Source organism: Heptranchias perlo, chromosome 31 (assembly GCF_035084215.1).
Source record: "Heptranchias perlo isolate sHepPer1 chromosome 31, sHepPer1.hap1, whole genome shotgun sequence".
NCBI lineage: Eukaryota > Metazoa > Chordata > Chondrichthyes > Hexanchiformes > Hexanchidae > Heptranchias > Heptranchias perlo.
In genome coordinates, this window is record NC_090355.1 from 29,321,195 (window position 1) to 29,605,516 (window position 284,322).

The 284,322-nt window shown below is 44.6% G+C and overlaps 4 protein-coding genes across 7 annotated transcripts in view; 3 read left to right on the top strand and 1 right to left on the bottom strand.

Annotated features, from left to right (window-relative positions):
- Window positions 1-253: 253 nt before the first annotated feature.
- On the top strand, window positions 254-46,331 carry LOC137300346 (uncharacterized). Its single transcript, XM_067969431.1, has 14 exons — window positions 254-259; window positions 1,710-2,759; window positions 4,002-4,066; window positions 12,747-12,840; window positions 14,942-15,031; window positions 17,327-17,608; window positions 20,664-20,983; window positions 23,150-23,259; window positions 24,604-25,335; window positions 26,037-26,435; window positions 27,531-27,698; window positions 38,802-39,520; window positions 43,481-43,707; window positions 45,731-46,331. Exons 1-14 carry the CDS (start codon window positions 254-256, stop codon window positions 46,329-46,331), a joined length of 4,863 nt encoding a protein of 1,620 aa, XP_067825532.1.
- Window positions 46,332-53,605: 7,274 nt separating this feature from the next.
- Window positions 53,606-78,645, bottom strand: psmd5 (proteasome 26S subunit, non-ATPase 5). The gene is made up of 10 exons (XM_067969856.1): window positions 78,462-78,645; window positions 69,344-69,488; window positions 68,152-68,265; window positions 67,007-67,135; window positions 64,654-64,763; window positions 63,554-63,696; window positions 62,224-62,415; window positions 61,089-61,198; window positions 58,306-58,446; window positions 53,606-57,292 (listed from the first exon to the last, which is right to left on the bottom strand). Exons 1-10 carry the CDS (start codon window positions 78,632-78,634, stop codon window positions 57,035-57,037), a joined length of 1,515 nt encoding a protein of 504 aa, XP_067825957.1. The 5' UTR covers window positions 78,635-78,645; the 3' UTR covers window positions 53,606-57,034.
- A 129-nt stretch (window positions 78,646-78,774) lies between these two features.
- Window positions 78,775-178,742, top strand: ccdc180 (coiled-coil domain containing 180). Of its 2 annotated transcripts, XM_067969854.1 has the most exons (40): window positions 78,775-78,900; window positions 80,846-80,965; window positions 83,826-84,016; window positions 84,883-84,971; window positions 87,459-87,568; window positions 88,998-89,126; window positions 90,599-90,709; window positions 97,624-97,719; window positions 98,546-98,709; window positions 100,287-100,397; window positions 103,112-103,191; window positions 107,862-107,950; window positions 110,609-110,731; window positions 111,928-112,101; window positions 116,281-116,396; window positions 117,912-118,038; window positions 119,031-119,091; window positions 120,051-120,157; window positions 120,720-120,768; window positions 124,323-124,477; window positions 126,179-126,381; window positions 129,719-129,894; window positions 130,943-131,123; window positions 133,452-133,598; window positions 135,234-135,378; window positions 137,341-137,457; window positions 142,695-142,793; window positions 145,557-145,643; window positions 148,286-148,464; window positions 151,522-151,586; window positions 152,679-152,772; window positions 155,936-156,010; window positions 159,044-159,110; window positions 160,413-160,557; window positions 163,317-163,477; window positions 164,812-164,949; window positions 167,532-167,643; window positions 170,902-171,019; window positions 174,547-174,745; window positions 178,497-178,742. In XM_067969854.1, the coding sequence occupies exons 2-40, from the start codon at window positions 80,885-80,887 to the stop codon at window positions 178,626-178,628; spliced, it is 4,803 nt and encodes a 1,600-aa protein (XP_067825955.1). In that variant the 5' UTR covers window positions 78,775-78,900; window positions 80,846-80,884; the 3' UTR covers window positions 178,629-178,742. The 2 variants fall into 2 exon arrangements, with proteins under 2 accessions (XP_067825955.1, XP_067825956.1); XM_067969855.1 differs by lacking the exon at window positions 133,452-133,598.
- A 59,026-nt stretch (window positions 178,743-237,768) lies between these two features.
- LOC137300643 (ral guanine nucleotide dissociation stimulator-like) overlaps window positions 237,769-284,322 on the top strand; it is a 92,416-nt gene continuing 45,862 nt past the window's right edge. For 2 of the 3 annotated variants that reach the window (XM_067969857.1, XM_067969859.1), the window contains exon 1: window positions 281,578-281,900. In XM_067969857.1, coding sequence (XP_067825958.1) covers window positions 281,706-281,900 — 195 coding nt within the window. In that variant the 5' untranslated portion in view covers window positions 281,578-281,705. Of the gene's footprint in view, window positions 237,976-281,577; window positions 281,901-284,322 lie in introns of those variants that run through there. The other variant, XM_067969858.1, reaches the window with a different exon arrangement.

The following is a 284,322-nucleotide window of genomic DNA, read 5'->3' on the forward strand; positions in this document are numbered from 1 at the left end:
TTTCCATGTTTTACCTGCTTCTTGTTCCTTTTCCCAGGTATTTGATCCGAGAGCAGGCTATAGGATTTCACACTGTCACTGCATCATTCTAACAGGTCAACCAAACGGTATCTTTCTTCATTTTGGAATTGCACGGTAAAGTTTGGCACAACGCAGCCACTCAACAGACTGAGAGCGGCAATCGCTAAAGACTAGGCAATCTGTACATCATTGAGACTTCAATCACCTGGAACTTGATGTGCTTGTGCTGATCATGCAGGTAAGTGTGTCACGATATTTTATTATTAAGTATTGAATCAGTGGGCAACTTAAAAACAAATCATATAGTGCTAATGAAACAGATCAAAAAAGGGTCAGTAACAGAGAGTATTAAATTATCTTATCAGCTTGGCAACATTAAAAAATATGTTCATTGAGTGCCATTCATTTGGTAACTGTACATTTTTGCATAATACAGTTTCAATTTATCTATCAGAGGAGTCGTAGAACCACTGAAGCTTATAGCACCAGAAAGAGGCTGTTTGGCCCATCATGTCTGTGCCAACTCTCTGCTATAGGGCCCAGCCGCTACATGCAAATATTGTTCATTGCAACACAAAAGTATATTTGTGAAATTGATTTAAAGGGTCGTGACGTGATGATGCAAGATGACGAATGCCTCTTATTTTTCTCCCTCCCCAAACGAATAAGAGAGTTTTGCGAACATTTTTACATGAAGTTGGTGCCTCTTTTTTGAAAAGGAAATTTTAAATTTCATTGGGAGCTGTCTGGACTCCGTATGCAGTGTAATTTTCCACATGATGATGTATGTCTTCTTTAACAGATTGCGGATCATGTTGTAAAATGGTGCCACTTTTGATAATATTAACGTGATGAACAGCTTTATTAAAGGAGAGCTGTCTAAATAGACAAGAGGTGTTTGACCATTGTTAGGCGGGGAAGGAGGGCCACGTGTCATGGTGATGTCACGTACGTGTGACGCAGTAATACATTTTGATGCAAATGAGAAAAAGTTTGCCAAATACTTTCCCCATGAAGACAGTGCCCCTTTAGTGTTACACTGACACATAAATTAATTAAATAATTAAGGAGACTGAAAAAATGAAAGGCTGCTGAAGGTGGGTGCCCCAGGGAGAGCGGGGGGTTAATGGGAAGATACTCTCAATAAAAGGGAAGCTACAATTTAAAAAAGTACATTAAAACTCCAATAGTTAATGGCATTGAGATGGAATTGAAACTTGAAAACCATATTTTCTTTGAAGGAGTATCCTTGTTCCTGAGAAGATGCAAATCTGAACAACCAAGGTGAATCTGGGTGTCAGAATTTGTATGTATGTTGTTTTCTTTCAAAAAGAGGAGACTTGGAGGTGAGCTAATTGAAGTTTTCAAAATGATGAGGGCAATTGACAGAATTGATCCAGATAAATTACTCAGTACAGTTAAGGCTTCAAATACAGAGGAACTGAAGTTAAAAAGAGAAAGATAGGCAGGAAGTTAGGTGTAATTGTTTTCAGTTATCATGGGTAAAGTTACCAGGGAAAGGCACCAAGGTGAGCAGAATAAATGGGTTCCAGAGATATTTTTCTGGAGAGAAATGAGATTGTGCGACACAGTGGGAGGTGGGGTTGATTTAATAAAAACAGGGTTGGGTTTGTTCTGTCTAATGTTCCTTTCCTTGCCTTAAAAATTCTTCTTTTTTGTTCATCCAGCTGTTATTCTTTAGGCTTCGCACACATCAATGGTGCTTCCTGCTCTTCAATGTGATCCTGTTCCATGCCTTGCTCTTTGGGGCCGACTTTGTGGAGGAATATGTGCTCCAGTCCTCCCCAACCACTTACACGGATGCCCAAACGCTGGATATCCGAGAGAGAGCCAGAAAACTAGACATGAGCCCGGTCAAGAGAAACGCCTCCAGGTTCTTTCACATCAGCAGTGCAGATGCTTGTGGCGACGGTGACCTCTTTCTCCTTGTGGTCGTTTCCAGCAACGCAGAAAACATTACACGGCGGGATATAATCAGAAGGACTTGGGCCAACATGAGTGAAGTGCAAGGCTACGGTTTGTTGACTCTATTTGCAATCGGGATCCCTCAAACTCAGTCAACACAAGAGGACATCAACAAAGAGTTTGCAAACCACAGGGACATCATCCAAGGCACGTTCTTGGACTCGTCCAAAAATGTCATCCTTAAAACCATCATGATCATGCGCTGGGTTGTGACATTTTGCCCTAAGGCTTTATTTATCCTGAAATCTGATGAAGAGACCTTTGTCAACTACAGAAGTTTGATGGAATACTTGCTTAGTTTGAGGAGGCATGCAGAAGATCTCTACATTGGGAGAGTCTACCACCAAGTTATGCCGATCAGAGATCCCCTGAGCAAATACTACGTGCCTGTCAGTCTGTACTCAGAGAAATATTATCCCGATTACTGCAGCACTACTGCCTTTGTCATCTCACAGGATGTTGCCCGGAAAGTTTTCGTCGTTTCTATGGCGATGGAGACTTCAATGCCTGAAGACGTTTATGTTGGAATCTGCGCCAAGAAGGCTGGCGTGGTGCCCATCCACAGCTCCAGATTCTCTGGAGAGAAGCACATTCGGTTCAATCGCTGCTGCTACAAATTTATCTTTAGTTCTTTTGGGATGACCAACGAGGAGCTGCCCAGGGCCTGGGAGGAGATTAATGACAGCAGACACTGTGCTATGTTAGAAACATACTATGGACTGATCACATGCAAAGCATTAACCTACCTGGACAAGCTCACGTCACATAGTAGCACAGAGGCAGAGGAGTTGGTTATCCCGTCACATTAGATGTTGCTTGATTAAAATGGCAATGCCCATAAACTGTGATTCTAGCTTTAGTACTCCCACCTCTGTCAGACGGTTGTGGGTTCAAGTCCCACTCCAGAGACTTGAGCACACAATGCTAGGCTGACACTCCAGTACAGCACTGAGGAAGTGCTGCACTGTCGGAGATGCCATCTTTCAATGCCCCATCTGCCCTCTCAGGTGGACGTAAACGATCCCATGGCACTATTTCAAAGAAAAGCAGGGGAGTTCTCCCCGAAATCCTGGCCAATATTTATCCCTCAACCAACACCTAAAAACTCATTATTGCATAGCTGTTTGTGGGACCTGGTTGTGTACAAATTGGCTGCTGTGTCTCCTACATTAAAACAGTGGCTACACTTCAAGAAAGTATTTTATTAACTATAAAGTGTTTTGAGACGTCCTGAGGTCATGAAAGGCGCTATGTAAATGCAAGTCTTTCTTTCTTTATAACCATGCCCATTTATTGCTAATTCTTTTGAAAATATCTTTTTGTTTTTAAATAAGGTTTCTTTTTAAAAAGGCCATGAAACCCCTCCGTCTTTCCCGATCTCTCTCCTTGTACAGGTCTTACCTCCTGCGGGTGAGGGAGTCAGGTGCGAGACCCATTCCCAGGTCTCTGTCGTGGCCGCTCTTCAGCCAAGCACCAAGGTGTGCATAACATTGGCCCAGGAATGATTCTTGCTCCCGGTGAGGGCAGTACCTGCTCTCTGCTCCTCACCTCCCCTCTAGGAGCTCCCTCTATCCTTTCATAGAGGAAGCTCAGCTCAGGAAACCAGAGGATTAAGGGCAGACAGCAATCAAACCTCCATCCCACCGATCAATGGATACCACATACTGGTGCTCCAGCCCACTGCCCCACTATGGAGGAGACATTTTGCTCCCTCCCATTGGGCTATGCATTGCTGTATCCACAAGGAATTCTGAACTCCTGCTCCTCACAGCTGTGTGCTGCTGCTCCAATGCACAGTGTCGGCATTGCATTGTTTTTAAACACACTTAAATTTAGAAACTGTCACAAGCAAACATACGATTGTGATTCATTCATTTTTGTTGCTGTATTGTAGAATTCTCAATAGCTACATTTTTAGGAAATGTTATCACTAATGTTCAAATAGAAAGTAGTTTATGAGGCCCTGTCACTGATGTGTGCAGTTCTGTTGTAAATCATTTGCATTTTTTAATTTAGGGACCATCCATCACTGTCTTTCTTTTTCTAAAGAGTGTAAGGAGTAATGTTTTGCTTAGGGACCCTCTGTAATTGTTAACTTTTACATAAGCGTTCCGCAGGAGGAACTGGTATAATTCTCCAAGTACGTGTAAATGCTCAATTTCTCAACTGAAGCAGCAGTTCAGGTATTATAACTCAAGGAGGGCGGAAAAATTAACCAGGGTTTCCATTCCTGATCACTACCCAGTGACCCTGCTGGAACGTTAATCTGTGTGTGTGTGTGTGTGTGTGTATTTATTTTGGATGAGGACAGGATCAGAGGACAAGTTGGCATTCCCCCCTTGGTAAAATAGCCTGCTGATCCTCATCTTCTAGAACCATGCATGAAGAATGGTCACTTCAGCAAGGCACCAGGCAGCTGCCTGCACCGATAAAATCGTACCTCACTAACATCCGGATGGAGGGAGGAGGAGAAAAGGAGAAAAAAAATTAAGGAAAAATTATCAACTTTCATCATTTTTAAGATTATGGTTCAGGGAAGCAAAAGAATTACTCGTTGTACTCTTGTGAAAACAATGATACATTCACAGCATTTAAGCCTTTTGGGGATCTTGAAATCATAGTGGCCTCTGGTCAGGAGATTTGTAGGCCCCAAATCAGGCTCTGTTTGTTTTTTGACACATCTATCAGGATTATAGTGGTTTGTGGTTACAACAATTTTGGATTTTTGTTTGTTTGGCAAATCTTTATCTTGGCAGCCATATTGAGGTTTCTAGATGTGTTTTAACAATTATAGATGTCACATTAGGCCGGACACAAGTAACTGAGACAAAAATGGAAGAACATGAGAGTGTTAGAACTGAAGTTGAATAGATTAAAAGTGTTACTGTAGATTCTGAATTTGAATTATAATAAAATACATTGTGTTATTTTACTTAATCCATTTTAATCAAACCATTTCTCAGAAACTGCAATGTCGAATAGTCATGTAAATGTGCCCCAATAAGGATGAAGAGCAGCATCCTTCTTAACCAGTGGTGTCCAAGCAGTGGGCTTGGTAATCTTTATCCTCGAGCTCAAACAATTCAGCCCCCTTTGTGTCAATATTTCTCATATTCTGGTTTGTCCTGGTGGGCCTGGAGCTTTGGAAAAGGCTGCTCTCGGCAGTGTTTTCTCATTGGTAGATAAATCTTAAATCGGAACACCAAGATCTGTTAGCACCAGCAAGTGGAGATACAGTATATGCACATTCATCGGAACACCGATTCAGACTTAATAGGTGGCCCCTGAGGCTCATTGAAACTTGGACAATGTTCTAAATAATAGGGGACAGCAATTATCATGAATATCAATGGTTTTACATCTGCTTTACTGTATCTTATCAGAAATCTCACAGATACAGTAAAGCAGATGTAAAACCATTGATATTCATGATAATTGCTGTCCCCTATTATTTAGAACATTGTGCACTGACCAATTATTAATCACCTTGTAACCCCACTTCACCTGAAGACTGCATTTGCTTTTGACTCCCCATGTGCAATGCCACAGGAGATCTATTGTAATATTTTGTTGATAATGCTGTCGCACCCAGTCCATTGAAATCTTTGGTTAACGCTGTCAATGTAATGGCGCCGTAACCTCTTTCAGCCTGTTACGACAAACACAGCTCGCAAGACAAATCGGGGGAGAAAATCGACTTGCGGCCAAAATTGGCACACAGTTGGCAGAGCACCCACTCCATGCACAAGTCCATGCCAGCTTGAGGCCCGAGGCAAATTCTGCTTTGGGCCTCAATTAAATGCCGGCGAGTTGCAGGCGCCAAACGGGCGCAAAGCTGTGACTCCAGTTGGGGAGGGCAGGAAATCTGCTGGCTCTCATGCGGAGCCGGCCGGCATGTCGGGTCTTGGGGGCAGGTGGGGGGGGGGGTCAATCACGGGGAGAGTCTCATAAGTGCCGGAAGTGGGCTAGAGTTTTTTTGTGGGCCCAGGAGGAACACTTCTACTTCTCCTGGGCCCACAAAAATAAAAACTGAAAATTCCTTGAGCCTTTCGTTGAGTGGCCTCCAACAATCTCTTTAAGGATTACTGGTTAGGCCGCTCGAGATCCGGTAAAACTTGGCGGAGCATGCGTGGTGCAAGTTCTGCCCATTTGTACCTAAATTTCATATTCAGGGCCCTACAAATGGCATCGGATCCCAATTTAAGAAGCTTAATGCCTGTTTCAGGCGGGTGCCCTGGACGACTAAAGGTCTCCTGAGCCAAAATGGCGTCCGACGCACATCCGGTCCAGATACGGCATGACTGAGGCCTAACGGCCATTTTACTGGTGCAAAACTGTCGGCTGTAGGTAGAATTTGTCTCTTATCATTTCCCCCAACTAACTGTGAGAAAGGCCATGAGAAATTAATCATATATACAAGCCTTGTATTGATTGAGCAATTGTCACACCTCAGATATCATGGGAGTGATTTCAGGATCTCCTGCCCCCCTCCATAGTGGAAATAGGGCAGTAGCTTCCTGACTTACTGCCCTGTTCCTGCTGATGGTGTGGTCATCCCTATCTTCACCAGGGCCTACCGCTGGTTGGCCGGAATGCCTGCCTGAGTCAGTCGGTTAGCCCTCTTAACATGACTTACGTAGGACTCCCCCCCGCCCCCCGATTGCCATTTTCGGACAGCACTGGGTGGAGCAGCGATGCGGCAAACTCCTCCCAGTATCAGCTGACAGCCCAGCCAAACAGGAGTCCAGCCGGTAAGTTTTAATTTATCTTTGTTGAGGCCGGGAGCAGCAGGAGTGCGCCTCCAGACACAACAACAACAACAACAACAACAAAACCTGGGCTGCTGCCGCACTGGGTCCCTCCACCCTCCCCCTCCCGAGAATGGACACCCCCCCGTCACACCGGACACACATTCTTCTGGCTCTGGCAGCCGGCTGCCCGATGACCGCCCGGGAGGAGATCCACCCCCGCATCGTTCAGAGCGTCAAAAGAATTAAAAATAGAAGGGAAAGATTCCAGCCATTTTGTGCTTTTTTTTTTAACACTTTGATAATCTGGCCTTTTCCTGAGAAGAAAAAAGCCGTCCAAATAACTGCCAATCTAAAAGAAACTTCTGTCAGCAATTAGCCTCTAATTGAATGCCACCAATTCCCCACAAGCCACAGTCTTAAAGGGAAAGGCTGGCTTAAATATAACTCCCATTTTAGCAGCTAAACATGTCAGCCATTTTTCAGATCCTAGTCTACCTGCGAGCAATGCCACGGGAGATCAGCTAGCAGATCTATCACTTTTACATGTATGTAAGTGTAAACCTATTCAAAAACTACTTCTGTGACACTTTTTTGCCCTTTCCACAAGATGCCACTCTCACCTCTGACTCAGTTGCGGGTTCGAGCCCTACTCCAGGATTTAAGCAGTAATCCAGGCTAACCCTTCGGTGCGGCATTGCAGGAGGTGCCATATTTTGAACGAGATGTTAAACCAAGGCCTGGTCTGCCTGTTCTGGTATTCCCGATGGACGTAAAAGATCCTTTGATGCTATTTGAAGAAGAGTAGGGGATTGTCTGCTCGCAACCAACACTCCAAAAAACAGTTTAAACTGACCGTCCGTCACATCTGCTGTTTGTGCGACCTTGCTGTGTATAAATTGGCTGCTGCATTAACAGTGATTGTATTTAGAAGTAATCCACTGGTTGTGTAGTACTTTGGGATGTCCTGAGCATATAATAAGATCCTAAAAGTTCTTTCTTATGGTTCAGGACATCTATCTTAATCTGACATCCTACATTATACATCTTTACCCAGCTATATTCTTTGGCATGACATTTCATGGTTTAAACATTATGTTCCAGACGGCACTCAATCATCTCTTTTTGGACTTCGCCTAAATGCATTTAATGTCATTTCTAATCAAATATTTATGCATTTTTTTTTGTAAAGGCATTAAAGGCCACAGCATTGGCTGCGAGTCTATCACACACCTCCACAGCCTCTGGGGGACGGGGGGATATCCTTCTAATTTCATATTTTGCATGAGTCTTGCTAGTTTAAAGGCATTTTTACTTGAGGCTGGGGGTAACGTAACCAATGGCAACTGTGTGGTTCTCCCTCTGCCAGCTGCACCTCTAAGTACAAGTGACCTGATCTGAGGGGAACTAATGGCATCGTAGACCCACAAATAATGGATACAAGGCGGGTCTAGCAATCTTCCACCAGATCTAGTGCCTCTTATTGTGCGATCGAAACACTGGGGCTGAGGGTCCTGTATATTTGCGCTCATCAGCAGTCGGGTCTCCATATTCCACAGCAGAGCCCAGCTGGCCTGTGGAGATGGGCATCCAACGGAAACTCTATACCAGGGTGACTGGCGCACAGAGATCGATCTCCCAGTCCTGAACATAAAAAAGGTAAGTATAGGTAGATACTGTATAACATTAATCAGGGCCAGAGTGGCCTCCTGAACTAGTTTCAATCGCCTAAAGGGGTCGGAGAGGAATTTTCCAGATTTTTTTCCTCTAATTAACCTGGATTTCATCTAATTTTTTTGCCTCTTCTAGGCGATTACATGGCTTTCGGGCAGGGTGGGGACAGGCTGGATGGACCAGAGGGTCTCTCTCTGTTCATCATTGTTCGTATATTTATATAATAGTGTCTTTGCGCAATCAGAGATGTGATTACAGGCTTGGAACAACTCCCTGATGTCTGATATTTTATAAATTGTACAGTTTCGATTTAGTGTAGGACTTTATTCATTGTTTGGGCCAACAATCACAGATATTGTTAGTCCATGTTCCAGCAGCCCCCATCACTTGGCGAAGTTCACCAAAGAGTAACGGCAACTCCTTTACTGCCCAGTTCATGGTTCTCTGGTTAGCTTTTTCCTAAGATCTGAGAAACAGCCTTGGACTCTAATGACACGTATCACTTAACAAGCTTTGTATTCAGGGGGAGGTGCCAAGAAGGGAGGAGACTTGTTGCCTTTATCTCAGCCCCAGCAGCAGACCCTGCTGGACTTCTGTATCTGAAAGCCACCGGTAAGCAATAACCTGACCGAAACGTCAGAGAGAATGAGCGCCAAATATCGCAGGTATGTCATTGGCAATAACACTGGAGCCTGTTACGAAAGGAACTCATACACAGTTAGGTTACGACGTTACTTAAAATGCTTATATATGTTTAGAATTTTAATTCAAGTACCTATGGTTTAATATAAGGAGACGAGTACTCTTTTTTTTGGTACTAACTCAGTTACAGTTTTCACAACAGGTATATCTGCTGTCAAATTCCATTCACAATTAGAATTCCATTTTATAGCCTCCCATTGTTTTAATGCTTCAGTGATTCAGGAATATTTCTGTGCCTGAACTAATTGTGAGTTTGCGGTAAGAATATATTTAGTATCTTGAATTGCTAGGATTGTGTTCAACTTAATGAACTTGTTCAACACAAGTTAATTATGCCTTATATAGATTTGATGAGTATTTTATTCGCAATTGGTTTGTCTGTTTGATGTTCATGTAAATGTTCTATTTGTTTAAGTTATAGAGAGAGCTCCACTTACAGCTGTCCGACACCTCTCCACAATAGCATTCTGTCACTTTAATTTCCGTTTCCTCGAACATTTCCCTTGCCTTCCTGTAGGTTTCACATCCGTAAGCCTTTTGCCCCACCTTATCCCTTGTCACAGAAGGTGAACAGGCAGCTTTCCCCATGGGCCTGTGGCCATGCCGCTTTGGATTCAGCTGATGAGACATGCAACAGCGTCTCCCGGGTGGCTGACCCTTCATTTTTGCTCCCTGGCTTCGGGGAAGCACCTGATCACCACTGGCAGAGTGACTGAGATTGTAAACTCACCACACCAGGTACTGTGGGCACAATTTCACATTCTATTAGGCCATGGCACCATTTATTGGCATACCCACATTCCACACCAACGTGCCACTCTGCAGCCCATGTTCTTGGTGCCATTTCACTGCTCACAGATCCTTCAAGATGTACTTTTTCTTGACAATTTTGTTGTTTGCGTTGTCCTGACTCTGCTGTTAGCCGCCGCCATGACCATGTAAATACTTGTCTTTCAACTCATAGTCGCTCCTTCTTATTACAATCACTCAAAGCGTAGCCAGCAAAGTAGCTCATGTTATCCAGGTTTACTTTATGACAGGTTTCAGTTGATGTTTTCCTCTCCATTCCTCCCCTGAAGTTGCTGACTTCTGCTGGAATTGAGTTCCAAAGGTGTCAGCAGCCTCACTCAAGTGGCCACTCTTCACGTGCATGCCTAGATAATGAGTATTAAAGTATTAAAGGCCTATTCTTCTGCAGAGGACATCACAGCCAAACCCAACATAGATGCATGGGAACACCATCACCTCCAAGTCACACAGCATCCTGACTTGGACACATCGCTGTTCCTGCAGGACTTGGACCCATTGTCGCTGGGTCAAAATCCTGCAACTCCCTAACAGCACTGCGGGAGAACCTTTACCATATGGACAGCAGCGGTTCAAGAAGGTGGTTCACCACCACCTTCTCAAGGGCAACCAGGGATCGGCAGTAAACGCAGACCTTGCCAGCGATGCCTATAACCCAAGAATGAATATGAGAAAACATATATGTACTCACCTCACTGGAAAGTGATCAGGTGCAGGAACCCTGGTTGATTTTATTTTCCACTCCCAAGCCCAGAAGGTAGTGATGTCAACTGCAGTACTCCCACTGCCACCGTGACAGAGATTAGCTAACACAGCACAGGCTGGGGTTTCAGCTCCTCTACTCATTTTAATTGGGGTTCAGCTGGGGATCAGGAAAAAAAAATCGCTGGTTACAATGAGAGGTCCTGTAGTTTGCTATAACAAGGCTGGACTTTTTTAACACAAATTTATTATTGGGATTATGTCAGTATGTCTTTGGGGAGAAACCGCTTTGTTTGCTGGAACATGTTTGCATTTATTATTCAAAGGGATAAATTAGTCTTTCTATAAATACAATGGCAGGTTCCTGGATTCATGCCATTCGATACAGTTTGGTGTTTCAGATTTCCCCGACTTGTGAAGCTGCCAGAATACTAACACCTTCAGCTGTCACTTAGAGTATCAGGCTGCAAAATTTCAAATTCACATGAAACATGCAGAAACGAATACTACTGTACAAGCATTTCAGTAGATAATTCAATTATTTATTGTTAGCGCTTGCTTGTGTTATTTCTTTTGGTCAGTCGAGTGTCTGCTGTTCCCTATCATCGTCCTTAGCAGCTTACAAACCAAATGACTGAGAAACCCACGTAAGTGGAGTTTGTGTTTGTCCATTCACTCCGCGTCAGGCAAAGTGAAATCTCTATATGTACGGCTTGGTTTGGAGACTCTTTATTATGGTGATGAGTTTCTGTGCGTGCCAAATGCCCAGCTGACCAAACACAATATTTTGCAACTCGCTTCCTTATTTTGATTTGTTCTCAAAAGCGAAATACTGCGTATACTGGAAATCTGAAATAAAAACAGAAAATGCTGGAGAAGCTCAGCAAGTGAGGCAGCACCTGTGGAGAAAGAAACAGAGTTAACATTTCAGGTCGAAGACCTTTCGTCAGAATTTGTTCTATTAGCTTATCAGTCTGCTTATGAACAGGCCTGTGTCCCTCTGTCTATATCCAGTTACCTGCCTATCCATTCATTTATCTGCCCAACCAATCATCTATGTATGTATCTATTTTTGTCTATCTATCTATCTGTCTATGTATTTGTGTGTCTGTTTCTATCTATTTATCTACGTGTATATCTATGTATCTATCTATGTATTTATCTGTCTGTGTATGTGTGTATGCATCCATCTATCTGTCTACATGTATATCTGTGTATCAATCTGTGTCTGTATGTATCCATCTGCCCATGTATGTGTTTATATGTGTAACTATCTGTGTATATGTATCTATTTATCTATGAGTGTATGTATCTATGTACATATATATCTATCAGTCTGATTGTTTATGTATATATGTATCTATCTTTGTCTCTGTGTGTATGTTTCTATCTGACTATGTATGTATTTATCTATATATGTATCTGTCTATGTGTATATGTATCAATTTGTCTATGCATATTTGTACTTCTCTATCTACATTATATCTATGTATATACAGATCTATCTGCCTGATTGTCTATGTATATATGTATCTATCTTTGTCTGTGTATGTATTTATGTATCTATCTGTCTACAGTACAGCCTTGGTGTATTCAATTCAATATATCAAATATCTCAACATATGAAATTATGTCATGGTCTCACTCCCCTGCATAAAGTGTCAATTTGTGCTATATCAGAGGCGTTTTATGTACGTTCTCTATGGACTGGTACTCCACTGTCCTGACTATGTATCCCATCATTCCATTTGCTTTTTTAATCGCTACTCCACATTGCCGTTGATAGTGACAAGTGTATTATCAGTCCTGTTGTACTATGTTCAGTGTTGCAATGCATGACCTGAAAACTTGCAGAATCAGTCAGACAAGGGAGAGGAGAATTTCCCTGAACCTGCCGACGGTGAAAACGCTTATTTTAAGAACTCATTAAAATTCAATTTTTTTTGCCTGCATGATAGATAGGAGGGGCTCAGCATGGGCTGTCAAATTAAAGAAGAATTTTTCTTTTGTGATGTCCGGATTATGATATTCATAAGCAGTGAGATTGTGGCTGTACTGTTCTGCAACTAACATTTGATTAATATTTATATTTACTGTACTTTACAGAACACTGGACTCGTATTACAGCCTTCAGGACAAACGTCCTGTTCATTATTTTGCTAAATCCAATCAGCGGAAACATCTGTACAGAGGAGACAAGGTGAGCACGATCGAGAGTTGAACTTACAGTATGTTCGTGTGTTAAAACCGGGATGGCTGGAAATCTGAACCAAAAGCAGAAAATGTTGGAAATGTGCAGCACGTCAGTCAGCCTCTGAAAGAGAAAGATAGATTAGCATTTCAGGGGCTACCCTTCATCGTTTGAATGAGGTGTCCCAGCTTCAACGTTTCTCTAATCTCTCTCTTTTAGGTGCTGACCAACCTATTGCGCATTTTGTGCATTTTCTGCTTATAAGGTCAATTAAGTGAAGATATACTCCAGGTGTCCAGCTTCACTTAACAGGAGCGCCAATCAGAAAATCGGTCATAGGAGGTCAATTTGGATGTCCATCTTGCGCACTCCTGATATTTGGCGACATCATAAACATAGTGGGAAGATTTGCTATTTCTATATCCAGCAAAGTTGTAAAGGTCTCTAAAAGAACACAGTGACAAAACCTCCCCACAATGTTGACAATGTTGCTGACACACAGATGACCTGACAAATCTCCACCCTCAAAATGTGAAGCTGGCTTTGAAAGGAAGAGGTATCTAAATAGAATTAGAACTGCCGTACGTGACAAGAATTGATGTAAACTGTGAGTACGGAGCTAGAGGACAGAGGTTTGACATGAACAGACCACAAGTGAGGCCAGAGATTGGAAGAAACTCCCCCTCCCCCACACAGTAATGAATGAAGTACACCTGACAGTGCACAAATGTGGTTCTCCTATGGTCAGCTGTACTTAGGGATATAAAATACCTCGCTCCTGTGGAAGTGAAGTCCCATTTTTTTTTGTGTGGGGTTTGTGAACTGCTGTCAGATTGATTGGCTCCGTTTCTGGCTGGTGTCCAATGAAAAGTGGGCAATGTAAGCGGTAGAAGGCAGCACCGTATCGGTCCCCTGGTGCCGAGCCTAATCCTGCCCTCACCCGATATCCAAACATATGCACTCTCCAAGCAGCGGTCACCGATAGCAATTAAGAGCAGGGCCCTGGCTGATTTCCTCCTCCCTAGCTCACGGGTACTGAGGCCAACTGTAGCACTCCCTATTGGACCTGGCTGAGATCAGAGTAGTATATATTGCAAAAAAAGATGTACGGAATGATTTCAAAAGGAATATTCCGATTGAGGGAATCACATGAGATTATCTGAATTCAAAAAGATTACTGCCTGGGATTAAGAAATAATTTGTGATCAATTATAAGCACATTCACTCTGTACCATTTATAAATATTAGAAGGAATCTATCCTGTTGCTTCCAGTGAGATGGAGAATACGCTACTTTATAATGATATGAGTGTTACACCATACAAAGTACGGTGCAGGACTGTTTACAACGCAGCCCCTACTAGAAAGAAAGATCTACATTCATAGAGTGCCTTTCACAAACTCAGGACCTCCCAAAAGGGCTTTACAGCCACATTTATAGTACTTTTGAAGCATAGTCACTGTTGTAATGTAGGAAATGCAGCAGCCAATTTGTGCACAACATGGTTCCATAAACAGCAATGATGTTGCAATAATGATCAGATAATCTGCTTCCTTGGTTGAGGGATAAATATTGGCCAGGACACTGGGGAGAACTTCCCTGCTCTTCTTCGAATAGTGCCACCTGAGAGGACAGACGGAGCCTCATTTTAATATCTCATCCAAAGGACAGCACCTCTGACAGAGCAGAACTCCCTCAGTACTGCACTGGGAATATCAGCCTGGATTATGTGCTCAAGTCGTTGGGAGTGGGGACTTGAAGCCACGAGCACTGTCCACTGAGCCGCGGGTGACACCATAATCAACATCAGAGAACTTCATGATTTCAGAACTGACTGAGCACATCCATGATGGATGAAACCTGAAGATCATAAAGGCCACTGGGCAAGTCCTTCAGTTCCAATAGGGCATGGCAACTGTACAAAGCAGGTCATTTATCAATATATTATCGAATAGAATGTTCCCTTGCTTTTCTTCATGGGCTCTAAAAATTATATCAAACCACAATAAAGACTTTGATCATAGACGAGAGATGTCCTTTGTGATACGTACTTTGGGGACTGACAGCACTTGCATGATCATTTTAATTTGCAATTTGTTTGGTTATTCAGATAGAGAGAATGAAAAAGAAAGAGAGCTTCACGCTCTCGCCATTCCCCTCGGCCTCGATGATATCCGAGAGCTTCGCACCAACTAGGCTTGTGAGTAATACAACCTTCCCTTTTTTTTTTGGTGAGGGAGCGGGGGGTGGGGGTGAGGATGGGCATGTGGTTCTGAATCTTCTGACACCAGCATATACTCCTGCGGTGTGGCATATGAAAGTAGACCAAATAAAAGCCCATCACCATCTGAATAAGGGGAGCAGGAAGAGTTCAGAGGGAGGGGCACCCCTGGATACTTCTCTTGCACCTCATCCTTAAAGTGTCGTTTGTGCGGTTGCCCACCCTACTGGTCTAGTCTTGCCAACTCTGGTTGGACGTATTCCAGGAGGTTTCATCACATGGCCTCCCACCTTCAACTGCCCCACCCCCACGCTCCTGCCATTGGTCACCCAACACGCCCATGCTCGACATGCACCGCCTTCCCACACCAATTAGAAAGCGAACAGACTCTTTGTTACCCGATTGGAAGATTCTGTCAGTCAAACCTCCTTTTATTTTCCCACCTCCAGTTTGTTTATAAGTCAAAACGAAAGTGTTCAAAGAAAATTTAAAAAGAACCATACCATTTTTTTTCCGGTTGCTCACAGCAGCGTCCAGCAGATTAATCTTTAATTCCTGGAGACTCCAGGACAATCCTGGAGAGTTGGCAACCCCAATACTGGTCACGGGTGGCACAAGGTCTGTGGGGACCATCCCAAAAAATGAGAGGGTGCCTGTAATTCTCAATAATTAATGATCGTCTCACAAAATCGTGGAAGGCATGACTCTGAACCATGTCAGTTCTGAGAATACAGTTTCATTAGTAGGTCATTAATTATGGAGAAAGAAACAGGTATTCACCCATTTTTATTTTAAAAAATTCCCACCTCTAAGTTGGAGAAGGAAAAAAAGAGGTTTTCATAGTGTCACAAATGTCCCCCCACCCCCCCAAAAAAAATTCTGAGAATAACTGCTGCCATCTGACACCTCAATGGCATTGTGTACAAAGTGTGGGAATACTGCTATCATTTTCACGGAGCTTCCTGTGGTTCAGGAACTGGGGTGATGATTGACAGCTGGATGTAATTCCTGGATGGCTCTGATCTGTCGGGACTCGTATACTGGCCATTTGGACTAAGCACCTTCGCAATGCCTCAGTCCCCCATAACAGAGCTGTAAGATTGTAAATGGCAGCAGATTTATTTAGGTTTTAAGCTGGAAAGTCTAGCATCACCTTATATAAAGTCAAGGGTGGTTTCTAGCCATAACTCATGATCCGTCGCTATTTTTAGCCATCCTGTCATTGGCCTGGTTTTGGTGGAAATATGAGACCAGTGCGCCTCCAAGCTCTCACACAGGGCGACGCCCCAAATACAGACGGAGAAGGTGGACTTTTCTTATTAGAAGACTTAGATCTTTTCGACCTCTACCAGGTAACTTATCCGACATATTCTTTGTATCATTAAAGTATTCATTACCCAATAGATGCCATTTAGCATTCACTGAAACTTCCTTACCCAGATACCTGCAGTCAGGTTGTGCCATTATTGCAGAGTGGATGGGGCTTGTACCAAATAGCACGGCAATATGTTGTGAATGAGTTAACAAAAACATTAACTAGCAGAATTTTCCAGCTCTGAACTGCCTCAAGACTTCTTGTTTCAAGTTCTATTAGAAAAGACTCAAACATGGACAACTAACAATAACTTGCATTTACATAATATACCAGATATCTCAAGGCAATTTACAGAGGAATAATATGGGGAATACATAGCACTGATGCATTTAAAGGGAAGCTAGATAAATACATGAGGAAGAAAGGAATAGAAGGACACGCTGATGGTGTTAGATGAAGAGGGGTGGGAGGAGACTCGAGTGGAGCATAAACGCTGGGATAGACCAGTTGGGCCAAATGGCCTCTTTCTGTGCTGTAGACTCTATGGTAACTATGAATGGATCTTGAGGTGAGAGAGAGGTTAGCAGAGGTGACGGAAGTTCAGATCAAAAAAGCTGGGTTTTGAGGATGTTTTTAAAGGAGGATAGAAAAGCAGAGGGTGAAGGGATTTGTGTGGGATGGTGTTCCAGAGAGTAGGGTCGATGCAATTGAAAACTCTGCCACCAATGGTGGGCGAAGGGAGGGGGAGTCATAGAACAACAGTAGTTTATTCTGAGGTGCTTCCCTTACAATTTCCATCTGTCTCCCTAGTCTGCTGTGTTCTCCTCATACCCAGCCCCCACCCATCTGCACTGATTCCCCCTCCCCTCTATTTATAGTCACTTATATTACACATAATTGACTGATCTCATGACTATATAACCACACAGAGCTCACTTGCTATGCGTTTGTAATTGCAGTTGGAGAATGGAGCCCTTCACAAGCCGATCTCAGGCAATAAGTGGGACAGTGAAAGGTACCTCCCCGTCACTCCCGACAAGAGGAAGCCCGTCCATCCAGGGTTGGGCCTTAACCTCCGACAATCTTCTGTACATCTTTCCAGAACAATCCACAACTCAACTTCATCCAGTCCCTCTCACAGATCGTTAGAAATTTCAAGCAAGAACAAGCCACCTGATGTAGCGATGGAGAGGACAGGGAAGCTGTCTTTGTTGGAAGACAAGCGCTTCAGAAACAAAAAGGTAGAGAGGCAAGAGACTTGTGCTTGACTCATTGTAAGTAACTGCACTCGGAGCAGGAAGTGTGATCAGCGGGTGGTGGGAGGACTCAGTGTGATAAAAGGCTGCTCATTCCTGAATCAAACTCACATTCAGTGTGATTGTCTCTCCATAAGAGTTCAATCAAGGTGACTGACTATCAGACACTTCCATCAAATACCATCATCGACAAAAAGATCAGCCAGGGGAATTTTTCATGAACATTTCTGGGATGTTGCTACATATAACAAACAGGAAACACTTTCCCCACTCTTTGTGCACAGAATTAAACCACGATTTGTGAATGTTCTTCAGTGAAATGTGACTTTTGAAAAGTACTTAGACTATATTTTGTGCCTTTTCTTTTTTATTTAACCAATTGAACATATAGATGTAATGCACTGAAGTAATAATCCTATGCTTATAACACACAGCAGCACTGCTACAGCTAGAGAGCACATACTAGGGCCCAAAACAGGCTACTTCAGTTAGTGAAATCTTTTAACCAGAGCTGTCCTTTTCTCCTTCAAATTGTTCCCCTTCCTTCCCTAAAGGTGCTGACTCTTGCTGTGGAACTATTCCGTGGTCTCTGTCAGCCCTCCCGTATCTCTCCTAAATAGCCCTTGTTCGTGCATCAGCCTAGAGCAGGCTGTTTGACCATGGAGGATAAAGTCCAATATTGTCCTTGCCCAAGTTCACATGCATGGACTTTCCAACAGGAGTCACTGGATAGTAGATTTAATACACCCAGACCTTAGCAAAGCCTGGATAAAATACCACATAGGAAATTACTTTGCTGGTTGGGTTGAGTGGCCTGTTTTTGTGCTTTAACTTCTAAGTATTTCTATCTCCATTCATGTGATAGCGATCAGGACGATGGACGCCGGCTGAATTTTCCCTTCCCTAGTCCAGGGGCACTGAGGACAATAATAGCACTTCTACTGCCACCTCTGCTTCAGTTAACTTGGCCCAGACTGGGGATCAAACCTATGGTCAGAATGGCTCAGTGTGACATCGGGCCGTGCAAGTACCCACTGAGCCACTGGGACACTAGTATTGTAATTCTGTTTAAATGCTGAAACAGAATAACTCTAAATACAATTTCTTTAGATTCAAGCATCCTGCCCTCCGCAAGACTTCTGCAAAACTCTGCGGGCAGCCAACCATTCCAATGTACTTATCACAATGCTGTATCTTGGGAGAGGCTTAAAGATTCCCACTCAGAATACTGATCCTCGAGACGAACTGAAGGTGTTTCAACAAATCTGTGGAGCAGAGAATATTTGTGTGTACAGGGGACATCTGACTCGTAGAGGTAGGATTGAGTCTGGCATGCTGTGCTTTCAAGATCACTGGCTGTAGACTGAACTTCAGCCAGTCTTGGTGCTTAAATCCTTTCACCGGCAATTCCCTACAGGAAGGCATCTACTAATGTAATTCTTCTTTCAAATGTTCTCTCCTCTGCTCTTGAAGGCACCGTGGTACAGTCGCCAAAAGCTCTCTGGTACCTTGTCTAAGTGGTTTTATGTGAGCCTTGAGAAGGAGTGCTGGCAGTTCATTCAACCTTGGGGGTCATTACAGCTGAGCTCAACTCTGTCCTCACCAAACATCTACACGTGTGCACTTTACAGCACAGGCTATTGGAATCCCCCTACTCCCTTGCCCAGTGGTGCCTTGGACGGGTGTTCTCTCTCTTCACTGTAAGAGCTCTATATGAGTTGGACAGTCTCAACCCAGTTTCTAGTGGGCATAGGCCCAGAGCATAAAATTTGATATTAATTGGCAACATCGCTCAGCGAGGTCACAAGGATGGATGGTGTGAGAAACGGAAAAGGCACAGAGATACAGGAGTGGATATTCAACCCATCGCCCGGGCACAAGACTGGCATTGTGGATCGGCCATTGTCATGGAAACCCATTTTCCTTTCTACAATGTGAGTTTTACATCCGGGTGGAAAGTTGATAATCTACCCCACAGTAGGGGCTGCTTTTCTGAGGTTTGGGTCAAGGCACATTGTTGGGACAGAGTAGAGAGAGCTTTACTCTGCAGCTGACTGTGTTATATCTGATCTGGAAATGCATTATACTGATGCATTATTCCAGCAGTGGCTGGAATAGAGAAGTATTCCAGCAGTAACAACCCTTACCTTGATGATGTGATAAATACATCCAATTTTATTTTCTTAACTGAGGGAATCCAATCATCTGATCATTTTGATGAGAAATTAGTGTTGAAATATTGGCAGTTTTATGCAGTGTGTTATAAACTGGATAGCCAGGTGGTGAAGGATATAACACTAGAGCCTGGTCTTTAGTTGCTTCCAAGCCTTTATTCACAGAGCTCCACATTACCCGCACTACACCCTAGATCAGCTCTCTTATAAATGGATACAAGAGAGTTCCCAATTGATACCCAGCACCTGAATGCAATTAAAACTAATTTTTTAAAAATCACATGGATACAATTAACACAGTGGAGTCCTGTACATTTTAGACTAGATTGGTATTATATAAACTGATCTAACTCAGGAACCTTAGAGCAGAGACTCTCACTGGTGTATTGAGTATATATACTGATAGCTGGTGCTGTGGCGGCTTCTTGGATTATTAATGGCACTTGAACAAAGTCACTATTATCAGTAAAACCGTAACAAATAAAAAAGGAAATGCAATTTTAATATAGATAACAAGAGGGGATGGGGTGATGTAATTGGGTAACTATCCATTCGCCTCTGGGACTCTGTTCAAATCCAGCCTGGTGTGAATGGAAGTCCCCTCTGTGTGCTGGCTGCAAGGGTCCTGCACAAAGCAATTCTGGGCAGTTTCAACCCACTTCCCAATGAGCACAGACCCTCAGTACAAATCTTCCCCTAATGTGACTCTAGTCGGCAATATCACTGAGAGAGGCCACAGAGTGGCTGATGTGAAAAGTGAAGAAATGTCCCATTGGTGCAGTCAGAGGTTGGGAATGAGGCAAATTGTTGGCCAGAGTAGAGGCTTTACTCTGCATCTGTGTCTGACCTGGTCGTACTTGTTATAGATATTGGTTGAGCAAAGTGAAAAGTGTTCCATCCCACAGAACCCCCTGACCTTGATGAGCATAAATGTCACGAAACAAAATCAAACGGAATTACCACCGCTGGATTGTCTCAACTCCGTTTTACTCTGTGTCCCAGAACAATTCCAGTTTGCTTCAAGGCGGCACTTTGGGTTTCCGTTCAGCGCTACAATCTACGTCAACGGGATCGTGGCTGCACGCATCAGCTGGTGCTGTGAGCAAAGGTACCACGCCGGATTCCAGCAGGGAAAGCGAAGCTGCTTCCGCGTAATCGGTGTTAAGGGAGGAATACCCTGCTACAGGTGAGATCATAGAATCTTAGAATCATACAGCACAAGAGGGGGCCATTCGGCCCATCGTGCCTATGCCTCCTCTTTGAAAGAGCTATCCAATTAGTCCCACTCCCCTGCTCTTTCCCCATAGCCCTGCAAATTTTTCCTTTTCGAGTATTTATCCAATTCCCTTTTGAAAGTTACTATTGAACCTGCTTCCACCGCCCTTTCAGACAGATCATAACAACTCTACTGGGATGTGTTACAGTGAGGACTATAATACTACTGGGATAAAATGGAATTCTGATGATTATTGTTTTGGCTTCAAAAAACAACTGACCCCTCTCTCATTATTTCCAAAGTATATTCTTCCTTCCCCTTAGTTTGCCCTCGCCCCCTTTTTGTGCATTGTTTCCTTTCCATACCCGTTCCCACTCATACCTCTGACGAGCTGGTTTTACAATTGACGACTAGAAGGAAGCGAGATCTCTGATTTCCGCCTGCTTTTATTTGCGCTCAGGATCCTTTGTTGCCCTGAGAAGGTGGTGGGCCTGATTGAATTCATAACAACTGGTCACTTCAGAGGCCATTAAGAGTCAAACATGCCCTCTGAGGTCAGGTCAGACCAAGTAGGGTTGGCAGGCTTCCTTCCCTGAAGGATATCAGTGAGCCGGTTGAGTTTTTATGATAATGATGGTCATTTTTTTCTGATGCCAGTCTACGAATGACCAGATTTATTGAATTCAACTTAACAACTTTCCATGGTAGGATTTGAGGTCACAACTTCAGGGTTGCTAGTCCAGTACCATCACCACTATTCTTCGGAAAGCATGCTGCCCCCATTAGTTGGCTCATAACCTTACCCCGATGGCATGGCTGAGATCAGGACTTTAGGGTCTGAGGAGACACACTGGATGGCACAGCGCACTCGTGCATTTTGTGCTTTTACTGGATATCCTGAAGTTATAACAACAATGTGCGATTACCCCAGAGATGCTCTGTGCTGAGTCCCTCTTTCTTATCTTCTCATTCCTCAGCAGTTTCCAAGCCCAGAGTTTAAAGATCCTCGGGTAGAATTTCCGTGGGAAGAGGGAGGGGTTCCTTGGGGGCGGGTCCCTGTGGGGGTGGGTGGTTCCCCAATCTCCCACCATAACTACAGCAGAAACCCGGGAAAAATGGTGTCAATGACTGTTTATGCCGTTTCTCCAAGGTTTCCACTGAGCTTCCACAGGTGGCATAACCACTGAACCTGTCACAATGAGCATAAAATTAACATAGGAATATAGGAACAGGAGTAGGCCATTCAGCCCCTCGTGCCTGCTCCGCCATTTGATAAGATCATGGCTGATCTGTGATCTAACTCCATATACCTGCCTTAATACCTTTGGTTGCCAAAAAGCTATCTATAATCAGATTTAACATACATAAAATGTAATAAATATTAAGGGATTGTAACTAAATATTCTACAACACACTTCAAAGACTAACATTTCTGAACTTTTATCTTACATGTGGAAAGTATTGATGTTTATGTTTCAGTACCTACAAAAACAACAGCAACTACACTTCAAAAAGTAATTCATTGTCTGTGAGGCACTTTGGGATGTACTCAGGATGTGATAGGTGCTACATAAATGCCAGCCTTTCTTTTATGTGTGTCTATTGAAGCAATCCAGCGGGTGATGAATTGGGGCAATAGGAAGCCTGAGACAGATACAAACCAGCTGTACCTTTGCTCCTATCACTCAACATGTATCATCCGTCAGCAGAAAAGAATAATGCAGTCATTTTGCTATAGCCAATAGGCTACCATATAAGGGTAAATTCATTGATCCAACGAGGGAGCGATGTTCAAAGGGAGCATGGCTCAGACATAAGATGACAAACACTAGTTTGATTCTCTGGCCTGCACTCTCTACAAGAGTGGCTCCCCGCTGGGAACGAGGGATTGGTGTGTAAAAGCAATAAATCTGTCTTGATTTGGGTAACTAAAAATTTTCAAAATGTACCCTATTCTCTGGAAACAACTTTGGAATCAGAATTCCTCTAAACACCACGTGTAGCAACACTGTAATTTTTTTAGACCGTATTTACAGTTTCACTAGAAATACTGAACAAAGAAGATCTTCACAAATGTATTTACAATATCACGTCACATAGTGACCAGAGGAGGTCTTACCTCTGTGTGTTAAACAGGTGTATGGTGGCTCAGCGATACCAAAGATACAGGAATAACCAAAAAACAGAAGCAATGTGCCCTGGAAGAAAAGAAGATTTAGACGTTGAAGATGATGGATCAGAAAAGGGTAAGGAGTTTGTTATTTCTTATCAATACTATCTGTAGCAAATAATAAATAAAGGAACTAGAAAGATACAAGAACAAGTAAGCAGGATGGTAAATATTACAGAAGGGTCGAGAATAATAAAGCTCAAGTGGCTTTTATCTTTCTTTCTTTATTGAGAAGCCAAGGTGAAGGGCCAAAGTCCATAGTGCAGGACATCAGCACAGGTCAAAAACAGTAGGGAAGAGGGTGAGGTAAACCAGGAAGTAATGGATAGGTGATACTAAGCTCAGGTTGTAAGATCCTTGTTGTAAGGTATGGAATTTCCCAGTTTGGAGATCTTGGGAAAGAATGAATAGGAGACACTGTAATGGGTTTTGATTTTGATGCAGTGATGACTTTAACAGTTTGGTGCTTTAACCTGCTCCAGGCACAGCTGTTCGGATTGGCACTTTATCCACAGGTTTAGGTATTAGCTGTGACTCAGTGTTGGCACTCTTGCCTCTGAGTCAGAAGGTCATGGGTTCAAGCCCCACCTAATTCCCACTGAGGGAGTACTGCACTGTCTGAGGTGCCATCTTTCAGATGAGACATTAAACCGGGGCCCTGTCTGCCCTCTCAGGTGGATGTAAAACATCCCATGGCACTATTCGAAGAAGAGCAGGAGAGTTCTCCCCGGTCCTCCTGGCCAATATTTATCCCTCAACCAACACCTAAAACAGATTATCTGGTCATTATCTCGTTACTGTTCGTGGGGCCTTGCTGTGCACAAATTGTCTGCCGCGTTTCCCTCCTTTACTACAGTGACTACACTTCAAAAGTACTTCATTCACTGTAAAGTGTCCACCTCAACCCGACCCATTTTCCTGGGTGGGGGCTCATTACAAAGGAGAGAAAAAGAAAGGTTAGTGAAACATTTTAAACTTGGAAAAGTACAATAAAGGTAGAAACGAGTAAAATTAAATTAAGGTATATAAACATAGGAAAGGGGGAAGAGGAAAAGGGAGAATAGGACAGTAAAAGGTTTACATTTTTTATTTTCTTATAAAATGGCATTTTAAATGTTTATTTTTGTTGTTTAGAGCTAATATTTAATCAATAAAGTTGCTTCTGTTGTTTGAGGAGTTTTATTTTTGGAATATGATTTTTTCTCATGTCACAGTGCATGAACTCAAAACAATAAAAAAAAACTGACTGCAGTTTCCCCGACCCTGCTGACTGTATTAAGGTTAATCCAGTCAGCCCTTGCAACGTGTATTAGGTAATAAAATGCAATACAGGAAAGAATACAGGATACTTAACAGAATAATAATTAGTCAGATGAAACACATACTTGTTAAAAAAAAAATGTGCACTTTTGCTTCACAGGGATGACGTCAAGGTCAGTGCTGGCGATGTCAGAGTATGGTTCACTCAGGAGCGATGGAGAATGTGAAAGAGATGGGGAGACAGCCATCAGCGATGGATCGCCCAGCAACTCAGATGATGCAACACTTAAATCAAAGGAAACTCCAGCCTGTGCAGGAGGGGACAGAAGGAAATCCAACCAGCCATACGACGTAGGGCAGCAGAAAATAAAGCTCAAAAGTGGACGGGCTCTGAGTAAAGCTTTGAAGACAAATAATGCTACACAGAGCCTAGATTCTGATGGTGGAGATAGGACCCATAAGCAAGAGGATTCAATGAGAAAGACCTTTAAGAAAAAGCCAGGTCAAAGAGCAGAGAGAGCCGATAATACTGATTATAGTAGTGAAGAGTCTGCTGGTAATGATGAAAATACTGGGAGCAAACTACTGGAAAAGCAGGCAAGGCATTGGAAGAAAGGTTCTTTAGGAGTAGACAGGGGTAGCATTGATCAAGAAAGTGGCAACAGCAGTGACTTCAAGAAAGACAAGAATATGAGAAAGAAAGCAAAAAGGAAGAAAGTAACGGGACGAGAAGCAAGAGAGAACGTTGAGGTAGACGGTGAAAGATTTGTTGATCATGTGAATGAAGATGTTAGGAAGAAGAAATGGGAGAAAGAGAGAAGGCAGGAGAAAATAAATTATCTGGAAGATGGAGATGTTTTCTCTGTAACACAGAATGGAGCAGTGGAAAATGGTGAGTAATGAGAGTGCTATTTAGTTCACTAATTATACTGATGTGCATACATCCATTGAAATGGGAGCAACAATGTGAGTGAATGGGGTAGATTTTGACTTTGTGCAATAGTGTAAAGCCCGTTTTACATCTCTCACGATTTTTATTTCCAAAGAAGTGTGTACTGCGTACGGCTATCCATCCAAAGTGCTAACCTTTAGCACTTTTAAAAAAATTCCTGCTTTTCCCCTCGCCCATTTCCACCACAACTGGCCATTCTTCAAGTATGAGCCAAGTACGGGCAAGCTATTCAAACACCATCTAAGCTTGATCCAATACCTCAACCAATATCCAAAGACTGGATAGTTAATCAGGGAAGTGAACCTTGGCTGATTTTCTCTCCCTAGCTCAAGATCACTAAGGCCAATTGTAGCACCCCATATACTCTCTTAACTGAGCTCACAACGGGGATTGAACTAGGGACCCTCTGGTTTGCACAACTTAGTGTTACACCAGGCAGTGCCTTTGACCACTAGGCCATTGGAAGAGCAATCTTTATCATTGCAATTTTATTTACTTGACTAATATGTTGTATGAATGGGGTACATGAAGAAAAGCCATTTGTTATGACCTTGTGCTACTTACTCTAACTCATTCATGACTCATCGTCAAAACCCAGTGTAATCAATACAAAGTTTATGATGTTATTTTTGTATTTACAGATAACAAACTGTCGACATTATCGTCAGGCTCCTTGAGAAATGAAGCTGAAATCCTTGACAACAATCCCAACAGCGTCAAAGAAGAAACGCCAATCCTGCAAGATACAGGGAGGCTGCTCAGGGATCAGAGTCAGGCACAGAATTCAACAATGAATGATGAGGGGACGGCAATGAAAGGTGGAACCGATGTTATGCAGCAAGTATCAACAGACAAAGAGCCTGCAGACCTGAAACGAGAAGCTGCTCCTGGCAGAGAACGGAAAGAAAAATATGCGGAGGAGAAACTTCAAGGCAGCAACGCCGAAAATGCAGAGAGACCCGGAAAAAAGATTAACCAGCAACCAGAAGATGACAAACCAGAAACCCACCTTGACAAAAACAACCAATTCAATAAAAATGGTGAGTAGGAAAGTGTTAGAGGTCTGACTGCTACTCTGATTAATAAAATATTTGATCCAAGACCATATCCTGGATTTAAATCAACAGGGCGAATGGGACATATAAACAGTAAAGGTTAGGAATACCCAGCAGGTCGATCAGCACCTGAAGGAGGAAGATTGCAGATTCTCTTCATTTCTGGAGTGGTGCTGGGGAATGCTAAAGTTTCTATTCCAGACATCCAGTCTTGGCATAAAGCACTCCCTGGGCCGGCCCTCCAATTCTTGCCTCTTGCGCATCCCCGATTTTAATCGCTCCACCATTGGCAGCCTTCAGCTGCCTAGGCCCTAACCTCTGGAATTCCCTTTCTAAACCCCTCTACCTCTCTCTCCTCCTTTAAGACGCTCCTTAAACCTACCTCTTTGGCCAAGCTTTTGGTCACCTGTCCTAATATCTCCTTATGTGGCTCGGTGTCAAATTTTACTTGAAAATCACTTCTGTGAAGCGCTTGGGGATGTTTTCCTATGTTAAAGGCGCTATATAAATTCAAGTTACTGTGATTGAATAGCATAGCTGGATGCAGAGTACAGCTTGCTCTACTCGGCCCCAAAACTGTGCCTCTGTCCCAAGCTCAGAAACGCACCCCTACCTTATCAGTGTACCAATTTTCCAATTCTCATAAGAAGCATCCTGTGGCTCCTCTGAGTGAGATTGCCGATTAGTGCTAAGTTAGGGCCAGTTTTGTGCTGTGGACTCATTACCCCCAGGAATTGAACTGAGACGACCACAAATTCATCACCCAAGAATTTTCTGGTTTTATTTCAGTTTCTTTTAAAGCCCGGGACAGATCGGACAGTTTTCTGAATCAACTGTACCGTTCAGTCCGCTTATAAACTGCATAGCTAGGGGGGAAATGGAGGAAGCTCTACCCTGCTTCTAATCATGCTACATTTGACCTGAGACTGCTCGAGGGAAGAGAGAACAAGACAATTGTACCTGCAATAATACTTTTCGACCCTGTGTGATCACTGTGCATCTTCTAACTGCGATGCCTCATGGTGATATTTGCTTTATACGGATAGGATGATTTATATTTTTAATTCTTTTTTTCTTTAGTGGAGCTGGCCGCATGGAATCAAGAGAAGCTGGCATTGGCCCTCAAATGTGCTGAGAGTGCCTGGTCTGAACCAGAGCTCAGCGACACCAGTGAGGCCAGCAAAAGTGAAGGCTGGCAGGAGAGCGAGGAAGAAAAGAAAATCCCAGCCCATGGGAGAATGAGAATCGGTGAGGAAAATAACAGCCAAACTTTAAAGGCGGGGACAGTCGTTTTGACTCATCACCATTTTTTAAACTGTTAAATGGGCTAACAAACCAAGCTCACTCACAGAATATGGCCCAGTTTATTTTGATACATAACTAGATATTATTGTCCAGGGCAGATATTTATTTAATTTTAATACAACCATCTTGTGAAGTTTGATAGGCAGCTCTCTTTTTTTAGTTTAAGAGACACATATTTAAATTCGCTTTGTCCCAGTCATTTTTTTGAAAAGTATTTCTCGGCCTGTCTTGAGAAGTTAAGTAGCCTCTTGGAAGCCATCAGAGAAATAGATAAGTCAGGGAGAAACTTTATGATTGGTCAGCAAAACGAACATCCTATAAGGTTAATATTTACATTTATGGTATAGCACAACAAACATGACTGTTAGTTATATTTTCTACCACTTGAGGAGAAATGGTTAAGCTTACAACTACTGTAAAGTCTGTAGTGTCGCATTGTTACTGATTACTTATCCATTTATGCTATTAATTTCCCTGGAGGTTCTGTCGATTATCTGCCGTAATTTCAGTGGACGAATGGGGAAATCTTTGTGGAAATTCTGTCTTTTTATATATAAGAAATCTTTCTGTCAATTATAGCAATTCATCAAATGTTTATTCTGAAATGAAGGGAGATCACGTGCGGGCACGTTATATATCCAGTGAGCTGAAATCTACATGTGTTTTCTGGTCAATACCTTGGTACGATACAAATTAGTTAGATATTGAACAGGTAAAGGCACAGTCTGGGCCCTTGGGAGGGAGGACTCACATATGGGAATGACCTGAGATGCTAAGCCCAAGAAAATATCTAGGGTAAAGACCCAAAATGTTAACACTTCCTTCTTTAGTTTTTTTTAAAAGAATTCAAATAGCACACCCTACACTCAGCAAATCCTGCTCCTTTTGTCCTGTCTCAAGATTTGCTTACTGTGTTTATTCTAGTGTCAAGTAAAGCCTCAGAATAGAGACCAGACAGCTGGTGACCCAGATTGTATGATCACAGTTTCTTCTGCTCCACCCATCTTGAAAATAGTGACACTGACTGTCCTTTTTCTTTTTTTCTCCTCCCAATTTTCGCCCCTCCTCTCCTGAACTCATGTTGTGGTAAAGTTCCACAGGCGACAGCAGCTCCCTGGCGTCTCACCCAAGTAGTCATTCTTCATGTGTGAGCCCAGTGAGTACTGCCAGGCTATTTGACTGTGGGGGAATCACAGTCAAACCAGATCCTGTCCTAAACAACGTGTGTACTTTCCAGCAGGGGGTCACTGGATAGCGTTCAGGAGTAGGACTCTTGGCTGATTTTTCCCCTTCCTACCCAGAGCCACTGAAATCCCTTAATACCAGCCAAGCTGAGGTCAGTAGACTCAGCACAGAGCAGCAATTGAAGCTGTGGCCTTCCTGGTCTGAATGACTTAGTAGCTCTCCTGACAGTGCAGATACTAACCAAACCATTGTCGGAGCTAATTCTGTTTTTTCTTTCAAAGGGATACAGATTAAATAAACACATGATCTGCCAAATTGTTAGCAGCAGAGTCAGAATGTAAGTAACTAAGGGACCACTATCTTCAAGAAGAGTTTTTGGCACTCTTCTATTTTTGGAGAGACGGGAGCCAGGAGAGTTCTGAGTCTTTATTTTTATCTCGAGGACATCACCGGCAATTGACACAATGGTGTTTTACTATTGCTGGAACTCTGGTCACTTAACCACAGTTATGTTGCACGGAGGGGTGGAGTATTGCTCTATTTATACAGCAATGCAAATGGAGAAACAATGTTTTCAATGTCTGCTCACACCCTTATGAAACTGGGGAACGAAGAGCATCATCAAACCCACATAAGGAGTGCCACTTACAGACCGCCATTAGCAATGTAATTGTCAATTAATGGAAAGGGCGGAGGAGATAATCGTCTCTTTTCAATCAGCAAGATGGAGCACGCTCCCGAAGCTTGTTTTTAACTTTAGCATTGTACCTTCTTTTGTTGCTGCAGCTTTGCAGCAACTGTTTTATACAACAGCTGGTGTCCATTCGAAATGGTGCAAGGCCAGCTCGCCCAGCTGAACTAACGTGTGTTTGCCCAAATATTCTTCACTTCTGGTGTTGCAGCACCCATACACAGTAAGACTCTACACAAACAACAAACAGGCTGTACAAAAGTGTAATACAGGATTGGGATGCCTTACCTGAGAGTTGGGTTTCTCCGACTTGTCGTTGTGCTACACTCAGGCTAGAGGTGGTATGTGACCTCAGAAAACAATTGTCCCTGGTTCCGTGAGACCCATCCCTGATTGGCTGGTTTAGAGTTTGAGAGGTTAAAAAAAAGAAAGACGCACTCCTATAGGCTTGTTTCTCAACCTCAGGACGTCCCAAAGCACTTTACAGCCAATGAAGTACTTTTTGAAGTGTAGTCACTGTTGTACTGTAGGAAACGCAGCAGCCAATCTGCGCACAGCAAGATCCCACAAACACCAATGTGATAAATACCAGATGATCTGTTTTTAGGTGTTGGTTGAGGGATGAATGTTGGCCAGGACACCGGGGAAAACTCCCCTGCTCTTCTTCAAAAATAATGCCATGGGATCTTTTATGTCCACCCGAGAGAGTAGACAAGGCCTTGGTTTAACATATCATTCAAAAGATGGCACTCCCTCAGTATTGTACTGGGAGCGTCAGCCTAGATTTTGTGCTCAAGTATCTGGAATGGGGCTTGAACCCACAACCTACTGACTTCAGAGGTGAGAGCGTTATCACTGAGTCATGGCTGAATTGTATGGAAGAAACATGTGGTCAGGATGCCACACACAAGTGTCACAGTGACGTATTTTGCTGTGATTTATGCCATTCTGTTGTTAACATTGGCCAGTATTTCATGCCCTTTAAATCATGAACATACTTAAAATGGAAATGATTTCAACATTAATAACAAGTTATGAAACAGATTACGTTAAGTATCAGATATGGCAACTATTTTTAAGTTCTCTGACTCATCCAAGCACAATTCCAAATTTCCCTGAACAGATGTTGAACAGCTGGATTTTCCCCATGTGTTCCTGGTTCAGATCCAGACCAGACTGACAAAAACAAAAATCGTTTACAAACTAATGGTTGTTAGAAACAGAGGGAAGTACAGGCCCAGAAAAGATTTTGCTGTCCATCTGACTGGTACCAAAAACTAATGCCCCTCAATCGTCATTCCCTCAAATATCCAATCGATTCTTCCTTCAATTTTTTCCACACTATCTGCCTCCATCCCACAGTTTTCCTCCCTATCTCTGTAACCCCCTCCAGCCCTACAACTCTCCGAGATTTCTGCGCTCCTCCGATTCTGGCCTCTTGCGTATTCCCGATTTTCATCGCTCCACCATTGTTGGCCGTGCCTTCAGCTGCCTAAGTTAAGCTCTGGAATTCCCTCCCTAAACCTCTCCGCCTCTCTACCTCTCTCTCCTCCTTTAAGACGCTCCTTAAAACCTACCTCTTTGACCAAGCTTTTGGTCATCTGTCCTAATATCTCCTTATGTGGCTCGGTGTCAAATTTTGTTTGATAATCGCTCCTTGTGAAGCGCCTTGGGACATTTTACTACGTTAAAGGCGCTATATAAATGCAAGTTGTTGTTGTTTATCACCCTTTGCGTAAAGCAGTTAAATCTAAACTGTCTGCAACTTCCCTCCAATATAAAGTAAAAACAGTAAATGCTGGAGAAGCTCAGCAAGTCAGGCAGCATCTGTGGAGAAAGAAACAGAGTTAATGTTTCAGGTCGAAGACCTTTCGTCAGAACTGAAAGATGTTAAAAGAGTTTTAACAGCATTTTTATGCTGCCTCACTTGCTGAGCTTCTCCAGCATTTTCTGTTTTTATTTCAGATTTCCAGCATTCGCAGTATTTTGCTTTTTGCGGCTTCCCTTTTCTCAGCTTGAGCCCGTTTCTCCTGGTTCTGGAGTTTGTGGTAATTATGAACGTATAATTGTGGTTCAGGTTATCTCAAGAATATTAATTGAAGTTATCAATAGCCATGAACAAAAGATATTAAAATACAATGTGAGGCACACACACATGCCTGTCAATCTCTCTAGACAGCTATTTTGAAAACACAGTTTTCATTTAATAGGCAGGCATTTTCTCTGTGTTACTATTAGTTTTCCAGCGATAAAGGAGTGGCCAGGGGCAGATAATTGGGTCGGAGTTTGTTAGGCCAACTCCCCCCTCCCCGCCCATTTTCAAATCTGTTATGGTTTTCCGGTATCAATTCTAGCAAAATCCGGAGAGGAAGGGAGAAAACTGGGATTAAAAACAGGATTTCCTCTCTGACTCAGAGCTGAGCAGTTGCTATTTGCAAGGTTAATACCAGAACTGAGAGGTTATAACTATCAGGAAAGACTGAACAGGTTGTGGCTCTTTTCTCTAGAAAAAAAGACTGTACGGAGTCACACAACACCAGGTTATAGTCCAACAGCTTTATTTGAAATCACAAGCTTTCGGAGCTTTGCTCCTTCGTCAGGTGCCTAAGTTAAGCTGACTCTCAGTTCCATTGGGAGTAACACAGGGAGCTTGCTAAGCGTGGCCCGTGGTTTATTGCCCTTCCCACACCTGACGAAGGAGCAAAGCTCCGAAAGCTTGTGATTTCAAATAAAACTGTTGGACTATAACCTGGTGTTGTGTGACTCCTTACATTTGTCCACCCCAGTCCATCACCGGCATCTCCACATCAGAAAAAAAGAAGGCTGAGGGGTGACCTAATAGAGGTCTTTAAGATTATGAAAGGGTTTGATAGAGTAGACGTAGAGAAGATGTTTCCACTTGTGGGGGAGACCAGAACTAGGGGCCATAAATAAAAGATCATCACTAATAAATCCTTAGGGAATTCAGGAGAAATTTCTTTACCCAGAGAGTGGTTAGAATGTGGAACTCGCTATCACAAGGAGTAGTTGAGGCGAATGACATAGATGCATTTAAGGGGAAGCTAGATAAACACATGAGGGAGAAGGGAATAGGGTTAGATGAAGAAGGGAGGGAGGAGGCTCGTGTGGAGCATAAACACCGGCATAGACCAGTTGGGCTGAATGGCCTGCTCCTGTGCTTTACATTGTATGTAATTCTATTTGCATAGTTACTGTATTAGTTAACAAATGGAATCTCATAAAAAGAAATGAAATATATATACTAATGATTCAATACCTGAATAATTTATACACATCATGAAATGTAACACCACTGAACTCGATATCCACCCTCTCCATCACCAGCGCACTGTGGCTGCAGTATGTACCATCTACAGGATACACTGCAGCAACTCAACAAGTTCACTTTGACAGCACCTCTTGGCTCTGTGACCTCCGTCACCAAGAAAGACAAGTTTTACACTGTCGCCCCAATTCAAAGTTACCCCCAAAGAGTTTCAAAAATCCAGCTAGCCAGAATCTTGGCCCAAGCTTAAGTTGATACAGATGTTCCAAGTTACATCGGTTACAGGTTTGAGTGAGGAATAATTCAAAGTTAAACAATGCCGTGTGAGTGGATTAGCTTGTATGACTGACAATTCTTCTTTAAAGTTGAGTGGTCAGTTTTTCTAAATCCAGCAAGTCCCAGTGACTCTTTTCTGGGATATTTGAGGAGCTGTTCTTTTTTGAACCTGACACTGACATTCAAGCTTTGCAACGGTCAATTACTGAGAGGAGTCTGTTCCAGGGCTCAGCAGCTCAGCCAGTGACAATGAAATCCCCATAGAGTCAGAATTGGCTGGTACAAAATTTCAGAATCTCCCCAGTATAAAAAGGATGTGGGAAGGGCAATAAACCATGGGCCACGCTTAGCAAGCTCCCTGTGTTACTCCCAATGGAACTGAGAGTCAGTTTAAGAATCTCCCTGAAACACCCAGTCAGTTTAAAACTGCTGAGAGACAAAATCAGCTTGAAGCCTCGAAAAGATATTTTAGACTAGTACAGGCTCCTGCTGTGGTTAGAAATATAAGCTGTGTATATGAAAGTACTCTACAAAAGAATAATTGTAAACAATTTTACAACACCAAGTTATAGTCCAGCAATTTTATTTTAAATTCACAAGCTTTCGGAGATTTTCTCCTTCCTCAGGCAAATGTTTCAAGAGCTCCTTGAAGCCTACGCATTTATACATATTGAACAATACATGGTGTTTACAGACTGCCCCTGCAACTGCCCGTTGCCAAGGCAATCACCGTGTTCAGACAGAGAGGTGTCACCTGCAGAACCCCCGAATACACATTCAACAAAAAAACAAACAGGGAAAAAAAACAGAGAAAAAAAAAACACAGAGAGAGGCAGAAACATCCGGAAGGCAGAGAGAGCCAGCAAATGACCCATTATATTAAAAACAGATAACATTTGTTCGCTGGTGGGGTAACGTGTAGCGTGACATGAACCCAAGATCCCGGTTGAGGCCGTCCTCATGGGTGCGGAACTTGGCTATCAATTTCTGCTCGACGATTTTGCGTTGTCGTGTGTCTCGAAGGCCGCCTTGGAGTACGCTTACCCGAAGGTCGGTGGATGAATGTCCATGACTGCTGAAGTGTTCCCCGACTGGGAGGGAACCCTCCTGTTTGGCGATTGTTGCGCGGTGTCCGTTCATCCGTTGTCGCAGCGTCTGCATGGTCTCGCCAATGTACCATGCTCTGGGGCATCCTTTCCTGCAACGTATGAGGTAGACAACGTTGGCCGAGTCACAGGAGTATGAACCATGCACCTGGTGGGTGGTGTCATCTCGTGTGATGGTGGTATCTGTGTCGATGATCTGGCATGTCTTGCAGAGGTTACCGTGGCAGGGTTGTGTGGCGTCGTGGACGCTGTTCTCTTGAAAGCTAGGTAGTTTGCTGCGAACGATGGTCTGTTTGAGGTTGGGTGGCTGTTTAAAGGCGAGTAGTGGAGGTGTGGGGATGGCCATAGCGAGGTGTTTGTCCTCATTGATGACATGTTGAAGGCTGCGGAGAACATGGCGTAGTTTCTCCGCTCCGGGGAAGTACTGGACGACAAAGGGTACTCTGTTGGTTGCGTCCCGTGTTAGTCTCCTGAGGAGGTCTATGCGATTTTTTGCTGTGGCCCGTCGGAACTGTCGATCGATGAGTCGAGCGTCATATCCCGTTCTTACTAGGGCGTCTTTCAGCGTCTGTAGGTGTCCATCGCGTTCCTCCTCGTCTGAGCAGACCCTGTGTATTCGCAGGGCCTGTCCATAGGGGATGGCCTCTTTGACGTGGTTAGGGTGGAAGCTGGAAAAGTGGAGCATCGTGAGGTTGTCCGTGGGCTTGCGGTAGAGTGAGGTGCTGAGGTGCCCGTCTTTGATGGAGATTCGTGTGTCCAAGAAAGAAACTGATTCTGAGGAGTAGTCCATGGTGAGCTTGATGGTGGGATGGAACTTGTTGATGTTATCGTGTAGTCTCTTTAGTGATTCCTTGCCGTGGGTCCATAGAAAGAAAATGTCGTCGATGTATCTGGTGTATAGTGTTGGTTGGAGGTCTTGTGCAGTGAAGAAGTCCTGCTCGAACTTGTGCATGAAAATGTTGGCGTATTGGGGTGCGAATTTGGTCCCCATGGCTGTTCCGTGTGTTTGGGTAAAGAACTGGTTATCGAAGGTGAAGACATTGTGATCCAGGATGAAGCGGATGAGTTGTAGGATGGCTTCCGGAGATTGGCTGTTGTTGGTGTTGAGTATTGATGCTGTCGCAGCGATGCCGTCATCGTGGGGGATACTGGTGTATAGTGCCGAGACGTCCATCGTGGTGAGAAGTGTTCCTGGTTCAACTGGTCCGTGGGTACTGAGTTTTTGTAGGAAGTCTGTAGTGTCACGACAGAAGCTGGGGGTTCCCTGTACGATAGGTTTCAGGATGCCCTCGATGTATCCAGAGAGGTTCTCACACAGGGTTCCGTTGCCTGATACGATGGGACGTCCGGGTATGTTGGCTTTGTGTATCTTTGGGAGGCAGTAGAAGTCTCCCACGCGGGGATTACGTGGGATGAGAATGCGTAGGATGCTTTGAAGGTCTGGATCGAAGGTCTTGATCAGTTTGTTGAGCTGGTGGGTGTGTTCTTTGGTCGGATCTGCGGGTAACCGTCTGTAGTGTTCCTGGTTGTCCAGTTGTCGGTATGCTTCTTTGCAATAGTCTGTTCTGTTCTGTATGACTATGGCTCCTCCTTTGTCCGCTGGTTTGATGACGATGTTGCGGTTGGTCTTGAGAGCGTTGATGGCGTTGCGTTGTGCTCGGGTGACATTCTGGACTGTCTTCTGAGTGCGGCTGATGAATCTGGCATTGACGCATTTCCTGACAGCTTGAGCATACATGTCCAGCTGAGGGCAGCGACCCTCCGGAGGAGTCCAGTTTGACTCCTTCCTCTTCGGTTGCTGTACCGCGGATCCCTCTGTCTGCTGTTCCGGATCGTCGATTGTCTCATTGGGTTCGCCGCTGAAATCTTGGGGTTTGTGGTAGAATTCCCGGAGCCTCATTCTCCTGATGAATTCCTCTGTGTCCGCCGCGAGACTAGTGGGGTCCATTTTGGTAGTGGGGCAGAAATTGAGCCCTCGGCTGAGAACTTCGATTTCGTCTGGTTGAAGGGTGTGGTCGGATAAATTGACAATAGACTTCCCTGTGGTTGCAACCGTGGTACCAGGGGAAGCTTGGTCGTTGCTGGTGGTGATGCCGAGTTTCTCAAGCTTCCTGCTCTTGGTTTTCATGTAGGCAGCGTAGTCGGACAACCTCACGATGCTCCACTTTTCCAGCTTCCACCCTAACCACGTCAAAGAGGCCATCCCCTATGGACAGGCCCTGCGAATACACAGGGTCTGCTCAGACGAGGAGGAACGCGATGGACACCTACAGACGCTGAAAGACGCCCTAGTAAGAACGGGATATGACGCTCGACTCATCGATCGACAGTTCCGACGGGCCACAGCAAAAAATCGCATAGACCTCCTCAGGAGACTAACACGGGACGCAACCAACAGAGTACCCTTTGTCGTCCAGTACTTCCCCGGAGCGGAGAAACTACGCCATGTTCTCCGCAGCCTTCAACATGTCATCAATGAGGACAAACACCTCGCTATGGCCATCCCCACACCTCCACTACTCGCCTTTAAACAGCCACCCAACCTCAAACAGACCATCGTTCGCAGCAAACTACCTAGCTTTCAAGAGAACAGCGTCCACGACGCCACACAACCCTGCCACGGTAACCTCTGCAAGACATGCCAGATCATCGACACAGATACCACCATCACACGAGATGACACCACCCACCAGGTGCATGGTTCATACTCCTGTGACTCGGCCAACGTTGTCTACCTCATACGTTGCAGGAAAGGATGCCCCAGAGCATGGTACATTGGCGAGACCATGCAGACGCTGCGGCAACGGATGAACGGACACCGCGCAACAATCGCCAAACAGGAGGGTTCCCTCCCAGTCGGGGAACACTTCAGCAGTCATGGACATTCATCCACCGACCTTCGGGTAAGCGTACTCCAAGGCGGCCTTCGAGACACACGACAACGCAAAATCGTCGAGCAGAAATTGATAGCCAAGTTCCGCACCCATGAGGACGGCCTCAACCGGGATCTTGGGTTCATGTCACGCTACACGTTACCCCACCAGCGAACAAATGTTATCTGTTTTTAATATAATGGGTCATTTGCTGGCTCTCTCTGCCTTCCGGATGTTTCTGCCTCTCTCTGTGTTTTTTTTTTTCTCTGTTTTTTTTCCCTGTTTGTTTTTTTGTTGAATGTGTATTCGGGGGTTCTGCAGGTGACACCTCTCTGTCTGAACACGGTGATTGCCTTGGCAACGGGCAGTTGCAGGGGCAGTCTGTAAACACCATGTATTGTTCAATATGTATAAATGCGTAGGCTTCAAGGAGCTCTTGAAACATTTGCCTGAGGAAGGAGAAAATCTCCGAAAGCTTGTGAATTTAAAATAAAATTGCTGGACTATAACTTGGTTTTGTAAAATTGTTTACAATTGTCAACCCCAGTCCATCACCGGCATCTCCACATCATGACTACAAAAGAATAGTTTCTCATTAGATTGCAACCTTTTATTGTCTTTTATGTCAAGGAGTTGCATAGAATAATTTCTATTTTATGTACATATATGTCTATGTATTATGTCACCATTAATTATTCGCGCGTACAGTAAATTTGCTTAATAACGTAAGCTTAAAAAGCATGGTCTAATGAGATGCTCACTGAAAACTAAAGAGAGATCCTATGGAGACATAATATAAATCCAATTACTAAAAGCAATTAACAGAAAGGTTATTCAGTCCATTATCCTGGATGTATTACCAAAAGCTTACTTAGATATTAAGGCTAATAAAAACACACTCAAAGTAAGTGGGACTAAGAGTTATCTACGGTGTGAAAGCTGAAAAGTTTGGAGTAAGAAGGATAGAAAAATATAACATGTATCATCCAACCATACAGACCAGAAAGGTCCCATGTTCCACGCCTGTGCTGAGTTAGTTGGAGTGGTGATAAGGATTCTATAATTAGCCTCGGTGCTTCTGGAGAAGGGAAGAGAAAAAAAAAATCAGCCAGGGTCCCCATTCGTGATCGGTATAGTGACTTCTGTTGGATAGTGTGCATATATGGAGATCGGGTAAGGTCAGGATCAGGCTTGGATGTGACTCGCTTCATGACTGAATAACCACCCAACGCACAATTTCCGGCTCACAGAGGAAGAATGGCCTGTCAAATTTTGTTTGATAATTGCTCCTGTGAAGCGCCTTGGGAAGTTTTACTACTTTAAAGGCACGCTATAAATGCAAGTTGTTGTTGTTGGATGGGGTACTGAAAGGCTGCCAGCGTCGTAGGAACCATCCCATAACCTGAATCATTGTCCTTAATCAGGTGGGGGGGGGGGTTGGAATTGGGGATAGGGGGTTAAGAAGGAAATGGCCATTTGCATCTTAGAAATTCTGCTATGAAACTTCAGGTCACTACATTCTTCCATGAGTTGGAATTGATATGATTTGCCTCTCGAAGAATTGGTATTTTGATCCTTAAACGTACCAATAATACTAGAAACACTTCTTTTGTATCATAAATTTTGCAGATGAGATTGGACAACTTTCACCCGATCAACTGATGAAAACCAAGGATCCTGTTTACATTGATGCTGCTTCATTGGCTGAAAGGAAGGACAGTGGGGAAGCAGTGGGTAGTGGCTCTGCAAAGCAAATAAAAACAGAGGTCAGTAACCGTACAAAGCCGGGCCCTGCACAAAATGGTGGCGGTCTATCAGAAACTAACTCCCAGGCCCCATGGGATGTCGTGGACTTGTCTTCCACCGACTGGTTGAAAGAAGGCCGTGAACGGTGCCACTTTTCAGGCAATAGGTCTGAAGCAATGGGGAATGAGGACATCACTGGGGAAAATGTCCCAAAACAGAAACCTAAAGGATCTGAACAAAATGATGAGCATCAAACTCTACAGGTGCCATTGGAAATGTTTGTAAATCCATCCAGCACAATCAAACCCAAGGAAAGTGAAGACAAGCAGATTACAATGAACAACAAGTCCAATTTCCAGCCACTTGATGATTTAGCTCGCACCGCTGAGCCAGACAAGGAGCATCACCTGTCAGTACAATGCAAAGTGGAAACCAGGGATGGCAGTACAAGCACCGAGCCAGGAATGTGTGAGGATGAGGGTGAAAGTGCAGACACTGAGCAGCTCCTGGGAAAACCGGCAACAAAAAATAAGGGGGAAGATGAGACCAAGTTCATTGTCAGCCCAAGGGGTCAGCAAGCAGCAGACACGCTGAGAAAACATGTAATTTTTTTCCTCATTAAACTGTTTGTCTTTTATTGCGGAGTACAGCAAGGTGTTCTCGCACGTGTTGCGGTGCGTAAGAGTAAAGTTTATAAAAAAACATAACGGGGCCTAAATTCAACATCGTTTCACCCATTCTACGTGTGTAAAACAGGAGCAACAATGCCACATCCAGCAGTAGGAAGGTCCTCCCCTGATTTGTGCGTGCGCCCAGGCCACTGCTAAATTCGGCAGGACCCTTTCTTTAGGCGGCTGCCATGCGCAGACCAATATTTCAATATTGAAATGAGACTCCTTTGCCCATTACCAGACCCGTTTGTGTAATTGGTTAAAAGCAGATGGAGCTTGTATTGCCCACAAGCTCCGACTACGTTATCAGTTTCCAGAGTGGCCTCACCAGCGGTCCTTAAAGGGTCCACTGGAGGCTGCCGAAGAAACCTGCAGGTATGTTTTTTTTAAACTTCCCTTAATATGGAGCCGGGAGGAGCAGTAGCACTCTTCCAGCCTCCGCATTAAGACTGAGGCCGCTGCTGGCCCGTGTTTGCACCCCTCCTGATCCCTTCACCTCCCCCCCGCCCCCCTCCTGATCCCTTCACCCCCACGTCCCCCCTCCTGATCCCTTCACCCCCCCCGCCCCCCTCCTGATCCCTTCACCCCCCCGCCCCCCCCGATCCCTTCACCTCCCCCCCGCCCCCCTCCTGATCCCTTCACCCCCACGTCCCCCCTCCTGATCCCTACACCCCCCCCGCACCCCCCTCCTGATCCCTTCACCCCCCCGCCCCCCTCCTGATCCCTTCACCTCCCCCCCCCCGCCGCCCTCCTGATCCCTTCACCCCCCCCGCCCCCCTCCTGATCCCTTAACCCCCCCCGCCCCCCCTCCTGATCCCTTCACCTCCCCCCCGCCCCTCTCCTGACCCCTTCACCCCCCCCGATCCCTTCACCCCCCCTCCTGATCCCTTCACCCCCCCCTCCTGATCCCTTCACCCCCCCGCCCCCCTCCTGATCCCTTCACCCCCCCCTCCTGATCCCTTCACCCCCCCCGCCCCCCTCCTGATCCCTTCACCCCCCCCCGCCCCCCTCATCCTTTCACCCCCCTCCACCCTTCAGCCCCCCCCCCGATTCACTTGTGATCCTTGGGTGGAGTCTGATCCAGCTGATATTGGTCAGGCTCCGACTGACAAGCAATTATAATGGTGAGGTCCGAGAACCAATTTGGGACATCTCGTGACCGGTCTCGGAGCTAATGAATTTAGGCCCCTATGTTTTTCTTAAACAACATCTTTAGCTGATAAAGGTGGTCCATTTTGTCCAAAAACAAGCTTGGTATGCATTGTGAACAAATCAACGGAGGGCGTTCTGGTGGTGTAGTACATTGCAGCATCAACACAAGACAGTTTCAGATGAAGAAGGCCCTTCACCCTATTTGATATTAACCTTCCGGAATACCAACCCCATCATCTCCCCATTGCCGAATCTAGTTGTTCCTTAAATAGGGCCAATGTTCTGGCCTAAACCACCCTTCCTGGAAATCTTTTCCAACTGTTGATCACCCTCTGTACAAAGAAATACTCCCCGGTGTCTTTCCTACACTTGTCCTTCACAGCCCTGTACCCGTGCTGCCTCGTCCTCTTGCTTTCCCATGGCGTGGTTGGATACGGGGGTCATGGCTCCTATTGCGCACCGTGCTGAGTTCCCTGTCCACTCTGCATCACTGTGGGGAAGCACTGAGCTGAGGGCAGGCACTTTCCTAGAAGGAGGGAAGGAAATTCAGAAGGAGAGTCACCCCTCGGGTCACTCTCATGAGATGAGATAACTCAGCACGGAGCGGGGAATTAAACTTTTGACCTTCCTGGTCTGCCTGACTCAGTTTGTTTGCATATTTATGCAGATCGCGTCTGCTTTGAGTTCAAGGGAATTTAATTGAACCTTCAATAAGGTGATCAAACATCACGTGATTTGCAAGTCACGTGATCAAACCTCCAGGAATATGTCCAACCAGAGTTGGCAACCCTACTCATGTACCTTCTAATGGCCACTTTCAGAGCAACATTTGGAGAAGCCTGGGAGAAGGAAGACTACCTGTCATCTCAGTTGCAGTTGTCCCATCCTGTTGAGCACCGAGGAATAAGGAATTTGGAAAAAAGCAGTGGGGTCTTATCTTTGCATTTAAAAAAACGTTATCAACTCTTAAAAAGTATGTTTCTTAAACAGGCTTGAGATTCTGATAAGTGTAAAAGTTAGACCAATCGAATCACTATGAATGGAGGATGGGCAAGTGGGTGACACCAATAAGACTTTTGATTGAAAATTTAATCTATTTTCCCTTTACTAATTAAATTTGGGTGACACCAATCCAAATGCTTGGGCAGAGCAGGACTCAGCTTGGCTGAATGGTAATATTCTCATCTCTGTGTCAGAAGGTTGCGGATTCAATCCCCACTGCAGGACTTGAGCACATAATCTAGGCTAATATTTCAGTGCAGTACTGAGGGAGCGCTACATTGTTGGAGGTGCCATCTTTCAGATGAGACGTTAAACTGAAACCCCATTTACCTGTTAAACTGGATGCAAAAAAACACAATGGCACTATCTTCCTGCGTCCCAGCCAACAATTATCCCTCAACCAACACCATCAAAAAGATTAACTGATCATTTACCTCTTTGCTGTTTGTGGGACCTTGCTGCGTGCAATTTTGGTTGTGAGATTTGCCTATGTAACAACAATGAGTACACTTCAAAAGTAATTAATTGGACGTAATGCTCTTTGGGACATCCTGTGAAAGGCGCTATATAAATGCAAGTTCTTTCTATCTTTGTGAGTTTTGACTCTAAAGCAAGTACTGCAGATACAAGCAGTGAAGCCCGTCCATCTGGTTATCTTTGTACAAACAATTCCCTAACTTAAACTGGCATTTTTTCCGGGAATCAACATATTTCTAAGGAATCTATTTAACGTCAGTCTTTGTTCCTCCCTCTCCCCCCACCACAAGATGGAATTACTGCAGTAGTGCAGAGTACTCTGTGCTGATTGAGAAAGGGCCTGAATGACAAAGCAGGCTGGATGGGTTGAATTGGCTTTTCTTTTTCCTACATTCCTATCTATGTGTGGGTTGCAACAAGTAACCAATTTGTACGATAGAGACCATAGCTACAGTAGTCTCTCATTATAAGTCAAGTTTGCAAATTTGCACTTCCAGTTTGGAATTTCATCCATTGGGAGCGCAAATCAGGAATTTGCACATGCATTCCGAGTGACTTTATGTCCATTTTAATGGATGGATCTTTGTGGACAGTTCCTGATATGCGCTCCCAGCACGGACCTTCATAAAAGTACCTCTTATGTTCGACATTGACTTCTGATGTATTATTCACAGCTTCCTCATTAAAAGGTAATTATCTCTGGTGATGAAGTCATTCCTTACATTACAGAAGTTACTCTTCTCTCTAGCCAGTCACTACAGGTTTCTTTCAGCTCTTTCCTCTGATTATTCTTCGCTGTTCAGACCTTGGGATGATTTTCTATGTTAAAGGTGCTTAGTAAATGTAAGTTGTTGTTATTTACATCACCTGCATCATTATGACAAAGCAGCATGCAACAGCTGAGGGATACCCACCATAATTAGAGAATAGGAACAAAATAATGCAATACATTTTACTTTAATGGTTTAATTGCATTTTAATACTAAACTCATACTCTGATGTAGACCTCATGCATTTGTACGGGTCCCAAGCACATGGCAGCAGCCAGGGTTTCCTGTCATGGCAATTCTCATCTCCTACTCTCCTGGCTGTAGGTTGTCTGAGGCAAAGGTAGTGCAAGCCAAGATGGGAAAGGTTTATTTTAACTGAGTACTTTCTGAAATCAGGCAATATTTGAAATTGCTGGTATTTCAGAAAGTTGAAAAGTAAAATTCAGTCAGCAGGGAACGTTTACAGTTCAGTGCTTTTGTTCCCCTGAAGGTTGTGGACACAGTCACCGTACTTAAGGCGTGCAGATCGGTGGGACAATTGATCCTGAGAAACACGGGGCTGACTGATGACCTGCTTGAAATGCTCGTCAGCACGCTTGTAAACAACAGCCAGTCGGAGGTGGAAGCAATTAACCTCAACTTAAATAACCTTGGGCCTCACAGTGCTCAACTTCTAGTGGAGCTTCTTAAAGCCAAGCCCTCAGTGAAGTGTCTGCTGTAAGTAGTGCCCCGTCTACACTGTTTTATTCTGATTTATGAGTATGGGGTGTATTAATTTTTTTTGGGCTTAAATGTTTTGAAACGTCACAAATTTTTATTCGATTATCAATAGAATCCGATGAACTAAACCATTTTCCACTGAAACAAAATCAAAACACTGCAGATGCTGCAAATCTGAAATCAAAAACAGAAGATGCTGGAAACGCTCAGCGGGTCAGGTAACATCTGTGGAGACAGAAATAGGGTTAACGTTTCAGGTCGCTGACCATTCATCAGAACTGCTGATGAAACTGCTTTTCCAATCAGCAATGCAACTGAGAAATTTAAAATCAAGACGTCAGTACCAATAAGGTTTTAGAAGTCATGTGGCTCTGGGGCAAAAAAAATCTTTGTTCAACCTTTTTTCTTAATAGAACCATAGAAAAGATACAGCACAGGAAGGGGCCATTCGGCCCATCGTGTCCACGCCGGCTCGAAGAACAACTAGGTGCCCATTCTAATCCCACCTTCTTAATCCTGTCACGTGATATAAAACCACATAACAAAAGGCAGAAGCCACAATATGGAAAACAGCAGCACTCAGATGTAATAACATTACAAACAATTTAAAAAGGTGTTGAAATGTGTTCAAATCCGTAGGACAATCAAGGGACTAGAATGACATCCATTGCCTCCCTTTCCATTTTTTTAAAATCTCTCCTCCTGAAAGCATTGGCTCATCCTGGAATACAGTTCCGCAGGTACTGGCGACACTTCGGGATATCACCCAAGTAGTCATTTGCTGTGTAAGCCTAGAAAGTGAGCGGTGGCCGGCTGTTCGACTGCAGGGGGCATCACATACAAGTCTGATCCTGCCCTCATCTAATGCACTTTCCAGCGCGAGCCACCAGATAGTGATCAAAAATGACAATCTTGGCTGAATAATCTCTGTCACTAACCCAGGGCACAGTAGCCAATTGTAGCGCTCTTAGCAAAAGATCATGGATCAAACTTCACGGTGTGTATGGGCCAGTACCACATTATATCCAGACTTCATGGGACACAGTACACCCGTTTAACACAGTACCAGGCATCTGACTTTTCTCTACTTTACCTAATTCTAATAATCTATTATTCTATATATCATTTAGAAATATCAAACCCACACAGATCGGTGTGCCTTCTCAATAGTATAAAATTGATAATTCTGATAGATTAGATATAAATGTGATAGTAGCAAGATTTTTTATTTAGAGAAGGAGCTTAATTTCCATGAAAAGTGACAGAATTTTGGTAGAGAGAACAACAGATGGCTGGGAGCGTGTCACATGACTGCTACACAATCATGAGCTTCAGATATTGTATTGTTTAAAGTGTGGACTGCTCGATGAAGGGACAACACCTTCAGTGCCCATTGCCAGTTTTGAAAAGAGTAGGAGAGAAGATGAGATAGAACAGTAAGTTGTGATGAGGTGATGCCAGATTTGGGTTTAACAAGGCTTAAGCAATTTTACTAATCATGATCCCAGTGGGAATCAAATAAATCAAAATGTTAAGTTCCCTTCTATATGGAATTACATTACATAGAATGTACAGCACAGAAACAGGCCATTCAGCCCAACTGGTCTATGCCGGTGTTTATGCACCACACAAGCCTCCTCATCTCACCCTACCAGCATATCCTTCTATTCCTTTCTCCCTCAGGTGTTTATCTAGTTTCCCCTTAAATGCATCTATGCTATTCGCCTCAATGACACCTTGTGGTAGTTGAGGTGATATAATTGCTTATATAGTCTTTAAATATACAGTAACCCTCCTCATACATTTTGGTCAGTTTTTAATACCTGCAGCGGCTGCAATGCAGATTCTAACCAGTCATGCACTCCACATCTTTTGAAGTTTGATGAATTTCTCATGAAGGAATTTAATTTTTTGTGGCACTAACAGGGTTACAGTGGAAGGTTACATTCTGCACTGGGATAGACAATCCATATGTTGTGTCAATCATATCCTATTACTACTGTGATCGTCACTTTTACAGATTGCATGGAAATGGATTGGGTGACGAAGGAGTTGGCATCTTGATGAATGGGCTCATTGACCTCTTTACGGCTGAGAAGGCAGAAGAAGCCAGGCCTGGCATTCTGGGAGATGAACAGCCTGATCCCCACAAAAAGAGGCTGCAACTAACTGAACTTGACATTGGTTCAAACCAACTGACTAGTGAAGGGTTGAAAAGTGTGGCCGCCTTTCTCAGACTGAACCCACCTCTTGAATATTTGGGATTGTCCCAGAATGGCGCTGTAGACTTGAAGGGCTGGTGTGAGCTGTTTGATATTTTGAAAGACAACGGGCATGTCTCTCACGTGCTCCTTGACGAAAATGTGCTTGGCAACGAGGGGGCAAAACACTTGGCAAAAGTGCTCCGTGTTAACTGCAGTCTTTGTAAAATAGACCTGGACTGGAACGGAATAGGGGACGAAGGCGGCCTGGCTCTGGGCGAAGCCTTGTCCTCAAATCCTGGCCGATCCCTCGTGCATTTGAGTCTAGATGGGAATGAGCTCAGCAATGGAGTGAAGAAAGAATTGAACACGTTACTCGTAGATAATGACCTGAGGTTGCCTGCACCGTACAAGTCATGAACTCAGCATATCTTTTTTTTAAAACAGGCATAATATCAAAGGAGAAAATAAGACATAGTTAATGGATGGCGTCCATAGTTGGTAGTCCATCGCTATTTGTATATTTGCTACATCACAGTGATTTGCCAAGCAATTTACAAAATAACAAACACAAAAAACTGGATTGTAGAGAGTTACTTTGTGCAAAAGTCGCTTATAAAAGAGGATATGTGATCACTATATAAAGAAGGTATTCATCTAACTTAAGGAAGGCCCGCCTCCTGTTTAGAGTTACCAATTTGTGAAATAAAGAGGATACATGATGGCTGGTGGGTCAAAAAGGAATAAGATCAAATCCTGAATTAGCAAAGAGCAGAGAGAAAGAGATAAAAGAATGTGACTGGGGAAACACTGTTTACTATGTGCAGTATCATAAACACATGAACAAATAACAGGTTTACAATTTCAACAACAGAGGAAACATACACTAGAATGAGCATGATGGGCTGAATGAGATTTTCATCATATACTTTTAAGTCCTTAAAAAACATATATTTTTCAGGCTAAGTCCTCAAAACATGACTGAACAGAAAAAAAAGGCAGGTCCCAGAGAATACTGTGTTTCCAGTCAGCCTTAAACAAGAGCCAATAAAAATGATGTGCTTGTGATTAGCCTGAATGGATATCAATCCTCTATCATGAAGCAGTAATCAGCATCTGTGTTAATTTTACAGTTAAATTATCTCACTGACAGATGGGATTAACCAAATCACCAGGAAGCTTTTAGCAATTTAAATACTCATTAAAGCCCTTAAATGAATTACAACTGGTGTGAGTTATGTGTATTAAAACAAGGGTGCAAGTGGTCTAATATGCAAACCTTTCCCTGTGAGGAAAGGGAACTAAGATTCATGCTGCCGTTAAGAGTGCAGGCAGTTCAGGAGCTATCACTGAGCCACTGCGCTCGCCAATGATGGGCAGCATTGCTCTCAGAGCCTATTTAGGAGTGTGCCCATTAGCAGCGATGCCAATTACACTGGCTCACCACCTCCACGACGTGTCAAAGTCTGCTACGAAGTTGTGGGTGCTACAGATTCCCTTCAAATCTTAAAAAACAATTGAATGTGGAGTCTAACCGAGTGAGCTCACAATGTGATTGAATAATTTCATTGAGTAAGTCATTGGTCATGGAAACCATGTGACTTCTCCTACAAGCTGCTGCTCATTGGCCCATGGTAACCACATGCCTATTTCCGTGGTAACAACTGCTCATTGGGCCAATTATTTGACATTTTGTCTTGCTTTACTTTAAATACATACAGCTCCATTATTAAGGGTTTTATTTCAAATGCTGTGACTCATGTACTCCAATCCAGTACTTTCCTCTGGAAGCAGCAGCACAGGAAATCAAGTGTTTTTTTTTAAAAAAAGGGCCTGACATCTGCAGTGGGGCTGTGAACCTGGATTCTAAATAGCACACTCTATAAGATGCCTCCAGCTCAGAGGGCAATAGGAACAGGGCAAGCTCACGATTGTGTGCAGTCTAAAGAAAGCTGACTAAAATCAAGGCTCTTTGAACTCTTTCAATGCCTCGGTTTGTTTTTGTCAGTAACCAAAACCAAAGACAACATTCCAACCTCAACCATTCGTTCGGAAGAAAATTACCATCCCCATGGCTCATATCCTTGGCAGTTAGTTATTTCCTGTATCCCACTGCTTACCATCTGGAATGCTACATGTTGGAAAATCCGTTTGAAAGAGAAAGACAGGTTAACGGTTAGGGTGAGACTCCATCACAGCGGCCATTCAATTATTGATCTACTGTATTTCCAATACACCCTGATTTCATTTCTTTATATTCTTCTCTTTCCCTCATACATTAGCAACGACCCACTCGATCAGCAAGCAACTTGCTCCCAGGCCATCAACGTTACTAGTTTGGTATCATTCAATACAGCAGGTACAGGCCTGGAGTTTCCGCATGTTTTCCGCCCAGATACCAGCGCAATCTGGGCGGAATCGACTGAAATAGCGCAGAAGATCGCGGAATTTAAAACGCGAGTTACGTCCATTTCCACTTGCACTCGAGTTTCCGTGATCTTTTTGGCTGGTTTAAAGGTCAATTCGCCCAAAGCAGTTCCCCGCCCACAAAACTGGCCACCTCCGCAGGGCGGCATGGCGAGTTTCCACTGATTGCACCAGTTTGGGGGGTGTTCATCACATTGCACCCAGAATTTCGGGCGCACAGGCACCTGTGATCACATTAATCCATCGTTGGTGACCAGCAGTGAAATGAAGCCTCACTCAGGTCTGATTTTCATTTTGCTGCTTCAATTACATTTTAAATTCAGTTTAAACGACTCCAAATTCAGTCAATTGGCCCTTGGTGCACAAGACCTGTGACCAGCAGTCAACTGAAACCACTGGTTCTTCAGCTGCAGCAATTATTTGAACAAATTTTCAGTTTAAATTAGTTTAATTCAGCGATCTTGAGGCCCCATTGGTCATGCTCCAGTCAATAATCGATTGTGTGCGATTACGCTAATTCACGGGAGATTTTACATTCGGGTTTATGCAAATGAGTTTGTGCGGAAATTTGGGTGTAAATTCACCGCGGTAAAACGGGCGCAGTGTCAAGCGCAATTTTCCCAATTGCACCCGTAGCGGACACTCCAGGCCACTGTATTTAAATGGATAAGTAGGAATGTTTTATATGACAAAATATTCTTCTGTCGCACCCTGCAAGACACCTTCCATTGTAGTTTGACTTTTTAAAAAAAAATCATCTCCAGGAGTTTTCTTGGGGGTGCCGCGATCGCCTGCCGTAACTTCAGCGGAAATCCTGTTTGCACATGGATCCGGGGGTTTCTGCCGATCTTCCACCCAAGTTATGGTGGCCGATGGGAGACCCACCCACAACACCGAAGTAATCCCCAGCAAATGATTACATACTTGGACTGTTTTCACTCACACACAAAACCCTCTTGATCTAACAAATCTAATAAATGCTAAAAACATTGGGGCCAACTCCCCCACTGGCTGTGCAATGCTAAACCATACAGACCAGTTTATGCTGAGTTAACTGATCTCAACCAGGGCAGTAGTTGGGTCACTATGACTGACCTGTCTACCTTTTGTGGGGGATTTGTGGGGGGGGGGGGGGGGGAGTAACAACAACCATTGTGCCTTCTGTTGATCGCTATAGGCAGATTTCCTGCTGGAAAGTACACAGATGGGTGTCAGGTGATGGGCGTCAGATGATGGGCAGGATCGTGCTTGGCTGTAATGCTTTCCACGATGGAATAGCTTGCCAACCCTCAATGCCAAGGCTCACACATGAAGAACAGCCTCTTGGTTGAGGTACTGAAAGGGCAGCCGGTGCCTGTAGAAATGTATCCTGGCAGTGCCCCAAGTGGTAAAATTGCAATTTTAAAACATTTCTGCATCATAGCCGGTATAAAGATAACAATGCACTTTGATCATGGGAAGAATACAAAGGAAAAGCTATAAATCTGAAATAACAGAAAATGATGGAAGTACAGTACACAGGTCAGTCAGCATCTGTAAAGAGGAAAGACACTTATAACGTTTTGGGTGTGTATCCTTCATTCTCTTTTTTTTAAATCAAGAGAAGCATTAACTTAGAATCATACAGCACAGCAGGAGGCCATTCAGCCCATCGTGGCTGTGCAGGCCCTTTGAAATTAGTCCCACGCCCCCACTCTTTCCCCATTGTCCTGCAATTTTTTCCTTTTCAAGTATGCATCCAATTCCCTTTTGAAAGTTACTACTGAATTTGCTTGCACTACCCTTTCAGGCAGTGAGTTATAGATTACATAATTTAAATGGACTGGTAAGCTAATCAGGTTAAATGGGATATAGATGAGAACAAAAAACAAGATACTTCAGATGCTCGAAATACTCAGCAGGTCAGGCAGCATCTGTGGAGAAAGGAAAAATGCAAACGTTTCAGATATGAGCCTTCCTCATAACCTGAGGCGAGTGACTCACCTCCTGACTCCCCAAAGCCTTTCCACCGTCTACAAGGCACAAGTCAGGAGTGTGATGGAATACTCTCCACTTGCCTGGATGAGTGCAGCTCCAACAACACTCGAAGCTCGACACCATTCAGGACAAAGCAGCCCGCTTGATTGGCACCCCATCCACCACCCTAAACATTCACTCCCTCCACCACCGGCGCACTGTGGCTGCAGTGTGTACCATCCACAGGATGTACTGGAGCAACTCGCCAAGGCTTCTTCGACAGCACCTCCCAAACCCACCTAGAAGGACAAGGACAGCAGGCACATGGGAACACCACCACCTGCACATTCCCCTCCAAGTCACACACCATCCCGACTTGGAAATATATCACCGTTCCTTCATAGTCGCTGGGTCAAAATCCTGGAACTCCCTTCCTAACAGCACTGTGGGAGAACCTTCACCACACAGACTGCAGCGGTTCAAGGCGGCGGCTCACCACCACCATCTCAAGGGCAATTAGGGATGGGCAATGAATGCTGGCCTTGCCAGCAACGCCCACATCCCATGAACGAATAATAAAAAAACCATCTTTATTGACTCAAGTTCAAGAGCTGCAGTCACACAGTGGAACTGAACGAATGGATAAAACTACTATGCTGCCCTCTAGTGACTATTGTAAACAATTTTACAACACCAAGTTATAGTCCAGCAATTTTATTTTAAATTCACAAGCTTTCGGAGATTTTCTCCTTCCTCAGGTAAATGTTTCAAGATCTCCTTGAAGCCTACGCATTTATACATATTGAATAATACATGGTGTTTACAGACTGCCCCTGCAACTGCCCGTTGCCAAGGCAATCACCGTGTTCAGACAGAGAGGTGTCATCTGCAGAACCCCCGAATACACATTCAACAAAAAAACAAACAGGGAAAAAAAACAGAGAAAAAAAAAACACAGAGAGAGGCAGAAACATCCGGAAGGCAGAGAGAGCCAGCAAATGACCCATTATATTAAAAACAGATAACATTTGTTCGCTGGTGGGGTAACGTGTAGCGTGACATGAACCCAAGATCCCGGTTGAGGCCGTCCTCATGGGTGCGGAACTTGGCTATCAATTTCTGCTCGACGATTTTGCGTTGTCGTGTGTCTCGAAGGCCGCCTTGGAGTACGCTTACCCGAAGGTCGGTGGATGAATGTCCATGACTGCTGAAGTGTTCCCCGACTGGGAGGGAACCCTCCTGTTTGGCGATTGTTGCGCGGTGTCCGTTCATCCGTTGTCGCAGCGTCTGCATGGTCTCGCCAATGTACCATCCTCTGGGGCATCCTTTCCTCTAGTGACTAAACTGTCTTCTAGATGGGCAAGAGTAAAAGTTGAAAAGCACAGGATTCTGTGGACTGAAAGATTTTAGTTGGTAGGTTCTGTGCGGGAACACATTCTAGTGATTAGCTGGATACTACTAAATCCAAGACACCGTGTGTATCTCAATTACAAACACTGGGAATTCATGACTGCAACAATCCCTCAGATTTCAAAGAGTGTGTTTGGGAAAAGAGCATCTGCCCTTTTCCCCCACATCCAGTAGCACCAAGCTCTTTTCTATCGTACCCCATTAATGAACCTGAACCCCGACCTCAAACCAGGCATTGCATCGATGGGGCACTTTCATCTCCACACAAGCCACTCAAGTAAAATGGCCAAAAAGGAATGCCAATTTGGACATTCTTATGCTATCACTAGGAACTGGGTCAAGACTGGTCCAGAATCATTTCACAGATTTTTTTTAATTTTTTTTTTTTTTTACAGACATCACAGTCAGGGGTGGATTTAAATCTAAATGTCAGAGGTGAAAGGACATTATGCAAACCCACTGCACCAACTAGCTTCACCTTTCCCAAAACCCTTTTTTTTTCAAATTACTGAAGAGCTAGCTCACTTCTTTCCACATACTGTTTGAAGTTGCTTCCCCCCACCTTATTTTCTAGGATTCCCTGGGCCAAGCACTGAGGCAAAAGGTTCATCCTCCCTGCTACTCCACCAATTGTGCGACAGCAATCCAGTATGACACTTCTTGACGTTCCCTTCCTTTCAGGAGACAAACTGAGTCATGCTCAGCATCGCTCAGACGACAGAACTGAAATAGGGAATTCACCATGTTGGGAAAAGTGAGGGACACAAACTAGTATTCTACCACTGCATGGCACAAAGCATCTATGCTCCACCACACCCTCACAAATAGAAGGTATACCAATTTATTTAGCTTAGCTCAGTTGGTAGCGCTTTCACCTTTGGGTGAAGGGATTATGGGTTTGAGTCCTACTGTAGGGATTGACTGGACACTCCCAACAACTTGCACTTATATAGCATCTTTAACATTGACTAACACGCCAAGGCACAGTACTGAGGGAGTGGTGCCGTCCTTCAGATGTTATGTTAAAGCAAATCCCATCTGGCAATTCCTGTTATTTCAGGTAGAATTAAAGACCCCATGGCACTATTTGAAGGCTAGGAATTCTCCCACCAACATCCCTCCATCTATACCACCAAAAGGTACAGATGAAATGATCGTTCATCTCATTGCTATCTGTGAAGGCTGCTGGCACAGAATGATTAGTGTTTGCCTATGAATCTACAGTCACGGCACTCCAGATAGTAATTATGTGCCATACAAATGCAAGTAGCAATACAGAAGATTCAGAAAGACCCAATAATTCACCCATTTAAGCTCCAGCATTCGTGTTAGAGTGCAGATTATATTGGAGAAGTGAAAATGCACTCTCTCTTATGGACGCCTGCTACTAATTATTAATTTCCTTGGTCATATAATGGGAGCACAAGAAACACCCCATGTTACGCCCTCCGCCATGACAGATAGAAGTGACGTCCATCATTTTAAAACTGAAGAGACTGAAAGTGGGTGAGAGAGGGGGACTTTCCATTGTGTATTCACATGTTTCCCAGAACAAAGTTAGACAGAAGATTTAATGCAAAACTGGAACAGAAAGCAACAGTAATAACTCAGTAACGCAATAGCTCGCAACTCAAATACAGATATAGTCACAAGACCAGCAGCTACGACAAACCACTTATAATTTATCTGTCATTGTTAAGGCATCGAAGACTGCTTTCTATTGTGAGCACGATTCATAGATCTCGAGTGAGAATGACAGTCTCACGACACTCCAACACTGTTTTCTGGACCATCACTGCCCTTAGAAGTGGGCAGCTTTTCTGGCAGCAGTCATCTCCAAAACAGCTCAAAGAAATGCTCGAATTTACTAATAATTTTAGTATTGCAACACAAGAAAAGCATGACCTTCAGAATCTTTATTTGTGGGTGTGTATAAGTTTAGGATCTGATGTGCATGTATACAGTTGCAACAACATTATCCAACCCACACCCCAGTGTAGACACTATGAACTGATTACAAGTATAATCTAGTCACATTGTAAGGAAAGAGGATCAGACAACTGCTGTCTTCACACAGTTGTTGAACTCTGCCTGGCTTTGGAGTGCATGTACTTGCTGCAGAGGATTAGTGATGAGGGATTCTAGTAGTAAAGCATTTCACCAGGGTGTCCTGTGATGTGACAGACGGAATGTATGCTTCTTCCAGACGGAATCTGTGAAGCTTATTTAAGAAATGAGCAGGGCAAGAAACAGCTGTACGGATTTTAAATGTCAGCACTGCTGCTGCATAATTAATTAGTTCAGGCCATGGGCACAGAAGAACTAACCCTGTCCACCCATAATCAATTTGCACTGGTATCATGACTTTCAGATTTATTTTTGAAGGCAACACGCAGTCACTTTAAGAGAGATTATTCAACCTTTCCCCTAGTATCCCACTGGCGAGGATGGCAACTTGCCAGCTCACTCTCACTCAATGCTACTCTTAAACTAGCTACCACAAGGTCTTTGAAACATAAACCAAGATCACTTCATATGTCCAGTAGCAGTATAGTTTACACCCATGATACATTTAAGATGGGCTAATTTGGCAGATTTTTAATTTCATATTGCAGAATATTGTAAAAAACTATGTAAATCACAATCTCAATTCTCTTCCAGATATGAATCCACATTTTATAAGACAATGTAAATTTTCTCCCCTCTTCTGTTGAAGGTTTTGACTCCAGCTAGGGTATAGTTCCACAGCTGCTGGTACTTTGCTAAGGTGACTATTTTATGCTGGTTGAATCTGGACACTAAGTGCAGGCAGCTATTGTACCATGAGAGCCTTCACACCTGCGAATGAACGAACGAACACCAGTGGATATTTATCAGCAGCAGGAACCAGGGCTACTTTTACCCCCCACTTAGGCTAGGGACACAGTTTAGTTTCCCCACCTTTCAGGAAGTGTTTAAATAACACTTTAAAAAAAAAAGGAAAGTTTATTTTAAAAGTCTCTCTCGGTACATATTGGGGCAGAACTTACTCAGTCGGGACGCTGCTCCGTAACGGCACCCACTCCAACCACTGTCGAATCTATCGGAGCAAGTTTGCGAATGCGCACACGCGCAGTAAAACCCCGAAATCACAAACTTGCTCAGATTAGTTCACCGGCATTTTGACAAGTTACGAATTAAAGGGCCACCTACACTACAATCAGCAAATATCCATAAACTTACCCATCTGCCCAGCTGGAACGAAGATACTTATGCCACGAGAAGGTACGCTTGAAAACACCAGCCCTACATTACTTTCTAAAAGCGCGGTGACTTATAATGACTGCAAAACAAAATATTACATTTTCAAAATGTGGAATGTCTGATAATATTTGATTTAAAAATTAACATTAAATTTTTTTAAAACTTAATTTTTGTATGTTTCAGACATAATAAATAATTTCCTTCCCTTTTTCTAATAAGGTATGTTAAATTTTTATTTAGACTAATATAGGGAAAGTCACTTTAAATGAATGATGTGGCGATGCCGGTGATGGACTGGGGTTGACAATTGTAAACAATTTTACAACACCAAGTTATAGTCCAGCAATTTTATTTTAAATTAAATTCACAAGCTTTCGGAGGCTTCCTCCTTCGTCAGGTGACATCGTTCACCTGACGAAGGAGGAAGCCTCCGAAAGCTTGTGAATTTAAAATAAAATAATTAAATGAATGAGTTTTACTTGCCTGCATGAGGGCGGGGCTTCCATTCCCACAGTCTGTGCATGCGCATGAGGGCCTACGCTGATCTCGGAGTGCATCACTCGAGAAGAATTGAAAACGGAGCAAGTGGACGGCGTGGGCCACGCAGTAAAGTACTTTATTTCTGCAGGATGTGCGGAGAGCCTTGCCACGCCGGTCGGAGCAAGTTCCGGCCCGATGTGCACACCAGGTCTCTATATACCAGTCACAAAAATATCTGCACAAAGTATTTTTTTTTTCCCTTGGTGGTAATGGATTGGGGGGGCGGGACCAGAGGGGGATTGTTGGTTAAAACTAGAATGCAAAGGAATTTTCAACGAACACCAAGCCTGCTATAGTATCAGCAATGTGGAAACTTTTTGGGGGGAAGGCGAAGAAAGAAGAGTGTGGTGGAAAGTGCCCTGAAAAAAGAAAAGGTGCGATTATTACTACAGCTACTGGACAGCTGAAGATTATACTCCACAGAACACAGGTATGGCAAAATAAGTAGCTGGGGGGGGGGGGGAAAGAAGGAATCCAAGAACACTGATTTGCACATTGGCCCTTGCTATGTACTCTGACGAAAGGTCTTCGACCTGAAACGTTAACTCTGTTTCTTTCTCCACAGATGCTGCCTCACTTGCTGAGCTTTTCTAGCATTTTCTGTTTTTATTATCCCTTACTATGTACAAAGTCCTGTTTACATTGTCATTTGCAGACAGCAGCAATCCCTCAGTCCTCCCTTCCTTGTACAATTTGTTAAATGCCCAAATGTGGCATCACGTAATCAATGTTACTTGATTTAGATCATTGCTTTTGGCCTGGTTGGTGTCCAGCACTAGTGGCCTTTGCTTATCACCTGGTTTCAGAATTTTAAAAAAAATCCTACATTGCTACAATCTAGTTTACAGATGTCCACAAATAATAAACACCCTGGAACCTCACTAAATCAAAGTGGAATGCAGCAGACGTGGTAACAGTGGTCTGTAGAAATTCCCCTGCCTTTGAAATTGCAGTTCTTCTAACCGCAGAAAGTACATGATTAAGTTAGACACCCCAAACTCTAGTGGAGTGCTTTCCTTCATCATCTGTAAACAAAAGGAAAGGTCATCACCAAATGTCACAGGTTGCAAAAACCATGTTTTAGTTGAAACTTGCTGCCAGCGTGTTAGCTGCTAGGAAAGGTTTCCTGTAACTTGCTTAGCGATTGAAGCCTTGCAATGGCATCTACCTGGTGAGGAAACTTCAAACATCACTTTACAAACTTCAAAAGCTCCTATATACCAAATAAGAAACTGTGATTTACAGCTGGAAAAAGTCACGTGGATGCTGTACGAGAAAATATATCACTCTGGCCCGAAATCTCAAAATGTCGGGCGCTTTTTATATTCCGAGTTGCATATCTTACCGTTGCCCATGGATTGCTTAATAGCTTGGGAGGGAAGGGGAAAGGAAAAGGTGGTCAAGACAGCATGAAAATTCCACTTGATTGAAGCTTCTGTTTGAAGTCAAGCTTCTTGTAGTATGTCTTTACAAGAATTCAGTGACAATTAATTTAAAGACTTAGTATTTTTCTTTAATCAACATCTTTAATGATCAGACTCGGACGATTATTCTCCACCTTCCACGGCAACGGTTGCAACTGCTTTCACAAAGTAAGGGCCTTCCCGCAGGTATGCTCGGAGCTGCAGGTAATGTTGATTCCCAAAGATTTCGGCTACTGTCTTGGAAGCTACAAGAGTTTTTACTAGTTCGTACTTGGCATCCTTTGAGGTTTTGTCAGGTGCAGTTGACCTGTCGACAATGTATTCCACAAATCCTGGCGTGCTGATCATCAGCCTCTGACCCCAAGGCTGGCTAGCAATTGCCTGCATTTAAAAGGGAGACGAAGGAAAAGTCATTAAAAAATATCAATTACGATAACAAAAACAGCCTTTACAACTCAATAAACATCCATGTTTTTGAGAACAGATAAAGAACCAACAATTTCTCCCCCCTGCCTTTTTGATTGATTAAAATGCACTCATGAGTTGAGTGGAGTAGAGTTACAAGGGACAAAACTGGGATAGAGTTACCGTCAGGGTTAGGAGTGGGATATAGATGGTAATCCAACATACCACATATCGGGTAATTAAAAACGACAGATTCTAATTGGGAACCAAATTAGTGAGAGATGCAGAGGGCTGTGGCTGACAACACTGGGAACCAGTAAATAAGTTACAAAATGATATGATTTGACTGAAATGCAAAAAATATTTCAACATAATTAATGTCAAATTGGATGCACGAGTCATATCTTAAATCTCACTGAATATAGGCGCAACTCATACATTCATAAGAATTTTATTCCTGAAGAAAAACTGGTAGAATGTGTGTACCGTTAAAGAACAATATGGATAAATATCAGCGTCTTCCCTAAACACATTGCTGTAATATTTTAAAATAAAATCTTTTGCAGAAAATACACACTGTCAAACCAAAAAGGCAGTTGTAAGTGATATGTACAATGGATTTTATAATTTTTTTAAAAATTAAATTTGAGAGATTTAGGACATTAAGTGCCTGAAGAAATGTCCTAAATCTCACTCGTAAATTTGATATTTATAAAATCCATTGTACAACTGCATAGGACTATTCACCTGTGTCTGATTTGCATCTCCCAATGCTGCCACTAATTGTGAAAATAACACCCAGTAAAACACAATCAGCAGCAAAATGCTTGCAAACAAGCATATCAACACTTAAATCTACTGGATCACTTAGTGTTACCACTCATCCCACATGCATAATATCTGGAGTTTTAAATAGTTAGGTCAGAGCGTCTAAACATTTTACGAAAAAGAAGAAATTGGATTTTGCATGCTAATGACAAAAGACTCACAGTGAAGACTTTTAGAGCACCAATATGAATCTCTGGGAAAGGCTGGGAGCTCATACTGCCGAATGTTTCCATTGGGTGGCTATGCAGAGCTTGGAACCAGGACTCTGTCATCCCTAGAAGGTCCTCGGTTTGCTGGTCAGTCTGTGAAATTGATGGAAAAGTGAAACAGCAATGGCATAAGAAAATGTCACAGATGGCTGCGGGTGAAACCTCTGATGCAGTACTGAACCGGTAGGCATGCACAGCAGGAGTGTGTGTTTTGAAGAAGCAGGACAGACCCGAGACAGTAGAATCCCAATATATTGTAGCAGTTTTTCTTTTTGTAGACCCAACACCCACTGGGGAAACAGATCTTGCAAATATTATAGGCTTTGTAACAGTCCAGTGTGCAAATACAATCACAACATTCTGACACCCTATGGAGCCTGATTACCTTTAAAACGCACCACACATTGCATGCTTGCCATAAATTATGGGCTCAATGGACTGCGGCAAGTCAGGAACTGCTCCAAATGAAAAGCTCACCTTGGATCAATCGTTCTCTCCAAATTGTGTTTGGCAACATGGATAAAGAATTAGTTAATATACACCAAACACACTCCACACAACACTGGGCAATTTCAAAACTGTTTGTTGGATATATAGTGAATTTTATTCACACAAGTACACAGCACTTCAGATTATAGAGAGATCTCCAGCACAGGTCCAACATAAACCCATTGCAGCCTTGTTTTAGGAGACACTAATCTGAAATAATCTCCCAGTTTCAGGTACCAGCCAAGTATGTGCAATTAATAAAATGACTACCATTTTAAATTCTATAAATTTAACCCAATTATCCATGAATTTTAAGTTTGAAGCATTAAAAATACATTAAAAAGACAAGGGAGTTCTTTCCAGTTAGCTCTTCAAAATCCTCCGGCCCAAAAATCCAAAACCTGGAGAAAAATCAGTGTGAAGGCAGAGGAATTTGTTTAGTGAAATGAAATGTAGCAATATCAATCCACTAGAGTCTATACTGGCAGAAAGCTAGTATAGCACCCACACCCTTTACTGCCTGAAGCATGTTTTCTTCAGTGTTATAGTGGAGACATTTTGCAGTATACAGAATTATAGAATTTTTTGATTACAATCCTCACAATCGTCTATGTCTATGCAACTCTGCTCCACTCACATGATCCAATAGACCACAGACGTCCTGGACATAGTTCTGCAACACAATACAGGAGGATGTTCAGTCTGGCACAGAGGAGGCCAGCCTGATCCAGCCCAGTCATCATGATCAGCACAGAGTACAGGAGCAAGAGATAGTTTTCCTCCACAGCATGCCAAACATGACTACAATATGTCATCACTGGGTGGGTACAAGCTTTGTAGAACACACACCCTTGTGGATGGTGACTGTGTTTTTCCTACAGAGATTACATGTGCTGGGAAGCTTTTCCAGCTATCTTTGCCCCATATTCCCAGAAAAGATCAGCTCAATTGAGATTACCAAGCCAAGGAGCTCAAATTAATTATATATTTTTTTAATAAAGGTCTTTAATAACCAATATGATTCACTACGAGCATTTAACATGAAATATGATCTGAGGTTGCTACTGAATAAGTAACTCTATATGCTGCTATTGGTAACTGGAGATGTCTGACACCTGTTGCACTTTAATGGGCACTGGGAGATCAGAATTTAGTACAGTACACTAGAAATTAAGCCATAGTGATTTGAAATCTAGTTTATTAACCCTCAGATACCCAAGAGGTTCAGGGGAAACTCCTTGCTCCCTCGCTTTGCTTTCAGTTCACACACTATGACACTGAAATTGCCCCCTGCTGCAATATTAATGATAATACTATTCAAACAGCAGGGATAGCTATTACTGCAATACTAACCCTACACAACTAAAACTATTTTACATAAACACTTTTACCTGTGTTTGCCCAGTCATTCCATTTTCTCTCTCCTGTACTCTCCTCTTCCCTCCATCCTAGTTTAAGTTTTAAAAACGTAATTTTACTATTTTTCCAACTGAAAAAACTCTAGTCGAACTTTATCTCCTATATTTTTCTAAGTTTAAAATCTATATCACTTCTCTGCCTTACCGCTCATTCAGGAGGTGGAAGTAACTTTTACAAGATCCGTTGTTTGACTGACTGAAATGAGACAATCAAGTGACAGTGACCTGAAGATCGACAGTCATGTTGTAGATCTGATGGATCACATAGGCAGAACTCCCCATTCATGTCACTGTGAAGGGGAATGCCACCCAAAAAACACGCTTCTGGGCTGTTCTTAAACCAATAACTTTAAAACAAACACAATAACAAGGTTATGATTAAGAAACATCAATAGGTGGCCAGATACATCTTCCTGCATAACATTCAGGGTAATGTGAATTCAGTGCACTTTCCATTTAAACAAGGGATGACTCTGGAGACCATTACTTTTAAAAGGTAAGCTTATAGAGCAAAAGTGGACTCTGCATCTTACAGCTTACTTTGGCAAAAACAGCACTGATATTTAGTGTGCTCACAGAAAATCATTTTTGAAAATGGATGTGAATTAAGTAGCAAAATGCCTGTAAAGTTTTTTTTATTTTGGGAGGCAGGGGTGCGGTGGAGGTGGTGGAAAGAACTCATATGCTTTTTTAATCACAGAGGTCGATTCAAATTCTGTTCTTGCACTATCTAGGGCAGGCATATAATCTCATCTACAGCCACAATCCAAATCCAGGACCTTTTGAACTTTATCTTGCTTACATGCAACATTTTTACTGGGTTCTTACCGGCAGAGAGAGGAGAGAAGCAATAGTGTCGAGGCAGCGGACTCGTGTGTCTGTGGAAGAGTTGCACGAGATCAAACCCAGCTTTCTCAAAACCTCCTGGAATGTACTACCTGAATATATTTGGGAAAACAGGGAAAACTTTAAATTATAATTCTGCATTTTAGTATAAGAGCAGGAAAAAAAACCTCCAGGTACTGTGATTCTTCAGCCAGACTAGTGTTAACGATTCGGGTATTCAAGATACTGTTTCTTGTGCCTGGTGCAAAGGACTTCTGCAACAGGCAAGTTCCTATTAACTGGAACGTGATCTTATGCGCAAAGTAATTTGGGAGGTAGTGCGCCCAGGAAGAACAATTAGCTGCTTATGCTGCTGCTAAGCTTACTGGAAATTAATGTGCGACACCTCAATCTTCTGATCGCTCCAACTGACAGACAACTCATCAAATGTCTCTAGATTTAAACTGCAAATCAGCCAAATTATAAATCCCAAATAGTGTTTTCTTAAATTGACCCCCCCCTCCACCCCACCAAAAAAAAATGCGATTCGTGGCATGGCCACAATCCCAAATACTGTCCTACAAGTATTGTATGACAAAAAGTAGTTACTTCATAAAGTACACGTACAATTTATTAAAGGCAAAGTTAAAACAAAGAAACAACAAATAAAACCCCGTTTACAGGTGCAAAAGGTCAACCAGGTGGAATCCCTGGCCTATGCAGAGTTAACTGATCTTAGCCGGGTAGGGGCGTTACAATTTGCCACAGCAGTCTTAAGCTAGCTAGAGAGACACAAACACACAGAGTGAGAATAGATGATAAACAATGCTAAATGGAAGGGTGAGAAAAAAAAAATCTAATTATAAATTACTCCTTAGACTGCTAATGAGTTCAGGGAATCTGATCTGTAAATAAGCTGGTCAATGTCATGCTAAAGGTTTAATTCTATTTACCAGAATGATGGAGTAAATTAGTTTACACATCATCCTGCACATTAGTATTACAGCAGTGAATTGTAGGTGGAATTTCAGAAAGACGACTTCTATATAGCACCTTTCACACCCAACTTGAAAGAGAAAAAATACTCAATTTATTTATCTATAGTTCAGCTGGGAATTGAAGCAATAACATTGTTTACCTGTTTTATGTAGAACTTGCTTTCCTTCAATACATGTTCCAAGAAGCCCAAGGGTATCCAAACCAACTCCAATCATGGTTGGCTCCTGCCCTTCAATCATCTCAAACACCTTTTCAATAAAGGCAGGATAACGCTCACAGATCTGTTGAGGACTGTCAACCATTGCCAAATTTCCAAAGAACTTCACTAAATCTACAAAAAAAGCAATAAATACAAACTCAGACTGAGGAGCGTACACAGGCACCAGGTGTGTCAGGACAATGCAAAAGAATTTTAACATCTACATTCACAGCTCCAATAAGTAGTACTGTGCAATAGTAGGACCGGGATTAATGGCCATAATTCTCAGTCACTGATCTCAATATTCCCTTTATGGGGAGATGCTGAATAGAGCTCCAATACCTACCACAAGGAGTGAATTCCCCCGCCCTCTCCTGAAGGTACTGATCCATGTTCCACGGACACCCCACTCTGGTTCTTCAAACAAGTGATCGTTCACGTGTGCGCCTAAACAATAAACATTAATAGGCCTATTCTACCATAGAGGGCATCACAGTGGAACCACCACCCAGATCCACTTTCTAGCAGAGGTCACAGTATCACGATCAGCACAGTAGTCCTGGTAATTTTCCCCCTTCCTTAGCCAATGGGTGCTGCTGGAGTTAGCATTTCACTTAGAAGCTCCAGAGTCCCTTAAATAGATCCGTGATTCAGAATATTTTTTTTTTTGGTCAAGCTTTAGGATATGCTCTGAATTCCTTGATTAAATGGCAGCTTTTAACTCACAGCCAAAAAAATATTGTCTACAAAACAACAACTTGCATTTATATAGCGCCTTTAACATAGTAAAACGTCCCAAGGCGCTTCAAAGGAGCATACTCATAAAAAATTGACACCGAGCTTAAGAGGGAGACATTAGGACGGGTGATCAAAAGCTTAGTGGAAGAGGTAGGTTTTAAGGAGCGTTAGAGGAGGAGTGAGGTGGAGAGGCTATTCTGCGTTACCATTCTTATACAAACACATTTTGAAGAGTTAATTTTTTTTAAAAACTCATTATTGGAAAGTAGAGCAAGTACTTCAAGGCTAGTGAAAAAGTAAATTTAAAACCGATACATTTGGGGGAAAAAAATCTTTACTCGAAGGGGATGAACATTTGGAACAATCTACCAGGAACTGGGGTTAAAAAATATTAGGGGAGTGGAAAATTGTAACGTATACTAAGCCGGGTGAATTAAATCGCCAGAGGAAACAGATTCTTACCCGTGACTTTTTCTTATTACTGGGTTGGGAAAAAAAGAGGGGGAAGTATAAAACTATTTCCTTTACTTACTTGGTAGATAAAAGCCAGAGAAGGGATCCGAATCTGCACCAATGATCATGTTTGAGATTCTATCAATGGTACCTTGCTGAGCAAGGTACTGCCGTCCGTGCTGACTCTGAGCGAGTGCAGTAATCATCTCTATGGCAGTAGCTCTGAAATTAAATCGAAACGCTTGTAATTCATTGGATTAGTCATTATCCTGCAATTATTTTTTACACAGGGTGGGAGAAGAAGAGCCGAATGGTCCAGTGGGTAATCACACTCTTTTCACCTTGGTGATCTGGGTTTGAATCCAGCCCAGACTGATGAGACGAAAGTCTCTCTCTCTCAGCTGTAATGGTTCTTTGTAAAAAGACACTTGGGCCATCGCAAACCAGTTGACCGTGCACATGCCTAGAATATCAAATTATCTTTAGACAGGGAATCTTACTTAGAAAAGCAACAAGTTTGTCAATAATGGGGAAACAGTTTTTCCATTTTGGGTGCCCCAGTGTCAGCAAACACTCCCAGGTCATACATAAGCTAGACTGATCCTGAATCTAACCTAACATTATCTCAACAATGTATTTTAACTCCAAGCCCAGAAATTAATCACTACTGCACCAGTGTGACATTTCCATTTTCCAACCCAGGCATCCTAATGATTGGAGTGAGATTGCCAATTAGTGGCAAATTGTGGACAGTTCTGAGTTGTTAGCTTGTATAGTGCCAGAGAAACCTTCAGATATTTAGCCCCATTTTTCCTCTTGCCACAATTAATCTGACTCCAGACAGTTGGTTGGATGATTTTGTTCACATAATTTTCTGTCAACGGTGCTCTATGAGCAGGAGGCACAATTGTAGCTGAGCAACCCAAAGCCAGACTTGGTATTGCCCCTTCAATTTTGGCCTGGGCCACTGCTTTTACCTCCTTTCCTACAATGGTAAATCCAGTGACCCAGGCCAAAATGAGAAAATGGTCTAATATAACCACTGAGGCTACAAAAACATGTGGTTCCATTTAAGTAACAGACACCTCCAAAATTTGCTGGTTAAGGTTAGTAATTGAAAGTTATCTAGTTCCTTCCAAAGTAATACAGCAAATTTCTAGCAGGCAGTAAAGTTCTCACCTGATCAGAACATCGTCCCCTGCAAGCTCACCGAGCAGCTGAGATATGAAACCACTGTTGGCGCAATATCCCAGGGAAACGGGCGACACAGACGAGATCTCCACCACCAGCTGCAAGGCGAAAGTACAATGGAGCTTAACGCTGCTCTCAGGATTAGATGCATAATGGTCAAGTTATTTTAGGTTAATAGATTTGGATTATTAATTGTACTTTTAGGCAGAAATTCAACAAATAAAAATTAAATAATAAAGCAACTTGGTGTCAGAATTTTCTTCAGGATAGTACATAATAATGAGCTGGCTTACTGTACTAAAATGATACTGCATATTCAATAGAAAACACAGCACCACTAAACAACTCCAGGTACTAGAGAAGCTGCATGGCAATGCCGGGTTTGACTTGCCTATTCTCCTGAGCTCCTGATGACAGCTGCACTAAGTGAGGACCTAACGCAGCCTCATTTGGGGCTGGGAGCAAAGGGAGGGGGAAAAAGAAGAAAGCAGGAAACTCAAGCACCTCCTAGCAGCCTATTAGAGAGGTATGAACAGATGACTGAGAGGAGGTCTCCTCATCTGCGGTTGCCCGGGGAGACCAAAAAGAGGGACTACAAAAAATAAAGTTACCGTCACATATGAATTCAACAACCAAAAAAGTGCAAGTGGTGCAAACAACTGCAATGCAATTGGTGTTTTCCTTTAAAGGATTCAACACAAAACCAGGTCAAATCAAGACTCATATCACCCCTACTGTCATTTTGGACACAATACCACAAAGAGGGAAAATTACAAAAAAGCAGTGTTATTTTTGCCTCCACTAATCTATGCATAAGTCCATTCCAAGTTCCGCAAGAGTAATTTCTGGACATGTCCTAAATTTGCCGTTTATCAGTTTAAACCCTTTTGACCTACTGCCATAGTTCAGCTTGAAGCAGTGCTCCAGATTTACCTTTTTATACGTTTACTATCTTGTATATGGAAATAGCGAGCAAAGACCATCCATACTCACCCCCTGTCCATTACAACAACTTCCCTTCACATTGTAGAAAAAAGTCCCAAACCCCTTCCCAGAAGCGTAATCAGACAAAAACTGACATCAAGCCAAAGAAGGAAATATTAGGAGGTGGCTAAAAGCTTGGTCGAAGAGGTAGGTTTTATGGGGGGTCTTAAAGGAGAGAGAGGTGGGGAGGTTTAGGGAGGGAATTCCAGAGTGTAGGGCCTAGACAGCTGAAGGCATGGCTGCCAATGGGGGGGGGCAAGGGATTGGATGGTGCACAAGAGGCCAAAGTTGGAGGAACGCAGAGTTCCCAAAGGATTGTAGGGCTGGAGGAAGTTACAGAGATAGGGAGGAGCAAGGCCGTGGAGGGATTTGAACATGAAGATGGCATATACAGAAATATAGAGTTGTGCAGGTATGAAAAAGACCATTTCCATCCATTGAGCCAGTCTCAAAGCTCTGACATCAAGCCCCACTTTATCTCTCAGACTCTTCAACTGATCTTGTCTGCCAAAAAAACTCATCATCTTATCCATCACCCTCTTGAAATTTGTAACACCCTCCATTTCCACTCTAGCTATTCCTCATTCATCATCCTCAGCATGAAGAAGTTATCTCTTTTCTGTATATTCACCGTTTCTGTCTAAGCTTGAATCCATGTACCCTTATCCTAAAGCTTCTGCTAATAGTGAACATCTCTCTGGGTACTTCTATGAAGTCCCCTCTCAGTCACCGCTTTTCAAACTCGAAAAGCCCAAGTTTCTTCATCCTTTCCTCATATCTCAATCCTCTGATGTTAGGTTATGTGAGGCCTGAAGACAAATGGGGCTGGATCAACAATCAGTTTAAATGACCAAACTTCCGAAGTATCCGAGATAAGCAACTATCTACCAATATTAAGCTCCACAACAGTATTGGGCTCAGTAACATCTCCAAATTGTCACCAGCATTCAAGAAATGTTTTAACTCCAGTCAAAATAAACAGACCTTTCAAGTGAATCGCAGTTCTTCACATCTATTTAATGGTTAAAATAGGGTTGTGATGGGTGACTCACTCTTTAAAGGGAGCTGTGGACAGTTCCCTTTGGGAGCTCTGCGTTCCTCCAACTCTGGCCTCTTGTGCACCCTCGAATGACTAGTGAGCTGAGGAATTTTTGAAGTATGTGAGGAACATGCACTTTTTAATGTATTGTGTTAAATACAACCATAGGGACAAAGAGTTAACTGAAGGATACAAAATGAATTGAGATTTACTCAAACGAACAGAGACTTTAGGAAAGCGATAAAGAATATAATCAAAAGTTGAATATTACTTAAAGGAGAAAAATCTTGGAGCTCAACTCCAGCAGATCCACTGTACCTCGTAGACTCTGTATCGTACCACATCATTGGTGCCCATGACATCTTTCAAATCTTGTAACATACTGGTCATGAACAATGCATCAAGTCCAGCTTTACTCTGGGCAACTTTGGAAAGGGATTTGATTGCCTGAAGAAAAAAAATGACACCATCAATAAATTTCCCACCATTGTTTCTTTGCTCCCTTACTGGGGCGAGGGAAATATCACCTGAGATAAGCAAAACAATGCATACAGCGCCGAACACATTTACATAGTTGCCCAGCGCTGAACAGATTTACATAGTTGCTCATCCCCATAACGGTCACATCTGCAATATTGAATTTAGGATCATGCCATTAAAATTAAAATGCACAATCACAAACTTATGCATCCCATCACACTAAAAAAGGCAGAGAAGGCACAGGCACAGGCAATGTTCACCAACAAAGTATTTTGCTACCACTCAGGGGACCATCTGCTTGCCAGGAACAGGCAACAGAAACAAAAGCTGACATAAAAGTGCATCAACACTGCAATAGTTGTCCCAGTGACCGATCAACTTGCAATGTAATATTCAAAGTTACTGTAGGGAAGATTGGTTCCATTTTTGATCAGAGAAGTCAAAACAGTAGTGACAGATAAATGTTTCTCTTTTGCACCAAGCTAGGAAGAAGAATTTGATTTTAATTTATTCTTTTTAAAAATGTGCCGAGGTCTATGAGTTCTGCTCTATATTCAGCCACGAGGAGATGCACAAATTGACCTGCCTCCAGGTTTCAACATCCTGGTGCTCAACTCCCTCCACACCTCCTTCAGAAGTACCGGCCGATATCATTACTTTGTAGCAAATATTTATAGCAGAGGAAAATACAGATCTACACGGAAAGAACAGGGCAGTTGGATTCGTTCCGAAGTTTCTCTTGCAAAGACCCCATTCAGATGCAATGGGCCAAATGGCTGCCTTCTATGCTGTAAACTATGATCACACCAAAACTTTGCACCATGCCAACCTTGTTATACCAACAGCATCTCCACGTACGACAAGAATACTTTTTTTTAGCACATCAAGAGTCAGCACTGCCCCTTGTGTGGAATGTTACACCCCAGAGTTTTCAGAGGACATCAGTAATTATTTGACTTGTATCCGACTAAACGTAACCTCACCTCTTTTGCGACGGATATTCTTTCACCACCAATACTGTTAATCATCTCCCTGAGCAACTCAGGTGAGCCAAGGACTGCCGTGACTGCATCTGCATTTTCAACAATTCGCCCAATCTGGAAAAATTAACACGCAGTGTAAAGAATCCATTATGAATTATGTTCTTCCTACTGAAAAAAATTACAAATTTTATATATAAACAAGACAAACAGTTGCACCTCAATATTAAAAAAGATTTAGTTTGCACTGCCCCCAACTGCCTCCAGTTTTTCCCCAACCCTACATGTCACATACTATATTTTTACAATGTATTAAAACCACAAATCGCAACGGTAAAATGCATTATTATTAAACTGCTGTGATGGACACCAAAAACAAAAATACATTTATATATCTCTTACCAATCATGGGGGCAGGCAGTACCCATGCCTATTCCAATGTATAAATCAGCCACAAAACAAGGGTTGGCTCTCCAATTTTCCCATCTCTACAGAGAGGTTTTCTCAGCACCTCTTCTAGACTGCTACAAGTGGGTGCAGGAGGTGGGAGGGGGAGAGAGAGCAAGAAAGAAAGAACTATAAATACAAATCTATCTCCAGCAATGCTAGTCTGTGGTCCGGTGGCAGGGGCTGCTGAAATGCAACTGAGGTAAGAGCTCTAATCGATTCTTCCCTCTGCAAGGGCGACTCTTATCCAGTTGGTGCCATATCAGGTGACTAACTGCTGCGAGTTAGCTCGATGTTTGCATAACAAGTCTTAATTTTTAAACCAATGGCTAAATATAGGCATTTAGAAGAGGAGGAAAAAGCAAATAACCAGTTGTTGCCCAGTCTACAGCTAAATAGCACAGAGAAGTGTGTGCCTTTGTTGCGTCGTTTGCACTGAAATTAGTAACAATCATTTTTCATTCAATTAAATTGTCTGAAATAAAATAGAATATGGTTTTAGACTGCACTTTCGGAAGATTATTTAAAGCCTTCAGTCACTGCATTAGTCGTGCCAATCATGTGCAGTTTGACTTTTCTGTCTCCAAACTTCTTTTTAAACTGGAAAACCAAGGTAAAGGCTCAGGCCCAAAGTGCAAGTTACCGATATGGTTGAAAAATTAGGTAACAGCAAATTTGAGTTTCAAAACGCAATTTATAACAATAAGAGTTAAAGATATTTTTGAAGGAATACACACTTCTGCCTTACTTGGGACACTGCCAGGATTTTAACACTGTCATCAGAATGTTGAAGTCCCTTCTGGAGTTCCACCTTGAAATTTTGAGCCAGGTAGACCGGTTCCAAAGTTTGCAGAAGTCGCTCAAGAATGGCAACACACACGTCGATCTGTTCCCTGAACAAAGGGGAACAGCTAGATTTAGATAAACAGAATAAAATCGGATCTGGCAGACAACCTACCAGGTTAGTAAGCAAGAGGAGATGCAATCAATCAGTTATACAATATCACTGCATGGCCAGTAGAAACATTTCTGAACTTTATTTTGTAAAAAAAAAAATTGTTCTTGGGATGCGGGCGACAGTGGCAAGGCCGCATTTGTTGCGCACCCCCGGTTGCCCTGAGGGCACTAAAAATCAACCGCATGCATTGTTTGGGATTGGAGTCACATGTAGGCCAGATCGTGCCAGGGTGGCGTGTTCTGGTCCCTGAATGGAATTAGTGAATCAGTTGGGTTTTTAATAATCCAGCAGTTTTCATGGTCTTTTTTCTGATGCCAGCCCACAAATGACCAGGTTTATTGAATGCAACTTACAAACTTGCCGTGGTGGGATTTGAACTCATGACTTCTGGGTTGCTGGTCCAGTACCATGGCTACCATCAGTACAAAAATATAAAGCAAAGCATTTAGGAAATCTGCTGGAAAAAGTTTCCACTGCTACGCACACTTACAGCAGCCACCGCTGATGTCTTCAGGACATTCTATTGCAGAAAATGTACCTGCCGGAAAACTTCTGAGAGTAATATCCCTTCAAAGGGGCACTGTCAACTTTGGAAAGAATTTTTTTTTAAACCTATATCTATCAAGAAAGCTGCATGATTTGCGTGCAACAGAAAATATTACTGGGAAACTCTTGTAGGCTTCATCCTGCACGTCAAAATCATCCTTTAATTAATGCTTAAATACTTCATTGATAGTGAATCCCAATTTGCATAATATAATCCAAATCAAATGAAGGAATGGCTCACTCAAATTCCAATTATTAAAATACAAATCAATATCCTTTTACTGAGAATCTAACTGTGCATCAACTGAATAGGGTGCAGGTACTAACATTAGGGAGAATATTCATAATTTTTTAAAAAATCACAGCATTAATTAAAAAATGAAACAGTGGGGAAACCTCACGAGTGACGTCTATGATTTAAAAAGTGAGAAAATGCAAACTGCTTTAAACATATGGAACTATATTTTTTTTTAAATGAGCTATATTGATCAAAATGAAGACTCAAAATAGTACAAGATGTAGGTAAAAAAGAACTTGCATTTTTAAAAATTCGTTCATGGAATGTGGGTGTCGCTGGCATTTATTGCCCATCCCTAATTGCCCTTGAGAAGGTGGTGGTGAGCCGCCTTCCTGAACCTCTACAGTCCGTGTGGTGAAGGTTCTCCCACAGTGCTGTTAGGAAGGGAGTTCCAGGATTTTGACCCAGCGGCGATATATTTCCAAGTCAGGATGGTGTATGACTTGGAGGGGAACGTGCAGGTGGTGCTGTTCCCATGTGCCTGCTGTCCTTGTCCTTCTAGGTGGTAGAGGTCGCGGGTTTGGGAGGTGCTGTGAAAGAAGCCTTGGCGAGTTGCTGCAGTGCATCTTGTGGATGGTACACCCTGCAACCACAGTGCGCGGGTGGTGAAGGAAGTGAATGTTTAGGGTGGTGGATGGGGTGCCAATCAAGCGGGCTGCTTTGTCCTGGATGGTGTCGAGCTTCTTGAGTGTTGTTGGAGCTGAACTCACTCAGGCAAGTGGAGAGTATTCCATCACACTCCTGACTTGTGCTTTGTAGATGGTGGAAAGGCTTTGGGGAGTCAGGAGGTGAGTCACTCGCCACAGAATACCCAGCCTCTGACCTGCTCTTGTAGCCACAGTATTTATGTAGCTGGTCCAGTTAAGTTTCTGGTCAATGGTGATCCCCAGGATGTTGATGGTGGGGGATTCGGCGATGGTAATGCCGTTGGATGTCAAGGGGAGGTGGTTAGACTCTCTTGTTGGAGATGGTCGTTGCCTGGCACTTGTCTAGCACAAATGTTACTTGCCACTTATCAGCCCAAGCCTGGATGTTGTCCAGGTCTTGCTGCATGTGGGCACAGACTGCTTCATTATCTGAGGGGTTGTGAATGGAACTGAACACTGTGCAATCATCAGCAAACATCCCCATTTCTGACATAGCGCCTTTTTGCATCAAGATGTCCCAAAGAGTTTCATAGCCAAAATGTGGTCACCATTATATAGGTAGGTAAACATGGCTGCCAATTTGCACACAGCAAGGTCCCATAAACAGCAATTGAGATGTTAGATCATAACTTTGGTTGAATGTAATAAACCAGAATGAAAAGGGTTAATTTGATGGAGCTTGCTAGTGTAATACTTCCAATGCTTTTTTTGTATATCAGAAGGTCACTGATCATTTTGTAACTGTGTGAAAGTTAACAATGCATTGGAGAAACATGATAATATAGTGTTAAACCACAATATTTTGAAATAGTTAATTATGTCTGGATTGTTTGGGCAGCTTCGCAAAGTTGAATAGTTTTCAGAAAGGGAAAAAATGTTCTAGGTGAAAAGTAGTCGATGTTTGCCAATTCTTATTGTAAGGACACAAGAGTATTGAGTCAGCAACAGGGGTGCCATCTGCTCAGACACGTGTAATAAAAGTTCATGTGAAAGCTGAACAAAAGGGAGTTGCAGCAGAGCTGTCACACAGCAATGGTAATAAAGGGTATAAAGGAAAGGGTCTCCTTTCTCAGACAGGGAGCTATGCTGAACCCGCCACAGAATAAATCTTGCTTGGCGTAATTCCCAGGACGGAGCTAAACGCTGTGTCCTGTTGGTAAGGTTGCCCCATTGTAGCAATGTAGTACAATGTCCTCTTACAACAATGTCATGTTGCTGCTTTGCAGATATACTTTGTCATAAATAAAAATTAAATTGATTTTTAAACTATACATATGAAGTCGTATCTGATTCAGCAGGTCTAAACCCTAATTATATTGATGTAAGGAATCTTACAACACCAGGTTATAGTCCAACAAATTTATTTTAAAATCACAAGCTTTCGGAGATTATCTCCTTCGTCAGATGATTGAATGAAAAGGTTCTCAAATCGCATATCTTATACGATGTTGGGACAGCATCACACCAATCAAAAGGTGTCGTTGTTATTCAAACAGGCCAGTCACGGAGAACAGAACGTCCCAGTACACTCGATATACATTGTGTCTTTTACACAGGCAAGCAGAAAGAAACTTAAAATGGCAGAGAGAGAGAGAGAATTTTAAAAAACATATAAATTTTTTCCCCCTTTTTGCTGGTGGGGTTACGTGTAGCGTGACATGAACCCAAGATCCCGGTTGAGGCCGTCCTCATGGGTGCGGAACTTGGCTATCAACTTCTGCTCGACGATTTTGCGTTGTCGTGTGTCTCGAAGGCCGCCTTGGAGAACGCTTACCCGAAGATCGGTGGCTGAATGTCCTTGACTGCTAAAGTGTTCCCCGACTGGGAGGGAACCCTCCTGTTTGGCGATTGTTGCGCGGTGTCCGTTCATCCGTTGTCGCAGCGTCTGCATGGTCTCGCCAATGTACCATGCTCCGGGGCATCCTTTCCTGCAACGTATGAGGTAAACAACGTTGGCCGAGTCACAGGAGTATGAACCATGTACCTGGTGGGTGGTGTCCTCTCGTGTGATGGTGGTATCCGTGTCGATGATCTGGCATGTCTTGCAGAGGTTGCCGTGGCAGGGTTGTGTGGTGTCGTGGACGCTGTTCTCATGAAAACTGGGTAACTTGCTGCGAACGATGGTCTGTTTGAGGTTGGGTGGCTGTTTAAAGGCGAGCAATGGAGGCGTGGGGATGGCCTTAGCGAGGTGTTCGTCGTCATCGATGACATGTTGAAGGCTGCGGAGAACATGGTGTAGTTTCTCCGCTCCAGGGAAGCATACCGACAACTGGACAACCAGGAACACTACAGACGGTTACCCGCAGATCCGACCAAAGAACACACCCACCAGCTCAACAAACTGATCAAGACCTTTGATCCAGACCTTCAAAGCATCCTACGCACTCTCATCCCACGTACTCCCCGCGTGGGAGACTTCTACTGCCTCCCAAAGATACACAAAGCCAACACACCCGGACGTCCTATCGTATCAGGCAATGGAACCCTGTGTGAGAACCTCTCTGGATACGTCGAGGGCATCCTGAAACCCATTGTACAGGGAACCCCCAGCTTCTGTCGCGACACTACAGACTTCCTACAAAAACTCAGCACCCACGGACCAGTTGAACCAGGAACACTTCTCACCACGATGGACGTCTCGGCACTATACACCAGTATCCCCCACGATGACGGCATCGCTGCAACAGCCTCAGTACTCAACACCAACAACAGCCAATCTCCAGACGCCATCCTGCAACTCATCCGCTTCATCCTGGATCACAATGTCTTCACCTTCAATAACCAGTTCTTTACCCAAACACACGGAACAGCCATGGGGACCAAATTCGCACCCCAATACGCCAACATTTTCATGCACAAGTTCGAGCACGACTTCTTCACTGCACAGGACCTCCAACCAACACTATACACCAGATACATCGACGACATTTTCTTCCTATGGACCCACGGCGAAGAATCACTGAAGAGACTACACGATAACATCAACAAGTTCCATCCCACCATCAAACTCACCATGGACTACTCCTCAGAATCGGTTTCTTTCTTGGACACACAAATCTCCATCAAAGACGGGCACCTCAGCACCTCACTCTACCGCAAGCCCACGGACAACCTCACGATGCTCCACTTTTCCAGCTTCCACCCCAACCACGTCAAAGAGGCCATCCCCTATGGACAGGCCCTACGAATACACAGGATCTGCTCAGACGAGGAGGAACGCGATGGACACCTACAGACGCTGAAAGACGCCCTCGTAAGAACGGGATATGACGCTCGACTTGTCGATCGACAGTTCCGACGGGCCACAGCGAAGAATCGCATAGACCTCCTCAGAAGACAAACACGGGACGCAACCAACAGAGTACCCTTCGTCGTCCAGTACTTCCCTGGAGCGGAGAAACTACACCATGTTCTCCGCAGCCTTCAACATGTCATCGATGACGACGAACACCTCGCTAAGGCCATCCCCACGCCTCCACTGCTCGCCTTTAAACAGCCACCCAACCTCAAACAGACCATCGTTCGCAGCAAGTTACCCAGTTTTCATGAGAACAGCGTCCACGACACCACACAACCCTGCCACGGCAACCTCTGCAAGACATGCCAGATCATCGACACGGATACCACCATCACACGAGAGGACACCACCCACCAGGTACATGGTTCATACTCCTGTGACTCGGCCAACGTTGTTTACCTCATACGTTGCAGGAAAGGATGCCCCGGAGCATGGTACATTGGCGAGACCATGCAGACGCTGCGACAACGGATGAACGGACACCGCGCAACAATCGCCAAACAGGAGGGTTCCCTCCCAGTCGGGGAACACTTTAGCAGTCAAGGACATTCAGCCACCGATCTTCGGGTAAGCGTTCTCCAAGGCGGCCTTCGAGACACACGACAACGCAAAATCGTCGAGCAGAAGTTGATAGCCAAGTTCCGCACCCATGAGGACGGCCTCAACCGGGATCTTGGGTTCATGTCACGCTACACGTAACCCCACCAGCAAAAAGGGGGAAAAAATTTATATGTTTTTTAAAATTCTCTCTCTCTCTCTGCCATTTTAAGTTTCTTTCTGCTTGCCTGTGTAAAAGACACAATGTATATCGAGTGTACTGGGACGTTCTGTTCTCCGTGACTGGCCTGTTTGAATAACAACGACACCTTTTGATTGGTGTGATGCTGTCCCAACATCGTATAAGATATGCGATTTGAGAACCTTTTCATTCAATCATCTGACGAAGGAGATAATCTCCGAAAGCTTGTGATTTTAAAATAAATTTGTTGGACTATAACCTGGTGTTGTAAGATTCCTTACATTTGTCCACCCCAGTCCATCACCGGCATCTCCACATCATAATTATATTGAGACATGGTATGATATAACAAGCAGATAAACGGCCAGATAATATATTTTAGTGGTGTTGGTTGAAGAATACATGCTGCCCGGGACACCAGGAGAATGCCACTACTCTTCTTCACATAGGGCCATGTGATCTTTTCCGTCCAACTGTTGTTACTATCGTTGATGTTAACAGTTTATGCAGCTATGCTTTATTTTGTTGCTGTTGACATAATCAAATCTCAAACTGGTCCACTTGTTATCTTAGTATTGAATGCCATCCTGACAGTTTATCAGGGCCACACAGCTTCAAGTTGTGCTTTCTGCCCCCACACCATGAGCACTTGCTATGTGTGAGCTCACTGTACAGAACAAGCTTGGGAAACTTGTCAGTCATCTGAACATGTGACACCTATTAGTAACACTGTCTCCAAGAGGAGATTCAAGATCACAACAGTATGATCGACTGAGTTTAGTGTGCAAACTGATAACATTTGACCTAGACTTGCTCTCCTTTGTAATACAATCATGCATTATTGATCAACATCACCATGCTGCCCAAATGAAATGAGTCCAGTATTATCAAGGATGATGACTGCTATGTGATGCTTGTTGAGTGTTAGTTGGTTTATCTGAGCTATTTTCTTTGGATTGATGACAAAGTCTTTACTCATGCTGCAAATCTGTCAAGGCAGTGTCTTGGAACATTATACTACATTGAAGGCACTATATCAATGCAAGTTATCAAACAACTGTTTACAAAAAAAGCTCCTCACAAACAATAGCCAAAGCAGTTCACTCAAGTTGAAAAACTTCAGATGTACAAAATCAGTTCATAGTCCCACACAGAAATCTTTTTCGACAACGACCATTGCACAAAGGCTGAAAATAACCATTAAAACAAACGAGTCGATGTGAGTGATTACAATGAAAATATCAACGGTCAGATGACAAACTGTTTTGAGTGATGTGTTATCGGAATTTCCAGATCAAATGATTCTAATCATTCACATTATAAGCAAAACACATTGTTAGCAAAATTAAAGCCCATGGGATTAAAGGGACAATGGCAGCGAGGATACAAAATTGGCTAAGGGACAGAAAGCAGAGAGCAGTGGTGAACTGTTGTTATTCAGACTGGAGGGAAGTATACAGTGGTGTTCCCCAGGGGTCAGTATTAGGACCACTGCTCTTTCTATTTTATATTAATGACCTGGACTTGGGTATACAGGGTATAATTTCAAAGTTTGCAGATAACACAAAACTGGGAAATGTAGTAAACAACTTAGAGGATAGTAACAGACTGGTGAAATGGGCAGACACATGGTAGATGAAATTTAACACAGAAGTGTGAAGTGATGCCATTTGGTAGGAAGAATGAGGAGAGACTGAGGGGTTACCTGTTGGAGGTCTTTAAGATAATGACAGGGTAGACGTAGTGAAAATGTTTCCACTTGTGGGGGAGTTCTGAAAAGATTTACTAGAATGGTACCAGGCTGACAAACTTCAGTTATTGGAGACTGGAGAAGCTGGAGTCATTCTCCTTAGAACAGAGAAGGTTAAGGGGAGATTTGATAGAGGTGTTCAAGGGCATGAACGGTTTTGATAAGAGTAAATAAGGAGAAGCTGTTTCCAGTGGCCGAAGGATTGGTAACCAGAGGACACAGATTTAAGGTGATCAGCAAGAATCAGAGGCAACATGAGAAAACATTTTTTTGCGCAGCGAGTTATAATGATCTGGAATGCACTGTCTGAAAGGGAATTAGATAAATACTTGAAAGGGAAAAAGTTTACGGGGCTATGGGGAAAGAGCAGGGGAATGGGATTAATCGGATAGCTCTTTCGAAGAGCTGGCACAGGCACAATCCTCCTGTGTTGTACCTACTATGATACATACATCATTTCAACAGCTTTTCATCACAAAATGTCTCATTGAGCAATGGCATACAAGTAGAGAAAAATTTTAGGAGGGTGAAGATTTAGCCACTGGTCAAAGGTGCGAGATGCAGCCAAACTGTCCAGGCAAATTTAGTTATCACAATCTCTTAAATTTTATATCCAACAGAATAAATTAACAAATTAATTGCATATATTTTAGAAAAATGCATATCAGTGTTCAGAAATTAGGGTGAATTGGAAGTTGCGTGGATGCAGCAATGCTCTCGGATGAGTTACACACCGTAAACTCTTTAAAAATAAGCCAAGTCGGTTATGCACTGGCGCATTTTGGCACAAAATCTTTAATAACCGAGCAATAAATGGTGATTGAGGCGACATGTCCATCCCCTGTGCAAAACCCCACAGCTGTTGCCTGGCTCAGACTGCACTTCGCTGTACTGCGTATAGTTTTGGTCTCCTTATCTAAGGAAGGGTATACTTGCCTTAGAGGCGGTGAAACAGAGGTTCACTAGATTAATTCCTGGGATGAAAGGGCTGTTCTATGAGGAGAGATTGAGTAGAATGGCCTATACTCTCTGGAGTTTAGCAGAATGAGAGGTGATCTCATTGAAACATAAGATTGTGAGGGGGCTTGATAGGGTAAATGCTGAGAGGCTGTTTCCCCTGGCTGGAGAGTCTAGAACTAGAGGGCATAGTCACAGGATAAGGGGTCAGCCATTTAAAATTGAAATGGGGAGGAATTTCTTCACCGGGAGGGTTGTGAATCTTTGGAACGCTCTACCCCAGAGGGCTGTGGTTGCTCAGTCCTTGAGAATATTCAATTTTACAACACCAAGTTATAGTCCAACGATTTTATTTGAAATTTACAAGCTTTCGGAGGCTTCCTCCTTCCTCAGGTAAATGTTGGACTATAACTTGGTGTTGTAAAATTGTTTACAATTGTCAACCCCAGTCCATCACCGGCATCTCCACATCGAGAATATTCAAGACTGAGATCGATAGATTTTTGGACTCTAAGGGAATCAAGGGATATGGGGATCAGGCGGGAAAGTGGAGTTGAGGTCGAAGATCAGCCATGATCTGATTGAATGGCGGAGCAGGCTGGAGGGACCATACGGCCTACTCCTGCTCCTATTTCTTATGTTCTCCCCACAGTGACCCGCAACAGAAACTCGCCTGTCGTCGCTATTCAGCAGGCTGAACAGCACCCCAAAGCGTAGGCCCGTCGCCAGCTCGCTCAGCGTGTTCAGAGGCACCGAGTAGACGGCGGTCTTCAAGCTCCTCAGTTCCTCCAATGGCTCTTCCAACTCCGCAATCTCCCGCAGCAACTCCGTCACGGAGGCTGCCATCTTGTCTTGCCTTGCCTTTAATAAAAAGAGGTCGTCTCGCGATACTTCAGCGCCCGCGGCCACTGGGGATCTCGCGAGAGTTGGGATAAACGAAACCTCCCACCTCCCCGGGATTTTGTTGTCTCCCTGGTTGTCAGGGGCAACCCTGCAGACTCGGAGGGCGATTTGGGGTTTTAACCTTAATCCTTTTCATTTAAAACCAAACGATAAACTAAAGTTTGGCTTCGGGCTCATCATAAAGGGATGCCGGAGTAATTACTTATAAGGTAGGTCATTAAGTACATAAGACTGTGTCATGGTATATCTTACATGACACTTGTGGATCTCCAGTGGCATCGCTTACACTCAGGCCAAGTTTTTAGAACAAATGTACCCTCACAACGCTTGGGGACTCCCTGTACCAACCCACCAAACATAACGGCAGCCAAATGTCAAACAGCACACAGTGCAGCCAAGTTGTTTGGTAATATTTACAGGCCCCTTTATAACCCCCACCCATTTTGGGTTGCCACAAAATCTTCAATTTATTCTACCTGAAAGGGCGGTGGAAGCAGAATCAACACTAACTTTCAAAAGGGAATTGGATATATACTTGAAAAGGAAAAATTCGCAGGGCTGCGGATAAAGGGTAGGGGAGTGGGACTAATTGGATAGCTCTACCAAAGAGTCTGCACAGGCACAATGGGCTGAATGGCCTTCTTCTGTGCTGTATCATTCTATGATTGTAATTCTTCACCATCCTAAAATTTTCCTCCGGTTGCATGCTCTGTATCTATTAGCAGGCCGTTGCTTAGTGAGCGATTTTATGAGAGAGCACCTTTTCAAAAAATACAATGCTAATTTTTTTTATATTCGTGCTGGAGTTTGGAGCACAGTTGTTATATTTAGGAGTTAACCTGAGCTTTCCCTCTGACGCCACTGCTCGTAAAATCCCTGCGGGGAAGTAATCTAAATAGGCACATCAATACAGGATTGTTACTGTTGGAAGTTTCTCTGCATTGGAAGCTGCTTGGCACCTCTCCATGAGGCAAGGCCAGGATATCTGTTTGTCTGGTTGCTGTGTTCTGCCCTAGGGCAGGTCCTAACTCTCACAGGAGCTTCTTGAGCCATTTATTAGAGAAGAGTAGGTAGATGGTTTCCTTTGCCTTCCTCGCGGTTTTTACTTTAAGAGTACCTTCACCTAGGTGGGCTGCAACCAAGGCTAAACAGCCCCAATTACTCTTACGATGGATGGGCCACCCGCACACATTGGACGCAAGTACCCCAACTGGACGTCAATCCAGTATTCAGAGCCAGTGCACTGGCCTCCATTCGCTGGAGTCTGTGTGTGAGAGAGTGAGTCTCAGAGAGTCTGTATGTGATAGAGTGAGTCCCAGAGTTGACTCAAAGGCGGGAATACTACCAATGAGCCAGTGGTAACTCCGTCCTGACACGAGAACCCCGCTGGATGTCAGCCCAGTATCTAGAGACCATATTCTAGTCTCCACAAGCTGAGTCAAAAAAGCAGCTGGACATGATTGGTTTTCCTTCTGCTTTTGTATACTTTTCAAGATGGTTCAGCTGTGTGGTTTGTCACAGTCTTATACAAAGTTTGATATCTGAAGTGTGATTGATCTACTAGATGCAAGACATATATATATACATTTACCTGAGGAAGGAGAAAATCTCCGAAAGCTTGTGAATTTAAAATAAAATTGCTGGACTATAACTTGGTGTTGTAAAATTGTTTACAATTATATATATATATATATAATTACCAACGGAAGCAACAGCCCAGATCAAGTAGGATCCAGAGCCCCTCACTTTCTTGATTTGTTATCTCTTGAAAGGCAAAGCCTGACAAAGGGTCCTGATTGGGTAACTGGATTGTCAATCAGAACAAGTTGAATCCTGGACTACAGAAATTGTATTTTTTTGTTACACCTCATGGACTCTGTAGGATCCACAGACATCTACTTGAAAATTTATATTTTATGAGAGTCAGAGCTTTATAATTGGGTTATATGATGAACTGAAAAAATCCCAAAGAACTGTTAATGCTTCACTTATTTTTCTGGAGGTGGAGTGTTGTGGGGAAAGGTTGTACATATAAAATTGTGCAAATATTAGCATGTTGTGTTCGTCTCTGTTTTTGCCAGCACAATGGCTACTTCCTATATTTCCCTCTGAATTTGTTTTCCTCTTTAATAATGTTCTTTCCATCTCTTTTAGAAGCAGATTGCTTCCTTGCCTGATGCTGATTCATTCTGAATGACTAAAGATTGTTCCAGAATGGGTGAAGTTCGTGTTGTACCCAGTGGGAAGGTCTATAGGCAAATTTTTGATGCTGAGGTAAAGACAAAGTAGCCTCCTGATCGAATTAATCACAGTATAAGACATAATTAATCTTATTGCAGGGCTAGTGCTTTAATACCTGTTATACTTCATAAGTGAGTGAGTGTGGCGTGCGGAGGTCGGGCGGGTGAAAGCATCCATGACTGCACTGGCATGAGGCCCGGGCCATTTTAACTCCTGGGCCTCGTTGCCATCTACCAGGATGGACTCCCGCCCGAACCAAGCGGCTGTGATGAGGAGACCGAAGGGTCGGAGTGGCATTTTGCATGGCAGAAGGCCGCCGGCAGGGACCCAAGGGAATGGTCCCTGGCACTAAGATGAGGGGCGGGGGGGGGGGGGGGGGCGGAATCCAGAGCCAATTGCAGTCAGGGGAGGGGGAGGAAAGCCCTGGGCAGGGGAGGTCCAAGATTTCTTTGCGGCACTCAGAAGGACAATTCCTGCTCCTCCTGGCCCATAAGGAAACCGTACAAAATTCAAACTTACCTGGGCCTTTCCTGGCTATGATCCTGCCTGCCACCGCGGGCTCGGCAGTGAGCATCACTTCAGTGATCAGCAGGTAAGATCACATCGCTGATCCGAATGATGTCATCGGACCCCAAAGTTTAAATCATGATGGGGCCCCTGCCTGCCCTTGACGGACAGCCCCGACACTGCAGAAAACCCGGTAGTTAAAATAGCGCGTGCGCGAACCCTCTGGGATTGCAGCGGGAAGAGCCCGACCGCCATTTTAACCACGTGCCTGGCCCATTCCTGCCGGTGGGCAGGTTTAAAATCGGGTCGAATGCATTTGTTGAGTTTTTGTTGGCACTCTTTTTATGTTTGGAAAGCTTAAAAAAAATCTGAATTACTGAGTAGATTTCACTTTGATTGACAAAGGCTGAATTATGGAATGGACAGCAGTTATTGACAGTATTATTGAATGGATTTGGATGTCACTATTGTTGACAGATTGAATGTTATTGAATGGATGTCAGAATATGCCCCTGTAATTGATATAGCAGGTTCTATGGAACAATCATCAATGTGATTCACAAAGCAAGTATTATGGAGTGGTTATCAGTATTATTGACAAGAGTGGGTGTGATGGGCAGCCACCATAATGATTGAATGGGTATAGCTGAATTCACATAAATGGGATAGTTATAATGCAAATCAAAAAAGCTACAGGCAAAAATTCCAAAATGGACTTTTGCAATAAGTAATTGCTTGTTCCAGTGATTTGTGTTACTCGTATGACTGAAATATATTATGGGAAGAATAGTAACTGCACAGAGCAGCCTGAAAACCATTAGCAATAAAATCCAGGGATAAACCTTAAGGTAATTTCGAATAAGGCTATTTAGATTCATCCAAACTCCAATATCACTTTGAACTGTGAGAGCTGAAGGTGAGAGAGAGACATAGTGATGCAGTAGTACAGGATATCTTTTGTTCTTTTCATCGGGGACTCATCTTGGAACATGACCCCACAGGCAGCAGCCGTGAGCTATCTCAGCCATTGGGTGAGGATTGGCTATTTGACTATGGGAGGTGATTATAGTCAAGCACAGTCTTAACCTTGGTGGGGGGCAGGGGGGACTCAGTGAAAAGGGTCACTGTGAAAAAAAAATTCCATTGCATCCAATCAGAGACAACATCTGATCTGACAGAGAAAGACTGGAAGGGCAGGTTCCAACCACGGGGCATCTTGTGGCAGATGCTAGTCTGGGCATCGAGGTGGCATCAAGGTATCAGCCTTGGCTCAGTGGTAGCACTCGCGCGTCTGAATCAGAAGGTTGTGGGTTCAAGTCCCACTCCAGAGACTTAAGCACATACTCCAGTACGATACTGAGGGAGTGCTGCACTGTTGGAGGTGCCATCTATCAGATGAGATGTTAAATTGAGACCCCGTCTGCCCTCTCAGGACATAAAAGATCCCATGGCACTTTCTTGCTTTTTACCATACTATGGGTGTACTTATCCACTGAATCATTAGGGGCACTTTTATTTCTGCTGTTTTGCAATACCACTATAATTTCCAATGTAATCACGGAGGTATAGTTGCCATTGTAATGCCCGACAAATGATAAGATGTGCATAAATGAACACTGATGTTAATAATGGTTGAACCTTGTTATTAGTTTGCTATCAGTGTCTGTGGAGCCTATTGATTTGCGTTGCATTCGTTTTTTTATCCAATGCTGTTATGTAAGAATTAACATGCTAACATGCTGTTGGCTCTTATCTCTTCAGCCATGTATCCATTATGGCAACATGCCACAAACAGGCTGTCTAGTGGCCAGATAGCTTTGGGAAGAAGTGAAGGAGAGAGTTAAAGAGCAGGTTATGAGTCTGAAGGAGGTTGGGGTTATTAGCGGACTTTCTCTCAATATTTAGCATAGTGATCCATCTCTATTTATTGAATAAGGTTTAAATCACAAAAAAAAACCTACAGGGAACTGTACGAGGTGTGTATGGGGTTACATACACCCTTGCCTTATACCTCTGGCCCAGAGTGGTGGGGTGAAACTATTTTCTGTCTGCTACTGCTGGCCCATTTGGAATGAATTTGGGCAGTCTCAACCTAGTTTTTAATGGCTTTGAGGCCACAGTTTAAAATTATCTCTAATTTGGTGTTACATTAGCAATTTCACTCATAGAGGATACTGAACAGTTGGTGTGGGAAATAGAAAACTGGTGCAGTGGGGCCCCGAAGTAGAACACGTTGTATTTCAATGTCTCTCATCTTGATTCTAGCAATGCTTAAAAATATCACCAGTCTGAATAATGTGAAGAGAAATATTATTTTTGGCATTGTATCAGTTCTTGCATTCAAAGGGATCAATTTTACTTTTTAAAAATCTGCACGTCTGTAAAGGTTCAGCTCGTCCGTACATTGGGTGAAACAAGAAGAAAATCCCTGCAGCATGGAGTTGCCTTTGACAGTGGGAGGATTCCCATTGTTCGGAATTTGGACACACAGACAGGAGAAATCCTCTCACATCGTCAGCGTACGTGGATGGAGGGATTATTAAACGATGGCTCCACTGAAAATCCAGTGTTGTACAGGTAACTGTGTAGAGTTAACCTCAGTGTGGTACTTTGAAATATAGATTAATTCTGATGGGCTCATTCTGAATTTAATGACACCAATAGGATCAGATATCTCAAACTGATTATAAGGCAGCAATCAAATCAGTAGGTTTCAGATAGGTTTTGTTTATCAGTTCAAGTAGTACATAACAGCCACCCATTCCACAAGAGGAGACTACTGTCTTGGAATCTCTTGTGGACTTTGTTTATTAGCCTTTTTAAGAATCTATATGCTTTTTTAATTTAATTGCTTTTTGATTTTCTCTTCCTTCTTGTCCCCCCACCTCTCCTGGAGGTGCAAACGCATGCTGAGCTATGGTTTCACAGGCAGCAGCACCCCAGTACTTGGTCCAAGTCGCCATTCTTTTTGTTTGAGCTTTGACAGTGAGTGTCAGCAGGCTACCGAGATGCAGGGTCTCAAGGGTAAGATGGAGGAGAACCTGGGGCAGAAGAGGCTCAGATGTTCCCTGTGGAGTCTGGAGGGGCACTCCTGCTCATGGCACTATTCAAAGAAGAGGATAGGAGTTCTCCTGATGTCCTGACCAATATTTGTGCCTCATCCAACATCCATTACCTGGTCATTTCGCTTATTACTGTTTGTGGGACCTTGCAATGTGTAAAATGGCTGCTGCATTTCCCTACATTACAACAGTGACTACACTTCAAAAGTATTTAATTGGTTGTAATGCACTTTGGGACGTCCTGATGTTGTGAAAAGCACTATATAAATGCAAGTTCTTTCTTTTTTATTTGTCCATGCTTACACAAAAGAGGTATATAAGAGTAATTGCCTGAAACACAATCCCAAGAATTTTTTCTGTTGTTGCATTCTGACATTGCAGAGATGCAGCCCTCTCAGCCATTAAACCTAAAGAGGTTGTCGAGATCAACAGTGCAGTGAGGGAAGTGAAAGGTCTTCCTGATGTGATAGGTAGGTATGCTTTGATATATGTATTCTGAACATAGTCTTTTTAGTAGGCTTTTTCCCCCCAATTTCCCCATCCTCACCCCTGAAGGCATTGACCTATGCTGGGGTGCTGTTCCACAGGCACTGGCAGCGCTTCAGTACCTCATCCAAATGGCCTTCTTTGAGCGTGAGCCTAGACTGTGAGAGTCAGTGAGCTATTTTCCAGAGAGGGCATAGCAGGTGAGTCTGATTCTATTCTGACTTGATGTCCACAGATGGAATTACTGGTAGGGATAACAGGAACCCTGACTCATTTTCCTCTGCCTTAGCTTAGAGGCACTGAAGCAAAATTGTAGCAACCCAACTGCTGCTTAGGCTGAGATCAGTAACTCTGCACAGAACAATAGTTTAATCTGGGGCCTTCTGGTCTGCATGGCTCAGTATTACACCAAGCCTGACCCTGTCCTCATTTGACATTCACACAAAACGACTTTTCAGCAAGCATCTCTGGATATTGATGAGAAGCACAATTCATAGCTGATTTTATTTTTTTCACTGTCTATCTCAGAAATGCAGTGGTAAATTCTAGTGCCCTGCTGCTGCCATCAGTTTTGACCCCTAGGGGGAGAGTTTGAGGCTTCCTGCCTGACAGAAAATGGTGGGGTATGACGTACTGCCCCGTTCCGGCCAATGATTTGGCCAACGCTATCTCCCCAAGGGCCTACCGCTGGCCGCCCAGAGTACCCGCTTGAGTTATACGGTAGGCCCTTTTAATATGCAAATCGCCGCTTGTTTCCCACCCCGCGGCTATTTTAATGCCACAGTTTTCTTGGCCTAACTCAGACTGGAGCCTCATACGCAAATCGGAGTCCTATTGCTTAGATAGGACCTCAGTGCTATTTTGACTGCCTGTTAAGTGGGATAACCGCTGTGAACATCCCATTCAGTAAAACCTGGCAGGCATCCAATGGAGGCCCTGTAAGGTAAGTGTAAAACTTATCTTTGAGTGCTCTTTCAGGCCCCACAAAGAAAGTTTGGCCCAATGCCGCCCTGGGTCCAACCCTCAAACTCCCAAACGCCCCCACCCCTGCCACCTACCAACTGGTGACCTCCGGGCTGACCGATCCTTGTAGGCCCAAAGCAGGCGAGCTGCCTCTTCACGCCCTTTTCAGACGGGCAGCTGGCTGGCGGAACATTAATAAGACCTGGCCATTGAAATGGACCAGGCCTCCCATTGCAGTTCCTGGGCGGGCAGCCCGTTGGCTTCCCGTCTGGGATTTAAAATTCCCCCTACAATTGATGAACTGATTCTGAATTCATTAAGAAGTAATTGAAAAAGATAGAATGTAGCTTTGAGGTTGGCTATGGTTTTCAAAAAATGCAAAAGATCTCTCATTGGGCTGATGTACTTGAATCAAAATGATAAAACATATAGCAACATGTTATTGTGCAAAAATATTCAAAGAAAATGCATGAAGATAACAACTTTAACATTTTTAGGAACAGGAAAAGGCCTAACAAGCCTTATCCTTTTTTGATAAATCAACCCACCTTTTCACTTTATCCCTCAATGCATACTCTCTAGAAATGTATCCGATTGTTACTTGAATCCATTTATTCTGTTCATTTCAATGGTAAATTGCTTCACGACTCTATTATTCTTTGGGTGAAAAAGTTCCACTAGACTTCCCTTCCCCACCCTTATTTCTAACTTATTCCTAAATTTCAGCTTGGCTTAGTTGTTAACATTCTTGCCTGCGCGTCAGAAGGTTGAAGCTTTGAGGCCCGCACCACAGCTCGAATGCATCATATAGCCTGACAGCCTGGAGCAGTACTGAGGGAATGTTAGAGGTGCCATCTATAGTTAAGATCTTAGACTGATGCATCTACCTGTTCTGGTGGTTCAGGTGGACATTAAAGACCTCATTGCACCAGTCACGGAAGGGCAGCTAGTTTTCCTGATGTCCTATACAACATTCCTCCCTCTATCCATGCCGTGGAAAAACAAATTAGCAAGTCATTCATTTCATGGCTTTTTGTGGGACATTCCTGCTGCAGAATGGCTGCCTTGTTTGCCTACATAACATCATTCACTACACTTCATAGAAAGAATCATAGAAAGGTTACAGTGCAGAAGGAGGCCATTCAGCCCATCGAGTCCGCGCTGGCTTTATGCAAGAGCAATTATGCTAGTCCCACTCCCATTCCCCTTCCCTATCTCCTTAGCCCTACAAATTTTAATTCATTGTGTGAAACATCTTGGGATGTTTCAACGTGATAGATGCAGTATTATTTATTATTTAATTTCCTTGTTTTTATTCGAAACCTTCACTATAGTGAACAATTTGTCTGGATCAACTTTGTCAATTCCCTTCATTATCTTGGAAATTTCAAAAACATCAAGTCACCTCGAAGTTATCTCTTTTCCTCAAAAGAACAAGCCCCAGATATCACACAAGGTTCCATGTTTAAAATGTGTTGCTAAAAGTGGTCTTTTCCTTTAAACTACAGTTCCTGCAAAGATAGGTTCCAGCATTATTCAGTACCTGACTGATAGTAAACAGCAACAACATGAGACAGCAGTAATGAAGTTGGAACAAGGACTGGTCAACATCAGTGGGGTATGATAACATTGTCTTTATTTCTTCCCTTGTGATACAGGACAGCAGGTTTAACACATTTCTCTCCGTAATAGTACTAGGTGCACTGAGATATGATGTACGGTATGGCCTGCACCTGTTTCAGTGATATATCTCCCTCACACCTTCAACTCAGTTACCCTGACAACATGCCTAGGGTTTCAACCTAAAGACAAAATATGGCATTTTTATTCTCGTAAATTCTCATGTCAAAGCTGAGATCATAAAAAGGAGTCTTGGTATTAAAGCATCAAATGATTGCAAAGGATCAATTTAACATCCTCTTTATTTTGGTCCACTTTGGTTGTTTCGTTTGAATATTTTTGTTGCACCGTGAATCCTGACAGCACTGTATAACACTGTGATAAAGTAATCAAGAGAAGGAAAATCCAGTGGCCAATGCAATATTGTTGATTATTGCGATGGGGCCTCCATTATCCATACTCAAATTACCCCCCCCCCCACCTCTTCCCTATGCTCCACCAGAATGTTCTTGGGGCAAAGCCTTGCATAAGATGTTGCATCATTACACAGCCCACTAAAACTAATCTCCTCCTGCCAGTCACATTTCAAAAAACTTTAAATTCATTTGTTGTTATTTGTACTGCATTTGTCTTTATTGCCATGCCTAGGACATTGGTTAGATCAAATTTTACAGCCTTGATTTTCTTCAAATTCCCATTATCAATTGAAGGGGTGTTAGTTGAGATCCAGAAAATACGAGGGCCAGGAAATATCAAGTAGATACATTTTGGAATTGCAACTAATGTATGTCAGACTGTGTGGTATACATAGCAACAATCATTAGCCATCAGGTATTTTGGCTTAGTGGCCAATTAACCAATAAAGTAATATGAGCATGATCTTTTTTCCTTCCATATTCAACAGTTGTAGACCACCAAATATAACCACTACCCTTATACTTCTAAAATATGTTGCTTATGTGCGTTAACTGGAGTTTAACATGTCATGGAGACTTAATGCTATCATTACTTAGCGCTGTAACTTAAATAAGCCATCTGTTTATGCTAAGAGAATAATTAGTCTTGGATGCTAAGAGCCTGGGGTGGGGTGTCAGTATCATTTACTGCTGGAACAATGGCTTAGAAACTAGCTTTTTTTTCCAGCCGTGTTACTGAATCAGAGTTTTTAAAACAGACTATAATAATCATTTAAAAAGTAATCCTATTTCCAGCCAGTGAGTCAGCTGTAATAACCAGGCCAGCTATAGATGCTGCAAGATCTTGCCACAGGTTGTCCCATGTACCAGTTACTGCAGCTGTCCATTGTAATTCCTCTGTTCAGAGCTTCCCATACACAGCCTCAACATCTCACCTTTCGCCCAAAATGCAGCCTTTTCCTATTCATATTTTATAGGGCAGAAATAAGCTTTATCGTTTGACTCTCCTAGGATTTGGAGAATCAGTTTTCCGAAGCTGCAGAGCATCTGTTGCAGAAAATGGAGGAGTATAACCAAAACATTCACCAACTGTTTTCAAAGATAGAAAATAGCAATGATGTGTCTACATTAACATTTGAGGTACAGTTCAAAGCTATCTTAATTTTTAATATAATTCCATAGTCAGCAGGAGAAATCATACAGCAGTTTGAAAGATACGTAAAGTGTTCTATCTTCAAATATAGAGTTAACAATCACTCGCTCAACCAAGGGTTGCTGGAGCCTGCAGTTGGCTGTGGGAGGTATGTGACTTGCCCATTGGCTTCCCAGTCATGTTCTCCAATTCTTTCTGCCCTGCCAGCGACTGCTAGTATCAAATTAATTGAAGCTCTTATTCCTGTCACAGTTTCCTGTTACCGTGTTGATTAATGTTGGTAAACTCACAGACGTTATGGTAGGTTTCACTTCCCTGAGGATTTCTCTCCCGTTTGTAATTAGTGATCTGCTACAAAAAAGTTATCAAGTGAGTAATGATGTAATCTGTTGAACTGCTGTAAAATTATTTATATATGATCTGGAAAAAAACCCACAATGATTCATGTCTAAGATGATAGAGCTCCAGTTCTTTTTGTGTCAGTGCAAAGTTTTTTTTTGTGTGCATGGAAATATATTTTGCTCTGTGTATAAAGTTAATGAAAAATTATTTTAATAAGCTTTCATTATAATACTAATGGCAATGTTATTTCACCCAGTTTAATTTCTCAGAAGGGTACGGAATCCTTCACATTGCAGCACAGGTTGTGCTATATGAAAACTTTTTAATAAAGTGACTTATACATTATTCCTGATGGTGCTGTAGCCTCTGTGACTCATAACTAGCCCACGGGAGATGCGCAATAGTGGGCTGAGATTCACTGTCTCTGATTTAAAAACAGAAGATGCTTGAAATGCACAGCATGTTGACCAGCATCCAAAAGAGAAAATTAGTTCAATCTTTTGAGTTGATTAAACATTACACATGAAAAATAACCCATCTTTCTCTTTCAGATGCATTTCCAACGTTTTCTGTGTATTTGTCATTATTTCCCCTTTTTCCTTCCCCCGTCCTCTCTTGAAGGTGTTAACTCTTCTTAGGGTGTAGTTCCATTGGCAGCAGTCACCCTCTTGATACTTCACCCAAGTGGTCGTTCTTCATTTGTGAGCCCAGACAGTGAGTGTCTGCAGGATATTTTTTATCAAGGAGGGCATCCCAGTCCTGTCCTTGCTTGACATCCACTTGTACAGTTTTAGTAGAGGTCACTGGTACTGATCAGGAGTGGAAACCTTGGCTGATTTCCCCCCTCCCTAACCCAGGGCATGATGGTGATTTGTAGGACACCTACACCTTACCCGTGATGTGATCAACTAACTCAACACATTGGGATGGAAGCTATGATCTTCCTTGTCTGTATTTATCAGCCAGTCACTGTAGCCATATTTTAATCAACTATACTTTTTAAAACCTATTCTTTTTATCTTAGTGTGTTGTTTCTTTTCCCTGACGCTTTTAAAACAAAGTTTAACAAAAAGACCCAACTTATTTTTGCCTGTCAAAGCTTCACTTCTGTTTGTAGAGTCTGAAGAAATTATGGGAGGCCATTATGAAGGTGTCGCTGCAGAGGAGAGAATGGATTAAAGAACTTGATAGAACTTACAATGAATATGAAAAAGAAAGAGTGAAGCAGGTAGGTAATTTTTAAATTATTGTCTGAATTCCTTTTTCTGCGTGCTCCATATTTTGCATGCCTCCGTGCATACTTCCTCATCTTTGAGCTGCAGGCTGTTTGCCAATTATTTTGTGTAATCCAAAGGTTTCAAACACGGATCCCAGGATCCTAGGCAATCAGCAAAGTGATCCCAGGTGCTCCACAAGATTGTCGGATTTCCATCTGTCTGTCAATCAGATTTTTCTTTTTCTGTAACTGTTGGATGCCAAGATGCACCAACCTTCCTTGTACCAAGTATCGCCAAGGCACAAATAATGGGAAATATATCATAAGACATCCCATCACAGGAACATTGGAATAGGTGTAGGTCATTCAGACCCTCAAGCCTGTTCTGCCATTCAATTAGATCATGGATGATCTGTGACTCAACTCAACTTTCCCTTGCTTTTCCTCTATTTCCCTTGATACCCTTACCAAACAAAAATCTATCGTACTCAGTCTTGAAAATTTCAGTTGACCCAACAACCACAGCCTTTTGGGGGAAGAGAGTTCCAGATTTCCACTACCCTTTGTGTGAAAAAGTGCTTCCTGATTTCACTCCTAAATGACATTAATGCCTTATTATAATATTCCTGCATTTGGGTGAACAGATTATAGGCCCATCGTCATTTACAGTGGAAAATCTGGAGTTGGTGTTGGGGCACCGGTGGAACATCACTCTGATATTTCTCTGCTGCCCCTCAGGATACACCCAAAATCAGGCATAACAAATGAAAGTCTGCCTCCAAAAATCTAATTTTAAAATAGAAATTCAATTTTTTGACTTATGTAAGCGTCTCATGTTGTGGAGGTTTTAGTTATTAAGATCACAATATTTTTAATGACATTTTATCAGCAGCAAAGCAAACATCAAAACTGCAGCCGTGATCCCATCACCTGCACCACCCCTCTTGTGGCTCTGTCCTGTTCTCCACTTGGCAAAAAATGGCAACTCTAAGTAAGATTTTGACTCTATTTAAAGAGGAGCATGCTGCTGATTTACAGTTCACACACTCTTAACCTTGTAGCAGACAATTGACTCCATCAGGTGCTAGCTGTGGCTAAGTATGATAGACAGTCTTATTACCCTCCAACATTCACGGAAGATGAAAGGACAGTGAATACAGTGGTTGTTAGTAGTGGTGTACAATCAGCATTGATTGAAATTTGGAGACATTAAGCCTGAAATTCCACATGATGAATTGCAGCAATGTGTCAGGAACTGCACCTGATACTCTAGAGAGCTGAATCCGCCAGAATTTCAGTGGGGTCAGTGCGTGTCATACCCATTGGAGGACCTCCAATGCAAATTCCATTTAGACTGAGGGTAAGTTGCTGGTGCTGCTTGGAAATTTTTTTAAAATTCGTTCACAGGATGTGGGCGTCGCTGGCGAGGCCAGCATTTATTGCCCATCCCTAATTGCCCTCGAGAAGGTGGTGGTGAGCCGCCTTCTTGAACCGCTGCAGTCCGTGTGGTGACAGTTCTCTCAGAGTGCAGCCTTTTAAAAAGTTATGTCCAGCTGTAGATTGCAGCACTTGACTGGGGTTATTAGTTCACTGTCAAGTAGCTGCACTGGATGGCCCAAATGTGATTTTGTCCCACTTATCAAGAATGTCATCCACTGGGGGATCTGGCACAGACAGTCAAGGAAAAGATGTCCATTTCAAGGAGAAACAAAATAACTCCCAATTTCAGTGAAACTGACCGCCAAACCCTCCTGGGTCACGTGATTACCAATGATGAAAGTGCTGTTGTTATGAACCAATGACAAATAAGATTTTTAAGTCACATTGTTTGCACAGGCCAATCACAGCATTCTAAACCAATGAACGGTGATTATCATAAACCAATGAGAGATAAAGTCTCACTCTTGACCAGCCTCCCTTTACTGGCATTGGGGCTGAGCCCTGTCAATCAAACATAGAATTAAAACAAGTCAGTCTGGTGTTCAGGAACAGCCAATGAGATTTCGAGATAGCCACATAAATAGATTGGTCACATGATTACTACTGACCAATAAGATTTCTTAAAAGCATCACCAACATTGATGGATCAATGGCCAATGAGTTCTAGAAAATGTCACAGACAATTGGAAAAATCACATGATTATTATTGATCAATAAGATTCCTCAATGGGGACACACAGCAGCATTTTTATTATTACAGATAATATTCAGTAACATTAAGTAAAAATAAACTCTCACATTGTTCTCTCACAGAAATTCTGCTGATTAGAAGTCTTTTAAAAAAAATAATAGTTATAGAATCATAGAAGTTACAACATGGAAACAGGCCCTTCGGCCCAACATGTCCATGTCGCCCAGTTTATACCACTAAGCTAGTCCCAATTGCCTGCACTTGGCCCATATCCCTCGATACCCATCTTCCCCATGTAACTGTCCAAATGCTTTTTAAAAGACAAAATTGTACCCGCCTCTACTACTGCCTCTGGCAGCTCGTTCCAGACACTCACCACCCTTTGAGTGAAAAAATTGCCCCTCTGGATCCTTTTGTATCTCTCCCCTCTCACCTTAAATCTGTGCCCCCTCGTTATAGACTCCCCTACCTTTGGGAAAAGATTTTGACTATCGACCTTATCTATGCCCCTCATTATTTTATAGACTTCTATAAGATCACCCCTTAACCTCCTACTCTCCAGGGAATAAAGTCCCAGTCTGTCTAACCTCTCCCTGTAAGTCAAACCATCAAGTCCCGGTAGCATCCTAGTAAATCTTTTCTGCACTCTTTCTAGTTTAATAATATCCTTTCTATAATAGGGTGACCAGAACTGTACACAGTACTCCAAGTGTGGCCTCACCAATGCCCTGTACAACTTCAACAAGACATCCCAACTCCTGCATTCAATGTTCTGACCAATGAAACCAAGCATGCTGAATGCCTTCTTCACCACCCTATCCACCTGTGACTCCACTTTCAAGGAGCTATGAATCTGTACTCCTAGATCTCTTTGTTCTATAACTCTCCCCAACGCCCTACCATTAACGGAGTAGGTCCTGGCCCGATTCGATCTACCAAAATGCATCACCTCACATTTATCTAAATTAAACTCCATCTGCCATTCATCGGCCCACTGGCCCAATTTATCAAGATCCCGTTGCAATCCTAGATAACCTTCTTCACTGTCCACAATGCCACCAATCTTGGTGTCATCTGCAAACTTACTAACCATGCCTCCTAAATTCTCATCCAAATCATTAATATAAATAACAAATAACAGCGGACCCAGCACCGATCCCTGAGGCACACCGCTGGACACAGGCATCCAGTTTGAAAAACAACCCTCGACAACCACCCTCTGTCTTCTGTCGTCAAGCCAATTTTGTATCCAATTGGCTACCTCACCTTGGATCCCATGAGATTTAACCTTATGTAACAACCTACCATGCGGTACCTTGTCAAATGCTTTGCTGAAGTCCATGTAGACCACGTCTACTACACAGCCCTCATCTATCTTCTTGGTTACCCCTTCAAAAAACTCAATCAAATTCGTGAGACATGATTTTCCTCTCACAAAACCATGCTGACTGTTCCTAATTAGTCCCTGCCTCTCCAAATGCCTGTAGATTCTGTCCCTCAGAATACCCTCTAACAACTTACCCACTACAGATGTCAGGCTCACTGGTCTGTAGTTCCCAGGCTTTTCCCTGCCGCCCTTCTTAAACAAAGGCACAACATTTGCTACCCTCCAATCTTCAGGCACCTCACCTGTAGCGGTGGATGATTCAAATATCTCTGCTAGGGGACCCGCAATTTCCTCCCTAACCTCCCATAACGTCCTGGGATACATTTCATCAGGTCCCGGAGATTTATCTACCTTGATGCGCGTTAAGACTTCCAGCACCTCCCTCTCTGTAATATGTACACTCCTCAAGACATCACTATTTATTTCCCCAAGTTCCCTAACATCCATGCCTTTCTCAACCGTAAATACCGATGTGAAATATTCATTCAGGATCTCACCCATCTCTTGTGGTTCCGCACATAGATGACCTTGTTGATCCTTAAGAGGCCCTACTCTCTCCCTAGTTACCCTTTTGCCCTTTATGTATTTGTAGAAGCTCTTTGGATTCACCTTTGCCTGATCTGCCAAAGCAATCTCATATCCCCTTTTTGCCCTCCTGATTTCTCTCTTAACTCTACTCCGGCAATCTCTATACTCTTCAAGGGATCCACTTGATCCCAGCTGCCTATGCATGTCATATGCCTCCTTCTTATTTTTGACTAGTGCCTCAATCTCCCGAGTCATCCAAGGTTCCCTACTTCTACCAGCCTTGCCCTTCACTTTATAAGGAATGTGCTTACACTGAACCCTGGTTAACACACTTTTGAAAGCCTCCCACTTACCAGACGTCCCTTTGCCTGCCAACAGACTCTCCCAATCAACTTCTGAAAGTTCCTGTCTAATACCATCAAAATTGGCCTTTCCCCAATTTAGAATTTTAACTTTTGGGCCAGACCTATCCTTCTCCATAGCTATCTTAAAACTAATGGAATTATGATCACTGGTCCCAAAGTGATCCCTCACTAACACTTCTGTCACCTGCCCTTCCTTATTTCCCAAGAGGAGGTCAAGTTTTGCCCCCTCTCTAGTCGGGCCATCCACATACTGAATGAGAAATTCCTCCTGAATACACTCAACAAATTTCTCTCCATCCAAGCCCCTAATGCTATGGCTGTCCCAGTCAATGTTGGGAAAGTTAAAGTCCCCTACTATTACCACCCTATTTTTCTTGCAGCTGTCTGTAATCTCCTTACATATTTGCTCCTCAATTTCCCGTTGACTATTTGGGGGTCTGTAGTACAATCCTATCAAAGTGATCTCTCCCTTCTTATTTTTCAGTTCTACCCATATGGACTCAGTGGGCGAACCCTCGGATATATCCCCTCTCACTACTGCCGTGATGTTCTCCCTAATCAAGAACGCAACTCCCCCTCCTCTCTTACCTCCTGCTCTATCTTTCCTATAGCATCTGTACCCTGGAACATTGAGCTGCCAGTCCTGCCCCTCCCTTAGCCATGTTTCAGTAATAGCTATAACATCCCAGTCCCATGTACCCATCCATGCCCTGAGTTCATCTGCCTTGCCCATCAGACTTCTTGCATTGAAATAAATGCAGTTTAATCTAGTCTTCCCTTGGTCTTTGCCCTGCTTTCTCAGACCATCTGTCCGGTCATGTTCTGTACACTCTCCCTTACTGCCTTTTGTTTCTGTCACCACTTTATTTCCCACTGACTTCCTGCATCGGTTCCCATCCCCCTGCCACATTAGTTTAAACCCTCCCCAACAGCACTAGCAAACACTCCCCCTAGGACATTGGTTCCAGTCCTGCCCAGATGCAGACCGTCCAATTTGTACTGGTCCCACCTCCCCCAGAACCGGTTCCAATGGCCCAGGAATTTGAATCCCTCCCTCTTGCACCATCTCTCAAGCCACGTATTCATCTTAGCTATCCTGTCATTCCTACTCTGACTAGCCCGTGGCACTGGTAGCAATCCTGAGATTACTACCTTTGAGGTCCTACTCTTTAGTTTAACTCCTAACTCCCTAAATTCAGCTTGTAGGACCTCATCCTGTTTTTTACCTATATCGTTGGTGCCTATATGCACCACGACAACTGGCTGTTCACCCTCCCCCTCCAGAATGTCCTGCAGCCGCTCCGAGACATCCTTGACCCTTGCACCAGGGAGGCAACATACCATCCTGGAGTCTCGGTTGCGTCCGCAGAAACGCCTGTCTATTCCCCTTACAATCGAGTCCCCTATCACTATAGCTCTGCCACTCTTTTTCCTGCCCTCCTGTGCAGCAGAGCCAGCCACGGTGCCATGAACCTGGCCACTGCCACCTTCCCCTGGTGAGTCATCTCCGCCAACAGTATCCAAAACGGTATACCTGTTTTGGAGGGAGATGACCGCAGGGGACCCCTGCACTGCCTTCCTACTCTTCCTCTGTCTGTTGGTCACCCATTCACTATCTCCCTCAGTAATTTTTATCTGCGGTGTGACCAACTCACTGAACGTGCTATCCACGACTTTCTCAGCATCGCGGATGCTCCAAAGTGAGTCCATCCGCAGCTCCAGAGCCGTCAAGCGGTCAAACAATAGCTGCAGCTGGACACACTTCCCGCAGGTGAAGGAATCAGGGATACAGGAAGGAGCCCTGAATTCCCACATCCCACAAGAGGAACATGACACGGCGCTGGGATCTCCTGCCATGACTTAACCCTTAAATTAGCTTAAGAACAACTACAATGTCAAGAGAAAAAAAAAAGGAAAGAAAAACTACTTACCACTCCCTTTAAGGAGTTTACTCCTTTAAATTGTTCTCAATTTAGAGAATGTTAACTACACTAGGGACCTTGATTCACTAAAAAATAAACGCTACTTCCTATAAGACCAGCAGACCTTCCCTTTCCTTTTACTTCAGTTACTGCAGATAAGGAGAAATACTCACCTGAACCTACTCCCCAATCAGGTGCCTCCCCTGTGTCGCGTCCCGATCTGATTCCTGACGTCACTTCGAACTCGGTCGCAGCTCCGCTCGGCTCGGCTCCTCTCAGCTGTTCTCAGCGCTCTGAAATCCCGCCTTTTATCGGACGCTCCCTCCGCTCGGCTCGGCTCCTCTCAGCTGTTCTCAGCGCTCTGAAATCCCGCCTTTTATCGGACGCTCCCTCCGCTCGGCTCCTCTCAGCTGTTCTCAGCGCTCTGAAATCCCGCCTTTTATCGGACGCTCCCTCCGCTCGGCTCGGCTCCTCTCAGCTGTTCTCAGCGCTCTGAAATCCCGCCTTTTATCGGACGCTCCCTCCGCTCGGCTCGGCTCCTCTCAGCTGTTCACACAGACTTTTAATAATATAAATTTATATCTGTGATTCAGATAACAGGTGGGCTTAAGGACTGCTTGCTGGCTTTAGAGAAGATCGCATACTTACCACCAGATGATATTTATCGATTTATAGATAAAGAAGCCATGGTAAGAACAAAATAATTCTATCAGTGCTGCCCATTTCAGAACTGTTGGGTGCCTCAGGATAAGAAAGAAGAGAGAAGAAGAATATATTAGTGCTCCTTGGCCAGTGCCGCAGCTTATGTGACAGGCACAGCCTTCTGCCTTTAGCCATCTTTATGTTTTTGCAAGAATGGACACCTCAGGCTTGTGACTGAGAATCTCACATTTAGGATTTGTCCAATGTTGACAGCTCTGATGACAGCATGAACTTCTGCTCCAGTGATACTATGAATGGAGAGTGCTGGCCACTGTTCCTATTCAGAATGTCATTGAAGTAAAAGGTCATGATGTCACACAAGGTGAGTTTTGTACAAGGTAGTTTCTTACCAGCAGTACTACAGTATGAGACACTGTAAAAATGGATAATTGAGAGATACTTCATTAATTCACCTCCAATGCAGTTGATGAACAGTCACATTAATTACATTTGTTAATCATCCTATGATTCCTGATCTGATTCCAGTGTGTCCATCAGGATTTCAGTAATCATGGATGTGTGAAACTTTTGTGCTATTTTCCTTGAACTGTGTAAGCACATCTAGAGTACAGTTATAGGTTTTGTCCTTCCAAAGTCTGGTTCTTTCTCAAGAGCATTTTCAGCAAAATAACACTAGGGTGTGAAGTACTGATGATTACAGGTCATGGCAATACGTTGAGACAATGAAGTAGGAGTACTGGCACAAAATTAGAGCAAAATAGGGCTGAAGTGCAATTTTGCCTAAAGCATATTTGTACCAATGCACTAAATAAGGCTAATAACAATTCTGCATTCTGTTCTGATTTGGCACAGCTGGTAAACCAGGCCTTGCTGGCAAATCACAGAGCAATGAATAAGCTGTACGTTAATCTGATAGAGGCTGATCTGAAGCAGGAGATGTCAGATCGGTTGAAGTGGAACACTTATGTGCAAGACTTGAAAGTCCTCAAGGAGCATGAGGTCCTTCAGAAATTCAAGTGAGTCTTTGTGTTACCAGAACTATAATTGTATGGAGAAAGAACTTTTTAATTGTTAATGATGATAGGTTGGTTTGATACCCATGATTCTAGAAGTAAAAATGATCCACCATCTTTATTTTATCCATATTTCTTTGGCCATTGCTTCTTGGAACTTCCGTTTCACTCATCCTGAGCTGCAAAAATACCATCGTGTATGCATTTCCTCTACCTGCAAGCTCACTGTGTTGAAATCAAGGTTCATCTCCTACTTTAACTCATTCTTTCCGAGGATCTCAAAACCATAAAGTTCTTTACCTCACTCAGTCTTTCCTTCCCCCTGCAGATTACAAGCTTTTAAAACCCAAACATGGCAACACATAACCACCAATTCTTGATTTATCTCCTCTTCTCTCCTACTGTTTTCAGCCTTGGTATGAACTTTTATCTTGCACTATGAACTTTAGCCTATGTTTTTCAAGAAAAAGATGCAGGAAATATTTCCACATTATCTTCACCTTTAAAATGTTATAGTGGTGTTCACGTGTCTGCATGAACATTAGCATATGGGAGCAAAAAAATAATTGTAGGAATAGTGTGTGTACCTGTGTACTTTGGGCCATTGACTGTTGGAGTTGGAGAAATACTAATCACTGTACTGATCTTAAAAAAAAATTGCTGCTTGCAGAACAGTTGAATCATAGAATGTTATAGATGTTATAGGAGGACAAGCCTATTGCCCTTGTCTAAAAAAGCTATCCACTTAGTCTGACTCACCTGCTCTTCCCCCATACCTTTTAAATTTTTTCTTTTTCAAATATTTGAGGGAGAATCCATGGAATTTGAACCTTTAGCCCTTTCTCCTGAATGCTAGCGATCCTTTGATCTGCCTGTGTCGATGACCCAACAAGTTTGAGGAACTCACCCTCATTTCTTCCTCTCTCCTCATCACAGGCTCTCTAATTCCCTTTGAGAAATGGCCCATGGATAACTGAAACTGCCCGATTTTGCGTTTAAATCATGAGTGGAAATGGATTTACCAGTTAGCTACTTTGTCCCACTTTTATAGAACTAACATCCACGTGTTTCATGCTACCGTATCATAATCTTTTCACCCTCTGTGTTTGACATTGTATAGTCTGCACTGCTGAATCTGTACATGTGTTTTATTCTCTAATATACAACACCATATACAACAATGCTGTACACAATGGTACTAAGTCTTTTGGGGGAGGTGTACTTGTACATTTTCTTGTGGTTTTTTTATATATATATATTATAACATTGTAACTAATTTCTTTTTGAAAGTTAGTTAATTATCAGCCACAGATATCTTAGTAATTTTGGTCCTGAGCTCTGGCAGTCCACATATATAATTAAGGGCTTCTTTAGTATAATTGTGTAATATTGATGCTTGTCCACTGGAATCCTAATGTTTGCCACCAATATCATTGCAAGAATTGGTAAAGTTTTAGGTAACATCAGTAGTTTTCAGCATTGAATATTACAGCATTGCTGTCATGGCTGTTTGGCTATAAGGAATTCATTTAATTTTTTTGTAAATAAATTTAGCTTTTTGCTTTGTTTGTTACTTTCAGAGATTTTTTAGCAAGGGATTGGACTGCTGGATTAGCAACAGACAAGGCTATATTGATGAAAGAACAGCTGGAACTGAACAACAAACGGATCCAGCTTCTTGAGAATATTGTGTAAGTTTAGAAAACAAAGGTTCTGATGAAAGGTCACACCTGAAATATTAACCTCTCTTTCAGATGCTGACAGACATGTTGTACAGTTCCAGCAATTTCATGTTATTATTTCAGAATTCCAAGGTATGCAATTTTTCTTTTCACCGTCAAGAAATATTACACTCCAGGTTGGGATAAACCATTTTCCCATGAGTGCAGAGAAGGGAACGATAATGGTGTTGATTAGACAGGATGGTCTAGACTTTTTGATCCCCTTTGATTGGGGCGCATTTCTGGTGGTGGTGGGGTATCTTCTGCCCACCGTGAAGATGTACCACTGAACCTGGCTGAACCTACAGCCTAGGGATCATTTAAATACAGAAGGTGGGAGTCTCCGGCTTCTGTTGGGGAGTCCTCACAAAATGGGAATAGAGTCTTGCTGCTTCAGGCCTTGGAGGCCTGCCACAGCGTAGGGCTGGCGACAGTCTCCAAACTGACGATTTTTTTTAGTTGTTGTTAATTTTGACCCTTCCTCCTGGAGCATGTACAAGACAATGCTCTGATGGCGATAGCACAGACCATGCAGGTCCATCCAAAGCAACTTTCAAACCTTGGACCCACCTGGGCCCAACAAGTGTTTCTTGTGTCCATCGTTCAAATTATGCCAATAGGCTCTCTCATTAGCATGCTCTTTGCATATGCCTGCCTACATATGGGCAGGCGCATTCTGTGCGGTCGAACTGCGAAATGGAAAGAGGTGCAAAGAGGCAGAGATGCAAGATGGTGTGCTCCCAAGCACTTTTCTGCTCTCACCGATCCCAGATCCACCGAAAAATTGGTGGAGGCGGACAGGTAGTGGGATATATTAACAAAATCATTCTCGCTTGACACAGAGGGATAAAGAGAGAACTTGTATTTATATAGCGCCTTTCACAACCTTAGGACGTCCCAAAGTGCTTTACAGCCAATGAAGCACTTTTGAAGTGTAGCCACAGCTGTAATGTAGGGAAGTGTGCCAGCCAATTTGCACAGAGCAAGGTCCCACAAATACCAATGAGATAAATGACCAGATAATCTGTTTCAGCAATGTTGGTTGAGGGATAAATATTGGCCAGGACACCAAGGAAGGGCCCCTTCTCTTCTTCAAATAGTGTCACGGGATCTTTTATGTCCGACCTGAGAGAACAGACGTCAGAGCTTCAGCTTAACATATCACCCAAAAGACGGCACCTCCGATAGTGCAGCACCCCCTCACCACTGCACTGGGAGTGTCAGCCTAGATTTTATGCTCAAGTCTCTGGAGTGGGACTTGAACCACATGACCTTCTAACTCAGGGGTGAGAGTGCTACCACTGAGCCACAGCTGGCACCTTGAATACCCGCTGTACGTTTTTTTTTAAATCACTATCTATTGCACATCATGAATAAGAGGTAAGTGATGTTCAGGTGTGGTTCACTAACCGTTTGTCACACTCCAAAAAGCAACGACTTTCAGGAATGGTCCAACACACCACCATGGAGTGACCGGATGAAGGTCTGTGATCATAATACCTCATGTGGTGTGCTCCTGATTTTAATCATATCGCTGTGGGCATTTGCTAACTGGAGGCTGGATATTGCCCCCCACAAAGAGAAAAAAATAAAACTGTAGTAAAAAAGTTCTATTAAATAGTCCCATTCTAATAGGGCCCTTTGACTTGCTGCATAGAAGCTACGATAACCCTGTCAGTAATCTTGCCTCATCATAGCAGTCCCTTGCCTCATTTTGTTGAGGGTAAGAAAAGAAAAGATACCAGCATTGAATGGAGGCCAAAGGGTATTGAATGGGTAATGGAGAAGATGCTACAAATGGCACTCAGGGTGTTTTATAAGTACCACTGCTTTAAGACGACAATATGACCTCAATTTTTCAGATAATGACAGCATCTGAATCTCTCATTACTCATATGTAATTCACTTAGAAGCAAAACAACTTGTAGTTATGCTGTGATTTTAATAGAGTAAATATCGCAAGCGCTTCACAGAGGAGAAATAGGTGATGAGTGATAATAGAAGAGTTAGGAAAGAGGGCTAAAAGCATGATCAAAGAGATAGATTTTGAGTAAGCTTTCTAAAAGCTAGGAGAGAGGTAGTGAGATTGAGGGGATTTACAAAGGGGGTTTCAGAGAGTAGGGACCAAGACGGTTGAAAGTTCTGCCACTGATGGTGGAACAAAGATGGGGAGTTGTATAAGATGCAGAAGAGGCTAAAGTTGGAGGATTGAAGGGCACGGGGTAGAATATAAGGCTGGAATAGGTTGCATAAGTAATTTGGGACAAGGCCATGGAGAGAGTTGGAAATGAAGACTAGAATTTTGAATTCAATGTATTGGGTGGAGTAACCAATGGAGACTGGCGAGGGTGGTGAAAAGGGTGTTAGGGAAGTCTGGAGGCCACAAAAATGTGAATAAGGGTTTCAGCAGTGGTGGGGATGAGTAAGGGTGGAGGTGGATGACATTGCGGAGGTGGAAGTGGGTTTTGTTTACGGTGGATAGGATATGGTGTTTGAAACTCAGTCTTGTTATTTGTTAAGCTCCAGGTAATACATCAATAGATAAAACGTGAAAAACAAATGTGCAGCTGATCTTGCATTAAGTATGCAGCTCATTTATTTTGCACGTCGAGTGTAGCTTATATGATGTTTATTTGTAATATAAGCAGTTCTGTTTGTCATTGGTTTATTTGTGCTTTTTGCAGGAAACTGAAGCCTCCTGAATGTACTAAAGCCTCATTGACTGAGTGGTATGACTCCCTAAAATCTTTAAATCAGGAGATAGGTAAGCATATTGCGACTGAAGTGGACAGACATCTTCAAGGGCTTTGGTTTCATTTTGGTAGGATACTAGTTAATACAATCACATAAAATTCTCTGTGTGCTGTTAACTCATAAGATAGATAGGTTAATGAGTGCATTACTTCATGGGATAATGGCACCAGTACTGGGACAGGAAGGAGCTGTACTGCTGGGACCGACTCCACCTGAACCGGAATGGGACCAAAGCCCTAGCGGAAAGGATAAATAGGTCTGTGATAAGACTTTAAAACTAGTAAGATTGGGGGAGGAATCTGGAGAAATAACATAAGCCTGAAGATAAAAAAAATAGAAGATGAGAGTAAAAGTTAGACCAAGGTAAGGAATAAGTGTAACGTCAGGTAACAGGTATAGTATAAAATGACTGTTAAAAATAAATTGAGAGGAACAATTAATAAAAATGAATTAATTTGCCTATACAGCAATGTGCATAGCATCCACAACAAAACAGGTGAACTGGAGACAATAATTCATTGCGAACAGCCAGATGGAGGGATAACTGAAACGTGGCTACATAAAGAACAGAACTGGCAGTTAAATATTTATTTAGAAAGGATAGGGAAGGACGAAGGTGGGTGGGGTAGCTGTACTAATTAGCGATAACATAATGGAAGTAGAAAAAAGGGACATAACTAATATTAAGATGGAAACAGAATCCATGTGGATTGAGATAAAGGAGAAGAAGGGATCAATCATGCTAACAGGGGTATTGTACAGATCACCTAATAGTGGAAGGGAAGTGGAGGAAGAAATATGTAAGCAAACCTATGGAATTAGTAAAAGACATCGAATAATAATCGAGGGAGATTTCATTACCCTAAATAAACTGGCAAGAAGAGGTGGGGAAAAGGGAATGGATTTTTGTAGTGTGTACAGGACTGCTTTCTTACCCAGTATACAAGAGATCCAACAAGAGAGGAATCACTGCTGGATTTAGTAATGGAAAATGAACCAGAGCAGATTAGAGAAATAAGTTTAGAGGAACATCCAGGCAATAGCAATCACAACATAATGAGGTTTAAGACAATGATTGAGAAAGACAAAAGTAAGACAAAGACCAAAGTAATAGATTAAAAAAAAGCTAATTTTGAGGGTATGAGAATGGAACGAGGGAAGATAAACTGACAAACAAAGAGCTAGAACAGCAGTGGGAAATGTTTAAAAAGATGATCAATAGAGTTCAGGCGAAATATATTCCACTAAAAAACAAGAACAAACTAGCCAATAATGAAACACCATGGATGAATAAAGAGATAAGGGCACAATTGAAACTAAAGAAAAAGGCATACTCTTAAGTACAAAGACAATAAAGGAGAGGATGACAAAAGGGAATACAAAGATGGTTAGGAAAGAAGTTAAAAAGACAATTAGGAAGGCAAAGAGGAACTACAAAATTAAATTATCAAGGAATTCTACAGACACATAAATAACAAAAGGAAAATCAGGATAGGGATAGGGCCACTAGGGGGTACACAAGATAAACTCACATGTAATGACAGCAAAATGGCAGAAATATTGAACAATTTCTTTGCCGCAGTATTTACCAGGGAGACTAACAGGGTGTACATGACATTGAAAGAAGAGATCAAAAAAGATATTAATGCACTTAGGATAGAAAGGGGGGAGATAATTGATAAACTAGTCAAACCTAGAGAGGATAAAACCCACGGTCCAGATATATTGCATCCGCGCATACTAAAAGAAGCAAGGGAAGAGATAACCGAGGTATATATATATTCATTAGAAAAGGGAATAGTGCCAGAGGATGGCAGACAGCTAATGTTATTCCTATATTTGAAAAGGAAGATAGAACATGTCCAGGGAACTATAGACCAATTAGCTTAACATCAGTGGTAGGAAAGATAATGGAATCATTACTCACAGATGTAATAGAAAAACATCTAGAAACTGAAAATTTAATAAAGAACAGTCAACACGGATTTGTAAGTGGAAGGTCATGCTTGACCAACCTTATTGAATTCTTTGAAGAAGTAACAGGAAGAGTAGATAAGGTTAACGTAGTAGATGTAATATACTTGGATTTTCAAAAGGCCTCCGATAAGGTATCACATAGTAGAGTCATGACCAAGGTCAGAGCATGTGGAATCAGGGGGCAAGTAGCAGAATGGATAGCAAGCTGGCTACAAAACAGAAAACTGAGAGTAGGGGTTAAAGGTATTTACTCAGACTGGTGGAAGGTGGGAAGTGGTGTTCCACAGGAATCGGTGCTGGGACCACTGTTGTTCACCATTTACATAAACGATTTGGACTCAGGAACCGGAAGTACAATTTCAAAATTTGCGGATGACACCAAATTGGGGTATATAGTTAATACTGAGGAACACTCTGACAAAATACCAGAAGACGTTAATAAACTTGCAGAATGGGCTTGTAAATGGCAAATGAATTTCAATATAGATAAGTATGATGTGGTTCATTTTGGTAGGAGGAATAAGGTGTCCACAGTTTGGAAAATAAGAGTCTAAATGGGGTAGAGGAGCAAAGGGATCCAGGGGTACAGATTTACAAAACATTAAAAGTAGCAACGCAGGTTAACAAGGCCATACAAAATGCAAACAAAGTGCTGGAGTTCATTTCTAGAGGATTAGAATTGAAAAGCAGAGAAGTTAGGTTAAACTTACATAGAACCTTGGTTGGACCACACTTGGGGTACTTTGTACAGTTCTGATCTCCATTTACAAAAAGGACATAGAGGCACTGGAGACGGTGCACAAAAGATTTACAAGGATGATACCAGAGCTGAGAGGATATAACTATGAGGAAAGAATGAACAGGTTAGGGCTATTTTCTCTAGGAAAGAGAAGGCTGAGGGGTGACCTAATAGAGGTCTTTAAAATTATGAAGGGGTTTGATAGGGTAGAGGTAGAGAAGATGTTTCCACTTATGGGGGAGTGCAAAACTAGGGGTCATATATATAAAATAGTCACTAATAAATCCAATAGGGAATTCAGGAGAAGCTTCTTTACCCAGAGAGTGGGAAGAATGTGGAACTTGCTACCTCAAAGAGTGGTTGAGATGAATAGCATAGATGCCTATTAGAGGAAGCTCGATAAGTACATGAGGGAGAAAGGAATAGAAGGATATGCTGGTAGGGTTCATTGAAGTAGGTGGGTGGAGGCTGGTGTGGAGCATAAACACTGGCACAGACCAGTTGGGCCGAATGGCCTGTTTCTGTGCTGTAAATTCTATGTGAAAGGGATTTTAATTGAATATTTAAAGAATTAAAGAGATTTTTTTACTAAACTTTTTTTATGAGAAAGAATTCATTAATGCCAATCGGTCCGCGGTCCATGTGATAGTTTGTCACTGTTAGTTATCTCAACAACAACATCAACAACTTGCATTTATATAGCGCCTTTAATGTAGTGAAACTTCCCAAGGCGCTTCAGAGGAGCGAGTATCAAACAAAATTTGACATTGAGCCACATAAGGACTGGTGAGACATAGGTTTTAAGGCGCATCTTAAAGGAGGAGAGGTAGAGAGGCGGAGAGGTTTAGGGGGGGGATTTGCAGAGCTTAGGGCCTAGGCAGCTGAAGGCATGGCCGCCAATGGTGGAGCGAATAAAATCGGGGATGCGCAAGAGACCAGAATAGGAGGAGCGCAGAGATCTCGGAGAGTTGTAGGGCTGGAGGAGGCCACAGAGATAAGGAGGGGCGAGGTCATGGAGGAGTTTGAAAACAAGGATTTGAACTTTAAAATTGAGGTGTTGCTGTTCCGGGAGCCAATGTAAGTCAGGGAAGCATAGGGGTGATGGGTGAACGGGACTTGGTGCGAGTTAGGATAAGGGCAGCAGAGTTTTGGATGAGCTTAAGTTTATGGGGGGTGGAAGATGGGAGGCTGGCCAGGAAAGCATTGCAATAGTCAAGTCTATAGGTAACAAAGGCATGGAGGAGAGTTTCAGCAGCAGATTATCTGAGGCAGGGACAGAGACGGGTGATGTTACGGAGGTGGAAGTAGGCGGTCTTGGTGATGGAGCGGATATGTGGTCGGAAGCTCATCTCAGGGTCACATAGGACGCAAAGGCTGCGAACGGTCTGGTTCAGCCTCAGACAGCGGCCTGGGAGAGGGATGGAGTCGGTGGCTAGGGAACGGAGTTTGTGGCGGGGACTGAAGACAATGGCTTCGGTCTTCCCAGTATTTAGTTGAATGTCGGACAAGCAGTGTAAAAAATCAGAGATAGTGGAGAGAGGTGGTGGTGAGGAGTGCTGGATGTTGTCAGCGTACATGTGGAACCTGACATTGTGTTTTCGGATGATGTCGCCGAGGGGCAGCGTGTAGATGAGAAATAGGAGGGGGCCAAGGATAGATCTGTGGGGGACTCCAGAAGTAACGGTGTGGGAGCGGGAAGAGAAGCCATTGCAGGTGATTCTCTGGCTACGACTGCATAGATAAGAATGGAACCAGGCGAGGGCAGTCCCACCCAGCTGGACAACAGAGGAGAGGCGTTGGAGGAGGATCTCTGCAATTTTGTTTCAGATGTATAGATCAAGATTGAAAATAAATGCATGCCACATTTTGGGAAGAGTAATTTACTCCAGTATGAAGTTATACCATATACTCTACAATAGAGGGTCTTTAATAATAATACATGTTTAAATTTCTTTTCTCTCTAGATTCGCTACATATTCAATACATAGATAAATTGCAGGCATATTTTGAAAAACTCTATCATGACTGGATGATAGAAATTGACCGCTGTAAGGTGGGTACACGTGTTAAAGTGGTGCTAGGTAGGAGAAGGAAGGGTCCCCTGGAGAATGGGGAGGTGAACTGTTAGCAAGGGATTCAGACAGCTAATTGGACAGGCATGGTTCATGTATTACCTGTTCAGATTGGAGTCATTCTGCTTTGTATATAAGCGCACAGGTCTCCTTTTGTGTATGGAAGGGACGGGGAAGAATTTGACTTCAGTATTCAAAACACAGTGGCTGAGGCTGAGGAAGATCCTAACATTTCTCTTAACTGAAAATGAGTCTCAGTTTTGATTAGAAGCTGTGATTCACATTAGAAAGAGCAGAAAAGAGCAATACAATTGATCCCAGGTGTAAAGTGAATGAGGTATGAGGATAGGTTAGAGATTTTACAAACCAGAAAGAGAGTTAGGATGGACCTCATAAGAGTATATTAAATATTAAATGGTGCAAATAAACTGGGATTATTACTTCAAAGAATCAGAAGAAATTACATACCTTGACCAGAAATGAAAATGAGTGAAAAGTAAATTTAGAATAGATATCGGGGAGAGTTATATATTTAAATAGTGAAACATGGTTGGAATAATCTACCAAGCACAACAACAGAAACAAAAACACTGGGGCGATTTAAAATACAATTAAATACCATAATGGGAGAATCAATGTTTTTGGAATGAGCTTTGTTGAGCTGAATTACCTTTTCTTTTCCCTGACTTTTCTTACATTCTTACCCCAAAAGATTAAACAAGTGAGGATAGAGTTCTTAAAATAATGGACTTATATACTGCCTGTGGAAAGAAGGGCCAAATGGTCTTTCTCATTCCATGATCTTCCATGCTGCATTACAGTACATATAGTATGCACATGGTCTGCAGTATAACCAGGGGACCTGTGATTTCATAGTAAGAGTATGGGAGGAAAACGATGAAATGTTATTTTCTAAGCAAACTATTTCTCCCAAAATCTGATTTTACCTGAACTCCAAACTTGAATTTATCCCTTTGTTTAAACCCTTTGCTAAATGTAGGAGACATGCTGGTTAGGTGCAGGCAGCTGTGGTTCCTGCATGTCACTAACAAGGTAACTTGCTGCTGTGTGAATTTGTCCAGTAAAATGTGTAGTATTGTAACAAAGGATGACCACAGATTTGTTTGGTGTTACCATGTACCAATTAATGGCCAGTTTATATGGCACTGAACTGCTTTAAATAGAAGTGGTTCTGAATGTGTCTCTAGAATCTGCTCTGTTTGCACTACAGGGCAGATTTCAAAGCAGCGGTGGCCACACAAAAACCTAGCTTTTAGAGATAATACAGATGTCACATTTACTGCACCTCATATTTATTATGCAGTGCTGCTGAGGCTGAGTGAGCGGTGATGGCAACAGTGGCCATTCCTTAATTGTGGCAGTTTCCGATATTACTGGAATGTGGAAGTAGAACAGCCCGAATGCAGTGCATGTGATAGCCTCTGTCACTCCTTGGCTAGATCATAGTGGGTGGTGATGATGACTGAGAATTCTTTCATTTAGTCTTATTAGTCAGCTTTATGCAAGTGCAAGACCTTGGTTAATCACTAGAACAATTTACGGCCCAATTATATTATAAAATTACTTTAAGGATCCAATTCTGCCAAATGGCCTGTTTCTGTGTTGTAATTTCTGTGTAATTCTACAGTAAGATCACAGTTAGATCACTGTGTGCAGTCTATTTAATACTGTGGATACTGCCCAGTTAACATAGCAGGGTGGACTTTGCAGTGTTGGAACAACAGAAAATAACCGCATTCATAAGCTTGCACATCTACAATTGCTTTAAATTGTATACAGCAGTGTAGTGGTCATGGTACAGGACTAATAACCTAGAGGTTGCAATTTGTGAAAGTGAATTCAATAAGTATGGTAATTTGTAGGTTAGCACCAGAAAAAATGACCATGAAAGCTGTTGCTTGTAGTAAAAGCCTAAATGGTTCACTAATGTCCTTCAGGGAAGGGAACCTGCCTCCCCTACCCGGTCTGATCTACACATGACTCCAACAACAACAATTTGCATTTATGCAGCACCTTTAATGTAATAAAACATCTCAAGGCGCTTCAGAGGAGTGTAATCAGACAAAAATTGACCCCGCCCCAAAGAGGGAGACATTAGGACAAGTGACCAAAACACTTGGTTAAAGAGGTAGGCTTTAAGGAGGGAAGATTGGTGGAGAGGTTTAGCGAGGGAATTCCAGAGCTTAGGGCCTCGACAGCTAAAGGCACAGCCGCCAATAGCGGTGTGAAGGAAGTGGGGGATGGACAAGGGAGTAGATTTAGTCCCACACAATGTGGTTCACCCTTAATGCCCTCTGAAGAGGCCAAGTAAGCTGTAAAAAAAACAATTGCTAGAAGGCCCACCATCAGGAATAGGCAATAATGTGACCTTTCCAGATTTGCCCATGTCCTGAGAACAAATATTGAAAAAAGTGACTGTTTATAACTTTGCCTTCCCCATTAGTCCATTACAAGGTAATAGGTGAAAAATCCTGGTGTGCTTTCTTTGGTGTTTATAAGCTAGCCAAGTTACATGATATAATTTTATTAGTTTTCTTGTACAACAAGTTGCTGAACTGTGTCGGGTTAATTACTGTGTTATTTACAGTAATATTCTTTCTGTATATATCATGATTCAGGAGGAGCTCTTGAGCTTAGAGATGTGTACAAAACAAGAAGCCGAACAGCTGATAGTTTCTGACTTTCTTCCGCTTGTTGGCAATTTACAACGTCAGTTTGAAGAAAAGCAGTCAACTGTAGATGTAAGTCTGTTTTTTTTTAAACAGGCAGTAATACCAAAACGTTCATGGCAATTGAATATATGGGGAGACTGGGTGGTCCCTGTGGGAAACCACACACATGGCAGGGACTTCAATTTAAATCTAGCTCAGACTGAAGGGATGAAAGTCTCCTTTCTCTGGTGGCTATGAAATGATTTTGGAGCAGTTCTTGGTGAATTGTTATGCTGTGGGAAGGGACAGGAATTTTAATTTTCAAAGTTCTTGTCAAGGGCCACAATCCCAACCAATGTCTTTCTTGAGAGCCACTCTCATGAATACTGCAACACACTTCGGCACGGAGTAATGGGGCTCAAGTCTGTGCCTAGGATTCCTCACACAGTGAGTTGCTGATTTCAATCATACCACTGTGGGCAGTAAGCAATTCTCCACTGGAAAAGGGATAAAAAAATCAAAGCAATGGTTCTGTTCAATTTATTTTATTCGGGCCTTTTCACTTGCTATAAGGAAGCTGGGATAACCTTGCCTCCTAATAGCACCTCCTCCCCTTTTGCTGGAGGGAAAAAAAAAGAGAAGAAAAGATCATAAAATCTGAGTCCTGGCAGCATCCTGCAGCCAAGTAGGGTATGAATGGAGGCATATCTATCAAGAAAAGTAGGTAGAGGCAGGCAGTAACTGACTTCTGGGCCATATTATTTGTTGCCAATTTTCTTCCCTCCTGAAAGCATTGATTCCTGATGGGATATGTTTCTGTGGATGCCACGCACCCACCAGTACCTTGCAGAAGTGGGCATTCCTCTCATGTAAACCTTGTCAGTGGGCTATTCAACTAAAGGGGAGGGGGTGGGTCATCAGAGCCAAGCCCAATCCTGTCTTCACTTGACACTCGCACACATGCATTTTCCAGTGGGGGTTGCTAGATAGTGATCGAGAAAAGATACTTTGGCTGATTTTTCCCTTCCTAGTCCAGGGCTCTAAGGCCCTACTGCTACCCCGAATTAGATCAGCTAATTCAACACAGACCAGCAATCAAACAAGATGGCCTTCCTACTCTGTATGGCTAAGCTGCTCACTGCTGAGCCATTAGGGAGCCGACGTAGAGATCTTTTTAAGAAGAAATCATCAAATGGTGAAATGCCCGGAAGATGTTCTGAGTGTTTCCATGCGGTTACTGCAGCCTCCCTTATGTAACTTGTGTTCCATTTGTTCTTCATTGGCAGAAACACTTGGAGAGATTAGCCCAGCAAATGGACTTTCAATGTAAGATTTTATTTATGACTTGCAAGGAGGCTGCTAACCTGTGGGAGGTGCATGAAATGAACCTGGCTGACCAGGAACAACAGCTGAAAGAAGAACTAGACAAATGTTGCAAGAAACACGAAAAAACAAATCTGGTAAACAGAAGACCCTGGTGCTCAATGTGGAATCACATTGTGGGTAATTTGAAACTCACCGTTGGAGCGTAAAACCAGCGTTGTGAGTCAGGCACCCATTATAGAAACTGACCCGTTTTCCTTTCTAATGAAATCAACAGAAATCAAAATCAGGCAGTTTCTGTAACAGACGCCTGACCCGTAACACTGGTTATACAAAGAAAAGTACAAAGACTTCGTAACTGGTGAAATGAACTGCAAATGGAATTCATTGCATCAGTGTGACACATGCAGTTGCTTGGATTTCTGGATGTCTTGAAATACCAGGATTGAGTTATATTCCAAGATTTGATGACAAATCTAATAATTTTAAAAGAGATGTGTGTAATATCTGTTGACCGTACTTTATTAGCATATTTTTTCTCATCCTTTGTCCAACAGATATGAGATTCTTGCTATGTGTATGGATGAGAATGAGGACTGCAGGGAGGATGGGCAAACTGACCACGGCACTGTGGTACAGAAGGCCATTCAAGTGGGTGGAGTAAAAAGGAATGTGGTAATGGTAGGGGATAGTATAGTCAGGGGGATAGACACTGTTCTCTGCAGCCACGACCGAGAGTCCCGAAGGCTGTGTTGCCTGCCCATGCCAGGATTAAAGCTATCTCCTCGCGGCTGGCAAAGAACTTGGGAGTATGAGGGGGAGGATCCAGTTGTCGTGGTCCATGTAGGAACCAATGACATAGATAGAACTAAGAAAGAGGATCTGCTGAGGGAGTTCGAGGAGCTAGTATCTAAATTAATAAGCAGAACCTCAAAGGTAATAATCTCTGCATTACTACCTGAGCCACGCGCAAATTGGCATAGGGACAAGCAGATCAGGGAGCTAAATGCGTGGCTCAAAGAGGGTTAAGGGAGGAAGGGGTTTCGATTCAAGGGGCACTGGCAACAGTACTGGGGAAAGAGGGAGCTGTTCTGTTGGGACGGCTCCACTTCAACTGGGCTGGGCCGAGAGTCCTGGCGAATCGAATAACTAGGGCTGCAGATAGGGCTTTAAACTAAAAGGGGGGGGAGGGGTCAGGTGAGGGGAAATTTAGAAATCTAAAGAGAAAAGACAAGGCAATAGAGCAATGTGGTGATTTGGGTAAAGACAAGCAGAGTGTGACAGGAAGGGACAGAGAGATTAACATAAACAGTGAATCAACGAGTAAGATCAAGCAGGGACTAATGGTAAAAAGCTAAAATTAAAGGCTGTTTATCTGAATGCATGAAGTATTTGTAACAAGATAGATGAATTAGTGGCACAAATAGAGATAAATGGGTTTGATCTAACAGCTGTTACAGAGACGTGATTGCAAGGTACCAAGGTTGGAAACTAAATATTCCAGGGTACTTGACGTTTTGAAAAGACAGGTAGAATGGAAAGGTAGCCCTGATAATAAAGGATGACATAAGGACAGTGGTGAGAAAGGATCTTGGCTCGGAAGATCAGGAATGGGTGGAGATAAGAAATAACCAGGGGCAGAAAACATTGGTGAGAGTAGGTTATAGGCCCCCTAAAAAGGAGATATGCCGATGTACAGAGTATTAATCAAGAAATAATAGGAGCTTTTAACAAAGGTAATCCAATAATCGGGGGGACTTTAATCTTCATATAGACTGGGCAAATCAAATTGACAAAGGTAGTCTGGAGGACGAGTTCCTGGAATGCATTTGAGACAGTTTCCTAGAACTATACGTCGTGGAACCAACCAAGGAACAGGGTTAACTAGTAATCTCATAGTAAAGGATCCTCTGGGGAAGAGTGATCATAATATGATAGAATTTCACTTTGAGTTTGAGAATGACATACTTAAGTCCGAAACTAGAGTCTTAAACTTAACTAAAGCCAATTATATAGGTATGATTGGCGAGTTGTCTAAGGTGGATTGGGAAATTGCATTAAAAGATATGATGGTAGATAAGCAATGGCAAACATTTAAAGAAATATTTCAGAATTCTCAACGAGTATACATTCCATTGAGAAATAAAAACTCCACGGGAAAAGCGATCCCTCCGTGGCTAACTAAAGAAGTTAAGGATAGTATTAGATTAAAAGAAGAGACTTCTAAAGTTGCGAAAAATAGTAGTAAGCCTGAGTATTGGGAGAGTTTTAGAAACCAGCAACGGATGACCAAAAAATTGATAAAAAGGGAGAAAATAGAATGAGAGTAAACTAGCAAGAAATATAAAAACAGGTTGTAAGAACTTCTACAAGTATGTAAAAAGGACAAGAGTAGCAAAAGTAAACGTTGGTCTCTTAGAGGCTGAGACAGGAAAAATTAATAGGGATTAAGGAAATGGCAGAGACGTTAAACAAATATTTTGTATCTGTCTTCACAGCAGAAGACACACAAAGCATACCAAAAATAGTGGAGAACCAAGGGGCAAATGAGAGTGAGGAACTTAAAAAATTAATATCAGTAGAGAAAAAGTACTACAAATTAATGGGACTAAAAGTCGACAAATCCCCTGGACCCGATGGCCTACGTCCTAGGGTTCTAAAAGAGGTGGCTGCAGAGATAGTGAATGCATTGGTTGTGATCTTCCAAAATTCCCTAGATTCTAGAACGGTCCCAGCAGATTGGAAGGTAGCAAAGGTGACCCCACTATTCAAGAAAGGAGGGAGAGAGAAAACAGGGAACTACAGGCCAGTTAGCCTGACATCAGTCATTGGGAAAATGCTGGAATCCATCACTAAGGAAGTTGTAACAGGGCACTTAGAAAATCATAATATGATTAGGCAGAGTCAACATGGTTTTATGAAAGGGAAATCATGTTTAACAAATTTATTAGAGTTCTTTGAGGATGTAACTACCAGGGTAGATAAAGGAGAACCAATGGATGTAGTACATTTGGATTTCCAAAAGGCATTTGATGAGGTGCCGCATAAAAGGTTGCTATGCATGATAAGGGCTCATGAGGTTGGAGGTAATATATTAGCATAGATAGAGGATTGGTTAAAGGACAGAAAACAGATAGTAGGGATAAACAGGTCATTTTCAGGTTGGCAGGCTGTAACTAGTGGGGTGCTGTAAGGATCGGTGCTTGGGCCTCAGCTATTTACAATCTATATTAATGACGTAAATGAAGGGACCGAGTGTAATGTATCCAAGTTTGCTGATGATACAAAACTAGGTGGGAAAGTAAGCTGTGAGGAGGATACAAATAATCTGCAAAGGGACAGGGACAGAGACAGGTCAAATGAGTGGGCAAGAAAATGGTAGATGGGGTATAATATGGGGAAATGTGAGGTTATTCACTTTGGTAGGAAGAACAGAAAAACAGAATATTTTTTAAATGGTAATAAACTGTTAAATGTTGGTGTTCGGAGGAATTTGGGTGTCCTCGTACAAGAAACACAAAAAGTTAGCATGCAGGTACAGCGAGCAATTAGGAAGGCAAATAGTATGTTGGCCTTTATTGCAAGGGGTTGGAGTACAAAAGTAAGGAAGTCTTACTACAATTGTAGAGGGCTTTGGTGAGACCTCACCTGGAGCACTGTGTACAGTTTTGGTCTCCTTATCTAAGGAAGGATGTATTTGCCTTAAAGGCGGTGCAACGAAGGTTCACCAGATTAATTCCTGGGATGAGAGGGTTGTCCTATGAGGAGAGATTGGGTAGAATGGGCCTATACTCTCTGGAATTTAGAAGAAATAAAGGTGATCCCATTGAAACATATAAGATTCTGAGGGGGCTTGACAGGGTAGATGCTGAGAGGTTGTTTTCCTTGGCTGGAGAGTCTAGAACTAGAGGGCATAGTAGCAGGATAAGGGGTTGATCATTTAAGACTGAGATGAGGAGAAATTTCTTCACACAGATGGTTGTGAATCTTTGGAATTCTGTACCCCAGAGGGCTGTGGATGCTCAGTCGTTGACTATGTTCAAGGCCGAGATCAATAGATTTTTGGACTCTAGGGGAATCAAGGATATGGGGATCGGGCAGGAAAGTGGTGTTGAGGTCAAAGATCAGCCATGATCTTATTGAATGGGGAGCAAGCTCGAGGGGGCGTATGGCCTACTCCTGCTCCTGTTTATATGTTCTTATTCCCCCCCCCCCAGCCCCGGCAAAAAAATTAGCTGTCAGATTTTCATTCATCGAAAATTTCTAGCAAAGTTAATGTATTTGTGTATCTATTAAAAATATAAATGTTTTATCAGGCGAGGGAAGCACACCTGGATCTGCTTATTGATCAACTAAGACAGAAAAACACACCGATGGAACTGAAGACAGATCTTAAGAAGGTCAATTTCCAGCTGGAATGTATGAAAAAAGAGCAAGTATTTCTACTCAGCAAAGTTTTTAAATATAAGTTTCTCTGCTTTTTTTGTTTAGCTCTTTCAGCAGGATTTAGCGCTCTTCAACTGAAAGAGCAGGTTCTGAGGCCATCTAAAATCTCTGCCAGTTAACCAAATGTTCTGAAACACAGGGCAGCAGTGCAGACAAATATTTCAATAGGTACCAGCCTTCACATTGACATGCAAATTTTACTATTTCCTTTCTGTTGGTTGATATTTCTGACTGGTGCAATGGGTGTACCAGTTAAAAATAAAGAACGGTATTTTCTTCCCAACTCTAGCCATCAGTTTCAAATAAATCGCTATGTTTACAGCGAGTGTGAAACTTAAGTTGAGCATGAGGGAATAACCCACCACTCCCCTCCTGTAACACATTTGTGCCATAATTTGCGGGGAATTTTTTTGAATTTGCCTGGGTAGTTTCCAGAGTGTAGGTTCCCTTTGAATTTCTAGCATCATTATTAAGAATATATTATCTCCATGGTCGAAACACACTCTCCTTTCTCAGAAGTGCAGTGTTGTTGAGCTGGTGCTCCTATCCCTACACCTCTATCTCAGTCCCTGTGCCGAGAGTCACTTCATTTATCTAGTTTTCTGGGAAATGCTCTCAGATTTGCGCAGACTTGGTCTCGTGAGTCTCTGAGAGTTTTCCTGTCAGCTCTGACTGCTCTCACCATTCTTACCCTTTTTCAATAATTAAATTGAGACTTGCAATTTTTCCTTTGTGAAGCATACTCTTGAAAGCCAATTTTAGCTCCCTCCCTTCCCCCCGCACCCAACGAGATTGGAATGTGAGGGGTGGGGTGGCTAAAATAGAGGCCGAGTCTTGCCCTCCGGCTTGACACCGCACTCACGCTGGCCAGTATTTGAACTTCCTTGTTTCAGGAGGCGTGTGAGGCCCTTGCCGCAGGCAGGCGAAGGCCTCATTAAAATGAAAAGGTCAGGGTCTGATGATTTCAGTTTTAACTTTGTGTCACGAGGTGGGCGCCAGGTGCTGGGGAAAACCCGACGCGAAGGAGCAGCAGGGCCCTGTGGATCCTCTCCCAAGTGGCCATTTCTCACGTGTAAACATAGACAGTGAGTTTATTCGACCATTGCAGGAGTCAAGCCCAATCCCGTTCTCACGTAAGATCCACACGTGCACACTTTTAGTAGAAATCGCTGGTGAGTGATCAGGAGCAGAAACACTGGATGCTTTTTTCCTTCCCAGCTCAGGGATGTAGAGAATAATCGTAGCATCCTAACTGCTGTACCAACTATTATCAGCTCACTCTATACAGATTGCGATTCAAATCTGGTCTGAATGGATTAGCACCACTAAACAATGGGGAGAATGGATGCTTTCCCTGCTTCATCAAATTGAAATTTTGCTAAAATGAACAAGTTTCACTGTAAAATAATTCTACTATATTTATATCACATTCATTTTAATAAATTCAGTGTAACAATATAATGCTGTTAGCTGTTTTAACTTGATTTTATTCCACACACAGATACGAGAACTTTTACCAAAAGCAGCTGAAAATAGTTAATAATTACCCTTCCATGGCTAGAAAGCAGCTGCACAGATTCAGCACTTCTATCAGTAAACATTTTCAAGTAATCGAAATCTATAAACCGGTATGAAAACTCTTCAACCTTGTAACAAAGTGACAGAAGTGATGATACTTAGGAGAATATTTTCCTCTGTTCATTGTTCTTAGCCAAAAGTTGATATGAGCATAAAGTAATATTCCCTGCTTTGTACTCACAGCTACAGCAGAGGAAAATATATCAAATCAAATATATATTTCCTACTCATTTGTTCCCTTCTTTTCTCCTTCATGCTCAGTACTTGTTCTAACGGGATCCCTAAGATTCTGTAAATGCCACTCTGAAAGTGCTATTCTTGGAGAGATGTGTACACAGATCTGACCCAAAATAAAAATAGGAAATGCTAGAAATGTGCTGCAGGTCCGTCAGCATCATAAAAGAGCAAAGGTGCGGACACGATGGGCCGAATGGCCCCCTTCTGTGCTGTATCTTTTCTATGGTTCTAAGGCAGGCTCACGTTTCAGACGGAGATCCTTTGTCAGAAGGAGGGCGCCTTTATCCAAAACTTTAACCTGTTTTTCTTTCTCTTTTCAGAAGCTGACGAACCTGCTGCGATTTGCAACAATTTCTGTTTTTATTTCAGATTTCTAGCATTTGTAGTTTCTTTCTTTGTAAAACTAACCTGCAAAATAGGATTGCTGCCTTTAGCTGAGTCCAAGAACAGGGGGCAGGATAAGGGCGGGGAAGTGGGTGAGTGAGATCATGGCTTGAGTTCTGATATTTAGTTTTGTTGTTGAAAATAAAAATGAATTGAAAACCTTCCTAACTAATGTCTCTGCACCACAAGACATACAAGTGTAGTACAAATGGACTTATAAGTATTTTTAAGTTCAAACTTTTGATGTGTGGTTTGTATTTTAGAAATGTTCAGACACTGCACTCCAAAATCAGGTATCTGTTCAAAAATTGGACTATTTGTAAGGCAGGCAGTGATAGATCTTAAGCTCCATGACTTTCTTGTGTTACTGGACTTACATTGTAAAACTACACTATTAAAATGTATTGTCATTGCTTTGTAGGAGAAACCAAAGAAAATAATGGTATATCCTTTGGCGTATCAGGCACTCTCTGCCCATGAAGGTATGCTTCTTTAAAAACATTAATTTAGAAAAGTATCCAGTTCAGATAGAAATATGTGCCTTGATATTAGTAATGAATGTGCTATAACAGTCAAATGAAATCCCTCTGTCTGCCATTTAACAATATTATTAACCCTTTGCAGCTTAATACCTTCATTAAGGTAGTCGACAAAGAAATTTCATACTAATGTGTTAATGTGTTCATGGAAAGTGCACAATTTCAAGGCAGAAGCTTTATTACAATCATGGTAGCTTTTAGAAGAAGTGACCAATATGAGCTGCTGCCAGTTATTTAACTTTTAAGTTTGCACTGCAAAAATAAGCAGGCACTTTCAAAATGTCTTCGCTACATTAGAATGTACGAAGGATTTCAATATACTGATGGGAGTTTATGAATGTTTAAGAATGTTCTGAACAGCACCAGCCAGATGTGAGCAGAAACTTCTGAAGCTTCTTAACAATCCAGATGACTTTTAAAATAATAATTGAAGCGAGAGGAGAGGTGAGGCTGTTCCCCATGTGCAGAGAACGGAAATCGCTTCATAGGCAGGAGGACTGGGAGTGAGTCAGCCCTTTGCTAACTCAGCCTGGTAATATTGCATTACACTGCTTAGGGTCCAAAATGCCTTTTTAACGGAAAAACTGGGGAATGCCTGTTTTTCGCAGATACAATGATCTGTAAATGGAGTTGCCGGACTCAGAACTTTCAAGTGTGTGATTTCTGAGAATGCGGTTTAATCAATCATGGAGAAATACAAGCATTTTTACACTTTTCATTAAAAAAAGGTCAACGCATAAACATAAAATAAAATTGGATTTTTGGAGTGTCCTTTAAAAAACTGCCCTATGTGGAGTATTCAATCTACACATCAGCTCTGGTGACCTGTCACCATGCTTTCATTTATGTGTGTACAATATTTGCCCCTTTATGGCTCCAATTGTGACTTTGTTCCCCACTAGACATCAGTGAAAACGTTTCTGAGTATACTCCAGAGGAAAGTGCTAGGAGTCAAAGTGCCGTGGAAGAACTACAGACAGACCAGTCAGTCATCCTTGAGGAACAAAGTGTAAGATCATGTGATGACCCCAAATATCTCTGTTAAACTCGTGGTTTCTGTTCTGTGCTGTTTTCCTGTCGCTAACCTGGTGAAACTACTCATGCTGTGTGGGGCAGCTCCTGCCTGACAAGTCTTCTCATTTGTGTAGTAGCAATATAGTTATGTACGTTAAAGTTGCAGATCCCATGCAAAGGCTGGTGATCCTCGCCACATGAAGTAGCTATACTTAGCTAATAGCCAAGTACAACAACTAAAGCTGAAGTAAATTATCCTATGGCCTTCACACTGGTAATGTAAATGAGGTGTTTCTTATATATTTGATAGTTTTAATCAGCTGCCATCTTTATACAGAAGTGTTTGGCAAACTTTTATTAATTTGTTTAGGCCTGATTGTAACAACACGAATCATGTCAAAAAACATCATCATACTACTTTCATTGTGGTAAAAATGGGACATGGTTCTTATCCTCCCCAAACCAAAAAAGTTCACCAACGCTTTATCGTGACAGTACTTCTTTAAACATAATTTTCATCGTAAATGATAACATTGATCTGCATTACTATGTTCTAGGAGGAAGAAGCAGAGCTTTTCGAGCATGTATTAAACTCTTCAACTCAAGGTGTGTAATTTTTAAACTAAATAACTTTAACATGGAATTTCACAAAGTTCAGGCTGTAGACTCATTTATTATTCTACTCCTCAAGTCATCTTTAAAACAATTGCAGCTGTTTTCAGAATGTAAACTTTAGTCAGATTCTGGTTTACATTATGAAAATGAGAATGTACTTTAAATGGGAACCTCACCATAAAAAATGAAAGTTAAAAAGAATTCTGTTTAACATCCTGTGTTTTCTATTTTTTTAAATCTTTTTTGTGTGGGAGTGAATATTTTTGTATAAACTTTGAGCACTAATTGCACAGTCTATGGGAGTTGCCATAAAGGATTTACTGAGGCCAACAATGCACAAGGGAGCCGAATTAATGTACACATTTGAAATGACTCAGTCACTGAGGTACCCTGGGTTAATGACTGTGTTTTCTAATGCTCATTCAGCTCTTTCACACTGTTGGCTGCAGCAAATCCTCCTGGAGAGTTCTTCCCCACCGCCCCTGTCATCTCAATTGCATTCACTGGAAAAGTCAGGATGACTATAAGGCTTTATGCTCATGCTGACTTTTTTTGCTAATGTTATTGAATGAAGAAAAATATTCTGCACTGTTTTATTAAAATATTTTTTTATATCAGATAGAATAGCATGGGGAGAAAACAAAATAATGTGAAAGTTAATCATTATTCTTTGTAATGGTTTGATTTTCTCAGCTAGTGTAGAATTTATGAAAAAATGTGAATCTTATGGATCAAACTTAATGGGTGAAACTTTAAGACTATTCCAGGCACAAAGTGTTGTATTGTTGCACTACACAAGAGTGGTGGATGAAGGTTTGATTGCCTCCACTCAGCTCAGTCTCTGATCCTAGCCCCTGGGATGTGCTGAGACGAAGAGAGATGGGAAGGGGAAATCAAATGGCGAATCTTTGCTGGGTCACTCGTGCAGCTCCTGGTAACCAGTTAAGGGCGGCATTGGCTGCAGCCTGGGAGCAGATGCTGCCTCATTCTTAGTTACAGAAGACACATGATATACGAGGGGCTGATAATAGTGGGAAAAACGCAGAGAAAAAGAAAGTCATTGGATAGTGATCAGGAGCAGCAATCTTATCTGATTCCCCCCTCCCCTTCCCCTTTCTAACCCAGAGGCACCGAGGCCCAACTGCTGCTCTGTCTGAGATCAGCTAACTCAGCAGAGACTGAGACTGAACCTGGCACCTTTCTGATCTGGATGGCTCAGTACCACACCAGCTGGTGCATCTACCCACTGAGCCCCTCAGAGAACATTATTACTTTGTGCATTTTATTGCAAGTCTAATAAAAATGAAGTGGGAAGATCACAATAGCCAGGTAGAAGCTATGGCTTAAAGATTATCAAAATAATCTGGAGTCTGTGTAAAACTACATTAGGTAAAGACAATTGAAATGTTTGTGCGGCTAGAAATTCAGAAGATGTTGGAAATAACCTTGAATATAAGGATAAATTCAGCAAGGCTACACTCCTGGTGTGGAGCTTTGCTCAAGAGAATCAGACTGTTGGGCATAGAGGTCAACACGGCTGTTTGTGGCATCTCAATTTTCTGCTAATGAGAATCAATAGTGCTACAAATTGGGTGCTTTGAGCTCTGTGCACGATTCTCTGATCCACACTACCATCGAGCAAAGCTCCGTGCCAAGAGCGTGGCTTCGCTGAATTTAACCATCTTCAGCCAGAAGTGCCGAGTGGATGATCCATCTCGGCCTACTCCCGATATCCCCACCATCACAGAAGCCAGTCTTCAGCCAATTCGATTCACTCCACGTGATATCAAGAAACGGCTGAGTGCTCTGGATACAGCAAAGGCTATGGGCCCCGACAACATCCCAGCTGTAGTGCTGAAGACTTGTGCTCCGGAACTAGCTCCGCCTCTAGCCAAGCTGTTCCAGTACAGCTACAACACTGGCATCTACCCGACAATGTGGAAAATTGCCCAGGTATGTCCTGTCCACAAAAAGCAGGACAAATCCAATCCGGCCAATTACCGCCCCATCAGTCTACTCTCAATCATCAGCAAAGTGATGGAAGGTGTCGGCGACAGTGCTATCAAGCAGCATTTACTCACCAATAACCTGCTCACCGATGCTCAGTTTGGGTTCCGCCAGGACCACTCGGCTCCAGACCTCATTACAGCCTTGGTCCAAACATGGACAAAAGAGCTGAATTCCAGAGGTGAGGTGAGAGTGACTGCCCTTGACATCAAGGCAGCATTTGACCGAGTGTGGCACCAAGGAGCCCTAGTAAAATTGAAGTCAATGGGAATCGGGGGAAAACTCTCCAGTGGCTGGAGTCATACCTAGCGCAAAGGAAGATGGTAGTGGTTGTTGGAGGCCAATCATCTCAGCCCCAGGGCATTGCTGCAGGAGTTCCTCAGGGCAGTGTCCTAGGCCCAACCATCTTCAGCTGCTTCATCAATGACCTTTCCTCCATCATAAGGTCAGAAATGGGGATGTTCGCTGATGATTGCACAGTGTTCAGTTCCATTCGCAACCCCTCAAATAATGAAGCAGTCCGAGGCTGGACAACATCCAGGCTTGGGCTCATAAGTGGCAAGTAACATTCGCGCCAGATAAGTGCCAGGCAATGACCATCTCCAACAAGAGAGAGTCTAACCACCTCCCCTTGACATTCAACGGCATTACCATCGCTGAATCCCGCACCATAAACATCCTGGGGGTCACCATTGACCAGAAACTTAACTGGACCAGCCATATAAATACTGTGGCTACGATAGCAGGTCAGAGGCTGGGTATTCTGCGGCGAGTGACTCACCTCCTGACTCCCCAAAGCCTTTCCACCATCTACAAGACACAAATCAGGAGTGTGATGGAATACTCTCCACTTGCCTGGATGAGTGCAGCTCCAAAAACACTCAAGAAGCTCGACACCATCCAGGATAAAGCAGCCCGCTTGATTGGCACCCCATCCACCACTCTAAACATTCACTCCCTTCACCACCGGCGCACAGTGGCTGCAGTGTGTACCATCCACAGGATGCACTGCAGCAACTCGCCAAGGCTTCTTCGACAGCACCTCCCAAACCCGCGACCTCTACCACCTAGAAGGACAAGAGCAGCAGGCACATGGGAACAACACCACCTGCACGTTCCCCTCCAAGTCACACACCATCCCGACTTGGAAATGTATCGCCATTCCTTCATCGTCGCTGGGTCAAAATCCTGGAACTCCCTTCCTAACAGCACAGTGGGAGAACCTTCACCACACGGACTGCAGCGGTTCAAGAAGGTGGCTCACCACCACCTTCTCAAGGGCAATTAGGGATGGGCAATAAATGCCGGCCTCGCCAGCGACGCCCACATCCCATGAACGAATAAAAAAAAACCCTACAACATTTGTCAGTAATACTATTATGACCAGAGCCTTTTTATTTGTTTGTGGGTCATACATGTGACTAAAGGTGCGATAAAGGTATGTTTAATTAAAAAAAAGACAGTGAAACGTGACCGCTCCAATCACACGTTGGCAGCAGCCTTTACCTTTTTGTGTTTCTAATTCTTCTTCATTTTAGCCCTCAGCATGGAAAGTGTTCACTATCTGGAGGATCCTGAGGGAAGTAGAAACACCAGTTATCAGACAGTGTGGGAGTCATCAGCTGAAGCTAGTGAGCAGTTATCTGAGGATATGTATGTGGAGGAGGAGGACTTCTTCCCTGAGGAACAAAGTGTAAGGAAGAAATTGTGCCATAAGCTCCTCGAATCACCTGGTTTTTTAATGTTTTTTTTCAAACCACCGTTACTGAGATCCATGATTTGAGCTTACCTTATTTATATTATATTCATGGTAGGGCAGCTCTGGTGCCCAATAAGCCTTCACAGGCACATTATTGGCAAGATTGGAGCATTTTTGTCTTAATGTATTATTCAAATATGCAAGTATTTTACAGTGAAATGGCTGGTGGGTTGCCCATTCTGCACACAGACTCTGTACTTGGCTAACACTTATATGAAGCCCCTCTGCAAACCAGAATAGAGATTAAACATTAGTTTTTCTCCGCATGGTGTGGCAGATTTGAGGAAGAGGCTCCCAGCAAAGCAATTAAAGCTATGTTTAAAAAAAAACAAACCTCATCAATAAACAACTGGATTTGTACCTGGTTGGGAACAGGTCTGCAGATTATAGGGATAGATCCTTGGAGCTGCTCCGCTGCCATAACTTCCCCGGAAGGGTGGCAGAAAACCCATATGCACGTGTAAACAGGGTTTCCGGCGCACATCCAGCGAAATCACAGTGGCGAAGCGGGAGTAGCTCCAAGCAAATTAACGGCCATAACGGAGACTGCTAAATACATAGTGGTCACTAGATTGCTGGGGCTGAGGGAGCGAGGAATATTTGTAGAGGTCAGCAGTGTCAGGTTGAATAGGAATATGTGGATAGATGTGAATATTCTGGAGTCCAGCTTAATAAACTTTGGAGAATCAAGAAATATGTGAAGAGCTTTCCTTCAGGATATCAAATGGGTGCGATACAATCCATGATCAGTTAGACGGTACAAGATTTTTGGACGGAGCAGGGTCCATTGGCTGAGTGGCCTTTTCTGTTCCATAGTTTCTTTTATATTTTATGATTTTTTAAATTTGTATTTATATTCTAGAAAGCCTTTTAAAGGTGGTCATGTGTAGGCATAAAGCAGACACTTCAAACACATCTACAGTATAATCTATTATTAGAAAGTTTTAAAAATAAAAGTTCTCCCCTCATCATTCACAATTCCATGGCTGAGAGAGATCAGCTCCTAGGGCTTTACCAGTGCTGTTCTGTACCTGTGAGTTAATCGTTCACCTCCTCTCAACCTCTGCCCTTAATATTGTAGCAGAAATCAGTAACATAAGGACTTGTGAATATGAAACCTGTGTCCTACCACTGCAATGTACAGTGTGTTGATATGATACGCTATAGCAATAGGCCACTTGATCAAAAGTTGTTTGTTTTCTCAGAATTTTCTCCTTTTCTCTCTGGTCCCACTGATATCAGCAACTCTCTGATACTTCACTCAAGTAGCCCTTCTTCATATAAATCTAGACAAGTGAGTGTTACCTGTCTCTTCAAGTGTGGAGAGCATCACAGCTGAACCCCTGGTGTGTGCACCCACATACCTTCCAGCAGGAGTTTGCAAAGTGATCAGGTGCAGGGACTCTGCCGAATTTTCTCCTTCCCTAGCCAGGGGTGATGAGAACTGTTGTTGCACCCTTTCTGCTCCCCTGCCTGAAATCAGATAACTCAGGACAGACCAGCAATCAAAACTGGAGCCTGCAACCATCTGGCCATTAGGGAAACTGATTGTTACCAAAAGTTTTGTTTAAAATATAGGTTTGTGCTGCAGTTTCTACAGCTGTGCAATAGGAACTTCCCTTTTTGTTTCTCTAGGATGCTCAGGATGGAAGTGATAGTAAATATGAGCATTTCAGAACCTCCAAAGGGAACACCTATTCAGTGCTGCGTGAAAAAAACATGAAAGACAGTCTGAATTTGATCACTTTTCTGACTGAATTTGAAGATCAAAAGCATCTACCAGACTACATGAAAAATGCCTTTCTTCCTGAAACAATGTTTCTGAATTCAAAGAAAAGGTTAGTGGGGAAAGCTTCTATCTGTATCATAATTGTATTATATTATTTGGTTATGAAAGCAATTTAGAAGAAAGAGAGAAAGTCCTTGCATTTTTATAGTGCCTTTCAAATCTTCAGGATGTCCCAAGCGCTTCATAGCCAATTAATTACTTTTGAAGTTGCAGCCACTATTGTTTCCCAGGCAAATACAACCACCAAATTGCACACAGCAAGGTCCCACAAACAGCAAATGAGATAAATGTCCAGTTAATGGTTTTTGGTGGTATTGGTGAAGGGTTTTGGTGTATCGGTTGAGGGGTGAACGTCAGCACCATACTGGGAGAATTCTCCTACTCTTCTTTGAATTGTGCCTTGGGATCTTTTACATCCACCGAAGAGAGCAGATGAGTCTTTGGTTTAATGTCTTGTCCAAAAGACGCTATAATCCAGATAGGTTTGAGAGTGTTGTATCACTCTCCCTGCTATTTTCAATTGATTTATATTCCTAAGACTTCCCAGATCATGCGTTGTTGCCAACATCATTGTTCAGTCAGCTGTACTAGAGCAATCCAGGGTGACTCACCTTCAGATTTTTTCTCACCTCCTCCTTTCAGAAGGAGGCTGTCCTGTGCTTTCTACATTTCCTTTCTCGTATCCCTCCTCACCCCGAACTCAGCAAGTTGGGATTATGGTTACAAACCCATAGCCTGGCACAACTATGTGCTGCATTGAACTTTAAAAATATATGTCTGTTACTCTCTCAAGTACATTTGGGTTGAAACATTCAGATAATTATACATTTAATTTTCTTTAAAACTACGTCTGTGGGCTTCCTTAATGACTCAGTTGGTCCTGTCGGAATTGTACTGACCAGAGGTACTAGGTTTAATTTCTGATCTGAGGTGAGTTAGCTGTTCCCAGCTTGGTGGCAGTAGAGGTTCTACAATTGGCCTCAGTGCCCCTGGGCCACAGAGGGGAAATCAGCCAGGGGTTCCACTCTTGACCCCAATCCGGTAACCCTCTGCTGGAAAGTGCATGTGGTAAATATCAGATGAGGCCAGGGTTGGGCTTGGTTACTACGACCCCACACTCACTACCTTAAGTTCCCCATTAAGAATGGCTACTTGGGCTGTCAGTGCCTATGAAGCCATACCCTCTATGAGTCAGTACCTTTAGGAGAAGAGGGAGAAAATTGGGGGTGGAGTTACTCTAGGTAGTGCAAGAAGGAATATTTACAGAATTGCTATAGTGAAAGATCCAGTAACAATGCTGTAAGGGCCACTGGGCCTTCAGGTTTAATTGATGTTAAGTTACCCATACAAAGCGTTTCTTTTTAGTCTCCAGCCAGTGATTCTTAGTATTACTGTTCAGAAAATGGGATGACCAGCTCAGGGGACTGGGAAGTGGAGCACAGTGGGCAGGGGGAGTGAAGCCATTGGTCCTTGAGAGGTATAGCGATTTAACTGTTTAATAGCACCAGGAACATGCTAACCTGCTGGCAAGTATTCTGAGATTTTTCCCTAGATCTATTTTCCAATGAGAAAGGATAGGACAAAAAAAACAACTTTTGTTTGTCGAATTACAAAATCAAAATGTTTCTTTAAAATGCAAGAATTTGCTTTTGTTAACAGGAGGACTGGCCATTCACAGAAAGAACCATGACCTCCTGTTTGTAAGCCCTCACTGTCCTGTCCATGCTGGAGTTGTAGTCTATCAGGATGACACTGGTGTATTCCAGGAGTTGTAATCCACCAGAGTGATGAGCACTGGGTTGCATGGGTGCATTCTCTGAGTCTGCTGCTTGGTTGAATCTCTTTGCTCGGAGATCTGGGGAAGCAGCAGAATTCAAGACCCAGACTTCCACTACAGAGACAGATAATTATGAATTTAATTAAAAACCATGTTGCTAGGGATCCCTGATGATTGCGTTGGGAAAAGCACTGATCTGGGTGAATCATAGAGACCAGAAGCTACCAGGTTTGATTTCTGTTCTGTGTTGAATGAAAATATTCATGAAGATATTTCAAACACGCAAAAAATCTATCTATGTAAGCTAATGCCTTTATCATGAATTGTTATTTCTTTTTCTTATGTCAAAAGCCTTATTTGATTACTCTTTTCTGAGGTGACTTAAAAAAAAATATTGCCAAAAAATATTTGGAGTATTTTCATTGGTTCCCATTCACCTCCTGCCTGGTTATTCTATTGATAGCTGCTTTCTGACCAGTGATTGTTGATAGTTTTTATATATCCTTAGTAGATCTTGATTGGTAGTTTTTGTTTCTGCTTTTGACTGGTACATTCTTTACCTGGACATTTGTGATTTGTTACATTTTATGAATATGAAATTTGAGCCAGTTGTGTGCAAGTGGACACGGAAATTTGTCGTAAATTTCCGTGTCCACTTGCACACAATTGGCTCAAATTTCATATTCATAAAATGTAACAAATCACAAATGTACAGGTAAAGAATGTACCAGTCAAAAGCAGAAACAAAAACTACCAATCAAGATCTACTAAGGATATATAAAAACTATCAACAATCACTGGTCAGAAAGCAGCTATCAATAGAATAACCAGGCAGGAGGTGAATGGGAACCAATCAAAATACTCCAAATATTTTTTGGCAATATGTGACAAGTGTGAAGCCTGAAGTTTGACAGACAAAAATGTGCACTAGACTTTTTATATGTATTAGTGGATCTTTGTGGTTTTACTCACAGTAACTCAGATGATATGCTGTCACAGTAAGTGAGAGGATGTGCAATTTTATGGAATAGGATCATTATACCATGTAAAACCCGATAAGGCTAAAATGTTTAACGGACTTGAGTTAATCAGTGGTTAATTGCTATTGAAACTGGAGCCCAGAATCCTGAGTTTGTTTAGGTGAAGATTGATTAAGAAGGTGCAGACTTTCTGGCTCTGGTATGTTCTATTGCTCGAAAGTTTCACTGTTGATTCCAAATGCTAGTTTTTTTTTCTTTATACTTCTCTCAAATGTGATAAAGAAACATACGTTAGTGTGCGATGGTCAGAATGCACACATATATAATGTTTATAGATAAATACTGGGTGGATATCAGCGAATTACAGACACTAACTTAATCTTGAAGATCCGAGAAATGGTTCTAAACTACTTGAGCATGTTTTGGCTTGATCAGACCCTTCGATTGGAATACTAGCTGGTAATTCATTGTCAGCATTCATAAATTCTCTGTTGTTCCAATCGAAAGTCGGTCAAAATATTGCTACAGAACAAGCACTCCATTTAATGATACTGGACCTTGGAAATATATTGTTTTTGTCAAACCCAAGTTGTAATTGGATATAATATATCTTTTCTTCATCTTTCTAGGATTCGCTTGAATTTCTTTGACCATTTAGAGGATTGGTATGATAAAGCAATGGAAAATATCAAGAATATTGCTATGGTCAAGAAAAAAGAGTTTAAAGCGGAGTTGGATCTGCGAATTCACCTGCATAAGCCCAGAGGAAAACGGATTAAGATGGATGTACTCCATGTCAGAGCTGGTACAGTATCTGCTACTTCAAAAGCACAACTAAACTGAAAGTTTAGTTATACTCAGTCAGTGAATGCACCACCTAGTGTTATATTGTGCCGTATAGACCTGAAAGGTCTCAGTTTTGATCCCTAGTCTGATCTTCGAGGGCTTGACAAGGTAGTTGCTAAGAGGCTGTTTCCCCTGGCTGTGGAGTCCAGAACTCGGGGTCATAGTCTCAAGATAAGGCGTTGGCCATTTAGGACCGAGATGAGGAAAAATGTCTTCACTCAGAGGGTTGTGAACCTTTGGAATTCTCTACCCCAGAGGGCTGTGGATGCTCAGTCATTGAGTATATTCAAGACTGAGATCGATAGATTTTCGGACACTAGGGGAATCAAGGGATATGGGGATAGGGCGGGGAAGTGGAATTAAGGTAGAAGATCAGCCATGATCTTATTGAATGGCAGAACAGGCTCGAGGGGCCGTATGGCCTACTCCTGCTCCTATATCTTATGTTCTTACAACCATTGTTGCCATAGGGAAGCTACAGTTAGTCCCAATATTTCTGGACTAGGGAACAAAAACAATAGGCAAAGTTGTCATTCCTTATCATTATCCAGTGAGTTTTACTGGAACATAGTTGTCGATGTTTGGTGAGGACAGGACTGGGCTCATCTGAGACGTCAAACACAGTCAAATAGCCTGTCGACATACACTGTCTAATCTCATGCCCAAAAAAATGGTCCGTAGCGGTAATGAAGGCTGCCAGTTCTTGTTAAACCAGATACAAACAACTTTCAAATCTACTTGGGCCTTATCAGGCAACCACCTGAGTAACTTTCTCCCCATTTTTGGTGGCCCTGGATACAGTTTCCCCTCTGTACAGGTAACCTGCTGCCTTTTGATAATGCCATTGTTTATGTGCATGAACAGACTGTCGCCATTTACACCATTTTTCCGGGTGTGCGTGACTCTTCCGCTGAAGTTATGGCAGACAGGTGGGAAAACTCCTGTGGAATTTCCCCCATATCATCTTTCCAGCTTTGTCGAAAATAACCATTGACCTTATCTTACAGCGGAACTGCGCCTGCACAGTGAGAAAGTGGACCGTCACTGTAAAGGGATGGATGAAGCTTTGAAAAAACTGAAAAATGAGTTTGCAGCAGTCCAAGCAGAGCACTGCAAATCCATCCTGAAATTCCGTGAGAGCATTTACGTCATGGAGGACATCTTCAGAAATGCAACTAAATCTGACAGGTAAATCGTATTCAAAAAATGAATGTAAAGAGCTCCCCTGGTGCCTTCATGGATAAACGCACTGCCCAATGTTGTATAGAGCTGCACAGACCTGGAAGGTCCCAGGTACGATTTGTGGCCTGTGCCAAATTAGTTGTTCACAGTCGGGGTAGCAATAAAGGTGATGTAATTAGCCCCGGCGTCTCTCGGCTAGGAAAGGGAAAGTTAGCCAATAAGGATACGGTAGCGTAGTGGTTATGTTACTTGTCTCGTAATCCAGAGGCCTGGACTAATATTTCAGAGAACGTGAGTTCAAATCCTATTTCATGGCAGTTTGCGAATTTGAATTCAGTATAAAGGAAAAGTAACAATGGATCTTTTGGATTGTTGTAAAAACCCAACTGTCCTTTAGGGAAGGAAACCTGCTTGTCTACATGTGACTCCACTCCCACACCAATGTGGTTGACTCTAAACTGCCTCTGAAGTGGCCTAGCAAGCCACTCAGTTGTTGTAACAACCCTTTACAACATTGTGGGAGCACCTTAACCACACAGACTTCTCAGGGCAACTAGCAATGGGCAATAAATGCCAAACATGCCAGTGAGACCTGTAGGGTTTTTAACACTTTAAGATACAAATGCTAAGAATCAACCAAGACTGAAACACTTCAGAATGGTTTTAAACACTCTAAATAATTTTATTGACATTAAGAAGTGATGGTTTTCCAGATAAAGATGCCATACATCCCTATCCGGGGAGTACAACTCAGGAGCAAGGGTGACCAGATGTTTCTTCTGGGAGATTGTAAGGGGTTAATTTTGTCGACGACTTCTTCTTTGAATGCTCCGTGGTCTAAAAATCTTTGTAAGCCTGTGGTTTTTATATCTTTTTTTCCTGCTACTGGGAGGACAGCTTGCTGGTGTTTCTCCTAGTTCCCAAGGTCTAGCAGACAGCTGTCTTAATTTTAACCTTGTTTATATCTCTTACTGTTAGCAGCCAGTGTCCTTCGAAAGCACACAGTCTTTCTCTGGCAGTTTGAAGCAATAACAAGATCCATGATACCTTTCGAACTTGGTCAAGTTTAACAATAAGCCAGCATGCTTACCGATTTTGGCCAAGTTTAACATCGTCCTTTGCTCCGTTGGTGTTTCAGTACAAACAATCTGTTCCTCGGTAGGCTATCGATCCCAAATTAGTCTACCTGTAATTTTGTCTCGATTGTATCGACTGCACATGAGTTATCCTTCATTTGCTGTTCATAATTTTAATCTATCATGCTGTTTTATCCAGTATTCACTCTGCTAATCCAGGGTTTCAAGTCCATTTCTTTATCCATCTCATGTTTCCCGGGCAAGCGTCGCTCTGACATTTCCCGCTCCATGGTCCTTACTTAGTTCTCCTTAAAAAGCAGGCACCAAAAAGTCCATATTAAAAAATCAGAAATCCTTCACATCCTGAGAACGAGTTTTTTAAAAATGTCCTACTCCTGGACATGCTGGAAATTGCACGCAATGAAAGGACACCAGTTAGGTTGTGTAGGAGAGAAGATCAGATAAATCAAGAAGTAGATAAGTGGCATTAAGCTTGGGTTTTAAAAGCTTGAAGGTTGTAATATAGGCAAACGCGAGAGCCAATTTGCCAACAGCAAGGCCCCCCCAAATAGCAATGAGATAAATGACGAGATAATCTGCATTTGGTAGGCTGATCTACCTGACCCTTCCCTTAGGGAAGTGCCCAGCCTCCATCCAGAGAGCACACCTGAAACCTGTAAGGGGACGGGGACGATCACATGTGGGTATCACAGAGAGAGGACCACCCCCCATGATTCATTGTTCCATGGCACAGCATATTGGAGCATTTCTGAGAGAGTTGCCCTCGAACACAGCACTCCTTTTGATTGTGATCCACAACAAACAGTTAGCAAAAAGCACTACTCTGTTACACACTTTAGCAGAATACAACATTACGGATGTAAATGGAGATCAAATAAAGATTTTAATTTTTTATTTATGTGGTTTTTTTTATTTGTTCTCGGTGTGGGTGATACTGGCAAGGCCACATTTATTGCCAGTCCCTTTGGTAATGATCAGCTTTTTTTGAACCACTGCAGTCCGTATGGTGATGATGCTCCTATGATGTTGTTAGGGAGAGAGTTCTAGGATCTTAACTCAGCGACAATTTAGGAATAGCGATATATAGTCCAAGTCGGTGTGTCACTTGCAGGGTGATGATGTCCCCATGATATTGGAGCCCTTGTTCTTCTTGGCTGTAAAGGTCATGGCATTGTTCTTGTGTTTTAGTTATTACTTCTATAAATAGCTTTTGTTCTCATTCATTGCTTTATCCCAGGCTTATTACTCTGCTAAACTCCCTTCGCAGCAAGCAGGACAAATACATGGAAACTGTCAGTGAATTGCTTCGCAACTTCCAGCAAGTGCTGGACAAATCTCTAGGAAAATTACGAGATGACAATGCACAGTTTATCGCATCATTCAGGTACCAAGAGACAAAGATTGAACTTGACTTTAACAAGGACTCTAAAGGGAAATGTGTAAAATTCCTATTAATAATGGGTTATAGTTTATTGACTAGTGGATTAGAGATGGAACATTCACCTCAGGCATCTGGGTTCAAATCCAGCTCATAGATTGCTGAAAATCAACGTAGTCTGGGTCTTATGAAAAATGGGTTTGGGCAATCTCAGTCCACCTCAGAGTGGGCATGGGCAACTTATGGTGTGGGAGATGCAAATGTTACACTCGTGTTATGAGTGTAACATTTGCATTTCTTCTGAGATTGGGGCTGAGGCACATCACTGGGGCAGAATAGTAGGAGCATTGCTCTGCATTTATGTGTTATACCTGATCTGGGGGTGCTTGGTGCTGACACTGGGTGCCTGGAATGGAAAGTGCTCCACTCTCCAGCACTAACATCCATCCTCATGATAAAATAATATCATGAGTGCAACATCTTGAATAAATATCTACCCAGAATAACCTGATAATAGAAATCAAACCCTCTATATTCATATTACCTTATAAATGACAGCTACCCACAAGAATACCAACAGTTTCTGTAGTGCTGACTGCTGTTTACAAAAAGAAAGAAAAAGAACTTGCATTTATACAGCGCCTTTCACAACCTCAGGACATCCCAAAGAGCTTTACAGCCAATGAGGTACTTTTGAAGTGTAGTCTCTATTGTAATGTATATTTTTTAAAAAGTGAGTTATCTGACATGACAGATGTCATTTAATGTGAACAAATGCAAAGTCACGAGATTGGGAAAGAATAATAAATAGTGGCAATGTAAGCTAACTTAATATCCTACAAGACATGACATAGCAGAGGGATTTGGGAATACTAGTGGATAGATCAATACAGTGTGCAGCAGCAGTAAAGAGATCAAACAGGACCTTGGACTGTATAGCTAGAGCAAAAGAGCAAAAATCTCAGGAAATCTAATTTCCACCGATAGCTGGTCTGGCCCCTCCTAGGGTACCGTATACAGTTCTGGGGTAGTCATCGTATTATGAGAAGGACATCCAGACATTGGGGAAGGTGTAGTGAAGGGCAGTTAAATTGATGGCGGGAATTAGGTACCTGAGTTATGAGGAGAAATTGCTTCATTTAATCTTTGGAGATGGGAAGGGTTGGAGGCAGAGGTTTCCTGTCCCTGTGATCGCACAGCTCAAGTATAGGACATCATATAATCATGGAGTACAGCAAAAATGATTCCAGGAATTTAAGTGATGAAGAAGTTGGGCTTGTTTCCTTTGGAAAAGAGGAAACTTCAAGGTGATCTAACTGAAGTATCAAGATTATGAAAGAGATTTACAAAATTCTTTGAGTCAAATTGTTCACTGTGCTGAAGGGTTCAAATACTAGGGTACACAAGTTAAAAATGTAGGAGTGCGAAGGGTAACAGAGTTGTGGAATACAGCTTTTGAGAAGGGCCTTTGAAGCGAACAATATAAGTGGGTTTAGGGGCAATTGGAGAATTATTGAATGATATCCTGAGAAGTTGGGCAGATGGGATTGATCCATTAAAAAGAGACAGGGTTGTTGGGCGGAATGGCTTTTTCCTGTTCCTAAAAATTCTGATGTTGTTATGTAATGCTCTGACTTTTAGGTTATTTGCAGATGGCGGTAACTATACACCAACAGAAATTGGTCTGTACCGCGAGAGTGTGGCGGATACAGCCATCAGCATTGCCAAGACAGAAGGGACAATTATGATTGATTTAGAAGTAATGGAGGCCCTGTCCTTAGAACAGGTACACACTGAATATTGAATAAGTAGTAGTTACTTTCAGTTTATTAAAATGAAAATGCCCTGAAAACATAGCTTATTATAGACCGTGTCTATACATTTGCCAAGACTTTAGCATGTCATGGTGTGGATCTATATGTGAAATGGACTGAATGTTTGTATAATTTACTGCTAACAGTTTAACAATTTGGCCCAGCCAATATTTCTTTGGTTTGCATATCGAGGTGCTAGAGCTGCCCCAACTCATTATATGTAGAATCCTTACACCAAGAAAGGTAGGCAACTGGACTGGCTTTGAACTCCGAGGAGAAAGGACAGTGTTCTAACTCACTTCAACATCCAGATCCCTAACTTTATTACATTTCCTCCCACCCCAATCCCACCCCCCCCCCCCCACATTTTTGCCTGATTTTTCCCCTCTGAAGGCACTGGCTTTTTATGGGGTACAGTTCCACTGTTACCAATATCCTTCCAGTACCTTGCCCAAGTGGTCATTCTTTATGCATGAACTAGTCAGAGTGTTGACAGACTATTGCACATTGGAGATCATCACTGCTGAGCTCAACCCTATCCTGACTGGACGGCCAGGTACGGGCACTTTCTAGTAGGTTCAGTATGCATGAGGTGCAGAGTCTCTTCTGGCATTGGTGCGTTACTTTTCACCTCACCCATGCTGAACCTGACCAGGAGTGCCGTACACTGGATGGCTGAAATGGGAATGTGTTTCATGTCCAGCACAGAAATTTCTCACCCAACAAAAGCTTTTATTAAAAAAAATTCAAAATAGTTTTTCACCTGCCAAATATGAATGTTGACATGCTGGGATAGATTTTAACTACCGGGTGGCCAAATGGTGGAGAGTGAGTGCAGGGAGTGAGGGGGCCAGAGCCATTTCGAGGTCTGGACCTCATTTAAAGAGAGCTGGTGAGCTGCTCACCCCAAACAGGTGTCCCGATGCAGCTCGCCAGATTCAGGCTGATATAATATTGGATGGCCTCTGGTAGCAAGGTAAATCTTGGGAGGGTGGTTTGTGGGGGAGTCAGGGGGGCAGCATCTCGGATTATTTTTGGGGGCCCAGAGGAGCGTTGGCGCAAACAGGTTGGTAAGGTCATCAACCCCATTTTGAACACATTAGTGCCTCGTTAACACCAATATGGCCAAATTAAAATGAGCCCCGCTAACTCTTTAATATATTGATGTATACTTCAACAAAAATTCATCCACAAAAATAGTTTGTCAAAAATTTTAAATGAAGACAGTGCACTTTGAATCGGTTTCCAGGATTGATGTGTCTGCTGGGTTGCATGAGTATTTTTTTAAAATTGATAGTTCTGCATCAGTGGTGGAAAGTATTGTTTAGTATATTCACCCCTCACTTTTCAATCATTGGAGGAATATTGGAGAAACTGAACTGCAGATTTTCATTAAAAAGAAAAACATGGCCACTGGAGAGCTGAAATAAAAACAGAAAATACTGAAAAATGCACAGCAGGTCAAGTCATTGTCTGATTGTGAGAGATGAGACCCTGTGTCAGAACTGGAAGGAAATATCGCTCTGAAAATGCTTTTTAAGCAAATATGTAGTCACAAACAAGAAGGGAAGGGAACAGATTGATGCTGAACTGGACAAATTAAAATCACAACAAAGAACGGAACAGACTTCTTCAAGGCTGGCTTATCTGGAAGGGAAGTTGATCAAACAGCAGAGATAAAAAGAAAAATTGCAAATACTGGAAATGCACAGTAGGCCTGTCACAGCCTGTAAGAGCAAGATGGGCTCACATTTCAGGTGGGACTTTTAACCAATACATCTGCAAACGTCCTTGTAAAACCATTGCTGAGGACAGGTCTATTTCATTCTCGTGTGCCATGCAAATATTGACATGATCTTGGCAATCAAGTCTTAGGAATTGTGAACCACAGTGTGCTATTGAATATGTTACTTTTTATTTATTCTTTCAAAAAGGCTACTGAGGCGATCAAAGCAGTTGAAGACAAATTTTTGCGTTTCACAATGGATTTGATTTTCATTGAGAAAATTAAGCGATTTCTGACAAACACTCAAGCAAGAATCAAAAGTGAGGTAAGAGAAGCTGTCAGGGTCAATGGTTAAGTGGGGACATTGCGAAAACCGAATGTACATAGTTTTTCGGTACCAACATATTTGACTTGAGGACTGCAGAAAGAAAAATTTTCAACTGCTTCCCTAATTACTTGGTGAGCTGTACAGACAAGTAGGACCCATTAGGGCAATTAGGGATGGGCAATAAATGCCGGCCTTGCCAGCGACGCCCACATCCCGTGAACGAATAAAAAAAAAAATATTTGATCCCTGGTCTGTGCTGAGTTAACTGATCTTAGCTAGGGAGGTGCTACAAATGCCTCTGGGCTAGGGAGAGAAAAGACCAGTTAAAGGTTTCTGTTTCTAACAGTTATCCTAGTAGAAAGTGCACTTGTGGATGTCTGGTGAAGACAGATGAGTTTAGTGAAATTATAAACCTCTTCTTTTAGAGTGCTTTCATGATTTTGCTAGAAGTGCCAAATAGAGGAAATCTTCCTGCTATATTTAAATGCTATTAATACATAGGGGAGAATTTTAACTCTTCCCGCTGGGCGTGAATGGAACGGGCGAGCAGATAAAAGGGAGGGGCTCCATTTCCCACTCCATTCCCGCCGATCTCTGATTTTAACGCCACTGGTTTTGGAGACGGATGAGGCACCCACCCAGACTCAGGCGGGGGAGCCTCATGCATAAATGCTAATCAGGATCCAATGACCTCAATAGGATCCCAATTAGTCCAATAGCATTTCAATTAGGACCTGAGCAGAGAAGGCAACGCAGCTTTCCACCTAGGCTGAAGCAGGTCAGCAACTAGTGGGAAGGATGAAGAACCCTCCAGGTAAGTGAAAAATTTCCATTGTGGGGCAAGGAGAAACAGGAGCGCTCCTCTGGGTCCCACAAGGAAAGTTGCAGCAGCCCCTGTCCCGGACTCCTCCCCCCACCTTCCCTATCGCGAGAGTTTCCCGAAACCCCTCCCCACCACTTACCTGGAAGCCAGTGAGCGGCCAAGGGCCGTCTGATCTTTACCTGCTAGAAGCCGCTCTGCGCCCTCTTCCCCCATTAAAAACAGGAAGTGGGCCGACAGTATTTAAATGAGGCCTAAGAATATAAGAAATAGGAGCAGGAGTAGGCCATACGGACCCTCAAGCCTGCTCCGCCATTCAGTCAGATCGTGGCTGATCTTCGACCTCATCTCCACTTTCCCGCCCGATCCCCATATCCCTTGATTCCCCTTGAGTCCAAAAATCTATCTATCTCAGCCTTGTATATATTCAATGACTCAGCATCCGCTGCCCTCAGGCCTGGGAGTTAAAATACTCCCCCAAGCCTGGATCTTTGTTCAGGGAGTGCCTTTCGCACTCATCCTGCTGCCCAACCACCTGATACATATTCTGAGTTAAAATCAACCCCATAATGACCAAAGGAAATCTTCTTCCCCCATATGTCTGCAAACTGAAAAATGGCATTCAGAATTTTTCAGAATTCAGCATGATACACTGCACTGAAAATGCAACACAGGAATTTTTACACTAACATAAGTAACAATATTGTAAGTAAATTGTCTGCAGTGTTGCCCACCATCAGTTAATTAATATAAGTTTTTTCATACACAAAAGTGGTGACGGAGATGGGAAAGTGATTTCAGAAACTCACCTGAACCATGCTGGGACCAGTGTTCTGGCAAACCGAATAACTAGGGCGGTAGAGAAGGCTTTAAACTAAATAGAGGGGGTAGAGGGCTCAGGTGGGGCGAAGTTTAGATTGATAAAGAGAAAAGACAAGGAAGTAGTACAGGAAAGTGATGAGGGTAATGATAAACAGAGTGTGTCAGGAAGGGACAGAGCGTACAAACATAAGAGTGCACTAGCAAATGGGGCCGGGGTAGGAAAGAATGGTAAAAAGACAAAATTAAAGGTTCTTTATCTGAACGCGCGCAGCATTCGTAATGAGATAGATGAATTGACAGCACAACTAGAAACAAATGTGTATGATCTCGTGGCCATTACAGAGACTTGGTTGCAAGGTGACCAAGGTTGGGAGCTAAATATTCAGGGTTATTTAACATTCCGGAAGGATAGGAAAAAAGGTAAAGGTGGTGGGGTAGCTCTGTTAATAAAGGATGAAATTGGTATAATAGTGAGAAATGATCTTGGCTTAGAAGATCAAGATGTCGAATCAATTTGGGTGGAGGTAAGAAGTAGCAAGGGAAAGAAATCACTGGTGGGAGTAGTATATAGGCCCCTAACAGTAGCTGCACTGTAGGCAAAATATAAATCAGGAAATAAGGGGGGCTTGTAAAAAAGGTAATGCAATAATCATGGGCGATTTTAACTTTTACATAGATTGGACAAATCAAATTGGCAAAAATAGCCCTGAGGAAGAGTTCATAGAGTTTAATAGGGACTGTTTCTTAGACCAATATGTCAGGGAACCAACCAGGGAACAGGCCATTTTGGATCTGGTAATGGGTAACGAAACAGGATTAATTAATGATCTCAAAGTAAAGGATCCCTTGGGAAGCAGTGATCATAACATGATAGAATTTCACATCCAGTTTGAGAGCGAGAATCTTGGGTCTGAAACTACTGTATTAAACTTAAATAAGGGCAATTATAAAGGAATGAGGATGGAATTGGCTAAAGTGTTCTGGGTAAACAGATTCGATGGTATGATGGTGGATAAGCGGTGACAAACATTTAAAAAGATATTTTATGCCTTGCAACAAAAATATATCCCTGTGAGGAGGAAAAACTCCACAAAAAGGGTGGACCAACCATGGCTAACTAAGGAAGTCAAGGGTGGTATCAGGTTAAAAGAAAAAGCATACAACATGGCAAAGATTATTGGTAAGCCCGAAGATTGGGAAAACTTTAAAAACCAGCAAAGGATGACTAAAAGAATAATAAAGGGGGAGAAAATAAATTATGAGAGTAAACTAGCAAGAAATATAAGAACTGACAGTAAAAGTTTCCACAAGTATATAAAAAGGAAGAGGGTAGCTAAAGTAAACATTGTTCCCTTAGAGGATGAGACTGGGGAAATAATAATAGAAAACAAGGAAATGGCAGAGGATTTGAACAGATATTTTGTATCTGCCTTCACAGTAAAAGACACTAATAACATACCAATAATAGTAGAAAATCAAGGGGCAAAGGGGAGGGAGGAACTGAAAACAATCACTGTCACTAGAGAAAAAGTACTATGTAAACTAATGGGTCTAAAGGCTGACAAGTCCTCTGGTCCTGATGGCTTGCATCCGAGGGTCTTAAAGGAAGTGGCTACAGAGATAGTGGATGCATTGGTTGTAATCTTCCAGAATTCACTTGATTCTGGAAAGGTCCCAGCGGATTGGAAAACCGTAAACGTAACACCCCTATTCAAGAAGGGAGTGAGCCAGAAAGCAGGTAACTATAGACCAGTTAGCCTAACATCTGTCATTGGGAAAATGCTAGAATCCATTATTAAGGAAGTAGTAGCAGGACATTTGGAGACTCATAATACAATCAAGGAGAGTCAACATGGTTTTATGAAGGGGAAATCATGTCTGACAAATTTATTAGAGTTTTTTGAGGTAGTAACGGGCAGGGTGGATAAAGGGGAACCGATGGATGCAGTATATTTGGATTTCCAAAAGGCATTCGATAAGATGCCACATAAAAGATTACTGCACGAGATAAGAGCTCATGGTTTTGGGGGTAATATACTGGCATGGATTGAGGATTAGTTAACTAACAGAAAACAAAGAGTCGGGATGAAAGGGTCATTTTCAAAATGGCAATCTGTAACTAGTGGGGTGCCGCAGGGCTCAGTGCTGGGGCCTCAACTATTTACAATATATATCAATGACTTGGATGAAGGAACAGAGTGTCTTGTGGCCAAATTTGCTGATAAAACAAAGAAAGGTGGAAAAGCAAGTTGCGATGAAGACACAAAGTGTCTGCAAAGGGATATTGACAGGTTAAGCGATTGGGAAAAATGTGGCAGATGGAATATAATGTGGGAAAATGTGAAGTCATCCACTTTGGGAGGAAAAATAAAAAAGCAAAATATTATTTGAATGGAGCAATACTACAAAATGCTGCGGTACAGAGGGATCTGGGTGTCCTCGTACATGAAACACAAAAAGTCAACATACAGGTGCAGCAGGTAATCCGGAAGGCAAACGGAATATTGGCCTTTATTTCTAGGGGGATGGAGTATAAAAGCAGGGAAGTCATGCTACAACTGTACAGGGTGCTGGTGAGACCACACCTGGAGTACTGCGTACAATTCTGGTGCCCTTATTTAAGGAAGGACATACTTGCATTGGAGGCAATTCAGAGAAGGTTCACTAGGTTGATTCTGGGTATGGAAGGGTTGTCTTATGAGGAAAGATTGAACAGGTTGGGTTTATACTCATTGGAGTTTAGAAGAATGAGAGGAGATCTTAGTGAAACATACATGATTCTGAGGGGACTCGATAGGGTAGATGCTGAGAGGATATTACCCTTCATGGGGGAATCTAAAACCAGGGGGCATAGTCTCAGAATAACAGGTCGCCCATTTAAGATGGAAATGAGGAGGAATTTCTTCTCCCAGAGGGTCGTGAATCTCTGGAATTCTTTACCCCAAAAAGCTGTGGAGGTTGAGTCATTGAATACATTCAAGGCTGAGTTAGACAAATTTTTGATCAGCAAGGGAGTCAAAGGATATGAGGAAAGGGCGGGCAAGTGGAGTTGAGGTAAAAATCAGATCAGCCATGATCTCCTTAAATGGCGGAGCAGGCTCGAGGGGCCGAATGGCCTACTCCTGCTCCTATCTCTTATGGTCTTATGGTCTAACTCGCTCCACAGAACCACCTACTGGCTAGAGCCTGCAATGACATAGTCGCAGGCAACTGTTTACATACAGTGTTTACATTCTAGATGTTTGCATAGGCAGTTTCAATATTAAATGTTGAGATAAGCACATGACCAAAAATTGTGACAAGAAGTTGGGAAGAGAGTGTGTGATTTTAAATGGCATATAGATATTAGCAGAGTGCTAGATAAAGAATAGTAGTGATTCTGGATTTGAGATGCATTGCAATTAATAGCAACAAAGGTTTTAAGTGGTAAATTTTACAATTTAGTGTCCAATGGGAGTGTGTATTGGACCCAGAGATCAGCATGCCCACTCTGCATTTCACATGATTTTCCAATCATTAGCATTAAAAGAAGTTCATTGTCAGGAGTGCTAAATCATACAATCTAGCCTTATCACCTATGACTATATTGCAGGTATCCATCAGCAACTACCACACGCTGAATATAGCTTCCCACCTTGAGCAGTTTGAGAGGAAAATAGATGCATGTGCCCGACCCAATCTGGACAAAGAGGTCAGTTGTATTTCTATTGCAAAGCTTTATCCTATAATTACAGACCAAAATGTGATTTTTTTTTCCACCTTTGCACTCATGATTGTTTTTCCTCTTATCACCACTAATGGTTAGATTTTCCTGGATCACCTGAAATAGTAATACCGCCACTTCTCACAGGCTAAGTCCCAATAAGGATGCTCCAAGGCAGTTTTACACTTTCTGCACTTTCGATGCGTTTGCAGGAGAGCAGCCTTCATACACAGCTGTCCCGTTTTACGTTCACTGGGGGAGCTGGTCTCTGTAACATTGTTTCAATGTACAATACTGAGATCCAGAGTGCAAATGCACAGGACCAGGTCCCTCCGTGTATTTAGTTTGCTGAAACCTTGCTGCCTTAATCCAGCAGCACATTCGTAAACTCACATTTTAACGGGTCATGAAGCTGTCTGGTACCTGGGTCATTTACACTATGGAGTGCAGCCAGCAGAGGCAGAATCACGCATCTGTTGTTGATTGCACACCTGTAATGTAAAAGCATTTATACTACTCTGGGTGCTTGCCAGTCCCTTTTTTAAAAAAATATTTTTTTTCCATCTACTCCATTTGTCTATTTCCTATAATCACTTTCTTGCCTCCTATGAGCTCCAGGCTTTTAAAACCAAAGTTTGACACCCACCTCAACTTCTGTCCTACTCTTTTTGCCATTTGTGATGTCCTGCATTACAGATCTTGATCTTTCAGTGAGGTTTCTCAATTTTTAAAAATTCCTCAGACAAGTATATCCCAAGCTGCTGCAGTGTGAAAAATGCAGTACAGATACCCAAAAGGGACATGCATTGCTCACTTTGTGGGGAAGCTCTTGCAGCCTCTCTCACACTCTCCTGTGCAAGATATTAAAAAAAACTCTTGTCATCTGATGGACAATCCCTCTCTCACTTCTCTAGTCTCTAATGTCTCTTTCTTGCCATTGCAATCTTTCTAATTTATCTGTATTTTATCATCTATTATAATCATTGCTCCTCTCAATCCTCGTAAGCTGCAAATAAACCTTCCTACAATCAACACTCATCATACCGTCTCCTCCTGTATCTTATTCTCCCCTGCATTTCAAAATTATGAATTCCTTACTATCACCTTTCCTTTCTTCCACAGTCCAGATTCTATTAAAAGCCACGGTTAGCATCACCCTACCACTGCTACCTGATTTCATCGAATCCTAGAATTATACAGCACAGAAGGAGGCCATGCGGTCCATTTATTCCATCTTTTCTCCAACTTTTTTCACTCCTGGTGTTGCCCTTCGCTATCGGGTCTTCTCTTCGGTTTCTCGATATTCTACAACTTTTGAAATCGTGCCAAATGTGGCATATCCTTTCCTGGCTAACGTAAGATATGGCAAAACAGTGGCACTGAAAGGCTGGCACATGACAGTCATTACATTCCACTCACAGTCGCAACCTGCATTTCTCTAGTTTGCATCTTCGGTTCATTTTTGAAATGGATGAAGCAGCAGCATTTTTCAATTCTTGTTTTGCTTGTAAATGTTCTCACGTTCCTTTTATGTATCTCATGTGCCAGTAACTGTGAGGTATGAGTGAGTGTTACAGGATAACCAGCCCTTTGAGTTTCTCTCAGTCCCTGTGTGAAAGTCCCCACTCACCCGTGACAGTTGAGATGTGGAAAGGACTACACAAAACCCTATTCTTCCGCTTCTCGGCAGAGTATGTTGGAGCTTCCATGGACCATGACACCGTGCAGCCCCCTATTCAAAAACAATAGCATTTGAAAGCAATTTTTTAACCAAAAGAATATGGAATGAGTTATTTATTATCCACGCGATTCTCATTTTTCTGTTACATCATCTCATATTAATATAATTTTGCATCATTTATACACCTGAATTTTTGATATTTTAAGTGCTATAAACTCCTGCTATCACACTTAAATGCAGTATGAAAAATATCCTATGTGCATGCAATCACATCACACTGGCACATTCAGAAATCTATCGCATTAGCTATAGAGACCAGGAAGTTCCCAGGTTTGATCCCTGATCTATATGGCTGACGCGGCAGACTTGCAAAATGTGAGTTGTCTGAACTCTGCTGAGGTAGTAATGAGGGTGCTTACAATTGGCCTCAGGATCCCTGGGTTAAAGAAGCTAAAATAAAAAAATATATAGCTCAAGTTCCTGCTTCTGGTCACTGTCCACTGATCCCTACTGAAAAGTGCACATGTGGATGTCAGGTGACGACACAATGAGGCTCAGCTGTGATGCATCCTGTGGTAAAATAGCTTGCCAATGCTCATTCGCCAGGCCAACACACAAAGAATAGCCACCTGGTAAAGTGCTGGAGGACTGCAAGCACTCTCAGAACCCGACTCCAACATGAGTTAGCAGCTTCAGGAAAGGAAGGGAATACAAAAATAAATTACAGCAGCATTTCCCCTCTTACTAACTGCTATACGGAATAGAAGCCCAAAATGATATCATCTGAAAGCAAATTAATTGGTAACTGCATATTTTAAAGATAAGTAAACTGCAAATGTTGGAAATCTCAAATAAAAACTGCAAATAGAGGCTATACACATCAGCATTCAAGAAGAGAAAAGGTAAGTTAACATTTTGGATAGAAGACTTTCATCAAAACTGAGAAAGAAAGACTGGTAAGTCAACCACATCTTTTGTTAGCATTCTATGGCAGAGACAACGAAAACAGGTTTAGCTTGTGTGATTTCTGTTACTGCAAGTAATATAATTGTGACCCCCCCCTCCCACAGATTGTGACGCCTGAGGAACTGTATCACTTTTCCAAAGTTGTTAGGGACTTAATGGAGAAGAGGGCCATCTATCTCAACTGTTTGGTGGTAAGTGGAATCTGTGTGTGTGTGTTTTTACTAAAAAGAAATCTTAAAATTACATCCCCAGATAGCTCGTTAGGTAAATAGAATGCCTTGTTTGATACTGAGCCATGAAGGGCAGAAAGGTCCCAAGTTCAGCCTTTAGTTTGTGCTGTTAGCTGATCTCTTGGAGCAGTAGTGGAAGCGCTACAACTGGCCTCAGTGCGTCTGGGCTAGGGAGGTCAAAAAGCAGCCAACACCCCGAGCCAGTGAGGACTCCTGCAGAATACAAGTGCAGGGATGTCGGCTGAAGACAGGATCAGGCTTTGATACCACCCATAGTTGAATGAGCAAGGTACCAGAGCCCACAGCTCCATGTCTTCAACACTTACAAGAGAGAAGAGAAGGGGGAAAAAAATGTTCCATTCATCAGCACTGACAATCCTTTACCTTGCATACAAAACAAATATAATGTAAATTTTAAGAAAGGATTCTCAACAACAAAGAAACAAATTATAAAAAAAGACTTTGTACAGTCTAATAGAGTAAGAAATGTGATCTATCTCGGTTGGACACTCCCCGGTGCAGTCCATAAATTTCATGGCCTGCAGGGGTTCTCCAGGGATCTGACATCAGATATTAGGGAGGACCAAGGGGGTCAAAATTTTAAGTTGTATAAGGCCAGATCTAGGTTCGCTGTCAGGAGGTGGTTCTTTTCCCAGAGAATAGTGGACCTCTGGAACACGCTGCCAGCTCCTGCGGTGGACGCTGATTCACTGAATTCCTTCAAGCGAGAGCTGGACTTGTTTCTGGCTGGGGCAGAGATCACCTTGTACAAAAGGTAGGTGCTATATAACATTAATCAGTCCCAGAGTGATCTCCTGGACCAGTTTTGATCACCTAAGGGGGTCGGAGAGGAATTTCCCAGATGTCTTTCCCCCCAAGTTGGCCTGGGTATTTACCTGTTTTTTCACCTCTCCCAGGAGATCACATGGTTTTGGGTGGGGTGAGGAGTGTATATCTGGTGACGCACAAGGCATCCCAATTGTGTGCGACAGGCTGGATGCACCAGAGGGTCTTTTCCTGCCCGTCATTGTTTGTATGTTCGTATATTGCTTGGGCCACTCTCACTGTGCCTTAAAAATGTCATATTCTTATTTTTTTCTTGCATATTTTTGTATTTGTTGACTTGCTGGCAAAATATTTCTGTTGCTGTATATTTACAGTGATAGCACTATTTTCCTTTGGATAATTGACACTGTCTTTTAAACTTAGAACTTAGAACAGGGGTTTGTTTCTGAGAGTGTGTCAATATTTGCAGGGGACACTCTGGGAGAATGCCATTATTTTCAGGAGGTTCCTGAGAGCATACCATTATTTGCAGGTTCTGGGGGTATGCCAATATTTTTAGAGAGTCCCTGAACTGTATCAATATTTTGCAGGGAGTCCCCTATACAGAAAAGTTTGGAAACCACTGATGTAATCTAAAGAAAGATCATAGGCAGAATTTCCAAGAGAAAGCTCCCATTATATAGATGCAGAGATTGGGAAATCGTGCAAATAGGCTGTAGGTCTGAATCTCACAATGCTAACCTCACAATTTTTTCGGCAGGACTTAGAAAAATGCAATGTGAGCTTTTGCCCAAAAGGGAAAATTTGTAAATTTATTTAATTAGCTGTCACGGACAGATTCCTGTGCTTTTTGAGTGGAATGCACTGATGCCATTGTGAGCCTGTATAAAATGAGCACTGGAGTCAAGGCATGATCTAGCCTTTGAGAGTAGGATTCGCAAAGGTGTTTTGTATTGTTTTTCCTATTGCGTTAGGAGTTAGTTTATTATTAATTTTTGGAATTATTTTGCTGCATCTCGATTGAAAAGGGTTCACCAAAGGAAAGAAAGAATGCAACAATTATTTGTTTGTTACCCTCCCTCTTCCTACCAGTGTACTGCTGCCTGTTGAAATTTTGCTTGGAGCTCCCCTTTAAAACTGAGCAGCAGCCCTTTAAGAACTGCTTTGTTGGAAATACCACCCCTTCGCCATCGCATGGTCTAATGTGCACAGGGAGCATGAAGAATTTATTAAAATGAACTGACCTTGGGATTTCCAGTGAGGTCAGCTTTCTGTTGAACAAGTGCATGGTGCGTGAACTTCAAGTACTCTGGTATTGACGCTTTGAAATAGCCTTCAAACATAGGAGTAGTGGCTGATGTGCCCATGTAATTCCAGTATACAACTGATCTTTAATACCCCATTTATATTGCGGCACTGCCTCCAGAGCAAGATCATCTTCAGGAGTGGATTCTGCTGCCATCCTCCTTAGGCAAAGGCAAACAGCCACTTGTGGCAGCACTTGGTGCCAGCTTTGCCATTTTGATCCTTGTCACTTGCGGACCTTCTGTTGACATCAGGAGTAATGAAATCACAAAGGCAAATTTTGAGCAAATGCCCATGTGTATGTGTGTTGTCGAATCTGCCTGGCAATAAAAAGACGGCAAGTTCAGCACCAACGGAAAGTGGCTCACATTGATAGTTCAGTATGGAGTATAAGGATGGCTTTATTGTATTTGGCTTTGACGACCACCAATGCTCAAAATAATTTAATTGTCAATCATCGTTTAGCTAAATTGTTTGGGCTATTCGGCTTCTTTCATTTTTCTTTATCCTAGGATCCAGCCTTAACAGAAATTCCTCTCCAGGGGCCAATTGCTACAGCCACTCGTGTTGAATTTCAGAAACAGGAGAGTAAAGTGGGATTCTCTTTAGATGAGAATGTGCTGCAGCCATCCAAAAAGGGAAAAAATGTCACTGACGATGCGGCTATTGGTGTTATCAAAGAAATACTACAGTAAGTGAAAATGGCTTAATCATTTCACTGGCACTAGCAGGGAACCGATGACAGCATAGACCCCCAGAAATGTGTGTCTACAAATTCATCATTAGGCTAAAGCTCCCACAAAAGTAAATGTAGGATGCAGTTTGTGTTTGTGCTCTGAGTCTTTGTATTGCATAGCACAGCCCAACATGGAACAGAGAATGGCACTCAACACCAAATGTAAAAGAGGGAGAATGGGCAACAAAGGTCACTATGCCTTGACAGAAGCAAGAAAATCTTCCCATTGTCTGAGGATTAGATGAAGTATGGAGGGAGGAGGCTAGTGTGGATCATAAACACCGGCATGGACCTGTTGGGCTGAATGGCCTGTTTCTGTGCTGTACATTCTATGTAATATTGACATTTTTCTTACCTATTTCTTGGCAGACATAAGTGCAGTTATTCAATGTTGCATTCAATATTATTCAAGGTTCTCGGCCACCAAATCTTACAAACTCATACACTTTCCAGGGGTGACTGGATAGTGATCGGAGAGGGAACTCTGGCTATTTCTCCCCTCCCAAGCCCAGGGACGCTAGGACACAATGTTTCAAATGTCCTTGGATATGGAAATTGTGCCAGAGGACTGGAAGATTGCCAATGGAACACCTCTGCTCAAAAATGGAGAAAGGGAAAAGCTATAGACCAGTCAGCCTAACATTGGCAATATCCTAGAGACCATAACATGAGATGAAATTATTGATGGTTGGAAAGACATGGGTTAATTAAGGACAGCTGACATGGATTTGTAAATGACAAATTGGCCTCGATATTAACCCCCACCACCCCACGACAGGAGGGAGAGGGTTAGGGGAGGATTAAATTTTTTTAAATGGGGAGCGCATCCCCAATCCACTGCGTCCGTGCCCGACGGAGCGTCTCATGTTGTGCGAGTTTGTGTCCCCCCAAAGCCCCGATCTCTTCCCTCCCTCCCTCCCGCAATGGCTGACTCCTCCCCTCCCCTCTCCAAGCCCCAATCTCTTGCTTCCTCCCCCCCTCCCGATTGCCGGGGATTGTCCCAAAGGTCCCCAGCTGCGGCCTCCTGCCGCTGGTTTACCCACCTGTCAGCTGGCCAACCTGTCAATTTGGCCAACTGATAGGCGGGAAATGGAAGGAAAAAATTATAATGAGGTCCTGCCATTCAATTCGTCAGGATCTCCATGTCCCCGGCCTTGCTAGGTTTTCCCTGCGTTCCCCTACATCCTCCCCGTAAATATTGGGGCCATCGGGACTGACAAATTTAATCAAGTTCTTCGAGGAAATAATGGAGTGTATTGATAATGGAAAAGCTGTGGATGTTGTGCATATAGATTTTCAAAAAGCATTTGATAAGATGCCGCATAGGAGGGTTGTTGATAAAATTAAGACATATGGTATTAAAGGAGTGTGGCAGCATGGATAGCAAATTGGTTGAAGGACAGAAAAAAGAGAGTAATGGTTAATGGATGTGTTTGGACTGGAGAGTTGTAAACAGTGGGGTCCCCCATGGATCAGAGTTGGGGCCATTGCTCCGCAAACCTAGATTTGGGAGTAGGGGGCACAAAATCAAGATTTGGAGACAACACAAAAATAAGTGCGGTTAACTGTGAAGAGGGCTTTAGGTGGAATACAATGAGATGAAAGTTATGTTACAGCTGTACAAAGCTCCATCTGGAGTACTGCATTCAGTTCTGGGCACCGCACCTCTGCAAGGCTATATTGATCTTGGAGGGGGTGCAGCATAGATTCGCCAGAATGATACCAAGGCCAAAAGGATTAAATTATGAGGACAGGTTGCATAGACTAGGATTGTATTACCTTGAGTATTGAAGATTAAAGGGTGATCTAATTGAGGTGTTTAGATGATCAAAGGATTTGATAGGGTAGATCGAGAGAAACTATTTCCTCTGGTGGGAGAGTCCAGAACAAGGGGGCATAACATTAAAAATTGGAGCTAGGCTGTTCAGGGGTGATGTCAGAAAGCACTTCTTCACACAAAGAGGAGTGGAAATCTGGAACTCTCTTCCCCCAAAAAGCTGTTGAGGCTGGGGGTCAATTGAAAATTTCAAAACTGAGCTTGATAGATCTTTGTTAGGCAAGGGTATTAAGGGTTAAGGAACTATGGCGGGTAGATGGAGTTAAGAGACAGATCAGCCATGATCTAAATGAATGACCAACAGGCTTGAGGGGCTGAACGGCCTCCTCCTGTTCCAGTGTAGGTGACCCCTGGAGGACATAGATAGGTTAGTAGATTGGCATATAGATGTAAAATGAAACTTAATGCGGGGAAATGTAACGTGATTTTGGGAGGATGAATAAACAGTGACATATGCACTAAATGGTAAAACTTTAAAAGAAGTCGAGGAGCTGTAAACATAAGTATATGGGACCCTATGTTTTATAAATAGGGGTATAGAGTACAAAAGCAAAAAGGCAATGTCAAACCTATAGCAATCAATGATTAGGCTGCATTAGGCTGGTTGCCTTTAGGAAGGAATTCAAGGCTGTGGAGAGGGTGCAAAGGAAATTCACTAAAAAGATACCAGCGATGAGAGGCTTTAGTTATGGCTTTAGGAAGGGCTACAGAAACTGGGACTCTTTCATTAGAATAGAGAAGATTACGAGGTGATCTGATAAAGGTGTTCAAAATTATGAGGGACTTTGATGAAAGAAACTCTTTTCATTGGTTGGTGAATTGGTAACTAGAGGCCATAAATTTAAGATTATCACCAAAAGGACAAAGGGTAAGATTAGGAGAATTTTTTTTTATGCAGATGGTTGTTAGGATATGGACTGACCTAGTGATCAGAAACAGTGGTGGAAGCAGAATCCATAATAGCTTTTAAAAGGGAAATGGATAAATATTTGAAAAAGAAAAATGTAAAAGGGAATGGGAAAGGGCAATGCAATGGAACTAAGTGGACAGCTCTTCAAAAAGCTGGCACAGGCACGCTGGGTCAAACATAAACTTCTGTAATTCTATTCTACAATATTGTGATCAATACTGAATATATAATAATTCTGTATTGTTCTGAAAAATGTAACCTGCAGGACTCATAAATCAGAAGTGACACCTGAAACAACTGAGGTAACTGATGCCCAATCTATAATTAGAGGTAAGACTTGTGTACAAAATGGAATCCTTTTCAACTTTAACTCAACTCACATAGTGAACAGAAGTGGTAGTAGCTGGGCGACAGGTGGAGTTTATTCCCCAGTGGAGTGAATTCACCCATTGAAAAATGCAGAGCAAGGACTGCTACTATCTGTAAATTAAAAGAGTGGCAATAAGGCACCACATTTGGCCTCTGCCACCTGAGCTCAGGAAGGGAAAAAAAAAAGTCAACCAGCACTCCCACTCCTGGTTACTGCCCAGAGCCGCTATGTGTGGATATCGGGTCGGGGCTTGGCTTGACAACACCCACATTCAAATAGGCTGCTTGATACTGTTGAAGCACATACATGAAGAATGGGTGAAATAGTGGGAGGTTGCCAACTCCCCAACAGAAAATGTACCATTAAATAAGCTAAAATTGTAAGTAAGCTTGATTTTCGAAACTGGTTTGTTTTATAGCTGCTTTTTGCTACGGGAATTGACTGTACATCCTCCACTGGAATGAATGGTACCTGAGAGTATCAGTGAAACATGGCACATTTGGTAGTCAATTTTTGCCTAGAATTTTTCAAATTACATTTTTTTTCTCTTCCAATTTTCTTCCCTTATCTCCCCTCCTCACCCAAAGATACTTACTCATGGAGCAGTTCCAAGGGCACCAGCAACCTCCAATACTTCACTCAAGTGGCCATTCTTCAAGTGTGAGCCTAGTCAGTGAATTTCAGCAGACAATTTAACTGTGTGGAGCATCGCAGCCTAACCCGATTCTAGCCTCACCCAAGCAATGCCCCGCAGAGGTCACTAAATCACGATCAGGAATGGAAACCCTGCCTGATATTTCTCCAGGGATGTTGAAACCAATTATAACTTCCTAGTCACCATCACAGCTTAGGTCAGTTAACTTAGCACCGACTGGGAATTGAAATTGTACCTTTTTGATTTGAATGGCTCACCCTACACCATGTTTCACGAACTGGGCCATCGAAGCAGCTTATTGAAATTTTGTATATTTCCTGTGCAAAAGTATCAGTAGGTATGTGGAACGTTAGCAGTAACTCCATTGAAAATCATATTGCTTCTTCATTCACTTCAGGGGGATCTCCATTATCGTCTGTTTCTGTCACCCAAAGTGCGCGCTCCCAACGAATGCAAAAGAGTTCTTCAGCGCAACCTGGGTCAGTAGCAAGGTATGGAACTTAGTGCTCAGGCCTATTATTTTTGTCACACTTAAGTCTTTAAGCCGCTATTTTAGCTTGCCTTTTTAAAAATTTCTGTTCAGATATATACAGCGAACTTTACACCTTCACTGTTCATTTGTAATTCATTCTTTGGTCCCACAGACTGGACTCAAAGCACAGACCCTGAAATTCCTGGGTTGCGAGAAGACGCAAGGCCAATTTCCGCCCGGGTACCACAAAATGGACCAGAACCTAGTTCAGCCAGGATTCCTCTCCATTTAGACTGGACCTTTAAATTCAAGTCCGGGGGAGTTGGTGGTGACGTGGGTGGCTCTTCTCTTTCCCCCCACCCACCCTTGCCCTAATATTAAAGGAGTGCTTCAGGGGCTGTTCCCAGGCTTTGCTGGAAGATTCCTCCCTTTATTCTCTTAAAAGGCCTTAGCGGAACACATCATTTGAACCTGGCGCAAGTCCCTTTGAGGCCTTCTGAAGGCCCCAACCCTTTACTAAAGTAATTGATTCCAGTGGGGGATTGATTACCTTCTCTAGCGACATAGTCGCTCCAGTGAGAGCCGAAGACTTATCAAAAAAAAATTCTTTCGGCCCGGTTGGATTTCAGGGGAAGTGACGAGGCACTGCTCTGCCTTACAAGGGCAGATCTGCTCGGGCTAGAGTTGCCAACTCAGGTTGGACATGTTCCTGGACCTCCTGCCTCCAACCGCCCTACCCAGTCAAATAGCCTACCCCCCCCCCCACCTTCAATCTCCAGTATTTTTTATGACTAATAAAGGAAAGTGTTCAAGGAAAATGAAAAGAACACACTTTGTTTAATGCCCCAATGATTTTTTTTCCCGGATGTTGCTCGCAGCAATGTCCAGGAGATTAATCTTTAATTCCCAGAGACTCCAGGTCAATCCTGGAGGGTTGACAACCATAGATTGGGCTGGGTTGAGTGCCAGTGATGCAGCGTTGCAGGCACCGACGGCTCAGCCCAGATAAGCAAATGACCCATCTCCGGGATTTGGGATGGATCCTCCAGTTTGAGGCTAGGGTGTGTGGGGGTTCTGCAGCACCATATTTACGCTGGTGGAGCAGCCCCCCGCCCCCATCGCCCGGCAATTTCACAGCAATAGTTTTCTGCTTACCGGATCACAGACCATGTTTTGCTTCTCTTTTATTCATTTTTCAATAGAAGATACTAAACTGAGACCCAGCTTTGTTAATCGGTGACTGACACCGTGAGAATAAACGGTTCATGAAGATTTCTGCCACATCTACGCTGCACCTGTGAATTTAGCTCCTCTGTCAAAGTTTACAGACAAAATTACAGAACTGAATAGCAAACATCTGACATTGCAAGACATTTGCCACCTGAGCATTTTCATTTTCTCTACTAGTCCTGATTTCCAAGTTGCTGGTGCAACTGCTTCACTCACTTTCACTTGAGATAAATGCAATAGAGACTACTTAATGGACACTACGAATATATTTTGTTTGGTCAGCTGGTTGTCTGACACACATAATAAACAGAAACCCATCACCAGGTTTAAAAATCTCCAGTTCAAGTTACTAAGAAAGGTGCACTCATCTGCCGGGTTTATGTTTGCCCAATATGGAGTGCACACGCTCTCCCCATAGGGACACATTCCACTTACCTACATGCAGCTTAAGTCCAGATTGGCAAAACCAAGGCTTAGGGATCCCCAAGTGTGCACAGGGATACTGCTGGCGTTTAACCAGCTAAAACCACTCAGCTTGCCACAGCAGATCACTGGTAGGCTTCCCGCTGCTTGTCCAGATAGGACCACCCTATCCATTAGTCCGCTGGCCCGCAGGCCTATCTGGAACCGAATTGAAGCATCCCAGCCCCAGTGTCTGGTCTACCCCTGCAGATTCCATTAATGAGCCAGGCAGGTTGATCGATCAACAACAGTGCCTTGGCGTACTGTGGGTCTGCCTGGCTCAGGTATTGGAATATCAAGTCTTCCATAGAAGGTTAACTTGGTTCCAAACTACTTTCACCAGGCATCTTGGAGCCATCTTGACCCCAATGAAACCCAGCCTACCTGCCTCCCACCCCCCCAAAAGCAGGATAATGGAATATCATGTTTATCCTCCAAACTCTGTTTCATGAATGACAAATACTCCGTTTATATTCCACTGGGAACAGTTGCTTGTCTTCTGAATTTGTCCTTTTTATACTTTGGGACAGACTTGAAGACTGGTAGTTGTGAGCGTGCACGATTTGTGTGTGTGTAGGGTTTGCGCAAGTGCACAATTTGCATGCGTGCTGTTACTCTAAAGTCACGTTTGCAATTTTACCATTACTACTAGAAACCTACTTCTGATGTCGGGGGAAGGCCTCTACGAGCCAGAACACAATGGTGACCCCAAAGAGAAATGGTGCCAGAAGCAATCATTTACCTACCTTTGCCACTGGCCTTTGTTCTTAGAGGCAGGAAACACCATGTTTTGGCTCCAAGATGCCTGGTGAAAGTAGTTTGGAACCAAGTTAACCTTCTTCACATGGTGGTTTTGTTCCCATGTTATCTCATGAGGCGGTGTTCCCTGTCTCCAGAAGTATGAACACCACCTCATTTTTATCACCTTCGGAGGCAGTGCTACAATATAAAGCGAATAAGTCACAAATCTATTACAAAGATCTTTCGCAAGAGTGAGATAAACATAATATTCCATTTTGTGTGAAGTGCTTTTGAGACATGTCAACATGACTTTGCATCATATAAATTCAGTTACACACTGGGTATGTATCTATTAGCACAAAAATGTTTCTTTTTTGATCCAGGTGAAACTATTACTGTAGCAATTATGTCCTTCTAAACTAAAGCGAGTGCTTTTTGCATAGGCTGCTTAGTCAGAGGGACCCTGTGACATTTACCAAAAGTTTCCTAAAGTCATTAAAAACACTATAATATTCATTGATGAATTTCACAGGGTTACCCCTGATTTTGCAGACTCTGTGCCATGCAAATGTACAGCATTTAATGACTTGCGATTTAATTTCAAATTCCATTCTTCAGGTTTGTTTGCAATATCTTTTATTCTCTGTTGAATATATGCTGTGCCCAATACCTCTAGGGTCAGTCAGCTGTCACATTCAGGGTGGAAAAGATCAGATAAGAATCGCAACTAAACATTTCTGTCTTTCTAGTGCAATCAAATATTCCAAGCCAAATCGATTTGACTTGAAGTATCAAGTTTTTGGTGAAACAGCAGAAGAATCTGTGTACGTAGGTTCTCAATCTAATTATTATTTCTTTTAGATGTCAGCTTATTTTTGCAATAAGTAATTATAAAATAAGTGAATTGCTTTCTATTATTGGTACACAGTGAAAGGCTAACTTGACAAGGAACACAACTTGACAAAACACATAGCTTTCTGCTTTTGTCTTTTGTGTGGCAGTGACTCATGCTGGGCCGAGGTTCCACAGAATCTCTCCAACATTTCACTCAAGTTGCTGTTCTTCATTTGTGAGCTGAGGCAATGAGTGTTACCATGGTTTGAATTATCTTTATTGACCTCTGTATGGCAAGGTTCTGCAGTATGCAGCACACTACTACGATGCGGAAGACTCTTCATGGGTCATATTGTAGGGAGCCCCCAAACCTGTCTAGACACCTGAATCTCTGCTTCAGCATCCCTATGGTGTGCTCAATCATGATCCCGGTGTTCCCCTGCCTTCAATTGTAACTGTGCTGCTCAGACGTGATGGGGTTACGGAAGGGTGTCATGAGCCACATCTGTAGGGGGTATTCCCTTGGCCCTCAGCAGCCATCCTGCCACATTCCTGGGGGCATTGTAGACGGTCTAAGGATAAATGCATCATGGCAGCTGCCTGGGTACCTTGCAGAAACTTGCAAAATCCTGTTTGTGTGAGCGAGCGCTAGTTGCACATTGATGGAGTGGTAGCCTTTACTGTTGATGAATGTTGCTGGCTGATATTGTGTTCTGATAGCAACGTATGTACAGTCAGTGATGCCCTGGAGGCAGGGGAAGTCAGCCACTGCTGCAAATCCTTGGCTGTTGAGGTCAATGGGGAAGGTGATGTACTGGTCAGCCCTTGTGAGCAGGGCATTGGTGTCTGCAATATACAGCTTAATGCAGCTGAATACTGCAGACTGGGCGATGCAGCTGATGTCCCCTGTAGCAGACTGAAAGGAGCCAGTGGCAAAGAGGTTAAGGGCTGTGGTGACTTTAACAGCAATTGGTGCAGCAGGCGGCGTGCCATATTGAAGGAGGCTGCAGAGGTTTGCAACAACTGGCCTAGAGAAGTGCAGCCTTCTGCCTCTTTAGATAGGTCCAAGAAAGAGACACTTGGCTTGTACACCCTGTGTGCTGAGTATAGGAACATTGGAGCAGGAGTAGGCCATTCAGCCCCTCATACCTGCTCCGCCATTTGATAAGATCATGGCTGATCTGTGATCTAACTCCATATACCCGCCTTTGGCCCATATCCCTTAATACCTTTGATTGCCAAAAAGCTATCTATCTCAGATTTAAATTTAGCAATTGAGCTAGTATCAATTGCCGTTTGCGGAAGAGAATTCCAAACTTCTACTACCCTTTGTGTGTAGAAATGTTTTCTAATCTCGCTCCTGAGAGGTCTGGCACTAATTTTTAGACTGTGCCCCCTACTCCTAAAATCCCCAACCAGCGGAAATAGTTTCTCTCTATCCACCCTATCCTTTCCCCTTAATATCTTATAAACTTCGATCAGATCACCCCTTAATCTTCGAAACTCCAGAGAATACAACCCCAATTTGTGTAATCTCTCCTCGTAACTTAACCCTTGAAGTCTGGGTATCATTCTAGTAAACCTATGCTGCACTCCCTCCAAGGCCAATATGTCCTTCCGAAGGTGCGGTGCCCAGAACTGCTCACAGTACTCCAGGTGGTATGGTCTCCTACAAGCAACACCCCCTACCCCCCCCCTGCCCCCACCTGCCATCTTCTGATAGGCATAGCTGCTGCTGGTGCTGGTTGTTAAGGCTGCTGCTCCTCTTGTTCTCCTCCAAATGTTCCACCATTCAAAACAAACTAGCAATAATAGCACCCAAGATAAGCAGACAAAGCTTACTGAGGGTGATAAGTTCAAAAAGTGTGAAAGAAGTGATCTGGAAGCTGAAACTCTGCTTGGAAACCAGACAGCAAAAAGATCCTATGATGCACTGAGCTGCAGCTGAGTGTCTCTTTACATACAGCTTCAGTGGCTCTGACACACCAATCCCACCAGGTTTATACTGACAGGTTGGCCAATGGGAGGGACTTCTGCGATTTTGAGTTAAAATCACCTCGGGGACTGAATGACATCATTGGAGCGTGAGTTTTACATTTTAGTGAGGCACCCTCCTGCCTGCGGGGGGCGCCTTTCCCAAAACTTAAAATGGCAGTGGGCGGGCACACATTGGGAATGCAGCAGGAATCATCTAAATGCCCTTTTAGCCACCCACCTACCCTCCAGGACAGGCAGGATTAAAATCAGGCCTCCTATTTACATAGTTGCTCCCTTCAACCATCAATGGTGATGGATGATCCAGCCTATAGAATTTCTAGATGCACCACTTAATGATCGCCCAAAAATAGGTAGGGGTCTGCGGGAGGAGTGTTGAGCATTCTCCTACTCCAAGAAAGGTTGCCCTTTCAGAGTGAGGTAGCTCACAAAGCGGCCTAGTCAGAACAAGCCACCTTTGAGACAGTCTTATAAAAACATTGGCTCCCTGCTCTTGCCCCCATAACTATAACAGCGTGAGAATTGTGTACGACCGGTGGTCAGGCCAGTTACATAAAATAGGCATAGTGCCTGCACCAGTGTCAGTATCTTAGGCACTCACTGGGGGTGAGGGATCACTCGTCTTTATAAGAGAACAATTTCCTGGTGGCTGCCTGTAATCTAATGCAGTTGTGGCCTAGAACATCTCTGTGGGCCCCATTTATGCCGCTCCATTGATCCGGATGTCGTTATCTTACCGGTGTCCAGGTTATTCGGGACAGAGGAGCAATGGCAAATCCAGTTGGTGACACTATCCTACCATCGCCACCTCCTTCTTAATGTCAGGCATTCCTTCAATGGGGCAGATGCAACATCTGCCCACACCCACCAGGAGTTCCCAGTGAATCATCCTTGGAGCAGATACCCAGCATCATCGGGTCCCAACACATTTCCTGGCCATGCCAGTCGTTGCTCGCGAGTCTCCAGCCCCAAGGAAATTCGGGGCTATCTTGTGTGAAACTTTAATGTGAACCATTTGTCTCTTCCAGCCATTTTAAAGGAATAATAAAATACATTTTGTGGGAGAGCACCGGTGCCTTACTGGCAGTTGCTGAGGTGAGCAATTACATTGTTTTTTTTACCACAAATGTGTGCAAAAGTTGAATGTTTTGGCATGATTTCTCATTTGTAACAATCATCTACATGGCATGTACAGTACTGTTGTAGCACTTGAATCAGGATTTTTAAAGTAACTTCTTCCCCTGCCCCCGCCTTGCAGTTTTCTTTCCTTTCCTTCTCCTGAAGGCGCTGACTCTGCTGGGGTACAGTTATGTTGTGCTGACAATGTTTCAGTACCTTGTCTAAGTGGCCGTACTTAATGTGATTGCCTAGTGATACCTAGAAGCTTGATGATGCCCTGCCTGTTTTTCAGGTGCTAAATGGGCACCTAAGCTTCCAATATGGTGGGCAGGAAACGCACGCTTATTACGAGCCAGAAGAGCGCCACCCACCATATTGGTTTAGACAAAAAAAAAGGCGTCCAGAACCCATGCCTGAAAGAGACATTAGGTCCGTTGCAAGTGCAAATAAGGGGCCTAACACCTTTTTGAGACCCCCGTGCAAAATTGGTTACCCTGAACGCAGCTGTGGCCTAATTGGCAATCTTCAAGTTAAAGTTAAATGTTTAAAAAAATGCACAGACAAGGGATTGAACTTGGAAACGTCCTGAGCTCATGAATTTACCAACTAACCAGTTAGGGAAGGCAATTTTGTATTTCAGTGATCTCATCAAATCTTGAGTCCTAATGCAGGCAAGTAAAACCACCCCCAACAGTCCCAGAGTCAGGTGCTTATTTTCAATTTTGAAGCTATATTTTTTTTTTAAGTAGAAATATTCCAAATTCATGCTGAAGGCGGAGAGTCTTCGGCTGCCGACCACATGTACCAGGAAACCGCAGGCATGGAGGTTGTGATTGTGGTAATGAATGGAAAATCAAGGACGGCACACCCAGGCTTTCCTGATATGTGAGGCTCTCTGCTGGAAATTCAGAAAATCATCTATATATTATAATTGTTTGGATTCAATGAATGAATGCCTTTTGGGAATCGGAATATATATGCAGAACAGATTAAGTAGGTGGGGCATAGGCCTCAGTAGGGTAGATTGTATATGGTCTATGGAAGGAGCAGGCTTGATACGCCAAATGACTTTTTATTATTCTGTATGTCATTTTGTTATTAAGATGACCCTACTGGATAGATTTTTTTAATATATATCCTGTGACTCCTCTTTTCTCACCATGATATCTGCTACCTATGAACTCATACAGATGACTTTGACCCAACGGTTCCATAAGTATAATTTCTCCTGTTAAGATGGGTCAAAAGCACGTAATGCCATTTCTTAACCTTCATTAGGACTATTACAAAAAGAAGGACCGAACTCCAGTCTTCAGGCGCGAGTACCTGAAAGACACATTTGAAAAATGTGCAGAAGAGCTGATTCAGAAGATGCTGTCGTATCAAGCTCAGACAGATATCTATTACAGTAACTGTCTGCAAGGTAATGGAACGCTTCAGATTGAAACTTCATAAATGTAATTTCAATCATAAATGTAATTTTCACAAAGCGTACCAGAAAATACTTAGCAGGAGGCAGTGTGGAACACAGACACTACTTTTCAAGCACGTGTCACTTTTTATATGTATTATTTGTGTTCATAGCTTGTTTCGGTTCACTTTGTGGGAGGATTGGCGTAACCAAAAGAGAACCCTTTGTACACTTTTTCTCCTCTTCCTTCCTCTCCTGAAGGCACTCTTTCTTGCTGGGTTACTGTTCGATGGCCATTGACTCCACTGTGGCCATTTCACAAGTGTGAGCCTAGACAGTGAGTGCTAATGAGCTATTTGATATAGGAGGCTCGTCACAGCTGAATGTCATCCTGTTCTTGCTCAATGCCCACAGTTACGTTTTCCAGCAGGAGTAAGGAGCAAGAATTCCAGCTGATTTTTACTTTCCTTAGCTCAGGACACACGAGGCTAATTGTAAGGGCCTCTGGCATCACCATGGCTGGGATCAAGTAATTCAGCACAGACCAGGAATCAAACCTGGGACTTTCTTGGTCTATATGGCTGATTGTAACCCTGGGCAGTGCGTTTATCTACGATGGCATCAGGGAAGCTGAACTCCTTGTCATTTTTTCCACAAGTGTACAATTATGTGTAACTCCCAAGTGAGGATGGAAGTTTTAATTTTTAATCTATTGTTTTGCAATAAACAAAATCTGAACATGTATCAAAATGGGTGTCCTAGAAGCAGATTTTTATCTAGGCCTAGAATTGTCAATAACAACCTAATTTCAAAGGGGTGCTCACATCAAGGAATTCCTGGCTTGCAAGATAGAAATTGCTGTAAATGAATGTCAAAAGATGCCAACAGATCAATAAGTCTGCTACACTTCATTTTGTATTGGAGATCCTTTGGTTGTGTGACGCCGTGATTTTTCATATAGAGTTAGAATGTTTTCTATAAAGATGGCATCTTTTAAAACAGACCCAAAATATCTTTACTTCTAAAATGATGGTAAACTCACATCAACTAACATTTTTGGAATTAAGGTACAGATCAGCCATGATCTGATTGATTGGCAGAACAGGCTTGAGGGGCTGAATGGCTGTTCTTATGTTTTGATACCTGTAACTGGCTACTGTTTGTGCACAGCAGTTTGTGGGTTGCAAGCTAGAAATTTCTGACACCACTGCTTTTTTAACTTGTGCAGTAAAACTCTGTGTTCCTGTTCAAAGGTGTACAAACAATTAACTCTTCGATTCCCAGTAGGTCTAGAAAAACAACAAGCCTCCTGAGCTGACCAGTTGTTAAGTATTTAGCTCACACACACCGTAACACTAACACAAACACTAATACTACAGTAAGAAGAGTACTGAAATGTCAGGAACAGCTTTATCACAAACATTACATAATATTACAAAAATATAAACAATCTCTGTTCAACTTCACTCCTCTTCCACCCCCTCTTGTATTATTATTATCTTAGCATTAATTTATCTTTTTTTTAAGATATCCATTCAACCATTTTCTCTAAAATAATAAGTTAAAAATTTTCCTTATCTGTTTTCCTCTTTCTCTTGGATCCTGCCATTCATTTTAGAGGTGGGAGCAACTTTCAAAACATAGGATATGATTTGCCTGAACATCAACTACAAAGGAAATTTTCCAAAATCGTAAATGCAACAAAGCTGATCTTGAATGTGTAGAAACACACCCCATCCAAAAAAGCTGCTAATGCTGGCCAAGTCAATTCATCTTACTGGGTATGCTAGTGTAGTGGTTATGTTACTAGACTAGTAATGCAAAGGCCTGGATTAATAATCCTGAGAACATGAGTTCAAATCCCACCATGGCAGTTTGAGAATTTTAATTTAGTTTTTTTAAAAAAGCTGGAAATAAAGAGCTGGTATGAGTAACATGTGACCATGAAGTTGTTGGATTGTCGTAAAAACCCAACTGGTTCATTAATGTCCTTTAGGGAAGGACACTTGACATCCTCACCTGGTCTGATTCCAGTCCCACACCAATGTGGTTAAACTCTTAAATGCACTCTGACATGACCTAGCAAGCCACTCAGTTATATCAAAACCGACAACTGGGGATGGGCAATAAACACCGACCTTGCCAGCAACACCCACATCCTGAGAATGAATGAAAAAAAAATAATGGGGACGTAGGAATATCGTTTTCATTCTACATCATTGCAGTCCACCTGGCCAGTCCCAAGTTCATTAGATACCTTGCTATATGTTATTTCCTATACTTCGTCACCCAAAAAAAAAATCAAGTTCCTTTCTTTGATTCACCAACACTATCCACCTCCATTCTCTCCCTGTCAAGGCTGTTCCCACATTCACCCCTCCCCCTGCCTTATGTAAAGTAATTAAATAAAAAGGGAGTGAATTTCCATATGGTCTCTCCCACTCACCTGCCATAACTATGGCGGAAGAGCAATAGAAATCCCAGAAAAAAGGAGTGAACAGAGATCTGGGGGACAAACGGGAGAACCCCTGTGGAAATTTGCCCTCAAACTATGTGTCCACCTTTCCTGTTCTAAGCTTGAGTCCATGGCCCCTGGTTACACAGTTTATGGTACGTCAGACAATTTGTTAGGGTTCAGTTGATCTGCATCCCGTAGAATTTTGAAAGCTACAATAAGGTTTCCCTTTTCTCCAGAATAAACATTATAACCTTCCTTTAGCCTCTCTGTGGATAATTGTTTATAACTTGAATTTCCAACAAATTTCCTTCAGAGATCAGCGAGCAGCTGAGGAAGTTTGAGCAGGTGCTCCCCTTTGTGCCTCATTTCCTAATCGAAGCTGTCCTAAAAGAGCACGTGGAAATCCTCACCAGGGACACCACAGAATTACGCTCCACATTCAGCAAGAAACTACAGAAACTGGAGAACGCTAAGGTGGAACGGCAAAATGAAATATATATATCTATATATATATAGATATATATAAAAAATATATAGCACTGCTTGTTGTGTCTCTCCTGTTGCTGCTACTTGTTTGTGTTTTTCCCCCATCCTCTTCATTCTTTGAGAATGTTTGAAGTCAAGCATGCTCTTGGAGGACTGTTAACACCCTCCCACCCCCTCACTTATGATGGTGTATTGTCCTGCTGTGAAATGCAATTAGAAACTAAGCTGAGAGTGGGAAGAATTGCCCAATATGTGCAGGGAAGTTCAAATGTCAGTCAAGGCTTGGATTCGAATTCAAGCTGTTCAGAAGTTCAGTGCTCTACCACTGTCACATAGGGCTGTCTGCATGGCAGTCTGGTGCTCTGCCAATGGCACAATTGTTTTGCAATTATTCCTGTATTTGATCTTTATCTGAGGTAGAGAATGAGGAAAATCTGGTGACAAAGAATTCCTCCACTCTATTGGTTGAATACCTTCCGTACAGGAGCTTGTTGGGGAAAAAAAATTCACTACCAACTTCACCAGACTTGGAGAATGCACCAAAAGGCTGTACCCTGCAGTCCCTATCGAAACATAAAAAAGGCAGTGTGCAACTGAGCCAAACAGACTAAAATAATCCAAAAGCCGGTGAATAAAATTCTTCCAATAAACAAATCTATCTTCCAATACACAAACCTAAGTGACAGGGAAAGACGCATTGCTCATGTTTTCTTGGAAAAGATACCGGATTTTAAGTTGCATGTTTTTTTAGTTTACACGTATTATGTAGATTGCATTTTTTGATTCAACATATTTTTTACTTTGGGAAGAAAAATAAATTGTATAATCCATAGTAAGCAAAATGACAATGCATTTGAAAAGGGGTCTGGTTATGGCAAAGAGGTGTGGTTTTATTAAAAGGACATGTTACAAGATGCTGCCTCACTTGCTGAGCTTTTCCAGCATTTTCTGTTTTTATTTCAGATTTCCAGCATCCGCAGTATTTTGCTTTTGATTTTTTGTTACAAGAGAGGGGTGGTCATGAGAAGAGAGGGGTGGTCATGAGAAGAGAGGGGTGGTCATGAGAAGAGAGGGGTGGTCATGAGAAGAGAGGGGTGGTTATGATTTTTTTGTCACAATCTTCTGACTTTCTTAAATTGTTGTTTCATGATTTCTGTACTTGGATCATCAGTGTTGAATCTCACTTTCCTTGATGAGCGCACAAAAACATAAACAAAAAAGGATAGCACATAAGCTAGAATGCATTACATACAGAATAATGGGACATGCCCTGTGTGTATTATATAGTGCTTACTTCCCCTTATTCTATTTATTTTCATTAGATTGAAAACAAACACAGGTTGCGCCCAATCATGGGTCATCCTAACAACCGGGAGATTCTGGACAGCCTGTGCGAAGAGGAGGAAGAAAGACAGGAAACTGCAACCAGGGAAATCATTAGCAATGCAGACAGCCTCCAGGCAAGAAACAAATTCCTAATATTGGATAGTCAGCTATTAATCTTCAAATCGTTTTCTCCATTTTTAGGTGGTCATCAGCAGAGCTCCGGTGATGGGCAACCTAAAAATTTACAGTGGCGTTCTTTAGGGATGAAATCGCACCGTGCGGCAGCAGTAACAGATATAGTTGTGTGAAATTGCTTTGTCTGCCATGATATTCTCTGTTGACAAAAGTAAAGAACTGAAATGAAATTGGATATAGAGGCACTGGAGAAGGTAGAAAAAAGATTTACAGGAATGATACCAGAACTGAGAGGTTATAACTATCAGGAAAGACTGAACAGGCTGGGGCTCTTTTTCTCTAGAGAAGAGAAGGCTGAGAGGTGACCTGATAGAGGTCTTTAAAATTATGAAGGGGTTTGATAGAGAAGATATTTTCACTTGTGGGGGAGTCCAAAACTAGGGGTCATAACTATAAGATAGTCACTAATAAATCCATTAAAGTATTCAGGAGAAACTTCTTTACCCAGAGAGTGGTTAGAATGTGGAACTCGCTACCACAGGGAGTAGTTGAGGCGAATAACATAGATGCCTATAAGGGGAAGCTAAATAAGTACATGAGGGAGAAATGAATTAAAGGATATGCTAATGGGTGGGAGGAGGCACATGTGGACCATAAACACCAGCATAGACTAGTTGGGCCGAATGGCTGTTTCTGTACTGTAAATTCTATGTAAATACATCTGCCCCCATCAACTTTGCAGTATAAACTCGATACCAGGACCTCTCCTGATGCCTTGATGAGTAAGCACTCTACCTGGTGTTGAATTAAACCATACAGACCAGCTCTGTGTGGAATTAGATCTCAGCTGCAGCAGCAATGGTGGTGTTACAATCGGCCTTAGCACCTCAGGCTAGGTAGGACAAAACAAATCAGGCAAGCCTCTCCCGATCACCGTCTGGTGAGCTGTGCTGGAATGTGTGCATGTGTGGACATCAGTTACAGATAAGTTTGGGCTTGGACTTCACAGTCAAACAGTCTACTGGCATTCACTGTCATTGCTGCCATATAAGGAATGGATACATGGGTGAGGTAATAGCAGACTACTGGCACCCATGAAATGCTTTGCCTGTAAGAATCAGTGCTTTTATGAGAAGGTTAGGGTGAAAGCCTGGTTAAAGAGAAGAGGTTTCAGGAGACTTTCGAAAGAAAGGGAGGGAGGTGGCCAGATGATGGGACTTGGGAATTGAGTTCCAGACATCAGGTGCATGATGGCTGAAAAAGCAGAGGAAGTTAAAAAACAGAGAATGTAAAGATTCTAATTACTAACTGCTGTCCAACACAGAGACAGAGAGAGAAATAAACCAAGAAAAATTGGACTTGCGCCCCAAAACGGGCGGCAAGTCAGTGAAGAGATTGCTTACCGCTGCAGTCCCCGGCAGCCCGATTAGAACTGAGGCCTCGCGCCTCATTTGCATTAAACAGGCAAGCTGCAGACGTCCCGATGCAGCTTATGGTTGGGGCCTGACCAATTCCGGCCGTTTCTGACGCCGAGCCGGCCCGCAGGTAAGTCCTTGGGTGGGAAAGGAAAGCAGAGGGGGAGAGGTCTGAAGTCGCAGAAGCCCACAGTATTTTTGTGGAGCCAGGAGGCGCACTCTGATAAGACGAGGAGCTGCTGATAACCAAATTCAGGCACTCTGGAGCCCTGGAGAGGTGCAGCGCACTTGAGATCCGCTGTGCCCATCAAGAACCCAAGCAAAGAGGGGAGGACGATCGGGATCTAAATGCCTGCAGCCTCTTATCGGCCTTTCATGGCATAAAACTCCTGTCCTTATAAAACAGCATTCAACTTACAGTGAGCAACACCACTGGAGATCTGCTAAATACATCACATCTCATGAAACAAAAACTGCTGAATTCACAGTGCCAACGTTAATAACGGGGAAGTAACACTGGCCGAGCGGGAGCAGCTCCCAGGAATTTCCAGGTCAATATCTTCAGTTTGGAATAAAGTGCGGAACAAATTTTGGGAATTTCTTTTCCTGATTTTTCTCTCCCCTTTAAATGGCAATGCTAGTTCTCACTGGGGTAAAGTTCCATCGGTGCTGCCAGCCCTCTGGTACCTCACCATTCTTCATGTGTGAGCCTAGACGGGGAAGTGGCAGTGGGCTATTCAACTATGGAGGGCATCACTGCCAACCCTGATTCTATGCTCAACTGACGTGCACACTTATACTCCTTCTATGGGCCACCGGATAATGATCAGAAATGGGAACCCTGGTTGATTTTTTTCCACTCCTTTCCCCATGATGCTGAAGCCAATTGAACTGGGTCAAAATCCTAGAACTCCCTACCTAACAGCACTGTGGGAGAACCTTCACCACATGGACTGCAGCGGTTCAAGAAGGCTGCTCACCACCTTCTCAAGGGCAATTAGGGATGGGCAATAAATGCTGGCCTTGCCAGCGACGCCCACATCCCATGAATGAATAAAAAAAAAGGTACTGAATATTTTACTATCCAGTGCCCTGTGTCTCTGTTAGAATGTGTCTGTTGTCTCACTTGTAATTGTTCTTAATACAATCTTTTGATGCTTTCACAGCAATGCGTGAGTAAACATGCCAAGGACTTTGTGATTGCCCTCTCTTACCTCTCTGAACAGCTTCTGTTGGAATTTGACAACTTCCTCACCGTTGATGATATCCAGACTGGCCGTAAGCTAGTGGAAGTTTTCATAGTTTTTTTATTTAGTCTAAGTAGTTTCAAGCATCTCAGAGAAAGAGTATCCCTTTAGCTGAGATATGTTGGGAATGCTCCACAAACACACCCACTCACCTCACCAATTAATACTTAAATAAATTATAGATATGTAGCACTCCTCATGTAGAAGAATATCACCGAGCGTCTTACAAGGTGGACGACAAGCAGTAGGTAAAGGAATTTAGGCATGGAGAATGACGAATGGCCTATTGAGTGAGGTACTAGAGGACAGCTGAGACAGCAAATGTGGTTTCACCTCGTCATTACTACCTGATCTAGTGTCTCTTGCTATAGGCCGTGTGCCTTCACCTTGGTTTCTCAATTTAAAAAAGAGAATCATATCACAGCACGTCAGAGGCTTCAAGAGTTAAGGGAAAAGATTGGGGGGGGGAAAAGACTGGTATAATGACGGCTAAATAGCATCTCCCCATTTACTACACATAAAATGTGCCAGAGATTTCAGTGCCAGATGACGACTGACCACACATACTCACACACCACCCCACCATTTCCATTGCCTAAACTTTGGTTTCTCTATGTAAGATTTCTGAGCTAATAATAATTGAGCTTAAGCCAAGAGTTTTGTCAGCAGGAACAGTGTATGATTTTTTTGTTGTTGCAGCAAACATTATATTGTATTTTATATTTATTTGTTAAAATCGGCCAAGACCAGTACCTCAATGCGTAATTCTCCCTTTTTATATAATTTCAGTCACGTACCAGATTCTGGGCTCCACTGTTTTATGTGGAGATCCTCTGGCTATGGCGGATGCGTACGCTCACGTTTTCTTGGGTGTGCAATGTTATCGGTTACTTGAATGTCGGGTTGGTTACACTAATATGCGGAATCACAGAGGGAGAACTGAGTGTCTGTCCCCCCATCTCCGTAATAGTCCCTTACAGAAAGACTTGCATTAGGACGTCTCAAAATTGATGACTTACTCTCAATTGCAATAAATTACTCTCAAGTCCAGTGACTGTTGTGATTAGGGTTCCTAACCCTCCTGGGATGAACAGGAGTTTCCTAGAATCGGGGATCCCTCCCCCATGCGGTCCCTCCAGCAGCCCAGAAGATCAGCAATTTAAACTTCCCTCCGCAGTGCGCCCCCCCACCCCTCCATGATGTTACCAGCTGCTGTTAGAGATGCCTCTGGTTCGATAACGTCACCCGCAGAGAGCCGTGACTGCGTGGAGTGCAGTCGCGAGGATGCTGGAGAGTTGGGTATCGGGAGGGCTCAGGAATCATGGGTGTCGGCAATCGGGGGATCTCTAGAGTGGGGGAGAAGAGTGGGACCCTGGGGGATCAGGGAGACTGGGGGATGGGAGGTCGGGGGGAAAACGGGACTAGGGGTCGGGGGATTGGGGCCCAAGCGAGGGTGGAATTGGGTTGGGGGTGGGCATGGAGATCAGCATTTCCCGCAGAGCCAGGAGCAGCAGCAGCAAGTGGGAGCGACACAGAGAGGAGAAAGGGGTAAGTGAAACCTGGGGATCTTACTGCGGGTAAATAGTGAAAGACTATTTCCACTGGTGGGCTAATGGGGAACTAGGCAACAGAAACCAAGGATTCTCACTGGAAGAAATAAGGGGGAATGGAGGTGAAAAGTTCTTGAACTGAAGGCTATTAGACTGAGGGATACTTCACGAAATGTGGCTATTGAGGTAGAGACTAAAATTTCATTTCAAAGGGAATGGGATTTATATTTCAAGAGGAAGAATAGAAAAAGATCATTGGGGCAATGGGTTTACAGGAGAAAGCACCAGCACCTTTACTGAGTCCGAGCTCAGGGAGTGGTTTAGAAATGTTGGTGCTGAGTCCTGTGAGAAGTGCCACGAACACTGAACCCACTGCCCTACGTGCAATCTCTTGGTTTCCCCTCTTCCCCTGCGCACGGGTGGCCGACTGGCTCTTGGAAATTGTCACACAACAGCTGCTGGCATGAAACCATGAGCAAAAATACTCAACTCCAGGGGACCCAACCTATATAAGCTAACTGCAATAACATTGGTAGAAGTCACGTGATCGAATGTCACATGATCCAAAGTCATGTGATCAGGCATCACATAGTCAGATGTCATGTGGTCAGGGTGTCACGTGATCAAATCTCCAGGAATGTCTCGAACCAGCGTTGGCAATCCTAGTTATGACGGCCTCAACCGGGATCTTGGGTTCATGTCATGCTACACGTAACCCCACCAGCGAAAAAAGAGTTATCTGTTTTTAATACAACTGGTCATTCTCTCTCTTTCTCTTCCTTTTGGATGTTTCTCTCTCTCTCTCTCTCTCTCTCTGTCTTTGGGTTCTGACCGTTTGTATTTCAGTAGTCCTGTATGTAACGTCTCTCTGTCTGAACACTCCTTTGATTGCCTTGATAATGGGCAGTTGGAAAGATTACCTGTAATCACCAGGCATTGTTCTCTGACTATATATGCGGTACCTTCCATGGAATCCCACACTCACCTGACGAAGGAGAAAGCCTCCGAAAGTTTGTGATTTTCAAATAAAACTATTGGACTATAACCTGGTGTTGTAAGATTCCTTACATTTGTCCACCCCATTCCATCACCGGCATCTCCATATCATGATGCAGGCAAACACAGCAGCCATTTTGTGCACAGCAAGATCTCACAAAAGCATTGAGATCTGTGACCAGTTGATCTGTTTTTGGTTGAAGGGTGAATGTTGTCCAGGACTACTGTCTACTCATTGAACAGTTCCACAAGATATTTTACATCCACCTAAAGCACCAGACAGGGTCTCAATTTAACACAAACATCTGAGGGACAACTCCTCCAGAATTCCCTTCAGCACCGCACTACAATGCTAGCCTGGAATACGAGCTCAAGGCCTGGAGTGGGGTTTGAGCCCATAGCCTGTTGATTTAAAGGCTAGAGTGCTGCCAACTGAGCCAATCTGACACCGAATAATTAATACACAGCCTCATTCTCCTGCTAGCAAAATTAAAACTGTATTGGAACACCATCTTTTTACTGCAGGATAACCTGAATTTGAATCCAGCCAGCAAATTTACACAGAGGTTTCATCTCCCTTAAAATGGTGATTGTATTGTTTGGGATAATGTGAATCCAGCTCCTAATAACACATGAGCCACAGCACCAGAAATGTATGTAAATGGATGAAATCAAAATAACTCAAGAAACCACATGATTTGGTTTTAGGTCTGATTGTACTTTCTGTCTGTCTTATTTTTCAGGCGATGAAGCAATAAGAGAAAAGATCACCACTTTGATTCGACAGAAACTATCTGGGCTCCAACACCAGAAGAACGAAAATTATACTGACTTTCATGTGATGATTCACCAAGACAGCAGGTGATCAGCTCAGAGTCATCCGAAGCAGACCGCTTTATCTTTCTCTTTCCAAATCTTGCCCATTTTCTCCAGAAGGCCTGTTTCAAGCTGGAGTTGGCCCCACGGGCTCTCGCCACCCTGTGGTATCTCATTCTTTTGTGGCCCTTTCTTCTTGTGTGAGCCAGGACAGCAAAGCCTAGAACTTCCAGTTACCATCACTGTTTAAAAATACTGATCCAAAAATCTAGTCTTGAGTGTCAGTAAGGTATTGAATGTGGGGGGTGGAGTGGAGACCAGGAGTGGTCTCATCCTGCACACACATTTCCGGCAGTGGTCGCTGGGTGGCAATCAAGTGTGGGATCCCAATAAACCATCAACAGGAGCACAATTAAATTGTGTCAGACTCGGGTATTATATAGAATTTACAGTACCGAAACATGCCATTCAGCCCATCTGGTCTATGCTGGTGATTATGCTCCACATGAGCCTCTTCCCACCTTACTTCATCTCAGCCTATCAATACATCCTTCTATTCCTTTCTCCCTCATGAGCTTATCTAGCTTTCCCTTAAATGTATCTATGCTATTAGCCTTAACCACTCCATGTGGTAACAAGTTTCACATTCTCACCACTCTCGGTAAAGAAGTCGGATAATGAACCAAATACTGGCGGCCGTGCCTTCAGCTGCCTAGGCCCTAAGCTCTGAAATTCCCTCCCTAAACCACTCCGCCACTCTACCTCTCTCTCCTCCTTTCGGACTCTCCTTAAAACCTACTACTTTGACCAAGCCTTTTGTCACCTGTCCTAATAGCTCCTTATGTGGCTTGATGTCAAATTTTGTTTGATAATCGCTCCTGGGAAGCACCTTGGGACGTTTTACTACGTTAAAGGCGCTATATAAATGCAAGTTGTTATTATATAGCAAAGATAGAGGCAGCTGTAATAATGTCTCAGGCTGACCTCAGGCTATACAACGAGAAGATAGAGGAGACTTTCAGCCTGAGCTAGTATCTATCCACTGCACCAACCACTTGCTCCAGTTTTCTTTTTCTTAACTATTATCTCAGACATCTGTAATAATACGATTGTGGCTGAAGTACCCTGTCTGGTCTGTGAAAAAAAATTGTGCCACATTGATGCAGACCAAACCTAAAAGTGGACTGCATGTTACAGAACCGCACCACAAATCTTTATTGGTGCCTCACAATCATCCCTTGGTACCAAACTTTACACTTTCAAACTGTTAGGTCAAGGCAGGAATCATCAGATATTTTGGGGATAATTTTCCAATTACACGGTGGTGACGAGGAACCCTTGCCCCCACCCAGTCTAGGCAGCTCGCCTGTGCTTTTCTGATATGCACTGGCAGGAGACGAGGTTCTGCCAATTACCCCCTTTTGTGTTAAGAGTTCCCCAAGTCTAAACTTCCACTTCAGTGATGATATGAACATAATATATCAGAGCAGAACTTCAGGGTGTCACATCAGGGCACCGGACACAATGGGGGGATTTTAAAACCCCTCCCCCCCCCCCCCCACGACGGGCGGGAGAGGATCGGGGCGGGATGGTTAAATTGCTAAAAATGTGAAACTCGACCCCAACCCACCGGGAATGCTCCTACTTCCGGTTTAACCGCGGTAGGTTTGGGGGGGCGTCCAAGTAACCTGCTCTGGAGAGGTGGGTCAGTGATTATAATATTTAAATGAGGCTGCGTTCCTCAGACTTTGGGAGCCATTTGAGGGAGGCCAAGGGAGGCCAGAGCTGCCAGATCCAGCAGATAAATGTCTTTCCAGCACTGCTTGTGGGCCACGAGAAGCAGGAGTTCTTCCCTCCAGCCCCCCACCTGGCTCCTCAAGCAAACCTTCTGCTGCAATCTCTCCCCCCACCCCGCGATCAGCCGACCACCCCCCCCCCCCACGATCTTCAGACAACCCCATCTCCTTCCCCCGCGATCTCTTCCCCCCCCTCCCCCGTGATCTCCCTCCCTCCTCGCTTCCACGCTCCGAGCCTCCCCCCACCCCCCCCCCCCCCAACCTATCCCCGATCTTTTCGATTGCCGTGGACCGTTTCCAACAGCCCCTGGCTGCTGCCTTCTACCGCAGGCTTTCCCACCCGGCAGCCGACCAGCCTCTCAATCTGGCCGGCCGCCGGGCAGGAAACGGAGTAAAAAAAAATTCTAATGATGTCCTGCCATTAAATTCGGCAGGACCTCCATCTTCGTGGTATTTCCGGGTTTCCCGGTCGCAGACATGTGCCCCTGCTCCTTCCCTGCCTCCCCGTAAATATCGAGGCCAAGATGTCTGCCTCCACATTGCTTCGTACCAACCACTCACAGAGATAAAGCATGCTAACAAGACATCAGTAAATGTGCAGATACATTTGCATATCCTATCTCACACCAAGTCCCGGTCACCCATCACCGCTGTGCTCGCTGACCTACATTGGTTCCCAGTTTGGGAACACCTTGATTTAAAATTCACATCCTTGTTTTCAAATCCCTCCATGGCCTCATCCCTCCCTATTTCTGTAATCTCCTCCAGCCCGACAACCCTCCGAGATCTCTGCACTCCTCCAATTCTTGCCTCTTGCGCATTCCCGATTTTAATCGCTCCACCATTGGTGGCCGTGCCTTCAGCTGCCTAGGCTCTAAGCTCTGGAATCCCCTCCTTAAACGTCAATGCCTCTCTACCTCTTTCCCCTCCTTTAAGGTGCTCCTTAAAATCTACCTCTTTGACCAAGCTTTTGGTCACCTGCCCAGTATCTCCTTATGTGGCTCGGTGTCAAATTTTGTTTGATAATCGCTCCTGTGAAGTGTTTTGGGACATTTTACTACATTAACGGCACTATATAAATGCAAGTTGTTGCTGTTTCTGTTGATACTGTATTTCCTTTTTCTCCCCAATTATTTTTCTCTTTTTATTTTCTCTGCTTCTCTTGAAGGCAGTGACTCTAGCTGGCGTGCGGTTCCTCAGCTGCCAGCAGCCTTCTAGTACCTGGCCCAAGTCGCCAATATTGTGCGTAAGCTTATTGTCAGTGGGCTGACACGAAGGGCATAACAACCATGCCCCATCATGTCCTCACCTAACATGCACACTTGCACATCACGGCAGGAGTCACTGGATGGGAACCGGGAGCACTGGTTGATGGCCCTCTTCCCCACCCCCCCACCACCTTCCCGTGCTCCTCAGACCAGGAAGTGCTATGCTCCGTTTTAGTGCCCTGATTGCTGCCCCAGCTGATGTCAGTCAGCTCAGCACAAGCTGATCCCACAACCTTGTGGTCTGTACGGCTCATTACAGTGGCGACTTTTACCCAGCAGGCCATCAGGGAAGCTCAATGAGGAATTCTGGGGCAATGCGTGGAATATATTTCCCCTGCAACGGTGATGTAAAAGCTAGTATCACCGAAGCCCTCGCTCGTGTCCAGAATTCATTCTCCATTCAGAATAATTTCTTCTCGCAGTTTAACTACATGAGATTGATTGTACCGCTGGTGAACGCCATGATTCAGTATCATTTCATTTTATTTCTCCCCTCTCCCTGTTGAAGGAGTTGGCCAGGAATTCCAACCCACGAACTTTCACTAACTGATACTCAGACTAGCATCATAGGAACTACGTCCTTGGATACTCCGTCTCTAGAAACTATATCCCTGGATACTGCGTCTGTGGAAACTGCATCTGTGATGACTGCTAAGACGACTTTGGCTCACCTGGCTACAATAAATTCGAGAGATGATGCTTATTCGGTCAGTTTGCACCTATGTTACTCGTTTTCTTTTTATTGATCTGCTTTCATATGTCTTTGATTGTGAATTATCTATATATAGTTTGTGGTTCAAAAAAAAAGGTAATTGGTACCAGCACCCAATGATCCATTGGGTACATGCATCATCCATTGTGTTATTGTGCCATACAGAGCAGCAAGGTGCCAGTTCTATTCCTCCCCCCGCCCCCCCCCCCCCCCCCCCCCCGCCCCGACCTCCTGAACCCAGCCAGGGCAGCAACTGCGACACTTCCATGATTTCATGAGGTAGCAGTCTGAGTCAGATGTTTGTGGGGTCAAGTCCCACTCCAGAGACTTGAGCACAAAATCCAGGCTTGACACTTCCAGTGCAGTACTCGGGGAGTGCTGCACTGCGGAGGTGCCGTCCTTCAGATGAGAGTTAAACCGAGGCCTCCGTCTGCCCTCACAGGTGGACGTAAAAGATCGCATGGCAGTGTTTCAAAGAAGAACAGGGGAGCTCTCCCTGGCGTCCTGGCCAATATTTATTTCTGCACCAACATCACTTTTTAAAAAAAGATAGATTAACTGGTCATTATGGGACCTTGCTGTGTGCAAATTGGCTGCCGTGTTTCCTACATTAGCAAGGCTTTGGACAAAGTCCCACATGGCAGACTGCTCAAAAAAGTACAAGCCCATGGGATCCAAGGGAGAGTGGCAAGTTGGATCCAAAATTGGCTCAGTGGCAGGAAGCAAAGGGTAATGGTTGACAGGTGTTTTTGTGACTGGAAGGCTGTTTCCAGTGGGTTCTGCACGGCTCAGTACCAGGTCCCTTGCTTTTTGTGATATATGTTAATGATTTGGACTTAAATGTAGGGGGCATGATTAAGAAGTTTGCAGATGATATAGAAATTGGCCGTGCGGTTGATAGTGAGGAGCAAAGCTGTAGACTGAAGGAAGATATCAATGGACTGGCCAAGTGCGCAGAAACGTGGCAAATGGAATTCAATCCGGAGAAGTAATGAGGTAATGCATTTGGGGCAGGCAAACAAGGCAAGGGAATGCACAATAAATGGGAGGATACTGAAAGGTGTAGAGGAAGTGAGGGACCTTGGAGTACATGTCCACAGATCCCTGAAGGTAGCAGGACAGGTAGATAAGGTGGTTAAGAAGGCATATGGAATACTTTCCTTTATTTGCCGAGGCATAGAATATAAGAGCAGGGAGGTTATGTTGGAACTGTATAAAACACTGGTTAGGCCACAGCTCGAGTACCGTGTGCAGTTCTGGTCACCACATTACAGGAAAGATGTAATTGCAGTAGAGAGGGTACAGAGGAGATTTACGAGGATGTTGCCAGGGCTGGAGAATTTTAGCTATGAGGAAAGATTGGATAGGCTGGGGTTGTTCTCTTTGGAACAGAGGAGGCTGAGGGGAGATTTAATTGAGGTGTACAAAATTATGAGGGACCTATTTCCCTTAGCAGAGAGGTCAATAACCAGGGGGTATAGATTTAAAGTGATTGGTAAAAGGATTAGAGGGGAGCTGAGGAAAAATGTTTTCACCCAGAGGGCGGTGGGGGTCTGGAACTCACTGCCTGAAAGGGTGGTCGAGGCAGAAACCCTCAGCTCATTTAAAAAGTACCTGGATGAGCACTTGAAGTGCCGTAACCTACAGGGCTACGGACCAAGTGATGGAAAGTGGGATTAGGCTGGGTGGCTCATTTTTGGCTGGTGCGGACACGATGGGCCGAATGGCCTCCTTCTGTGCCGTAATTTTTCTATGATTCTACAACAGCGACTACACTTCATTGGCTGTAAAGCACTTTGGGATGTCCTGAGATCATGAATGACTCTATATAAATGCAAGTTCTTTCTTTCGATTGGTCTCAGCATAGAAGGATAGAGAATGGGGAAAAAGCAGCCAGGACTCCCACCTCCACCTCCACCCCCCCCACCCCCCCACCCCCCCCCCCCCCCCCCCCACCACTGTATGGTGACTCCTACTGAACGATGTGGGCTGAAAGATGTGGGGTGAGCAAAGATTAGGCTGAGCTGCAATGCTCTCCACAGTGGAGCGTGCTGCTGACACTCGCTCTGTAGACTCACACATGAAGAATGGCCACTTGGGCAAGTTATCAGAGGGCTGCCTACACCCACGCCACTGCTACTACTGCCTCGGCTAAGATCAGCTAAATCAGCACAGTCTAGAGATTGAAACTGGCCCCTCCTTGGTCTCTGTGTTTCAGCTGCTCGTCAAACCATCAAGAAAGTTGCTCTGTGGACCCTTTCTGTTGATTTTTTTTTGTTGAAACTGCGTGTTAAATTGCTGCTGACTGATTACTGGGTGAATCTGATTTGGAGGAGGTACCGAACCCATCAGTATGAGGGAGCTGAACTTACAGCAAAAGACAACTTTGCTCTTTATGTAACATTACCTAACAATTACAAATCAGTGATACTTAAGTAAAATCATCTTTTTTTAACCTTACACCTAGATTGAAGTATACCCACAGTCATTAGGTTTGGAGTTGTTCAATGTCAAATGTATCTGTTAGCTTTCCCTAATGGCCCATCAGATTAAAGCTCTGCCTACAGTTTTACTAAGCTACATAGATTAGAATGTTCCAGGTTTGATCTTTGGCCTGTGCTGTTAGCTGATCTCCAGCAGTTGGGGCTTTACAGTGCCTCAGCACTCCTGGACTAGGGAGGGGAGAAATCAACCAGCTTTCCGCCCCCATTCATTATCCACTGTCTCCTGCTGGGAATGCATGCATAAAGGAAGTTGTGATACCCTCTCACAAGGGGCAAGCTGCTGAAGGGCTGTGTGCTTGTGGAACCATACCGCCAGCATAAGTCAATGGGATAGATTGCCCTGTTCCTGCGCCTAAGACCATTGGATGGCATGGGTGCAGTGAACGCAGCAAAATCGGGTGAGCCACATTATGGACGTATATACTCCTCCTCGTCCAATATATTCACTGCGACCAATCGCCCCAGGCACAGGGACGGGAATATCTGCCCAAATACCTTTTAGGAGCGGAGGAGGAGAAGAGAGGGGAGGACAATTGTAGGGTCAAAACCAGAAATAATATACATATTAATTTGTGCTCAGTCTCCACTCTGTGCTCCAAAGTACATAAACTGCCACCTCTTACCATGCAGACTGATTCATGCTGGCCTGATTTATCTGCCGTAACTGAAGGGACTATCAGTGACTGTCCAGTTGGTGACGGTTATTCTGAATCTTTAAAATGCTCCCGTGTGTGGATGTTCATCTGTTTAGTTGACCAGTCAGCTAAATAACTTCCGGTGCAGATTATTTAAACATGAACTGCACAAGCAAACCTCAGCTAACCGGCCACAAGTGCAGCACAGGAGGGCTGTGGGGAAAGGGAGACGTGTTTCCCTGGGTGACCCTGATTATCCACTGGGGAGGGGCCACAGGTCTGGGATTAAGTACTCAAACTCTGCAAGAAATAAATGTCACCATTTCATTCCATCGTAAGAGAGCAAAATGATTCTCAATACAATCATATTGTGGCCAATTTTCCTACATTTCCTGTCATTTCAATCAGATTGAGTAAAGGATTAAACAGGAAAATCCTGTCCACTATAAGCAACAAAATTTGCATTATCCTTAATGGACTTAGTTTGGGAGAATTGTTTTTGTCTGACGCAAGTGCTCCCCCCACTCCCCACACACACACACTCTCTACCTGCTCCTCACTTCTTAGTTTTCATTTGAGATAATTATTGAATCTCTCCCTTTGACAGAAATACAAGCAACATTTTCTGCAGCAGCTGTCACAGACAGAACGTGAGGCAAATGGGCAGCTGATTAGTGTCCAGCGCTGGCTGCACGGCTGGAGAGACTCTGTGCAGAATATAAAGAAGCTGTATGCGTAGTCCGAGCTCCTTGTTTTATGCATTAGTACTGTGCTTTGAATTGCTCAATACTTCATGTCCATCAGTTGTATTTTAATTCATTAAATTAATAAATATATATTTGTTTTTCTCAAATATCTATTAACTGTATTATCCGTGGCACAACAATGTTGGTGCTGAACACCTTTATTCATCTTTTAGATGTAGAAATGATTATTTATCTAATGAGCTTTGGGCTCCAGCCCACAAACCCTGTACATACACAGCCCACACACAGCCTACACACCCTGTACACACACACCCTGTACACATACACACACCCTGTACACATACACACACCCTGTACATATACACAGCCCACACACTGGGCACACTCACAGCCCACACACCGTGTACACATACACAGCCCACACACCCTGTACATATACACAGCCTACACACTGGTTATGCTCACAGCCCACACACCCTGTACACATACACAGCGTACACACTGGGCACACTCACAGCCCACACACTGTGTACACATACACAGCCCACACACCCTGTACACATACACAGCCTACACACTGGTTATACTCACAGCCCACACACCCTGTACACACACCCTGTACACATACACAGCCTACACACTGGGCACACTCAGTCCACACACCCTGTACACACACCAAAGCCAACACACTGATCACACCACAGCCCACACACTGGTCACACCACAGCCTACACACTGGACAAACTCACAGTCCACACACCCTGTACACATACACAGCCCACACACCCTGTATACACACCACAGCCCACACACTGATCACACCACAGCCTACACACTGGGTACACTCACAGTCCACACACCCTGTGCACACACCAAAGCCAACACACTGATCACACCACAGCCCACACACTGGTCACACCACAGCCTACACACTGGGCACACTCAGTCCACACACCAAAGCCAACACACTGATCACACCACAGCCCACACACTGGGCACACTCACAGTCCACACACCAAAGCCAACACACTGATCACACCACAGCCCACACACTGGGCACACTCACAGTCCACACACCAAAGCCAACACACTGGGCATACTCACAGCCCACACACCCTGTACACATACACAGCCCACACACCCTTTACACATACACAGCCCACACACCCTGTACACATACACAGCCCACACACCCTGTACACATACACAGCCCACACACCCTTTACACATACACAGCCCACACACCCTGTACACATACACAGCCCACACACCCTTTACACATACACAGCCCACACACCCTGTACACATACACAGCCCACACACCCTGTACACATACACAGCCCACACACCCTTTACACATACACAGCCCACACACCCTGTACACATACACAGCCCACACACCCTTTACACATACACAGCCTACACATTGGTTATACTCACAGCCCACACACTGGTCTCACCACAGCCCACACACTAGGTACATGTATAGTCCACACACTAGACACATGCAGTCCACACACTGGGCAGATAAGAATTCGGGCGGGGAGTGGTAGGATTCCTCGGCATAAAGTTAGTGCTGGGCAAGTGATTTGGCAGCCAATGTGCCGAGAAGGAGAGGCAAGGCCGGGGGCTGGGGACACCCAAGGACTTACATTTTGGCACCAGTTGGCATCTGGCGGGTTCGACACTGGGCCTCCCCCCGACTCGTCGTGAAAATCACATCACGGCACCAGTGACATCATCGGGCCCCGCCTGCCTGTAGCAGGAGCCTCGGCCAACTTCAAAGTCGATGCAAATAAGATGTCGTCAGATGGGAGTGGAGCGGCCTCAGGCCGATAAGTGGACTCGGCCTGATCTTAACCCCTCCCAGGCACTATTCTCACTGGGCCGGGGTGCGAGGATTATATGAGGAAAGCCTAGAGTAACAGATGAATCAGTCTTATAAAAAGGAAACTGAGCGAGAGTTATATAAGGCATATAAAGGTGTATGTTAGTAAATGGTATATGTCACCACTTCAGGTCTTTAAGGTTATGATAGGGTTTGATAGGATGGACGTAGAGAGGATGTTTCCACTTGTGGGGGAGACCAGAACTAGGGGTCATAAATATAAGATGGTCACTAATAAATCCAATAGGGAATTCAGGAGAAACTTCTTTACCCAGAGAGTGGTTGGAATGTGGAACTTACTACCACAAGTAGTAGTTGAGGCGACTAGCACAGATGCATTTAAGGGGAAGCTGGATAAACACATGAGGGAGAAAGGAATAGAAGGATATGCTGATAGGATGAGATGAAGAAGGGAGGGAGGAGGCTCGTGTGGAGCATAAACACTGGCATAGACCAGTTGGGCCGAATGGCCTGTTTCTGTGCTGTACATTCTATGAAATTCATCTAAGGGACACTACTTTAAACTAGATTGTGAGAGTAGGACAAGGGGACACAGGTTTAAACTAGCGAAAGGCAAATTTAAGGCAGATATCAGCACGTTCTTCACACAAAGAATGATCAGCACGTGGAATGGCCTTTCGGGTAGAGTAGTGGAGGTAAAAACCCTGGGATCATTCAAACTTGGATTCAATGATGGGAGGCTGGACTGAAGACGTAAAATGGGCCGAACACCCTTCCTCATCGATATTTATCATGCAGATCTTGTGCATTGATGGAGCTTCCTTGAATTTCCTAAGGCAGCTGTCAGGACTGCAGGGTTCCAGCCTTTACGATTCCCTGTGCGCCAGTCTACGATTCTCCACCCGTTCACTTTAGTGGGTGGGAAAACCGTGGGCCGTGGAAGTGGAATAAAAAGCAGAAATACTGCAGGTGCTGGAAATCTGTATTAAAAACCTAAAATGCCGGAAACACTCGGCTGGTCCGGTAGCATCTGTGGAGCGAGGCAGGTCAGGTTAACGTTTCAGGTCCATGACCTTTCGTCAGAATCCACTTACTAAAGTGACTGGCGCACCAAGAAGCTTCGCTCCGATTTTCCAGCACCTTGTCTGCAGTTCTCCATTGAGCCACGTGATGGCAGCAACCGAGTCAGTGTGGCCTGAATGGGTAACTTTTCACATCATTGAAATTTGTCACTCTAGAGCTTTTTGATATTTATTTCCCATCTCACGATGCTTCTATTAGCTGAGATCCTTAACGTTAAAGCAATTTTATTCGCAGTGCATTTTATTTCCATCTTCAAACGTGACTAATGTCTGCAAGTGTTTTCGGGATTCTAAGCTACAGACTCAAACCAGGAGCATTGACTTGACCTGAGAAGAGGCAAGTTGAACAGAGAGGTTGGAGGCAGATAGTGTGGGGAAAATGCAAGAGGAAGCCAGATTTGGTGAAAAAGGTGATTGAGACAAAATATAGCACAGGATCAAAGGTTATAAGCGATAGAATATTGTATGGGATTGAGGGGTTTGAGATGACTATAGTATGGGATTGAGGGGTATGAGATGTGGTATGGGATTGGCATAAATTAGAATATTGTATGGGAGTGAGGGGTTTGAGATGACTATAGTATGGGATTGAGGGGTATGAGATGTGGTATGGGATTGGCATAAATTAGAATATTGTATGGGAGTGAGGGGTTTGGAATGAGTACAATGTAAGATTGAGGGTATAAGAGACTGAGTACAGTACCGTATCCTTTGAGTTTTGACACCAGTCTGATTGACTCCCAAATGGTCTGTACACTCCTGTGTTCCAAGTTCTTTGATTTAATTTTGGAAACACTTCACTGCATTGCTTTTATACTTTGGACTAGAGGCTGGGTCAACCAGAAAGTGGACTGGAATTTGGGGGCAGTGGACTGGACTTCTGGATCAAGGAAACAAAGGGTCATAACCCATGTCAAAAATGTATTGGAGGGGACTCATGACCCCGATTTCATCTCCCCCCCTCCTCCCCCCGCATACTTTGGACTGAACATTGATGGTTCATTTGTGGACAGGTTATTTACAAAGGTCATCAACTTTATAGAAGTGAATGCCAAGAGCTTACAGAAGGGCTTGTGAGATTCCCCAATCACTCAATGGATAAGATATCCCACCTGCTACTGAACCACATGGGTGAGAAAGGTCCTGGGGTGAATCCCTGGCCTGTGCTGAGTTCACTGATCACAGCTGGGATGGTGCTGGTGGGGCATTTTTCTTTAAATTTCCCCTCCCCTCCCCCCCGCCTCCTTTTCAGAAGGTGCTGACTTGTACATTTCCTACAGGTGCTGGCAACCCTCCAGTACTTTGTCCGAGTGAGCGTATCTCCGCCCACGCTTCCATAGTGAGTTCCAGTGGACTGTTCGACCGTGAGAAGCATCGATAGCCAAGCCAAAACCTCTTCTCGCCCAATGTCCACACACATGCGTGATTCATTGCAACAATGCATGGTGCATTTAACCACTGAGCCATCTGAGGAGAAAGAACAACATGGATGCCCTCTAATTTCTCCAGCCTCTGCCTGCATAGACATCTTCAATGGCCTGAGATCAGCAGGACGTAATGTAATATAGTGTCAGCCGTGACTCAGGTGGTAGCACACCCACCTCTGAGTTATAAGATTGTGGGTTTGAGTCCCACTCCAGAGACTAGAGCACAAAATCCAGGCTGACGCTCCTAGTGCAGTACCAAGGGAGTGCTGCACTGTTGGAGGTGCCATCTTTCGGATGAGAAGTTAAACCGAGGCCCCATCTGCCTTTTCAGCTGAACCTAAAGGATACCATGGCACTATTTCGAAGAAGAGCAGTGGAGTTCTCCCCTGGCCAATGTTTATCCCTCAAACAACATCACTAAAACAGATTATCTGGTCATTATCACATTGCTGTTTGTGGGAGCTTGCTGTGCGCAAATTGGCTGCCGCGTTTCCTACATTACAACAGCGACTGCACTTCAAATAAGTACTTCATTGACTGTAAAGTGCTTTGGCATGTCCTGAGGTCGTGTAAGATTTTCTTTCTTTCTTTGTCCTCTATTCCCAAAGCTTTTTAAAAGCAAGGTGCTTTTTCCAAAACAAAAGCAAAATACTGCAGATGCTTAAAATCTGAAATTAAAACAGAAAATAGCTGGAAACAGTATTAGTGAAGAGAGAAACAGAGTTAATGTTGCAGGTCGATGACCTTACAACTCTGTTTTTCTCTCTCCACAGGTGCTGCCTGACCTGCTGAGTGTTTCCATCATTTTCTGCTCTTTCAAAAGTTTCTTGCTAGGACTTGGCCAGGTGGACTGTGATGGCCTATTCCAGTCCTGTACATTCTTCTGCTCCTATTTTATCTATGGCAATGGTACCTTCCTGCAGGATCTTTTTGGCGATGATGAGAATCAGCTGGCTATTCAGCCACAGGGATCATCACAGCTGAGCTCCATTCTGCCCTCACCTAACATGGATAAGCATGCACTTTCCAGCAAGAGCCACAGGATGGCGATCAGGAGCAGCTGATTGCTGACCTTCCCTGGCTCAGGGGCACTGAGGCCAATTTTAAAGAAAAAAAAATGGCGCCGTTCACAACCTCAGGATGTCCTAAAGTGCTTTACAGCCAATTAAGTACTTTTTTGAAGTGTGGTCACTGTTGAAGATTGTAGCACGACTACTATCAGGCCCAGCTGGGATGAGTCTTCTGGTCTGTATGGCTCATAAGACCATAAGAGATAGGAGCAGGAGTAGGCCATTCGGCCCCTCGAGCCTGCTCCGCCATTCAATGAGATCATGGCTGATCTGATTTTTACCTCAACTCCACTTTCCCGCCTTTTCCCCACATCCTTCGAAGTACCACACCTTAAGAAGGAGAGTGATGGGGGGGGGAAAGACAAAAAAAAATCAAGGACGTACATTACAAACTCATTCAATTCTAAAGAATATTCATCTGAAATATGAAGCTGTCTTTCAAATGTTGACAGACGTGCTGTGTAATTTCAGCATTTACTGTTGTTATTTCAGATTTTCAGCATTCACGCTCTTTATAGAGATGAAACAATCCGTTCTAGTTTCATCATCTTGTTAATGTGCGACCTTTAATTTTATTTCCCGCGTTCCCCACAGTGCCGATTCCCAGGGGACTTCATTACGCAGGCTGCCCAAAAGGCACTGACCGAGTTCCCCAGTGGGCTGTGAGCTGCAAACTCCCTGGCTGGAAAACCAACAATAATTCTCCATTTCCCCCCGCCCCTGCCCCTCTCCCAGCACGGTACAGCTACAGTGTTGCCATGGTGACAGACAGCTAAGAGGGTTGTGACACATTTCCATGTCACCTCCTTACGAGATGCAAATGGAGAGTTGAACAATGCAGCATCAGGCGCTGTAGATTGCTCCCAGAGATTACCGAGCAGCATCTAACAGAAGGAATGAATTATTAAGAGCTCCATTTACACTTAACCTACATTGCATACTATTGAGCTTGATTGAAGACATCTTGATGGTGTCCCAGTGCTGCCTTGTCATAAAGACTTCAATCATGGGAAATGGGGTGAGCAGGGCGAATGAAGGCTTTGGTTAACAAGGTTAAAAGAAACCTTCAGGTTACTGAGCGAATTCCTGGTGTGGTAATAGGCTATATATTTTTGTTCAGCTGGGCGTCTTAAAACATACGGAAACCTTATCACTGCGTTTTAAGAATCTCCAAAACAAATTTTTCTTGGGATATGGCCAATGCGAGCAAAGCCGGCATTTATTGCCCATCCCTAATTGCCCCTTGAGAAGGTGGCGGTGGGCCTTCTACTTGAACCGCTGCAGTCCGTGTGGTGAAGATGCTCCCACAGTGCTGTCAGGTAAAAAGAAATAAAATAAGACTTGCATTTATGCAGCGGCTTTCATGACCTCAGGATGTCGCAAAGCGCTTTACAGCCAATGAAGTACTTTATGAAATGTAGTCATTGTTGTAATGTAGGAAATGCGGCAGCCAATTTGCACACAGCAAGGTCCCACAAACAGCAATGAGATGAATGACCAGATAATCTGTTTTAGTGATGTTGGTGGAGGGGTAAATATTGGCCAGGACGCCAGGGAGAACTCCCCTGCTCTTCTTCGAAATAGTGTTCTTATGATCTTTTATGTCCAACTGAGAGGGCAGACAGGGCCTCGGTTTAACATCTCATCCAAAAGACAGCACCTCCGACAGTGTTGCACTCCCTCAGTGCTGCACTGAAGTCATTATAGGCTTAAGTGTCGGGAGTGGGACTTAAACCCACAACCTTCTGATTCAGAGGCAAGACTGCTACCACTGAGCCACGGCTGACACATAAGGAGTGCAAGGATTTTGACTCAGTGACGATGAATGAATGGGCGATATATGTCCAAGTTGGAGGGTGTGTGACTTGGAGGGGACCTTGGAGGTGGTGGAGTTCGCATGCACCTGCTGCCCTTGTCCTTCTAGGTGATGACGGTCGCGGGTTTGGGAGGTGCTGACAAAGAAGCCTTGGCGAGTTGCTGCAGTGCAGAGCATGTACCCCACTGGACCACCGTGGTGCTGATGAGCCTCCCACCCCTCGCTGTAGTGCGGTTCGGTGCCCTCTTTTCTAACCCATCCCAAATCGACATTTATTTTTTTCTCTCTGCTCTGTCCTCTCTTCTCCACTCCTGAAGAAGTGACTCAAATGAGGGATGGGCCATAGGCACTGCAGTGATTCAAGAAGAAGGCCCACCACCAACCTTTCCAAGGGCAACTAGGGATGGGCAATAAATGCTGGCCTTGCCAACGATGCCCACATCCCAAGAATGTTTTTTTAAATCATGCTAGCCAATTGGCCAGGAAGGTTCCTGTGGACTACCCCCTGCTGGCCTAGAATGTGTCTGTATTCCATGGTAGAATAGGGTGGGGGATTTTGATCTCAGCCAGTCTGGCAGTCAGATCATTGGAACATCGGAACAGGAGTGGGCTATTCAGCCCCTCGTGCCTGCTCCACCATTTGATAAGATCATGGCTGATCTGTGATCTAACTCCATACACCCGCCTTTGGCCCATATCCCTTAATACCTTTGATTGCCAAAAAGCTATCGATCTCATATTTAAATTTAGCAATTGAGCTAGTATCAATTGCCATTTGTGGAAGAGAGTTCCAAACTTCTATCACTCTTTGTGTGTAGAAATGTTTTCTAATCTCACTCCTGAAAAGTCTGGCTCTAATTTTTAGACTGTGCCCCTTACTCCTAGAATCCCCAACCAGCCGAAATAGTTTCTCTCTATCCACCTTATCCATTCCCCTTAATATCTTATAAACTTCGATCAGATCACCCCTTAATCTTCGAAACGCTAGAGAATACAACCCCAATTTGTGTAATCTCTCCTCGTAACTTAACCCTTGAAGTCCGGGTATCATTCTAGTAAATCTACGCTGCACTCCCTCCAAGGCCAATATGTCCTTCCGAAGGTGCGGTGCCCAGAACTGCTCACAGTACTCCAGGTGCGGTCTAACCAGGGTTTTGTATAGCTGCAGCATAACTTCTGCCCCCTTGTACTCTAGCCCTCTAGATATAAAGGCCAGCATTCCATTAGCCTTATTGATTATTTTCTGCACCTGTTCATGACACTTCAATGATCTATGTACCTGAACCCCATGGTCCCTTTGGACATCCACTGTTTTTAATTTTTTATCATTTAGATCCTTTTTATTTTCTTTTTTTTGGCCAAAATCTCAGTGAGTGCGTGATGGAGATAGAGAGATTGATAGATTGACTGATTGACTGATTGGTGAAACCAATTGGGCGCCAATCAGTCCCAATGGTTGAGCATCAGCATCCAATGGCGGCGTTTCTTCCACTCAAATCCCATCCGACCCTTTTATTTTGGTTTAGGCCGTTTAAAAAAGGAGGGCTAGGGTGTCACCTTATTTTTAAAAACAAATCAGAATCAAATAAATAAAGTCAAATAATAATTTTATTATGTTGATCAATGATGCACTCCAGTCCCTGCGATGCCCACCGGTCATGGAAAGCCTCGAGCATACCAGCAGACACCGCGTGCTCCTTCTCCAGGGCCACCCAGGTGCGGAGAATGCCGCCGAAGAGAGGCAGACATTCGGAGGGAGGGCAGTCAGGTCTTACTGTTGGTCTCAGCGTCCCCCCTGGGCTGGGGAGGGGGAAATTCAACCAGGGTTCTGACTCCTGATCACTACCCGGTGATTCCCGATCAAAACTGTGCATGTGCAAACCTTGGATAAAACACTGTTATCCAAGAGAAATTGCTGACTGGCCACAGGTGTCCCACTGTTTTAGCTACAGGCACCAATTTAGAAAACACCTTACATACAATTCAAGTCAGTGGACTTCACGCACATATATTTACATAACATCTACCAGAAACCAAGGAAGCAAAGCACTCACAACGATCAAAAAAAACACTCACACACTCTGCTTTTCGTCTTACCATTTTTCCAACAAACGCACAAAAAGGTTAAAGTTCACATGCCAATGCCGTGCGAATATGAGTATTGAGATCACATGCTGGAAAGACGGTGTCTATTACTCATCAGAAATGCAATTATCCACATCTGGATTCCCAATTAGCCACATCTGGATTCCCAAATAGCCACAAGTGGCCAACGTCCTGGACAACACCGGAATAAAAACGAGACCCAGCGTTTCCGCGATGCCCTCTGTGGTCTAATAGCTGCGTGTCCACTCATGAAGAACGGTGACTGGCACAAGATACCGGGTATGGGTGGGTGGGGGTGCTATTGACTTCAGAGGAAAGGTACCCGAGAAATCTTTGGAGGGGATGGCGATGGGGATGAAAACTGGGATAATAGGAAAAAACACATAAACTGCCCAATTTATAACGGAACATTCACCTGTAGTGAGGGAAAAAAACACACCCTCTGGCTTGGAATCCATCCAGCGATAAAATCAAACCTCCAGAGGAGCTTTGGATGATTCCCAACTCTAGTGCTATTTTGGATGAGCTTCACCTAAACCCATTAGTATCTAATTTTAAATTATTTGAGAGGGTCAGTGGCAGATTACAATTATTAATAGTGTTAATGGCAAGGCCAAATAAAAAACAATTAGTATCGGATCAAATGCTTTTTTTAAAAAGCATGAAGAAAAAGGGCGGTGGGTTTACCGATCCCTTGTGTGATGGATTAATGCCATCGCTCTGTTGCTCCCCCTCTCCTCTCCCTCTCCCCTCCCCATGGGAGAGCGGTGATGCTGTTAGACGCTGTCAGCCTGCGTGGGACTATTTTGTATTGTTAAAAAAAAAACCTGGAGAGACAGGAAATTATTTAATGGTTGGAGGGGCCGAGGGGTGAGGGAAAGGAGATGGAGCTGCGCCTGGTTTTGATCTGCATGCGAAGGGTGCAGAGATTTGCAGTGTGGATGCTGGAGCATTAAAAGGCGCAACATTCAGCATCGCTTTACCTGGTCATCAAACAACCTGAGAGAGAGAGAGAGAGAGAAGCAAGAACAAGGAAACCGGGCAGGAATCCTTGCATGCAACCGGGGAAGGAATCTGCACTTATTATTTATCCAGTAGATCATCCTTTGGATTTTTTTTCTCTGTGCTGGAATATTTAAAATGAAGTCCATTTTATGTGCATCCATTTTTTTCAACAACAACAAAATAATTTTTAATGATTTATAAAATTATTCCCAAAGGCTGGATATTTTCACCCAGTTGTCAAGCTTTAATCTGCTCCGTTCCTCTTAAAGAGACTTTGCATTTGTTTTGGATAATGTGCTAACCCCTGGGTTATATATTTTTTTATATATATATATATATGAATATATTTGTATATAATTATTGGGATAGAGTCAATTTCACCCAGGATGGAAACTGCAAAGGAAACAGACTGGGGGAAGAGTCTGTAAAATCTTCCCCCCCCCCCCCCCACCCCCTTGTTTCTTGAGCCAAATACAGAGTGTGGGCTTCAATCATTCGACGTTGGGGAGACGGAGGGGCTGCACTGAGCACACTGGAGAGGCTATGGTTTGGAAATGATGAGGTGGAATGCCCAGGTAAGATCTCCAATCCCCTTCCCCAGTTACTACTACATCAACAAGCTGGAAATCACAGCAAAAAAACTGCAATACTTTTGATGGTTGAGGAGATTATATATTGTGTTTAACAGCAATATCTGTGCAAAAAAATCCCTGTGCTTTCAATGTAATCTTCAATCTAACTCAGGCTAGGCAATCCTGTGTTTTTTTAAATGCATTTATTTACGTTTATATTTATAGATAAGAACAATGGATGAAGAAATATTAATCAAAAGCCCAGGTTTGCTCAGGTATTTTTCTACTTCTCGGAGTGTAGGGTTTTGAGGGACAAACCGCCCGGGTCGTTTTCAGGTTCAATCGCCGCCGTGTACGAAGAAAAAAAAACATTGCTTACTGTTTGTTGCTCAGCGCCGCCCACGCTCCTGTTAATGACGCCCAGGCTCTTTGAATGATGTAATGCTTATTAGCACAATAGCGGCTATTTCATTTCAAATGCATCAAGTGGGTGGGGACGGGGGGGGCTCCTAAATCTCAAGAGCATGCCTGTGTCTGCAGATGTGTCGTTTTGTTTTTTCTGATCACCTCTAGGGTAATATCTTTGGGTAATGATGCAGAATCTGATTTTACATCTTAAATTGTAATCCTGTTGAGTTATACCCAAGCAATCAAAATATAGATTCATAGAAAGGTTACAGCACGGAAAGAGGCCATTCGGCCCATCGAGTCCGTGCCTGCTCTCTGCAAGAGCAATCCAGCTAGTCCCACTCCCCCGCCCTATCCCCCTAGCCCTACAATTTTTTTTCCTTTTAAGTGCTTATCCAGTTCCCTTTTGAAAGCCATGATTTAATCTGCCTCCACCACCCCCTCGGGCAGTGCATTCCAGATCCTAACCACTCGCTGTGTAAAAAAGTTTTTCCTCATGTCACGTTTGTTTCTTTTGCCAATCACTTTAAATCTGTGTCCTCTGGTTCTTGACCCTTCTGCCAATGGGAACAGTTTCTCTCTATCTACTCTGTCTCGACCCTTCATGATTTTGGATACCTCTATCAAATCTCCTCGCAACCTTCTCTGTTCCAAGGAGAACAACCCCAGCTTCTCCAGTCTATCTACCAGTCATTCTAGTGAATCTCTTCTGCAAAAGTGCGGTGCCCAGAACTGGATACAATACTCCAGTTGTGGCCGAACCAGTGTTCTATAAAGGTTCATCATGACTTCCGTACTTTTGTACTCTATGCCTCTATTTATAAAGCCCAGGATCCCGTATGCTTTTTTAACCGCTTTCTGAACCTGCCCTGCCACCTTCAACAATTTGTGCACATATACCCCCAGATCTCTCTGTCCCTGTACCCCTTTTAAAGTTGTGCCCTCTAGTTTATATTGCCTTTCCTCATTCTTCCTACCGAAATGTATCGCTTCGCATTTTTCTGTGTTAAATTTCATCTGCCACGCGTCCTCCCATGCCACCAGCCTGTCTATACTATATCCTCTTGAAGTCTATCACTATCCTCCTCACTACCCTTCCAAGTTTTGAGTCATCTGCAGATTTTGAAATTGTGCCCTGTACACCCAAGTCCAAGTCATTAATATATATCAAGAAAAGCAGCGGTCCCAGCACAGACCCCTGGGGAACACCACTGTACACCTCCCTCCAGTCCGAAAAACAACTGTTCACCACTACTACCTGTTTCCTGTCACTTAGCCAATTCTGCATCCATGTTGCTACTGCCCCTTTTATTCCATGGGCTGCAATCTTGATGACAAGCCTACCATGCGGCACTTTATCAAACGCCTTTTGAAAGTCCATATACACCACATCAACTGCATTGCCCTCATCTACCCTCTGTTACCTCATCAAAAAACTCTATCAGGTTAGTTAAACATGATTTGCCTTTAGCAAATCTGTGTTGGCTTTCCCTAATCAATCCACCCTTGTCCAAGTGACTGTTAATTCTGTCCCGGATTATTGTTCTTAAAAGTTTCCCCACCACTGAGGTTAAACTGACTGGCCTGTAGTTGCTGGGTTTATCCTTGCACCCATTTCTGAACAAGGATTTGCAATTCTCCAGTCTTCTGGCAGCACCCCAGTATCTGTGGATGTTTGGAAGATTATGGCCAGTACCTCCGCAATTTCCACCCTTCCCTCAGCAACCGAGGATGCATCCCATCCGGACTGGCTGACTTATCTACTTTAAGTACAGCTAGCCTTTCAAGTACCATATCAATTTTTAGCCCATCCAGCATCTCAACTATATCTTCCTTTACTGAGACTCTGGCAAAATTATCTTCCTTGGTAAAGACAGATGCAAAGTACTCATTTAGTACCTCGGCCATCCCCTCTGCCACCACGAGTAGATCTCCTTCATGGTCCCTAATCGGCCCCACCCCTACCCGTTTACTGTTTACATGCCTGTAGAAAACTTTTGGATTCCCTTTTATGTTGGCCGCCAGTCTATTCTCATACTCTCTCTTTGCCCCTCTTATTTCCTTTTTCGCTTCCCCTCTGAACTTTCTATATTCTGCCCGGTTCTCACTTGTATTATCAACCTGACATCTGTCATACAGTCCTTTTTTCTGTTTCATCCCACTCACTATCTCTTTTGTCATCCAGGGAGCTCTGGCTTTAGTTGCCCTACCTTTCCCCCTCGTGGGAATGTACCTCGACTGTACCCGAACCATCTCCTCTTTGAAGGCCGCCCACTGTTCAATTACAGTTTTGCCTGCCAATCTTTGATTCCAATTTACCCGGGCCAGATTTGTTCTCGTCCCATTGGGAACTTTATTCCCAGTTTTGTCCAATGTAACCCCTACGTAGTCATTAAAGCAAAGTGTTAATTAAAATCTATTTACTGTTTCTCCCCCTCCCCTAATGTTTTCAGGGGTCCGGATGACCCTCGGGTACCTTGACTGTTCTTCAGATTTGAGCCTGGACAGTAAGTGTCTACGGCTATTTAAATATTGAGTATTGGGTTGGTAGACTGGTAAAAAAAATATTATTTTTTATTCAGTTTAGCTGAGAATGGACACCACTGTCTGCTTAAACATCCCTTCCCCCTTGGGTTGTATGAAGCTCTCATTGAAGGATGAACAATTAGTGCAAGTTTGTCAAGTGATAATTTGCAGGTGATTAACAGAAAGGAACAGAGTCTGTCTACAGTGTAAGAACAGTAATGGGGCTTTGCGTGGGCTTCATTCATTAAACCACGGACAGGCTGAATAGAAGATTGTTAAACAGTCTTCACTCACACAGCCTAGCCTTAATCTGGGAAGACATGTCTGATCATCATTGTTTAATTCAACCCTGGGGATATTTCAGCCTGATGTAGGTCATTGAGCAGCCTGATAGCTAATGGTACATTCACATTCCCAGTTCTGCCTTGGGTGCTAAACCAGTGTTGTAAACCAGGTGCCACTGGTGTCGTATGAGGAGGTGATGTCTCCAAATCTGAATCTGGGGAAGACAATAAAGTCTGCCTTTGGAAAGGAGAAAGATGTGTAATAAGAACAGAAAATGCTGGAGAAACTCAGCAAGTCAGGCAGCATCTGTGGAGAAAGAAACAGAGTTAACGTTTCAGGTCGAAGACCTTTCGTCAAGTTCTGTAAGTTGGGGGCCATTGCGTGTGTCGTTTCCTGAGTCTCCCAGGGCCTAAAGCTAGCAGGGCAGAGCTGACCACTCTCCGTCCTGCTGCAGAAATAACAAAAAGTTTTTTTAGTGACCAGAAAGTAGTCGCGTCGCTGGCTCTGAAAGCACAAGAAGGAAGTACAGCCACTGCTTCTTTATAGCAATGATGGTGTTAGATCACATTACCAAAGGATGTCAGCAGAGGTGAATAACATTGATACATTTAAGGGGAAGCTAGATAAACACATGAGGGAGAAAGGAATAGAAGGATATGCTGATAGGGTGGGAGGAGGCTCATGTGGAGCATAAACACCAGCATGAACTAGTTGGGCTGAATGGCCTGTTTCTGTGCTGTAAACTCGATGTAACTCTATGTAAGTTTATTCAACGCAGTGCTGGTGTTTATTCACCATCGCATATGCACTGAGGTGCTGCAAGGCACTCTGGAATCTGCAGTTCCTCATTACAACAACTTCCACAAACCCACCCCCGCCATGCCCAATTCAAGTAGAAGCCCTTCTGCAATATCAATGAGCTTTGGGATATGTCTTGAGGTCTAGACAAATGAGTACAAGCTCATCTAACGTATAGATAGTGTGCAGCTACCACATGCCATGTGTGATAAGGAGTAACTGTGATAGGCGCACACGTGTCAGCCTTCGCAGTGTGCACTCTATTATAGTAGGTCTATTCTGTCGGCTTGCTGACTGCACTCACTGGCACTTTAGCTCGTCTGCTGCGATCAGCGAGAGCTGAGCCAGACACTGAGCACGTACTGCCACTGCACTGACAGAGCTTGAGTCTTCCCATTAGCTATGTCTTGTTGGACATGATCTGTGTGCTGTTAAATTGATAATTTATTGATGCTCTCACTGAAATCTATCATTTGCCAAGGTGAAAAATGGGAGTTTTTTTAATCTGTTTTTGCGTGCGTGGATTTTGTGATTATTCTGCCTTCGCTTGGGGGAGAAATAGATTCCGAGCATTTTTCCAGCGTAGTTCTGTGCTCATTGAAGTGAGGGACATTAGTGCTGGGGAATGGAATGCTTTTCATTTCAGGTGCTCCCCCTCCCACCAGGTCAGGTCAGGTACAGCGCCGTTAGACACAGAGTAAAGCTCCCTCTACTCTACTCCAACAGTGGATCTTAACCCCAGCTGCCGATACCCTCTACTGAATAATTGTGACATGTTTTCCATTTCTGATACCAGCAGCTCATGAACTAATATCTGTACATGATATTTCTGGAAAAGAGATGGCTGAGAGGTGACCTGATAGAAGTCTTTAAACTTGAAGGGGTTCGATAGGATAGACGTAGAGAGAAGATGTTTCCACTTGTTGGGGGAGCCATAAATATAAGATAGTCACTAATAAATCCAGTAAAGAATTCAGGAGAAACTTCTTTACTCAGAGAGTGGTTAGAATGTGGAACTCGCTACCACAAGGAGTGGTTGAGGTGAATAGCGTAGATACATTTAAGGGGAAGCTCGATAAGTACACGAAGGAGAAAGGAATGGTGCTAGTGTGAGATGAAGTAAGGTGGGAGAAGGCTCATGTTGAGCATAAACACTGGCATAGACCTGATGGGCCGAATGGCCTGTTTCTGTGCTGTTAATTCAATGCAACCCAAGCCATTTAATCTCCCGAGGTCTTGCAAAGTTTTTTTTTCTGCCCCTCTTTTGGCCCCTCCCCCCAACAAAGGTAAATGGTGCAAAATGTCAGACTATCCATCGAAACCCATTCCCACACCGCTGGACTGGCTGCCCTCCCCCCTTCCCCTGGCCTCAGCAGCTCATGAACTGATATATTCCATTGTAAACAATTTTACAACACCAAGTTATAGTCCAGCAATTTTATTTTAAATTCACAAGCTTTCGGAGGCTTCCTCCTTCGTCAGGTAAATGTAATTTACCTGACGAAGGAGGAAGCCTCCGAAAGCTTGTGAATTTAAAATAAAATTGCTGGACTATAACTTGGTGTTGTAAAATTGTTTACAATTGTCAACCCCAGTCCATCACCGGCATCTCCACATCATGATATATTCCACACAGCATTTGACCATCTCTTCCTGTACTTGTGCTCCCAACCCTCAACTTCATTTCAAGGAGCGTTTTTAACGACTCTTCACTGAGCCAAGACCCCACCCACCATCTATGCAAATAGTATTTGGTGATGGTGGGGGGGGGAGAGCGAGGGAGGGAGGGAGGAGGTTGGAACTTAGCTCCTCTGTACCGCGCAGATGGACTTCTTGCCCCTTTCTTCCCTCTGGATGTGGTCTTGTCTCCGGCTAAAACATATCTCTCAAATTCAGGAAACTGATTAATACCTAACAAATGGTTGCTTGTGTTTTCAACAAATCATGGAAACTCGACAGATTTTGTTTGTGACACGTTAATTGTAATGTATTCCAACCTTGTAAAGCCACCAGATGTGGGAAATTTTGGAATGAGTCCAACTTCTGAGGGTTTTTCTTACATAAACCAGATTTTTTTTTTTGGAAGCAGGGATGGAGCGGAGAGAATAGGAACTGTTGGTCGAACTCCCTTCACCGAAATAATGGATTCTGAGATCAATCTGCCCTTTCAAAAAAAAATCTTAATTCTTCACTAGCCTCTAAAAGCCATTGTTGGAGTTGTTAGTGACGGGTAAACTGTTCCTTCTACTTTCTCCACTTCTCTTGAAGAGCCTGATTCAGGCCCACACACACTGGCAGCTCTCTGGTATTTCGAAGAGTGCCCATTCTTCATGTGTGAACCTATTCTCACCTCGCCCGCCGGGGTATCGCAGCTCGGCCCCATCCTGCCCTCGCCCGCCGGGGTACCGCAGCTCGGCCCCATCCTGCCCTCGCCCGCCGGGGTATCGCAGCTCGGCCCCACCCTGCCCTCGCCCGCCGGGGTACCGCAGCTCGGCCCCACCCTGCCCTCGCCCGCCGGGGTACCGCAGCTCGGCCCATCCCTGCCCTCGCCCGCCGGGGTACCGCAGTTCGGCCCCACCCTGCCCTCGCCCGCCGGGGTATCGCAGCTCGGCCCCACCCTGCCCTCGCCCGCCGGGGTACCGCAGCTCGGCCCCACCCTGCCCTCGCCCGCCGGGGTACCGCAGCTCGGCCCCACCCTGCCCTCGCCCGCCGGGGTATCGCAGCTCGGCCCCACCCTGCCCTCGCCCGCCGGGGTATCGCAGCTCGGCCCCACCCTGCCCTCGCCCGCCGGGGTATCGCAGCTCGGCCCCACCCTGCCCTCGCCCGCCGGGGTATCGCAGCGCGGCCCCGTCCTGCCCTCGCCCGCCGGGGTATCGCAGCTCGGCCCCGTCCTGCCCTCGTCCGAGTTAGTACAAACTTGGGTTCAGTCTGGCTCTTTCCTGGTTCTGTTTCATACAGGTGGGGGACCTTAATACTGAGCCACTGGGGGAGTCTGTGAACCAGGACTAATCCCATCGACTTATTCTGCTGAGCTTCCATCATCTAATGGGCTCTTTAATGACCGCGAGAAATCAAATGGAGAATGGGATTTCAACCACCATTACGCTGAGCCAGAAATGCTGCCTCTTTCATTTTCACTCTCCCTCTCATCAGGCAAAGTACTAACTACGCTGTGATCTCTTGTCTCCAGCGAGGCCCCAAAAAAGGGCGGCCTACATTCCTCAACTGAAGGACTTGAACTGTTTCTTCAAACAGTGCAGCGATTGACGATCCAGTGAAGATTGTTTATCAGATTTGTTTCTGGGGACTGGGTGATAGTCAGGGTTGCCCCCTTTTTGAATGGGCCGTCTAGAATGTTCTAAACTGTAAACTGGACGCCAAAAGCTATCTTTTACCATTAGCTAGCTGACTTTCTCTCCGTAGAACCCAAACCTTGATCTAAACTCATACCCTCTCTCCTGTCCAGGTTTGGACTTTGCCAAAGACTCTCACCATGGTCATAATGGGTTATAATATGGTCCATTTATCTTTGTGGCTTGACTCCAAATCGTTACTGTTTTGGCAAATCTTGTATACTTATCTGCTTCAGTTATAGAATATGCTGGAACACTGTCGAAGGTTCGGAAAGTTTCACGGTAAAATTTAGGAATTATCCAGTGAGTTGTGGAACAATAGAACTCAGGGTTACATGGCAATCTAACTTTTCATGTACTGTAAGTCTTTTCCATCATTAAGTATTAATGTATCTGGTTTCATTTTAGCCTGGCAAAGTAATCCAGAGTCTTACTGGACATTTTGAGGTTCTAATTACTGTTGGGTTTACAGTAATCCAGTGTAACAGGCCTGGAGCTGACTTTGTGGTATGTCTGCACCCAACACGTAATGTATTGTATATGGGATGTGCCGTCTATTTATAATTAATGCTTAATAATCTGGAGCTGTTTTCCTAATTTAAGACAATGAAAGATATTTCTATTCTTCGTACACAAATGGTCAATCCTGAGCATTAAATCAATCTCTGAATGTATTTCAACAGTTCAAGGTTCAGCTTGGGCACAATGCAAATCAAATTGTTCCCATGGTGACGCTGAGCTCCCCTCCAGGAAATGTAACTGCAAAGCTGCTTCCCTGATTAACGTCCCCACACGGAACTGTCTTACTGCAGGATGCAAGAGAAAAATTAATCTGCCAATTAACCTGCGCGTTGAAAATCAGAGGATTCTCAGCCTTTAGTGCGTTGACACAGTGAAGTGTTCACGTCCCAATTGGGTGGGGCAGTATGTTGTCATGTGACTAAAACTGATGACCAGTCACAGTGTGTGACATCCCACGTGATCTAGGGCTTTGCCTCCGAGTAATATGGTTTTCCTGTAAATCCCACTTTAATGGGATTTTTTTTTAAAATCCGCACATTTGGTTGTTAAACATTGTCCTGGCCAATATTTATCCCTCAAACAACATCACTGTAACAGATGATCTGGAGATTATCGCCTTGCTGTTCGTGGGAGCTTGCTGTGCGCAAATCGGCTGCTGCATTTCCAATATTACAAGAATGACTGCACTTCAAAAGTACTTCATTGGCTGTAAAGAACTTTGGGACGTCCTGAGGTCGTGAAAGGCGCTATATAAATGCAAGTTCTTCGTCTTGTATCGGCCGTTCCTTCATGGTCACTGGGTCAAAATCCTGGAACTCCCTGTGGGAGAACCTTCACCACGTGGACTGCAGCGGTTCAAGAAGGCGGCTCACCACCACCTTCTCGAGGGCAATTAGGGATGGGCAATAAATGCCGGCCTCGCCAGCGACGCCCACATCCTCAGAATGAATTAAACAAAGCCCCAAGCGCTAGCTCCAGCTGATGCAATCCAGCAGGACGGCCCAAGCTTTTTGTCTTTGTGGGCCGTGGAGCCCTGGGGAGACCACAGCTCAAGTTTAAATCCACGCTCCCAATCGTTTGCACGGATCTCGAGCTGATACTAACACCACAGAGGCAAATGTGCCAAGAATAAACCAAACCAGCAGCCCCACCAAATTCAAACAGGACAAACCAGTAAAGAGTAAATAGAAACAAGAGGTACCTGATCTTTGCAGGCTCCTGTGCCAAATCTGGCCCACGGCCTTTAATCCGGACAGTCCTCCAGCTCACCCCAGTGCTCAAGTCTGTTCCTTCTATCTTCAAAGGCACAATTCAATAAACAAGTGTGTTGATAGCAGCAGATTTTAAAAAAACATTTCTATTAGAATAATTACACAGAAATTCGGTCGTGCAGCACCTGTTCCTTGGATGTCAAACGGCCTCCTGGGCCTCCACCATGGCGGGCAGGAAGCGCTGGGCTCATTACCAGACGGAGGTGCGCCACCCGCCATATTGGTAAAGGTCAAAATAAAATCAGCGTCCACTGCCCACGCCTGAAAGAGGGGTTAGGTTCTTTGCATATTTACATCAGAGGCCTTACACCCGTTTGCCCTGAACTCAGCTGGCTTAGAAAACCATGGCAGCGTCCATTAGAAGTAGATCTCGTCCGGAAATAGATGCATGTTTACATGCGGCCTGACTGGCGGACCTTAAAGGGACCGCTGCAGGCTGTAATCAACAAGGTACGTGTTTAAAATATACTTACCTGGATATGGAGCCAGAAGAAGCAAGTGTGCTCCTCCTGACCCCCCTCCCCTGAACCTGGCACCTGCTCACTCCTGATCCAGGCCTCTGCCCTCCTCAATCACCGATCGCCACTCACCGCTGCCCTCCCTCCCTCCCCACTCACTGCTGCCCTCCCTCCCTCCCTCACCGCCGCCCTCCCTCCCTCCCCGCTCACCGCCGCCCTCCCTCCCTCCCCACTCACTGCTGCCCTCCCTCCCTCCCTCCCTCACTGCCGCCCTCCCTCCCTCCCTGCTCACCGCCGCCCTCCCTCCCCGCTCACCGCCCCCCTCCCTCCTTCCCTCCCTCCCTCCCTCACCGCTCACCGCCGCCCTCCCTCCCTCCCTCCCTCACCGCTCACCGCCGCCCTCCCTCCCCGCTCACCGCCCCCCTCCCTCCTTCCCTCCCTCCTTCCCGCCCTCCCTCCGTCCCGCCCTCCCTCCCTCCCTCCCTCCGTCCCTCCCCCGTCCCTCCCTCCCTCCCTCCCCCCGTCCCTCCCTCCCTCCCTCCCCCCGTCCCTCCCTCCCTCCCTCCCCCGTCCCTCCCTCCCTCCCTCCCCCCGTCCCTCCCTCCCTCCCTCCCCCCGTCCCTCCCTCCCTCCCTCCCCCCGTCCCTCCCTCCCTCCCTCCCCCCGTCCCTCCCTCCCTCCCTCCCCCCGTCCCTCCCTCCCTCCCTCCCTCCGTCCCTCCCCCCGTCCCTCCCTCCCTCCCTCCCCCCGTCCCTCCCTCCCTCCCTCCCCCCGTCCCTCCCTCCCTCCCTCCCCCCGTCCCTCCCTCCCTCCCTCCCCCCGTCCCTCCCTCCCTCCCTCCCCCCGTCCCTCCCTCCCTCCCTCCCCCCGTCCCTCCCTCCGTCCCGCCCTCCCTCCCTCCCTCCCTCCCTCCGTCCCGCCCTCCCTCCCTCCCTCCGTCCCTCCCTCCGTCCCGACTCCACACGTGCAATTGTAAAAAAGGCAAAAGAAATGAATTCCAGACAATATCGACTTCCAGCTGACGCTGTCAGTTTCTGCCAGTGCTGTGATTTTTTTTATATCCCAATATATTGAGGTAACGAATAACATGATTCAATTATTGCAGATGATTTCAGTATATGTACAAAATAATTTTTGAAAATTCTGTATTATTCAATTGAATAAATATTTGAAGTGCCTTGAGATAACTCAGAAAACCAGAGCTCCAGCCTGCCAGACCTATAAATATTTCCTGATGGCGTCTGACTCATCTTGTCAGAACATGTCTGTGTCGTGTCTGCACTTTAAATGTGTCATACAGTTTAAATCAGCGTTAAAAGTCCTGGAGCACTGAGCTGCTGCTGCTGCTGCTGTTTCCTCCCGATGGCTCAGCGGGTAAATGCACAGCCCAGTCCACGGCCTGGCCCCTCCCTACCTCTGCAACCTCCTCCAGCCCTAAAAACCCTCCGAGATCTCTGTGTTCCTCCAGTTCCGGCCTCTTGTGCATCCCTGATTTCCTTTGCTCCACCATTGGCGGCCGTGCCTTCAGCTGCCTAGGCCCTAAGCTCTGGAATTCCCTCCCTAAACCTCTCTGTCTCTCCGCCTCTCTCTCCTCCTTTAAGATGCTCCTTAAAACCTCCCTCTTTGACCAAGCTTTTGATCACCTGTCCTAATATCTCCTTTATATGTGGCTCAGTGTCAAATTTTGATTGATTACGTTCCTGTGAAGCGTCTTGGGACGTTTTACTACGTTAAAGGCGCTATATAAATGCAAGTTGTTGTGTAGGAACTGAGCTGTGCAGACCAGGAGGGTCTCAGATTAGTAGGAGCAGATTTCACTCGTGGTGAATTGGCCTCGTTGTAACCTGCACTTGGGGATCAGCCAAGGGTTCCCGCTCCTGATCGCTCTCCAGTGACCTCTCTCTGGAAAGTGCGCATGTGCGGGAAGCTGGGTGAGGACAGGATCAGGCTGGGCCGTGATGCCTCGCCAAGGTTGAATAGTCTGCTGCTGCTCGCTGTACTCGGGCGATGCACTGGATGAGTGACGATGCTTGTGGAATGGACCCCAGAATGAGGCAGTGCCTTCAGGAAGGGTGAGGTGGGGTGGGTTGGGGGGAGAGGAGAGGGGCGAATGGGACTCTACTTTATTTAAATAGAAGTAACTAGCAAGTCACCTTGTGTGCACAGTGCAGGTTAGGCCAAGGCATTGTGTGTTTTGAAGCAAGTTTCAGGCTCTTCAAAGAAACCCCAGAAATCACCATATCTGTTCAGTGTCCTTTTCTAAATCCATTTAAAAGTGTTAAACACAGTGTTGGATTTTTCTTGTAAAATAATTGTTCTTGGTATTTTGTGTGTGCTTTTCCACTGCTGTCAATGGGGCGAATAAGGAGAAATAGTCACATGTCAATCATTGCAGTCCTAGTGACAACCTCTCTCAGGCTCCGCGATAGGTTAGGGGACAAAGCTTGTTGTTTGACTGTCAGTTCTTCTCTCACCTCCAACCTCTGTTACCACTTTCATTGCCTCAACAAACTTTATATATAATTTCAAGGCTATCGAGGGATACAGAGCTGAGGTACAGATCAGCCATGATCTAATCGAATGGGGTGAACGTGCTCGAGGGGCTGCACGGCCTACTCCTGTTCCGGAATGTTCCACTTAGACGTGTCTCTCCGAAACCTTTCAAGCGACTTCATGTACAGCGAGTTACTTTGAAATGTGCACAGCAAGATTCCACGAATTTGGTTTTGGCTGAGGGAGGTTATGCCCAGGAGGGTCAGCCTAGATCATGTGACTGTGCTGCAGTGGTGGGTCAAACCATAACTTTCTGACTCTTAACCGAGAGTGTACCAACTGAGACAGACAGACAATATATTTTTCCTCTCTTGTTCCTCTTCAGCTCCAAATGCACATTCCTACCGGTTTTCCCTTCTCTCTACATCCTTCCGTGTTGAAATCAAAACATATCGCACCAATTCCTACTCTAACTTATTTCTTCTCAGGAACTCAGTTCTTCACCTCCCACCCCCACCCCCACCCCGGGCTCTTCCCTTCCTCCTGCAATCTAACGGGTTTTGAAATCTGAGTTTGTGTCAGCTACTTCTTGTTTCATTTGCTCTCCTGCTCTTTACAAATTGTGATTTTATTTACTCACTGCAGTCTACCATCCGACCAGCAGATGGAGGCATTGATTCACTCCCAAGGCAGCAAATCTCACCTCCTCTCTTTACATTAAAAATAAGAAAGAAAGACGTGCATTTATATAGCGCCTTTCACGGCCTCGGGACGTCCCAAAGTGCTTTACAGCCAGAGAAGCACTTTTGAAGTGTAGTCACTGTTGTATCGTAGGAAACGCGGCAGCCATTTTGCGCACAGCAAGGTCCCACAAACAGCAACGTGACAATGACCAGATAACCTATTTTTAATATTGATCGAGGGATAGATGTTGACCAGGACACCGGGGAGAACTCCCCTGCTCTTTTTCGAAATAGCGTCTTGGGATCTTTTACATCCACCTGAGAGGGCAGACGGGGCCTTGGTTTAACGTCTCATCCAAAAGACGGCACCTCCGACTGTGCAGCACTGCCTCAGTACTGCACTGAGAGTGTCAGCCTGGATTTTGTGCTCAAAATAGTTAAATATATTACGTGTGAGACAATGACCGTTCAGAGCTTGTTTTATTTTAATTTCTAGATCCACTGGTGAGAATGGGATCACTTCTTGAACTAAAACTCTGCTGCCCTAACTCGCACCAAGTCCCATTCACCCATCACCCCTGTGCTCGCTGACCTACATTGGCTCCCAGCCCATCAACGCCTCAATTTTAAAATTCTTATCCTGGTGTTCAAATCCCTCCTTGGCCTCGCCCCTCCCTCCCTATTTCTGTAACCTCCTCCAGCCCTACAACCCTCCGAGATCTCTGCGCTCCTCAAACTCTGGCCTCTTGCTCATTCCCCACTTCCTTCGCTCCGCCATTGGCGTGGATCCCCACAATCTTCCCTTTTTAACCTGCTCTTCTGAGCAGGCCGACAAAGCTACGCCAGCTGATCAGGAAATTCCCGGAGAATATCCGTTGTTGCTGAGGAAACTGCGTTTTACTGTAAACCAGTCTTACTCAGGCTTCCAGATGGCCCAGTCGTACAGGCACCACGGCAACACTCAGCCTTACAGATCAGAAGATCCCAGCGTCTAGTCGCAGTCTGTGCCAAGCTAACTGATCCCAGCAGGTACAGCAGTTGGGTAAATTGGCCTCGGTGTGAGGGAGTGGAGAAATCAGCTGGTGGCTTTGCTTATGATCGCCGTCCAGTGACCTGTGACATAGGAACAAGAGTGGGTCATATAGCCCCTCGAGCCTGTTCTGCCATTCAGTTATATCACGGCTGATCTGTACCTCAACTTTTTCTACCCGCCCTGGTTCTGTAACCCCTAATACCCTTGCCCAACAAAATTTTGGGGGGGTCAATTGGGGGGGGGGGAGAGTGTTCCAGATTTCCACCACCCTTTGTGTGAAGAAGTGCTTCCTGACATCACCCCTAAATGGTCTGGCACTGATCATGTCCCCCTTTTGATGGGTGAATACAGCACCAGGCTCGGCTGTGGTACCACCCCGCAGTCTAACAGGTTGCCAATGCTCACTGCCCAGGGGCACACCCGAGGAATGGGCACTTGGGTGTCTTTACCGGAGGGGCACACCAGTGAATCTGCACTCCAGCCGGGGCCATTGTCTTCAGAGGAGAGGCAAAAACAAAAATAAAACTAGTCAAACTTACTCGTCCTTCTCCTTAGAGCAGAGAAGATTAAGGGGAGATTTCATAAACAGTTTTGATAGAGTAAATAAGGAAAAACTGTTTCCAGTAGCAGAAGGGTCGGTAACCAGAGGGCACAGGTTTAAGGTAATTGGTAAAAGAACCAGAGGGGAGATGAATTTTTTTTTTAACGCAGTGAGTTGTTATGATCTGGAATGCTCTGCCTGAAAGGGCGGTGGAAGCAGACTCAATAGTAACTTTCAAAATGGAATTGGATAAATACTTGAAGAGGAAAAGTTTGCAGGGCAGGGGAGTGGGACTAATTGGATAGCTCTTTCAAAGAGCCGGCACAGGTGCGATGGGCTGAATGGCCTCCTTCCGTGCTGTAACACACTCTGATTCTATCCCGAGAGACTTTCTTAAAATAAACGCTAGTGTCATACCCTGTGATCATTTTACCCGACAGTCGGGAAATAGTTTAATCGCTGCATTGATTAATGATTAGATGCTATAAGATAGGCAGTCCTTCCTGTGCTGTGGCTATAATGTACTGATCAACAGATTGTCCCAGAATATTGTTATAATCAGTAGCTGACTATTTACAACACAAGGTTTTTTTGCTCTGATGTTCTCCACTCCTGAAGGTGAGGTACAGTTGCGTGGGCTCGGGACTTCCCTGGTGTACCTCACCCAAATGGCCATCCTTCATTGTAGGGGCTAGGTGGGCATCACAACAAGGCCAGTCCTGCCCTCACCAAGGCATCCGTGCAAATAAAAATGACTTGCATTTATATAGCGCCTTTTCATGACCTCAGGAAGTCCCAAAGTGCCTCACAGCCAATGAAGAACTTTTTGAAGTGTAGTCATTGTTGTAAAGTACAAGCTTTCCAGCACATGGACAGGAGTGGCAATAGGTCAAGAGAGTCTCCCTCTAACCCCAGTGTCTCGGAGGCCAAATTGTTCTTCACTACCACTGTTGAGGTGAGTGATGTCAAACAGTGCGGAGATAGAACCTGGGCCCTTCTGGTTCAGTGTCACAGTGGGGAGAACCTGGGCCCTTCTGGTTCAGTGTCACAGTGGGGAGAACCTGGGCCCTTCTGGTTCAGTGTCACAGTGGGGAGAACCTGGGCCCTTCTGGTTCGGTGTCACAGTGGGGAGAACCTGGGCCCTTCTGGTTCGGTGTCACAGTGGGGAGAACCTGGGCCCTTCTGGTTCAGTGTCACAGTGGGGAGAACCTGGGCCCTTCTGGTTCGGTGTCACAGTGGGGAGAACCTGGGCCCTTCTGGTTCGGTGTCACAGTGGGGAGAACCTGGGCCCTTCTGGTTCACTGTCACAGTGGGGAGAACCTGGGCCCTTCTGGTTTAGTGTCACAGTGGGGAGAACCTGGGCCCTTCTGGTTCAGTGTCACAGTGGGGAGAACCTGGGCCCTTCTGGTTTAGTGTCACAGTGGGGAGAACCTGGGCCCTTCTGGTTTAGTGTCACAGTGGGGAGAACCTGGGCCCTTCTGGTTCAGTGTCACAGTGGGGAGAACCTGGGCCCTTCTGGTTTAGTGTCACAGTGGGGAGAACCTGGGCCCTTCTGGTTCAGTGTCACAGTGGGGAGAACCTGGGCCCTTCTGGTTCAGTGTCACAGTGGGGAGAACCTGGGCCCTTCTGGTTCAGTGTCACAGTGGCACTGCCTGAGGAAGGGGAAAGCCCCCGAAAGCTTGTGGGATTAAAAATAAAATCGTTGGACTATAACTTGGTGTTGTAAAATTGTTTACAAGTTTTAAAAAGAGGCAGCCTCTTGAGCAGGATATTTAAATAGCCATCCCTGTCTGCCAGACAGGCTCAGCTGCCTGTGGTCGACGGCCGTATTGATCGTTTGAGTGTGGCCGGGAGAGTTACTTCAGAATAATGTGTGTTTTTTCCCCCCAGTCTTATTACTGGCTGTTTCAGTCCGGATATTACAGGTTGCCTCATTGGAGGGAGGAATTGTAACAAAGAATTTGAAGGAAGAGTTTGATCAGGTGTGGAACCATCCTCAGTCAATGTGGTTCTGACCACTTTGGTTTTTTTTTTTAACTAGCTTGCTAGTGTGTTGACCGGGGTTTATATTTTTAAACACCTGTAATTCCCAGCACTGCCTATTCTGATTCCATGGAAAGCCTCAATCTGTCCTCCCCATCCCGCCCTGCCCTCCCACCGTGGCACTGTCCCATATCTTACTCAAGTGGCCATCCTTCAGATGTGAACTTAAACAGGGAGTGGTGGTGGTGGGCTATTCAACTGTGTGCGGCATCACACCCGAGCCCCTTATTTACTTCTTTTACCAATAGCGTGAAGCCGCTCGGTGTGGTAATGTGCAGCACTGCCATTTTTAATTATTGGAGATTGATAACGGTGTGGTTAAGGCGAAATCCTGAACATTGCTTCGGCTGACACGAAGATGAGGGGCAATGGTTCAAACTATCAAAAGCTAAAAGAAGCCCACCGTTGGGACCGCCGAGTGGCCATGGTTATTATTTTTCTTTCACAAATGTCTCCCCTGTTCCGCCTGAAGGCATTGACTGCCCCCACCAGGGGTCCAGATCCACGGACACTGGGCACCTTCTGGTACCCTGCCCCCTGTCCCATTCATGTGTGATGTTTCACGGGGATGGCTAGCAGGGTAATTGAGGAGAAGGTATCGCATTCCACCCCAGTCCTGTCCTCACCTGGCATCCACCGTGGGCGCTCTCCATGTAATGGGTCACTGAATACTGATCGGGAGAGAGAATCCGGGCTGATTTTTTTTTTTCTCTCTTCTTTCTTAACCCGGAGGCGATGAGGCCAATTTTTAGCATCTTTACTTCTGCCTGGGCTTGAGAGCAACTCAATCAGCACAAACTGCAGATCCAACCTGTGACCTTCCTAGTTTGTACAGCTCAGAGATGGACTCCTTACCTCCGAGCCATCAGTCCAAGCTGTTGTTTTACATTTGATATGAGTGAGCTCGCTACTCGCTGCTGGACCTGCCTTCCTGTAACAACATTAGAGCCTTGTGCACATGCGCGTTTAATTGATGGGAATCCTTCACACATGTGCAGAGAGACAGCCCAGAGTGCTGAGCAGCCTGCGTTATAGATAGGGCCCTTTCTGTACTGCTCTGTACTATGGGAAGCCAGGCCCACCATTAATATAGATCAAGATCCTCAGGCAGGAGAGATTGTGATCTCCCCTATAAGACTCCCACCAGGGGGTCGGCGGGCCTTCCTATTAAATGCAGTCTGTGCTCAGAAACGCCAAAGTGGCGATTTGAGTTCCTGTATTAGGTCGGTGAGCAGCTGAGCCGTACAGACCAGGAAATTCCCAGGTTTGATCCCCATTTGCAGCTGAGTTAACTGATCTAGGCTGGGACGATAGCAACGGTGGGACTGTCTTTCGGAGGAGTCATTAAATTGAGGCCCGGTCTGCTTGTTCAGGTGGACGTAAACAGTCCCATGGTACTATTCATAGATGAACAAGGTGTGGGGGGAGTCCAAAACTAGAGGTCAATAATATAAAATAGTCGTTCATAAATCCAATAGGGAATTCAGGAGAAACTTCTTTACCCAGAGAGTGGTTAGAATGTGGAACTCGCTATCACAAGGAGCAGTTGAGGCGAACAGTGTAGATGCATTTAAGGGGAAGCTGGATAAACACATGAGGGAGAAAGGAATAGAAGGATATGGTCATAGGGTGAGATGAAGTAGGGAGGGAGGAGGCTCGTGTGGAGCATAAACACCAGCATAGACCAGTTGGGCCGAATGGCCTGTCTCTGTGCTGTAGATTCTTTGTAAGGTGTCCTGGCCGACATTCCTCTTTTCAAACAGATTATTTGCTCATTCATTGATTTGCTGTTTGTGGGACCTCACTGGGCGTAGATTGGCTGCTGTGTTTGCCTGTGTAACAGTGACTGCACTTCAAAAGTAATTTTTTTGGCTGTGAAGCATTTTGGGATGTCTTTAGGACATGAAAGATGCAACATAAATGTAAGTTCTTTCTTACCCTCCTCCTCTCTCTCTTTCGATATCCATCACTCCTCTCTCCTCTTGCTTACACTCATTAGTCCTATCTCCCTTTGTCTCTCTCTCTCTCAATCTCTCCCCTCCATCTCCTTCTCTCTGACTCGCTTCCTCTCTTTCTTTCTCTCTTTCATTCTTTTCACGTTCACATTCAACAACAATTTGCATTTATGTAGCGCCTTTAACATAATAAAACGTCCCAAGGTGCTTCACATGGGTGTGATCAGACAGGGAATTCCAGAGCTTAGGACCGAGGCAGTTTCTCTTTCTCTTTCTCTCTCCCTCTCTTTCTTTCTCTCTCTCTCCCCCTCTCTTTCTTTCTCTCTCCCTCTCTTTCTCCCTAGCTGAGCCTCAGACATAAATAATGGCCACGAGGGTGCCTGGTGCTTGTGAAAACGTGACTCTACAAGATACAGCACTTTCAGGGGAAGGGGGAAATATGCACTGTACAGTAACACTAGCTGTGTGTCAGTAATTATCCCCCATTGTAATTATCTGTGGGCTGTGTGTGCATTGTCCATCTACAACAACAACAACAACAACAACAACAACAACAACAGCATGCATTTATATAGTGCCTTTAACATAATAAAGCATCCCAGGGTGCTTCACAGGAGCGATTATCAAACAAAATTTGACACCGAGCCACATAAGGAGATATTAGGACAAGTGACCAAAAGCTTGGCCAAAGAGATAGGGTTTAAGGAGCGTCTTAAAGGAGGAGAGAGAGGCAAAGAGATTTAGGGAGGGAATTCCACAGCTTAGGGCCTAGGCAGCTGAAGGCACGGCCGCCAATGGTGATTAAAATCGGGGATGCGCAAGAGGCCAGAATTGGAGGAGCGCAGAGATCTCGGAGGGTTGTAGGGCTGGGAGGGGGCGAGGGCCATGGAGGGATTTGAAAACAAGGATGAGAATTTTAAAATCGAGTCGTTCCCGGACCGGGAGCCAACGTAGGTCACAGGGGCGAGCACAGGGGTGATGGGTGAACGGCATTTGGTACTATAGGAGTATGTGCTAAGATGTGCTGAGCCTTTTGCCTGGGGGTGAGTGCATGGGAAACTGTGTCAGGCCTTGTTTATTGATTGCTCTGCTTGTGTAACGTGCCTCTAGGCTGTCCTGGGTTTCCCTGGTGGTTTGAGAAGCTCAGCTGAGTGCCTGGAGGAGATGCGTATGAAGAGCTGCCATCAAACCTGCTCTTCCTGCGTCAGGACAGCTTATGTAAACTTGTGCGCAAGTCTCCAAATATTGGACAAGAAACGAGGGAGTGTGTTCCTTTTCCCAAAGCAAGTTGCTGCGTAGAAGCTTTCGTGCCAGACTGTTATTTACCACTCTGTGTTGCCAAGTTCCACAGTAACTCTTTCACTCCACTTCCTTTTAAAAACAACTGGTTCTCACCATTATCTCTCGCCCTCCCCCCTCCCCAGCGCCATCCCTCCGGAAAGGCACAGACGGCTGATGGGATACACACTTCCACGGATGCCAGCAACCCATAGGAACCCTGCCCAAGCGTGAGCCTGGACAGTGAGTGTTGAAGAGCTATTCGACTATGCAGGTCATCGCATGCCAAGCCTGACGTTGTTCTCATAAGAACATAAGAAATAGGAGCAGGAGTAGGCCAATCGGCCCCTCGAGCCTGCTCCGCCATTCAATAAGATCATGGCTGATCTGATCCTAACCCTCAAATCTAAATTCATGTCCAATTTCCTGCCCGCTCACCGTAACCCCTAATTCCCTTTACTTCTAGGAAACTGTCTATTTCTGTTTTAAATTTATTTAATGATGTAGCTTCCACAGCTTCCTGGGGCAGCAAATTCCACAGACCTACTACCCTCTGAGTGAAGAAGTTTCTCCTCATCTCAGTTTTGAAAGAGCAGCCCCTTATTCTAAGATTATGCCCCCTAGTTCTAGTTTCACCCATCCTTGGGAACATCCTTACCACATCCACCCGATCAAGCCCCTTCACAATCTTATATGTTTCAATAAGATCGCCTCTCATTCTTCTGAACTCCAATGAGTAGAGTCCCAATCTACTCAACCTCTCCTCATATGTCCGCCCCCTCATCCCCGGGATTAACCGAGTGAACCTTTGTACTGCCTCGGGAGCAAGTATGTCTCTCCATACTTATGGAGACCAAAACTGTATGCAGTATTCCAGGTGCGGTCTCACCAATACCTTATATAACTGCAGCAATACCTCCCTGTTTTTATATTCTATCCCCCTAGCAATAAAAGCCAACATTCCGTTGGCTTTCTTGATCACCTGCTGCACCTGCATACCAACTTTTTGATTTTCTTGCACTAGGACCCCCAGATCCCTTTGTACTGCAGTACTTTTCAGTTTCTCGCCATTAAGATAATAACTTGCTCTCTGATTTTTCCTGCCAAAGTGCATAACCTCACATTTTCCAATATTGAACTGCATCTGCCAAATCTCCGTCCACTCACCCAGCCTGTCTATATCCCCTTGTAGGTTTTTTATGTCCTCCTCACTCTCTACTTTCCCTCCCATCTTTGTATCATCTGCAAACTTTGATATGTTGCACTCGGTCCCCTCCTCCAAATCGTTAATATAGATTGTAAAGAGCTGGGGACCCAGCACCGACCCCTGCGGAACACCACTGGCCACTGGTTGCCAGTCCGAGAATGAACCATTTATCCCAACTCTCTGCTTCTTGTTAGATAACCAATCCTCCACCCATGCCAGAATATTACCCCCAATCCAGTGATTCTTTATCTTGAGCAATAATCTTTTATGTGGCACCTTGTCGAATGCCTTCTGAAAGTCTAAATACACTACGTCCACTGGTTCCCCTTTATCCACCCTGTACATTATGTCCTCAAAGAACTCAAGCAAATTTGTCAGACATGACTTCCCCTTCGTAAAGCCATGCTGACTTTGTCCTATTAAATTATGTTTATCCAAATGTTCCGCTACTGTCTCCTTAATAATAGACTCCAAAATTTTACCCACCACAGATGTTAGGCTAACTGGTCTATAATTTCCAGCCTTCTGCCTACTACCCTTTTTAAATAAGGGTGTTACATTAGCAGTTTTCCAATCTGCCGGGATCTTTGCCGAGTCCAGAGAATTTTGGGAAATTATTACCAAAGCATCCACAATCCCTACTGCCACTTCCCTCAAGACCCTAGGATGTAAGCCATCAGGTCCAGGGGATTTATCCGTCTTGAGTCCCATTAATTTACTGAGAACCAATTCCTTAGTAATTTTAATCATATTTAGCTCCTCCCCCCTCGAGCCCCCTGTTTGTCCAGTGTTGGGATATTCTTAGTGTCCTCTACCGTAAAGACTGAAACAAAATATTTGTTCAGCATTTTTGCCATCTCCATGTTTCCCACCATTAATTTCCCGGTCTCATCCTCTAAGGGAGCTACGTTTGCCTTAGCCACCCTTTTTCTTTTTATATAACTATAGAAACTCTTGCTATCTGTTTTTATATTTTTTGCTAATTTATTTTCATAATCTATCTTCCCTTTCTTAATCAATCCTTTCGTTACTTTTTGCTGTCTTTTGAAGACTTCCCAATCTTCTATCCTCCCACTAAGTTTGGCTACCTTATATTTCCTTGTTTTTAGTCGGATACTATCCTTAATTTCTTTACTTAGCCACGGATGGCTGTCATTTCTTTTGCACCCTTTTTTCCTCAGTGGAATATATATTTTTTGAAAGTGGTAAAATAACTCCTTAAATGAACACCACTGTTCATGTACCGTCTTACCCTTTAATCTATTTTCCCAGTCCACTTTAATCAATTCCGTTCTCATACCATCATAGTCTCCTTTATTCAAGCTCAGTACGCTTGTTTGAGAACCAACCTTCTCACCCTCTAATTGGATATGGAATGTAACCATGTTATGGTCACTCATTCCAAGGGGATCCTTAACTAGGACATTATTAATTAATCCTGGCTCATTACACAGGACCAGGTCCAAGGTTGCTTGCCCCCTTGTAGGATCAGTTACATACTGCTCAAGAAATCCATCCCTAATACACTCAATAAACTCTTCCTCAAGGCTGCCCTGCCCAATTTGATTTGTCCAGTTAATATGATAGTTAAAATCCCCCATAATTATAGCTGTTCCCTTATTACATGCCCCGACTATTTCCCGATTAATACTTCTTCCAGCAGAGTTGCAACTATTAGGAGGCCTATATACTACGCCCACTAGTGTTTTTTTCCCCTTATTATTCCTTATCTCTACCCAAACTGTTTCATTATCCTGATCCTTTGTCCCAATATCATTTCTCTGTATTACAGTGATTCCTTCCTTTATTAACATAGCCACCCCACCTCCCCTTCCTTCCTGCCTGTCCTTCCTGATTGTTAAATACCCTGGCATATTTAATTCCCAGTCATTGTCACCCTGCAGCCATGTTTCTGTAATGGCCACAAGATCATACCCATACATCGTTATTTGTGCCGTTAACTCGTCCATTTTATTACGAATGCTACGTGCATTCAGATAAAGAACTTTCAAATATGTTTTGTGACACTTAGTTCCTGCTTTTTCCTTTTTTAACATTTACCTTTTACTCCATACCTTCTGTCCCTTCCTGACACGCTTTCCTCTATCTCCCTGCTCAGGTTCCCAACCCCCTGCCACAGCTTTGATGCTGGGTTAATCGCCTTACGCCTTCTAGTTTTTATTTTATCTGTCATGTCTAAAGTACACTTTCTTTCCGCTGCTCTACGCTGTTCCCTTTCACTTGTTCTTGAACAACTGTTTGTACTATTTGTATTGTAGATTTCCCCTGGGTCTTCCCCTCTCTTGCTGCTCTCAATTTTATTCCCTTCTGACTCCCCACTCAGGTTCCCATCCCCCTGCCACTCTAGTTTAAACCTTCCCCAACAGCACTAGCAAACACCCCCGCGAGGACATTGGTCCCGGTCCTGCTCGGGTGTAACCCGTCACGCTTGTACAGGTCCCACCTTCCCCAGAACCGGTCCCAATGTCCCAGGAATCTAAATCCCTCCCTCCTACACCATCCCTGCAGCCACGCATTCATCCTGTCTATTCTCCTGTTCCTATACTCACTAGCACGTGGCACCGGTAGTAATCCTGAGATCACTACCTTTGAAGTCCTGCTTTTTAATTTATCTCCTAACTCCTTAAATTCACCTTGCAGGACCTCATCCCTTTTTTTACCTATGTCGTTGGTACCAATATGGACCACGACTACTGGCTGTTCACCCTCCCCCTCCAGAATTCCCTGCAGCCGCTCCATGACATCCTTGACCCTAGCACCAGGGAGGCAACATACCATCCTGGAGTCACGCTTGCGGCTGCAGAAACGCCTATCTGTTCCCCTTACAATTGAATCCCCTATCACTATAGCCCTGCCACTCTTCTTCCTCCCCTCCTGTGCAGCAGAGCCACCCAACAGTATCCAAAGCAGAATATCTGTTTGAGAGGGAGATGGCCCCAGGGGACTCCTGCTCTACCTGCCTAGTCCTTTTACTCTGCCTGGCGGTCACCCATTTCCTTTCTGCCTGCGTAATCTTTACCTGCGGTGTGACCACCTCACTGAACGTGCTATCCACGATAGTCTCAGCATCGCGGATGTTCCACAGTGAATCCACCCGCAGCTCCAACTCCGAAAGACGGTTAGCCAGTAGCTGCAGCTGGACACACTTCCTGCACACATGGTCGCCAGGGACACTGGTAGTGTCCATGACTTCCCACATAGTGCAGGAGGAACCTGAGCGGGGAGTCAGAAGGGAATAAAATTGAGAGCAGCAAGAGAGGGGAAGACCCAGGGGAAATCTACAATACAAATAGTACAAACAGTTGTTCTCGTCCACACTGTCCAGCTTGGGAGGGGAGGGGTGGGGTGGGTGGGTCAATGGACACTGATCAGATGGGAGGAATGAACAGGGATGGGGTTTTTTTTCTCTTCCCTAGCCCAATGGCACCGAGACCAATTGATAGCCCTGAGCCAGAAGGTCGTGGATTCAAGTCCCACTCCAGAGACTTGAGCCCATAATCCCGGCTAACACTCCAGTGCAGTATTGAGGGAATGCTGCACTGTTGGAGGTGCCGTCTTTCGGATGAGACGTTAAATCGAGGCCCCGTCTGACCTGACGTAAAAGATCCCATGGCACTACTGAAGATCAGGGGAATTCTCCCCAATGTCCTGGCCAAAATTTATCCCACAGTCAACATCATTTTAAAAAAAAACAGATTATCTGTTCATTATCACATTGCTGTCTGTGGGATCTTGCTGTGCGCAAATTGACTGCTGCATTTCCCTACCTTACAACAGAGACTACACTTCAAAAGTACGTCATTGGCTGTAAAGCGCTTTGGGACATCCTGAGGTGGTGAAAGGCACTATATAAATGCAAATCCGTCCTTTTTCTTTTCCCACACCTGGTTGAGATCAGCAATCAAACCTGAGGCCTACCTGGGGTGGGGGGGCTCTGCGTGTTTCAGTTACTCACTGGGTGATGGCATTTCTCTACTGAGCCACTGTTGGAAATCTAAATTAAGCAATTTTTAAGAAAGACTTTGAATGAATGTGCAGTGCTCCAGTCCCCACATTAACTGTCCCTGTGACTCTTCAATGCCGAGTAACAGTTTAAAGGGGATAGATAGCCCCTCTGTTTTTAAAATAAACAGATTGCAGATGTCTAGTCCTAACCCAGTGTACGTGTTCTGAAGCAGTTTTTGTGGAGAATTTGATGTTTTCAAAATTGATTCCTGCCCTCCTCCCCACTCCCCCGCTGTAGCAGAGAGACGCCATTGCTCCTCCTGTACGCAAGGCACAGTGGGAAATGTGACGCACGCTGTTTGTTGTACTTGGCTGTGCCCTGGAGATGTACCACAAACTGTAATTGCAGCTGTACAAAATTCACTGGAATTTCACCTCATAAACAAGTGAATAAATATCGGGTTGTGTCAGCAGGATTTTAAAAAAACAACAACGATGGGAAGACTTTAAAGCAGCACCACAGCTGGTGATGATTAGGTAACCCTGCCCGGGATGCACTGCATCTGTGCGATTTGATATCTTCCCCCGGGGGGGTGGTCCCGAGACCTGGATATCGAACCGGTTACATTGTCTTTGTACCAGAGGGCCGTAGCTTCCTTGACAAAGCTACTAGCAGTGTGACTAGATTGAGGAAAAGCGTCAAAAGGACCGAGCCTGGTCTGAGTAGAGGCCTCTGGTATCACAAATACTGGAGATCTGAAAGAAACAAAGGCGTCAGCACCTAATGGGAATGCGAGGTTAATGGTCCAGGAGTATCTGAGCACAGTCATGGAGGGTTACATCTGAAATGTTAACCTGTCTTTCTTGTTCAGATGCTGACTGTCTTAGCAGTTTAGGAGTATGAGCAGGAGAAAGGGAGTCTTCACTACCTGGCGATCAGCTTCTATGCAGTGCCCTGCTCCTTGTTCTTATTTTAGAAACCCAGAGCCCCAATTTTTAACTGAACCCCCCCCCCCCCCTGCGGGAATGGGATGGGTGCCCGTTTCACACCCCTGCTCCGATTTTACTCTCCATTGACTTTGATGAAAAGTAAAAATTTGGGCGGGGTGTAAAAAAATGGGCGTGCGATCCAAACTCACCCCATGCCCACTGGGCGGGTTAGGTTAAAATCGGGCCTCTACTATGCCGAGCCAAGCCCCATGGCGCAGGACACCACCCAACATTAAACAGAGCAGGAGAGAAGGTGAGTGGAATCAACAAATACAGTCGTGGTTAAGTGACGCCAAGCTTGAGTTTAAAAAAGACTGTAAGATTGTAGAAGGAAGGGAAGACTGAGGGAGGTGAGGAGGCCCTAAGAAAGAATGAATTAATGTTGGAAAGGCAGTGATGAGTCTTGAGCTCATTACAGGAGGCGGAAGAGCGTGAAGGACAACGTAAAGGGGTCGGATAGGTCAGATCGAGAGAAACTATTTGCTCTGGTGGGGGAGTCCAGAACAAGTGGGCATAATCTTAAAATTAGAGCTAGGCCATTCAGGAGTGTAAACAGGAAGCACCTTTTCACACAAAGGGTAGTGGAAATCTGGAACTCACCCCCACCCCCTCCCTCCAAAAAAAAAGCTGTGGTTACTGGATCAATTGAAAAAAGACTGAGATTGATCAATTTTTGTTGGGTGAGGATATCAAGGGATATGGAGCAAAGGTGAGTAAATGGAGTTGAGGTACAGATCAGCCATGATCTAATTGAATGGCGGAACAGACTTGAGGGGCTGAATGTCCTGCAGCTGTGCCTATGTATTCAGTGGAGTCTTGACTGTCGTAGAGTGGATAAAATAGAGAGAGATAAGAAATGGTCTGACAAAGAAGGAAGATGGAGGCTAGAAGGGAGCGAGGTGACCAGCTCACTCTTCCCTGTCCAATGGGTTAATTTGAGCACCGAGAGTTAGAGGGTTTTTCTGTCTTTTTATATTTATGCTTAGACAGGAAGTGGTAAGGGGGCCAATGAGGCTGCTGTGTTCTTTTTGTGAAATGTCATTGTAAACTGTAAGCACCAGTGGGAACCTCTGGATCCCATAAATATCGTTACAGATGACATTCATTTCAGGGAGGATGGAGTAATGGGAGCACCACTGGCAACTGTAACTATAATAGTTATATGTCAGCTTGGCTCAGTAAGTAGCACTCTAGCCCTTGGAGTCAGCAGGTTATAGGTTCATAACTCTGCTCCGGGACTTTGAGCACTTACTGTAGGGTGGCACTTCAATGTAGTGCAGAGGGAGTCCTGCATTGTTGAAGATGTCATTGAGACGTTAAACCCAAGTTTGACTGTTCAGGTGGATGTAAATGGCTCCATGGCACTCTTCCAAGAAGAGCAAGGGAATTCTCTCTCTTACATGCTCGTTCATCTCAACTGGTGCTTGTACAACCCTGCTGTGCACAGATTGGCTGTTGTGTTTGCTAACATAACAATTGTGAAGGTGTTTCAGAAATAATTTGTTTTGTTACTGTGCACTCGTGGTGCTGATATGGGCCTGTCAGCACAATCCCATGCAGAGTCAGTAGTTTTTCAGTGCCAAGAGGATGAAATCACGTGGCAATGGGGTTTGTTATCATAAAACAAATTATCCTTCGAGCAATTGTAGATTGTAAAGAAAGAAAGAATTTGCATTTATATAGTGCCTTTCACAACCTCAGGATGTCCCAAAGCGCTTTAGTGTCGTGAAGTGTAGTCACTGTTGTAATGTAGGAAATGTGGCAGCCAACATCCCATAAAAGCAAGGAGATGAATGATGTCCAGGACACCAGTTCTCCTTCAAAATAGTGCCAGATCTTTTACGTCCAGCTGAGAAGGCAGACGGGGCCTCGGTTTAACGTCTCTTCTGAGAGACGGCACCTCCCGACAATGCAGCGCTGCCCCAGTACTGCTCTGGAGCGTCAGCCTGGATTATGTGCTAAAGTCTCTGGAGTGGGACTTGAACCCACGACCTTCTGACTCAGAGGTGAGAGTGCTACCGCTGAGCCAAGTAGGAGGAAGGGGACTGCAGGCCTACACATGGAGAAGAGCCAGTCAGGTGAGGTACCAGGGGGCTGACAGTGTCTGTGAAGTGATATCACAGCACAAGAGACCTGGAGTGAATTATAAAGGAGGGAAAAACACCCTGACCTTTCACTCTATGCTGCCATTTGTACCATTTGGAACTTGATATCTCATGCGTCAAATATTTGGCTTGTACAACATTTTTGCTCTTGTTTTCTTCCCTCATCTTTCCCAAGTGTCACAGGTCCTAGTTCTCAGACCTATACAGTTCCCCTTTAAGATACCTGACGTCCAAGATCCTTGGGTGTATGGGTGGGCGCTGCTCCTGGTTTTTAAGAATGGTTTCTTTCTCCTCCCCCCCCCCCTCCCACCTCTGCCAAAGACACAAGCTGAGCTACAGCTCAGGGAGCACAATACCCTCCCCCATGGGCTGTTTTCTCACACGTGCACACGTGCGACCGTGAGGGGATGACACAGCTGGGCGCAAACCTGCCGTTATTTGACGTCGTCCACCACATGCAATTACTGAATAGTGATGGGGGAATGGGAACCGTGGTAGAGCTATAGATCCCCTCCCAGCTCAGGGGTACAGAAGCCAGATGTATCACCCTCGACTGCCTTCCTGCCTGAGATCATCTAACTCACCTCAGCACCGGACTGGGGATCAAACCCGGGACATCTGACCTTGACCTGATTTTGAAAAAAAGGAAGAACATGCATTTCTCTGGCGCCTTTCATGACCTTAGGACGACCCAAAGTGCTTTACAGTCAATGAAGTACTTTTGAAGTGAAGCCACTGTTGCAAATGAATTTGAAACATCCGACCACTTTATAGAGTGAAATTCAGAGCATTTACCATCAGAATGCTTTGAAGTAAGTGCCTTAAAGCAACCATGAAATATTTAACACACTGGACCTGCACTGCCATCCAGTCCCATCCAGTCCACACATAATCCGGCTCAGGTATTCTTTACAGCTCTTAAATCTGGCCATTGAGGTGGAGCTTTAATGATACCATGTGGTGCAGAAAGAACACTGGCCTTTCACCTCTGGGACCTGGGTTGCAATCCAGTCTGCTGCAGGATGACTGCGATGAGTCATCTAGTTTGGAAAGTCCTGATAGCAATAGACAGAAATGTGGCACAGAAATGCCCATCATTGAACAGTAAACAGCACTAATGTTGCACTCAGGGATTTGCGGGATGAATTGTAATGAAAGTACAAAAGTGCCAGACACGACAAGCCTGGGAGCACTTCCAGAATTCAGAATTGAGAGGAATCCTCGCCGCCCAGAAATGCAGAGAAGCAGTTGGAGGGGTTTAGTCAAGCAGTGAGGGCTCTTAGGTTACATCTGGGATACCACCTCCGAGCAGAGCGGGGGCTTTAGGAACTCATTGGGGGGCCTGACAAGAGGTGAACTGCAGAATCTTAATCCTTAAGACGGCAGATTATTGGGGCTTATTTTGTGGGTCTCTGGTGCTGTCGAGTCTTGCTTGGAGATATTCCTGGAGGTTTCATCACACGACCGCTTGCCTCCAATCGCCTCGCCTTGTCAAACAGCCTTTCTTCCCACCTCCAATATTTTACAACTAATAAATGAACGTGTTCAAAGAAAACAGGGTTGGGGGGCGGGGAGCACAATCTTTTTAATGCCCCTGTGACTTTTACCCTGGGTTCCTGGCAGCAGTGCCCAGGAGATTGATCTTTAATTCCTGGAGACTCCAGGGACAATCCTGGAGGGCTGGCAACCCTACAACAGAGTGTAATATTTAACAATCAGCAACAGAGCAACCCCGCCATGCAGTCCCCAGGACACTGCTGGATGGACTTGATAATTGGTTGCTGTGTAGGGGAGTGAGGGAGATCCCTGCTGTCTGAAGTGATGCACGTTATCTGTGCTCCATAAATCATGAGCCGCCGGACATGACACATTGACTGGCACGCCAGTGTCAGCAATTAGGGAAAATGTAAAGTTCCTACTTCTTCAAAATATACTTTGAGGGCGACCTGTAGATTGTCTAAGGAAACAGTGAGGGGGCAAAGTCAGAGCTGCTTCCTGCAACTGCCTTCCATGCCCCATGTCCCCAGCCTATGAAACCAGAGCATCCAATTCACCCCCATTCTAACAATTGACCACATTTGTTAATGTCAAAGAAAGGCCTTTCCACAGCGTCTTTCACGACCTCAGGACATCCCAAAGCGCTTTACAGCCAATTAAGTACTTTTTGAAGTGTAGTCACTATTGTAATGTCGGAAACCAATTTGCGCGCAGCAAGGTCCCACAAACAGCAATGGGATAATGACCAGTTGATGGTTGATGGATAAATGTTGGCCAGGAATGTAGACAGTGATCTGAATGTAGACAGTTACTGAGATATTCTGTATCAGATGTAACATGTAAAGGGTTAGGGGAACAACCTAAAGTAGCTGGGAGCCTACCTTCTTCATGCCCGGCCATTTTAATGACAGCACTTGACCGAGTCTTCACTCTCATAACATGTTTGTCGGGTTGGCAGGTCTGGTGTAAACATGGCCTCAGTCTGACACCAGAGTAGAACCTCTGATCTGTTCTCTGTGCACCAAAAGGATGTGTGACCTCTGTATGGGATGTACTGACTATACGTCTCCAGCCTGGCGATCATGCTCCATACCTGCGTCATACTGCGGTGATTTTCTTTGCTGCTATTTTGTCGAGGATTGTTTCTGTTTTGGTTGCGTTCTGTCAGTGTTTGGAGTTTCTGTAGGGAAGTGGAAATATCCATCAGGATCAATGTTCGGAGCGGCTGGAAGATTCTCTGACCTAAGAGAAGCTCTTTCTCTCTCGCTTGTGAACAGTCGAAGGCTCCGCCCCCGCATGGCTCAGTGTAAAAGATCGAATTCCTTCCTCCGGTAGTCACCAAGTGCACAGCACAATTCTGTATCCCATAGTTTCTTTCATTTCACTGTAAACTTTCCTCAAGTTTGGATCTGATCCCATGGGAAGGCCAGATGTCAACTTGTTGTCCCAGTGAATGTTACACAACAGAGGCAGGGACATGTTGTGAAGCAGAAGATGCTGAGCCTGGTCCTTCCATGAAATCCACTGGTTTTTTTTTTCCTTTAACTTTTAAAAAAAATTTGTCTTTTCAGAAGATTTTAGCTATTTAAAAGCCAAAACTCCTATCCCAACTCATTGTTTCCCAGGTGCTTCAAACTGAACTCTTTGCTTCCCTCGATCTTTGCTCCCTCCTCCAGCCTATAGGCTTTTAAAACACCAAGCTTCTTCTCACCTCCTTTCTGGTTTATCCTCTTTGGTCTCCTGCACTTTTCAACCTTGTCGGTGTTTCGCACCCGGGGCCTTGACCCTTTCACTCAGGTTTCTCAATTTAAACAGAAGGCTCACACATGAAGGTCGGGTACTGGAGGCCTCCCCAGTGGGGCACCCAGTGGACCGGAGACCAGCAAGGGCCAGTGACTTCGGGAAAGGAGGGCAGAGAAATGGAGGGCCTGAAAAGAATGGGAATGGAATGGTTTCACTCCCTGTCCTCCCATTTTGGGTTTCTGTGAATATATACATGTACACGTCACTTAGAGTACTGGGGTATTTTGCATTTAAGGGGAAGCTAGATAAGTACGTGAAAGGTATAGAAAGAAATGCTGATTGTGTGTGGTGAAGAGGGGTGGGAAGAAGCTCATGTGGAGCATAAACGCCGGCATAGACCGGTTGGGCCGAATGGCCTATTTCTATGCTGTAAGATTCTATGTAACTATGTAATTTTGCATCAAACAGAATAAGTTAAGTGTTTTGACAACCCCAAAACCGCTGGGGGTCTCAATCCCTGGCCCTTTGCACTTGGCTGGGTTCTCATCTCCGTCAGGATGTGTTAAAACAACCTCAGTTTGACACCAGAGTAAAACCTCTGATCTGCTGGCGCGTTCCCCACACAGAAAAGGATATGTTTCCTCTGTCCGGCACGTACTGACTATACGTCTCCGGCCTGGCGATCGTATTCCATACCTGCGTCATATTGCGGTGATTTTCCTTGCTGTTATTGTGTCGAGGATTGTTTCTGTTTTGGTTGCGTTGTGTGAATGTTTGGAGTTCCTGTAGGGAAGTGGAAATATCCGTCAGCAACAATGTTTTGAGTGGCTGGAAGATTCTTTGTCCTAGGAGAAGCTCCTTCTTTCTCACATATCGACAGACGAAGGCTCCGTCCCTGCATGGCTCAGTGTAACAGATCGAATTCCCTCCTCCGGTAGATTGACTAAGTGCACAGCATGTAGTTTCTTTCCCTACGTTTGAATCTGATCCCATGGGAAGGCCTGATGTCAACTTGTTATCCCAGTGAATGTTACACAACAGACGATGTTGACATTTCTCCTGTGAAACCCACATCTTTCCTCTTAAGTTTTATTTAGTTTGTCTTTTCAGGGAATCCATACTCGCTGCGCAGGTTTTAAGGCCAAGATTTGTTTTTTGTGCCAGGGCCTCAAAACTGGAACTCCTTCCCTCTCTCAACCTTCCCTTCCAGTTCCTACTTTGGACCAGACATTAACCTGGCTGCCTGTTCAGGCCATCCCATGAACTATTTAAAGAAGAGCAGGGGAGTTCTCCCAGTGTCCTGGCCAAAATGTCTCCCTCAAACAAGACGACCAATAAAAAAAAACACAAGTTGACCAATTAGTTGTCTCATTGCTGTTTGTGGGATCTTGCTGTGTGCAGAGTGGCTGCCGTGTCGTCCCGCGTAACAGCAGTGACTGGAAAATGATGTCAGAAGCGATTAATTGTCTGTGAAGCGCTTGGGGGGTGTTTGAAGGATGTGGTAAGATGATATATAAATGCAAATCTTTGTTTTTTTAATTCAGCCTCAGCCTGGTACCACCTAACCACAGCTTGATATACCTCATCTACTATCCCACTCTTCGCAATCTCAGTAATGTCCTGTGCTGTGGTATCGTGTCAGAGGGAGCCATCGCCCTCCAGAACAGATAACCAGAGTGCGGGGTGAGTATGGGGTGGGGTCCCTGCAGCCCTTCAAAAGGGAGCTGGACAAGTTCCTGAGCGGGGAGGACAATGTCACTCATGTGCACAGCAAGATCCCACGAACATCAACGAGATAACTAGTTAGTTGATCTGTGATTTTTTTTTTTATTGTTGGTCAGTGCCTGTAGAAAAAGAGGGGGAATAATAAGAACGGGGAGGAAAGGGAATTAAGCCTGCGTCGCCCACGTTCTTGAGGTGTGGTGCTCTCTGTTGACCGAGGGACAGTACAAGCAACAAGGAAAACATTTTTGGAAGTGCTGAAATAAGTCTAAAGGCTAACGCCCGAAATATTAATCCCCACACAGGGGCTGATTGCGTATCTCCAGCATTCTTTGTTTTTTGTTTACCCCAGGGACAGTGTCCCTTTAAGAGCCTTACTCGGTGATGAATTATATCCTGTGTTGAAGTGGTTAAGTTGATTGTCAGAGATCTTTACATGATGGGAGTAGACACCTAGTTACAAGAATGGTACAATGTTCCAGTGTTCTTGATGCCATCAGTACGATGAGAATTGATAGATGGCAATGGTATGAATGGCATGTTATTATGGACTGGTCTCTGAAATGTTGCCGTGGAAATCTATTTATCTGGTATCTAGGGAAATAAGTTGGTTTCTGGCCTGCGGTGCTTTTGGCAATCGCATCTGAAGTTCAAAATATGCCAAGGTGGGTGAGTCACTGATGTAACTCTTTTCAATTACTCAGCTGTGGGAAAAAAAAAAGTAATGAAGCCGCCTGAAAACCTGCAGTTCTGCAGAAATAAAATACTTGGGCTGTCACTGAAACTGCGTCCTGTAGGAAATGTTTCCCCTAATGGTGGTGGGTGGCTGTCCTCTGGCAGCTCACGGGGTAAATTCACTGGCCAGTGTAGTACTGAGCCGTACAGACCAGAGGGGGCCTGACCTCAATTCCTGGCCTGTGCTGACGTCGTGGATCTCGCAAAGGTACGAGAAATGACGGACAGGAAAAGTCCTGCTGGTCAATCCAGCCTGTCCCACACTGTTGTGGTGCCTTGGTGTGTCACATTACATACATTCCCCATCCCACCCGGAGCGATGTAATCTTAGTTTGGGAGACCAGTAGGGTAGGGGTCGTCGAACCGTAGAATCCTACAGCATAGAAGGAGGCCGTTCGGCCTGTCATGCCTGTGCCGGTTCTTTGAAAGAACTGTCCAATTTAGTCCCACACCCCATAACCTTGTAAATCAGCCCTCTTCAAGTTCATGTCCTGGCATTGGCATCACTCTCATGGCCTGGGGAAGGGGTAAATCAGCCGGCCCTCTTCTGGTTGCTTCTACTGCCTCCCACTGGTGTGTGTGTGTGTGTGTGTGTATGTGTGCAGGTGTGTGGGGACAGGACCAGGCTATGCTATGAAGTCCCAACCCCACCCCCCCTGCCAACTCAGATATCCTGCTGGCATTGCCTGGGCTGGCACGTGCCAATTTGTGAGGTACTGGAGGGCGTCCCTGTGCCCCAGCAAGAGTCAACATCTATAGGAGAGTCCACTGACAAATGGGAGGAGACATCTTATGCGGTTCAAAAAAAGGAAGAGTTCCTATTAATAAATTGAAGTAGGATTGTGTAGGTCTGGGTTTTTTTTGTTGTCCATTGTTTTGCAGGAATAAGACTCTGCCGAGGAAACAACTTACATTTATGCAGTGCCTTTAATGTAACTAAGCGTCCCAAAGCACTTCACATGGAAGGGGGGCATCAAGACCCAAGCAGGAGTAGGAGGGAAGTTAGGCAGTGTGGCCAAAGGTGCTGTCTTGCCTCTGAGTCAGAAGGTTGTGGGTTCAAGTCCCACTCCAGATACTTGAGCACAAAATCTAGGCTGACACTCCCAATGCAGTACTGAGGGAGTGCTGCACTGTCAGAGGTGCCGTCTTTCAGATGAGACCTTAAACCCAGGCCCCGTCTGCCCCCTCAGGTGGACGCACAACATCCCACGCACTATTTCAAAGAGGAGCAAGGGAGTTCTCCCTGGTGCCCTGACCAAAATTTATCCCTCGACCAACATCACTTAAAAAAACAGGTGATCTGGTCATTATCACCTTGCTGTTTGTGGGACCTTGCTGCCGCGTTTCCTACATTACAACAGTGGCTACACGTCAAAAGTACTTCATTGGTTGTAAAGTGCCTTGGGACGTCCTGAGGTCGTGAAAGGCGCTATATAAATGCAAGTTTGTTCGTTCTTAAAGGGGGCGTGGGGAGGCACCACAAGGCAAAGGGGTTTAGGGAGGGCATTGCAGAGAGTGAGGACAAGATGGCTGAAGGCTCTGCAACCAATAGCAGAGCGGCAAGAGAGGGGGAGCACACTGCAGACGAGCGTTAGAAGAACGGATGGGAAGGTGGGGCCAGAGGAGATTGGAAAAATGGGGAAGATCAAGGCCGGGAACATAAGAATATAAGAAATAGGAGTAGGCCATACGGCCCCTCAAGCCTGCTCCGCCAGTCAATCAGATCACGGCTGATCTTTGACCTCAACTCCACTTGCTGCCTGATCCCCATATCCTATGATTCCCCTAGAGTCCAAAAATCTATTGATCTCAGCCTTGAATATATTCAACGACTCAGCACCCACAGCCCTCTGGGGTAGAGAATTCCAAAGATTCACAACCCTCTGAGTGAAGAAATTCCTCCTCATCTCAGTCTTAAATGGCCGACCCCTTGTCCTGCGACTGTGCCCCCTAGTTCTAGACCCTCCAGCCAGGGGGAACAACCTGGGGAGAGTTTGGAGTGCGAGGATTTGAAAACTGAGAGGGGGAGAGAGAGAGAAATTGGAGCTGAACCAAGGTCAGGATGATGGGATTTTGTGCGGGATACAGTGCGGGCAGCAAACCAAGAGTACTCAGGAACTGCTGGGTCTCCCAAGGCCGAGTTGCGCACGGCCCTCCCCACCACTAGATGTCTCCAGTGTGACTGCCGGTGGCTGCTCATTTCATTTTTAGAATTGAACCTTGATATATGTAAGTTAGTTGACATTGTGTTGGCGCAGTCCTTACAGAAGCTCAACCCTCCCTGTCTCTCTGTAAATAAACAGCAGGTCCTGAGGAAAGAATCGGGTTATTGTCTTGTCAGATGTTGACGGACCCGCTGTGCGTCGTCAGCATTCCTGTACTTTTTCTTTTGACTTCTTGTCTCTCCGCTTTATAAATGCTGCTATGGTCATCGGTCCTTTGAGCTTTCCTCTCTTGTTCCTTCCACATTCTGAATAAATAGCCTGACACAGCCCTTCCTCCTCCCTCCAGTCTCACTTAATTCCAAATCAGGAGTCAATAGGTTGTATTTTCAGACCTCCCGCCCGGTGTAAATGGGGCAACAGTGCCCCTAAAATGGAGGGCAATGGCTTTACTGCCCCATAGCCGCCGTCGTCGTGGCTGTGGCCATGTTCCCCGGAGGCCTACTCCTGAGACAGGCGATGGGCCCATTTAAAACGGAAGCCAGGGTCCTGCAATGTCAATAGACTCCCGATTGCCATTTTCCGGACTGAACTGGCTGGAGCATGTGCCGTGCTGGCTCCAACCAGTATCAGCCGGTAACCGGGCTGCAGAGGACCCCGAAGATAAGCTCCTCCAGGCAACGCAAAAACAGCCTGGGGCCTGCAACGGCTCCCTCCCCTCACCAGAGGACGGCCGGGCCGTTTGATCGATAGCCGCAGCCCATCGTCCAGGTGCTAATGAAGCCCGGCACTCAAAATGGACCAGGACTCCCGCTGGCCGGGACTATCTGTTGCCAGGCAACCTGAAGCCCACTCGAGGTGGGGTGGGGGGATCCACCCTATTGAAGTGTCTCCTACTTTAACCCGTTCTTTCCTGGGAGCTCAATACTGTGGAATTCCTCTCAGACCTCCTTTCCTTTTACAATCTTCAGCCTTTCACAACTCAAGCCTGGCGTCAACTAACCCTTTGAATGATCTCATCTCTTTTATTCATTCCAACCTTGGTGATGCCGTACATAGTGGGGGCCTTGGGCCTTCACCTTGGCCTTTCAATGACCATTTTTTAAATAGTGCACTTACTGTGCTGCCAAGGCTCTTTTGTCCTTGACCTGAATCAGTCGTTCCTCTCCCCCCCCCACCTCCCCAATCATTGCAAGGCTTTAAGTGAGGTGCTGATACAGGTTTATATTTATAACTGGTCTGGACGTTGCCGGACAGAGGGCTTTGTATGGAAAATATTTCAGTGTGTCAGCAGACTTTTAACTCATTCCAAATTCAGGAGTTAAGAGTAAACCAGCAGCTGTTGACTTGCCAACAGTGCGAGACAGGGCTTGCAAACTGTGTTGGTGGTGACTTGCACATGATACCAACAGGGGTGGGGGAGAGACTGTGGCCAACTTGAACAAAGTAAATGACGCTAAGCTAGGGTTTATGTGAGGAGAGGGATGGGGATAATTGATTGCAGTGCTGCTGACAATAGACAAGTGCTGTGTCAGCCGATTCAATGGAAAACAGAAGTAAATGGCCAAGTTTCTTCATCTGACAGATTGAATCAGAAGTAGAATATCCGAGATTCTGTACAGTTCCCCATGAGCGAAATTGGAACAGGAAGGGGGGTTGCTATAGTTACCTAATGAAACGCGTTAAACAATAGTCATAACATTTCATTTTCCAGCAGTTCTGATGAAGCAATAATGAATGATCCTCGGGTCCCAAATTGGAATCAGGGACGGAGCTGATCGAAACATGAGGAAGGGGCTTCCCCAAGTGGGTAAATGCACTATCTGAGCTGGGTGGGGGGGGGGGCGGAGGGAGGGTGGGGGAAGGAGGGGAGAAGGGAAGAATCAGTCCTAGAGTTGCTGATCCAACTACCCTACAGTGATTCCCTGGGTCAGAACAGGTCAGGCTCCCGGAGGATGACACCTCTCCCTCCCCATAGCCAACCAGCCAGCGAGCAATCACTGTCAAGGCTCACCAATTGCTAATGGCTCATTACAGCATCATGCGGTGTATTTACCCCCTGAAGCAACGTGGGGCCAATTGCCCACCTCATTTTAAATCTTCAAAAGAGGCAAGTGGAGTGGCGGTAATAGCGAAAACCCATTTTCCAGTCCAGTAAAATTACCATTTTTATAGCACCTTATTAAACCCCCCAAGAAACGTCTCAAGGCACTTTACACACAATGAATTACTTTTGAAGTGAATTGGCTGTTGCCATGTAGGCAAACACAGCCATTTTGCACAGCAAGATGCCACTAATGGCCATAAGATGAACTGCCCAGTTAATCTGTTTTGTTTTAATGGTGTTGATTGAGGGAAGAGTATTGGCCAGGAGGCAAAACAGTATATCTGCTCTCCTTCAAGTGGTGCTGGGGGATGTTTCATCTATAATTAAAGTCTCACCCAAAGAATAATGGAGCATTCCCTCAATGCTGCACTGGAGCGGCAGCCTAGATTTTAGGCCCAGGTCCTGGTGTGGACCCGTGAACCCACGGACTGTCTCCTGATTCAGAGAGGAGAAGATGCTACTAACAGGAGCAGCTGCGTTGAGTAACGAGTGGCTGAGAATGAGTTAAAAGGCCGCCACTCAATCTGAAGATGTGCAGCTTCAGCCAGTTAGTTCGATGGTGTTACAAGTTTTCACTTCCCCTTTTTGAATGCTTGGCACTGATAACTTATTAGAAAATAGGAAACAGTTTTGTACCTTGGCATGAATTAGTTCACAAAGTAACAGCAGTGTGACACCATCCCGCAGACTTATTAGTGCTTTCAGATGATGCGATGTTACTGCAGTGGCGAAGGTGCTATCTTTATTTTATTATGATTCATATTTTTCAGTTTCTTAGAATCATAGAAAGTTACGGCATAGAAGGAGGCCATTCGGCCCATCGTGTCTGTGCCGGCCGAAAAAGAGCTATCCAGCTTAATCCCACTTTCCAGCACTTGGTCCGTAGCCCTGTAGGTTACAGCACTTCAAGTGCTCATCCAGGTACTTTTTAAATGAGCTGAGGGTTTCTGCCTCTACCACCCTTTCAGGCAGTGAGTTTCAGACCCCCACCACCCTCCCCCTGGGTGAAAAACATTCTCCTCAGCTCCCCTCTAATCCTTTTACCAATTAATTTAAATCTATGCCCCCGGTCACTGACCCCTCTGCTAAGGGAAATAGGTCTTTCCTATCCACTCTATCTAGTCCTGCCATAATTGTATACACCTCAATTAAATCTCCCCTCTGCCTCCTTAGTTCCAAAGAGAACAATCCCAGCCTATCCAATCTTTCCTCATAGCTAAAGTTCTCCAGCCCTGGCAACATCCTCGTAAATCTCCTCTGTACCCTCTCCAGGGCAATCACATCTTAGTTTGCCCCCTCAAAACCCATAAGAGGTTATCACCAGGGTTGAGAAAAGGAGTTAAGACAACAAACTGTACAAAAAGATAAAAAAGACAAAGTAAGTCAAGGATTAGATGCTATAAAGCTTAGGTTTAAAGCCTTGTATAGGAGAGGAGAAGGGGGGGGTGGGGGTTGGGGGAAGTTCTATGATTCTAGGTCCTAGGAAAGAATACGAGTGCATTTAAACTGCAAGTTTATTGTTGCTGTGAAGAGGTTTTTGCTTCACCGCGATGTTAAAGTTGTGGCTCGACCCAACTCCAGTGAAAGGCACCGTGAGACTCTCCAGAGGAAGCAGAATCAAACTACTTGGTTTGACACTGCAGTGTGGTGTCAAGTCAGGTTAAAGGGGACTCTCCCCACACCCACCCACTCCCCCCTCCGGCCGGCACTTCCTAGACTTACCTCGAGTTGCGTTAAATGTTTGGCGAGTGCAGACACTACTGCCCCTCGCTCTCTGGGAGAGGAGCCCTGCCTTGGGCAACACGATTTGTGAAGATCAAGCCGGGCAGTGTAAACGGAATACTGTACTGCCTGGCTGAAGCCCATGCGGCAGCTAACTGCCTGAGATCCCTCAGAGTAGGGCTCCGTGTGACAAGATTGCAACGCCGTGAGAACGAGGCTTTTATGTAGTGTCGACTGTGGCTCAGTTGGTAGCACCCTTGATTGTGGGTTCAAGTCCCACTCCAGAGACTTGAGCACATAATCCAGGCTGACGTATAGGCACTTATATCATGCCTTTCACAACCTCAGGATGGCCCAAAGCACTTTATAGCCAATGAAGTACTTTTGAGGCATTGTAATGTAGTAGCCAATTTGTGCACAGCCTACAAACAGCAATGAGATAAATGACCAGATAATGTTTTTAGGTGCTGGTTGAGGGAAAAATATTGGCCATGACACCAGGAGAACTCCCCAGCTCTTTTTCGAAATAGTGCCAGGGGATGTTTTATGTCCACCTGTGAGGGTGGACAATGTCTCATCTGAAAGACAGCACATCTGATCAGTGCTATATCCCCTCAATATTGCACTGAAGTATCAGCCTAGATTATGTGCTAAAGTCTCTAGGGTGGGACATGAACTCACAACCTCCTGACTTAGAAGCAAGAGTGCAACCCCACTGAGCCACAGCTAACACCTGCTGCGCACCATCACAGCTGAGGGAGTGCTGGGCCAATATTCATTTGCAATTTTGAGGAATGAATTATCTTTTGAAGCTCCAAGAAGAGGCAGGAACGTGTGTTTATGTTTCTTTTGCTTTAAGGAGCTTTGTTAGTGTAAGTGATTGACCCCGGTCGCCTTAGCAACCAAGTGTCAAAAGAGGCCTAATGTAATTTTTTGAGTGGAGTGCTGTGTTTTTGCAGCAGCAGCAGCTGTGGAATGTTTGTGAACCTTAACCTTTAATCTATCAGCCTGCAATAAGGAAATGAAGAAACAAGCAGATACTTGTCATAAACAATAGTGCTTTGTTTTACATAGCAACGGTAACCAAGTGTTATCTGAATTGAATCTGCTTATCCATTTATGAAAATCTAATACAGTTCTCTTTACTGGAATCCATGGCATTTTAAAAGGGACACAGTGTCACTCGATTGGGGAGTTTCATGGAATGCTTTCTTTCTGAAGGAGGCAGCTCTGAGAACCGCACTGTAAAGCCACTATACTGCCTGGAGCACTACATTTAATTTGCAGATACAGTATCTCCCGCTGGGTACAGTCCTGCTGAACAGCTCTTGCATTTTTTTTTGGTCAAAACAGGAAAACTTTTGCGGTGGTGAATGAACACAGGTTTACATCCCCCTTCCACTCAACTCCTGACGTGAGCAACATCTACTTACTATTCGGTAACCCTGTTAGCCGAGAGGGGGGTCAGCATCATTAGGCCTACACCAAACCAAACCAAGGCAGATGCCTCGAGAGGTCACTGTACTCACAACAGCACAAAAAAATAGAGAGAATGCTGGAAATACACAGCAAGCCCGTTATCTGAAAGAAAAAAGATGTTAACATTTCAAGTTCTGATGAATCACAGAACGATATAGCATAAAAGGAGGCCATTCGGCCCATTGTGCCTGTGCTGGAAAGGTGATTCATGAAGCGTTAAACCATCTTTCTCTTTACAAACACTGCCGAACCTGCTGTGTACTTGAAACAGAAAACGTTAGATGACTGTAATCCATCATCCCAGCTCTATTGTCCACCGCTGGTCCCAGTTCATGACTGTACCAATCTATTGCATTACTGCCCTCTGTCCGTGTCTGGAGTAAACCATTTTATTCTCTTGACCATAGGAGCTTGTTTTTCTAGCCGGACAAGGACACAAGGTGACACATTGTCAATACTGGATTGAAAGTATCTTGCAGTAAGGGTGACTTACATCAATAAACTGCACTGGTCTACCCATCAGCTACTCATCCTCATCTAGTCTGAATCTGTATTTGACTAAATCAATCTGAAGACCATTTGTCAATTATACTTTTCTTTCTCAACTCTCTGATCGTGTTTTTTAGACAAGGTCAACACCAGCTACACACTGCATTTTGTTGTATCAAAGAATATATTTAAAACACTGGTGTATGCCCTGTGGTGTTGCTCACTGTAAATTGAAGCCTGTTACCTGTTTCTGTCATGGTTGCATCGCTGTTTCTCTCTCTGACTCTTTCTCTCTCTGTCTCTCTGTGCCTCTCTTTTTCTCTTCATTCTTCTGACTCTGGCCTTTTGTGCACCCACCCCCCTCTCCGCACCACAATTAGCAGCTGTCCCTTCACCCAGGGATCGGATCACCCAGGGACCGATAGCCCGGATCACCCAGGGACCGGATCACCCCGGGACTGATCACCCAGGGACCGGATCACCCAGAGACCGGATTACCCAGAAAACGATAGACATTAACAACACAGACAGAAGCCATTGTCTGTGCGGGTTCTGTCCCAGATCATCCCTGGTCTCTCTTCTTTTTAGTTTTAGATTTTGACAAACCATCATGGTGACCCCTAAATCTAATTTAATTTGAAAGAATGGGAAGGAGCGGAAAATCGGTCGGGGTGTATAATGGGCGGTCGATACACGATGCCGAGTTTACCGCCCGGAGAAGGTTAAAATCTACCCCACCGAGCTTTTAATAAGAGGGGCAGTTGATTCATCTGCCCAGCGTTCATTAACATGCCTGCACGGTGATGCATTGAGATTATAATACCAGACAAGAGAAACCATCGTTCAGCTGGCTCACAGCCAATAGCTGCAGAGACTGTAAGCCATTATAGTCTGCTTATAAATTAAGGATATTTTGATGGTCCCCTGGTAGCTGACTGAGCTTCTCCAGTGTGTAATTAAACTGCTCCAGGACAGTTCCAGGTTCAATCCCTGAATAAAGGGCCTACACCTGGAATGTTCTGGAGGAGGATTGTGGTTTTTTTTTTCCTTTTGAGACAATGGACCGACTGTTTATTTCCAGCATTTTGTTTCCGATGTCCAGCTCTCTGTTGATTCCCGTTTCTGGTCTGTGCGGAGCTATGTGATCTCGGCCCGGGAGGGGGTAAGGCCGCTACCGTTGACCTCAGCAGCGTTGGGTTAGGAAGGGATAAAACGGCCAGGGTTGCTGCTCCTGATCACAGTCTAGTAATCTGGCTGGAATTGCCTTTGTGTGGTGATTTGGTAAAGATATGACTGGGCTGAGCTGTGATACTCCTTGTAGTTGGATAGCCAGCCAACATTCCAATGTCGTAGCTCGCACATAAACTGTGGCCTTTTGGGCAAGGCCCCGGAGGGTGCCGTACCCTAGCGGTTCTGGCCACTGTAACGGAAGGAGGCCATCTGGGCCCTAGAGGCAGTGCAGAGGAGAGCAGCAAGGCTGTGATCTCCCGTATCGGAGGGAAGAATAACGAGGAGTGACTTGAAAGGGCTCTTCAACCTTGTAAAGAGACATCTCTCGTAGAGGGGACCTCGTAATGATAGACAAGATGCTCGGAGAAAATAAACCTCAAACAAAACACATGTTCACACCAGGGTAGCAGGACACAAGGATACGGGTTCAGTACAGGGGTCAAACATGGGTCCTTCAGCTCGTGTGTGGCTCAGGACTGCGCCCCATGATGCAGTTATCCATTAACCCATCAAGACAGCCCAGCCCCAAAAATCCTCAGGTCGTGATTCCAGGGGTTACACTGGGACCGTGCCCATCGGCACCAACCCTGCTGGATTTTGGAGGGGGTGGGTGGGGAGAGGGGGATGCAACTGTAGGACACCTCTTACATGGGGCTGATAGGTACCTGCACCATTGTGGGCATAACACCCGCTTGTGCCATGCAGCCAGAAGAACCTGCACCCGCTTGCCATTGGGGGGAGGGGTTGCCCAGAGCTCCATTCAGACCCCTATGCAAGTGGCTGATTCAATAATTGTTAGAAGATAAACTTTTTCTTCGGGGGACCAGGCTGCTTCCCTGGTCTGGATTTCCCCCCACCCTCCACCAGTGCTGCCCACTTACACCTCTCTGGAAGCCGGTATATCTCATCTCACTTGGCATACCAGCCTCCAGACTCACCGACTGAGCTGGGGATACAGCGACTCCTGTCATAGAGAGTCCCTGCCTCCCACCCTGCCCCCCCCCCAGCCCTGGCTCCACTATTTTCCCCCCACCACCCTGTAAGGTGACGGATGGAGATTCTGCCCCTTACAAGGTTCACTGGGAAATCCTGGTACAGGGGGAACACTCGCACTCCCCCCTCAAGGAAATTCAGGGTCCCAACCCCCCCCCACCCCACTGCCCCCATGCTTTGTAAACTACGAGAAAGCAGCATGGAAAAGCTTTGCCTTAAATGCTAACACCATCCCAGGCACCATTAGGCAAATGGAACCATTCTCTGTAATCCCGGCAACTATCTGCTGTAGAGGGCTGCAGGCGCGAGGGTGTGTCCCACCTCCCTGTGCCACACGGCCGGGGCTTTGAGGTAAGGTGAACAACCCCACCAGCCACAGTCCACGACCTGCCGTGCCAAAGTCTGGCATTATTTATGCAGGCCTCAAAATTAATGAGTCGTGATGCGACTCCAAATTGAGAACCAGTTAAATTTGAAGCCAACACCTTCATGCTTCAGTTCATCGATTCAAATCAGAAAGCCCATCTGTGCAGAACTTTCAAATCTATATTAAATTAGTTCACTCACAAATATTACTGCTGGGCCCCACTTTTTTTTTGCCAGTTTCTTTCCTCTCTCTTCTCTGCTGACAGTGTTGACTTGTGCTGCGATACTCTTTCCTAAGACACCAACAGCCCTCCGATGCCTCACTCAGGTGACCATTTTTCACGCGGGAGCCCAGATGGTGAATATCGCTTGGCTATTGAACCATGGAAGTCATCACAGCTGAGCCTATCGTCACCCAACAGTCTCACCCCTGCCCTTTTCAGTAGAAATCACTGGGTAGCAATCGGGAACAGGAACCCTGCCTGATTTTCCCCGCCCCCCCCCCTCCCCCCCCAACCCAGGGGTACTGAGGCCAATTATAGTAGCCTAACCGCTGCCCCCAGCTGAGATCAATTTAATGCTGTACAGACCCAGGGATCTAACCTGGAATTTTCCTGGTCTGGGTAGCTCAGTCGCGCATATGGTGGTCCATTAACCCATTGAGAGAGAGGCCAGAAATTCCCCAGGCTCCCACCATAACTTCAGCAAGAGACCATTAGAAACCTGGAGAGACAGTGTTCATGGACGTTTTCAGCCAATTCTCCAGGGGTTCTGCTGGTCTCTTAACCACCAACCCCACCCACCCCACCACCGCCAAGTTACAGTGGGAGACAGGGGAAAGCCCCACGGAATTTCAAGGCCCCATTATTTTTGTAACCTTTTAGCATTTAAAAAACAAATTAACATAAGAAGTTTCCCCTGGAATGTTCACGTCGATCCAAGATAAATGCTTAGTAACTGGGCTCGTATCCAGTATGAACCTGGGGATCTCAGTGCTGCATCTACGATTTCTGATGTGACAATTCAGAGAAATGTAAAAGACGGTAGATTTAATTAAATACTTTTAAAATATATATTTTCTTGTGGTGAGATTTTTCCACAGCAAGTGGCCATGTCTAACTATGCTCTATTGCCTAATGTCAGGAGTTCTTTTAATATAGTTCTCTTCCCTCTTCTCCCCTGAAGGTAGCATAGACTAGGCTTGTATTCCCTCGAGTATAGAAGATTAAGGGGGGGGGGATCTAATTGAGGTGTTTAGAATTATAGAATGGTTACAGCACAGGAGGCCATTCGGCCCATCAAGCCCATGCCAGCTCTTTGTAAGGGCAATCCAGTTAGTCCCATTCCCCCATACATTCCCCTAGCCCTGCAAATTTTTTCCCTTCAAGTGTTTATCCAATTCCTTTTTGAAAGCCACGATTGAATCTGCTTCCACCACCCTTTCAGGCAGCACATTCCAGATCATAACTACTCACTGTGTAAAAAAGTTTTTCCTCAAGTTGCCTTTGTTTCTTTTGCCAATCACCTTAAATCTGTGTCCTCTGGTTCTCGACCCTTCCGCCAATGGGAACAGTTTCTCTTTATTTACTTTATCTAAACCCTTCATGATTTTGAACACTTCTATCAAATCTCCTCTCAACCTTCTCTGCTCTAAGAAGAACAACCTCAGCTTCTCCACTCTATCCATGTAACTGAAGTCCCTCACCCCTGGAACCATTCCAGTAATTTTTTTCTGCACCCTCTCTAAGGCCTTCACATCCTTCCTAAATTGTGGTGCCCAGAAATGGACACAATAGTCCAGTTGTGGCCAAACCATTGTTTTGTAAAGGTTCAACATAGCTTCCTTGCTTTTGTACTCTATGCCTCTATTTATAAAGCCCAGGATCCCTATGCTCTGTAAACAGCGACTGCAGCTCACATCTTTTGATGTTGTGGAGTCAAGTTGAAACATTTTTCTTTAACTGCTTTCTCAACCTGCCCTGCCACCTTCAACGACCTGTGCACATATATCCCCAGGTCTCTCTGTTCCTGCACCCCCTTTAGAATTGTACCCTTTAGCTAATATTGCCTCCTACCAAAATGTATCACTTCGCACTTCTCTGCATTAAATTTCATCTGCCTATTCCACCAGCCTGTCTATGTCCTTTTGAAGTCTATCATTATCCTCCTCACTGTTTACTACACTTCCAGATTTTATGTCATCTGCAAGTTTTGAGATTGTGCCCTGTGCACCCAAGTCTAAGTCATTAATATATATATATGAAAAAAAGCAGTGGTCCTAGTACCAACCCCTGGTGAACACCACTGTACACCTTCCTCCAGTCCGAAAAACAACCCTTCACCACTACTCTCTGTTTCTTGTCACTTAGCCAATTTCATATCCATGCTGCCACTGCCCATTTTATTCCATGGGCTTCAATTTTGCTGACAATCCTATTATGGGGCACTTTATCAAATGCCTTTTGAAAGTCCATATACAACACATCAACCGCACTACCCTCATCAACCCTCTCTGTTACCTCATCAAAAAACTCTATCAAGTTAGTTAAACACGATTTGCTTTTAACAAATCCATGCTGGCTTTCCTTTATTAATCCCCACTTGTCCAAGCGACTGTTAATTTTGTCCCGGCTTCCCCAATACAGAGGTTAAACTGACTGGCCTGTAGTTTCGTGTTTGGTTAAAGGATTTGATAGGGTAGAGAGAAATTATTTCACCTGGTGGGGGGAGTCCAGAACAAGGGGGCACAACCTTAAAATCAGAGCTAGGCCTTTCAGGGGTGATGGGAGGAAGCACTGATCCACACAAAGAGGAGTGGAAATCTGGAACTCTCTCCCCCAAAAAGCTGTTGAGGCTGGGGGTCAATTGAAAATTTCAAACCTGAGATTGATAGATTTTTTTGATAGGCAAGGGTATTAAGGGTTATGGAACCAAGATGGAATTAAGATACAGATCAGCCATGATCTAATTGAATGACAGAACAGGCTCAAGGGGCTGAATGGCCTGCTCCTTTTCCTATGAAGGTCTTGACTCCTTGGTGAGATGCCATTCAGTCTTATGTGTAAACTGAGACCGAGAGTGCAGAGGCCGATTGCAGATTAACAGCACAACCTTCCAGAAATGCTGATTCGAATGCTGCCAACGTCCCCACTGCAGAGTGGGACCCTAGAGGGAGAGAGCGTCTACTCCACATCAGGCAGGCTGGACTCGTCAGCAGTTTGGTTTGGAGACTGCACAACATGGTGATGGATTTCTGTGCATATCTGCCAAATAGAGCAGAGTGAGACCTTTCAATACAAGTTGCAGTTTCTAAACAAGACCCTGCTGTCAGCTGTGGCTCAGTGGGTAGTACTCTTACCTCTTAGTTAGAAGGTTCGGGGTTCAATTCCACTCTAGGGCTACTTGAGCACCAAACCTAGGCTGAAAGCTCAATGCTGAGGGAGTGCTGCATTGTTAGAGGTACTATCTTTCTAGATGAGATATTAAACTAAAGCCCTATCTACCCTCTCAGGTGGATATAAAAGATCCCCATGGTGCTATTTAGAGCTGGGGAATTCCCCCAGGTATCCTGGCCAATAGTGATCCCTCAACCAACATCTAAAACAGATTATCTGGCCATTTATCTCATAACTGTTTGTGGGATCGTGCTGTGTTTCCTACTTTACAACAATGACTACACTTCAAAAGTACTTGATTGGCTGTAAAGTGCTTTTTGAGGTCCTGTAAAGGCGCTATATAAATGCAAGTTTTTTCTTATCTTTATGTACGCACACTTGAAGGCAATTGTTTTGAGAGAAATAGACTGACATAATCAGCTTCACACAGATGGTAACTAATTAGACTTGTGATAGCAACCTAGCAGAGTATGGATGAGCCACCACGGTGACTCCAGAATAGGATTGAACCATGCAGTGTGTTTTGTTAGGAGGCTGGAGTATTACTTGACAGCAAAATGCAAATCTGGAAGCGTGTTGCAGCATGTTGAGGAAGGGCGATGAGCTGGCTGGCTGACTAGCTGCAGGAGGACTGCAGTGAACCAGGTGCTGAGAGGAAGGAAGTTTTGTTACAGCATCCGCCAAACATTCGGGTGAGAAATAGGAGAGTGGGGGAAATTTCCTCCGTCAGTCACCGTTGCCTGCTGTGAAACCACCATGTGAAGCAAGCATCGTTCAAGATTCAGTGCTTGCAACAAAAGGAGAGGGGAGGCAATGGAGACAAAATCGCTCTTTAATCTTCAGAAAGCACTGGCGCAACCCGTCAAAGTCTGCATGTTTGACCTGCTCGGTGATGTGGTAAGTCCATTTCCAAACCTCCCTTTGCCACCCGGTTGAAATTGACAGCCCGACTGTCCCAGCGCCGCTCAATTCTCGCTGGTCAGGAGCAAACGTGGGTCAGTTTCCCGAGGAATTCACCACCGTGGGTCGGGGGGACACTAAGGGCAGGATGGGAGCTGAGCAAACCCACCCACCCAAAAAATGGACTGTGTTGAACAACGGTTTGCTGAACAACAGTTCCTCATTCTGTGGGCCCACAGTGTTCTGCAAGTGAAGATTTATCATCTATACAGCCGAGAGAGTTAGACTTTCAACATGTAATTTAACCCTGGAGGAGGGGGGGGAACCAGCAACAACATCAAAGCAATAATAACGTTATTCCAACACATCCATCGATTATGCTGTGTGTTAAGGAGATGTGTTTTGGTGGAACGGATATGTGCATTTTGTAAGTCTGCGGTCTTAATTTTTTCAATGTTAAAAACCACTGGCAACACAGCTGTCTTTTTGACAGCCATCGCTCAACAGTTGAAATGGGAGCAGTGTTAGGAATGTTGTCAGCCCTGGCATTCTCGCCTCTGACTCAGAGGGTTGTGGGTCCAGGGACTTGGCCACAAAAACTAGACTGATACGCCCAGTGCAGCACTGAGGGAATGCTGCACTGTCGGAGGTGCCGCCTAAGCCGAGGGCCCTTCTGCCCTTAAGTGGACGTGAAAGACCCCATGGCACTATTTGAAGAAGAGCAGGGAAGTTCTCCCTGGTGTTCTGGCCAATATTTATCCCTCCATCAACATCATTTTTTTAAAAAACAGATCATCTGGTCATTATCCCATAGCTGTTAGTGGGACCCCGCTGTGTGCAAATTGGCTGCTGTGTTTGCTACATTACAACAGTGACTGCACTTCAAAAGTACTTAATTATCTAAATTGCTTTGGGACATCCTGAGGTTGTGAAAGGTGCTATATAAATGCAAGTCTTTTTCTGTCTGTTTCCCCCCCCCCCCCCCAAGTCAGTGAAGTATGACTCAAACTGATGGCAGGGATAAAGAGGTGATTCCCCTGTGCCTCTTACTACTGTGAATCCATCACCCTCTCTAGTGCATAATGGAGGTTGGCAGAAAATTGGGAGTCACATACGGCCTGGCAATACCCATGGACAGCAGTCTAGCCCCTAAGCTCTGGAATTCCCTCCCTAATCCTCTCTACCTCTCTCTCCTTTAAGAACTTCCTTAAAATCTACCTCTTTGACCAAGCTTGACCTGTCCCAATATTTCCTTACATGGCTCGGTGTCAAAATTTTGTTTGATAATCGCTCCTGTGAAGCGCCTTGGGACGTTTTACTACGTTAAAGGCACTATATAAATGCAAGTTATTGTAGAGAGGGGAATGTTGTATCTTTTTTTCTTGGTGCATACAAAAACTTGCATTTATATAGCGCCTTTTAATGTAGTAAAACGTCCCTAGGACAGGTGACCAAAAGCTTGGTCAAAAAGGTAGATTTTAAGGAGCATCTTAAAGGAGGAGGGAGAGGTTTAGGGAGGGAATTCCAGAGCATTGGGCCTAGACAGCTGAAGGCACGGCCGCCAATGGTGGAGTGATTTAAAATTGGGGATGCGCAAGAGGCCAGAATTGGAGGAGCGCAGAGATTTCGGAGGGTTGTAGGGCTGGAGGAGGTTATAGAGATAGGGAGAGGGCAAGACCATTGAGGGATGTGAACACAAGGGTGAGAATTTTAAAATTGAGACATTTCCGGACCGGGAGCCAATGTAGGTCAGCGAGCACAGGGGTGATGGGTGATGAGTGAACAGGACTTGGTGCGAGTTTTGATACGGGCAGCAGAGTTATGGATGGGCTCGAGTATACAGAGCAAATAAGAAAAGAGGTGAGGTATCACACAAGGCTTTGTCCTGTGAATATTCTAGTGGAATATTGGGATGGTGAATAGGAATGGGAACAGTGAGCTATAAATTAGAACTCTCATGTTATTTTGTAAACTGGATTACGAATAGAAGAAACAAAGAAAGAGTTGGACATTTATAGAGCCTTATCACATCTCTCAGAAAGGTCACAAAATTGTTTCACAGATGCTCAATTACTCCGAAGAACAGGTTGTCGGGATGGTAGTTTTGAGTTTCTAAAGCATAATGGAAAATGTAGGCACATTTCGAAAGCAGCCAGAGAGATTCAGTGTGGGTGTGAAGGTTCATTTTTTATATTATGTTTTACATTAATATATATTGTATATAAATATCAAAGACCATGACTCCCTCGTGGTGTTGCTCACAGATAACAATTAATAAAGGAATAATTGAGCCATAAATGAATAAATGGCCTGTCACCCATCCCCAGCACAGATTCTGCCTGAGTCAAAGTCAACAACAATATTCTGTGTGCCTGCTTTATCTCTGTGCTCCTTGACTCTTTGGAGCCTTCAATTCAGTCAACCACTCTTTCCCCCTCCACCACTTCACTTGCCTCCTGGTTCTATTCCTACCTGTCCCCACATGACCGGCACATCTCAAGCAATGGTCTCTCTTCCCATGTCTGCTTGGGCCTCTTTGGCCTGCCCCAAGGTTCTATCTTTGTACCCCCACTTCTCCAGTCCTCATATAAGTCCTGCCTCTCAGTGACTTAATCTATAAGCACAGTGTCACCTTCCATGGGTATGCAGACAACACCCAGCTCTACTGTTCCATCCTTCTCTTTATGGTTAGTGCTGTGCTGTTCAAGTGCCTGCCTGGCATTGTCATTGGATGAGTCAGTGCTAAACATCAACAAGACCAGTCATCCTGTTTTTCATTCACACCCCACACCTTAACCTCTGACTCTAATCCCCCTCCCCAGGTGCTCCCTCAGCCTGAGCCTCACAGGGTGCAAATGCCACATCCAGGCCATCAGTAAAACCAACTATGTCCATCTCCACCCCATGTGAACCTGCACCACCAGTAACTTCCTCATCTATGTCTTTGTCACCTCCAGATTCTCCAACAGGCTTCTCACCACACAAACTCCAACTGGTCCTGAACCCAGGTGCCCTATAGGTGAAGTCCCGCTCACCTATCACTGACCTCCACTTCCTTCCCGTACCCCAGCACATTGATTTCAAACTCCTTGCCCTTGTTACTTGGGATTGCCCTACGTCTGGAGCCCCCTTTTAGACCCTTAACCCAGCTCACATCCTCTGCCTTTCTAAGTCTAAACTACTCTGCACCCCTCCCTCTGTTCCACCATTCCTGAACTCTCTTTCTAAATCCCACCACTGGCTCCACTTTCACAGACCTCTTCAAAACTTACCTCTTCAGCCTCTCCTTCGGTCACCTCCCCAGCTCTTCTCCCAGTTGCTGACAGAATCCCTTCCCTGTTGTAAGGCACCTTTGGATGTTTTGCCATGTTAATGCCAGTATAAGCTGTACCAAAATAAATTAAAGGGTGATCTTTACCTACCCCAATAACAGAATTAAATAAATTTGTGTTGCCCACTTGCTCCTGTCCCATATATAAATAAAATGGATGTGTCAGAAGGTATAATATATATTCATTCTTGGGTCTGCCACAGATCTGTCACACTCTAGATATCGTACTTTAAGTGTCACAAGTATTAAAGCAGAGAGGAAAAAAAGCCAATATTTCCAGCTTGTTTCTTCTGACCTGGAAGGGAGAACTTCTGCATCTTAGCAGAAGAATTTTAGACAGAGTGTTGCACGATATAACTATCTGTGACTCTATAATACAGCGTATGATGTGACAGACTGTGAGGCAAGTCTTGGGAGATTTGACAGGAATTATAAATATTGTATAAGCATATCCAAATATATATAAATGTAAGATTACTTAACTTTGCATATAAATAGATCGTATTATTAGATGTAAATTTATATAATTTTCACTGAAATCACTCTGTAATTTCCTGCTTCCTACATAACATAAGAACATAAGAAATAGGAGCAGGAGTAGGCCAATCGGCCCCTCGAGCCTGCTCCGCCATTCAATAAGATCATGGCTGATCTGATCCTAACCTCAAATCTAAATTCATGTCCAATTTCCTGCCCGCTCCCCGTAACCCCTAATTCCTCCAGTGTATATTTATATGTACCATGCTTTGCTGATACCAGTGCTCCTCTGACTTGTCTTATTCACTGATGATATAAGCCCCTGACAGACTGTATATACTCGTATACAAGGCCTGCTGTGTAGAATACAGCCCCCCACTTTTTCAGCTGAAAATGTTTGTGATTCCCTTCCCCTTCCCCCCCGCCATATAAAACAAGGGACAATATCCTGGACACCATTGGCCAAGTTTATATGCAACCACCAACAACAACAACTAGCATTTATATAGCACCTTTAACCTAGTAAAACGTCCCAAGGTGCTTCAAACAAAATTTGACACCAAACCACTTAAGGAGGTATAAGGACAGGTGACCAAAAGCTTGGCCAAAGAGGTAGGTTTTAAGGAGCATCTTAAAGGAGGAGAGAGAGGTGGAGAGATTTAGGGAGGGAATTCCAGAGCTTAGGGCCCAGGCAGCTAATGGTGGAGTGTCGAAAATCGGGGATGCGTAAGAGGCCGGAATTGGAGGAGCGCAGAGATCTGAGGGTTGTAGAGTTGGAGGAGGTTACAGGCTAACTCCCTCTCTACTGGTACTTGATGGTAGTAGTTTTGTTTACAGCTTTTGTCTTGAAAAAGCAGCCGTCGATCTGACCCCACCGTTTAGATAAGACCTGCCCAGACCTGACCTCCTCTCAAGAACCCCCCCACCACCACCCCCACCACCCAACCTGACTCCATTCTCAGGCAGGACACGACGAACCTTGCTCTCAGGGAAGAACCTGACCCAGCCCCAGTCTTGGGCTGAACCCCAATTGCCCCCCCCACCCACCCACTGTCAGAAATGCCGGAAGGTCAGGGGAAAGGTCAGCCATCCCAGCTGATCTCTCCGGCAGCAGCTTGTTCCATTGCAAGTCACGACTGACTCTGCGCCCCCAGTTAAGAACGGGATCAGGCCGGCTCGGGTTCAGTCGGCCGGGTTGAGTTCTGCCAGTATATTAATGGTTCTCCCATGGCAGTGCTCGTAGGCTGAGTTCTGGCTGTGTGCCTTGTCAGGGCCCAAAATGAGGCAGGCAGGCCTGGAGTGGAGATTAGCACCAAGGCTTAGAGTGAACGAGGTTAAGTTGTGGTTTGCGATGTGTGATACTGGGGTTGTGCATTGTGGAGATGGGATGATTTTATAAACTTACAAAGAAAGTTTAAGTCTGGGAAGGCGGTTCAGGCAGAGGCAGGTACAGAGCAGGACACAGGGTCCTTAAATCTACTACTACTACTACTCACTACTACTACTCACTACTACTACTACTACTACTCACAACAACAACAACAACAACAACAACGTGCGTCTATACAGCGCCTTTAACGTAGTAAAACGTCCCAAGGCGCTTCACAGGAGTGTAATCAGACAAGAATTGACACCGAGCCAAAGAAGGAGACATTAGGACAAGCTTGGTCAAAGAGGTAGTGTTTAAGGAGATGGGGAGGTTTAGGGAGGCAATTCCAGAGCTTGGGGCCCAGAAGGCTGAAGGCACAGCTGCCAATTGTGGGGCAAAGGAAGTCAGGGATGGACAAGAGGCCAGAGTTTGAGGCGCGCAGAGTTCCCGGGCTCGGGGGATGCCAAGGCACCTCTACATCACTATGCAGAATTGTAAGCACAGAACAGCCCATCGTGCGACTGCTAGCTCCACGTGCGAGCTACCTACTCTAGTTTTACTTGTCTGATCTTTCCCTGCGCTTCTAACATTCTTGTTCCTCGAGTGTTTCTCTAACTCTCTTAAAAATCACACTGTGGGAGTAATCTTCACCTTCATCTCCTGGGCAGTAATCGAGTGGTTTTGATTGCCTGTCCCTTGTAGGACCCGTCCAATTTTCATCCCATTGAAATCTGCTTACACCAACCAGATGGTGTAAATGAAAATTAGTCCCCAGTGAGTGAATCTGCATCAACAGACACTTGTGGTAATATATAACATATTCTGACAACCCTTGGCGTATATAAATCTCTCTTAATCTCTCCCTTTATGCTGCCAGTACTAATACTTCCCCTAGTTCAAGCTGGTACTCTGTTTACTCTCAGCTCATGCTGGCCCCCCCCTTCCTCTCCCCCAGTTAATTCTGATACTCCCTTCCTCCTTGTTTTATGGGCTCCCACGACCTACACGACGAGAGGCGCCGCCCACACCCGCCGGACGTCAACCCAGAATTCCGAGCCGGAGCTCCGGTCTCCCCGCTGGCCGGGATTGTCCGGAGCGGGGTTCGAACCCTGCACCTTCTGAGTTGGGGGCGGGAAAGGAAGCAGGTGATTAGCACAGCGTATTTTAGATGGATTGTGTATTAGTGAGAGAGCCCCCGATACAGTGTGTGTTGTGTCAAAGGTCATGGTACCAGCAGTGAGGGATGTATTATAGAGAGGGTGTTTTATGTAGATTTTCATCAGAGAGCCATAAACAACACGTAATAAAGAGACATTTCACACTGGGTGACTTTTGTTGTTCTATTTTATGAAGGGGACTTCTCAATTGTGAGAGATTTGAATGTGTTGTCGGTCTGTGTGGGTTTCATTTTCCAGTCTAAATACAGTAACAGCATTATGACTGCACTGTGGTAATAGTGATACTGAAACCCTCTTTTTGCACCATAATCTAAATTTACAGATTATATTTTCCCCTTTCCAATCTTCTCTCCCAAAGAGACAATGATTTCCAATTGATATTTTTTTCCACTAGAAAGGGAGAAGGTTGGAGGGGCTGGCGAAAGGCCAACATCTGGACAGAAAATGGGGAGGGTGAAAGGGAGGAGGGACGGAAGAAAGTGAAAAGTGAGAGTGACGGGGTCGGTCAGCGTTCAGGAACTTGCTTGAGCTTCAGGTCTCTCCAAGCTGAAAGGACGGAGAAAAGTCATTTGTTAAAGGGCCAGATGAAGAATGAAATGAAACCAAGAACAGGGACAGGTACAACGTAGATTGAGGTAATGCTGCGAGAGAGGTCACGAGAGTGTAAATGGTGGCGCATGGTAGACGGGATGGATTGAAAGATATGATGTGAGCCATGGGCAAAGGAACATTGAGTGCTCCATTACCTCTAATTCAGATTTGTGGCACCTGTACTTTTTTCCGTTGTATCTTCTGAACAGTGTGTTGTGTCAGAGGGCATGGTACATCAAGTGTTGTAACGGGGTGCAACAACAACTTGTGTTGATACAGTGTCTTTAACGTAGTAAAACGTCCCAAGTCGCTTCACGGGAGTGTTATCCGACAACAATTGACACACAGCCAAAGAAGGAGACGTTAAGACAGGTGACCAAAAGCTTGTTCGAAGAGTAGGTTTTGAGGACCGTCTGTAAGGAGGAGAGAGGGGGGGTTTAGGGAGGGAATTACAGAGCTTAGGGCCTAGAAGGCAGAAGGCACGGCTGCCAACGGTGGGGGCGAAGGGAGTGGGAGATGCGTTTGGAGGAACGCAGAGTTCACGCCCTAGAAAGTGCTCCTCTTGTGAACGAGTCATAAATAACGTGTGTTATATCAAGGGCTGTGGCACTCCAGAGAGTGGAAGGGTTGGACAAGGTGTCTCGCATGGATTTGTGATGAAGCCATAAACAACACTGATTGTGCCAAAGGTCCCAGCTAATGTAGGACGTGAAAGCAGGTAAAGTACCATGCCACTGTTTTGCTGTAACACTCATGCACTTGGATTTAAAAACAATTGTTCTTGGGATGTGGGTGTTGCTGGCAAAGCCACATTTATTGCCTTCCTTAGTTACCTTGAGCAGATAGTAACTGACTGCCATCTTCAACCACTGTATTCTTTGTGGTGATCGTGCTCCCACGATGGTGTTAGCAAGGGAATTCCAGCATTTTGACCGCTGATATATGTCCAAGATGGTGTGTGTCTTGGAAGTGCTGGTGTTCCCTTGCTATTCCTTTTGTTAGTAAGTTTACATTGTCACTTTCTTAAAGGGGCACTGCCTTCATGGAAAAAATATACAACATGGCTCCCTTGATTTTAGCAAGTTTATCCAGTGAGTCACTAAGCCATACAGACTTGGTCTGAGGTTCAATCCCTGAACTGTGCTGTTAGGTGGTAATGAAAGAACTTGCATTTATATAGCGCCTTTCACCACCTCAGGACGTCCCAAAATGCTTTACAACTAATGAAGTACTTTTGAAGTGTCGTCACTTTTGTAATGTAGGAAACGTGGCAGCCAATTTGGGCAGCAATGAAATAACTGACCAGATAATCTGTTTTTAGGTGTTGGTAGAGGGATAAATGTTGGCCAGGACACCAAAGAGAACTCCCCCTGGTATCAGCCAGGGTGGCACTGAAACTGGCCTCCACGGCTATGAATTAGAGAGGAAAAATCAAGCAGGCTTCCTGCGCCTGGTCTTTATCTGGTAAATTCTACTGGAAAATACATGGATGTCGATGTTGGGGGTCAGGTTTGCCTTTGAAGCTGTCCCAGCACCGAGGGGTTGAATTTCTGTGGAGGGTCTTTCGCTTGTCCGCCGTTTCTGAGGTTTCCGCGGATCTTCCGGCGAAGTTACGGCAGACGACCGGGAGGACCCCATGCGGAAATCCGACCACTCGGAGTCTGGGATGACCTGTGAAGAACGGTCACTCGGATGAAGTACATGAGGGGCGGCCAAAGTTCTTTGGAACCGCACCCCAAAGGGAAATCACTGCCTTCAGAAGAGGAGGAAAGGAACCTGGAGGTGTGGGGGAGGAAAATATAATCCATTAACTTAGACTTCTGACTCAAAAAGAGGTTTTCAGTATCAGAATCACCACAGTGCAGTCAGACTTGAAAATTAAAACCACAGAGACAAACAATGCCTGTTATAATTGTAAAGTCCTTTTCTCAAAACACAACACGCAGTCACCCAGCGTGAGATGTCTCTCGTACCTTGTGTGGGGAACTGACAACTGATTTTTAATTATGCCGCACAGTTCCTCTAACTAGTTTACGCTGCACTATTTATATAGCATGCTATATCTTTCTGGAAATTAGGTAGATAATGTCTCCAACCAAGATTTTTATCGGCAGCCGCCTCTGTGCTGGATTGGGTTCACCCTGAGTGCATGGCAAATCATCGTAATGGGGGCGCGGGTATGGGTAGTGAGATTTATGCCGGGTCAGGTCAGTGCTCGAGTGGTTTAGCTCGTCTCTGAGGAGCACATAGAGAATTAAATACCGACTAGCTGATCTCCCGTGGCATTGCTCGTGGTTAGACTGGGGGTCTGGAGCAAGTTGTGATGTTTAACAGCTAACTTGGCCTGACCCTTGAAGGCCAAGTAGCCGGGTTCTCCCTGTGGAGAAGTGGTCTAAGTAGGTCCCGGGGTCAGTTGTAGACTCATCATTAGTGGGGGGAGTTTGCAGATTGGTAGGTGCTTGTACTTTTCCGAATCCAGGTCAATCGGCAACAGAACTTAACCTACACGTGAAGTGTCCGTTTTATTTTTATGCTGCTGTTGGCGTCTTTACCTTTTATTCATTCTGGGGGTATGGGCATCGTTGGCAAGGCTGGCATTTATTGCCCATCCCTAGTTGTCGTTGAGAAGGTGGTGGTGGGTCTTCTTGAATCACTGCAGTCCCGCTCTCCCCCGTTCTTTCCCCATAGCCCTGCATTTGTTTTCCTTTTTAAGTATTTATCCAATTCCCTTTTGAAAGTTACTATTGAATCTATTTCACTACCCTTTCAGGCAGCGCATTCAAGATCATAACAACACATTGCATCAAAAAAAAATTCTCCTCATCCCCCCACCTCTGGTTCTTTTGCCAACTATCTGAAAACTGTGTTCTCTGGTTACTGACACTCCTGCCAGTGGAAACTTTTTTTCCCTGTCTACTCTGTCAAAGCCCTTCATCATTTTGAACACCTCTATTAAATCGTCCCTTAAACTTCTCTGCTCTAAGGAGAATGACCCCAGCTTCTCCAGTCTCTCCATATAACTGAAGTCCCTCAAACCTGGGACCATTCTAGTAAACCTCCTCTGCACCCTCTCTAAGACCTTGACATCTTTCCTAAAGTGTGGTGTCCAGAATTAGACACAATACTCCAGCTGAGGCCTAACCAGTGATGTATAAAGGGTTTATCATCACTTCCTTGCTTTTGTACTCTATGCCTCTATCAATAAGGGTTGTTTTTCAAACTGGAGGCCTGTGTCCAGCGGTGTGCCTCAGGGATCGGTGCTGGGTCCGCTGTTATTTGTTATTTATATTAATGATTTGGATGAGAATTTAGGAGGCATGGTTAGTAAGTTTGCAGATGACACCAAGATTGGTGGCATTGTGGACAGTGAAGAAGGTTATCTAGGATTGCAACGGGACCTTGATAAATTGGGCCAGTGGGCCGATGAATGGCAGATGGAGTTTAATTTAGATAAATGTGAGGTGATGCATTTTGGTAGATCAAATCGGGCCAGGACCTACTCCGTTAATGGTAGGGCGTTGGGGAGAGTTATAGAACAAAGAGATCTAGGAGTACAGGTTCATAGCTCCTTGAAAGTGGAGTCACAGGTGGATAGGGTGGTGAAGAAGGCATTCGGCATGCTTGGTTTCATTGGTCAGAACATTGAATACAGGAGTTGGGATGTCTTGTTGAAGTTGTACAGGGCATTAGTAAGGCCACACTTGGAATACTGTGTGCAGTTCTGGTCACCCTATTATAGAAAGGATATTATTAAACTAGAAAGAGTGCAGAAAAGATTTACTAGGATGCTACCGGGACTTGATGGTTTGACTTATAGGGAGAGGTTAGATAGACTGGGACTTTTTTCCCTGGAGAGTAGGAGGTTAAGGGGTGATCTTATAGAAGTCTATAAAATAATGAGGGGCATAGATAAGGTCGATAGTCAAAATCTTTTCCCAAAGGTAGGGGAGTCTATAACGAGGGGGCATATATTTAAGGTGAGAGGGGAGAGATACAAAAGGGTCCAGAGGGGCAATTTTTTCACTCAAAGGGTGGTGAGTGTCTGGAACGAGCTGCCAGAGGCAGTAGTAGAGGTGGGTACAATTTTGTCTTTTAAAAAGCATTTGGACAGTTACATGGGTAAGATGGGGATAGAGGGATATGGGCCAAGTGCAGGCAATTGGGACTAGCTTAGTGGTATAAACTGGGCGACATGGACATCTTGGGCCGAAGGGCCTGTTTCCACGTTGTAACTTCTATGATTCTATGATTCTATGAATAAAGCCGAGAGGACAAGTGGAGAGCAGGGGCAGTGGCTGACAGACAATTTTCCGGCACATTCTGTTGGAGTTACGCTGGCTTGCCAGTGTAACTCCAGCAGAAAATCTAGGCCAACATTTTTTTTACATCCTGCCCACAGGCTCCTTTGACCCAGCACTGCTACAGCACGGGGAGGCTGTACGTGTTGAGAATTTGGCCCTCAATCCTAACCTGAGCTGACTGTGTATTTAGACAGTGTCAAATGAGGATAATGCAGAATTAACATAATTCATAGTAACAGCACTGAGCTGCTGCAATTAGCTCAGATCGTTTGATGAACAAATGGTATTCTAAATTGATCATATCATTCCAGAGAAGCACTGTAATTCAGAAACACACTGACAGCTCTGCTCAGTTGGTAACACTGTCCCTGGGTTGAGCATGTAATCTAGGCTGACAGTCCAGTGCAGTACTGAGGGAGTGCTGCACTGTCGGAGGTGCCGCCTTTTGGATGAGACGTTAAACCGAGGCCCCCTCTGCCCTCTCAAGTGGACTTAAGAGATCCCATAACACTATTTGAAGAAGAATAAAGAACCCTATATATGTTATAAAGAACAGGATGCTTTGTACATATTCTAGAGAATAACATGCACTTTAGATATTAAAATAGTGCATCTTGTACATATTATGGAATATATATTGTAGAGCATAACACACTCTGGCTTAGAAATTCAGCTTCTCGGTGCCCATTTTTAGGGTGCTAAGCCTCCAATATGGCGGGTAAGAGGCGCACACTCATATTGAGCCGCCTGCCATATTGGTAAAGGCTAAAAAAATTTGGTGTGCAGTGCCCAGGCCTGAAATAGGCATTAAGACCTTTGCATATGCAAATAAGGGGCTTAATTCCTGTTTCGAGGCCCCCGCTGTGAGATTGGTTTGCCCTGAGGCAGCCAGCGCAGTCCAGTCCATGAAAGGGACCGCTGCAGGCAGCGACCAAAATGGCGTGTGTTTAAAATATACTTAACCTGAACGTGCGCCTGGGAGGGAAGCTCCTGCCCCACCCGACCCCACGTTTAAAAGAACGCAAGCCGCTGCCGGGCACTGCTTTGAGTCCTGTCCTGTGCGCTGCGGCTGTCTGTGATGCTCAGTTTAGGAGATGTGGAGATGCCGGTGATGGACTGGGGTTGACAATTGTAAACAATTTTACAACACCAAGTTATAGTCCAGCAATTTTATTTTAAATTCACAAGCTTTCGGAGGCTTCCCCCTTCGTCAGGTGAACAATGTGTATCTCTCTCTCTCTCCTAAACTGTAAACAATTTTACAACACCAAGTTATAGTCCAGCAATTTTATTTTAAATTCACAAGCTTTCGGAGGCTTCCCCCTTCGTCAGGTGAACGATCAGAGGGCAGTCTGTACCCATGGGCCCATATAGAGGGAATCCTACGATTATCCAGTAAATGAGAGTGATTACATTGTCCCCTGCTGTTCAGAAGGCTTTGTTGTAGTATATGGGCCCATGGGTGCAGACTGCCCTCTGATCGTTCACCTGACGAAGGGGGAAGCCTCCGAAAGCTTGTGAATTTAAAATAAAATTGCTGGACTATAACTTGGTGTTGTAAAATTGTTTACAGTTTAGGAGAGAGAGAGAGATACACACACATCTTGGAACAAAGGATTACAGATTGCTCTGAATGAATCCCCCAGGGAATCGTGCTGCCCAGTGCAATAATATGCAGCCGTGGAGCTGACACGGTTGTTAGGTGTGAAACTCGGGCTTGGTGTATAATCCCTTGTAAATAATACATGCTTCACGAGGGAATCCTACGATTATCCAGTAAATGAGAGTGATTACATTGTCCTGGTGTTTTTCTCCATGCCAGAGTGGATTTGTGTGGCAGTGTTGGAATTTTCCTGGGCTGTTTTGTTTTTTTTTGCTCTGGTGTTCTCCCCTGCTGTTCAGAAGGCTTTGTTGTAGTATATGGGCCCATGGGTGCAGACTGCCCTCTGATACCGCCTTTCGTTAAACCGAGGCCCCCTCTGCCTTCTCTGGTGGACTATCTCAGCACTATTTCGAAGTAGAGCAGGGGCGTTCTCCCCGGTGGTCCTGGCCAGTATTTATCCTTCAACCAATGCCACTAAAAACAGATTATCTGGTCATTATCACATTGCTACATGTGGGAGCTTGCTGTGCGCAAATTGGCTGCCACATGTCCTAAATTCAAACAGTGAATACATTTCAAAAGTACTTCATTGGCTGTAAAGTACTTTGGGATGTCCTGAGGTCATGAAAGGCGCTATATAAATGCAAGTCCTTTCTTTCTTTACGTTTCACAGATTGCTTTTCTACATGCGTAGATCTTGATTTTGAGTGTTAGCAGGCTATTCAGTCATGTGAGGGAATCTCAGCCAATCCCAATGTTGTCCACATCCGGACATCCATGCACAGAGTTTGCAGCAGAGGTACGGTACAGGGATCAGGAACATTGAGGCTAACTGTGATACTGCCCAGGAATGAGATCAGTTAATTCAGCACAGGCCAGGGATTTAACCCATAACCTTCTATGGACGGTGCTGCTCGGTTCCACACTGGTTTCATTAGCAAATGCATTACCCATTGAGGGAATGAGAAGCAGTAAATGCTGGAAACGCACAGTCAGGATCTGTGAAGAGAACAGACAATGTTTACCTTTCTGATGCGAGCCCTTCTTTAGATCCGTGTGTTTCCAGCATTTTCTATTTTTGGTCATTTTTCAGCATCCGTAGTATTTTGCTTTTTGCAAGCCAGTTGGGGAGCTATTGTGTGGTCTGTTCAGAACTGTACAACTCTTCCTGGGACATGAGTAATGACATGTGCTGCTTCTGTAGTTTATGAATCTTCCAGGTGATCTGAGCTCCCAGTGCTTCTGCCATTATTAAATGCGCTGCCTAGTGCAAAAACAGAGCCTCTTAGACCAGTGAGATCCCAGTTTCCATTCTCCATTGGTGTTGAGTTTTGCTGATCTCAGTTAGGGTGGTGGTAGGGGAGCTGCGATTGGTCTTGGTGCGTCCACTGGTAGGTGAGTCAAGGCTCCTCACCACCCAGTGACCTCTGCCGGTAACCATGGAGATGGTTAGGCGAGGAGCGGAACAGGCTTGGCTGGGGACTTCCCCGCACGTGAAGAACAGCCACTTGGGGCAAAGCGCCAGAGCCTGGGCTGGCACCTGTGGAGCCATTCCTGGGAATGACTCAATGCCTTCGAGAGAAGATAGGGAGCAAGCTACAGGGAGAAACTGCCAATCTTTTTACAGAGACGTATCCTCAGACAAGTGGAACCCTGCATAATGTGGCACCTTTTAGGGGGGGAGAAGATTGGAGAGGGAAGAAAATAAGGAGACATAAAAGATGGTACAGAAAGTTCTGTTCTGACAAAATTATATTTGCAAAAATAATATTGTGTGCAGTAGGAATTATCGGCCTGTCCAATCCCATCGGATTTGGGGCTACTGGGCTCAGAGCTGTCAATTCATCGAAGATCAGTAGTAGCAGTTAAAGGGCTGCAGGGTCCACAAAGGGTGAGGTTTCCTTCTGGGTTTGTTTTCTCTCTCTCTCTGTCTCTCTCTCTCTCTGCCTCTCAAACTTCCAAAGGCGAGGGAGGGGGAGCTTTCGTCTCTCTCTCTGGGGGGTGGGGGGGTGCTCTGGGATGTCACGTGTCTGGTTTCCCGGGAGCTGGTACATGCTGAACTTCTTAAAAGAAAGAAATATCATTGAGTTGCGGGGGGGGGCAGCCTATATGCAAGGGTGGTGTATATGTGTCAATATGGTAATCATTGATGGATACCATCCTGTTAATGTATAGGTTCAGTCCTTACCCAGCCACTGAACACAAGGCATTGATGCAGTACCTGAAACTTGCCTCTTGAAGTGCTCAGAATATGTCTGCAAAGTCTCACCCCATTAAACTCTCGGCTTCCATGTCCCGGGATACAAGTGGGGACAGCTGGCAGAGGCAGGCATTTCTCTGCAACCCATGAGGTCGTTGCTGGGGATCGGAGCAGTATTTTGGCCCTAGCCGGGCGCTTCTGCTCAGGAGAAGTAAGGACGTAGATTCATCAGCCACACCCTCCCATCACATCTCGGCGCAGCGCCCGAGGACCAGCCGAGAGCGGACAGTGGAATCTGTCGCTCCTTCACAGACTGGGCACAAAGCAGTTTTAAGGTTCAAAAATTAGAATCAAGACTGAAGAATTTTAAATACATTTTTTTTCAAAAGGAATATATACACATTATAATCCCATTTAAAGTATCCAATTAAGAATTTTTTTTAAAAAGGGAATTGGATATATACTCGATAAGGAAAAATTTGCAGGTCTCTGGGGAAAGAGCAGGGGAGAGTGGGACTAATTGGATAGCTCTTTCAAAGAGCTGGCACAGGCACGATGGGCTGAATGGCCTCCTTCTGTGCTGTACAATTTGGAATGAAATAGCGTTGAAATATTTTACTGCAAGCATTGTCTGTTTTAACCAGGATGTCCTAACATGAAGCAAAGTTACTGAGAAAAACAGCCACAACACACAAGACTCCCAAGGCCAAGCAAGCTCACAGCCAGCTGCACTATCCCTCCTGCCCCACCCCCTCAACCCCCGCTTCAAACCCTGACCCGAATTCTATCCCTTCACAATGCTGTCAAGAGCTGGGAACTGTTAGGAGTCGAGATTTGTGTTCAAAATGAGCGAGACAGATTGCAAAGATAGGATGACAAAATAGGGTGAGATTTTTAAACCAGGTTGAGAGCGACTCACTGCAAAAGAGTGAGACTTGGCAGGTCTGCTTTCAACTCAGTGCAGGTTGAGAAGTGCGACTGGGAGGCCTGTGCTCACTACTGTTCAGACAGCGGAAAGTCAATCGACATGAGAGAGATGGGCACAGAGCAAGAAACATACACCAGCTTTTGACAGGTGGTCAAATTCCAGCCGTCCGTTGGTGCATTGAAATCTGATCTCTCGCTGTTTCTCCAGCGCCTTCTCTCCACAGCAGTACATGTGGATCAGTAGGATGTGATGGTACATGTCCATTGTTAAATGGAAGAGGGGAGGGTTAGAAGCAGCAAGGTATCAAATCAGACTGTGATTTAGCCATGTTAGGGGTCAGCCATGGCTCAGTGGGTGGCACTTTTGCCTCTGAGTCAGGAGGTCGTGGGTTCAAGTCCCACTCCAGAGACTTGAGCACAAAATCCAGGCTGACGCTCCAGTACAGCAATGAGGGAGGGCTGCACTGTCGGAGGTGCTATCTTTCCCATCTACCCTCTCGGGTCGGCGTAAAAGATCCCACGGCACCGTTTCGAAGAAGAGCAGGGGAGTTCTCCCCGGTGTCCTGGCCAATATTTATCCCTCTACTAATGTCACTAAAACAGATTACCTGATCGTTAACACATTGCTGTGTGTGGGACCTTGCTGTGCGCAAATTGGCTGCCATGTTTCCTACATTACAACAGTGACTACACTTCAAAAGTACTTCATTGGCTGTAAAGCGCTTTGAGACGTCCTGAGGTTGTGAAAGACGCTATATAAATGCAAGTCTTTCTTTAGGCAAATGTATTTTGAATCTGATTAAAGGAGCACACTGAAAGGGTTTGAGTTGTTGGTACCTGAGAGGAGGGATGGCTTTTCCTGGCAGAGACCTTTTTATGTGAAAATTCTTGCCTGATGAGTTACTGAACCGTGCAGACCAGTGAGGCTTTCCAATCTGTGCTGAGTTAGCTGATCTCAGCCGGGGCGGGGGGCAGCAATTGGGCCTCAGCACTCGGGCACCATGTGTGGAAGTTGGGCTAGGACAGAACCAAGCTGCGGCCTCAATCCCCACACCCACCCCACGGTTGAATAGCCTGCCTACACTCCCTCTCTGTGTTTACACGTGGGCGAGTTACTGAAAGTCATAGATGCATTTAAGGGGAAGCTCGATAAACACATGAGGGATGTAGGAACAGAAGGTTATGCTGATTGGGTTAAATGAAGCAGGGTAGGATGGCCTGTTTCTGTGCTGTACATTCTGTGAAACCCATCCTCTAAACTTGAGTCCGTGTCGGGAGGAAAAAAGGGAAAGAAAATTGCTGGAAGGGTAAAATCCCAATCAGCAAGAACAATCTTAGAGTTCTATAGCACTCGCTGCATACAAAGGACACCTGAGTGTCCCAACACAGTGCTGGATAGCAAGTTTCAAATGTCTTTTTTTTTTGTTTGGAAGAGGTACCGGAAGCCCTGCAGTCACTGCTGGCTTTGTACATTTATGAGAAGATATTCCTGGCTTGCAAGCCATATATCTCAGCTGCAGGCCCGGCATAAAATTAAATGATCAGCTGTTACGTTGGGCAGGACACAGAAGTGATTCACTGAGAGCAAGACGCTGGGGGGCGTGGCCTCACCTGTCAATCAGCCGGCTTATAATGACAGCAAATAACAGCTTATCTCTTTATCCGGGTCAACTGACTTTGACAACTTGTTTGCAGCAGGACTGAACTGATCCTCCTTGTGACCAGCCCCCTCCAGTCAGGGCTACACTGACACCCCGTTACCACAGCCTAGGTCCAATAGTGCTGCCCCAGCTCAGCTCAGCTAACTGAGCACAGACTAGAGATCGAACCAGGGACCCTCCTGGTTCTGTTTGGCTCAGTACAGCACAGTGTGGTATACTTACCAATTTACATAGGATTTTGCAGCACAGAAACAGGCCATTCAGCCCAATGCCTCATGCTCCACATGAGCCTCCTCCCACCCTCATTCACCTCACCCTATCAGCATATCGCTTTTATTCCTTTCTCTCTCATGTACTTACGAGGCAGCGAGTTCCACAATCTGAGTAAAGATCTAGCACTAACTCAGTCAATCAGACTTCATTAACAGGACACCTCTCTGTAAAGAACTTTTAAAACCCAACACAAGGGCACGTAGTGTTGGCTGGTATCACTGTGCACTGATCGCAGCTCACTCCGCTGTAAGGGATAGGAACGGACTAACAATACTTGTCGAGAGTGGAGATGCTGATGTGACATTTGATTCTTCGGATTGCCGGAAATTCACAACTTGCCGAATGAATGTGATATTTTGCGGCTAACGAGCCATTGATTTTACATTGGATCTCCGTTTGCCAACTCCCTGAAACGTTGGCGATATGGAATATGTGGAAGACTAAACTGTAGGAATCGTGGCATGGATTACGGAATGTTCTGTACCCTCGTGACCAAGAAGCTTTTTGGACAGGTTTGTTACCACATATGCAAAGTTATAACATGGGCATGGCACCATCACTCGGGGAGAAGATACTGGGTAGGGTGGCACCCTTGAAAGGGAACGAATGTGGGAAGGTTGTAACAAGTCAGGATGCTGGGTAGGGTGGCAACAGGCTGAGGTTGAGTAGGATCATGACTTCTGGGGAAGAGGTTTATATTATTTGCCGGTTTGTCCTGCTTGAATTTAATGGATCTGTGGGTTTGTTTCTTAGCTCTGTTGTCTCATTGGTGACTCAATCCTAAATCAGAACAGAATCAGAATCTGCCAATCTAGATATATGCATGTTAATCGGAAGATGGATTTATGGTGTGGGGTCTCCGAGACTTCATGATGCACACCTTTCTGGTCCGCAAAGACACAAGGCTTGGACATCCTCGAGTACGCCCAACATCCAATCTCCTTAAAATACCTGGTTGCATGTGCCAGCACTTGCAGCAAAAAAATGCCATCGGTTTAACTGCCGCTTAGTTAACACTAGTTAGTTGAAAAGTCGAATGAGATGGCTGGATGTTAAATGGCAGCTCGAGTGTAAACAGCTGAGGTACGGGCACAGAGGTTGAGCGCAGTAAACTACTTTAAAATGCCTGATTTTTCCAAGCCAATTTTTTAATACAGTATTTGAAAAAGTATATATAAAATGTAAATGGAGAGCATTGCAGATTGTAATCCTTGAAACAATCTTCCAAGTAATAAAAAAATCAAATTTGACTGCATGAGTCACCAGAAACCTCAGTCGTAATTCAAAACAGATGGAACTGCAGAAACCCTGGAATCTCCCAATTGAAAACAGAATTTGACTAATTCTCCACCATTGGCGGCCGTGTCTTCAGCTGCCTGCGCCCTAAGCTCTGGAATTCCCTCCCTAAACCTCTCTATCTCTCTCTCTCCTCCTTTAAGAAGCTCCTTAAAACCTACCTCTTTGACTAAGCTTTTGGTCACCTGTCCTAATATCGCCTTATGTGGCTCGGTGTCAAATTTTGTTTGATGATCGTTCCTGTGAAGCGCCTTGGGACGTTTTTACTGCGTTAAAGACACTGTATAAATGCAAGCTGTTGTTGTTATTCATTCACTGTAAACCAGTGGCCTTGCTTACAGGATGTGAGCACACAGCCTTGTCCTATCGAGACTGCCTCAAAAATAAAACTGCCGTTGATGAGAGTGTTTGAGAGTAATTTCAACAAGAGTGCCACGATTCCTCTCGCCTATTAGCAGTGTTAAGTAATTAGAGTTGCCACAAGCACTTCTGCTTTACCTGAAGTTGCTAATTATTGCTCATTAGACGGAAATATCAATGTGTTTCTCAAAGGATGTTCAGAATTAAAGTGTTTCACAGGAAACCACTAATGTGCTGCAGGGCGTAGCTCCTGCTTCATCCCACTTGAAAAAAACACCTAGCAAAAATAATATCATAGTAACATAGAAGGTACGGCACAGGAGGAGGCCATTCGGCCCGTCATGCCTGTGCTGGCTCTTTGAAAGAGCTATCCAATTAGTCCCATTCCCCTGCTCTTTCCCCATGGCCTTGCAATTTTTTTCCCTTCAAGTATTGATCCGATTCCCTTTTGAAAGTTACTATTGAATCTGCTTCCACCGCCCTTTCAGGCAGCGCATTCCAGATTATTATAACTCACTGTGTTTTAAAGAAAGTTTCCTCATGTCGCCTCTGGCTCTATAATAGTTGTCTTTTTCTCCCCTCCTTTCTCCAGTTTTCTCCCTTGGTCTTCTAGGGTTGCTGACACGTGCTGGGGTGGAGTTCCACAGGAACTGCCTGCCCCCTCTGGTACCCCGACCAAGTGCTTATTCTTCACATACGAGTCTCTGCACTGAGCGTCAGCAGGGCGTTCAACCGTGGGGGGCCGCCCAGCAGGGCATTCAACCGTGGGGGGCTGCCCAGCAGGAACCTGTCCTCAACTGACAGCCACATCCATTGACTTCCCCCCCTTAGCCCAATGACACCGAGGCCAATCTCTGGACGTCCCAAAGCGCTTTACAGCCAATGACATGTAGTCATTGTTATAACGCAGGTAACGCGGCAGCCAATTTGCTCACAGCAATGCAATAATGAGCAGATGATGTTTTTAGTGATTTTCATTGAGGGATAAATGTTGGGTAGGATATCAAGGAGGACTCTCCTGCTCCTCTTTGAAATTGTGCCAGGGGGCCTTGTATGTCCACCTGAAATGGCAGATGGTTTAACATTTCATTTGAAAGACAGTACCTCCGTCAATACAGCAATCCCTCAGTACTGGACCAGAATGTCAGCCTGGATTATGTGCTCAAGTCTCTGGAGTGGGACTTGAACCCACAACCTTCTGACTCAGAGGCGAGAGTGCTACCCACTGAGCCACGGGATCTTATTTCCACCCCAGCTGTGATTGGTAGCTCTGCACAGACCAGGAATCAAACCAGTGACTTCCCTGATCTGCAAAGCGCTGAATGGATGAGTTTGTGATCCCGTGCTCATAGAAGGGGGCACTGTTTGCAGCAAGCTCAAGTTGGAAAGTCTCTAGCTTCACGCCTGTGATTTGCCGCGATGCGCTGCCTACAAGAGCCGTTCGCCGCTGGGGAGTGCCAGACCATGGCATCATGTCTACCATATATTTGGATGATCCTTTTACCTATTGAGGAAGCAAAGGAGCCGACCAGAGGCCTCTTCCACTGTATTGTAGCATCTAAATAACACTGAGAGGACCTGGGTGCTACATTGTCCTTTCATCTATATTACTTGTGACCAAAGTAAGCTGCTGCATAAAGTGAGTTGTGGGGCATTTAGTAAATGGGGTTCACAGCATAAACTACATAGACAGCACTGAAATAAGACCACTGCAAGTTATCTCGGGGTCCCGGAACTTTTTTTGTCCTGAATCTTGTGCTAATTATCGGTACGAGATACCAGTGCATTAGGGGAACAAAACACCTTGGGGGGTCATTTTGACTTTGGGCGATTAGTGTAGAACAGGCGATAACGGATCAGCCACACATTAAATACCTCTCCCGATTAATGAAAATCAGAATAAAATGTATAACAGGCGGTTGAATTGATATTGCCCGTTTTATGCCCAAAGTCAAATTGACCCCCTTTTTCTCATTGGGACACCTGTTGTTAGCATCAGGCTATCCCCATGTCCTGGATTACATCTAATCTACGGTGTGAAATTGCTTGGTTCTAACACTGGTTGCCTAAAGAGGAAAAGTTCCCCTTTTATACCCTCCCTTCAACAATGTGCATGAACCCCAACTTTATTGCCAACGATGGGGTAAACGTAGAGGAAAATGTTTCCACTTGTGTGGGCGAGTCCAAAACTAGAGGTCATAAATCCAATAAGGAATTCAGGAGAAACTTCTCTACCCAGAGAGTGGAAAGAATGTGGAATGTGCTACCACAAGGAGTAGTTGAGGCTAATAGCATAGATGCATTTAAGGTGAAGTTAGATAAGCACGAGGGAGAAAGGCATAGAAGGATCTCCTCGTAGGGTGGGAGGAGGCTCGTGTGGAGCATAAACACCGGCATAGACCAGTTCAGCCAAATGGCCTGTTTCTGTGCTGTAGACTCTATGTAATTCTATGACCCCTGACAGGTTTGATTGTAAAGTGAGGAGTGATTGGAGAGCAACAGTGTCCATTACGTGACTCTAATACTGAGCTGAGGTCCAGTAAATCACATCACCACTTGGACAGGTTACAAGTAAAAAGCAGAAAGACTCTGAGCATTTCCCATCAACTCTTTAAGCTGAGATCATGCTTGTTGTTTGGATGAAGAACGGCATTTAATCTCATTCTTCCAGAATACCAAACCTATACCATCGTTCTGTAACAGCATCGAGCTGATTCTTAAATGAGGTCAGTGTTCTGGCCCCAACCAGCCTTCCCAGCAATGAATTCCAGCTGTTGATCACTCTCTGTAAAATACTTCCTGGCATCTGTCCCAAACTTGCCCTAGCAGAGCAGAACGCTTCGAGCATTGGCTCCTGTCGTGCCAGCAGGCTCTGCTCATTCACCGCGGCATCTGTGCTTCATAGAGAGCCATTTGACTGGTAACTGGCAGGATAATATTACTAAACTAGAATAACCTGGCTGTATCGGGCCCGACCGGTATCGAGGTCCAGTGGAATAAATAAGCCGTTTATCATCTTCAGAGAAAAAAAAACTTTGAAGGGAGGGATTTTAAAAAAATTAATGAGAGTATTTTGGAAAAAAAACTTACAACATTTTTCTTCTCAGGCCCCCCTCAGTCTGGCTGCTAGGTTGGGTTTTGGCTTAGTGCGAGAGCTCGGCCAATGTTGTCATGAAATGCTAAGGGTTGCCCAGAGTGGCCACAGTGGGGGAGAAGTCCCTGGCTTCAGCCCGTTCTCCCATCCTCTGTTCTACTCTACCCCAGTTGAAGTTCCTCTGGGTGCTATTTATTTTAAATGGGTTAATGATTTTGTGAAAATAGCCCACACAGGAATTTGATGCAAACATGTTAACCAGGGGTAGGGAAGGAACTTATCATTCTTGACATAATTGCGTTCACTCATCACCCTTGTGCTCGCTGACCTACATTAGCTCCCAGTCCATCAACGTCTCAATTTTAAAATTCTCATCCTTGTTTTCAAATCCCTCCTTGGCTTCACCCCTCCCTATCTCTGTAACCTCCTCCAGCCCTACAACCCTCCGAGATCTCTGCGCCCCTCCAATTCTTGCCTCTTGCACATCCTCGATTTTAATCGCTCCACCACTGGTGGCCGTGCCTTCAGCTGCCTAGGCCCTAAGCATTGGAATTCGTTCCCTAAACCTCTCTACCTCTCTCTCCTCCTTTAAGACCCTCCTTAAAACCTACCTCTTTGACCAAGCTTTTGATCACCTGTCCTAATATCTTCTTATGTGGCTCAGTGTCAAATTTTGTTTGATTACACTCCTCTGAAGCGCCATAGGATGTTAAAGGCACTATATAAATGCAAGTTGTTGTTGCTTTTTATATCTGCAAGGTATCTTCACGGCCAGTGGATTCTTTTTGAAGTGCGGTCACTGTTATGTTACGTGAGCCAATGTGGCAGCCAATTTGTGTGGAGCAAAATCCCACAAACAGCAAACGATAGAATGACTAGCTAGTCAGTTTTCCGGTGGTTCAGAGAGGATGGTGGCCAGGGCACCAGGAGAACTCCTTGCTCTTCAAATAGTGTTGAGGGATCTTTTATATTTACCCGAGCAGGCAGACAGCACGTACAGGAATGCAGCACTCCCTCAGCGCTGCAGTGGGTCTTAAGTCCATGACCTCCTGACTCAGCGGCGAGTGCTACCAACTCACCTGGAGATGTTGGGTGAGGACAGGATGGAGCTCGGCTGTGATGCTACCATGGTTACGTGGCCTGCTGTGTAGACTCACATTTCGCTGGTTTAGCTAAGCTACTGGAAGACTTTGCCCAGAATTGTACATCAACTGGACACACTGCCTTCAAGGGAGGAGGGAAGAAAATAAGGAAGGAGGTAGGGAGAGAAGTCTATTTAGTAACAAATATTAGGAGGAACAGGCAGGGGGTATTGTGATGCTGCTCTTGGCTGCTAGCAGTGAAAGTAGTCTTCCCCCGTGTGCCTGTATGTGGAGGTCAGGTCAGGGACTTGGAGCCTACCCCCACCCCATGGTGGAATAGCTTGCTTGACTGGACTTGAGGAATGGCCATTTGAGCGAGACACTGAAGGCCAGCCAGCTGACTCCCGTGGGACTGTACCCAGCAAGAGTCCAAGACATTTGGAGAAGGAGGAGACAAATGGAAGAGAAGGAATAAATATTGCTTTTAGAAAAATGATAAAGAAGTCGTGCGTCAGGGACCTGGATTGGTAGCTTCTTAATTCAGAAGTTATGAAATTGACGTGAAATTGCTAAGCAGCTCCTTGGGAGAGGGATTACACAGCCTAAGAGACTGCTATTTGTGACAGTGAAATCTACTTATCCACTCAGCTCATTCCTTTGTTCTTCCTGTTACGCTGGTAAATGCAAATTCCTCCTGGCTTGGGTGAGAAAGGATGTTTCTGTGGCAGCGGCCTAAAGAAGCAGAGCATTTCAACAGGAAAAGGAAAAAACGAGCAAAATGGTGCGCTAGGGTAGGTATGAAACTGTTTTGTTTTACCTCTGGCTTGGCTTATCCGGTCTGGTCTGAGCTATTAGCCAAGTGTCAGCCATGGCTCAATGGGTAGCACGATTGCCTTTGAGTCAGAAGGTTTTGGTTTCAAGTTCCCACTGCAGAGATTTGAACACGAAACCTAAGCTGACGCTCCGGCGCAGTACCGAGGGAGTGCTACACTGTCTTTCGAATGAGACGTGAAACCAAAGCCCCATCTGCGCTCTCAGGTGGATGTAAAAGATCCCATGACACTATTTGGAAGGTGGGGGAGGAATTTGGGCTGGGGTCCAGTTGTAGTGGATGTCCACTCCTTCGATAACCCATTGTGAAATTCCAACAGTTGTGGGGGGGGGGGTTCTAACATCCACCACCCCCCCCCATATTCCTGTGTAACCTGACAGAAATCCTGCCATTTCTGCCACCCTTACATACTGGGGGGAGTGGGTTCCCATGTTGCTGGGTTCTGAACAGCAAATGTCAATTCACTCATTCTCTCACACGTATGTTTGTGTGTGTGTAGAAAGAAAAAGTACTTGCATTTATATAGCCTCTTTCATGCCCTCAGGACATCCCAAAGCGCTCTACAGCCAATTAAGTACTTTTGAAGTGTCGTCATTATTGTAATGTAGGAAACGCAGCAGCCAAATTGCGCAGAGCAAGATCCCACAAACAGCAATGAGATAGTGACCAAATAATGTGTTTTCTTCAGTAATGCTGATTGATGGATGTAGATTGAATATATAATTTCAAGTGGTAGGGAGTATCTATGAATGAAGCAACATTTTTATGACTGAAGCTATATTCCTTCGCAGTACTGAAATCAGCTCCTAGACCAATCTTTGTCAGCGTAAAGAATCAGCAAGATTGTGGGCTGAAGCTAAGATTTTCCTCCTTATAGCAAAGAAGGTTAAGGGGAGATTTAATAGAGGTGCTCAAGATTATGAGGGGTTTTGATAAGTAAATGGGGAGAAACTGTTTCCATTGGCAGGAGGGTCGGTAACCAGAGGACACAGATTTAAGTAATTGGCAAAAAAGCCAGGGGGGGCGATGAGATTTTTTTTTTACTCGTTGGGATGTTATGATCTGAAATGCACTGCCTGAAAGTAACTTTCAAAAGGGAATTGGATATGTACTTGAAGGGGAAAAATTTGCAGGGCTACGGGGAAAGAGCAGGGGGGCGTGGGACTAATTGGATAGCTCTTTCAAAGAGCCGACACAGGCACGATGGGCCGAATGGCCTCCTCCTGTGCTGTTTTGTTCTATTATTCTACTGCTGTCCAGACTCCGGCAAGGACCAGCATGTCCCTATTGTTAACTTGGAATTTGTCTCTTGTGCCTCCGAAATAGAGAAAAGAAAAAGTCAATTTCCAGGAAAACATGACTTGGGTGCTGGAATCCCCTCGCTTGGAATTTCCCGGGAATTAGCATTAATATTCTCTGTTAAATCACTGTTGGGGATTATAATTGGCACAGCACAGCACAGCAAAGAAAGAAACAATTTACTATCTGCTTGTTTGTAGGAAATTCCATGCAATACAGGCTTTTGTGTTATTATTTATCTAGAGGAACTTAATGCTGGGGATTATAATTGGCACAGCAAATAAAGAAAGCAATTTACTGTGTGCCTGTTTTGGGGAATTCCATTCAATACTGGCTATTTTGTGTTGTTTTTATATAGGGAAACCACCGAGGTTCAAAAAAAAAAGCAAAGGGAAATCAGGAAGTAGTGATGAGGTGATGTAAAGCTTGGGTTTTAAAAATCTGTGGAATTTTGGAGAAAGGGAGGACTGAAGGTGGTAAGAAATTCGCTGTTTAGACATCTTGGGAAAGAGGGAAGAGGAGGTGCTTACTTGTCAATATACATGGAGCTTGGAATGTACAAGAGATGACATTTCAGAGGACCATTGACTATTGTAGCACTGGTTAAAATAGTGAGCAAGGTTACGCTCTGCACAGAGAGCTGGAAGCTGGAAGGAAGAGAGGAATTGGCTGTCTGACGAGTGCTATCACACGTTGTGTTCGGGCGTCACTGCCCTCCCTTGCATTGCCAGTCACGTGAGGCCACTTGCAGTTGGTTAAGATGGCACAATGCGGCATTGTTGTGGATGTGCTTGGCAGTGAATGATTGGCAAGACCACTAGGATTTTATAAAAGAGAATGCACTCAGCCCTGAGGCACTTTGTGAGCTCGTGTGCACTTTCTAGTAAGACATAAAAAGACTTGCATTTATAAAGAGTGCCTTTCACGACCGCAGGACGTCCCAAAACGCTTTACAGCCAATTACATACTTTTAAAGTGTAGTCACTGTTGTAATGTACGAAACACGCAGCCAGTTTGCGCACAGCAAGATCCCGCAAACAGAAAGCTGATAATGACCAGATAATCTTTTTTAGGTGTTGGTTGAGGGATACATATTGGCCAGAGCACCCCTGCTCTTCTTCAAAATAACACCATAGGATCTTTTATGTCCATCTGAGCGGGCAGATGGGGCCTCGGTTTAACGTCTCATCCGAAAGATGGCACCTCCGACAGTGCAGCACTCCCTCAGTACTGCACTGGACTTTGTGCTCAAGTCTCTGGAGTGGGTCTTGAACCCACAGCCTTCTGACTCGGAGGCGAGAATGCTGCCCACTAAGCCATGGCTGGCACCTGTGTAGTTCTGGTGCTGTGGAGCATCTCCCACAATATAAATGGGAGCAGGAAGACTGGGACCTGCAGGCTGTAGTGCCTCGTGAAGTGTTTCTGTGCTATAAAGAGGGCATATGAGAACAAAGGCGGCTTCATGTTAAAGGAGTGCTCTTGACACCAGACACGGTTCTCCTGCCATTGACCTCAGTCACACTGAGGGACAAGATGGTGCCTTTTACGAAGTTGTGCTCTCAGCGCGGAGCTGTGCACGCTGGGAGCGTGGGTGAGAAATTTGGGAGGTCACTGTGCCCACCAGGGGTTGTAAAATCCTGTGAGGTGCACGCCCACATTCCCCGTCTGCACCCCGGCACGCACAAGCTTGCTTCAACAGGCAATATAGCCCACAGGACCCTCCTTGTATACTGAGAAGCTATAGACTCAGTTCACTGAGACATTATGTACTTAGTCACCATACACACATGGGGTAGGTACCTATAGAGAGGTTCTGTGTACTGTGTTGCTATAGGCACTGCATACCGCGTAACTACCAGCAAACCCTGTTTTTTGAATAGGTCTAGCTGCTCTTTCCACTTGGTTTTGAATGAGGAAGAGGAGAAACTTCTTCACCCAAAGAGTGGTTAGAATGAGGAACTCGCTACCACAAGGAGTAGTTGAGGCGAATAGCACAGATGCATTTAAGGGGAAGCGAGATAAGCACGTGAGGGAGCAAGGAATAGAAGGATATGCTGATAGGGTGAGATGAAGAGGGGAGGGAGGAGGCTCGTGTGGAGTATAAACACCGGCATAGACCAGTTGGGCCGAATGGCCTGTTTCTGTGCTGTACATTCTATGTAATGTAATGTTTCTCCCAGGAATGGCGGCATCAACCAACACAAACGGGGGATGTCAGCACGAGATCGTGGGTCTCTGAGTGCTGCTTCCCTGCGCCCACATATCTCCTATAATTATATGACCAACTTCACTGAAGCAGATTACCTGGCCATTACCTCATTGCTGTTTGTGCGACCTTGCTGTGCGCAAATTGGCTGCTGAGTTTTCTACATTACAACAGTGACTACACTTCAAAATACTTTGATGGCTGTAAAGCACTTTGGGCCGTCCTGGGGTCGTGAAAGGCGCTATATAAATGCAAGTTCTTTCTGTCTTTAGTACTGAGCTATACAGAATGGAAGGTTTGTTCCCTGCTCCTATGTTGAGTTGAGTTAGTTCAAGTTGAGCACATTATCTAGGCTAACACTTCAGTGCAGTAACTGGGAGTTCTCCATTATCATCTTTCACAGGAGAGATTAAACAGAGGCTCTGTTTACCTGTTCAGGTGGATGTAAAAGATCCTGTGGCACTCTCAATGTCATGGGCAACATTTATCCCTCAACCAAGATCAATTTTTTTTTAAAAAACAGATTAACTGGTCAGTTATCTCGTTGCTGCTAACGCATAGCATTTCTGTGCCTCTCTGAGGCGTTTTGTTAAATGGGAGATTTTTCTCCAGAGGCTCGAAGGGGATGGTGGGAAACTTGGACCTTTCAGGCTAGACCTAAGAAGTCCAGGCGGCCTCGTCGGCTGCTTACTGAGTAAAATGTTGTTCTCCTGGCCCTCAGCCAAGCCCTTGTGCTGCTATCTGTGCCTGACAACAACTGATTCATTCCCCATTCAATATGGGCCTGGCTTTTTCTGCTGTCAGTTGTGAGGTCATGTGGCTGCCATGTAATGAAGTGTTTGTCGCTCTGTACATCCAGAGCGAGCATACTTCAGGCGCGCCCTGCCCCAGAGGAGTGTCTCTCTCGGAAAATGCCTGCATCTGCGATGCTGCTCCTCTGAGTCAGGTCTTATCTTTTAGCAAATCTGAAGTTAGCAAAATAACTGTGCCGTTTGTCATAGGGTGCATCGGTGCCAAATCAGCTCTCTGACATTGTTTCTGACTCACGTAAGGTCTCCCATATATTTAAAGAAAAAATGGTGGAGGGGTAGTTTGGGGGGTGGGATGGGGATGGGAAGAAGTTAAACGAGAGCATCAGACTTGAAGACCCCCTGCATCCTCACTCAATCTCCAGCAGGGGTCACTCTCTCAATGGAGCAAGAATGTTGTCTTAAGTTTTCGCCCCTCTAGCCCAGGGATATTGAGGAAACCCCCCCCCAAACCCAGCATCACCCTAGGGCTGCCAACCCTCCAGGATTGGCCTGGTGTCTCCAGGAATTGAAAATTAATCTCCAGGTCACTGCTGCGAGCAACACGGGAGGAAAAAACATAGGAGCTTTAAAAATAAACTTGTGTGTTTTTTTAATTTCCTTTCAACACTTCTGTTTATTAGTTATAAAAACATTGGAGATGGGGGAGAAACAAGCTGTTTGGATGATTCTTGGCTGTCAGTCACTCGGGTTGTGAAGAGCCTGTTCACTTTCCAATTGTAAACAATTTTACAACACCAAGTTATAGTCCAGCAATTTTATTTGAAATTCACAAGGTTTCGGAGGCTTCCTCCTTCCTCAGTGGAATGTTGTGGAAATGAAATCCTCGAACCTCTCGCATTTATAATTTATAATTATAACACTTTCCAATTGGCCATGGGAAGGCGGTGAGCCATGAGGATGGACAGGTCGGGCGACCAATGGCGAGAGTGTGAGGGGGCGGGGCGGTTGGAGGCAGGAGGTCATGTGATGAAATCCTCCAGGAATATGTTGAACCGGAGTCGGCAAGCCGAACTCACCCCCTGCTGAGGTCATCAAACCCGGCTTGGCCTGTACGGCTCAGCTCTACAATGGAAGGTGCGTTAACTAACTGAGTCCCTGGAGGAGCTGCCCAAGCCTCATTTAAATGGATGTAATAAGTTAAATGGCAGATGGGTGGTCCCCTAATGAGAGATGATGGGTGTGGGGGATGGTAATTTTAACTTAGCCCGCCTGGCAGGAAGCTGGAGGGGTCGGTTTGGATGCCCGATTTTACTCTCCGCCCGATTTTACTCTCCATTGATTTATTGTAAACAATTTTACAACACCAAGTTATAGTCCAGCAATTTTATTTTAAATTCACAAGCTGAATTTAAAATAAAATTGCTGGACTATAACTTGGTGTTGTAAAATTGTTTACAATTGTCAACCCCAGTCCATCACCGGCATCTCCACTCCATTGATTTAGACAACTCCTCCCGCACCCTCAACAGAGCCCCATCACCCAGAGATGCACAGCAACAGAAGAAAGATTTTAAACATGATTTTTCTTGCTACAAAAATACGCTAGGCGCTTTTTAGTAAATTTCCCAAGATGGGAATTCTCTGCATGACTATTTTTACAATATATTTATGGTCTCACTTTGCAATCAGCTATTCAAGTGTAAAAGGTTAACTTGAATAAGTCACTGAACTGATGACTTTACTAATCCTGCCAGCTACAACTCATTTTAGTCTAACAATGTCGCCTGTTTTAACATGTCTCAATAAGCCCAGCTTCTTGTGTATAAAGGGGTATGTGATCTGTTTTATTTTTAATCGCACTCCTGACATGTCCTGATATTAATGGCTCCACATGCACTGTACATAGTTTGATACTAAGGCTACACATGCTGTGAGCCAGATGTGAGTACGTTGCCTGTTCGTTACCCATCGAGCACTGTACTTATACTGGAGAGTACAGAGGGGTGTTTCGCCTTTAATTCAATTGAGAAGCCTAGGTTTAAGGTCAGGGCTCATTGTTCAGGTCACCAGCAAGGTTGAAAGTGTAGGAGAAAAGATGGGGGTAAATCAAGAAGCATTGTTTCCGGGGGAGTGGGAGAGGGAGGGAATGTATTACTTTTTCCCCAGTTCAGGCATAAACTAAAATATAGGGTGAAGAAACAGAGAAGGTAAAGATCTTGTAATAATGGTATTTGCTATAATATTTTCAGACCATGCAATTTATATTGTAGAATTACTGCACACGTTCCCGGAGGAAAGACCGTCCTGGTTTAATGTTATCTCTGTCTTGGGCATCTTCTCCCACATGTTTTTGTTTCCTCCCTCCCGACAATGTGTGGGTGAGAGTAGGTGGAAATCCAGTGAACGCCAAGCCCAGATTGTCTGATCTGGAGGCCGTTTAGACTCAAGTGGCTGTAGGTGGTTTGGGAGAGACTCAAATGGTGATGTGCTGCTCGCACCCAATTTTCTGAAGTCAGCTCATTAGCATAACAAGGTCCATATTTAGACGGACGTTCTGGTAGGAGTAGAAAAATTGTGCGTAAGTGAAATTTAAAGGGAGGGGAACAATTAGAGGGAAGTGGCGGAACAGGTGACAAAAATTCTAAAAGGCTCTGAAGGCATCTTAACCCATTAACAGCCTTTGCCAAGATTGAAAGGGGGAGGAGACTAAACAGTCCAGGCGATAAGGAAGAGAAAGGTGATCCAAGGGGCAGTCAGGAGTCAGCGGATAAGCGATGGTGCAGCCCAGTACCCCACCCCTATTTGATGGGTATCGAAGTGGACGTATGCTGCGTGAGGCAGCTATGAGCAGGGTAGCCTTCTTTGCCACTCGCTTGCACCTTCCCTGTGGGTGCCCGCAAGGAGGTGGAGACAGGTTGGAGGCTGCAGCTGACTGGTACTGACAGTGGCTCAGTAGGATAGTTATATAACGCACGACAGCAAGGCTTCATAAGCTTGAGCTCATCCAAAACTCTGCTGCCCGTATCCTAACTCGCACCAAGTCCCGTTCACCCATCACCCCTGTGCTTGCCGACATATGTTGGCTCCCGGTCTGGCAACAACTCGATTTTAAAACTCTCATCCGTGTTTTCAGATCCCTCCGTGGCCTCGCCTCTCTCCCCATCTCTGTCACCTCCTACAACCTTCTGAGATCTCTGCACCGCTCCAATTCTGGCCTCTTGCGCCTCCCCGTTTTTCATCGCTCAACTATTGGTGGCCGTGCCGTCAGCTGGCTAGGCCCTAAGCTCTGGAATTCCCTCATTAAACCTCTCTACCCCTCTCTCCTCCTTTTAAGTTGCTCATTAAAACCTACCTCTTTGACTAAGCTCTCGGTCACTTGTCCTGAGATCTCCTTACGTAGCCCGGTGTCAGATTTTGTTTGATAATCGCTCCTGAGAAGCACCTTGGGATGTTTTACTATCTTAACGGCGCTATATAAATGCAAGTTGTTGCTGTTGTATCATCTCATTAGTGTAATTGAGCTGAATTCCTGCCGTCTTCACATTGCTCATCACTTCCCAGGAAAGCAGCCTCAGGTTGAAGGGTGAGAGAGAGACTGTTGACTGCGCTTCCTGCCGTTTTATCTGCTGAAGCTTTAAGAGGAAACTTAGTTTATTAGTGCATCCTGGTAATGGGTAAATCTGATTTCAAGTCGCACAGGGGAACTGTGGAAGGACGTCCGTTTGTCTAATGGCTATTACTATGTATAGATTTAGATGTTCAGCCTGCGATTGCTTCAGAGTAACTGCAAAGGGAAATCAATACCATGTCCTAGAGCATCCTCATCATCCCAGTATCACTGGGCTAGGCTGAAACACAAAGGATTCCAGCCTTAATAATGAAAAAGTACCCTACAGGAATCCTTGCGTTTTGGAAGGAGAGACAAAAGGCAAGGAGTTGAAGGGGAGAAGTTTCATTTATTGAAATATACAGCTAATTTGCCTCGTTGTAAGCCTTGGCTTCATTTTATGTCTTTTTTTACCTGTTCGTTAAAAATAAAAATTGAAAAATGATTGGTAATGGCAGGTGTGAAGCCGAGGTTCCAGTCTCTGGTATTTTGGGGGTGGGACAAGTAACCGCGTGCTTCTATATATGGAGAGATACAAGGTGGGTCACTGAGCCATTCTCACACCTGACAACAGGTCTCCTGCTCATCGTTGGTTAGGGAGGGAATTCCAGAGCTTCAGCTGCCTAGGCCCGAAGCTCTGGAATTACCTCCCTAAACCTCGCCTTCTCGCTACACCTCTCTCCTCCCTTAAGACTCCTTATAACACACCTCTTTGACCAAGCTTTTTGGTCACTTGTCCTAATATCTCCTTATGTGGCTCAGTGTCAAATTTTGTTTGATAATCGCTCCTGTGAAGCATCTTGGGATGCTTCACTACGTTAAAGGTGCTATATAAATGCAAGTTGTTGTTGTTGTTTGCCTGGCGCCCTTCCCCTGGTAATGGAGACTTTTACCTTATTCAAAGTTCTTTCCCCAAAATAACCTTCTCGTCTAACCAGAGCCATGCCATAATGCGTCACCTCCCTGCAAGATCGCTCCATCACATCACTGATGGGGAGTCACCACAGAGTGATTCCATTCAGCCTATGGGGAAGGGGAGGGGTTACTTCGGACTGACCTGAGAGCCAATCCGGAGCCACCTGATCCCAGGAATCTTTAAAGAGATGATAATGGTAATTAGCAATGTGAGCTGACAATATCATCTCATAGAACGGTTGGTTGTCAAGCTGCAAATTAAAAGGATGTAATATCACTATGAATGGTAGCATTACACCACTTCAGTCACTAAGGGTACGGGTAGTGTAGTGGTTATGTTATTGGACTAGTGATTCAGAGGCCTAAATTAAACATCCAGAGAAGCATACGTCCAAATCCCACCATTTGAGAATTTGAATCCAGTTTTAAAAATCTGGAAATAAAAAGCTGGTATCAGAAAAAGTGACCATGAAACTGTCGGATTGCCTTTTTTTAAAAAAAAAGAAAACAATTTGTTCACTAATGCCCTTTTAGGGAAGGAAACCGGCTGTCCTTACCTGGCCTGGCCTATGTGACTCCAGTCCCCACACCAATATTGCTGACTGCTATCAGTGGTTCAGGAAGGCCCACCGCAAATCAACTAGGGACGGGCAATAAATATTAATATAAAATAAAAACAGAAAATGCTGGAAATACTCAGCAAGTCGGGCAGCATCTGTAGAGAAAGAAACAGAGTTAACGTTTCAGGCTGGTGACCCTTCCCATCGACCTGAAACGTTAACTCTGTGTTTCTTTCTCTACAGATGCTGCCTGACTTGCTGAGTGTTTCCAGCATTTTCTGTTTTTATTTCAGCATGCGTTGAATCCAGCCCAAACTGACATTCTCCCCTCTCTGCTGGCTGGAAGAGTCCTGTGTGAAATGAGTTTGAGTGGTTTTAACCTAATGGGTGTAGGCCCCTGAGGGACAAGAACTGTTCACTCACCCATTGCACCACCCAGTTCTCCTGAAGCATGCTTAAATATTTTCCATGAATTGTGGTGCAGCAAAGCAGAGGGTGATTTACTCTGCATTGAACCGTGCCATTCCTGACTTGCTGCTGACATTGGGTGCCTGAAATGGGAGAGTGTTCCATTTCCTAGTGCTAACATCCTCGAATAGGACAGTATATAGTAGAATATTTCAAGGGAGTTAAGACATCTTAGGCTGGGCATTGAAAAACGAACCAAACTTTAATTTTACACTTCATGCTGTCGTACAAATTCCCTTTATGTTTATAATACACTTCCACCTTTTATATTGTCCTGTGAGCTGCCCTGTGTATAACACGCTCCCTCCTGTGTGCTGCCCTGTGTATAACGCGCTCCCACCTGTGTGCTGCCCTGTGTATAACGCGCTCCCTCCTGTGTGCTGCCCTGTGTATAACACGCTCCCTCCTGTGTGCTGCCCTGTGTATAACGCGCTCCCACCTGTGTGCTGCCCTGTGTATAACATGCTCCCTCCTGTGTGCTGCCCTGTGTATAACGCGCTCCCTCCTGTGTGCTGCCCTGTGTATAATGCGCTCCCTCCTGTGTGCTGCCCTGTGTATAACGCGCTCCCACCTGTGTGCTGCCCTGTGTATAACGCGCTCCCACCTGTGTGCTGCCCTGTGTATAACGCGCTCCTACCTGTGTGCTGCCCTGTGTATAACGCGCTCCCTCCTGTGTGCTGCCCTGTGTATAACGCGCTCCCACCTGTGTGCTGCCCTGTGTATAACGCGCTCCCACCTGTGTGCTGCCCTGTGTATAACGCGCTCCCACTTGTGTGCTGCCCTGTGTATAACGCGCTCCCACCTGTGTGCTGCCCTGTGTATAACGCGCTCCCACCTGTGTGCTGCCCTGTGTATAACGCGCTCCCACCTGTGTGCTGCCCTGTGTATAACGCGCTCCTACCTGTGTGCTGCCCTGTGTATAACGCGCTCCCTCCTGTGTGCTGCCCTGTGTATAACGTGCTCCCACCTGTGTGCTGCCCTGTGTATAACACGCGCTCCGACCTGTGTGCTGCCCTGTGTATAACGCGCTCCCACCTGTGTGCTGCCCTGTGTATAACGTGCTCGCACTTGTGTGCTGCCGTGTGTATAACACGCGCTCCCACCTGTGTGCTGCCCTGTGTATAACGCGCTCGCACCTGTGTGCTGCCCTGTGTATAACACGCGCTCCCACCTATGTGCTGCCCTGTGTATAACGCGCTCCCTCCTGTGTGCTGTCCTGTGTATAACGCGCTCCCTCTTGTGTGCTGTCCTGTGTATAACGCGCTCCCTCCTGTGTGCTGCCATGTGTATAACGCGCTCCCTCCTGTGTGCTGCCCTGTGTATAACCTGTGTGCTGTGCTGTGTATGTATAATTGTGCCAGGTATCTGCTTGGCTTTATGCGATCACTATTAGTGATTTTTCAGTGCTATCTTTTCTCCTTTAAGAATGAAGTATGGAGGGGGGAGGGGAAGACACGGTTGATTTCCACGCTCTCGGCCCAGCTCTCTGAAGACGGAGGCTGTTAAATTAGCAGTTTTATGATCGCTGTGACTGTACACTGGGAACTAGCCTGGACTGAAATGCCAAAACCCATTTCTCTGGCGATCATTAACAGCTGTCAGTGACTGAACGGTGACCTTGACCGCAACATCAAATGAAACATTTAAAGGTGCTGCGTTGGTCTAAACTCTTGAGTATCAATAAGTCTTACAAGGAATTAGAATCATACAGTACAGAAGGAGGCCATTTGGCCCATCGTCCCAGTGCTGGCTCTCTGAAAGAGCTACCAATTAGTCCCACTTCCTCGCTTTTTCCCCGTAGCCCTGCACATTATTCCTTTTCAAGTATTTATCCAATTCCCTTTTGAAATTTACTATTGAATCTGCTTCCACCACCCTTTCAGGCAGTGCATTCGAGATCACAACAACTGACAAAGGAGACTTCAGATTTTGGATTTTTTGACTTGCGTTGGGGGTCCCAATTCCACAGGTGTTGCCTTTGTGTAAATCTAGGCAGTGTGCATTAGTAGGCTGTTCAACCATGGTGGGAGTGCAGAAGAATTACAGCAGATCCTGATCTCACCTGACATCCAAGTGTGTGCTTTTCCAGCGAGAGTCACTGGACAGAGAACATCAGTGGGATACCTGGCTGACTCTCTCTCCTCCCAGCTCAGAGGTGCTGAGGCCAATTGTAGCACCCGTATCGCTAATGATAGCGGGGCTAAAAGGGTTAAATTATGAGGACAGGTTGCATAGACTAGGCTTGTATTCCCTCGAGTATGAAAGATTAAGGGGTGATCTAATTGAGGTGTTTAAGATGATTGAAGGGGTTGATAGGGTAGATAGAGAGAAACTCTTTCCTCTGGGTGGATGAGTCCAGAACAAGGGGGCATAACATTAAAATTAGAGCTAGGCTGTTCAGGGGTGATGTCAGGAAACGCTTTCTCATTCAGAGGGGAGTGGAAATCTGGAACTCTCTCCCCCAAAAGCTGTTGAGGCTGGGGGTCAATTGAAAATTTCAAAACTGAGATTGATAGATTTTTGTTAGGCAAGGGTATTAAGGGTTACAGAACTAAGGTGGGGTTGAGATACAGATCAGGCATGATCTAATTGAATGGCGGAACAGGCTCGAGGGGCTGAATTACCTCCTCCTGTTCCTGTGTTCTGCAGCTGAGATGAACTAACTCAGCCCAGGTTAAACCTGGAACATTCTTGCCTCCTTAACCAAGGGTGGAAAGGGGAAATCTTCATTTGTTTTTGTCATTCGGTCTGTTGGGGAATCCCGAACCTCTGCTCAGGGGATTCCCTCAGTGAAAATATCTCTAAGCCGCGTTCTGGAAACTTTCTCCTGAACTGTCAATAACACATGCACAGTAATTAACCTGTCTTGTCAATTGCACAGGCACTGAGCAGAGTTTTATCCTTGCTGATAGTGAACCGAGGAAAATAATGTGTTTTAGTTCCCGTCGATTCACAATAACTAACATAACGTTGTTAGTTTCATCGATTACCAGTACACAATAAGTAGCAAATTTTTGCAAGTTTCAATTAGACATTAGAAATAAAAAGAAAAACTGCAGCAAGCCAGAAATATGAAATAATCACTGGCGAATCTCCTCGGGTCAGTCAACATCTGCAGGAGTGACAGGTGACTGTCTCAGCCCCTGAATTAGAACCGAAAGCAGAGCCTCCACCCAAGCCAATAACCAGTTTTCTCTCCGCCAGATGTTGACGGACCTTCTATGTCCAGCGTTTTCTGTTCATGTTGTCGATACCCAGCTAGACATGGAAGCCACAGTTACAGCATGTTAGTAATTAACATAGAAACATAGAAAATAGGAACAGGAGTATGCCATTCGGCCCTTCGAGCCTGCTCCGCTACTCAATATGATCATGGCTGATCCTCTATCTCAATGCCATATTCCCGCTCTCTCCCCATACCCCTTGATGCCTTTTGTGTCTAGAAATCTATCTATCTCCTTCTTAAATATATTCAGTGACTTGGCCTCCACAGCCTCCTGTGGTAGAGAATTCCACAGGTTCACCACCCTCTGAGTGAAGAAATTTCTCTTCATCTCAGTCCTAAATGTCCTACCCCATATCCTGAGACTGTGACCCCTTGTTCTGGACCCCCCAGCCAAGGGAAACATCCTCCCTGCATCCAGTCTGTCTAGCCCTGTCAAAATTTTATATGTTTCAATGAGATCCCCTCTCATTCTTCTAAACTCTAGTGAATACAGGCCAAGTCGACCCAATCTCTCCACATGTGACAGTCCTGCCATCCCAGGAATCAGTCTGGTGAACCTTCGCTGCACTCCCTCTATAGCAAGTATATCCTTAGGTAAGGAGACCAAAACTGCACACAATACTCCAGGTGTGATCTCACCAAGGCCCTGTATAACTGCAGTAAGACATCCTTGCTCCTGTACTCACATCCTCTTGCAATGAACGCCAACATACCATTTGCCTTCCTAACTGCTTGCTGCACCTGCATGTTTGCTTTCAGTGACTGGTGTACAAGGACACCCAGGTCCCTTTGTACATCAACATTTCCCAATCTATCACCATTTAAATAATACTCTGCCTTTCTGTTTTTTCTTCCGAAGTGGATAACTTCACATTTATCCACATTATACTGCATCTGCCATGTATTTGCCCACTCACCCAACTTATCTAAATCGCCTTGAAGTCTCTTTGCATCCTCCTCAAAACTCACAATCCCACACCTAGATTTTCCTCGCTGTGTACGTGCAATGAATGAATGAGTGCTGCAGAGTAGTATTGGTCGGTGACTTGTTCAACCCCACAGGTCCCCAATGGATTAAGACTGATCTCGGCAGCTGCAGTTGGGGGAAGGGCTGGGCACAGGCCATTTGCTTATTCCCTATGGCCAAGGAAGGAGGATCACCAGTTTGCCCACCCTAGTCTGCTCTCCAGCAGCTGGCTATGTAGCAGTATCTTGTAGGAGATGCCCTCCTTCCTGCTCCCTCCTCTGAGGGAGGGGTGGAGATGGTCTCAAAGGCTGAGAGATCAAAAATAATAGGAGCAGCTGATTTCTATTTTAAACGGGATGGGGACGAGGTCACACAAAATCACAGTAAAATCATTCAACCAGCACAATTCTGTGAGGATTAACCAGCCGTGTTCATTCTGACGGACTGCACATCGCACACAGCTTCACAGACTGAACCACTGGTTCACAGATACAACTGTTACCATACTGAACAGGGCAGCAATGCACCATGCTGGACGATGCAGAACAGAGCAGTACTGGACGATGCAGAACAGAGCAGACCTGTACTGGACGATGCAGAACAGAGCAGAACTGGACGATGCAGAACAGAGCAGTACTGGACGATGCAGAACAGAGCAGACCTGTACTGGACGATGCAGAACAGAGCAGAACTGGACGATGCAGAACAGAGCAGACCTGGACCATGCAGAACAGAGCAGAACTGTACTGAACCATGCAGAACAGAGCAGTACTGGACCATGCAGAGCAGAGCAGAGCAGTACTAAACTGTACTGAACCATGCAGAGCAGAGCAGAATTGTACTGAACCGAGCAGAACAGAGCAGAACTGTACTGGACGATGCAGAACAGAGCAGAACTGGACGATGCAGAACAGAGCAGACCTGGACCATGCAGAACAGAGCAGAACTGTACTGAACCATGCAGAACAGAGCAGTACTGGACCATGCAGAGCAGAGCAGAGCAGTACTAAACTGTACTGAACCATGCAGAGCAGAGCAGAATTGTACTGAACCGAGCAGAACAGAGCAGAACTGTACTGAACCATGCAGAGCAGAGCAGAACCGTTCTGAACCATGCAGAGCAGAGCAGAGCAGTACCAAACCGTACTGAACCATGCAGAGCAGAGCAGAGCAGTACCAAACCGTACTGAACCATGCAGAGCAGAGCAGTACCAAACCGTACTGAACCATGCAGAGCAGGGCAGTACTGAGTTTGCTGATCTTAGTCAGGGTAGGTGCTCAAAGTGCCACACCTGGGCTCCATGTTCCTGTAGCTCCATGTTCCTGTAGGACGGAGAGGGAAATTCAGCCAGTGTTCCTGACTTGAGATCACTGTCCAGTGACCCTTGCTGGAAAGTGAGCATGCATGGACATTGGATGAAGACAGGATGAGGATTGGATTTGCCTCTGATGCCATCCATGATCGAGCAGCCTGCCGGTCATTAACATGTCTAGACACACATATGACCTCAAAACACGACAGGAGTGCAGTATGTTCCCAGAAAAAAAGCCACCTTAAAGAGTGGATGGCATGCACTCAAGTGTAAACTGCAGTGTCACTGTACCTCCTGACAAGTTGCAGCAGCTTAGGCCTTCCTTTGACTGAATGTTGCAGGGAAATACTATGCCATGTCGTTATTATTGTACAAGATCGATCAGCATGTATTTCAATACCTCCAAAGGACTTGCAATGCTAATGGCCCAATAGTCTGGTGATGCTGTATGGTCTCACATGAAGAATGGCCACTTGAATGACGTGATTCAGGAAAGACATTGGTTGTGGTATGTTTGAGTCAGGTGGTGGTACTGAGACTATAATACAGGATCAGGTGTTATCCTTCCAGTCTGTCCTGCAGGAGTTCTAGAATCATGCTGCACAGAAGTGTGCCTGCTCTCTGAAAGAGCTATCCAATTAGTTCCACTCTCCTGCTCTTTCCCCATAGACTTGCAAAATTTTTCCTTTTTAAGTATTTATCCAATTCCCTTTTGAAAGTTACTATTGAATCTGCTTCCACCGCCCTTTCAGGCAGCGCATTCCAGATCATAACAACTCGCTGAGTAAAAAAAAAATTCTCCCCCCTGGTTCTTTTGCCAATTATCTTAAATCTGTGTCCTCTGATTACCGACCCCCTGCCAATGGAAACAGTTTCTCCCTATTTATCACCACCCCTGTATGAGGTGTGTACCGTAAGACAGATTCGAGAGCGGATGGCGATTAACAGGCAGGTTCAGATAGCTGGGGCTTTCTCTCCTCTCTGCTGCAGTCCTCTCCCTGCAGTCTGCTCCTGCTGCCAACTGCTACAGAGAACAGTGTTAATCATTAAAACCTGCTGGACTGATGAGTGAATCTAATTAAAGACAGTCACTGCCGGGTTTCCATCGGAGGGCGGACCTTTAACCGAACAAAACAGTGAAAAGAACAACATCATGTAGGGTTGCCGACTCTGTGTTGGACGTATTCCACGAGGTCTGATCACAGGACGAAATGACTTGAAGGACTGAGCTAAGTAAAGACAGCACTGACCTTGCAGTACCGTCGTGACTTACGGTAACGTTGTGACTTACGACAGCATCGCAAGCACCACCTGCTCCACAATCTCAATGTTGCTGCTTCAAAATGTCGGAGCGAGAGAAAGAACGTGATAACAGGATAAAACTGATTTCCCCATTCAGTATTCGTTTTGAGACTTCCCTGTGATTGTTCTCCTGATTTTGCTCACGGCAGCGCCCGGGAAATTAATCTTTAATTCCTGGTGACTCCAAGAACAATCCAGGAGGGTTGGCAACCCTAACATCGGGAATATTTCCTGTTGCACTTTTACTATCTGTAACCAAATGGCATGATTTAAAATTGTCTTAAAGACTGGAACTGCCCTAACCTGCCTCCCTGGCGAGGTCCACTTCTCAGTTCTCCATCAGCGGCTGGTGCTGAGAAAAAGCCTTGTGTTGATAACCAACCACCACAGGCTGCCATGATGGACTTCCGAGGAAAGAAAGAACTTGCATTTATATAGCGCCTTTCACAACCTCAGGACATCCCAAAGCGCTTTACAGCCAATGAAGTACTTTTGAAGTGTAATCACTGTTGAAATGTAGGAAAACATGGCAGCCATTTTGCACACAGCAAGATCCCACAAACAGCAATGAGATAGTGACCAGATAATCTGTTTTTTAGTGATGGTGGTTGAGGGATAAATATTGGCCGGGACACGGGGGAGAACTTCCCTGCTCTTTTTTTTTTAAATGATGCCGTGGGCTCTTTTACATCCACCTAAGTGGGTAGATGGGTCCTCGGTTTAGGAGTGGGCTGCCTGCCTGCCAGTCTGCCCCTCAGCTAGCAGGATGCTGTTTCCCCGCTTTTCTCTCCTGAAGGCATTAGTTCACACTGAGGTATTATACACAAGTGCCAGGCGCTCTCTGGTACGTCCCTCATGCGGCCAGGGAGAGGAATGGTCAGCCCGGATTCCTGCTCCTGGTCCAGTGACCTCTTCTGGAAACTGTACGCGTGTGGATGTTGGATGAGGACAGGATTCGGCTTGACATTCCTGGTTGAATTGCCTGCCAGCACTCACTGTCTACATCCAGGATCAGGCATGAAGAATGACCACTGAGCGAGGCATGGGGGCTGCCAGGCCCATTGAATTATCCCCGGAACCTGTCAGTACTTCAAAAGGGGTGGGGAGGGGGACCTTCAGAGACCACTATCGACCTTTCTAAACTGTAAGATATTCCCTTCTCTCTTCCGTCCCCCCATTTATTTACTTCTCTCTGCATCTCGCACGTCTCCGGTTGAGAAAGTGAGAGGTTAACCTCGTTGAAGGCAAGGTTGCTCTGGAGCTGACCACGAGGGGCAGCACAACAACAACCCTTGGATGACTCATGGTGGTTGGACTGAGATTGGAAACTTCGAGGTCCCAATCTCACACCCTGCCACTGTATTGGGGCAACATGGGGGAGGGGGAGAGGAGGGGACAGATTCAGAGGCAAAACTCAATGGGCTCGTGACCAGCGTCTGTCACTCTAGCTCATAGGTCCTCAGAGGGTTATCAGACTTCTGTATTTGTCGACTTGTTAGCGTGTTAATTCTGTTGCCTTATACTAACGTTCTGCAATGACAGCCTTTGGGTAGCTGACACTGGGGTGGGTCCTACGACGGGCGGGTTCCACGTCGGGCGAGCGATCGGCTCTGGCGGGTTATTGCCCACCTGCCAAAGTTGAAAATTCCGCCCCCTCCCCACCTCCACTGTCTTTTGAACGTTAGTTAAGGGGATCCACAGGAGAGTGTCAATATTAGCAGGGGTTGCCCCATACGGAACAGTTTGAAAACCACAGCTCAGGAAGCAGTTGAGAAAGGCAGGGCTGGCTGGATTCAAGGACTAGTTGGAGCAACAAATGTTAACATATTTAAAACAATACATATATCTAAAGATCTGGAATGCACTGCCTGAAAGGGTGGTGGAAGCAGATTCAATAATAACTTTCGAAAGGGAATTGGATCTCTACTTAAAAAGGAAAAATTTGCAGGGCTACGGGGAAAGAGCAGGGGAGTGGGACTAATTGGTAGCTCTTTCAGAGAGCCGATACAGGCATGATGGGCCAAATGGCCTCTTTCTGTGTTGTATGATTCTATCAACACACACTTAATAATTTCATATAATTTTTTAAAAGAATACATTCCACTCCGTATATATATATATATATATTTGAATTGATAAGTTACAATTAACTTAATGCCAATTTTTATTTTAACAAATCTTAGTTCTTGTGTAATTTGAACTTTTTAATATTCAGTCCAATCCACTCTTCAAAAATCCAGTCCATTGTTGGGAGGCTGCACCCAGCACCGCTGAACAATGGTGACATCATGGCCTACCCTAGGGGGGGGCGGGATGTAATTGCAGTGACTGGCTGCCACAACCCATTTATGACTTAGCCACAGTTCAGTATCTTCAGAGAGTGGGAAGGCAGAGGGGAGGGCGGAGGAGGAGGAGGAGGAGGAGGAGGAGAGACGTCCCCCTTAAAGATTCAGCAGTCTTGTTTACAAGCGCCTCTTGATACATGAAGAATGGTTCGTCTCATGCCATTTTAAGAGCAGAGGGAAGCAGCCTTTCACATGGTTTACCTGATGTGGCCAGAGTTGCAAAATGACTTGCCGTCAGCCTACGCAGCCAGCAGGCAAAAGATGTTTGACAGCTCGAGACGTATGAGGCACATCTGGGATGGCGTGAGGCTCGAGGTGACTGGAGATGCCAGCTCTGTGGTCCTTAACAGCTTCACCCAGCTGGACCCCGATCTCCCCCTCACTGAGGTAGGGTTGCTCTAGATGGTTTTTCATTTACTTCTTGTGAGGAAAGATCTTTTCACTGGTTAGCACTAGCATTCTGAACCAGCCCTGCAGTTGCTATGGAGCGGTGACTAATTCGTGCACTGTTTGTTTATGTGGAGGTATCTTGCCTGTACCATGAGGTACAGTAACATTGGTTATTACTGGACAGTCAGATGTTCAATAACAACAACAACAGCTTGCATTTATATAGCGCCTTTAACGTAGTAAAACGTCCCAAGGCGCCTCACAGGAGCGATTATCAAACAAAATTTGACACCGAGCCACATAAGGAGATATTAGGACAGGTGAACAAAAACTTGGTCGGAGAGGGTTTAAGGAGCGTCTTAAAGCAGGAGAGAGAGGTAGAAGGATGGAGAGGTTTAGGGAGGGAATTCCAGAGCTTAGGGCTTGGGCAGTTAAAGGCACGGCTGCCAGTGGTGGAGCGGTTAAAATCAGGGGGGGAGGGGGGTGTGTGCAAGAGGCAAGAATTGGAGGAGCCCCGGGATCTCGGAGGGTTGTAGGGCTGGAGGGGGTTACAGAGATAGGGATAACTCTCTAATCCAGAGTGCAATCACGTCTTTAAAAAGTTGGTGGGGGGGGGGAGTGGGAATCATTAGAGCAATCTCAGAATTAATGGGGACATGCCCTCTCGTTCCCTCGCTCCCCCCATTGGTTGTGACTTTGCTCCAATCCCTGATGATCATAAAAAAAAGTGGAGCTCGTAAAGTATTAAATTCTGCAACAACAAAAAAACAAACCAATAAATAAAATCAGATAAATGGTGAAAATAAATCAAGCAATATGTGCATCTGTATCGTTGCCCAGTTGCCTCACTTCACACAATAATTACTTCAGAACTGTCGGGACTGTTGCATATTCCGCAATGGGAGGAGATTTCCCCTCTTCACTTTGTGTAATGAAATCATAAATCTGTTTATAAGGAATGGCTTTATGACACTGCTCCACATAGCCCACAAGTGAAACTCTTCTGACCTATAGAATGATGGGTGGCGAGGAGACATTTATAGCGAGTGTGCTCAATCAGGGGTCCTGGCCTCTCGGGCTGAGATTGCACAATTTGAGGGCCACCACCTCCCTTTTTAAACTGATACCCAAGTTCAGACTGTCCTTGAGTTACTGGGACTGCAGAATGACTGCACATCCCAGAGCGGTGTAGCTCGGTTGAAGCTGACTGATTCCACGATTCACAAGACATGCAAACACCCCCAGTGGTTTTCTACCCCTTCCCCGGAAACAGGGCTGCCCTCAAGGGGGAAAATGCTTCAAAACATAAACAACGTAACCCCTCCCTCATCTTGTGTGGAGTCTTTTGGACGGAGAAAGTGAAGAGGAAGAATTGCCTCAGTGCTGTGCATCCTAGATCCTTGTGTACAATTTTATTTTGTTAACGATCTTGTAAGCTCTCCCAGAACCTCACTGCCTCAGTTCAGGCTACCTTGAAAACTCTAGCCACGTTAGCACCTACACATCTCGAGAGCCCGTCAGGCTATGATGGAGCTGTCGGTTTGGCTCCTGTCTCTGGGGCAGAAGATTGGGGGTTCGAATCGCCCGCCAGAAAGTTGAGCACCAAGGCTAGGCTATTGTTTCAATGCAGTTTTGAGGGAGTGCTGCATTGTTAGATGTGCTGCTTTCCAGAGAAGATGTCAAACTGCAGCTGCACCTGCCTGTTCAGATAGACATAATGGCCTAGAAGTTTGGCAGCCTGTTTATCGGGCGCTAAATGACCTCCCAAGCCTCCAATATGGTCGGCAGGAAGTTCATGCTCGTTATGAGCAGAAAGTGCGTTGCCCACCCACGCTTGAAACAGGCGTTAGGCCCTTTGCATATTCAAATAAAGGGGCCTAACGCCTGTTTGAGGCCTCCACTGCAATATTGGTGTGCCCTGAGGCAGCACTAAGGGAATCTACGTGCGGCCCCCTTTCTGGTCCCCTTTAATTACTTACCTGAGGGTCGCAGTGGCTCATTCCACTTTGCCAGCGAGCTGCTTGTTACTGTCCGCAGCTCGGCTGCGCCTCGGGCCTCACCCTTCAAGCACAGGGACTGTTCCTTACGTCCCCCGTGTGCCTGAAATTCTACACCATTGTTTCTTTAAAGAGGAGCGGGGAATTCTCCCAGTGTCCAGGCCAACATTCTTCCCCTCAACCAATACCATCAAACGCAGATTCGTTCGCCATTTACTATTTACGGGATCTTGCTGTGCGCAAATTGACTGCTGCATTTGCCTACATAACAACAGTGACTGCACTTCAGTGGTAATACATTGATTGTGAAGCATTTTGGGACTTCCTGAGGATGTGCAAAGGTGCTACTGCCAGCTGATACTCTCACTGTCAAAGCTCACCTGTAAAGTTGGTCTCTTGGGTGAGCTACCTGAGCCTGTGGA

Coding starts and splice junctions, on each gene's coding strand:
- LOC137300346 (XM_067969431.1), top strand. Junction 15,032..17,326: donor GCTTCGCACCAACTAGGCTT/GTGAGTAATACA, acceptor TTGTAATTGCAG/TTGGAGAATGGAGCCCTTCA. Junction 25,336..26,036: donor GAATGGAGCAGTGGAAAATG/GTGAGTAATGAG, acceptor TTGTATTTACAG/ATAACAAACTGTCGACATTA.
- psmd5 (XM_067969856.1), bottom strand. CDS start 78,634: ATGGCAGCCTCCGTGACGGAGTTGCTGCGGGAGATTGCGGAGTTGGAA. Junction 63,697..64,653: donor GGGGACGATGTTCTGATCAG/GTGAGAACTTTA, acceptor ATTTAATTTCAG/AGCTACTGCCATAGAGATGA. Junction 57,293..58,305: donor GTGCTCTAAAAGTCTTCACT/GTGAGTCTTTTG, acceptor TTTTAAATGCAG/GCAATTGCTAGCCAGCCTTG.
- ccdc180 (XM_067969854.1), top strand. CDS start 80,885: ATGACTAAAGATTGTTCCAGAATGGGTGAAGTTCGTGTTGTACCCAGT. Junction 118,039..119,030: donor TAATCGAAATCTATAAACCG/GTATGAAAACTC, acceptor ATTGCTTTGTAG/GAGAAACCAAAGAAAATAAT. Junction 126,382..129,718: donor TTTCTGAATTCAAAGAAAAG/GTTAGTGGGGAA, acceptor TCATCTTTCTAG/GATTCGCTTGAATTTCTTTG.